This window comes from Nycticebus coucang, chromosome 4 (genome assembly GCF_027406575.1).
Source record: "Nycticebus coucang isolate mNycCou1 chromosome 4, mNycCou1.pri, whole genome shotgun sequence".
Lineage (NCBI taxonomy): Eukaryota > Metazoa > Chordata > Mammalia > Primates > Lorisidae > Nycticebus > Nycticebus coucang.
Genome location: NC_069783.1, coordinates 84,823,056 through 85,089,006, shown reverse-complemented (window position 1 = coordinate 85,089,006; position 265,951 = coordinate 84,823,056). Strand labels below are relative to the sequence as shown.

General features: G+C 41.4%; 1 protein-coding gene and 1 pseudogene across 4 annotated transcripts; both read left to right on the top strand.

The window, feature by feature from the left end:
* Window positions 1–78,550: 78,550 nt before the first annotated feature.
* On the top strand, window positions 78,551–79,840 carry LOC128584745 (suppressor of cytokine signaling 4-like; annotated as a pseudogene).
* Window positions 79,841–120,410: 40,570 nt separating this feature from the next.
* Window positions 120,411–265,118, top strand: REEP1 (receptor accessory protein 1). 4 transcript variants are annotated; one of them, XM_053587612.1, is made up of 9 exons: window positions 120,411–120,594; window positions 182,679–182,751; window positions 222,958–223,034; window positions 230,119–230,239; window positions 232,389–232,502; window positions 248,136–248,313; window positions 251,829–251,864; window positions 259,338–259,489; window positions 261,778–265,118. In XM_053587612.1, exons 1-9 carry the CDS (start codon window positions 120,563–120,565, stop codon window positions 261,847–261,849), a joined length of 855 nt encoding a protein of 284 aa, XP_053443587.1. In that variant the 5' UTR covers window positions 120,411–120,562; the 3' UTR covers window positions 261,850–265,118. The 4 variants fall into 4 exon arrangements, with proteins under 4 accessions (XP_053443587.1, XP_053443588.1, XP_053443590.1 ...); XM_053587613.1 differs by lacking the exon at window positions 251,829–251,864; XM_053587615.1 differs by lacking the exons at window positions 251,829–251,864; window positions 259,338–259,489.
* Window positions 265,119–265,951: the final 833 nt, after the last annotated feature.

The window sequence follows — 265,951 nt, the reverse complement described above, 5'->3', positions numbered from 1 at the left end:
AACGTGCGGTTTCAGGCGTACTCAGCTAGAGGGAGGAGCGACAGTGCTCTGTAGGCTGTTTGCGCAGGCGCCTTGCGGAGCAGTAGCTCGAGCTTGGGCTGATGGGTGAAATGGCCGCGGGAGGCCCGACTCACGTGGTGCTGATCATGGAACTTCTAAAGTCCGCCATTTTGAGGGGTAAATGAAAAAAGGCATGGAGTTATTGGGAAATGATGTTCATTAAATATAAACCAAAATAAGCCAGTCAGTATAATGTAGAATTTTTTTATGTAAAAGGGGGAGGAGAAGATATTCTGAGAATTACAAAGAAATAGAGAGATGAAGGCCATATTGAATGATGCAAGAACTATGAAAGAGAAGGTGATTGAAGGACAAAGGAGATAGGTGATTGTATGCTTTGGATTTGAAGTATTTTGGTTGAATGAAGAAATGGAATAAGGAATTGAAGACCTCTTTACAAAGGCTTATGTTTGATACTGCATCACATGTAATCCTTAAAGTAGTGAATGAAGAAGTCATGCTATCGGTTTTACAGAGGTGAGAACTGAGAATCAGGATAACGTTCAGAAACCTATTTTAGGAATTATACATGCAAATTAACTCCAGGTATTGATCTTAAATACATGTTCTGAATATGTGACCTTAAATAAGTTTAAGTTAAGAGCTACACTGAATAATTAAATTGGATTTATAGTTTGCCAACCTTTTGGGGGTGGTGGTGGCAAAAAACAAACAAAAATCCAGTTCAAAGAAAGGCAGAAATGGGAACAAGAAAAGCAAAAGAAACCAGAAGAAAGTAGGGTAAATAAGGTAAAATAAAACAAGAGGAGTAAGTACAATAAATGTAAATGAGTTAATTTCACTCATTTAAATTTAAAATGACAGTTGAGATTAAAAACAAAAAATTAATTTCTCCATATTTGCTGTGGTGGAACCAAGAAAGAAAGCATGTGCAAATTTCTAGAGAAGTAGGATTCTGTAAAAGATTTTGAGGTGATGGAGGAGGGCTGGTATTTTTCAGAGTACAAAGTAATTTTTGGAATTTAAAAAATTTCTTTTGGATGAATTACATATAAATTTGTCAATTGACCTATGTTTCTGAGCTATGAATGTGTGGGCTAAGGAATAGTTTCTCTGGATAAATAAACAATTAACAAATAAAAGAGAATCCAGCCATAAATTGATCAGAAGCAAACCACAATGACACAGGAAGCTTGAAAATATTGGGCTAAAATTTTTAATTAAATGATAATCAAAGGAAAGCAATATAGAAATATTAATATAATTGAAAGTAAAAGCATCAAGAGAGAAAGGATTTTTTATTAATGAAGAATAAATTCTGTGAAGATAATATGCACTTGTCAACTATTATGATTCTGAAACCATAATGTAGCCTAAGCTAATACTATTAGAAATATGGGAAAGTGGAGGGAGGAGAGTAAAGGAGGGAGAGGTACTGGTGAGCTCCCACCTCATGGTCCTGGGTAAAGTTCTATAGCATACCCCCTGGGTGAAGTGTTCAACTACAACTTGCACATTCCCTGACAAATGTAAGCAATGTAACCTAATCGTTTGTACCCTCAAATTAATCTGAAATTTAAAAAGAAATATGGAAAAGTTTTGATAATTTGTAATCAGAATAGGAGATATAAATATATCTATCCCAGAAATAGACTTTATATAGATCAGAAAACAATTGGATAATATAAAATACATAGATTATATAATTATCTAATAATTGTGAAAGAACAAGTTCTACCAAACTTCAAGGAACATATAATTCCTATGTTGTATTCATGGTTACAAACTTTAAAAAGATGGAGAGATATCCCATACATTTTACAAAACTTCCAAAATTATATTACCAAATGTGAACCAGAAGAGTACAAGGAAGGAAAACTATGGTTCAATTGCCCTTATGAACATAGATAGAAAACTGTTACATAAAATATCAGCAAATTAAATTTAGCAACATACTTTTAAAATAATTACCATGATTTTTTTTTTGAGGGGCGGATCATTATGTGACCTGGGCTAGAATGCAGTGGTACACTCATAGCTCACTGTAGCCATGAACACCTGAGCTCAGGTGATCCTCAGCCTACAGGTGTGAGCCACCCTGCCTGGCCAATTTTTTAAGCTGGTCTTGAACTCTTGGCCTCAAGTGATCCTCCTGCCTCAGCCTCCTAAAGCACTGGGATTACAGGAGTGAGCCACCACATCCAGCAAATCATGGCTACTTAACATTATCATATGATAATAAGGATACTTTAAAATTACAAAATTACTATAATTCACCACAAAGAAAAATCAGTAGGAAAATTATACTTTATAATAAGTTATTGTATATTTCAAAATAGCAGAATAGAAAAATTGTAATTTTCCCACCACAAAGAAAAGATAAATATTTGAGGTGATAGTTATCTCAATTACCCTGATTTGATCATTACAGTGTATACATATATCAAAATATCACAAGTACCTCCCAAAATATGTTAACAATATATCAATTAGAAAACACAAAAAGAGAAAAATTATTTGTTCATTTTAGTACAGATTAAAGAGTATGTACTCACACTGAACACATTTATGATCTTAATACTCTTAAAAGTATTTCTAAACTAGGAAAATAAAGCTTGCTAAAGCTTTAGTTTCTATTCTAGTAGTCTAAACTCAAGTTTAGAAGCACACACTTATATTCAATACCTACTTTTAAAAATACTTTCAAACCTCCTAAAAGCCTAGGAATAAAAAATGCATGTCATAGGAAAACACTTACATACATGAACTAGAAAACATTTACAGCGTTATTTCAGCATTGATATGAAATTGGAAATAATCTGAATGTACTTTAATCGTGGAATGAAAAAATAAAATGAATAAATGGAATATGATGAAAAGGAATGAAAAATATCTGTATTACCAATAAAAATAACAATAAAAAATAAGTTATCAAACATATTTTGAGTGAAAAAGGTTGAATATAGTACTATTTAAAAATAAACATACAAAAATAGCGCACTATATATGTTCTGTTTTATTCATGAAAACAGATAATAACAGTTACTGGTATTGAAGGTGCAAACTAGACTTGAGGTCAAAGGCAATTAGCATTATTTGTAATTTTCACTTTTTGTATTTAAATTTTTTCCCCTCATGTATTTTTATGTGATAAGTAAAAATTGTACCTATTTATGGTGATGAACATTGATATATGTACACATTGTGGAATAGCTGAATCAAGCTATTTAATATAATGTTACCTCACACAATCATTTTTGCAGTAAGAACACAAACTCTACTCTTAGCAATTTTGAGGTATACAATGTATTAACTATAATCACCATAATGTGCAACTTATTCCTCCTTACTGAAATTTTATGTCCTTTGGCCAACATCTCCCCAATTTCCCAACCCCCTGTAATTCTCTCATTTTTGTAAGATGAATGTAGTCATGTGTTACTTTTTAAATTTAAAGTTAATTTTTAAATCCCATTGGTGAAATCTATATTAATAGATTAAAGGAGAAAAATACATGCAATTATCTCAATAGATGCACTAAAAATTTTGATAAAACTTAACTTCCATTCATGATAGAAACTCTTAGCAAACTATGAGTGGAAGAAAACTCCATGGCTTGGTAAAGGCTATCTACCAGAAATATACTTAAGCATTGTATTTAGTTGTAAGATTTTTAGCTATTCCCAGATAAAGATGCCAAATGCTAACACTACTATTCAAGTTGCAATTGACGTCAATTGCTAACATAATAAGACAAGGAAAGCATGTAAAACAGTATAAACATTGGAATGGAAGAAAAACCTGCACAGTTTGTAGATAATTCAAGAACATCAATACCAATTTACTAAAATTAATACAAAAGTCAAGAAAGTAGTGCAGTAAAAGATAAACAAAAATCAAAACAATTCCTATACCTTAACAGCCATCAATTAGAACATACAGGAGGAAAAAAGAAACTATTAATGATAAAAAACTACAGAATGCCTGAAAATAAACATAACATGAAAAGAACAAAATCTCTATGAAGACAACTATGCTACTTAGCTGCCATGTATAAAAGAAGATTGGAAGCCTGAATAGCCAGTGCAACCTTACTCAATAAGAACAAATCAGGAGGCAGCGCCTGTGGCTCAGTGAGTAGGGCGCCGGCCGCATATGCCGAGGGTGGTGGGTTCAAACCCAGCCCCGGCCAAACTGCAACAAAAAAATAGCCGGACGTTGTGGCGGGCGCCTGTAGTCCCAGCTGCTTGGGAGGCTGAGGCAAGAGAATGGCGTAAGCCCAAGAGTTAGAGGTTGCTGTGAGCCGTGTGACATCATGGCACTCTACCCGAGGGCGGTACAGTGAGACTCTGTCTCTACAAAAAAAAAAAAAAAAAAAAAAGAACAAATCAGGAGGCATCACTTACCAGACTTCAAGCTAAACTACAAGGCTATAGTAACACATTTGTGACAGCATGGTACTGGCATGGAAACAGAAACATAGACGTATGGGTCAGAACAGAGAATGCAAGTATGAAACCATACTCATATTGCCATATGATCTTTGATAAAGCAGACAAAACATACGCACTGGGGAAAGGAATCCCTATTTAATAAATGGTGCTGGGAAAATTGGATGGCCATGTGTAAGAGGGACTAGTCACAAAAATTAATTCACATCGGATAATGGACTTAAACCTAAGGCATAAAACTAACGAATTCTAGAAGAAAATGTTAGAAAAACTTAAGACATTGGCCGAGGCAAAGAATTTATGAAGGCCCCAAAAGCAATTACAGCAATAACAAAAATAAGTAAATGAGATCTGATCAAATGAAAAAGCTTCTGCACAGCGAAGGAAATAATCAATAGAGCAAATAGACAATCTACAGAATGGGCGGAAATATTTGCATATACATCTGATAAAGGGCTGATAACCTGAATTTATACAGAACTCAAGCAAATCAGCAAGGAAAAAAATCAAATAACCCCATTAATAAGTGAGCAAAAGACAAGAAAAGAAATTTTTCAAGTGAAAATATACTAATGTCCAACGAACATATGAAAAAATGCTCAATATTTCTAATTATCTGGGGAATGCTAATCAAAATCACAATGAGCTATCACCTAACTCCAGTGAAAATGGCTTTTATCAAAAGTCCCAAAACAACAGATGCTAGTGTGAATGCAGAGAGAAAAGAACAGTTTTAAACTGTTGGTGGGACTGCAAACTGGTATAACCCCTTCAGAAAGTACTATGGAAATATCTCAAAGAACTAAAAGTGGACCTACCATTTGATCAGCATCCCTCTACTAGATATTTAGCCAAAAGGAAAAAAAAGGCATTTTATAAAAAAGATATTTGCACTCAAATGTCTACCGCAGCACAATTCACAACTGCAAAGATGTGGAAACACCCCCTAAGTGCCCACCAATACATGAATGAATTACTAAAATTTGATATATGTATACTGTGGAGTACTACTGAGCCATAAAAATTGGTAATCTAGTATCTTTATGGATGGAACTAGAGACCATTCTTCTATATGAAGTACTGCAAGAATAGAAAAACACCGTATGTACTCAATACTAAATTGGAACTAATGAAATAACACTTATGTGCATATATGAAAGTAAAACTCAAAGAAAATCAGGCAGATGAGAGGGGATGGCTAAATTCACACCTAATGGATATGCACACTGTCCGGGTGAAGGGCACACTTATAACTATCTGTACAAAAGCAAATTACGTAACCAAAACGTATTTGCCCCCATAATGTTCTGAAATTTAAGAAAATTTAAATTGAAAAAATATTTTAAAAGATTGGAAAAATTCCGGGCAGCGCCTGTGGCTCAGTGAGTAGGGCAACCAGCCCCATATACCAAGGGTGGTGGGTTCAAACCCGGCCCCAGCCAAACTGCAGCAAAAATATAGCCAGGTGTTGTGGTGGGCACCTGTAGTCCCAGCTACTTGGGAGGCTGAGGCAAGAGAATCACCTAAGCCCAAGAGCTGGAGGTTGCTGTGAGCTGTGACGCCACAGCACTCTACCGAGGGTGACAAAGTAAGACTCTGTCTCTAAAAAAAAGAGAGAGATTAGAAAAATTCCATCTCCTCATATGACTTGATAAAATAAAGGTGTCATTTCTCCTCAAACAATGAATGAATACCAAAATCAAGACAAATATATCAATATTCAAGAGAACACAGAAACAAACCCATGCATATGTGAAAAATTAGTTTATGATTAACATAGTATTTCCAGTTAGTATAAGTAACAAACTATTCGATATATGCTGTGGATTCTATTGGTTATCCATTAGAGAAAAAATAGCAAAGTCAGATCACTGCATCAATATTCACAAAAATAAGTTCAAGATAGATCAAAGAGCTAAATATTTAAGAATCTAATAAAGTATTTTAATGTTTGTTCTCCATTCTGTTCTTTTTCTCTTTCCTTTTGCCTTTCTGAACATTTTAGTCCTAAAGCTACTAGGAAGGACAGAGCAAGGTCGATTTTTTCAAGGCAAAGGAAAGCCTACCTGGCATGAAATGTTAAAGCTGGAAGGAGTAAGGAGCAGTAGCTTGGTGTAGGAATTCAGAGCCCAAAAGTGGTGAGAAGAGTAGACACACAGGTTAACCGAGCATGAAGTACGTAGAGTCCAAGAGGGGTAAAGAGGGTATCCATAAATGGGAGGATGAGGGAAAAGCTAGCATGCGACAGTCCCTTACAAGGGTGACAAGAGTGTCTACGTGGGAAAGTGGTCTGGCACAGATGTCACAGCCCAAGGAAGGTGAGGAGGGCATTTGTGCAGTAACCAGCAACAGACACTAAAAGGACTGAAAGAGTTATCTTAGAAGGAGGAGAAGAAGCTGGACAGAGACTTATTCTGGATCCTGGAAACAAGCAAGAGAGAAATTTAATTTGGAGGACCATTCAGTAAGGTTAAAGGGTATACTAAGGTCAAGATAGATGAAAGATTGAGCAGAAGGATGTTGACACTACCAACAAATATATTTTAGCCTGTAAATATTGCTAGAAATTACTTCTACTGCTTAGAAAAAATTATCATTATTTTGAGACAGTTTCACTCTGTTGCCCAGGCTAGAGTGCCATGGTGTCATTGTAGATCACTGCAACCTCAAAATCTTGGGCTCAAGTGATCCTTGTGCCTCTGCCTCCCAAGTAGCTGGGAATACAAGCACTCACAATAATGCCTGGCTAGTTTTTGTATTTTTAGTAGAGACTGACTCTTGAAGTCCTGAGTTCAAGCATTCCAACTGCCTCAGCCTCCCAGAGTGCTAGGATTACAGGAGTGAGCTACCATGCCCAGCCATTAGTAAATTTATTATCTAAGCTCCAGCATATGTGTATACATTACCATCAAAATCCTTTCACTAACCAGCTAAGTTAACTCTTACTCTGAGGGTCATCAGAAGTAATTAAAAGCCTTTACGATGGCTCAGTCGGTAAGGCGCCGGCCCCATATACCGAGGGTGGCGGGTTCAAACCCAGCCCCGGCCAAACTGCAACCAAAAAATAGCCGGGCGTTGTGGCGGGCGCCTGTAGTCCCAGCTACTCAGGAGGCTGAGGCAAGAGAATCACTTAAGCCCAGGAGTTGGAGGTTGCTGTGAGCTGTGTGAGGCCACGGCACTCTACCCAGGGCCATAAAGTGAGACTCTGTCTCTACAAAAAAAAAAAGAGAGAGAGAGAAAAAAAAGCCTTTACGAAAGTTAGCAAGTAAAAATTTGGATTCCGCTTAAGCGGAACTTGATTCTTCAACTACAAAACAAATAGAGCACTAATTTTTTTTTTTTTTGCCTAAATCTGCTTCCCTTAACTAACACAAGAATAAATGGTATTTTGTGTGAACATGTGTCTTATGCTTTTTCTATTAGTGCAGTGCACTTGTGACAATTAATGAAGGCAGCACAGAGCATTATTGCTAAGCCTTTTGCCTCTGGATTTTTAAAAAAAAATTCTGTTGAGGGTGGCGCCTGTGGCTCAAAGGAGTAGGACAGGTTCAAACCCAGCCCCGGCCAACAACTGAAAAAAAAAAACTTTTTTTTTTTTCTGTTGAGAAATAATCTATCTGCGGAGAAATCCACAGATCTTAAGTGAGCAGCTTTATCAATTTTATAAGTGCATTCATACAAATAACCCACACTTCTATCAAGATGTAGAACAGGGCCTAACAAACCGTAGCCACAGGCCAAATCTGTTCCACTGCCTCATTTTCTACAGCCTGTAAAGGATGATTTTTAGGTCTTTTAATGTATGAAAAAGGCCAGAACAATAATATTTTGTGATTCATGAAGATTATATAAAGTTCAACTTTCAGTGTCAATAAATAACATTTTATTAGAACACCACATATGCATTTGTTTTTGTTTTATCTATGACGTATTTCCTGCTATAATGGTAAACTTGAATAGTTGAAACAGACTGTATGACCCTCAAAGCCTAAAATACTTACTCTTTGGCCCCTTATGGAAAATATTTGCTGACCTCTGATATAGAACATTCCCATCAGTCCTCAATATTCCTTTGTGCTTAAGTGAATACTTCTTCCCAGAGTACCTTGTTCCAATTTCTGTCATCATAAATTAGCTGTGCCTTTTCTTAAATGAAATAATACAGTATATGCTCTTGTGTCTAGCTTCCTTTACTGAGCATGTTTTTGAGATTCACCTATTTTGTGACATCTATAAGAAGTTTGTTCCTTTTTTCTTGCTGGGTAATATTCCACTGTTTGAATATGCCACAGTGTATATTGCCATGCTCTGTTGATGGATACCTGGACCATTTTCAGTTCTTGGCTAGTATGAATATATTTGGATTTAACTACACTATCTTAGTGTTTGATTTGTTTCCCTTATCTGCTCTGCCTTCAGATTTTCCTACATTTTTATTCTTTCTGCATTCCTTCCTGTAAAAAAAAAAAATTCTCTCTGATACAATTTTCCTTCAGCCTAATAAATTTTTAAAAGTGAATACATAATTTATTCAGTAATTTAAATGTCAGTAAGGACCATCGAAGGGAATAATCTGACATTTGGTCACTGTGCATTTCTGCCCATTAATAATATAAAATCAAGAATTTGACACATATTAAGCTGAATGCATTACATTTCATGTCCATGATTTTATTTACAAAAAAAAAAATGTACACAATGTCAACAATTTTCTATTTCCTTTTAAAAATAGAAGCAGCTCAGTAGTATTGGTGGTGGTTCTTACAATATAGAGAACATAAGAGTAAAGGTACAAAATGGCACTTCATAGCAATGGCAAAACTCATTATGGTTATAACTAAAAGGTTGGTTGTAGTTATGGTTATTAATTTTGTGTTGTTCATTTTGTGTTAAAAAACATACATGAAAGCCATTACTTTTCTTTTTTTTTTTTTATTTTTATTTATTTTTTTTTTTTATTAAATCATAACTGTATACAATGATATGATATGGGGCATCATACACTCACTTCATAAACCATTTGACACATTTTTATCACAGTGGTTAACATAGCCTTTCCGGCGTTATCTCAGTTACTGTGCCAAAACATTTATATTCTACATTTACCAAGTTTCGCAAATACCCCTGTAATATGCACCACAGGTGTGATCCCACCGATTCCCCTCCCTCTACCCACCCCCCCCTTTTCCACTTCCCCCTGTTGTTAAGTTGTAGCTGGGTTATAGCTTTCATGTGAGAGTCCCAAATTAGTTTCATAGTAGGGCTGTGTACATTGGGTATTTTTTCTTCCATTCTTGGGATACTTTACTAAGAAGAATATGTTCCAGCTCCATCCATGTAAACATGAAAGAGGTAAAGTCTCCATCTTTCTTTAAGGCTGCATAGTATTCCATGGTATACATATACCACAATTTATTAATCCATTCGTGGATCGATGGGCACTTCGGCTTTTTCCATGACTTAGCAATTATGAATTGGGCTGCAATAAACATTCTGGTACAAATATCTTTGTTATGTTGTGATTTTTGGTCTTCTGGGTATATGCCCAGCAGAGGAATTACAGGATTGAATGGCAGATCTATTTTTAGATCTCTGAGTGTTCTCCATATATCTTTCCAAAAGGAATGTATTAATTTGCATTCCCACCAGCAGTGCAGAAGTGTTCCCTTTTCTCCGCATCCACGCCAACATCTCTGGTCTAGAGATTTTGTGATATAGGCTAGTCTCATTGGAGTTAGATGATATCTCAAAGTAGTTTTGATTTGCATTTCTCTGATGATTAAAGATGATGAGCATTTTTTCATATGTCTGAAGGCCGTGCGCCTGTCTTCTTCAGAGAAGTTTCTCTTCAAATCCCTTGCCCAGCCTGCGATGGGATCCCTTGTTTTTTTCTTGCTGATGCGTTTGAGTTCTCTGTGGATTCTGGTTATTAAACCTTTGTCAGAGTTATACCCTGCAAATATCTTCTCCCATTCTGAGGGCTGTCTGCTTGCTCTGCTTACTGTGTTCTTAGCTGTGCAGAAGCTTTTTAGTTTGATCAAGTCCCAGTAGTGTATTTTTGAAGCTGCTTCAATTGCCCGGGGGGTTCTCCTCATGAAATACTCACCCAGACCAATTTCTTCAAGGGTTTTCCCTGCATTCTCCTCTAGTATTTTTATAGTTTCATGTCTTAAGTTTAAATCTTTAATCCAATGAGAGTCTATCTTAGTTAATGGTGAAAGGTGTGGGTCCAATTTCAGTCTTCTGCAGGTTGCCAGCCAGTTCACCCAGCACCATTTGTTAAATAGGGAATCTTTTCCCCACTGAATGTTTTTAATTGGCTTGTCAAAAATCAAATAGCGGTAAGTAGCTGGATTCATCTCTTGGTTCTCTATTCTATTCCAGATATCTACTTCTCTGTTTTTCTGCCAGTACCATGCTGTTTTGATCACTATCGATTTGTAGTAAAGTCTGAGGTCTGGTAGTGTGATTCCTCCTGTTTTGTTTTTATTTCTGAGTAATGTCTTGGCTATTCGAGGTTTTTTCTGATTCCATATAAAACGAAGTAATGTTTTTTCAAGATCTTTAAAATATGACAGTGGAGCTTTAATAGGGAGTGCGTTGAAATTATATATTGCTTTGGGTAGTATGGACATTTTGATAATGTTGATTCTTCCTAGCCATGAGCATGGTATGTTTTTCCATTTGTTAACATTTTCAGCTATTTCTTTTCTTAGAGATTCATAGTTCTCTTTATAGAGATCTTTCACGTCTTTTGTTAGGTAAATTCCCAAATATTTCATCTTCTTTGGCACTACTGTGAATGGGATAGAGTCCTTAACTGCTTTTTCAATTTGACTGTTGTTGGTGTATATAAAGGCTACCGATTTATGAATGTTGATTTTGTAACCTGAGACGCTGCTGTATTCCTTGATCACTTCTAGGAGTTTTGTAGTAGAGTCCCTAGTGTTTTCCAGATACACAATCATATCATCTGCGAAGAGCGAGAGTTTGATCTCTTCTGACCCTATATGGATACCCTTGATCGCCTTTTCTTCCCTAATTGCGGTGGCTAAAACTTCCATTACAATGTTGAAAAGCAATGGAGACAATGGGCAGCCTTGTCTGGTTCCTGATCTGAGTGGAAATGATTCCAATTTAACTCCATTCAATATGATATTGGCTGTGGGTTTGCTGTAGATAGCCTCTATCAGTTTAAGAAAAGTCCCTTCTAGACCAATTTTCTTGAGTGTTCTGATCATGAAGTGATGCTGGATATTATCAAAAGCTTTTTCTGCATCAATTGAGAGAATCATATGGTCTTTGTTTTTTAATTTGTTTATGTGCTGAATTACATTTATAGATTTACGTATATTGAACCAGCCTTGAGACCCTGGGATAAAACCAACTTGGTCATGATGTATAATTTGTTTGATGTGTTGCTGGATTCTGTTTGTTAGGATCTTGTTGAATATTTTTGCATCTATATTCATTAGTGATATTGGTCTATAATTTTCTTTTCTTGTTGGGTCTTTTCCTGGTTTGGGGATCAGGGTGATATTTGCTTCATAGAACGTGTTGGGTAGTCTTCCTTCTTTTTCTACATTTTGGAACAGGTTGAGTAATATAGGTACTAATTCCTCTTTAAAGGTTTGGTAGAATTCTGACGTGAAACCATCTGGTCCCGGGCTTTTCTTTTTAGGGAGGTTTTGTATAGTTGATGCTATTTCTGAACTTGATATGGGTCTGTTCAACATTTCCAATTGATTCTGGTTAAGTCTTGGAAGGTGGCGTGCTTCCAAGTATCGGTCTATTTCCTTCAGATTTTCATATTTCTGAGAATAAAGTTTCTTGTAATATTCATAAAGGATTTTTTGGATTTCTGATGAGTCTGTGGTTATTTTGTCTTTGTTGTTTCTGATTGATGATATTAGAGATTTTACTCTTTTTTTCCTGATTAGGTTGGCCAGAGGTTTATCTATTTTATTGACCTTTTCAAAAAACCAGCTTTTTGATTTATTGATCTGTTGTATTATTCTTTTGTTTTCAATTTCATTTAATTCTGCTCTAATTTTGGTTATTTCTTTTCTTCTACTGGGTTTGGGGTTGGAATGTTCTTCCTTTTCCAATTGCGTGAGATGTCCCATTAAGTTGTTAACTTCCTCTCTTTCCGTTCTCTTGAGGAAGGCTTGCAGTGCTATAAATTTCCCTCTTAGAACTGCCTTTGCAGTGTCCCAGAGGTTCTGATAGCTTGTGTCTTCATTGTCATTTTGTTCCAAAAAATTGGTGATTTCTTTCTTAATCTCATCTCTGACCCAGCTATCATTCAGCATAAGGTTATTTAACTTCCATGTTTTTGTATGGGTATGCAGATTCCTGTTGTTACTCAATTCAAGTTTTATTCCATGATGGTCCGAGAAGATGCATGGAATAATTTCTATTCCTTTAAATTTACTGAGGTTAGACTTGTGACCTAAAATGTGATCAATTTTGGAGTAAGTTCCGTGGGCTGATGAGAAGTATGTGTATTCAGTTTTGTTGGGATGAAATGTTCTGTAGATGTCTGCTAAATCTAAATATTGGATGGTTAGGTTTAAATCTAAGATTTCTTTGCTCAGCTTCTTTCTGGAGGATCGATCCAACACTGCCAAGGGAGTGTTGAAATCTCCAACGATTATGGAGCTGGAGGAAATCAAGTTACTCATGTCTGTTAGAGTTTCTCTTATAAATTGAGGTGCATTCTGGTTGGGTGCATAGATATTAATAATTGAGATCTCGTCATATTGAGTATTACCCTTAACAAATATGAAGTGACCATTCTTGTCCTTCCTTACTTTTGATGGTTTAAAGCCTACTGTATCTGCAAATAAAATTGCAACACCTGCTTTTTTCTGATTACCATTTGCCTGAAATATGGATGACCATCCTTTCACCCTGAGTCTGTATTTGTCTTTTAAGTTGAGATGTGACTCTTGTATGCAACAAATATCTGGCTTGAGTTTTTGTATCCAGTCAGCTAACCTATGCCTCTTTAGAGGACAGTTTAAGCCATTCACATTGATGGAGAGTAAGGATAAGTCTGGTGGAATTTTGGGTATCGAGTTTTTCAAAGGTCCAGTGGACATTTTTAATCCTTTCGCCAGTGTGGAAGTTGGAGTTTGATCCGAAGTTTCTGATTGAGTTTACTTTTGTGGTATAGGATTGGGTTGGTCATTGTGGAGGATAGGTCTGAGAACATCCTGAAGAGCTGGTTTACTTATGGCAAATTTTTTCAACATATGAATGTCATTGAAGTATTTAATTTCTCCATCATAGATGAAACTCAGTTTAGCTGGATACAAGATCCTGGGTTGAAAGTTTTTTTGCTTTAGGAGATTAAAAGTTGATGACCAGCCTCTTCTTGCTTGAAAAGTTTCAGCAGAGAGATCTGCAGTTATTCTAATATTCTTACCTTTGTACGTTATAGTTTTCTTTCGCCGGGCTGCTTTGAGAATCTTCTCTTTCATGTTAACTTTAGTGAAGCTAATTATGATATGTCTGGGAGATGGCTTATTGGGGTTGAATCGTGCTGGGGTTCTGAAGCTGTCTGCTATCTGAATTTCAGATTCTGTAGGCATGTCTGGAAAATTTTCTTTCATAATTTCATGTAGAAGGGCCTCTGTGCCCTTGGCTACCACTTCATCAGTCTCCGAAATTCCTATAACTCTTATGTTATTTTTTTTCGAATTATCTGAGAGCTCTCTGAGTGAGTGATCCGTTTTTGCTCTCCATTTCTCTTCCTCTTTGAGAGATTGGGAGCGTTCGAAGACTTTATCTTCAATGTCAGAAATCCTTTCTTCTGCTTGCTCCATTCTGTTACTGAGGGATTCTACTGTATTTTTCATATCTTTGAGGGCTGTAAGTTCTTGTTTCAGTGTGTCTAAGTCTTTGGTGGTTTTGTCTTTAAATTCGTTAAATTCTTGAGACAGTTTTTGAATTTCTCCTCGAATTCCTAATTCCATTTTATTAATCTTGTCTGCAAACCAAATTCTGAATTCGACTTCTGACATCTCAGCCAGTTGTTTATGAATGGGATCTTCAATCACATCTGCCGTATCTTTTCTTGGGGGGGTTGATCTATTCTGGTTATTCATGTTACCAGAGTTTTTCCGCTGATTCCGCCCCATGGTTTACTCCCTTTGGTTTTTCCCCTGGGGTTTTATCGAGGGCCCGTACAGTGTTGTGGCCTGAGAAACTGGGGCCCTGTCTGGTGTGGTGGAGCAAAGTGGTTCTGTCTTGTTTTCAGCTGGTTTCTGTTCGATCCTATTGCAACTTCTACTCTGGCTTGAAGTCTCAGCTGTGTGGAAAAATCAGCAATTAAGTCACCCCGCCTGCCCACCTCTGGCCCCAGTTGGAAAAGGAGAATCAAACCTTCCTACAATCGCACACCCAGGGCACCACCTGAAAAGTCCTCAGTCTATTAGCCCAGTTCAAAAGGTCCGAATCAACTGTCTCAATCGGCACTTGTCTCGGGTGGAAGGGTTCAAGAGGTCTCTGGGAACTGGATCACAGGGGCCTGGTGACTCCTCTGACACAGCTCACCCCAGTGCAGCGTGGAGTCAGGAGGAGCCACCCAGCAAACAGAGCAGTCTGGGAAGGTTGACGTCTCCTTCCCCACTTTGCCCCTCCGTCGGACCCAGTCACTGGTATCTCTGCAGATGGCTAACCCAGTTGCCTGCAGTGAACAGACACTCCAGGGGTTTGCACCTGCCTGAATCGCGAGGAAGTCTGCCAGGCCCCCGCAGACTGCCGCTATCTAGCAGGAGGAGATGGGGCCTGACCTCTTTGAGTGTTTGATGCAGGTGATGGGAAGGAGGTGTTCACTCAGGCTTAGCCCCGTCCCTGATGCATGCTGCTAACAGAACAGAACAGAACAGACAACTTTGTGAGGTTCTGTCTCTGTTCCTGTCGTCGCCTACAGGAGACGGGCTGTTTTGAGTTCAAACGTCTTTGCTGCTGGAGAATTGCGTCTGAACACCTCTCTGGGTCGGCCCCGCCCTGGAGGCTTCCGGGTTTGTGAGTCACCGGTGGCCTCCTCTGGTTGCCCAGGGAGACAGGGGGTGTGGCCTCAGAATATCCAGAAGTGAGCGTTCTGCCGTTAAAGAAAAAACGGCTGTTGATCTACCTCCAGGGAACTGCTGCTCTGGTGTGGGCACTCAGGCGACCCTTTTCTCCTCTGTCCCGCGCCCCAGAGTCAGCACTGAGCGGCCACAGTTTGTGCTGGGTCCACACCCCTTAAGAGATCCCCCAAGAATCAGAACTCTTGGGGGATGGGCCCCCAGACCCGGATTGGGAGTGGGGCGGGGGGAAGCTAGAGTTTCATTCAGTTTCACGCAATACTACGGTCCAGGGAGGGCTCCTGCACTGCACCGCAGGGAAGTGCCGCCAAGGCTTGATTTCCCCTCAGCAGAGTGCCCTCTCCTCGCTCACGTGTCCCAGAGTCAGCGCTGACCTGACGCAGCTCAGGCACTGTGCACTCCCCTCGAGAAATCACCCAAGGAGCCGAACTCCTGGGGGATAGGCGCTCAGACCCCGAGTGAGAGTAGGGGTTCTCAGCTCTCAGCGGGGAGGCCAGAGTCTGATTCAGTCTTGGGCTCCCTATGCCCGGGGAGGGTTGGTGCACTGCACCGCAGGGAAGTGCCGCCAAGGCTTGATTTCCCCTCAGCGGAGTGCCCTCTCCTCGCTCACGTGTCCCAGAGTCAGCGCTGACCTGACGCAGCTCAGGCACTGTGCACTCCCCTCGAGAAATCACCCAAGGAGCCGAACTCCTGGGGGATAGGCCCTCAGACCCCGAGTGAGAGTAGGGGTTCTCAGCTCTCAGCGGGGAGGCCAGAGTCTGATTCAGTCTTGGGCTCCCTATGCCCGGGGAGGGTTGGTGCACTGCACCGCAGGGAAGTGCCGCGAGGCGTGACTCCCCCTCAGCCCGGTGCCCTCTCCTCACTCGGCGCGCCTCAGAGTCAATGCTGACCAGTCGCAACTCGGGGACTGTCCACTCCCCTTGAGAAATCACCCAAGGATCGGAAGTCCTGGGGGACAGGCCTCCAGACCTCAGTGGGCGGGAGGGGAGCGCCGGGGATTCAGGGTTGCTGGCAAAGGATTCCCAAAGTTTTATTCAGCCCTATGTCCGGCAGGAGAACACCACGGCACCCCAGTAGGGGAGGTAAGTCCAGTTTTTAGAAGGTCTCTCCCGTGGAGTGTAGTGGGAGGGGCTTTAATTTCTGCCAACTTGTTCAATTGTGGGGCTCCAGAGCCGGTCTCATGGGGGAGGGGGACTCCCGTCCGCTTGGTGGTGGATTTTGTACCTTTTGTTTGCGTCCTTGTGATCACAACTTGCCTCAGCGGTGTTGATGTGCGTTCTTCAACCTTCTCTCTTGGTGAGGCTCAAGTCCACCAGGATACTTACTAAATTCCTGTCCCTTAACTCTCCTTCTGGACGGGAGCCTTTGTTGAAAGCTGGCTTCAGTCCGCCATCTTGTCTCCCCTCCGCCATTACTTTTCATAAGTAACATTACAATTTAAAATATTGGAAAGTGGGGCGGCGCCTGTGGCTCAGTGAGTAGGGCACCGGCCCCATATACCGAGGGTGGCGGGTTCAAACCCAGCCCAGGCCAAACTGCAACAAAAAAATAGCTGGGCGTTGTGGCGGGCGCCTGTAGTCCCAGCTGCTCGGGAGGCTGAGGCAAGAGAATTGCGTAAGCCCAAGAGTTAGAGGTTGCTGTGAGCCGTGTGACGCCACGGCACTCTACCCGAGGGCGGTACAGTGAGACTCTGTCTCTACAAAAATATATATATATATATATATATTGGAAAGTGAATATCAATGCTGATTTGTATTTTGACTTAAAGGACAAGAAGAAAACAAGCTTCAATGGGAAAAGTTATAGCAAAGCTATTAAATGTATCTTCCTTTCCCTTTATACTCATCACAGGCTGCACAAGGTTATAAGAGGATTCTTTATGAAAAAAAATGTCAGTCAATACCTTACTCTGGAGGGAACTAATGAGAGAGGCAACAGGAAGGTGAGACTGAGAAGTCAGACCTTTTATAGCTATCATTATTCCCCCATATGTATTGGAGGCATTTGTTTGTTTGTGAGGAGATAGATATGTTTTCAAGATAATCTCCTTTTGTTTTTAGCTATTTGACTCTGATCAAATAGGTGAGCATTTCTTTGTATCTAACTACCATAGGTTAACTGACCTTCTTACATCTGTGGGATAGTGTCTTTAATTAATTTTAGAAAAGTTCTCAGCAAATATCTCTTCACGTGTTTTTTGCCTCATTATATTTCCCTTCTATGGGACTTCATTCTCACATGTGTGATATTATTCAATGTTGTTCTACAGACTGCAAATTCTCTTTCAAACCCCGCCCCCCTTTCTCTTTTGTGTTTAAATTTGGGTAATTTCAAAATACTTGTATTCAAGTCCAATGATTCTTGTATCTAACCTATCTTTAAAAGAATTCTTCTTTTAGATCTATTTTTTATTTCTAGCATTTCTACTTGGCCCTTTGTTATAGTTTTCACCTACATCTGTTAACATTGTTGTCCATTTCCCTCCATCATTTAACATATTATCATTATTACTTAAAAATATCAAGTCTGATTATCCCAACATGTGGGTCAGAGGTCTATCTAGTTCTACTACCTATTTGCTCTCTTGACAATAGATTTAATTTTCTTGCTTTTAAAATTGTCTTGAATTTTTTCAAAAGTAAAATGGAGTTTTTAGTTTTTTTATTTTTAATTGATTTATATAGATAACTGTTCAAAATAATAATAATAACAATCTTATGAATAAATGAAATAAATAACAGCAATTTTTATAAGATGCATGGATCAGGAATTAGGAATACTATGTGATAAGGTATTTATACTATCCATTGTTACTAAAGGTTTGGCATTCATCCCCAAGGCATCAGAAAAATGGGAAAAACAGGTTTGAGAAAATAAAAAAAAGACAAATGTATTAGTTCGCTGGCAAAGGAGGAAAATGTCATAGACTCTCATCTCAAAACCAAATTCCTGCTTCTAAGCAGAAATGCATAGCTTTTAAGGATTCTGATAAATCTGTAATCCCATCTTGAGCTAAAACAATCTCAGGGCCTTTGCCTGATTCATCCCATCTTGAACTAAGATGATATTGTGACCTCCACTTAGTCAATTCCCTTGAACAATCTCCTGTGGCCAAAAGAATAAAGAACACTCCCCTACCGGTCCTAACCACTAGCCTGAGGCAAGGATACACGTTTTAGTTCTCAAAAAGGGGTACAGGCTTTTGAAGAGACAGAAAACATTTTTTATCCTTTTATTTTTTAGGTCATTCTCTGTTATCTATTCCCCACTATCAATTTTATTCTTCCATATCTATGGGAAGAAGGTAGTATACATACTTACCTTGGGGTGCTAAGGTCTCTCATAAACTATTTCTCAGGGGCTTAACTTAACCTTGCTCCTAAAGAACTACCCTTATCCAGAGGTGGGCAAGCAGCAATACCTTATTTCACTTCAGATGGGTTCCATTTTGTTTTCATTCTAGTTTTGGGGACTCCTTGTGCAGTGGGTCATTTCTCTATTTTTTAGATTGTTTTGAGCACACAAATAGTCCTTTTGAAATAGGGTCCTCCCAAATGAAGTTTCCCCAAATCCATTTGAGGCATCACACCCCTAACATGTACATTTATGTAGGTGCTTCATAAGAGATCAAACCAAAGCTTCAGGTGGGAGAATAAGTCCATGTGAATTCTGTCTCCACTCCAGCTGTGCCATTCCAAATGCCCCAGTGTTTATTTTAGAAAGGGCTCTGGCGGAGCAAGATGGCAACCGAGTAACAGCTTCCTTGCATCTGGGCACCGTGAGTCTGGGGATATAGGACTCCAGGCATCTCTGGCTGGTGGGATCTGCCTATCATCACCCCTGAGAGGATACAGGCAGTCAGCGAGAGACTTCTGGACCCCAAGAGGAGGACTAAAACAGTGGAAAACCGGCAAGTGGTCACGTGTGTTCAATACGTCTAAACCCGCCCGCAACTGTAAGTTCAGTAGCAGCGAGACTGCAAACCAGAAAGGCCTTACCTGTGAACTGTTTTGGTGTCTTTGGACTTGGCACTCAGCTGAACTGCCTTGGGGAGAGCCTGAGCAGGAGTGCGGAGAACTTTGGCCTTTGTCTAGGGCCCCAGTCTGAGCCACTGAGCCAGACGGAGCTAATAGTGTTTGGCTCTGGGTCACAGGCAGACATTGTGAGCGATCTGCCCCGGCAAGCTCCGCCCTCATGGTCGCAGAGCTGGAATTGGGTGGGAGCTGGTAACCCAGTGACCAAGTAGCCTAAGGGTAGGGTCTGAGCCGCCTTGCAGCCCTAACCCACGGGGGCAGAGGGAGACCAGTTTTGACACACAGGGTAAGTGGATAGCCACTTCAGCAGTGATTCCAGTGACAAGAACTTCCCTGAGAAAGCTTCTGCTCAGTAAGTGAACAAGTTCAAAGTGCCTTTTAAGTGGGCTGAAGAGAGATTTAGGGTGTCTACCTGCTGGGGTTTGAGAAACTAGCAGCCTCCAGTCGTATCAGAACTGTGATTAACATCTCATACCCCAGAAGACCACGTGTTGCCCAGACAATATTCAATAACATATAAATACTGCTTTGTTTTTGGTTGTGTTTTTTTTTTTTTTTTTTGGTTTGGTTGTTTTTTTGTTTATTTCGATGTTGTGGATTGTTGTTTTGTTTTTTAAGTTCAACCTTTTCCATACAGATCCTTTTTCTTTCTCAAGTTTTCTAGTTTAATTATAATTTCCCATTGCTACCTATTTCAATAATTAGAACTTCATTTTTGTTAGTGTTTCTACCGCTATTATTTGGTTTTTCCAGCCAATTTTATCCCGTAAAGTTTTCTGTTTGCTTGTTTTGGTTTGATTTATAGCATTTTTGTCTTTCCTCTCTACTTGGTAGAGGTGGGGTACTGTGTCTGATCAGGTTAGCAAAGAGCTGCTGACCTCAAGGGAACCACCCAACTGGGCACCCCCAGAAGGTGGGTTTTTTTTAAGGTTGTATCAAAGTACCCTACTGTACACCTATATTGCTCTGTCTCCCTCTTTCTGTGCCTCTCTTCTTTTTGTCAATATTCCTTTTACCCAGCCCCTCTCCTTTCTCTATTTTTCTTTTTTTTTCTTTATCACTCGGTCCTCCTTTCTTTCATCCCTTTTTTGCTCTTAAACCTTCTCACCCTTCTGGTCCTGTAACCCTTAGTCCACAGGCACGAGAACTTAAAGAGCAAGAGGAAGTGAAAGGAAAATTAGGGCAAGGAAACAGATAAAAGAAATCACCCATGAGGAAGAATCAGCAGAAAACTCCAGGCAACATGAAGAACCAGTCCAGAACAACCCCGCCAAGGGACCATGAGGTAGCTACTGCAGAGGATTCCACCTATACAGAAATGTTAGGAATGACAGAAAGGGAATTTAGAATACACATGTTGAAAACAATGAAAGAAATGATGGAAACAATGAAGGAAACTGCTAATAAAGTGGAAAATAACCAAAAGGAAATCCAAAAACAGAATCAAATCAGAGATGAACGATATGAAGAATATAAAAAGGATACAGCAGAGCTGAAGGAAATGAAACAGTCAATCAGGGAACTTAAAGATGCAATGGAAAGTATCAGCAACAGGTTAGACCATGCAGAAGAAAGAATTTCAGAGGTAGAAGACAAAGTTTTTGAGATAACTCAGATAGTAAAAGAGGCAGAAAAGAAGAGAGAGAAAGCAGAACGTTCACTGTCAGAATTATGGGACTTTATGAAGCGTTCCAACATACGAGTTATAGGAATTCCAGAAGGGGAAGAAGAATGCCCCAGAGGAATGGAAGCCATACTAGAGAATATTATAAAAGAAAATTTCCCAAATATCACCAAAGATTCTGACACACTGCTTTCAGAGGGCTATCGGACCCCAGGTCGCCTCAACTCTAACCGAGCTTCTCCAAGACACATTGTGATGAACCTGTCCAAAGTCAAGACAAAAGAAAAGATTCTGCAAGCTTCCAGGAGTAAGCACCAGTTGACCTACAGGGGCAAATCCATCAGATTGACGGCAGACTTCTCTAATGAAACTTTCCTAGCAAGAAGACAATGGTCATCTACCTTTAATCTACTTAAACAGAACAATTTCCAGCCCAGAATTCTGTACCCTGCTAAGCTAAGCTTAAAAATTGACGGAGAAATCAAAACATTTACGGATATACAAACGTTGAGGAAATTTGCCACAACAAGACCAGCTCTACAGGAAATACTTCAACCTGTTCTGCACACTGACCACCACAATGGATCAGCAGCAAAGTAAGAACTCAGAAATTAAAGGACAGAACCTAACTTCCACACTGATGCAAAAGATAAAACTAAGCAATGGACTCTCACCAAATAAGACGAATAGAATACTACCACACTTATCAATTATCTCAATAAATGTTAATGGCTTGAATTCCCCACTGAAGAGACATAGATTGGTTGACTGGATTAAAAAACACAACCCATCCATTTGCTGTCTGCAAGAAACACACCTGGCTTCAAAAGACAAATTAAAGCTCCGAGTCAAGGGTTGGAAGACAATTTTTCAGGCAAATGGAATTCAGAAGAAAAGAGGAGTTGCAATCTTATTTTCAGATACATGTGGATTTAAAGCAACTAAAGTCAAAAAAGACAAAGATGGTCACTTTATATTGGTCAAGGGAAAAATACAACAAGAAGACATTTCAATTCTAAATATCTATGCACCCAATTTAAATGCTCCCAGATTCTTGAAACAGACCTTACTCAGTCTGAGCAATATGATATCTGATAATACCATAATAACAGGGGACCTTAACACTCCTCTTACAGAGCTGGACAGATCCTCTAAACAGAAATTAAACAAGGATATAAGAGACTTAAATGAGACCCTACAACAACTGTGCTTGATAGACGCATATAGAACACTCCATCCCAAAGATAAAGAATATACATTCTTCTCATCACCCCATGGAACATTCTCCAAAATTGATCATATCCTGGGACACAAAACAAATATCAACAGAATCAAAAGAATTGAAATTTTACCTTGTATCTTCTCAGACCATAAGGCACTAAAGGTGGAACTCAACTCTAACAAAAATGCTCAACCCCACCCAAAGGCATGGAAACTAAACAATCATCTGTTGAATAACAGATGGGTGAAGGAAGAAATAAAATAGGAAATCATTAACTTCCTTGAGCATAACAACAATGAAGACACAAGCTAGCAAAACCTGTGGGATACTGCAAAAGCAGTTTTGAGAGGAAAATTCATCGCTTTAGATGCCTACATTCGAAAAACAGAAAGAGAGCACATCAACAATCTCACAAGAGATCTTATGGAATTGGAAAAAGAAGAACAATCTAAGCCTAAACTCAGTAGAAGAAAAGAAATATCCAAAATCAAATCAGAGATCAATGACATTGAAAACAAAAGAATCATTCAGAAAATTAATGAAACAAGGAGTTGGTTTTTTGAAAAAATAAATAAAATAGATAAACCATTGGCCAGACTAACGAGGAATAGAAAAGTAAAATCTCTAGTAACCTCAATCAGAAATGATAAAGGGGAAATAACAACTGATCCCACAAAGATACAAGAGATCATCTCTGAATACTACCAGAAACTCTATGCCCAGATATTTAACAATGTGAAAGAAATGGATCAATATTAGGAATCACACCCTCTCCCTAGACTCAGCCAGGAAGACCAATTTCAAGCACTGAGAACAGACCAATTTCAAGCACTGAGATCAAAGAAACAATAAAAAATCTTCCAACCAAAAAATGCCCTGGTCCAGATGGCTTCACTCCAGAATTCTATCAAACCTTCAAGGAAGAGCTTATTCCTGTACTGCAGAAATTATTCCAAAAAATTGAGGAAGAAGGAATCTTCCCCAACACATTCTATGAAGCAAACATCACCCTGATACCAAAACCAGGAAAAGACCCAAACAAAAAGGAGAATTTCAGACCAATCTCACTCATGAACATAGACGCAAAAATTCTCAACAAAATCCTAGCCAATAGATTACAGCTTATCATCAAAAAAGTCATTCATCATGATCAAGTAGGCTTCATCCCAGGGATGCAAGGCTGGTTTAACATACACAAGTCTATAAACGTTATCCACCATATTAACAGAGGCAAAAATAAAGATCACATGATCCTCTCAATAGATGCAGAAAAAGCATTTGATAAAATCCAGCATCCTTTTCTAATTAGAACACTGAAGAATATAGGCATAGGTGGCACATTTCTAAAACTGATTGAAGCCATCTATGACAAACCCACAGCCAATATTTTACTGAATGGAGTAAAACTGAAAGCTTTTCCTCTTAGAACTGGAACCAGACAAGGTTGTCCTCTGTCACCTTTGCTATTCAACGTAGTGCTGGAAGTTCTAGCCAATACAATTAGGCAAGACAAGGAAATAAAGGGCATCCAAATGAGAGCAGAGGAGGTCAAACTCTCCCTCTTTGCTGACGACATGATCTTATACTTAGAGAACCCCAAAGACTCAACCACAAGACTCCTAGAAGTCATCAAAAAATACAGTAATGTTTCAGGATATAAAATCAATGTCCACAAGTCAGTAGCCTTTGTATACACCAATAACAGTCAAGATGAGAAGCTAATTAAGGACACAACTCCCTTCACCATAGTCTCAAAGAAAATGAAATACCTAGGAATATACCTAATGAAGGACGTGAAGGACCTCGATAAAGAAAACTATGAAATCCTCAGAAAGGAAATAGCAGAGGATATTAACAAATGGAAGAACATACCATGCTCATGGATGGGAAGAATCAACATTGTTAAAATGTCTATACTTCCCAAAGCAATCTACCTATTCAATGCCATTCCTATCAAAATACCAACATCGTACTTTCAAGATTTGGAAAAAATGATTCTGCGTTTTGTATGGAACCGGAAAAAACCTCGTATAGCTAAGGCAGTTCTCTGTAACAAAAATAAAGCTGGGGGCATCAGCATACCAGATTTTAGTCTGTACTACAAAGCCATAGTGCTCAAGACAGCATGGTACTGGCACAAAAACAGAGACATAGACACTTGGAATCGAATTGAAAATCAAGAAATGAAACTAACATTTTACAACCACCTAATCTTTGATAAACCAAACAAGAACATACCTTGGGGGAAAGACTCCCTATTCAATAAATGGTATTGGGAGAACTGGATGTCCACATGTAAAAGACTGAAAGTGGACTCACACCTTTCCCCACTCACAAAAATTGATTCAAGATGGATAAAGGACTTAAACTTAAGGCATGAAACAATAAAAATCCTCCAAGAAAGCATAGGAAAAACACTGGAAGATATTGGACTGGGGAATGACTTCATGAAGAAGACTGCCATGGCAATTGCAACAACAACAAAAATAAACAAATGGGACTTCATTAAACTGAAAAGCTTCTGTACAGCTAAGGAGACAATAACCAAAGCAAAGAGACAACCTACACAATGGGAAAGGATATTTGCATATTTTCAATCAGACAAAAGCTTGATAACTGGGATCTATAGAGAACTCAAATTAATCCACAGGAAAAAAGCCAACAATCCCATATATCAATGGGCAAGAGACATGAATAGAACTTTCTCTAAAAACGACAGATGAATGGCTAACAAACACATGAAAAAATGTTCATCATCTCTATATATTAGAGAAATGCAAATCAAAACAACCCTGAGATATCATCTAACCCCAGTGAGAATGGCCCACATCACAAAATCTCAAAAGTGCAGATGCTGGCGTGGATGTGGAGAGAAGGGAACACTTTTACACTGCTGGTGGGACTGAAAACTAGTACAACCTTTCTGGAAGGAAGTATGGAGAAACCTCAAAGCACTCAAGCTAGACCTCCCATTTGATCCTGCAATCCCATTACTGGGCATCTACCCAGAAGGAAAGAAATCCTTTTATCATAAGGACACTTGTAGTAGACTGTTTATTGCAGCTCAATTTACAATTGCCAAAATGTGGAAACAGCCAAAATGCCCACCAACCCAGGAATGGATTAACAAGCTGTGGTATATGTATACCATGGAATACTATTCAGCCATTAAAAAAAATGGAGACTTTACATCCTTCGTATTAACCTGGATGGACGTGGAAGACATTATTCTTAGTAAAGCATCACAAGAATGGAGAAGCATGAATCCTATGTACTCAATTTTGATATGAGGACAATTAATGACAATTTTGGTTATGGGGGGGGAAACAGAAGGAGGGAAGGAGGGAGGTGGGTGGGGCCTTGGTGTGTGTCACACTTTATGGGGGCAAGACATGATTGCAAGAGGGACTTTTCCTAACAATTGCAATCAGTGTAACCTGGCTTATTGTACCCTCAATGAATCCCCAACATTAAAAATAAAAATAAAAATAAAAAAAATAAAGGGCTCTTAGCACCAATCAAATCCTCACTATCAATTTGCATCTGGGGACTCAGTTGGAAGGCATGGAGCCCTGGGCCCCCCTCATTCAAAAATATCTTCTAATTAGGAGCCCATTGTCAATTACATCCAAGGCTTCTATGGGGACATTTGGGTTGAAGGTAATAGTGAGGTAGAGGTCCCTTGTCCCCCTCCTCTGAGTCCTTTCAACTGTCTCAAGGAATCCTTGGCTAGTGTAGCTAGCAGAACATGCACAGTTTTCAGTTTACTTTAAAGGCTGTATTAACCAGCTGTGACATATTTGTGCTAATTGTCTTGCCCTGTCTACAGGTACTCTCTGGCCAGAGTGGTCTCCCTGTTAGGTAAGAAGAGAAAATTACAGATACCAAGGCACAACCTTATGGGCATGGGCTTTAGAATTAGTTCACCAGCCAAAATGAAGGTGACAGCAAGTATTCCTTCCCTCTTGCTGTGTGTAGCAGTCCTCTTCCCCATCAAGTCCATTCCTGGGCTGTGGCCCCTCCCAGCATCTCACCCTGGCTGGCTTCAAAGTTCCAGCAGGGGAGAGAGAACCTCATTTATAAAAACTCTTACAAGCACAGATCATTTCATATACCATAAGAAAATGAGTTTATCTCAAGCAATACCATAAACAATAAGTTTACCTCAAGCAGAGAGTTTGAGACTCAACATTCTAACTCCATAGTGGCAGGTCAACCATTTGAGCTCTGAATTTTCCTTGGTATGATTTTCCCCGTGGTAGAAACTTATGCACAAGAATTGGCCATCCTAGAAAATCTATCATGCCTTTGAAGTAGAGATGCTATAAACCAACTAGGGAGCCCAAAGGGGGTCATTCTCCTTGTTCATCTTTATTTTTGAAAGATTTATTTCCCTTTCTTCGGAAACCTCACTTACCTATAATGAGGCAGGTCAGTTTCCCTTTCACAAAGGCACAGAAAGGTCAATTGAGATTAAATTTGAGAGGAAAAGGCAATAGAGAAGGCCTTTTGGTAAAAAAAAAAAAAAAAATCACAACTTAATAATCTAATGAATTGTCTCAAAGAATTTGAAAAGAGCAAACCAACCCAAACCCAGCAGAAGAAAAGAAAAGAACAAGATAAGACCAGTACTAACAGAAGATCAACGAAAAAAAAAAAAATGTTGGCTACCTGAAAAGATAAACAAAACAAAAGACAGACAAAACATCAACAAAAAACAGAAAAGAAAGGACCTTAATAAGCTCAATTAGTGAAAAAGGAGATATTATAACTGATATCACAGAAACACAAAACATCATCCCTGAATACTACAAAAACCTTTATGCACATAAACCTGAAAATGTTGAGGAAATGAAGAATTCCTGGAAACAAACAATCTCCGCAGATTTAACCAGGAATAAATAGAACCTACAAACAGACCAACACCAAACAATGAAACTTAAGCTGCAATAAAAAACCTTCCAATGAAGAAAGTCCAGGACCAGATGGCTTCACAGACAAACTCTGTCAAACCTAAGAAGAGTAAACAGCACCTGCACTAGCATACATTACTTCATACTAGCAGACATTACTTCACAACATTGAGAAGGAAGGAATCCTCCTCATCTCCATGAAGCCAGCATCAGCCTGATACCAAAGCCAGAAAAGGATATAAAAAAACTCTCAACAAAATTCTAGCAAACTGAATGTAGTCACACAGACACAGACACACACGAAACAAACAAAAACCCAACCAATATACCACAACCAAGTGGGCTTTACCACAAGTCCAACCAAGCAAATCTACAAATGTGACCCACTACATAAACAGAAGTAAAAACAAAGACCACATGATCATTCAATACACACAGAGAAATTACCCAACAAAACTCAGCACCCTTTTATAAGAATTCCACATAATAGGTACAGCTAGAACATAACTGAAAATTATAAAAGTTATGTATGACAAACCCACAGCCAGCATCATACTAGATGGGGAAAAATTAAAAGCATTCCTGCCTAGTGCTAAAACCAGACAATATTGCCCACTGTCATCATCTCTACTCAATGTAGTGCTAGAAATTCCAGCCAAGGCAGTGAGACAAGATCAGGAAAACAAGGGCATCCAAATGGGGACAGAAGAGGTCAAACTATAACTCTTCTGGTAATATGAGCTTATAGTTAGACAACCCCAAAGACCCTGCCAAGAGTCTCAGGATCAAAAGTAATGCATACAAATCAATAGCATTCCTATATACTAGCAAGAGTCAAGCTGAGATCCAAACCAAAGACTCAACACTCTTCAAAACAGCAACAAAACAAAACATGCAGGAATATGTCCAACCAAGGAGGCAAAAGACCCCCCACAGGGAGAACCACCAGCCATCGAAGAGGAAATTGTAGAGGATGCAAACAAATGGAAAAATACTTCCTGTTCATGGACCAGCATAATCAACATCAGCAAAATGTCCATACTATCCAAAGTGATCCACAGACCCAATGCAATTCTTGTGAAAATACCAACATCATTCTTATAGACTCAGAAAAAATAATTCCATGCTTTGCATGGAACCATAAAAAAACCTACAAAAGCCAAAGCAACCCTTAGCAAAAAGGACAAATTGAGGGTCACAACCCCACTAGACTCCAAGCCACACCACAAGGCTACTGCAACCATTAATAGTATTGCACAAGCACAAAAGCAGAGATATAGACCAATGTATCAGAATAGAAAACCCAGATATAAAACCATCCTCTCATTGCTATCTGATCCCTGATAAAGCAGATAACATACACTGGAAAAAACAATCCCCATTCCACAAATGGTGCTAGGAAAAAGGGACAGCCACATGTAGAAGATTGAAAGAGGATTTGCACCTCTCACCCCTTAAAAAAAATTAATTTATAATGGACAAAAAACTCAAAACCAAGTCCTGAAACCATAAGAATTCTAGAAGAAAATGCTGAAAAAACTACCATGGATATCAGCCTAGGCAAATCCATGACAAAGACCCTAAAGACAATTACAGCAACAACAAAAATCAATAAATGGAACCTGCTGAAACCAAAAGTCTCCACATAGCTAAAGAAACAATCAACAGAGTGAACAGACAACCCACAGAATGGGAGAAAACACCCACATGCTACATGTCCAATGAAGGGCTGAATCCACAAAGAAATCATAAACATGCAAAAAATCAAACCCTCAAAAAAGTGGGCAAAAGAAATAAACAGAAGCTTTCTGAAGAAAGGCAGACCAATGGCCAATAAACATAGAAAGCACATCAAATCAAAATTAGACAACCAACACCTTTCCTCCCACTCCATATAGACCATATCAACTACCACTTTTCCTCACACTCTATACAAGCAGTGTCATAGTACAAAACCTCACAAGATAAGTGGTGCAAAAAATCAAGCACAAACAACATAGGGAATTCCCAGCCCAAACAACCTCAAATATAATGACCTAACACTATTCTCTTTCCAAAGTTTTTTCCCAAGGTACTTTAAGATGGAGCTTCCTTATTTGGAACAAAATTCACAAATAACAACCAGACAATACAAGGGATCCTCAACACAAAAATTCCAGGGCCTATCACATAATGGTACTCCAAAGAGGACAAACATCACCAGAAATGGCACCTCAGATGGTGCCCCAAAGGCAATACAAGGCAGGAATGTAAACCCTTTCCAAATTGTGGCTTAGTCCCCTGATTCCCTGGGAACCACACATGAATTCTGAGTCAAAGCAATCTCCCTAGTACCACTAAACCTCAGGACTTCCTCCCCCCAGAAAGGTACCTTAAAACAAAGCCAACAGGTAGGTCTGAAAACCTCCCATTATGGATGGAATCATGGTCTCTGTGTGCACACCAGGGAACCTTACCCAAAAAAAAGGCCTGGTGTCTGGATACTTTGCAAGTCTATTTCCTTCTTTACAATTCAGTTCAGGTTGCAGGGAGTGATGTAATTCCCTGAGCAAAAACAGGTTCCAGCAGCTATTGGGGTTGTCCCTTGCTCTTTTGCCTCAAAAACAAGTCATTCCTACTCATGAAGGCCCACACAGGTTTGACCCAACACTGGCTGCTCTCTGCCTCTTCTAGCAGTTGCAGGGTTCCATTTCACCAGGATGGCAATCAGCCCAACCAAGGGATGTCAAAATTTGTTACTAAAAGCTCAGCACTTATCCCAAAATCCACACCAGAAATAAAGGGGACAAGCAGCTTAAGTATAATTTGTAAGCCCTTACAGCATTTACTGACTCAGTTATACAGGGAGTAGAATTCACATGGTGCCTGTCTCAACCACAAGCATTATCTATTGTCTCAGAGATTAAAGTGGGTGTGCCATTATCTAAACAAAAGAAAATCCAAATTTAAGAATACTGGAAACATGAAAAATCAGAGTGAAAAGACATCCCCAAAAGAAAACAATATTTCCATTGGTATCAATGGAAACCAACCAAAATGAGAATATTGAAATGACTAACAAAGAATTTCAAGTATGTGTTGTAAGGAAGCTCAATTAAATGCAAGAAAAAAATAGAAACCCAACACAAAGAAACCACAAAAATGATGCAGAAAATGAATGAAAAAAGAAATAAAAAAAATTTTTAATCAAGCAGAAAAATTCATTGAAAGAAATGTACAAAACAGTAGAAGGTCTTAAAAATAGGCTAAATAATGCAGAAGGAAGAATCTTAGAGCTAGAAGACACCACCTTTGAATTAAATAAGTCAAAAAGGAAGAACAGAGAAAAAAGAGGAATGAACAAAGCCTACAAGAAATATGGGATTATGTGATGAGATCTAATGTAAGAAACATAAGCATCCCTGAGCATGAAGAAGAAAATGCACAAGGGCTGGAAAACCTGTTTGAGGGAATTTAAGGAAAATTTCCTAGGTCTTGCTAGAGATCTGAACATCCAGGTACTAGAAGCTCAACAGACTCCTGGAATATTCATTGTGAAGAGGAAATCATCACAATGTATAGTCATCAGACAGCTGAAGTTAAGATGAAAGAGAAACTTCTGCAAACTGCCAGGTGAAAGCATCAATTAACTTAAAAAACAAAACCCAGACTAACTGCAGACTTCTCAACGAAGATCATACAAGCCAGAAGGGACTGGGCCTCATTCTCAGTCTTCTCAAACAGAATAATGGCCAGTCTAGAATTTTGTGTCCTGCAAAATGAAGAGGAAGAAATAAAGACTTTTTCAGGCAAGAAAACACTGAAGAACTTGTCAAGATCAGACCTACCCTGCAGGAACTATTCAGATCTGCCTTATACACTGATCAGCACAAAAAGTATCCATCAGTGTAAATCATCTGAATGCTAAAGTTCAGAGCCCAGATACCACAATGGCTCAAAAAGTAAAATGAAGCAGTAATGTTTTTCTCACCAGGATGAACAGAAATCATTGGTATTTTCATAGGGATTATTAATTTTATTTCTCCTTTAATTGAATATTCTCTTGAAAAGAGACTCTGGCTTGGACTTCCAGTACTGTGTTGAGTAAAAGTGGTGCAAGTGAGGGATCCTTGTCTTGTTTCAGTTGTGAGCTGTGATGCCATGGCATTCTACCCAGGGTGACAGCTTGAGGTTCTGTCTCAAAATAAATAAAGAAAGAAAGAAAGAAAGAAATAAAGAAACAAATTTTGTGTTTAGTTTGTCCTTGTTTTCATAGTTTTTTGAGGTTCATCATTAGGTTGTATATTATCAATCTTTCTAACTTTTTTTTTTTTTTGAGATAGAGTCTCATTCTGTCAGTCTAGTTTGAGTGCAGTGACATCATAATAGCTCACTGCAACCTCAAATTCATGGGGTCAGGCAATAATACTACTAGGGGCTACACACATGTGGCACAACACCCAGCTAAGGTTTCTATTTTTAGTAGAGACAGAGTCTTGCTCTTCAGGCTGGTCTCAAAGTCCTGAGCTCAAGCAATCATCCTACTTCAGCCTCCCAGTGTGCTAGGATTACAGTCCTGCATCACCAAAACTGGCCCTTGCTACTTTTTTGATATAAGTATTTATTGCTATAAAGTTCTCTCTTAGTACTTTTTTCTCTGTATTGCATAGATTTTGGTATGTTGTATTTTCATTTTGTTTCAAGAAATTTTTAATTTTTCTAATTTCTTCATTGACACATTAGTTGTTCATGAGCATGTCATTTACTTTCCATAAATTTGTACAGTTCTTATGATTCCTCCTGTTATTTATTTCCAGTTTAATTCTATTATGGTAAAAAAAAAGATGTGATTTTGATTTTTTTAATTTGTTATTTTTGTGGCCTAACATAAGGTTTATCCTGGAGAATGCTTCATGTGCTGAGGAGAAGAATATGCATTCTGTATCCATTGAATGGAATGTTCTGTAAATGTTTGTTTGTTAGGTCCATTTGGTCTATCATGAGTTGTTTTTTGCTGTTGTTTGTTTGTTTTTTTGAGACAAAGTCTCATTTTGTTTCCTTTGGTAGAGTACCATGGCTCATAGTAACCTCAAAAACTCTGGGGCTCAAGAGATCCTCTTGCCTCAGTTTTTCATTTTTAGTAGAGACAGAGGTCTCACTCTTCCTCAGGCTGGTTTCAAACTCATGAGTACAAGTGATCCACCTGCCTCGGCCTTCCAGAGTGCTAGGATTACAGGCATGAGCCACCACACCCAGCCTATCATAAATTTTAAATTCAATGTTCCTTTGTTGGTTTTTTGTCTAGATGAGCTGTTTGGAGCTGAGAGTGGAGTATTTAAGTCCCCAACTATTACTGTATTGGTTTCTATCTCTTCCTTTAGATCCAATAATATTTGCTTCATATATCTGGGTACTCTAGTGTTGGGTACATACAGATATATTTGCAATTATTGTTATTTGCAATCCTCTAATTATTATATCCCTTTATCATAATATAATGACCTTGCTTTTCTATTTTTCTCTTTTTATAGTTTTTGACTTAAAGTCTATTTTATCTGATATATATATAGCTACTCCTGCTCAATTTTGCTTTCCATTTGTGTGGAACATCTTTTTCTATCCCTTTACTCTCAGTTTGTGTGTAAAGTCTTACAATTTAAAGATAGATAGATAGAATATAATTTGGTCTTTTTAAAAATTTATTCAGAAAGTCTATATTTTTTAAGTGAAGGATTTAATCCATTCATATTCAAGGTTATTATTAGTAAGTGAAGGCTTACTCTTAATTGTTTTCTGGTTGTTTTACATGTATGCTGTTTCTTCCTCTTTTATGGTTGTCTTTGCAGTTTGGAGGTCTTCTGTAGTGATAAAATTTGATTTTCTTCTCTTTATCAGTTTGTATCTGCTCTACCAGTGAGTTTTATACTTTCATGTGTTATGATGGTTGTTATTCTCTTGCTTCAACATGTAGGATTTCATTAAGCCTTTCTTATAAGGCTAGTCTACTGATGATAAATTCCTTCAGTGTTTGTTTGTCTGGGAAAGACTATTTCTTCTTCATTTCTGAAGGATAGCTTTTCTGGATACAATATTCTTTGTTGGCTGTTTTTTTTTTTTCTTTCAGCGCCTTCAAGATATAATCCCTTTCTCTCCTGGCCTATAAGGTTTCTACTGAGAAACCCAATATTTGTCTAATGAGGATTCCAATTTATGTGACATGATATGTTTTTCTTGCTGTTTTTATAATTCTCTCTTTGTCTTTTTTTTTTTTGAGACAGAGCCTCAAGCTGTCACTCTGGGTAGAGTGCCATGGCACCACAGCTCACAGCAACCTCTAATTCCTGGGCTCAAGCAATTCTCCTGCCTCCACCTCCCAAGTGGCTGGGACTACAGGTGCTCACCCAGTGCCCAGCTATTTTTTGGTTGCAGCCATCATTGTTGTTTGGCGGGCCCAGGCTGGATCCCAACCCGCCAGCTCAGGTGTATGTGGCTGATGCCTTAGCTGCTTGAGCCACAGGTGCCAAGCCCTCTCTTTGTCTTTGACTTTTGATAATCTGACTATAATTTGTGTTAATTCTACCTGGGGACATTTTCGCTTCCTTGATCTGGAGATTCATATTTCTCCCAAGACTTAGGAAGTTTCAGGTTTTCTATGTCTTTTCCAGTCTCTTCTCCTTTTGGAACTCAAATAAGGTGAACATTTGTTCATTTATTGGTGTTGCATAGGTCTTGTAGAATCCTATGGACTTTCTTTTCCACCACTTCTTTCTTTTCTTTTCTCTTCTTTTTTGTTTTTTATGTTACTGAGTTATTTCAAAGACCCATGTTTGAGTCAGAAATTCTTTCTTTTGCTTGACCTAATCTTCACTGAGTCTCTCATTTATATTTTCATTTAATTCATTGAATTATTCAGATCCACAATTTATGTCTGGTTTTTAAAAATATATTATTTTTTATTAATTTTTAATTAAAATCATAACTATGTACATTTTGGGTGTACGATGTGATGATTTGATATGCAATGTAGAATGCTTAAATCAAACTGATTGACATAACCATCACCTCAACTATTTTTTGTGATAAGACATTTAAAATTTACTCTTAGTTATTTTGAAATATACCCTTGCATTGTGCACATTAGGTGAGATCCCACCCAAATACCCTCCCTTTTCCCACCAATTGCCCTTCCCCTTCCCCTCCCCTCTACCTCCTCACCCTATACCTTGCTAGACTATATTTGTGTTTTATCATTTTTATGAGTGTGTAAGTGTTTATATATAGGTTTCATAATAGTATTGAGTACATTGGATACATTTTTTTCCATTCTCGAGATACTTTACTAAGAAAAGAGTATTCTAACTCCATCCAGATAAACATAAAAGATGTAAAGTCAAACTGCGACAAAAATAGCTGGGCCTTGTGGTGGGTGCCTGTAGTCCCAGCTACTTAGGAGGCTGAGGCAAGAGAATCACCTAAGCCCAGGAGTTGGAGGTTGCTGTGAGCTGTGATGCCACAGCACTCTACTGAGGGTGATAAAGTGAGACTCTGTCTCAAAAAAAAAAAAAAAGAAAGAAAAAGAAAAGAACAGGAAACAGGTAGATAAGACAGAAGACTTAAGAGGCTCAACATTTGACATTTTAGCTTTATAGTGGCAGGTTGACAATTAGAGCTCTAAACTTTCCTTGATGTAATTTACCCACCAGTTTAAAAATATGCAAAAGAATTGGTCATAACACACAACCAACTGGGGTTCTAGAAAACCAGGCATGCCTTTGAACCTTTCCATTTATACAAATACTTGCAAGTAGAGGTGCCATAAATCAACTGAAGTGCCTGAAGGGGTCATTGTCCTTGTCTTTCCTCATTTTTAGAGGATTTGTTTCCCACTTTTTTCTTTTTCTATGAAAAACACAGTTCTGTTTATTGTCCAAATGCACAGCCTAGCCAATTGAGATAATTTGGGAAGGAAGAGGCAATGGAGAAGACTCTTCAGAGTATATGACCAAATCAAAATAAGGATCCCAAAGAACAACTTACTAGGAAAAGGACAGAATAAATCAGGGACTGTCAACCAAGAATGAAAGGTCTAAGGCTCAGGAGGGCTTACCAGTTCTACTTGAGGAGTTGGAGGATAAAGCTGGAGTTGGGTGTATAAAAATACCCATTTGAGTACTTAGTGCCAAGTTTGGGTTACTCTTTCAGGGGGTCCTGAGTCTTCTTTGAAACTCAAGTTGGGTGTCAGATTGCTAATGGACAAAACCCCCAAACTCTGTAAAATACTTAAGAGGTTTATTCTGAACTAAATATGAGTGACCAATAACCTGGAGAGTCATATGCAAGAAGCCTTGAGTAAGTGGTCCTGCAGTGGCTGGATTTCATTTGGTCTTATACGTGTCAGGGAGTCAGCAATTGCAGGTAAAATAATAGATCAATTCATGGAATTTATACAGAGGGTGCCAAAAATATATATACATTTTAAGAAAGAAAAAAACTGTATTAAATTTGTAATACTTGTAGGGAAGAAATTCTCAAGAAATTCAAATTTCTGACAAGAGTATAGCCATCTTGGGAGGACAACTAGTGATGGAAATCCACCTATATAAGCCCTATATATCCCCTCCCCACACTACTGGAATGCTTCAAGTTCAGTTCCTGGGAAACGTCAGAACAAGCAATCTCCTACTCTGGTCCTGGCTGACACTAGAGATAAGGCCCTACTGCAAGATTAACACTTTGGCTGGGCAAAGTGGCTCATGTGAGAAGGGTGGATTGCTTGAGTTTAGGTGTTTGAGACGAGTCTGAGCAAATGTGAGACCCCATCTCTGGTAGAAAAAACAACCGAACATCATGGCAGGCACCTGTAGTCCCAGCTACTTGGGAGGCTGAGGCAAGAGAATCATTTGAGCCCAACAGTTTGAGGTTCTGTGAGCTATGATGCTACAGCTCTTTACCATGGGCAACAGAGTGAGATTCTATCTCAAAAAATAAAAATAAAATAAAAAGAAGATTAACACTTTGGTGGAAGGGAGTAATTCTAAAATTGATCCCTGACACAGCATCATTCACTCTGCAGAAAATAAGATGAATTTACTCACTTCTCATAACCCCCATTAAATTCTAGCTATACCATAGAAGTCTCTTGAAACTGTGAGCCGGGAGGGAACTCCAGGTCAGATTCCACTCTGCTTTTTCTAATAAAGGCTTTACTTAATCCCTGACCTCCTCTCTTTCTTGTGGACACTTACCTGAACTGTACTCCTAAACCTCTCAATTGCAGTTTGGCTGGGGCTGAGTTCGCACTCGCCGCCCTCCATATATGGGGCCGGTGCCCTACTCACTGAGCCACAGGCACCACCCATCTGCCCGTTTTCTTTTCTGCCTCCTTTGAGTCTGATCAGGGCAGAGAGGTACAACTAACTGTCTAGGTATTACTAATTCGAGACTAATTAGAGATCTTTTTTTTCCTTATACAGTTCAGATAGTTCTAGCTAAAATGTAAACTTTGAGAACTAATTTGAAACTAAAGAAGGTAAAGGAGGGGCGGCACCTGTGGCTCAAGGAGTAGGGCGCCAGTCCCATATGCCAAAGGTGGCAGATTCAAATCTAGCCCTGGCCAAAAACCACAAAAAAAAAAAAAAGAAGAAGAAGGTAAAAGAGATTTTCTTTCTTTTTCTTTCTTTTTCTATTTTCTCTTCTTTTTCTTTTCTTATTCTTTTTTTTTTTTTTTTTTTTTTAATTTGGCCAGGGCTGGGTTTGAACCCGCCACCTCCGGCATGTGGGACCGGCGCCCTACCCGCTGAGCCACAGGCGCCGCCCACTTTTCTTATTCTTTTTAGAATTTTACAAAAGGTCTTGCTCTATTGCCCAGGCCAGAGGGCAGCGGTGTCATCATAGCTCACAACAACTTCAAACTCCTAGGCTGAAGAGGTCCTTCTGCCTCAGCCTCCTGAGAAACAGGGACTACAGGTGTGTGCTACCATACCTGGATAATTTTTGGTTTGTTTTGTAGCGATCTCCTATGGTGCTCATGGTGGTCTTGAACTCTTGGCCTCAAGTGATCCTCCTTGGCTTCTCCAGGTGATGAGATTATAAGTGTGAGTTACTATGCTAGACAAAAAGAATTAAAAGAAAAAAAAACTGAACTGCCATGGAAACTGCTTTAGGTTGGTCCACAGCCTTCCTTAGCTTTTCTATAGGGGCAAGTAAAATTTAGCCATGTGATTAAGTTCCAACATTGTCAGAAATAATTTGGATCTGATGGTCTTTTGTAAGCCACTGAGTTTGTATTATTATCCTATAGTTGGACTCCAGAGGTAAAAGCTACTCAATCCATGTTTGTATATGTTTATATATACCTAAACATGTATGTATATTTAGGTGTGTTTATGTGTATATAAAAGCAGTATGTTATATGTTGTGTCTACATGGTACCAATTTGGCTTATAAATAAACGAGTACTCACAAATTAAGTAAATAAGCCCAGATCCTTTTTAAGTTCATATGAATTTAGTAACCCTTTGTAAGCTAGTTTAAAAATTATTTTTAAAATAAAAATGCTCTCTACATTAAAAAAAAAAAAAGATGTAAAGTCTCCATCTTTTTTATGGCTGAATAGTATTCTATGGTATACATATACCACAGTTTATTAATACATTCATGGATTGATGAACATTTGGGTTGCTTCCATGACTTGGCAATTATGAATTGGGCTGCAATAAACATTCTTCTGGTGCAAATGTTTTTGTGGTAAGGTGATTTTTATTCTTCTGGATAGATATCTAATAATGAAATTGTGGGATCAAATGGAATGCCAACTTTTAGTTCTTTGAAGATTCTCCATACTTCTTTCTATAAAGGTTGTATTAGTTTGCAATCCCACCAGTAGTGTAGAATTGCTGCCTTCTTTCCACATCATGTCAGCATCTGCAGTTTGGGACTTTATGATGTGAGCTAATCTTATTGGAGTCAGGTGATATCTTAAAGTGGTTTTGATTTGCATTTCTCTGATGATGAAAGATGATGAGCATTTTTTCATGTGTTTTTTGGCCATTTGTCTGTCATCTTCAGAGAAGTTTCTGTTCAAGTCTCTTGCCCACAAAGAGATGGGGTTGTTTGCTCTTTTCTTATTGATTAATTTGAGTTTGAGTTCTTTGTAGATTCCAGTTATCCGACCTTTATCAGAATCATAACATCCAAAAATGTTCTCCCATTCTAAAGACTGTCTGTTTGTTTTGGTTGTAGAGCCCCCTTAGCTGGGCAGAAGCTTTTTAGCTTAATCAAATCCAAGTTATTTATTTTTGATGTTGTTGCAATTGCCAGGGGTATCTTCCTCATAAAATATTTTCCCAGGCCAATATCTTCAACTGTTTTCCCTGTACTCTTTTCTGGTATTTTTATAGTTTGATGTCTTAAATTTAAATCTCTTTTTTTTTTTTTTTTTTTTTTTGAGGCAGAGTCTAACTTTGTTGCCCTGGGTTGAGTGCTATAGCATCATAACTCACAGCAACTTCAACCACTAGGGCACAATCGATCCTCTTGCCTCAGCCTCCCGAGTAGCTGGGACTACAAGTGCTCACCACCATGCCCAGCTATATTTAGAGATGGGGTGCTCACTCTTGCTCAGGCTGGTCTCAAATTCCTGAGCTCAAGCAATCCAACTGCTTCAGCCTCCTAGAGTGCTAGGATTACAGGCATGAGCCACTGGGCTCAGCCCAAATTTAAATCTTTTATCCAGCAAAAAACAATTTTTATTAGTGAGAGGTGTGGATCCAGTTTCAGTCTTCTCTAGTCTTTTTTTTTTTTTTTTTTTGCAGTTTTTTGCCGGGGTTGGGTTTGAGCCCACCACCTCCGCCATATGGGGTTGGCACCCTACTCCTTTGAGCCACAGGCACTGCCCTCCAGTTTCAGTCTTCTACATGTGGCTAACCAGTTCTCCCAGCACCATTTGTTAAATTGGATTCTTTTCCCCAGTGCATGTTTTTGTTAGGTTTATCAAAGATCAAATAATGATATGTGTCTGGGTTCATCTCTAGATTCTCTGTTCTATTCCATAGATCCATCTCTATTTTTGGGCCAGTACCATACTGTTTTGATCACTATAGATTCATAGTATAACCTGAAGGCTGTTGAACTTCAGGTTGAAGCCTGGTAACATGATGCCTCCAGATTTGTTTTTATTTCTAAGAATTGTATTGGCTATTTGTTTTTTTCTGATTCCATATTAAATGAGGTACTATTTTTTCCAGGTTTTTAAAAGTATGACATTGGTGCTTTGGTGGGGATTGCATTAAATCAGTAGATTGCTTTGGATAGTATTGACATTTTAATAATGTTGATTCTTACTAACCATGAGTATGATATGTTCTTCCATTTGTTAATCCTTTGCAATTTCTTTTCTCAGGGTTTCATAGTTCTCCTTATAGAGATCTTTCACTTTCTTTATTAGATATATTCCCAGGTATTTCATCTTCTTTGGCACTACTGTAAAAGGAATAGAGTCTTTGATTTTATTCCCAGCTTCACTATTGTTGGCATATACAAAGTCGGCTGATTTGTGAGCATTGATTTTGTATCCCAAGATGCTGCTATATATTCCTTCATCATTTCTAAGAGTTTTTTTAGGTGAGTCCCTGGGGTTTTCCAGGTATAACATCATGTCATCTACAAAGAGCAAGAGTTTGACCTCCTCTGTCCTCATTTGAATACCTTTGATCTCTTTCTCTTGCCTGATTGCCATGGCTAGAACTTCGGTACTATGTTGCATAGCAGTTGACAATGGGCATCCTTCTCTAGTTCCAGATCTGAGTGGAAATGCTTTCAATTTTACTCCATTCAATATGATGTTGGCTGTGGATTTGCTGTAGAGGGCCTCTATCAGTTTAAGAAATGTTCCATCTAAGCCTATTTTTAAAAGTGTTCTAATCATAAAAGGATGTTGGATATTATCAAAAAGCCTTTACTTCATCAATTGAGAGAATCATATGGTCTTTGGTTTTGATTTTATTTATGTGGTGTATTATATTTATAGATGTATATATGTTGAACAAACTTTGTAACCCTGGGATAAAACCAACTTGATCATGGTGTATAACTTTTTTGATGTGTCGTTGAATTCTGTTTGCCAGGATCTGTTTTTTGTTTGTTTCACTTCATTTTATTATTTTTCATGAAATCATAACTTTGTACATTGATGCATTTATGGGGTTCAGGGTACTGCTTTGATATACAATGTGAAATGTTTACATTGAACTAAGTAACACATCCATCACAATTATACTCATATCTTAATAGTTTTGAAATGTACCATCACATCATGTACATTAGGTGAGGTCCCCTCAAATGTCCTCCCTCCTCCCAAATCCCCCCTCCAATCCCCTCTGTCTCTTCTTCCCTTCTACTTTCTGGACTATAGTTATGTTTTGCCATTCATGTGAGTGTGTAGGTGATTATATATTGATTTCATAGTAGTATTGAGTACATTGGGTACTTTTCTTTCCATTCTTGAGATACTTTACTAAGAAGAATATGTTTCAGCTCCATCCAGGCAAATATAAAAGTTGTGAAGTCTCCATTTTTTTATGGTTGCGTAGTATTCCATAGTGTACATATATCACAATTTGTTAATCCATTCATGGGTTGATGGGCACTTGGGCTGTTTCCATGTCTTGGCTATTATGAATTGGGCTGCAATAAACATTCTGGTGAAAATTTCTTTGTTGTAAAATAATTTTTGATCATCTGGGTATATACCTAGTAGAGGAATTGCAGGATCAAATGTTAGGTCTATTTTTAGTTCCTTGAGTGTTCTCCAACTTCTTTCCCAAAAGGTCATATTAGCTTGCATTCCCACCAATGTGTAGAAGAGTTCCCTTCTCTCCACATCCACGCCAACATCTGTAGTTTTGGGATTTTATGATGTGGGTTAATCTTACTGGTGTTTGCTAGGATCTTATTGAATATTTTTGTATCAATATTCATTAATGATACTGGTCTATAGTTTTCTTTCTTTGTTGGATTCTTTCCTGGTTTGGGGATCAGGGGGATATTTGTTTCATAGAATATGTTGGGGAGGATTCCTTCCTTTTCTATGTTTTGGAATAGGTTATGTAATAGGTTAAGTACTAGTTCGTCTTTGAAGGTTTTTTAGAATTCTGATGCGAAACCATCTGGTCCTGGGCTTTTCTTTTTGGGTAGATTTTATATAGTTGATGCTATTTCACTACTTGATATAGGTGTATTCAAAATTTCTAACTCTTTCTGGATGAGTCTAGGAAGGAGGCGCGCTTCCGAGTATTGGTCCATTTCCTCCACATCTGCATATTCAGGAGACTAGAGGGGGTTTTTATTGTTTTGTGTTTTTTTAATTTTTTTATCATGCTTGATAGAGTGATGTGGCGTCACAGCTCACAGCAATCTCCAACTCCTGGGCTTAGGTGATTCTCTTGCCTCAGCCTCCCAAGTAGCTAGGACTACAGGCACCCATAACAATGCCCAGCCATTTTTCTGCTGCAGTTTGGCCAGGGCTGGGTTTGAACCCGCCAGCCTCAGTGCCCTACCCACTGAGCCACAGGTGCCACCCAAGAATAGAGTTTTTTTATAGAATCGTTGAGGATTTTTTTATATTTCTGTGGCAGCTGTTATTTCACCTTGATCATATCTTTTTCTTTTTTATTTTCTTTTTTTTTTGTGGAGACAGAGGAGACAGAGTCTCACTCTATGGCCCTCAGTAGAGTGCTGTGGTGTCACATAGCTCATATCAACCTCCAGCTCCTGGGCCTACGTGATTCTCTTTGCCTCAGCCTCCCAAGTAGCTGGGACTACAGGTGCCCACAACAATGCCTGGCTACTTTTCTGCTGTAGTTTGGCCAGGGCCGGTTTGAACCTGCCACCCTCGGGATATGGGGCCAATGCCCTACAGGCCACAGGTGCTGCCCTCCCCTTGATCATTTCTGATTGAAGCTTTTTTTTTTTTTTTTTTCTGTTTCTGGTTATCTATCCAAAGCTTTATCAATTTTATTGATCTTTTTAAAGAACCAAATTTTTGTTTTGTTGATTTTTCAAATGATTCTTTTGTTTTCAATTTCATTTAATTCTGTCTAATTTTGGTTATTTCTTTTCTTTTGCTGTGAGGACTGTGGGACTCTTCTGCAGCTAGGATTGCAGGCATCTGTGTTGGTAGTAGGGATTGGTGGGGATCTCCAGTTTACATTTTCCCCAAAATGGTGAGTCTCTTACTTCTTAGCCAATCCTGGCTGGGTGTTTCACTTTTGTCTCTATGCCACTATCTCAAGTTTCTATGCTTCAAGGAGTTTTTGTCCTTGCTGAATTCCAGTGTTCTCCATTAGATACTCTCCATGAAGTGTAGTTATTTATTTATTGTTTTGGTCCTTTTTTGAAGAGATGAGCATTGGACACTTCTAGTCACGAATCTTAGTGACATAATAGATCAGGATTATGGAGTCTGACAGCATCTTGCTATTCTCAGATGCTTAGGGATTGAGACCTATTTTGAATTTATTGACATGTACTATGTGCCAAATAACACAAAAGCTTGAACTAAATATGCTCAGAAAAGGATTGATCTCTTCTCTGTCGAACAGCTCATATTGGGTGTTGGGATAATCTAGTCAGTAATTGAATGAGACTTCACTTTGTGTTTATTTGTTAGAATCAGTTTATCACATACATTGACCCAAGAGCAGGTCAGGGCCAAAACTCAAGTGAGTCTAGTGAGGCATTTTCTGAGGTGCAGAAAGAGACAGAGTTAATAAGCACTGTGCTAACAAGTCTGAGGCAGAAGGAAAAATCAGTAATGCCATTTTTGTCTTTATTTAAAATTTTGATAATTTTCTTGATGTGGACTTTTTATATAAACTTTGAATTTTAAAATATTGCATGAAAATATTATCTTCCATCATTATTCAATGTTTTAGGCCCCATTTTTTGTGTCTAAAGCAAGTGTTTCACTCACCTCATTTGCTTCACCCTGGCCCTGTGATATCAGAACTTTTCTTTTAGCAGGAGGATGGGGAAGTGCAGGGCTATGTTGGAGCTCCAGTTTTGTGGAAGGAGTGAATCCCTTAGCCAGGGAAGGAGGGGATGCGGAGAGAGTTTTATCCCAAAGGAGTAGCATATGCAAAGGCCCAGATGAAAAGGGTTTTTTAAACCATGTCAAGGAATTTGAACCTTGTGCTAACGGTGGAGGACAACCATTAAAGAGGTTTAAGCAACTCTATGTAGATTTGAGTCTGAAATATCTCTTTATCAATTACACCATGAATTATAAAGTGGAGGAGGTGAGAGCAACATGGAGATGAATCAGAAGACTTTTTTAAATTGAGAGGTGAGATGACAGTAGCTTAATCCAAGCTGATGGCAATGGAGATGGAGAGAAATGGAAGAGTTTAGAAAATAATGGAGAATAATCAACAGGACTTGGTGATGCTTAGAGTGGGACAAAAAGGGGAGGAATCTAGGACGATTCCAAATTTTTTGGCTTGAGCCATGGAGTGGATAGCAATGAGATAGAAGATAGTTTAGTCTGGTTTAGTGCAGGAAAAGCTGGTTTAGTGAAAATGTGAGTTGGTCCAGGTTAATTTTATATTTCTCAGCTACAGTGGAGGATTCTTTCAATATTGAACATATGTTTATGAGTACTTAATATGTGCCTGGGCCTATTTCTAGGCACTAGGGATACAGTAATTAACAAAACAGAAAATCAATTCTTGCCCTCCTGGAGCTTACATGCTTGTAGGGAGATTAGAAAAAATAAATTGTTGTAGTATGAGCAAAGACCCAGGATGTGAGGGAATAGGCCATGTGGGTTCCTGGAGAAAGAGCATTCCTGCAGAGGGACCAGCCTGTGCCCTAAGGCAGGAGTGTACCTGGCACTTCCCACGGATGCTGGATTGCCTACAGAAGCGTGAGTAAAGGGGAACAGAAGGTCAGTAGGTCAGTGTTGGTCCTTATTGGCAGTATAAGCACTTTGTATTTTAGTCTAAGTGAAATAGGAAGCCACTGGAAGGTTTTCAGACAAAGAAAGACGTGATCTCTTATATATTTAAGCAGGATCCTCCATGGGCAAGAACAGAAGTTAGGGGTCCAGTTAGGAGGCTGTTGGCCCAGGTGGGGGGTGTTGGTTAAGTGGACGTAGAGGTGGGAAATTAGCCTAATTATAAATGTATTTTGAAGACTTTGCCAATGGATTGGATGTGAAACGTGAGTGATAGTGGGCACAACACAGTCCGTGCCAACGTATCACTCCATTTTCACATAGCAGCCTTACTCACAGATACTCTTCATAAGTGGCATTCCTTAAATTGCTATGCTTACTGTGGTTCACTTCAATGTCTATATCCATGAGTATTTGATCTTGATGGTGGTAATTATGCTATCTTTAATATCATCCCATAGCATGACCTTCAAGAAGTATATGCTTTCTGTTCTTTCATCCTGTATAATATTTTGAAATGCTAACTTAATGCTCTTATTCTCCCTAAATATTTTAGCAAATGAATTTGAATCTGGTTGTTTTAAATTGCTTTTCTTAGCTTACTAGTAAGGCAGAATATGTCTTACCCTTTTCCTAAATATTATTTATTCGTAACTTTTGCAAATTGATTACTTAGGGAATTAATGCTTGTCTTAATGATGTATATGCCTTCTTTATAAAGAAAGTTACAATTTTTAAGATCAATAACCTACTAGGAGCTTGGAACCTATTTAGTTTAAAACATTTCACTGGAAGCCCCAGATCAATACATGTTTAAAGAGATGGTTTGTTTTGGTTTTGTTTATTTGTTTGTTTTTATTAGAAGGGGGAATGCATTTCTATTTAATAAGCTATGTCAAGGGGATGATTATGGGGGCAAACAAAATACCTTTCACAATATGGTAAAATACTCTACTGAAAATAGTGACAGAAACCTACAAAGTCTGGTGGATAAGCAGGAGTCCTAGATCCAACTTCAAAACCAGATTCAAGGTGAGTGCCAATAAGAATTTCAAATCTATATGAAACCAGATTTGATGAAATTACAATCAGTAATATTAAGGCTAGCTTAATAGGTAACTACTTATACTTAATGTTTGTTAATTCATTTAAGTCATACTTAGTAACCATACAGTTGAGCTATTTTAATAAAAGTTGATTTTTCTGGCTATTTTATATGTTCCCCTTCAGATTTGCCCTTCTCCTTTCTCTGTGCCAGGAGGCTGAGCCTCCTATTAGGTAGGCGATTAGAGGTTAGGAAGAAAGACCAGTGTTTGTTTATTCCCTGACTCTTCTTTCCCTGCTAGGTCCTTTGTTAACTTTATTCCCCCAGTAACCCTTCCTTCCTCTTGCCCCTTCAAACAAGGGATGTAATGGCTCCACAGCGTGGCTATCCTTGGAGTAGGCACCATTGCTGTGGTTTCCCTTCCTCTAAATAGTTCCTTCACTCTACTCACCTCAATTATCACATAAGCATGGTATTACCACTAGGATCCTGACTGACAAAGTTATGTGCCTTATTGAAAAGGAAGAAGAAATGAAAAAAGAAAGGAAGGAAAGGAGGGAGGGAAGGAGGGAGAAGGGAAAAAAACAATTTTAGCTGTCACCTTACAGTATGGTACTATCAATTGGTGAAAAGTACCCAATGAGAAAAAAACCTTTTAACACCAAACTTACAAATCAAGTAATAACACACCATGTGACATGCTGCCCTTTTTTCTTCATATGCCTCTTTCTACTTGTATCATGTCCTGGTACTGTCTTTGACAGCTTTTTGTCTTTGTATTGTCATTCTCCCCTTCTTTTAGTAATGAACTCCCTAGTTTTAGCTGAGCCCATAACGTCCCAGCTCCAGGTAACATTCTGAACCTTCCGTAGAACTAGATGTGCCCGTATGACTGAGCATTGGCTAATCGGATATGAGCAGAACAGTGGGTACACCTCTAGGTCTTGCCTTTAAAGGGAAGGCATGACATCCACGTCACTTTTCTACGTCCCCTACTGTTGCCTGGAGTGTATAGGCTGGAGTGTCTCCGTCTGTGCCAGCTCCTGCATTGGACTTTCTTCAGTAGAACCAGGAAAATCTCAGGCAAACTGATGAATTGTGTGGATGTGATGGCAGGGACTGGAGAAGCCATTTGTAAGCTGCATGTTGAAGACAGAAGGAGGTTGGGTCCCCACCTCATGACTCTTACCTAACTGAAAAATAAACTCCTATTTTGTTTGACTATCATTGCTATGGTTTCTTTTGTAGTAATAAAATCTGTATCTTAACTTATGCATGTTTTTTCCTCTACTTTTTTCTCTTTCCTTTCTCCTAGTGGCTTGGGAGCTCTTTCTTACTATTAGAATATGGTAATTACTTTTGTTGAATTCACTTGTTTTATGTTGTGTTTTTTAAAAGATGGCCCATTAAACATAGGTTTACCATATGGCCCAGCAATTCCACTTCTAGTTATATGCTCAAAAGAAATGAAAACTGGTACTGAAAACAAGACAAAAAAACTTCATACAAAAATGTTTATTGTAGCACTCTTCACAATAGCCAAAACATAGAAACCAGTGTCTATCAACTTATTAATGGATAAACAAAATGTGGTAAGTCTATACAATGGGATGTTATTAGACCATAAAAAGTAATGAAATGTTGCTGCATGCTACAACATGGGTGGACCATGAAAATATTACTCCGAGTGAAAGAAGCCAGACACAAAAAAGACACATATTATATTATACCATTTATGTGAAATATTCAGACATGACATCCAAAGAGACAGAAAGGAGCAATGGTTGCTTGGGTTGGAAGGAGTAGGAAATGACTGCTTAATGGGTATAGGGTTTCCTTTTGGGATGATAAAATGTTCAGGAACTAAGTAGTTGTGGTGGTTGCACAGCCTTGTGAATACACTAATAGCACCAAATGGTGCCCTTTAAAATGATTGAAATGAATTTCATGTTATATGAATATCACCACACACACACAGAATGTATGTGTGGAGCTGAGAAAGTGTAGGACCAGATGAGTTTTCTTTCTCCTTCCAACAAATTTTTCTTACTGTTTTATCTTCCTTGTAGCTTCCTGGACATTTGGGGCATAGCATGCCCAGGGGACCTTGCCCCCTCAGCTTTCATCACAAATCACTGGGTGTCCAGTCCTTCAACTGGCACTTTTTGAGGAAGGTTCTGGTTGCCACTAGACTAAGTGCAGGGTGCCTTTTTGTATAGGTCAAAGGCCTGGGGCAACTACAAAGGTTTGCATGCTAATCTTCTGAGGCAGATTTGAAAAAGTTGCCCCTATTAAGTATTAGGGCTTTACAGCTAAATACATTAGGATGAGCATTAGGCTAATTCTGATATGGGAAGTAGTACAGAGAGTAATGGCACCCTAAGATGTCCATGCCCCAATCTCTAGAATCTGTGAATGTTGCCTTACAAGGGACTTTGCAAACATTACCCTGGATTATCCAGGTGGGCTCTATATACTTATAAGGATCCTTATTCAGATTCAGAAAGATAGATTCAGGACAAGCACAATGGCTCATACCTGTATCCCCCCACTTTGGGAGGTGGGAGGACCACTTGAGACCAGGAGTTCAAGACCAGCCTAAAGCAAAGTAGCAAGACCCTGTCTCTATAAAAAAATAAAAATAAATTAGCCAGTCATGGGGCACGTGCCTGTAGTCCTAACTATTCAGGAGGCTGAGGCAGGAGGATCACTTGAGCCTATAAGTTAGAGGTCAGAGTGAGCTATGATTGCATAACTGCACTTCAGCCTGGGCAACAGAGCAGAACTCTGCATCTTAAAAAAAAAAAAAGATTCATATAATGGGAGTAGGGAGGAAAGAAAGGAGGGAGAGGGAGGTTTCATGCTACTGGGCTGCTGCCTTTAAAGATGGGGGCAGGAGGCCCCAACAGTTAAGGAATGTCGGTGGCTTCCAGAAATTAGGAGAGATAAAGAAATGTCTTTTCCCCTAGAGTGTCCACAAGGAGCACAGCTCTGCTAAATATCACACCTAAAAAATCACACCTTGATTTTAGGATTTCTGAGCTCCAAAACTGTAAGATAATAAATTTATGTTGTTTTAACCAAATAATAATAATAATAATGGCCCAGGTGAACCTTTTCTGGTTTTCCCTCAAGAAAACCCATATTACAAATGTTTTATATTTTTAATCCTGTGTAGCTGTGATGAAAAAATGGCTTTTTCCTCCTAGCTAGTTAAAGATAAGGGCTACCATTTGTTGATGGTTTGTAATGTAATTTGTAAGCTTTATCTTGTAGAATCTTCCCAGTAGCCTTCTAAAGTAGATTTAACACCTCCTACTTTTCTGACGAGAAACAAGGCTTAGAAACATTAGAAAATTTGCCCAAGAGCAGGTAGTTAAGAAGGGTGAATTAGTCTATCTGGTGCGTGCATTTACTGCTCCTGGGCTATCTGTTCCTCTCCTGTAAAGGCAACAGTCTTTCCACAGCTGATTGACTGGTGCAGCTGCGATGGGGTGAGAGAGGCCCCTAGCAGGCCCGGTCGGTTTGACAGATTTGGGCTGTCAGCTGCTGACTGTTGCAGTCGGCTTCCTCCTTTGGAGCCGGCTGCTAGGGGCTCCCACTGGGATCTGGGGCGGGGCACAGGGGCTGGAGTCCTGTTCCTTTTCTCTGCCTCTCTGCCCTTACCTGGGATCTCCTTTCACCTTCCCGTTGGGGCCACTTCAACCCCAAATTCTTTCTTTAAAACTCTCACCCTTAACTACTTCTCATGTGTGTGTTATACCTTATAAAGGATTTAGTTTGAAATATTTTTGCCTTTGTGCTTTGGTGTTTTTTTACTCTGACTTATGTTGTTTTGAGTTTATTTAAATCATGTATTATTTTGTTCACCTGACAAGTCTACTTTATCTCTTTAATTTTTTCATATTTCTATTTCATCATTTTAATCTTTTCATATTTCTATTTTATCTTTTTAATATTTTCATATTTGTTTAGCTCTTAATGTTTTTTCTTAAACATTGATTTGTATACAATTTGAAAAATATTTTATTTTTCTAACTTTATTTTTAATTTGGGGGGCTGTTTTTCTTTAATAATACATTTTTTAACCATATTATACGTTAGCAGTCACTACTTTATCTTTAATCTTTTGGTTTTACTTGTTTTAGTCTATTTTTATTTTTCTAATTCTTCACATCTTATTTAGCTTCTTTATTTTTATTTATATATCAAATTTCTGTTCTTATCCTTTTAGTCTCTTTTATTATCTGACATGTTAAATTGGCTTTGGGATTTATTTATTCATTCTTAAAGGTCATTTTGGTACTTTTTGTCAGTGTTAATATTTAACACTATTTTAAATTCCCTGAAAAATAATTTTATACTTAAACCATGCCATTAATTTCACCACATAAATTAAACTTCTGATTTTTCTGTTTTGAATTTGTTTCCTGCATTCGAAACATGATTCTTTTCTTCCCCTTTTCATGTTATTCCTTTTTCCCTTAGATGACTTTTCATCTTAATAGTTTCATCTATTTCTTCTGATTTTCCAACTTTGACCCTTACTATTTGTTTTCATAATGGTTGTCAGGAAATTGGTGGGAAGTTGAAAGCTTTCACAAAGACTCTCCCTATAAACTGGGGAGATTTCTTTGCAGCTAGCTAATGCTACAGCTGTCTTTCTGGCTTCTCTTAGTAGATTTCACATGCTGTTCGACACTAATCAAAAAACTTAAAAATGACAATGAGAGAAATAAATCACCCGCCTGAAACGAGAGTGTCTTCTGGCCTTGAAGAGCCTCCTATCATTTGCCAATTCTGCCCTGTCCTTCCTCTCCCTCTATCCATCCTCCCTCCTTTCCCATTCCTCCCAAGCCTGGTTCAGGACTGGCGCTCAAAATTTGTGGTACCAGTGAGTTGCATTGTCTGGAACTGCATTCCTGGCTAAGCCACTACTCCATAGCCTCAACCTCTTTCATCTCTTAGCCCTGTGCTATAGCACCTTGAATGTGGGGAGTTTGTCCTTCATCCTCCCTAAGAAGGAAGGGGAAGAGCCTTTCTTTTTTTTTTTTTTTTTTTTTTATTGTTGGGGATTCATTGAGGGTACAATAAGCCAGTTACACTGATTGCAATTGTTAGGTAAAGTCCCTCTTGCAATCGTGTCTTGCCCCCATAAAATGTGACACACACTAAGGCCCCACCCTCCTCCCTCCATCCCTCTTTCTGCTTCCCCCCCATAACCTTAATTGTCATTAATTGTCCTCATATCAAGATTGAGCACATAGGATTCATGCTTCTCCATTTTTGTGATGCTTTACTAAGAATAATGTCTTCCACTTCCATCCAGGTTAATACGAAGGATGTAACCTCAAAGCACTCAACCTAGACCTCCCATTCGATCCTGCAATCCCATTACTGGGCATCTACCCAGAAGGAAAAAAATCCTTTTATCATAAGGACACTTGTACTAGACTGTTTATGGCAGCTCAATTTACCATTGCCAAAATGTGGAAACAGCCTAAATGCCCACCAACCCAGGAATGGATTAACAAGCTGTGGTATATGTATACCATGGAATACTATTCAGCCATTAAAAAAAAGGGAAGAGCCTTTCTAACCCAAACTCCTCCACTTTTGTATAAAAACTCCTCCTCCTTTGAGCTGATTCCATTGGCTTTTATCATTTTCCCTCCTTACTGTCACTCGCCTACATTCCATAAAGAATTTAGTTCCTGCCTGGCAGTTTTTCTGCTATCTTCCCAGTTGTCTTCAGAGACTGTGGTGGATAACTTAGTGACCAACTCCACACCTAGCCTCTCATTTTCCATAGTAAACTCCCAAACTTATGTCAATTTAGCTTAAGGTTTTTCTAACCGTTAGTTCTTAAGCAAGCTTCACTTAAATCCAGCCTCCTCTTGGTGTCTCTGTAAGTGGCCTCTTAATTGTCTTTCATTACATACAGTTACTGAGCTGAATACTTGCAACATCCCTTTGAAGTAGGTACTTTTGTTAAAACTTACTTTACAGATGAGAAAACTGAGGCTCAGAACTCCAGGAAGAGAAATTTGGCAACGTTTATCAATGTAAGTAAGCACTTACTCTCGACTCTGCAATTCTATTTCTAAGACTTTACCCTTCAAATCTAATCAGGCTATGTGCATATACTTAGTGACATACAGAGTGGCCATAAAGTTCATGTATAACTTAAAATAGTGTACAATTTAAAATTGCACACAAACTTGATGGACACCCTATATAAAGATGTTCCCTATGAGAGTAAGGGACTGATTAAATAAAATATGATAGAACTCGGGCGGCGCCTGTGGCTCAGTCGGTAAGGCACCAGCCCCATATACCGAGGGTGGCGGGTTCAAACCCGGCCCCGGCCAAACTGCAACCAAAAAATAGCCGGGTGTTGTGGCAGGCGCCTGTAGTCCCAGCTGCTCGGGAGGCTGAGGCAAGAGAATCGCTTAAGCCCAGGAGTTGGAGGTTGCTGTGAGCTGTGTGAGGCCACGGCACTCTACTGTGGGCCATAAAGTGAGACTCTGTCTCTAAAAAAAAAAAAAAATATATGATATAACTCTATTGGGATACTTGGCAGTACGGAAAAAGAAAGGAAATAGCAGGGAATGACTGTGAGGACATATTATTCAATGAAAAAGCTGGTGTAAATCAGTGTGTATCACTTACTTCCATTTGTATTTGTTTAAAAAATATTTTAAACTTATATTTATCAATGCCTGGACCATTTCCATAATGAGGTCCAAGATATTGCTAACAAGTTTTGTCTCTGAGAGGGAGATTGGAGGATCAGGGAGGAGAAGAAAATTACTTTTGCTTCAACCTGTGTGCTGGTGATTTTTTTAAAAAATAATCTACATCCGGCTTGGTGCCTGTGGCTCAAGTGGCTCATACACCTGAGCTGGCAGGTTGGAATCCAGCCTGGGCCCGCCAAACAACAATGATGGCTGCAACCAAAAAATAGCTGGGCGTTGTGGCAGGCGCCCTGTGGTCCCAGCTACTTGGGAGGCGGAGGCAGAAGAATCGCTTGAGCCAGGAGTTGGAGGTTGCTGTGAGCTGTGATGTCATAGCACTCTACCCAGGGCAACAGCTTGAGGCTGTCTCAAAAAAGATAAATAAATAAAAATAATCCACATTCATGTGTTTACATGCATGTTTTACTTTCTTTAGTTTAAAAATAGCTGAAATGTTCTTCCAAATGTTATGATTCTAGAAATAAACACTTGTTACTTGAACTACAGATGTGAATTCTGACCAATTTTTATATGTTCTTTTTCTGTGATCTGTCTTTAGGGTCAGATTATTCATAGGAAATCTCTAGCTCACCATGCATCAGCTAAATGGTCTGTGATTTAACCAACACTGTCGCTGGGCTTGGAGCTGGGCAGCATGTGAGAATGAAGTGGAAGACGCAGCACCGGAACTATGTAGGCATGTGATGTGAGTGAGCCAGGGATGTTTTTTGTGCTGATATTTATATTCTTTGCCCTCACCCTCCTGAAAAATTGTCTTTAGCAAGCCAGCAGGTGAGAATCTTAGTCCATAAATGCAGGTGTGTCAGAAATGTAAGCTTAGTTACTTCCTGTAACTCACTTTAAATTTTGTCTCTCATCTAGTGGAAGATCTAACTTAAGTCCTGGCTGGGGTCCCAATTTGTAAAGTTCTATCATGATTTAGGGACCTCCCACTGGTCTAAGAGATGGATGTGCTGGGTGCCCATCTGATCATCAGCCATCAGAGCTGGGACTCTGCTCTTCTCCTGCTCTGTGACTGCTACAGGTTCAGGCATCTTTTTTTTTTAGAGACAGACTCTCATTTTGTCACACTCGGTAGAGTGCTGTGGCATCATAGCTCACAGCAACCTACAGCTCTTGGGCTTAGGCAATTCTCTTGCCTCGGCCTCCCGAGTAGCTGGGACTACAGGCGCCCGCCACAACGCCCAGCTATTTTTTTGTTGCGGTTTGGCCAGGGCTGGGTTCGAACCCACCACCCTCGATATATGGGGCCAGTACCCTACTCACTGAGCCACAGGTGCCACACTCAGGCATCTTTTTGAAGTTTCAAAAACAAAAAAATAAAAATAAAAACAGCAAAGACCTGGATACCTATTCCATCAAAACCCACAGATCCACTCCTTCCCTGGCCCTCTTTCTCCCCTCACCTCTAACTCTTTCACCTAGTCGTTTTGGATTTGGAGCTAATTCTCTCATTTAAAATTTTTCAAAGCTCTCTTTTTATGCCCATGGATTTCTCTTCCCATTAGAATTTACAACAGATTTGTGGGAAACTTCCATTAGTACTTCATCATATGCTTTCCTTGAAAAAAAGAAGTAAGCTACTTACTATCTCTATGCCTTAGTTTCCTCATCTATAAAATGGAAATGATAATAATACCAAACTAAAAGAGTTGTAAGAACACCATGAAACGTTAAGACAGTTCCTGGGCTTCACACCAGAATTCTATGAAACCTTCATGGAAGAGCTTATCCCCATACTGCAGAAATTATTCCAAAAAACCGAGAAGGAAGGAATCTTCTCGAACATGTTTTATGAAGCAAACATAATTCTAATACCAAAACCAGGAAAAGACCCAATTAAAAAAGAGAACATCAGACCAATTTCTCTAATGAATAAAGATGCAAAAATACTCAACAAAATCCTAGCCAATAGATTACAGCTACACATTAAAAAAGTATATATCATGATCAGATAGGTTTTATCCCAGGGACACAAGGCTGGTTTAACATATGCAAATCCATAAATGTAATTCACCATGTCAATAGAAGCAATAACAAAGACTATATGATCCTCTCAATAGATGCAGAAAAAGCATTCAATAAAATTCAGCATCCTTTTCTTTTCTTTTTTTTTGAGACACAGTCTCACTTTGTCACCCTTGGTAGACTGCTGTGGCATCACAGCTCACAGCAACCTCAAACTCTTGGGCTTAAGTGATTCTCTGGCCTCAGCCTCCCAAGTAGCTGGGACTACAGGCACCCGCCACAATGCCCAGCTATTTTTTTGTTGTAGTTGTTGTTGTTGTTTGGCAGGTCCAGGCTGAGTTCTAACCTGCCAGCCCTGGTGTATGTGGCTGGTGCCCCAGCCACTGAACTACAGGTGCCGAATCTCAGCATCCTTTTCTAATTAGATGGCACGTTTCTTAAACCAATTGAAGCCATCTATGACAAACCTATAGCTAATATCATACTGAATGGAGTAAAACTAAAAGCTTTCCCACTTAGAATTGGAACCAGACAAGGATGTCCACTATTGCCACTACTATTCAACATAGTGCTGGAAGTTCTAGCCAACGTAATCAGTCAAGAGAAGGATATAAAAGGCATCCAAATGGGAGATGAGGAGGTTAAACTCTTGCTCTTTGCTGATTATATGATCTTATACTTAGAGAACCCCAAAGATTCAATCACAATACTCCTAAAAGTAACCAAGAAATACAGTAATGTCTCAAAGTACAAAATAAATGTCAACAAATCAGTAGCCTTTTGTATATGCCAACAACAGCCAAGTTGAGACTCTAATCAAAGACACACTTCCCTTCATAGTAAGTTCAAAGAAAGTGGGAATATACCTAACAAAAAAGGGAAGGACCTCTATAAAGAGAATTATTGAAACCCTGAAAAAAGAAATAGGAGAAGATTTAACAAATGGAAGAGCACACCATGCTCATAGCTGGTAAGAATCAACATTGTTAAAACATACTTCCCAAAGCAATCTACAGATTCAATGCAATCCCCATTAAAATACTATTATCATACTTTAAAGATTTGGAAAAAATAGTTCTTTGTTTCATACAAAACCAGAAAAAAACCCTGTATAGCCAAGGCAATTCTAAGTAATAAAAACAAAGCCAAGGGCATCACCCTACCTGACTTTAGGCTATATTACAAGTCCATAGTGATCAAAACAGCATGGTATTGGCACAAAAATAGAGACATAGACATTTGAAACCAAATAGAAACCAAGAGATGAAACTAACATCTTATAGCCACTTGATCTTTTTTTTTAATGCTCAAATTCAGTTTTTTCATAAATCATGCAATTAATATTCAACATATAGGCAGTAATAAAAGGGTGCAATGAGTCACAGAGATGGCTTGGGAGACCAATGCATAGACAGATAGGTTGGGTCTGGGAGTCCTTTGGACACTGATCAGCTGCATGGTCACTGCTTTAGCCACTTGATTTTCGATAAACCAAACAAGAACATACACTGGGGAAAAGAATCCCTGTTCAACAAATGGTACTGGGAGAACTGAATACCACATGTAAAAGACTGAAACTGGACCCACACCTTTCACCACATACAAAAATTGGCTTAAGATGAATAAAAGATTTAAATCTAAGGCATGAAACAAAAATCCTAGAAGAAAGTGTGAGAAAAACTCTTGAAGATGTTGGACTGGGGAAACATTTTATGAAGAAGACTTCTGTGGCTGTTGCAACAACAACAAAAATCAACAAAGGGCACTTAATTAAACTTAAAAGCTTCTGCACTGCCAAAGACACAACAATCAAAGCAAATAGACAACCTTCAGAATGGGGAAAGATATTTGCATATTACAAATCTGACAAAGGCTTGTCAGATTTTGGATAACTAGGATCTATAGAGAACTCAAATTAATCAACAAAAAAAGAATAACAATCCCATCTATTACTGGGCAAGAGACATGAACAGAACCTTCTCTGAGGAAGACAGATGAATGGCTAACAAACATGAAAAAATACTCATCATCCCTAATCATCAGAGAAATGCAAATCAAAACCACCCTGAGAAATCCCCTAGCCCCAGTAAGATTAGCCCACATCACAATGTCCTCAAACTGTAGATGCTAATGGGGATGTGGAGAAAGAGGAACACTTTAACACTGTTGGTGAAACTGCAAACTAATACAGCCTCTTTGGAAAGAAGTATGGAGAATCTTCAAAGAACTCAAATTAGATCTCCTGGTTGATCTTGCAATCCCACTACTAGTCATCTACCCAGAAGAAAAAAGTCATTTTATCATAAGGACAATTGCACTAGACTGTTGATCGCAGCTCGATTTACAATTGCCAAAAAGTGGAAACAACTTAAATGCCCACCAATATAAAAATGGATTAACAATCTGTAGTATATGTATACCATGGAATACTATTCAGCCATTAAAAAGATGGAGACTTGGGCGGCACCTGTGGCTCAGTGAGCAGGGTGCTGGCCCCATATACCGAGGGTGGCGTGTTCAAACCCAGCCCCAGCCAAACTGCAATGAAAAAATAGCCAGGCGTTGTGGTGGGCACCTGTAGTCCCAGCTACTCGGGAGGCTGAGGCAGGAGAATCGCCTAAGCCCAGGAGTTGGAGGTTGCTGTGAGCTGTGTGATGCCACGGCACTCTACCGAGGGCAATAAAGTGAAACTCTGTCTCTACAAAAAAATAAAAATAAAAAAAAAAGATGGAGACTTTACATCTTTTGTATTAACCTAGATGGAGTTGGAACACATTCTTCTCAATAAAGCATCACAAGAATGGTGAAGCAAGAATTGAATGTACTCAATTCTAATATGAAGCCAGTAGATGGTCTAATACAAACCCACATAAGGTGTGGAAAAAAACTCAAATTCAAGATGGGGGGCAGGGGAATGAGGGAGCAGGGAGAGAGGAGGAGGGTGGGAGATGGGTGTGCTCCCACTTACTGGGCACAGTGTTAGGGTTTACGGCACACCTCTGGGGGGTGGGACACAATTAAGAAGGGCTTTTCTTAACCAATACAAACAATGTACCCTCAATTAACCTGAAACAAGTAAGAAAAAAAAAAGAAGACAGTTCCTGGACATAACATAATAAACATATTGTCCATGAACTAAGAAGACTGAAAGACAGAAAATATGTGTTTTTAATAATTATTAATAATTATTTAATAGTTTAATAATAGTTTATACCTCCTTATCATTCCCGATTCTTTTCTTTGGGGTGTGTATACTTGGGTTACTATACATACGGAGTCATTTTCTTAGCACAATACAGCTTACTCCCACCTCTGTGTGTGTGTGCTATTCTTAGCATATAAATTACATTTCTTTATGTTATAGACCAAACAATACGTTATATACATATTATTTTATTCAATTGCTTTTGATTTCAGTTTAAGGGAAAGGAAAAAGAACATGTGTTTATACTGTCTTTACTAGTGTTTTTTTGTTTGTTTGTTTGTTGAGTCATACTACTGTCTGGGTCAATTTGCTTTCAGCCTGAAGAACTTCCTTCAGTATTGCTTGTAAGGCTAGCAAAAAGTGTTCCCCGTTTTTGTTTGTCTGGGAATGTATTTATTTTGCCTTCATTTTTAAAAGATACAATTGTGGATACAGACTCGGAGCCCTTAGCTCACTGGTTAGGGTACTGACCACATACATCAATGCTGACAGGTTCGAGCCCAGCCTGGGCCAGCTAAACAACAATGACAACTCCAACCAAAAAAAAAGCCAGGCATTCTGGCAGGCACCTATAGTCCCAGCTACTCAGAAGGCTGAGGCAAGAGAATCACTTGACCCCAAGAGTTTGAAGTTGCTGTGAGCTGTGACACCACGATACTCTACAGAGGGTGACATAGTGAGACTTTCTAAAAGAGAATTGTGGATACTGGCTCGGGGCCTGTGGCTCAAGCGGCTAAGGCGCCAGCCACATACACCTGAGCCAGTAGGTTCGAATCCAGCCTGTGCCCACCAAACAACAATGACAGCTGCAACCAAAAAATAGCCGGCCATTGTGGCAGGCGCCTATAGTCCTAGCTACTTGGAGGCAGAGGCAGAGGCAGGAGACTCGCTTGAGCCCAGGAATTGGAGGTTTCTGTGAGCTGTGATAGCACAGCACTCTACACAGGGTGAGAGCTTGAGGCTCTGTCTCAAAAAAAAGAATTGTGGATACAAAATTCTTGGTTGAAAGCTTATTTTTTTGAAAACTTTGAACGTGTTATTTCACCACTTTGTAGCTTCTAATATTTCTCCTGAGTATTTAGCTGCTAACTTTATTGGTTCCTCTGTGCCACATTGTTTTTCTCTTACTGCTTTCTAGATTTTCTCCTTGTCTTTGGCTGCCAGAATTTTTATAATAATGTGTCTGTTCATAGTTCTTTTACTGTTTATCCTATTTGGGGTTTATTTAGTTTCCTGGATGTGTTTATTGTTGCTTTTCAATTAATTCAGAAATTCTTAGCCATTATTTCATCAGACATTTTCTCCTCCTTTATCACTCTCTTCTCATTCTAATAATACCATTACATGTGTGTTGATGTGCTTAATAGCATCCCACATCTCTGAGATTCTTTTGATTTCTTCATTCTTTTTCTTTCTGTTCTTCAGATTGTGTAATCTCTATCAACCTACTTTTGAGTTCTGTAATTCTTCCTTCTGCCAGTTCAAAGCTACTGTTGAGCCCCTTTAAGAAATTTTTCATTTCAGTTATTATAATTTCCTTTGTTGTTGTTGTTGTTGTTGTTGTTGTTGTTGAGACAGAGTCTCACCCTATGTCCCGAGAAGAATGCAATGGTATTGTAGCTCACTGCAACCTCAGACTCAGGCTGTGGGCATCCTGCTGCCTCAGCCTCCAGAAGCTGCTGGGATTACAGGTGCTTGCCACGGCACCCAACTGGGTTTTTCCACTTTTTTTAGGAGTCGGGGTCTCACTCTTGCTCAGGCAAGTCTCGAACTCCTGAGCTCAAGCAATTCTCCTTCCTCGGCCTCCTACAATGCTGGGATTACAGGCGTGAGCCACTGTGCCCAGCCAGTTATTGTAATTTTCAACTCCAGAATTTTCATGTGCTTCTTTTTGAAAATTTATATTGTTATATGATACTCTATATTTAATGCAACATTATGTTCATACCGTCCTTACTTTAATTGTGGTTTTCTTTAGTTCATTGAACATATTTGCAAGGGCTACTTTGAAAATGTTGGGTAGTTATTTTTACCTGACTCAGTGTTGGGTCATAATTTCCTGTTTCTTTTAAATGTCTCATAATTTTCTGTTAGAAACTGGACATTTTAGATAATATAATGTAGCAACTCTGAGTACTTGGCCCCCCTCTGGGTTTGTTAGTATTAGCTACTTGTTTGCTTAGTGACTGGCTGAATTATCTTGATGGCGTCTATCCTACCTTCACCTATAATGTTTAGCTTCTGATGTTTCTTCTTGGAGGGTGTAGCCTGGGTATGACCAGTCATATCACCCTGGGCTGACAGTGGTTTTGGCAGGGTTCTATTTGACTATCTCTTTCCCTGATCAGACCTAGCTATTAAACTCTACTGTCAGCTGATATATCCTGGGCCATAACTTGCTCCACAGACTAAACCAATAAAATTCAACTCCTTGGAAGAGATGGTTCTTCTGAAGGTCAGTTTTTGAGATTTGTTCTGATTCCAGGTAAGCTCCTCCCAGCTCTTTCCTTCCCCAGTTCTTTTAGGAAAATCAATTGGCCTCTGGGTTAGCCTGTATGTTCAGTAAATCCACCAAACTGTCTTTCACCACAACCTCCACTGTTTTTGAGAATGCCTTTAGGCCTGAAATTCTCCACATTCCATTGCAATAAAGGTAGCTCCTTGAAAATACATGCAGATTAGGAGCTATATGTCTTATGATAGGTTTTTCATCCGGGGTGGGAAGGGGGATGAGGGGGTTGGAGTCCGGGAGCCTTGGCTGTGGAGCTGAAGGTGGAGAAAATGTCACTTTTAGCTCTGTGTGACACATTTTAAGGATCTAAGCATTCGGTGGAAGGGGAATGGTAGTTTCAGATACTCTTGGCTTATCTCTCCTGGCATGAAATCACATCACTTCTTTACAAGCTACAGCAAGGGGCAATTCGGGTCGCAGTAGTCTCCATGGTGCCTTAGCCAAGGTAGAGTGTCCACCTCATGATTGGAGGCTAGATAGATGACAGGAGGTCCCTCCAGTCAGCCACACTTACCTGGGACAGGTAGTTAAGGACCAGATGAGAATTGCCAATTCCCTGTCTCTCTTGAGAAGATAACCCTCCAACTGAGAGCGGGAGTGAGAAGCAGCAGCTCTGTGTTCTTGGCTAAACCAGTCCCTAGAGGAGTGTCCAGCTCACTGACTTGATAAGGTGAGAGAGGGAGCACATCCTGGTTGAAATACTGCACACTCTGGCTGTTCATATCGAATTTTATTAGATATTTCTTCATTTGCTATATGTCCTTGGGACCATTTCCAGATGTTTTAAGTGGTTGATTTTAAAACAAATAAATAAATAATTTTACCAGTTTCGTTTCAGGGTGGGCTCACAAAGTTTCTCACACTGTCGTGCCAGAAATGCCGCTCTCAGGACATTTTTGTGTTCCCAAGTTTAGCAAGCTTTTAGCTATGGGCTGCCATTGGATAGGCCTGGGAAGGGACATACTATCTCAAGAAAGACAGCACCCATTTGGCTGAGGACAATTCTCTGGAGAAAGAGTCAGCTATGAGCAGTTAGCAACCAATTCCATAGCAACTGGAATTGCTAGCTGGGATTTTTGTAGCAACAGCTGAGTTCCACTATATCACTCAGAGTTGTGTTCAGGTGAGGTGATTAAGACACCCACTTTCAGGGTCATGCAAGTTCAGGCTCAACACCGGAGAGTGAGCACCTCCTTAAACTGGGTCCCCTATGTGTCTCACTTGCCTTCCTAGTCTTTGTCCCAACATTACTCATCCTTTGATTGCTCCAATAACTTTACATATGCCTTCACCCACCAATAACTCCTTGAGACACCCATTTCCCAACCTCATGTGCATCAGTATAACCCTATAAATAATTCCATTGCAATGCATAGGGCATTGTTTCATTTTCTTTTTATATCTGAATTTTTCCCTCACGTCTGTTCACTCACTGGATTACAGCTCCACAAAGCAAGGAATGGGGTCTAATTTTGTCTGGCATCTTTATCCCTGAGGCATACCAGGCATTCAATAGATGGTTAATTAAACAAATAAATGGATGGTGACTCTAACCAGTCACTCAGCTCCTACTTTATTGTATGTCTATAAAATACATGTTAGGGTTGGAGCCTCCTTTCCAGAGCATCTAATCCAGTGTTTTTAAAACTTTGATTACATTCACAACTGTTTTAAACAAGAAAAAGAACTCATGAACCCCCTGAGACTACTTTTGGGGACCACAAGGACTTCATTTCCCACTTTGAGAAAAACTCACATGAGAAAGTCTTATTCTATGAATACTTCCATGAATTTTTACTGCAAATAGGAAGTTAGGGCTTTAGAAATTATTAAAGAAAGTTTTTTTGAGATTATCATCAAAACAAAGGCAGAATATTTAAAACTGCTCTTGGAATTAGACCTCCTGCAGGTACCACCAAGTCTCCCCCAAACCCCTCATTTTAACTAAGCTTCCAAGAATGGGAGAGTAGAGTCTGAATTTCAGTTCACCATTTGACCTACTAGAGCCTCCGTTTCTTGATCCATAAAAGTGTAATAATAGCATTGATATCCCAGGGTTGTCATAGACATTAATTAGAAAATTCAGGAAAATGCTTGGTACACCACACTGGGTCATACGAACTGTAGTTTGTTATTGGTGCTCATGAGTGAAACATGCAATAGAAAGTGTCAGACTTTTCCATTAGCACCTTGCCAGACATTATGGAGAAGGAGTAGAGCCCAACACATGAAGATACAGGTTCTGCTGTTCCTGTCTCAAATTGCTGGCAAGTCAGGTTAGCCCTGCTCGCTCAGTTGGGAAGGACAGACGCTTCCCCGGGGTAATGTTCTCTTCTTTGGCTCATTCACTGCCTTCCAAGCACACTCTGGCTCCAGCAGGGCAGCATGTTCCTGTGTGGCCAGAGGGCCTGGGGTGATGGCCTTGTCACTTGCAGCACTGCCAGGCCCCCATCACAAGCCTGGCCCCAGTTTGTATCACAGTCTTCTTTAACAGTGATTTCAAACCTCTTTTTTTTGCATAAACCAGAAAACTCTGCTCCAGAAGAGTTGGTCACTTAGCAGTGGAGAAAGAGGAGCCAAGATGCTTCCAGTTCCTCCTGCCTGTGTTTGCTGCCCTGTCCAGCTCTAACATCTTTTTTAGCAGCAAATATAGCTAACTGTACCTCTTGCTTCCACCGCCCCTGGCTCTGGGCTACAGTTATAGCCACTGCAGGACTATGGAGTCTCAAACCAACCCAGCCTTTAAAGCTTTGGAAAGGAAATGCTATGTTCTAAGCTAGGGAATCTTAATAAAGATCCCTATTGGCCACTTCACTTGGTGGTCAGCAAATTTTCTCCAGGGCCTATAGTCTAGGAGGTCTTATGCATGGCTTCCAGACAAGTTACACAATATATTTTTCAAAAAGACTTTCACCCACCCAAATGACTTGACAGCACTAGCAATGGGGTACATTCCACAATGTTACTCCTTACCTGCTGTACTGACAGTGACATATCATTTATAAGCACCGCTGCCTAGAATGTTTAATCTGACTGTGATCATAGAAAGCAATCCAACAAATATGTTGAATGACATTCCATAAAATGGAATTTTCACTAAAGGCAACACCAGCCCTTCTTGGGTGGGGAAGGTGGGCTGCTCTCGGGCTACTGGGAGGGCCAGTAATACCTAGGTGTGTATGTGTCCCTGCCTCCTGTAGCTGGTAGCCCATCCCTGACCCCTCCACAATGTATATCTTTAGGATGGTTTATTTTATGTGTCAACTTGACTGAGCTAAGAGATGCCTAGATAGCTAGCAAAACATTATTTCTGTGTGCATCTGTGAGGGGATTTCCAGAAGAGATTAGCATTTGAATCAATAGACTGATGCCCTGTGGATGGGCATCATCCTGTTCATTGAGGGCCCACATAGTACAAAAATGCAGATGGTAAGAATAAAGAAGTATGTAAATATAATAAATAATTCACCCAGGAAGAAAGAATTCTGTTTATACCCATATGTCTTAGTCCATTTTCTGTTGCTACAATTGAATAGCTGAGCCTGGGTAATTTAAAAATAAAAGGAATTTATTTCCTACATTCTGGAGGCAGGAAGTCCAAGATTATGGGGCAGCGTCTGGAGGGGCTCTTTTTGCTAGTGGGGACTCTCTGCAGAGTTCCAAGTTGGCTTGGGCATTGTATGGTGAGCAGCTGACCATGCTAGCTCAGGTCTCTCTCCTTCCTATAAAGCCATTAGTCTCACACCCAAGAGAGCCCACTGATCCATTAATCCATTAGTCGGTGAATGGACTGACCCATTCTGAGGGCCCCACCTTTCCACACAGCCATGCTGAAACTCATTAGCATGAGTTTCAGAGGGGACAACCATTCTAGCCATGGCACCACACACATATTTATATCAATAGATATATATTTGTATCTATTGCATGTTCTATTTTACACTCTGCCTTTAAAAATATCTCAGCAATCTGCCATGACACTCTTTTCATGTCACCCAATTATGTTTATCACTATCAGAGTAAACACAATTTACACAAATCCTTCTTGGTGGGTGGGTGCTAAGGTTGTTTTCAGCTTGTCACTGCTGTACCCATCATATGGTGCCATTGCTTCTACGATTTTGATAATTTTCCAGGTGTTTCCTTGAGTTAAATTCTTAGAGAGAGGATTGTCGAGTCCACAAATATGTGGACACCAGCAGAAAGTTTGTCCCACTTTAAATTCCTACCAACAACCCTTCACTTTAGAAACCTCAGTTTCCACAGTGTCCCCGCGTAACATTTTAATCTTTTACAAGCTGAGATACAAAAACTAACTGGTCCCCATTACATTTTTGTAGTCAGCATATTTTAATATGCTTATTGACAATGTGTATTTTTATTGGCATGTGTTTTCTGCTTACAATGTTGATTGATTTATTATATAATATGGAATATTTTTCCACTTCAGATTTTTCTGTACAGCGAGCATATTAAACCTTTGTCAGTTCTGCAAAAAAAAAATGCAGATGGAGGAGAAATTATCTCTGTCTTTATCTTCTTGAGTTGGGACAGCCACCTTCTCCTGCCCTTGAACACAGAAACTCTTGGTCCTCAGGCCTTTGGACTCAGGGATTAATGCCAGAAGCCCCACCCTTACCTGCCAGTTCTCATGCCTTTCCACTTGGGCAGAATTATACCACTGGCCTTCCTGGTTTGCCACAGACAGCAAATCATGAGACTTCTTGGCCTCCGTAATCACATGGGCCAACTTCCATAATCAATCAATCACTCTCTCTCTTTTTCTCCCCATAAACACACACACATGATCCCAGACTTACTATGACTTGACTTCTATGATTTTTCAACTTTTCAATGATGTAAAAACAATAAGCATTCAGGAAAAACCATACTTCTAGTACCCATACAACAGTTCTATTTTTCACTTTAGACACAGTATTCAATGAATTACATGAGATATTCAACATTTTATTATAAAATTGACTTTGTGTTAGTAATTTTGCCTAACCATAACCTAGTATAAGAGTTCTAAGCATATTTAAGGCTGTCTTAGGCTAGGCTATGGCATTTGGTAAGTTAGGTGTATTAAATGTACTTTCTTTTTTAAACTTATTTATTTTTATTTTTTCATTATGATTTGCTTATTTCATTAAGATAAGCTGAATTTATAAGTGTATTTTTCTTTTTTTGAGACAGAGTTTCATTCTGTTACCCTGGGTAGAGTGCTGTAGTGTCATAGCTCACAGCAACCTCAAACTCTTGGGCTTAATCCATAGAGATCCTCTAGCTTCAGCCTCCCAAGTAGCTGCCACAAAGCCTGGCTACTTTTAGTAGACATGGGGTCTTGCTCTTGCTTAGGCTGGTCTCAAACTCCTAAGCTCAAGTGATCCACCTCCCAGCCTGCTAGGATTACAGGCATGAGCCACCACACCCAGCCAAGTGTATTTTTTTTTTTTTTTTTTTTGAGAGAGAGAGAGGGTCTCACTCTGTCATTCAGGCTAGAGTGCAGTTGACATCATCATAGCTCACTGCATCCCCAAACTCCTTGGCTCAAGCAATCCTCCTACCCCAGTTTCCTGAATAGTTGGAACTATAGGCTTATGACACCACACCTGGCTAATTTTTCTATTTTTTGTAAAAACAGGGTCTCACTCTTGCTTAGGCTGATTTCAGACTCCTGACCTTAAGTGATCCTTTCACTTTGGCCTCCCAAAGTGCCAGGATTATAGAGTGAGCCACTGTATTTTCAACTTGCAATATTTTCAACTTATCATGGATTTATTAAGATGTAACACCATTGTAAGTTGAGAAGTATCTGTAGATCCTATTGGTTCTGTTTCTCTGGAGAACTTTTAACTAAAACAAGCCCCGGGCACACACTACAGGATTAGCCTGAAGCTCCCCTCCCTGGGAGTTTGTGGGAAGCACACTCTTGCTCATCAGCTGCCCTTTCATCGTGTTTGAGGGTTTGGGGTGGTTTTAGCTAACCAGTTTTCCCAAGGGCAACTTCTTTCCTTCAATTCAATTTGCATCAAAGATGAATGTTAGACACTATTTGATGCTCCAGCCGTCAATGCTCTTAAAAGATGGATAGTGAGAACAGATGGGTCTCAGATAATCAAGGGGTCAGATTATAAACTGACAGGAATGTCTCCATCCAAAGACTATTCTCAGAGTTTGGGGGATCCTTTCCCCTTTTATATACTGGATTCAGTCCATGATAGTTACCAGATGTTTTTTTCATAAAAGAAGTTTAAACTTCTCTTGTTTTATAGTTTATGAAAATTCATCTGTGTTGAGGTGGCCTTGTCTCCTAGAATCCCCAAGCCAGGTTGTATCATGCTATTAAATGGCAAGTAGTATTGGCCTTGTGGGACACTTGAGTGGGCCTCATAGTTATCATTAATCATGCAGCCACACTATGTCTCATACAGTCCAATACACCTTTCTCTGTCCTGCTGTGCTTGCTCTGCCCCTCCCTTGGAAGATGAGTTTCTTGCACAGGAAACTCCTCTCAAGGTCTGCTTGTGAGGAATCTCTCCTAAGTGGGGCATCCCAACTGTCTTAATCCATCTGGGTAACCGTAATAATGAACCATAGCCATGGTGGCTTATAAACAACAGAAACGTATTTCTTACAGTTCTGGAGGCTGGAAGTCAGAGAACAGGGTACCAGCATGCTCAGGTTCTACTGAGGGGCTTTTCCTAGTTACAGACAGCTGACTTTCTATATCCTCCTGAGGTGAAAAGAGAGTCTGGGTCTCTGGCCCCTTCTTATAAGTGTGCTAATCCCACTCAAGAGGGCTCTACCCTCATGACCTAATCACCTTTCAAAGGCACTAGTTCCTAATTCCAACACATTGAGATTAGGGGGACACAAACATTCGGTCCATTGTACAAACCTTGCAGAGATTTTCCAGTTTGGCCTCAAAGAATCCTCCTCAGACTCCTCTTAACATCTGACACCCAGGCCACTTTCCTTTCCAAACTCCTCTTCGATGCCTAGAACATGGTGTTCTGGTTTCCTCTTCCAATATGATACTCCTTCTCTGCTTCTTTCTCTGGTTCCAATTACTTCCTCCACCACAAAGGGGTATTTTTTTGGCTTCTCTTCTCTATATATACTTTTGCAGTTGACAGTCTCACTCACCATCATGGTTTAGTTCTTACCTCCACACAGGGTGGGTGCCAACATCTATCTTCTCTCCTAAGTTTGAGTCTCATACTACCAACACATCCCAGCAGCTCATCCTTACCATGTCTAGAATGGAATTCTTCCCTCCAAACTACTTTACCTCTCTGTCTCCTGGTTCTGTGATAGCTCCTCCAACCTCCTTCAGTGTCATCTCACTCTTCTGTATTCCCCTTTTCCGAGCACTTGCCAAGGCCTCTTGATCTCACCTCCACAATTTTTGACTGAGTAGCTCCTCTCTCCCCATTCCACTACCACCTTGATGAATCGAGTCTATATCCAGGTTCAAGGCCACCCCCTTGCCTTTGGCTTGATCTTGCATCATTTCTGGTCCTATCCCAAGATATCACAAAAATTGAGACAGATTTGGGTATCTCAAATTTCTCTCTTTGAAAACATCACTAATGAATTCCATGGCTCTTATATCAGTTTGCATCTAGAAGATTCATACTGTGGTATTAATGTCAGCAGATATTATATCAACAATAGGAATTATAGGCATCTGTGGTCATGGAAAGAAGCCCCAGCCATTTGTAGAGGATACAAGAGAGGCGACATAAATTCTGCTTACTTCACACTATGGTTAATAAACATTACTATAAAGTAAATGAGATAAATATTCATCTCATAGACATATATTGAGCTCTAAAACCACAGTAACTAGCTGAAAATAACTGTATCATAATACCTTTTTTCTGAAACTTTGAATTAAATGGTTTGTTTATATTATACTTGTTTACTTTTCCTCCACAGTAAAATTTAGTATGCATCCATATAGCAGATAATTATTTATATCCTCTGCCCATAACACCAACCTCCTCCTTCTGGGGCAGCTTTCCTGAGTCCCCACCCCATGAGTCTGCCATTCACAATACTTTGCACTCTGGCCACCAGTGAGTGTAGGTAGCAAAGTGGTGTACTAATTCCCAAGGACATGTGATTGGGCCAGGAATGGACACATGACAAAGTCTGGCCAATCGGTTTTTCTGTGGGCTCTTTCTCATTAGAACTTGGAAAGAGAGTCCAATTTCCTTTCCAGTCACACACTGTGTAGATGCAAAGCTGGAACTGCTGAGAGCCGCATCTCTTGCCTTATGGAGGAGCCTGTATAAGAAAACAAAGCTAGCAAGGAAACAGAGATAGAGACTCAAGCACAGCAAGAGAGTCCTGGCAGAGTTTAAGGCCTAGATCCAGCTGAACCTGAGGCGAGAATTTATTCCTATTCTTTCTGCAATATTCTTCCCTGAGCCAATACATTTTACCTGTGTGCTTCAGCTCATTCGAAGAGTCTTGACTAGTAAATTCTTGTAGGCAGAAGCCATATCTTGTATTGCTTTGTGCCTCATGGCATCTAGAACAAACAGAGTGAGGGTTTCATGAAGATCTACTGCTTGGCTACTACATTAGACAATAATCTCAATGAAATGTAACTGATTCATGTCCTTGGAATCTCCAAGATAGTCATACAAGTGCACCTGGGCATACTCACAACACATACCCACATCCATGAACAGACTAACTTTGGCATTCTCCACTTAGCAGACCTGGTAAGTGTGCACACATGTGTGCACATGCAGATGAATACCATTTGGGGGGAATTCAGAAGATCTTCAAAGGTCATATTGCCCCCAGACAAATTCTTTAGGAAGCAAATTTAGCATTATGTATAAGATAGGGAAGAAAAACATATTTTTCAGCTTTTATTTTATTCTGGGCATGGTGCTTTATGTTGTAAAGTATTTCCTCTCATTTTCTTCCCATGGAATCCTCTCATGTAGGTACCATTATCCCCATTTGACAGATGAGGGAGCTGGAGAAGTGAAGCACCCAGCCATACAGCTGGCACTTAGATCCGGAATTCAGGACCGAGCCTGGCTCCAGGCTCCTTGTACCATGCTGCCTCCTTGTGGACTGTGTGCTGCTCCTGAGGCAAAACAGACCATAGCAATCCATTTCTTGGAACATGCCTCATGTTTTCCAGGAGGCACCTAGACAAACCCAACTTCTGAGAGGTTTGTAGGGGTAGAGGGGGCGACTCACCCTGTTGTGGCATTGTGGCGTTAGTGGCATTGTGGCTGATTTGCTTTGCAGGGACTGAGGGAGATGTAAAGACAAGGAGCACAAAAAGGAAGATAGTGTCGGGGACACTGGGGACAACGGGAAGAACAGAGTGATAAAGGGGAACTGGGTGAAGGCAACGAGGAAGGGGCAGAGAACCAGGAGGCTTGCTGAGCGCATTGGTGCTAGATCATGAGCTTACCCGTGCACAGTGATCGTGGGCTCTTTACACTTAACCCACTGCTTGGCACAGTGTAACTTCACAGTAAGTGCTTCTGACTGAACTACCAAACTGGGGAAGATTAATTGAATAATATTGGAAGAAGTAGTAGTCCTAAAACTCTGCCCCCAAATTATTGCAAAAATGCCCATCAGGTTGACAAACAATCAAATTGCAGCAGCACTTAAAACTAAGACCAATAGACAATCATTAGTTAGACGAACTCAGATCTGATTATAAGATAGATGTTGCCATTTTGAGAAAAACACCTGGGCTATAGCTCCTGGCATTTTCCCTGGCTTTGCCTCGTGAGTGCTAGTTGTACAAAAGGAAACTTAACTCTTCCATCTAGGTTCTATGCTGTGGCTCAGATATCCAAAGCATAGGAAAAACAAAAACTTTCATTTAACCCTCCCCCATAAGTTCCTTGGATATTCCGTACACACCTTCATGCATACTTTATTCTGCGTGTACTTCCCTTCTTCCCTATACCCTCCATTCTCACATTCTACATTTGTGGAGACAGACACTTCCAATTCCAAGGAATGTGGCAGTAAGCAAGTATTGTGTGTATGTAGTGAGGAGCTGAAGTTGGGGAATGTAAGTGTGTGTATAGTACACACATATTGGAAAGTTAGTTCTAGAAGTAAAGAATCGTCTGTGAAAGGGACCCAAAGGATCCCCTTGTATGAAGTGAATGGAATATAAGAGATATTATAATATCTCTTATATTCCATTCACTTTGGGAACCAGAGAAATGCAGAGAGAGTATGTGAAAGCTTGCCATGCAAGTAGTGCAAACTTCCTTGGGAACCTAAGGAAGTTAAGAAATCGATCTGCTCCAAGCAGTGGCTCTGAGAAGAGAAGCCAAGTAATGTGGAGAGTAGGACCAAGAGCCACATACCCCCAAACAATCTGAGTAATCACATCTTGCCATGTTTGATGTGGAGTAAAGAGAAAAACAACAGTGAATTTATAACAAAATAATCACAGGTTTTTATAAAAAGAAACAGCATTAGGAAGAATTAGAAGAAAGGCAAAGCCTCTGAAAAATCAAGAAGATTTTATGAAACGGTTTGTCCATAACCATATATTGGCCACTAGTGTATGGCTATACCACATGCTATAGAACAGCCCCCTCGCCTCCCAGCTGACACTGTACCTGCCACTTCTGCAGGCCATTCTGCTGTTTAATCAAGCCAGCTGATTTGGGATAATGTGTGGCACCTGGTAAAACCAGTGAATTCTATAGACATGAGCTCATTGCTTACACTCCCTTCTGCATAATATGAGCTTCTTGATCGTAGGCAATTCTGTGTGAGTTACCAAGGTGATGAGTAAGGAAGGCATCCTTTAAGTCTGCAAATGGTGTTGGCAGAAGCACCGTCAGCAGGGAATGCAAATCCTTATCTTGAGGAAGTATCTATTTCTATGAAGACAAATTGCTGTCTCTTCCATAATGGAAAAGGTTTAAGATAATTAACCTAAGATGGGGAGCTGGCTTGTGTTCCAAGGAGACATGGCATAATGAGGCCTCAGTATTGATCTCTGCAGTTGGAACACTGGGCACTCAGCAGTGACAATAGTCAGATTAGTCTTGGTAGGACGAGTCCAAGTTTATGAGTTCACATAAATTTTATCCCTGCCACCAGGGCCATTTCGTTCATGGGCCCATTGAGTACACATCAAAGTGTTTAGAGAAAGGAAATGACTTTCAGCCACACATGGGTTATTTTGTCCACCAGACCATGGAGATCCCCCTCTGCAGTGGATGCTTTTTGGTGAATATTCACAGGGGTTGAAAATATGTACGTTTTTAGTGTGCATTTTGAAGAGTCTATGCATATACTTCTCTCCAGACCTTCTTATGGCCAGTCTTACCATCTTATTCTTTGCATGTCAATGATGAGTCTTCCAATCCATTAATTATTGACCTTAAATTGGTATGGCTTCCCACCCCAGGGCATCTCTCTTTCTGCACTAAGGGGGAAACAGAAGTACTGCTTACAATTCCCTCCACCTTTGTCTTGCATTTGCTTCTCAAGGGAGATATAAACAGCAGCTATCCCCTTGTGTGCTTATTGTGCAGACTCATTTGCAAACCAAGGCTGTGTCTCTTTTTCCTCTGTCAACTAGTCATAGGCAACTCCCCATGTTGCAATAGGAGTGGGTTGAGAGAGAAGTGGTGAAGAAATGGAATTAAGAACCCTTGGATTGTGGGTCACCTGCTCATGCAGGTTTTTTTAGCCTTTTAAACCTGCTTGGGCCTTACCTTGTATATACCATTTGCATTTGCTGCACACTCCAATTTTATGATTCAGTGGATTAAGTAGTATACAGTTCATGATGGACAGTTTGGGTTGCCTAGTGTCTTATGTTCTCTATCAGGGGCCAAACTCAGTCTTGTTCTGGGAATTGGTACCCAGGTTTTGTAGCTTCATGGGGCTTTCTAACTATCTTCCTAAAGGTGGTATAGAGTTTCCTATGTGCCCTAAAGAGGCCTTTGAAATGATTTTATTGCTGCATAAACCAGAATAATAATGACTAATCTGACTTTCACTTCTGTTTAGTTAAGCTTCACAACAATTTGGTGAAGTAGGTTTTATGTTCTCATTTAATCACTAGAGGAAAACTGAGACAGCTCTACAGTTAAAATGCCTTGCCCAAATTTTTACCTGGCCCAAAGGTAGTGACAGCTGGAATCAGACTGCCAATTGCAGCAATGTCTCCTTACCCACCCAAAGTAGCTTCCTATAGACATGTTGACAATAGCAGCCTGTGGAGTCTTCTCAGTGCACAGAGACAGATATTTATGTAGCTTGGGCCAATGGGTAGAACATGGGTTGAAGTAGCTAAAGCCAATGATATCAGTGGGTCTCGGTACAGGCTGATTTTGTTAAATCTCAAAAGACCACATTCTCAAAGATAATGTCGATATTATAATATATATTGTCATGATAGCACATCTAAAATTTGCTTTAAAATAGCCAGGAAGAGAGAAGTTATTGATGAAATAAGAGTGGCCATGTGTTGATAATTGATGAAGTTGAGTAATGAAAATACAGTTCCTTACACTATTCTCTCCACATAATAAAAAAGTAAAAAATATATTCAGCATTCTAGAATACCTTCTGGGCCATAAACACACTTAACAATAGAAATCATACAGTGTCTGCTCTCAGACTATAATAGAACTAAACTGGAAGTTGATAATATAAAGAAACTTAGAAAATATCAAAATACTTGGAGATTAAACAATAAAATTCTAGATAATTCATGGGCCAAAGAAGAAATCTCAAGAGAATTTTAAAAATATGTTTAACTAAACAAAAATGAAAATACAATTTATCAAAATTTGTGGGATGCAATGAAAGTAGTGCTTGGAGGAAAATATATAGCATTGAATGCATATATATATAGTATTAGAAAAGAAGAAAGATCAAAATCATTAATCTAAGCTACCTTACAAAACAACAAAAAGAAGAGCAAATTAAATTTAAAATAAACATAAAAGATATAATAAAAATTAGAGCTGAAATTAATAATCAAAACCAGAAAATAAGTAGAGAAAATAAACAAAACCAAAAACTGGTTCTTTGAAAACATTGATAAGCCTTTAGCCAAGCTGAACTAAGAAAAAAAGAGAGAGGACACAATTACTAATATCAAAAATGAAAGAACATTACTACAGATCCCATAGACATTATCGGGGAAAAAAGGAATATTATGAACAATTCTATGCCCATAAATTTGACAACCTAGATAAAATGCACCAATTCCTTGGAAGGGACAATCTGCTAAAACTAACCTAAGAAGAAAGACAATCTGAATATACATATAACGAGTAAAGAGATTGAATCAAGAATTAATAATCTTCTGCGCAGCACCTGTGGCTCAAAGGAGTAGGGCACAAGCTCCATATGCTGAAGGTGGCGGGTTCAAGCCCAGCCTCAGCCAAAAACTGCAAAAAAAAAAAAAAAGAATTAATAATCTTCCAAAACAGAAAGCACCAAGTTCAGATGCATTCACTGTTGAATTTTACCAAACATTTAAGGAAAAAAATTGTAGAAACTTTCTATAGTCTCTTCCAGATGGTGGAAGCAGAAGGAATACTACTTACCTCATTTTATTTATGAGGTAACTATTGATCTAATAACAAAACCAAAGGAAAACATTATAAAAAAACCCCACAAACCAATATCTCTCATGAACATATACGCAAAAACCCTCAACACAATATTAGCAAGTTAATTGTCAAGGTTTATAAAAGGAATTATACCCTGAGACAAAGTGGAATTTACACCAGGCATTTGAGGCTAGTTCAACATTCAAAAACCAGTTAATACAATCCATTACATTGATTGGCTAAAGAAGAAAAATTATGTGACCATACCAATAGACGCAGAAAAAGTATTTGATAAATTCTAATACCCTTTCATGATTAAAAATTCTCAGCACACTAGGAATAGAGAGGAACTTCCTCAACCTGATGAAGGACATCTAAAATCATTGCACAACTAACATACTTGTGGTGAGAAACTTGAAGCTTTTCTGCTAAGATGAGGAAAAAGGTGAGTATGTCCTCTCTGGCCACTCCTTTTTAACATTTTATTGGAAGTCATAGATAATACAATAAGACAAAGGACAGAAAAAATGTGTATAGATTGAGAAGCAAGAAATAAAACTTAGTTTGACGACCCAATAATTCCATATATCACTGGCAAGAGACATGACTAAGAACCTTCTCTGAAGAAGACAGACAAATGGCTAATAACAAATATATGAAAAAATGCTCACCATCCCTAATCATCAGAGAAATGCAAATCAAAACTCCCCTGAGATAACCTCTAACCCCAGTGAGAATGGCCCACATCACAGTCTCAAAGCTGCAAATGCTCGTGTGGATGTGGAGAGGAGGGGACACTTTTACACTGCTGGTGAGACTGCAAACTAATACAATCTTTTTAGAAGGAAGTGTGGAGAATCCTCAAGGAACTCAAATTAGACCTCCCATTTGATCCTGCATTCCCATTACTAGGCATCTACCCAGGAGAAAAAAAATCCTTTTATCATGAAGACATTTGCACTAAACTGTTTATCACAGCTCAATTTACAATTGCCAAAATGTGGAAACAACCTAAATGCCCACAATCCAGGAATGGATTAACAAGCTGTGATATTTGTATACCATGGAATACTATTCAGTCATTAAAAAGATGGAGATTTTACATCTTTTGCATTTACCTGGATAAAGTTGAAACACATTCTTCTTAGTAAATTATCACAAGAATGGAGAACCAAGAATCCAATGTATTCAATACTAATATGAAGCTAGTAGATCAGTGGTTCTCAACCTTCCTAATGCCACAGCCCTTCAATACAGTTCCTGTGGTCATGACCCACAGGTTGAGAAACACTGTAGTAGATGATCTAATACATGCCCCCACAAGAGAAAAATTCAAATCAATTCAAGGTAAGTGGGGAGAGAGGAGGAAGGAGTGGGATGGGTGTCCATCCTCTTTATAGGCACAATGCTATGGTGTATGAGACACCTGTTGGGGGTGGGACACAATTATAAGAGGGACTCTACCTAACAAATGCAAACATTGTAACTTAAGTCTTTGTACCCTCAAATTGACCTGAAACAACCACAAAATTTTTAAAACTCCTGAAACTAATAAGTGATTATAGCAAGTTTGCAAGATGCAAGGTTAATATGCAAAAGTTAATAGCTTTCCTTTGAGTGTGGTCACTCAAGCCTGTAATCCCAGCTGTCTGGAGGCTGAGGTCTGAGGACTACTTGAGGTCAGGAATTTGAGAACAGCCTGAGCACTGCAAGACCTTACCTCTGCCAAAATAGAAAATAAATTATCTGGAGGCCAGATGAGGTGGCTCATGCCTGTAATCCTAGCACTTGGAAGGCCAAGGTGGGTGGATTGCCTGAGCTCATGGGTTCAAGACCAACCTGAGCCAGAGCAAGACCTCGTCTCTAAAAATAGCTGCAGGCCCCTGTAGTTCCAGCTACTCAGAAGGCTGAAGCAAGAGAATTTCTTGAGCCTAAGAGTTGGAGGTTGCTGTGAGCTATGACACCATGGCACTCTACCAAGGGTGACAAAGTAAAACTCTGTCTCAAAAAATAAATAAATAAATAAATAAATAAATAAATAAAATCAGCTGGGCATGGTGGTACATGTCTGTAGCCCCAACTACTCAAGAGGCAGGAGGATCCCTTGAGCCTAGGAGTTTGAGGTTACACAGGCTATGAAGATGCCACTGCACTCTACCCAAAGTGACAGAGTAAGACTGTTTCTAAAAGAAACAGAAATAGATTTCCTTTATGCCAGCAATAAACAAGTGGAGTACCCACCAAATGAAATGCTTATGTATAAATCTATCAAAATATATACAGGATCTAAAGGAACAAAACTGCAAAACTCTGATGAAAGATATCAAAGAAAAACTAAGTAAATGGATAGACAGTCAGTATTCATGGATAGGAAGATTCAATATAATCCAATGTAATTGAATCAAATACCATTGTCAATGTAATTTAAAAAAATCATAGCAAGTTAGTCTATGGATATTGGAAAACTAATTCTAAAGTTTATAGGGAGGGCCAAAAGATGAAAGAGAAGAGGAAAGTTAGAAGATGGACCTTATCTGACTTCAAGAGTTACTATAAAGCTATGGTAGTTAGCTTTAACTCTGTTCTTAAGAACAGACAAATAAATCAATGGAACAGAATAGGGAGCCCAGTAATAGACTCCCACAAATATAGTTGATTGATCTTTGGCAAAGGACCAAAAACAATACAATGGAACACATAGTTTTTTCCACAAATGGTGCTGGAACAACTAGACATACATATTCAAAAAATTTAATCTAGGCACAAACCTTATGCCCCTTGGAAGAGTTAACTTAAAATAGATTATTGATCTAAATGTAAAAAATAAATTATAAACTCCTAGAAGATAACAGGAGAAAATTTAGGCAATTTTGGCATGCCAATGGCTTTTTCAATACAACACCAAAATCATGATTCATGAAAGAAATAATTAATAAGCTTGACTTCATTAAAATTAAAAAATTCTGCTCTGTGAAACACAATGCTAAGAGATTAAGAAGACAAAATTTGCAAAAGACACATCTGAAAAAGACTATTATCCAAAATGTGTAAGGAAGTTTTAAAATTTAATGATAAGAAAATGAAAAACTCATTTAAAAATGAAAAAAAGATTTGAATAGACACCTCACAAAGGAAGATATACAAATGGAAAGTATGGATATGAAAAGATATTCAGCATCCTATGTCATGAGGGAATTGTAAATTAAAATGATGGTAAAGTGCTACTGTATAGCTATCTGAAATCTGAAACACTGACAACACCAAACACTGATGAGGATAGAGAGCAACAGGAATGCTCATTCATTGCTGGTGGGAATGCAAAATAGTATGGCTGCTTTGGAAGACAGTTTGGCAATGTCCTACAAAACTAAACATACACTTTGTCGCCCTTCATAGAGTGCCGTGGTGTCTTAAATCACAGCAACCTCAAACTCTTGGGCTCAAGTGATCCTCTTGCCTCAGCCTCCCGAGTAGCTGGGACTACAGGTGCTTGCCACAAAGCCTGACCATATTGTTAGAGATGGGGTTTCCTTCTGGCTCAGGCTGGTCTTGAACTCCTGAGCTCAAGCAATCCACCCACCTTGGTGGGTGCGATTATGTCAAACTAAAAAGCTTCTGCACAGGAAAGGAAGCAAGCAACAGAGTGGACAGACAACCTAAAAATGGTAGAAAATATTTTCAAATTATCCATTCAACAAAAGATTTATATCCAGAACAGAAAAGGAACTCAAACGACTCAACGGCATAAAACCAAATAATTCCATGAAAAAAGGGCAAATGCTCTGAACAGACATTTCTCAGAAAAGACATGCTGGGGGCTAAGAAGTACATGAAAAAAAAAAGTTCAACATCACTGTCAGGGAAGTGCAAATCAAAACCACAAAGAGATATCATCTCATCTCAGTTAAAATTGCTATTATCAAAAAGATACAAAATAAATACTGGCAAGAATGTGGAGAAAGGGGAACTCTTATGCATTATCAAAAAGACACAAAATAAATACTGGCAAGAATGTGGAGAAAGGAGAACTCTTATGCATTGTTGGTGAGAATGTAAATTAGTACTGCCATTATGGAAAACAGTATGGAGGCACCTCAGAAAACTAAAAAGGGAATTACCATTTGATCCAGCGATCCCTCTACTGGGTATATATTCAAAGGCAAGGAAATTAATTTTTTTGAAGAAATACCTGTACTCCCACTTTATTTTTAAATAGCGCATTCGCAATAGCCAAGATACGAAATCAACATAAGCATCAGTCAACAAATGAACAGATAAAGAAAATGTGGTATAAATTCACAATGGAATATTGTTCAGCCATAAAATAGATTGAAATTCTGTCATTTGCAGTAACATATATGAGCCTGGGAGACATTGTGTTAAGTGAAATAAGCCAGCTACAGAAAGACAAACCCATTTGATCTCACCCACATGTAGCAACTAAAAACCTTGATCTCATAGGAGTAGAGAATAAAATAGTGGTTATCAGAAGCTGGAAAGGATGAGGGAAGGAAGGGTTAGGGAGAGGCTGATTAATTGTAACAAAATTATGGTTCGGTAGGAGGAATAAATTCTAGACTATACTTAATAATTTATTGAATATTTCAAAATAGCTAGAAGAGAGGATTTCAAATGTTTCCAACACAAAGAAATTACATGTTTGAAGTGACATATATGCCGATTATCCTTATTTCATTATTATACATTGTATGTATACATGTACCAGAGTATTACATGTACCCCATAAATGCAGAGGGTGCCAAAATAATGTATACACATTTTAAGACAGGAAAAATTGTATTAAAATTGTAACACTCGCTATATACTGACATTTGTTTTCTTGTACATTGTATCTTGTATCTCTTATAATTGCAGAAGTCAAATGTGACTTCGTATTACAATTTTAATACAGTTTTTTCCTTTCTTAAAATGTGTATACAAAGCGCAGGGTCGCAGTGAGGCCTCCGCCTGGTTGGACCCGCACAAGGTGCTGGGATCGCGGGGCCTCCCCTCTCTGCCTCCTCAGGCGCCCAAAGTGATTGCGACTGTGATGACAGCCCCAGGGAAGCTGCGCTCCGGGGGAATAACACCCAGAAAGTGCCCAGAAGAAACTTCCTGCCGGAAAAACTGAAAAAGAAGTATTAATAACACTGAAATTTGTGAATAATTTGTCAAAATGGCGGAAAATTATGAAAATAGTAAAAATGTAGATGTCAGGTCCCAAACGAGTAGGGGTAGAAGTGGTGACTTAAAGGACAGCTATGGGTGAAGTAGAAAGACGTTGTCATGGTAATAAAGAGAGCTGCTCAGGTGTGGGGCCGGTGAGCGCTGTGGAGAAAAGGGAGGTTTTATTAAGGAGCCAAGAAAGGAAGCACAGCTGTTAGTCCCCAGGGTTGGATTTAGATCATTCCTGTGGGCATAGATTTCTAGCCCTCTTAAACAGAAACTGCAATATGCTGCGGGGCAGTGTTTTCCAATTAAGCACTGTAGTGGGTTCTGTCTAAGAGAAAAATTCCTATCAGCGAACTCCTGTTAGATGAGCGTCCTTTCCCACCTGCATCAGATTTAGCCTTTAGGTGGCATTTTATTAAACGACTCACTGCTACTATAAATCCCAAATCAGATGAATGGGTAAGCACAGACTTTGTCTCAGGGTGAACTGAGAGATGGGGAGCTAGAACCCAGAAGAAATGTGGAAGAGGGTGCAGACTGTTTCTCACAGACCAGTGTTCATCCCTGTGTGGCAACCACCAACACTGCCTGGTGTGGAGGTCCCCTGCCTGGCTCCGTGATGAGCCTGGTTCCAAATAACAGGGCAGAAAACAGCGATATGGATTCAGATGATGAAATCATAACACTTTGCACAAGTTCCAGGAAAAGAAACAAACCCAAATGGGAACTAGGTGATGAAATCCTGCAGTTGGAAACACCTCCTAAGTACCAGGCCCAGATTGATTGCGTCCACCGTCTTGTACCAGACCTCCTTCAGATCAATAACAATCCCTGTTACTGGGGAGTTCTGGGTAAATATGCAGCTGAAACTCTGCTAGGATGAAAACCAGAGGGTACCTTTTTCCTTCGAGACTCAGCACAGGAAGGCTATTTGTTCTTCATTAGTTTTAGATGCTATAATCGTTCTCTTCATGCTAGAATTGAATCACAACTTTAGCTTTGATGCACATGATCCTTTTGTCTTCCATTCTCCTGATATTACTAGGCTCCTAGAACATTATAAGGACTCGAGCGCCTGTATGTTCTTTGAACCACATCTGTGCACCCCTTTAATCCAGACTTCCCCCCCCCTTTCCTGCAGCCATATATGCAGAACAGTTATCTGTAACTGTACAACTTACAATGGCATCGATGCCTTCCAATTCCTTTTTCTATGAAATTATATCTAAAGGAATATCATTATAAATCAAAAATTAGAGTACTCAGGATTGCAATACCAGAACAACACTGCTAGGATAGGGGAAGGAACATGGCAATGATTGTATCCCTTTTTCATTTAGTATTTTTCTTATTTGAATTACTTATTTTTCTTCACTTTGAATTTTTCTACAAAGGCAGTGGAGTCTAAAATAAACCTCTGCCCTAAATTTTACTTCAAGATCAGTTTTTTTAATGATACACTAATTGTTTAAAGTTACACACTAGAGGTTAATAGGTATTTTTAACCAGGTATTTTTGTTTTTACTGTATAGAGTATTAAACTATTTATTTCCTTAATTTATGTATGCCTAGGCATTTTGAAATTTCATAGATATTGCCAATGTATTTGAATATTCTGTTTCATATTTTTCTTTAAAAATAATCTTATGTCCTTTCCTACATGTAAAATATTTTGTTAATATATACTATCAGTATTTCTATATGTAAATATACAGGATGAACATAAAGTTCATGTTCAGTTTACTACATTAAACTATTTTAAATTGCACATGAACTTTATATCTATCCTGTAGCTTCCTCATCCTTGAAAAATAAAAATGAAATAAAAAGACAGTTTTTAGGCCGGGTACAGTGGGTCACACCTATAATCCTAGCTCTCTCGGAGACCGAGGTGGGTGGATTGCTTGAGCTCACAAGTTTGAGACCAGCCTGAAGAAAAAGCAAGACCTCATTCTCTACTGAAAATAGAAAAACTGAGGCAAGAGGATCACTTGAGCCCAAGAGTTGGAGGTTGCTGTGAGCTATGATGCCACAGCACTCTACACAGCTTGAGACTGTCTCAAAAAAAAAAGTTTTTAAAACTTCCTGTAAGTCTAAAGTTGTTCGAAAATAAAAAGTTAAAAATACACATACATACAGAATTTGTTAAAAAACCCAAACTGGAAACATTTATATATTCTGTTTGGCAACCTTCTTTTTCCAGGTTAATACCTGTAGAATTAACTTATCCTTTACCACATTTACCTCATTTTTAAAACATCAAAGTGGTACTATAATGCATTTGTGGCTATATCATCAGTTATTTAACCCTTATCTATTGATGAACATCTAAGCTATTTTCAAATTTTTACTGTTTTAAAAAATGCAGTAACATAGTAAAGCATCACAAGAATGGAGAAGCAAGACTCTGATGTACTCAATTCTAATATGAAGGCAGTAGAAGATCTAGTACAAGGTGGGGGTAGGGAAATGAGGGAGCCAGGAGAAGGAAGGGGGCTGGGAGGTCAAGGTGTATGACACATCTCTTAGGGGGTGGGACACAATTATAAGAGGGACTTTACCTAACAAATGCAAGCAGTGTAGCCTAATTCTTTGTACCCTCAATGAATCCCAAACAATAAAAAATAAATAAATAAATAAAATGCAGTAACACTGGTTCTCAATATGCCTTTCTTGATTTTTGGTATTATTTACAAAGCATCTTAAAAGTGGAATTGCTGGATTGAAGGGTATGAACAATCTCAACCTTATCACACATGGGAAAATTATGCTCATTCACTCTTGTGCCATGCCATTCAACATTGCAAAGGAATGGCGATTTTCCCAGCCTCACTGTTGATGGATGTTCCCAGTGTGCTTCATCTTTGACATTCAAGGGTTTAACATGATGTCTTATCTTCTTCTTGTTTCACTTTGTATTTATTTGTTTGTGAGGTTGAGAGTTTTTCATTTCTTCGTGACCATTAGAGTTTCTGTGAATTGCTTGTGTATCTGCTCTCCTCCCTGTCCCTTAACGAGTTTTAGCCTCTGGATTGGAGCAAGCTTTGTTAATTACTTCACCACTCAATCCCCAGCAAGTAAAAAGGTGCCTGACATGTGTTTGGGATTCATTAAAATATTTTGAAAAAGATGGATAGATAAATATCTGTTTTCTTACTTAGCTGTTTATTTTCTTATTGAGTGGTAGAAAATATTTGTAAATTGGGAATTTTTTTTTTTTTTTTGCAACTCTGTCTCACTCCATTGCCATAGGTAGAGTGCCATAGCATCATCATAGTTTACGGCAACCTTAAACTCTTGGGCTCAAGAGATCCTCTGTCCTCAGCCTCCCAAGTAGCTGGGACTTAAAGGTGTCCACCATGATGCTCAGCTAGTTTTTTCTATTTTTAATAGAGACAAGGTTTCATACTTGCTAAGGCTGGTCTCAAACTCCTGAGCTCAAGCAATCCACCTGGCTCAACTTCCCAAAGTGCTAGTATTACAGGAATGAGCCACGGCGCCCAGGTTAAATTGGGAATATTAATGTTAATTTTGTGTGTTGCAAGTATTTACTCCCAGTCTATTGCTTATCTTTAAAAAAGATTTAGTTGAGCGGCACCTGTGGCTCAAAGGAGTAGGGCGCCAGCCCCATATACCAGAGATGGTGGGTTCAAACATGGCCACGGCCAAAAAAAAAAAAAAAATTTAGTTATTTGTTGAAAAGGCAACTGTTGTGTGATACTAAATGCAACATATAAAAAAGAATATAATAAAAAGTCATCTTCCCCTTTATCCTGTCTCACAGCTACCTACGACTAACTGGTCCCCAGTATACACAGTAACTTATCAGAGCTGCTCTAATGCCATCTACCCTGGTTTACAGTCTCTTCTGTCTTTCAAGATATGTTCACATAATTAATCAAACCAGGTTGTTTATCTCATAGGATTTCCTGCAGCCTGGATTTATGTTTCTATCTTCCCTGTAAATTAATGAGGTCAAATCATTTCCCAATTTAAAATCTTTCACTGACTTCCCAAAATGCAAGCCAAGGACCTTGCAGTGTTCTCCAAGGTGCTACATCAGTGCTGATCAGGAAATGTTACCCATCCAGCATAATCTAAGCCTCTGAGACCATGTATGTGCTCAACCTTCAGTCATAGAATCTGCATTGCAACTAGCCAACAAGTGGTCCATTTTCAAAGTCCCTTTGGAGAGGTAGATTCCTAGAACTACTTCTGGCACTGACTAATTTACAATGAGTTCCCATTTTGAGCCAGAGAAATGCATTCAAGGGGCTTACTGGAAAGAGATGCACCTGTAAGGGAATAAGGAAGGCAAGACTGAATAGAGAGGAAAACCAGCCTGTAATGTGTCACATCTGAGGCCTCAGCAGATGCTAGGGGAAACTCTGGAACTGTAATGACCCTTTAGAATTGTCTCAGATTAAAGCAAAGAAGGCTAGCCTCTGATCTCTACATTAGCCAGGCACTGACTCTGTGTGGGTTGTTCCCATCCATGGGCAGTTCCCCACAGCCAGGGCAATTCTCAGTGAATACTGGTCAGCAACCAGTATCTCCAGGAACTGGGGGATGAGTGTGTCCAGCCCTGATAGGGGATATGGGAGAAGTGCTACATTGGAGGCTTCCAGTCTTGGTCTGTGTCTTCATATGGAAATAGTCACTGAGCTCGTGCTACTTTCTACTGCAGTATTCTCTCATTATGACCAAGAGACCCTGGAAATTAGTATTTCTCTTTCTTACCAAACTTTTTTTTTTTTTTTTGCAGTTTTTGTTCAGGACCAGGTTTGAACCCGCCACCTCCCGTATATGGGGCTGGCGCCCTACTCCTTGAGCCACAGGAGCTGCTGTCTTTTTTTTTTTTTTTTTTTTACCAAACTTCTATTTCTCCCTGGGGGAATGGAGGCTCAGGAAAATGTGACTATTCCCTCATGTCACTTCAGAGGCACAAGAAAACAGGTGAGGCTCTGCATCCCCGGAATCCCATTCAGCTACTGTTACTCTGCAGCTCCCATTGCTTGAGGACATAAGATACTCCTGTGAGGCTCCAGAGTTCTGAATGAGAGAACAGAGCTCCTGTGCTCTCAGATCTCCAAACTTGCTTCTCTCTGTCTGTGCTGTCCAAATGGTAGCCATGGCCAAGTGTGGGTATTTATATTTGAATTAATTGAAGCTCTTGCTTCTTCTTCAGCTCTTTTCTGCTCCACAGGCCAGAGAGTATTTTAATGTCTGTTCAGTGTGTGTGTGTGTGTGTGTGTGTGTGTGTGTGTGTGTGTGTAGAGGGTCCAAAGTGGATAATAGTTTAAACATCCCTCCAAGGTGTTTACCCAATTATTCTTCCTCTTTCATTATTTTCTCAGTGGTATCTGTCATTACATTGCTGGTTTTCCATCAGACTCTTAAAAGAAGAGTGACTTATTAAACGTGTTCTATGAAAATCTAATTCCTTTTTGTCATACAAGAAGATATTAAAATAAGTAAGGATTCATATACTTTATTATTTGACATGAACTTTGATTTTATTGTTAAGCGGCATGCTTTACTATACTGAATTCTGTTTAAAAAAAAAAAAGGATTCTGGTATGCTGAACTGGCAAGGGAAAATCTAAGGAAAAGAAATCTCCTCTTATCCCAATGATTGTTTCAGAGGGAACTTCAGATCCGAATCCAATTGGTAAATATCTAGCAGAGAAGGAGGGAGGTTTTGAGGAGGGAGGGAGGGGGGTTCTGCAGTAGGTTCATAAACCGTGCAAAGCCCTGCTGCTTGCTGTCAGGAACAGAGTTTTATGAAGGCCGTGTTACCATGCTGCTGCTTGTTTTTGTTCTCGCTCTCCTCTTGCACAAAGGAAGGAAAGATTCAAGAGATATAGGAAGAGAAAATTATATGAGCAGAAAAGATCCTCATGCTATCCGCACCCCAGTGGGGTTGTAAACACACAGTTAAAGGTCTGTGCTTCTGGAGAGAAATCAAAATGTAACCCCTTAGAAGAAATTGTGAAGTCAGCCTTCACTCCTGCTACTGAATCTGGAGATGTACATATTCCCTGAACGGTGCTCTATATATTTTTTAATTATAAAAGTAACACATGTTTAGTCTAGGAAACATGGAAAATATAGACAAGTATGAAGAAGAAAAGAAAAATTAATCACTAACACAAGAAAAACACCATTACCATTTCCTTCTGTTGTATTATACACACAAACACACACACAGCCTTTTCAAATTTTGACATAATTGGGAATTTATTAGAGATACATTATTTTTGTCTTTTTCTGTTTTGCATCATATCATGAGTGTTGAAATTTATAAAATATCATTTTAATAACTACATAATATTTCATCTTGTAAGCACACCAGAGTTTATTTAATCCTGATGTCAGACTTTTAACTACTGTTATTTCCCTTCTCATAAATAACACAGCAATAAACATTTGCCTCTGCTTACCGTGGGTTCTTAGGAATGGAAATCTTCCATGAAAGAGCATAAGTTTCTATAAGTCTTTGATGCACACATGACCAGGTACCCATCAGGCAGGCCCCTACCTGCTTAAACTCCAATTGTAAACAAGTTTAAGCTGTTTTTTACAGGTAATGAAAGTCCCATTCAAATCAAAGAATACCTTTTTCCAATGTCCTGGACATTCTAAGGTATTTATTGGGTGTGTCAGTTATCAATTCATTGTTTTTCTGGCTCCAAATTCACCCTTTTTGCCTGCTTGTTAAAATGGATCTGGGACCTTTAAATACTTTTTCTTTCCCAGAGACATTAAAACTTTGCCGTTAGAGGGTCCTGAAGAGGCAGTACAGAAGGAAGGAGTTTTGCTTCCTAGTTCCAGGATACTTCTTTGTTCAACCGGTTCCTGTAGCTTCTCCAGCCCCAGGCTCTGGCAATACCCAGAGGCCAGTAGCTTCCTCTAGCGCTCTATTGGTACCTCACCATGAGCATCTTTCTCCAGCACTCAAAAAGGCTTAATTCCAGCAAGTTCTGCTGATGCATCACCTCAGCAGTTCTGTCATGCTATGGGCCTTAGTGGACACATGAGTAGCAGCTGCTCCTTCTATCTGCCATTCCTATGTTCTTTACAGTTCTTTTTACTTCTTACTGGCCAATCCCTTGTGACTTCAATTCACTATTATAGATAATTCTTTATAATAAACTCTCCCTGTTCAGATTACTGTGTAATTTCTCCCTTTTGCTTAATCCAGACTGATCTAGGGGCCAACCTGCCCTGATCTCAGAGATCTCTTCAGTGAGTGATGTAGTCTGATTCCTCAAAACAGCCTTGATCTCAGTTCTGACCAATCCCTAACTATACTATGTTGCAGTTTTAAATAATTGAACATCTGTATTAAATTTCCCCATTTAGTTTTCAAGTTGCAAAGTATTACTGACATTTATTTTAGGAGGCAAAGTATAGATAACTATGTAACTATTGTTTCTTCCTCTTTCCTGACAGCCTCCACTCAAGAGCCACTAAGTTCACTCAAGTCCTTCTTCATTTCTTCTCTCCTCTTCTGTTAATGTCTTTCCATCTCTCTGTCCTCATTTCCAACCCTTAACCCTCCACACACAGCCACACATCCTTGCTGTCACCAGGTAATTCTCCCCTTTGTGTATTGTTCCTTTACTCAAAACCAGAGGTATCAGGGTTAACGGTCCCTAGCCTTGATTTGATCTCCCTCCTGACCCGACCTTGTGAACTAATGAAGATCATTTATTTTCCCTTTCCTGTTATCAGTGAGAGCCACCAGCAAATGAGGCTGCCTGACTTGTCAGGTCTATAAAAGATATTAAGGATAACAGCTATTCTGCTCTAGTGCTTGTAAAAGAAAACCCTTGGTTTAAGGCTAGTTGAACTGTTTATTAAGTAATAATTCCTTCTTCTGTGCTCACTAGATAGTGTATGTGTCCCTCCAGATCCAAATCACCCATCATTCTTTCAATGATCCTTTCTGCTAGCTTATCAGTGGAAATGAATCCAGTTTTTTTCTCTACACCCTTATTGTGTTTATCCATTGCTGGTAGTGGGTTGTCTGGGTTAAAATTGAGTTTCCCATCATTTTGTGAACTCTTAATGAGAAAATACCATGTCTTTTTCATTTTGGTGTTGGTTCATAATAAATGTCTAATTAATAAATGCTACATTGTTGTATTGACAGTAATAAAATCAATACTGTGTGACATGCAGAGGAAAATAACAACCAGATTCAGATGAACATTCAGACAGACGTTTCTCAAATTTCAGCTTACATCAGAGTCCCTGGGAAGACTTGTTAAAACAGATTCCTGGGCCCTACCTGTATAGTTTCTAATTCAGTAGGTCTGGGGCAGGAATTCCAAATTTGCATTTAATCAAATTCCCATGTGATGCTGAAGCTGTTGTTCAGGGTCCGCACTTTGAGATCCACTAGCCTAGCTCACCCCCATCTGCCTCAGTATTCCTTCCTGCTTCTATAATCCTCAGATTAACCCCAGGTGTAAACTGACTTCCAGAGTGCACTTTTCCCTAGAGCAGCCCCCATCACAGGATTCACTCTGTTGTTCAGGCTGGAATGCAGTAGTGTCATCATAGCTCACTGAAACCTTAAACCCCGGAGCTCAAGCAATCCTCCTGCCTCAGCTGTCCCAGTAGATAGGACTAAGGCATAAGCCAGCACACCTGACTACTTTTTTTTTATTTCTTGTAGAGACAAGGTCTAGGTACGTTCCCCAGGCTAGTCTTGAGCTCTTAGCCTCAAGCAATTCTCCTGTCTCAGCCTTCCAAAGTGCTGGGATTACAGGCTTGAGCCACCACAGAACAATCACAGAAACTCCAGAATTTTTTCTTAATTACAATTTTGCACAAAGCAGGAATCCCTTTCGAGCAACAGAGGCCCCAATTGCCCTATTGTCCTCAAGTTTCATACTCTCTGAGGTGGACATGAACAGTTTTCACCTCGCCTGGCTGCCTCTGATGAGCTCAGGACTGCACAAGATGCCTGAAGGTTATCTGATCTGCACCGAGGACTGTCCCGCATGCCAGCTCCTGTGGGCACAGCTCTTGTTTGGAAATTCTTCTCCACTAGTTCCTGATACATTCTAGATCCTCACGAAGGATGTATTCAATCGGTCTGAGTTTAAACGTGGGTTTAATTTAGGGACGTGTTCAACTAAGTTACACGTGGGTTTAACTTAGGATGTGTTCAATCAGTCTGGGTTTAAACGTGGGTTTAACTTAGGGACTTTACTGCCCTGCAGGCGCTCCTGACCTGCTTAAGCACCTGCAGAACGCAGCCTGGTCTCCCAAGCCCCGCCTCCTCCCCACTATCCCACTCCCTCGGGTTATTTTTTTCAGGTCTTCCCCACCGGCTCCCCCAGAGGGCGCACCCGCCCCAGGCCAGAGTCCCCTTGTTTGGGCTGCAGAACCCAGACCTTCTCTTGGCTAGCTACACCACTAGCTGAGAGGGAAAATCGGCTGGCTCAGGCCCCAGCTTCTCAGTGGGGCAGACTGAGGCGCTGGACAGGAGTCGTCAGCATCAGCTGGGGGCCTGAGTGGAACCCCTGCTCTGATCCTATATCCCTGTGTGACCTCCCGTGTGTTACTCACTGAGGTCTCTGAAACCTCAGGAAATTGCATGCTTCATTTGAATATTTAATGAGAAAAATACATTTAAAGACTTTCCACCAGCCTGGTACATAATAGTATTTTAACTGCTAGTTACTGCTAAGTTTGGATCGATTGACATCCATTTGAGTTGAGTCTTTTCTCATCTGTTAGAGAGATGTCTGCAGGAAAAAGCCACAACCCTGGGCTCTGCAATTAGAGGGGAGGGGGTAGAATAGGCAGGGGATGGGAGAGGAAGCAACAGGAATGGAGTAATATTGTCTGCTGTTTGCTTTGCAGACACTGAAGTTCAAGAAAATTATCCCTGTTTTACATATGGGGAATGAGGCGTAGAGAGGTTAAATACCCCACACAAGGACAGCAGGTAGCAGATCTGAAAGGCTGTGCCAGCTTCACACTAGCCTTGCTTGGAAGCCAGGACACTGAAGTGACGGGGCACCTGGGGAAGGGCAAAGGGGACTCAGCAAGGAGAAGGGCTTGACCAGGAGGTTGGATCTTGGAGGACACTCTCCCCATGGGCTGCTCAAGGGAACTCTGCTAGAGCTAGTAACAAAGGCCAAGACCCCAGGTCTGTCTGCCCCACACACAGCCCAGCAAACCTTCTCCCTCTGCTCCTGAAATTATATCCTAGACCTCCTAACTTTTTTCCCTTACCAATTCTCTCTGGGGATTGGACTACCAATGAAGACATCACCTGATTAAGGCAAAATGTATTTATTTATTTATTTATTTATTCATTGAGACAGAGCCACAAGCTGTCACCCTGGGTAGAGTGCCATGGCATCACAGCTCACAGCAACCTCTAACTCCTGGGCTCAAGCGATTCTTCTGCCTCCGCCTCCCAAGTAGCTGGGACTACAGGTGCCCACCACAACACCTGGCTATTTTTTTGGTTGTAGCCGTCACAGTTGTTTGGCAGGCCCAGGCTGGATTTGAACCCACCAGCTCAGGTGTATGTGGCTGATGCCTTAGCTGCTTGAGCCACAGGCACCAAGCCTAAGGTAAAATTTAATATCAATAGTTTGCTGCCAGGCCGCCTGGGTTTGCAGCCCAGCTCAATCACTAACAAGCTCTGAGTCCTTGGGCAATTTACTTAACTACTCTGAGTGTCAGTTTCCTTATCTGCAAAAGGGGGAATAATAATATTCAGCTCCTATGGTTATCATGAGCTTAAATGAGTTATATGTATCTGTGAGGCTCTTTGCACAATGTCTGGCCTAGAGGAAGCATAGGTCAGGATTATGGGAGTGTATCCCACAGGTCAAAGATTGGTTTGGCCTGGCTTTGCTACTAATCAGTCTGGCCACTTCGAGGAGCCATCTCCCATTTCTTGTCAGAGCTTTCCTCCTCTATAAGGCAATAGCAGAATCCTTTGGCTAGTACTACATGTCAGCACTGTTCTGTGTTCTTGACACACATTGAATAATATGATGCTCCTGACAGTTGGAGATAGGTGGTCACAATAGGGCTCAGAGACATGAAAAGATGTGCTCAACGTCACAGGGCTACAAGAGACAAAGTTAAGAATCAGAGTTCTTTCTTCAGACGTAATCCTATGATGAAGTTAGTCCTGTTAGTAAAATAGCTCAGCACAGTCTGGCTTCTGGTGGGGAAGGTTGGAAATGGCCTGGAGCCTGGTGTCCCCTGACAGCTACCCATCTCTGCCCTGGCTCCTATAAGTGCACTTCAGCTCAAGAGACCGCACAAAGCACTTCCCCAGTGCTTTTTGTTTTATTTAGCCACTCATGTTTCTATTTTATTTTATTTATTTATTTATTTATTTTGAGAGAGAGCCTCAAGCTGTCACCCTGGGTAGAGTGCCGTTGTGTCACAGCTCAGCAACCTCCAACTCCTGGCATATTTCTATTTTCTTCACCTCCATGCTCAGTGTCAACAAAGGATTTGGGGATAAAATATACCCATTTCCAAATCTCTACTTTTTCTTTAGCCAATCTTTCCATCTGGAAGGCTCTGGCTCCTCTGCTTCACCCAATTTCATAATAAATGGAAGAGCTGACATTTATTGAGAGTTTACTTCATGCTAGACATGTGAGAAAAAAAATCCTTTGAAATACTAGCTCATTTAGGCTTCAGACAATCCAGTGAGGTTGAAACTATTTTTATCTCTATTTTGTAGGTTTTTCTATCATTTCATGTTTCATCTGCTCAATTGTATCCTAAGCTCATGCTGTCTTCAGCTCTGTTGCTTCTTCCTTGTTCTTCTTATGTGCACGCATCTTATCTGCCTCCTCTGTTACTTACTAACTCCTTGACCTTGGGCACATTTTTTACGTCAAAAGGCCAGATGGTAGACTAAAATGAGACAATGCTTGTAAAGTGCTTAGCATGCTGCCTGGCATGCTAAGTGCGTAATAAATGATAGTTTTCATTATTACAAGAACCGGATCGTAGCCTCCAAATGCCTTTTGCTTCCTCATTGTGTCCCTAGCCCCCAGCCTTGCATATTCTTAGCAAGATTCTGCTAATTCACTAATATTACCTCCATACACAGGTCATATTGTCATCTCTGCTGTAGAGAGAGAAAAAAAGGTGTGCAGCACATCCTGGCCCTAGGCCACTGCCTGGACTTTGCAAAGAGCTATTTTCCAAGGGTCACTTTATGGCTGGGCATCACAGAGCCACAGAACTGCACATTTTACTCATATAACTGAGATTCCCACCCTAGGCCCTGCAGGTGACACTGGAAGACATGGAGAAATGGAGAAACGAAGGCAGCTCCAAGGGGGATTCTGAAGGCAGTCTTCCTGTAGAGGTTTGCTAGGGCTTCTGTGACAAACTACCACAGACTGGGTAGCTTAAACAGAAATTTATTCATTCACACAGTTCTGGAGATCTGAAATCAGAACATTGGCAGGGTTGGTTCCTTCTCAAGGCTCTGGGGGAGAATCTGTTCCCTGTCTCTCTCCTAGCATCGGGTGATTGCCAGCAATCCCTGGCATGCCTCGGCTACATTGCTTCCAGGGGATGTTTCTCCCATCTCTGTCTCCATCATCACATGGTCTTCTTCCTTGTACATGTCTCTGTGTGTCCTCTCCTCTTCTCAGAAGCACACCAGACATTGGATTTAGGGCCTGGCTTAATCTGGTATGAATCCTCAACTAATTACATCTGTAAAGACCTTCTGAAGTTCTGGGTAGCATGAATTTTTTTTTCTTTCAACTTTTTAAATATATAAAAACATTACATAATGCAAAAAAATACAAAATGTATCACAAAGCTGTCTATTATATTTATCTGCAGGTACTTGACAGCAATGGCTAAATTAGTAATGCCGATAATTTACCTCCAAAGTTTTTTTTAGCACATCATAAATATCTTTTCTTAGCTATAAATTTTGAGAGGGACACTATTTAGCTTACTCACTCTTTCACCTCCCATCCCATCAGTGGAGAGGCTACTGTTCCTAGGGTCTGATCAAAGCAGGGTCTGATCGAAGTCCCTCAAGGAAAGAGAGAGACCTGATCTACAAGTCCATGAGGCTGAGCTTAGATTCAAAGAAACACAGACAGACTCTCGCTTAATTGGGACATAATGTTTGAATTGATCTATTTCTATCATTCCTTGAGGGAAAAGATGAGAGTGGTATTAGAGATGGAATACAAAAAAACAGTATAGTGTGACACATTTGTCCCTGACTTCAGTCATTTCTGTACAAATCTTTCAGGAAGGCCTTGCAGGTGGTTTTCGAGAAAATGCTGGATAGTGTTTTAGGGGTATTTTTAAAATTCACCACCAAAGCCAGAGAACCTATATAAATTCATTGATGGGCAGTGTCTCAGTCATCTGGGCTGCTATGAACAAAATAACTGGGTAGTTTATAAAAACTAAAATTTGTTTTCCATAGTTCTGGAGGCTTGGATGTTCAAGATCAAAGTAGATTCAGTGTTTGTTGAGGGCCTGTTTCCTTGTTTATAGATGGTACCTTCTTGCTGCATCCTGTTGTGGTGAAAGGGGCAAAAGGTCTCTCTTAGGCCTCTATTAAAGGCACTAAACCTATTCATGAAGGCAGAGCCCACATAACCTAATAACTTCCCCAAAGCCCCACTTACCTTCCCAAAGGTCCCACTTCCTAATTCTATCATCTTGGGGGCTAGGTCATAGATATTTCAACACATAAATCTTGGACTACAGCATACAGCATCTGGATAAAATGTAAAGAATAATGTTCTTGGCTTAGAAGAGTTTAAAATACTGGGTTTCCAATCAGAAATGATAAAGGGGAAATAACAACTGATCCCACAGAGATACAAGAGATCATCTCTGAATACTACCAGAAACTCTATGCCCAGAAATTTGACAATGTGAAGGAAATGGATCAATATTTGGAATCACACCCTCTCCCTAGACTTAGCCAGGAAGAAATAGAGCTCCTGAACAGACCAATTTCAAGCACTGAGATCAAAGAAACAATAAAAAATCTTCCAACCAAAAAATGCCCTGGTTCAGATGGCTTCACACCAGAATTCTATCAAACCTTCAAAGAAGAGCTTACTCCTGTACTGCAGAAATTACTCCAAAAAATTGAGGAAGAAGGAATCTTCCCCAACACATTCTATGAAGCAAACATCACCCTGATACCAAAACCAGGAAAAGACCCAACCAAAAAGGAGAATTTCAGACCAATCTCACTCATGAATATAGATGCAAAAATTCTCAACAAAATCCTAGCCAATAGATTACAGCTTATCATCAAAAAAGTCATTCATCATGATCAAGTAGGCTTCATCCCAGGGATGCAAGGCTGGTTTAACATACGCAAGTCCATAAACGTTATCCACCATATTAACAGAGGCAAAAATAAAGATCACATGATCCTCTCAATAGATGCAGAAAAAGCATTTGATAAAATCCAGCATCCTTTTCTAATTAGCACACTGCAGAGTATAGGCATAGGTGGCACATTTCTAAAACTGATTGAAGCTATCTATGACAAACACACAGCTAATATTTTACTGAATGGAGTAGAACTGAAAGCTTTTCCTCTTAGAACTGGAACCAGACAAGGTTGTCCTCTGTCACCTTTACTATTCAACATGGTGCTGGAAGTTCAAGCCAATACAATTAGGCAAGACAAGGAAATAAAGGGAATCCAAATGGGAGCAGAGGAGGTCAAACTCTCCCTCTTTGCTGATGACATGATCTTATACTTAGAGAACCCCAAAGACTCAACCACAAGACTCCTAGAAGTCATCAAAAAATACAGTAATGTTTCAGGATATAAAATCAATGTCCACAAGTCAGTAGCCTTTGTATATACCAATAACAGTCAAGACGAGAAGCTAATTAAGGACACAACTCCCTTCCCCATAGTTTCAAAGAAAATGAAATACCTAGGAATATATCTAACGAAGGAGGTGAAGGACCTCTATAAAGAAAATTATGAAATCCTCAGAAAGGAAATAGCAGAGGATATTAAGAAATGAATAACATACCATGCTCATGGATGGGAAGAATCCACATTGTTAAAATGTCTATACTTCCCAAAGCAATCTACCTATTCAATGCCATTCCTATCAAAATACCAACATCGTACTTTCAAGATTTGGAGAAAATGATTCTGCATTTTGTATGGAACCGGAAAAAACCCCCTATAGGTAAGGCAGTTCTCTGTAACAAAAATAAAGCTGGGGGCATCAGCATACCAGATTTTAGTCTGTACTACAAAGCCATAGTGCTCAAGACAGCATGGTACTGGCACAAAAACAGAGACATAGACACTTGGAATCGAATTGAAAATCAAGAAATGAAGCTAACATCTTACAACTACCTAATCTTTGATAAACCAAACAAGAACTTACCTTGGGGGAAAGACTCCCTATTCAATAAATGGTGTTGGGAGAACTGGATGTCTACATGTCAAAGACTGAAACTGGACCCACACCTTTCCCCACTCACAAAAATTGATTCAAGATGGATAAAGGACTTAAATTTAAGGCATGAAACAATAAAAATCCTCCAAGAAAGCATAGGAAAAACACTGGAAGATATTGGCCTGGGGAAAGACTTCGTGAAGAAGACTGCCATGGCAATTGCAACAACAACAAAAATAAACATATGGGACTTCATTAAACTGAAAAGCTTCTGTACAGCTAAGGGGACAATAAGCAAAGCAAAGAGACAACCTACACAATGGGAAATGATATTTGCATATTTTGAATCAGACAAAAGCTTGATAACTAGGATCTATAGAGAACTCAAATTAATCCACATGAAAAAAGCCAACAATCCCGTGTATCAATGGGCAAGAGACATGAATAGAACTTTCTCTAAAGATGACAGACGAATGGCTAACAAACACACGAAAAAATGTTCATCATCTCTATATATTAGAGAAATGCAAATCAAAACAACCCTGAGATATCATCTAACCCCAGTGAGAATGGCCCACATCACAAAATCTCAAAACTGCAGATGCTGGCGTGGATGTGGAGAGAAGGGAACACTTTTACACTGCTGGTGGGACTGCAAACTAGTACAACCTTTCTGGAAGGAAGTATGGAGAAACCTCAAAGCACTCAAGCTAGACCTCCCATTTGATCCTGCAATCCCATTACTGGGCATCTACCCAGAAGGAAAAAAATCCTTTTACCGTAAGGACACTTGTACTAGACTGTTTATTGCAGCTCAATTTACAATCACCAAAATGTGGAAACAGCCTAAATGCCCACCAACCCAGGAATGGATTAACAAGCTGTGGTATATGTATACCATGGAATACTATTCAACTATTTAAAAAAATGGAGACTTTACATCTTTCGTATTAACCTGGATGGAAGTGGAAGACATTATTCTTAGTAAAGCATCACAAGAATGGAGAAGCATGAATCCTATGGACTCAATTTTGATATGAGGACAATTAATGACAATTAAGGTTATGGGGGGGAGGAAAAGCAGAAAGAGGTATGGAGGGAGGGGGGTGGGGCCTTGGTGTGTGTCACACTTTATGGGAGCAAGACATGATTACAAGAGGGACTTTACCTAACAATTGCAATCAGTGTAACCTGGCTTATTGTACCCTCAATGAATCCCCAACAATAAAAACAATAAAAAATAAAATAAAAGTAAATATCTCCAAGTAAAATAAAATAAAATAAAATACTGGGTTTCCTTTATATCTTCCTTTTTTTTTGAGACAGAGTCTCACTATGTTGACCTCAGTAGAGTGCTGTGGCATCACAGCTCACAGCAACCTCCAACTCTTAGGCTTAAGCAATTCTCTTGCCTCAGCCTCCCAAGTAGCTGGGATTATAGGTGCCTGCCACAATGCCTGGCTATTTTTTTGTTGTTGTTGTTATTGTTGTTGCAGTTGTCATTGTTGTTTTAGTTGGCCTGGGCCGGGTACGAACCCACCATCCTCGGACCACTGTGCTACAGATGCTGAGCCTTTATTTTCCTTTTGAGACAGAATTTTGTTCTATCACCCAAGCTGGAGTACAGTGGCCTGATCATAGCTCACTGTACCCTGCAACTCTTGGGTTCAAGGGATCCTCACACCTTAGCCTCTTGAGTAGCTGGGAGTATAGGCATATGCCAACAAGTCAGGCTAATTATTTTCTAAAATTTTCTGTAGAAAAGGGGTCTTGCTATGATGCCAAAGCTGGTCTTAAACTCCTGGTCCCAAGCCATCCCTTGATTCAGCCTCCTAAAGTGCTGAGATTACAGACATGAGTCACCATGCCTGGCCTGAAAATATGGGGTTTTCAAGAAGCTGCCTGAATGTTTGAGGTTTATAAGTAAGGCCTCTCTGCCTCCTGTGTTTTTTGAGACAACCCCCTCTTTCATATATTCTGCTTACTATCCTAAGCAGCAAATTTATATTTGTTAGATTGCTGTTCCAACTTGGGGGCATAAAAAACAGTATAAAATAAATTACCCTGCTCTTAGCATGTAGTCAGTCCTTCATTCAAACTGAGAACCCACTAGGTGGGCACCTTTGTCTGTAAAAATTATTAAAAATTATATCTTAACATAACATGGATACAAAGAACATAATCCAGGCTACATTATGTCCATTTTTCTCTTCTTATTTTTAAAGAAATTAAGACATTTTCATGGGACCTTAAAATATCATGGACCCTGGGCACTGTGCCTGCTAAGTCTGGTGGATATGTCAGCCCTACTATCCCGCACATTTGGGAATTTGCATTTGAACAGCTTGATGCTGACTGCACCTAGAGGAAGAAAGAAATTTATGTTTTCAGAAATGGTCCCACATATAAAAAAGCAAGAGCAGATCCCAGAAGATGGCCCTAAGGAGACTTTCAGGTTGCTGGACAAGTCTTTAACCTCAGCCACCCTGCCCGCAGAATGGTGGCCCTGTGTGTGGTGGGCTGTGTCCTTGTGAGGAGAGTTGCCAGGAGGGGGAGGCAGGAGCAGAACAGAAGGTGGGACGGAACCAGAGACACAGCTGGCATCAGAACAAGGACTAGGACAAAGATTTTTATTTAACCTTTTGGCAGGAGTGGGGCTGTCAGTGATATATTTGAGAGTCGCATAAAAGCTTTGGATCCACTCCCTAGAACAATGTAAGCATGCATGTAGAAACCAACATTTATACAAACTTTCTGGGGTTAACAAAGGGTCCGCATGTCCTGAGTTCACACCGTCAGATTCAGGGCAGCTCCGTATGCTCTGGAAAAGAGAAGCAATATACTAGGATAGCTTCCTTCCCACACCTACCCTGGGAATCCAGAATCCAGGCTGGAATACACAGCTACTCTGTGGGTAATCACATGTCGTTGATGCTGGCTGGCAGCTAACCACTATAGGCAGCACAGTTTCCATGGGGAAATGCAGTCCTGCTTCCAGAACAGATTTCTAAAGGACTCTTGAAGCGCGACTGAATTTGTTGTTTGGGGGTTAGTTGTCCCGATGATAATCCACTTTAATGAGCTCAACAGTGAGAACAAAGCAGCCTTTTCTAGGTCTTTTCTTGTGGCCCTGGCTCTTGGCTTAAATGATTCCCACCCCAGAGTCCTAGTATCCCACAGTATGGCTCTCCTGTGTAGTAGCTAGCAACACAGAAACCGGGCACTGGATGGAGTGATGAGACTTTGTGGTAGTAATTCACCAGAATCCACAGAACCCACTTCTGAATGGAGACAAAGAAAACGAATCCTTTAATTAATTCTGCATTAAAATAACTAGAAAAAAATCCAGTCTACCAATCAGAGAAAGCAAACTTAAAATTAAGCTAACTGTGGAAGGCAGAATATCACATTTCACATACTGGCTCAAAGTATTAATGTTGATCTTTTTTTTAAATAACCACTTTAAACTGAATCAATTCAAATATAAAAAAACTAAAGATTGTTTTGTTAAACTAGAATGTTTTATAAAAATTAAAAATATAAATACCAGGGATATATATAATATTTATATCATATAAAATATTATTTACTTATACATTATTTATGCATCTATTTTATAAATAAGTGTAAATATTTACATTATTTACTTATATGTATTCAAATGTATTTAAACAATATTTATTTATGTATACATATATATAGGATATATGGACTATGGAGAATTTACATTCTTTTCATTCAATAAGCAGGTGCTATTATTCTACCAAGACAATCTTTTGTTTCACTGTGGTTGTGGCAGAGAAGCAGCTGAAATTTAGAGAGTGATTCCATTGTATCTTCCTGACACTCCCTGCTTCATATGTGTCACTTCATTTAATTTTACTTTATCTTATAAACAACCTCGTGGGAGGGCACATTTTGTGGGTAAAGAAACTGGTGTTTTTAAACTACATTTAATAATAATAATTTTTTTTTTTGAGATAGAGTCTCACTATGTCACCCTCAGTAGAGTGCTGTGGTGTCACAGCTCACAGCAACCTCAAACTCTTAGGCTTAAGCAATTCTCTTGTGTCAGCTTCCAAGTAGCTGGGACTACAGGTGCCCACCACAATGGCTGGCTATTTTTGTTGCTGTTGTCATTATTGTTTAGCAGGCCCAGGCCAGGTTCGAACTTGCCAGCTCCGGTGTATGTGGCCAGTGCCCTAAACACTGAGCTATGGGCACTGAGCCAATCATAGTAATTATTATTTCTACTGAGATAGAATCTTCTGGAATAGCCAAAATTTTGTTTCCTGAAGGGAGAGGGATGAACTAGGTAGGTTTCTCCTGGTCTAGGAGCAGTTGGGGAATTTGCATTTGAACAGTATAATGCTGACTACAACTAGAGGAAGAAAAGGATCTGTTTTCAGAAATGGTCCCAAATAAAAAAATTGAGTCAGCACAATTCTCAATTTTGAAGAAAGGGCTTCTTACTTTTCAACACTTGTCAGCCAGGTCTATTAGAGCAATGTCATTGAAGGGAAGTGTGAACTTCCTTTACATTTCCCTTTGGGATATTGCCCAAGAAATCTAAGCAACATTCCCAGGGGTCCTCAAACTTTTTAAACAGGGGGCCAGTTCACTGTCCTTCAGACCGTTGGAGGGCCGGACTATAGTTTAAAAAAAAAAAAACATGAACAAATTCCTATGCATACTGCACATATTTTCAAGTAAAAAAACAAAACGGGAACAAATACAATCACACCGCCTCATGTGGCTCGCGGGCCGCAGTTTGAGGACCCCTCCCCAGAGAATCCAGGGGAGGAGGGGTGGCATTGAGCTCTGCTCAGGCTTAGTCCAGCGCAGCCTTGAGGGATAATGAATGAACTCCTTAGACCACCAACAGTGAGGGCACAGACACTCTAGAGAAGTCAGGAAACTAAAGAGAAATTGTAGCAAAAGCTGGAGACCCATCAGCCTCTTCTCTGGATTGATTTGTAAATGTGGAGGCATAAAAATTCTTTTTCTGCTGGAGCTGCCCAGCTAGTGGATTATAAGTCTGGGACTTCTGAGGCCATCTCGTCCTCAGTCCTCTGTGTGGCCACACTCCCACACAGATACAAATGTCAGATAGGCAGAGAAAAACAGAGCTAAATGGGGTAGATTCAGGTGGATAAATCCAGTACTAGTGAAGAGAGCATAATCTGGGACCACGTCTCTTTCATTCATTCATTCATTCACTCATTCAATAAGCTCATATGGGACACCCGCCATACATCTACCACAGGGCCGTGAGCCAAAGAACCAGGAACTGTCAATTAATAAGCCAGGCTCAGACTCAGGCTCACTAGGATTTCCCAGTCTACAGGGATTGCAAGATGTGTGATCAAAAGCAAACCATTTCACCACCACCTGTTAGGTGTGAATGAAATTCCAGAAGAAGCAAAGCAGGGATTTGATTAAGTTTGCTCCAGACAGGGTCTTATAAGATGTATAAAAGGCCGAGGAGATGTGGGAATGTCCTTCCTGACACCAAGCGCAACCAGGAAAGGTACTATGTGGACGCTGCTAACCTGTGTTACTGGGAGAAAGACAGTGATGGGGGACGCAATATTAAAATCCACCTGTAGGAGGGCATGTGCTTTGGATTGGAACCTGCTCTTCCCTTTTCCACTCACTCATTCCACAGATAAGTAATGAATGTCTGCTCTGGAGGCACAACAATGAACAAAATGAATCCAAAAAAAGAGTAAACATCTCTGGCCTTGAAAGCTTATAGTCCAGAGAGGGAGTGTGTTAGTCTCTTTTGCATTGATGTATAGGAAATACCCCAGGCTGGGCAATTTGTTTCTGTTATTGCTTCTCTGCTCATCATGTTGGCGGGGCACCTGCCACTGCTCCATCTGGCCCTGCTCAGGTTCTATGACTGCTGAGCCAGGTCTGTGTCTAGCTCCACAACAAAAGGAATCAGCCTCTCCGGCAAGATACCTTTCATCAAGGTTGGTGAGTGACTGACATGACTTCCTGTATGTCCTGTGGGTTTCGTCTCACACCATGCGTTCCACCTTGTCCTCATATGTCCCCACTTTATAGCCATCTTCCCTTTCTGCCTTCCTGCCCTGTGGACTTCATGCTTTAGTGTCAGAGAAGGCAACAGCCTAGTTAACCAGCTTGCATAATTGCATAAGGCCACATCTTGTAACAGAGAACATGCATAGAAGGCTGGATAATAAGTAGGGAGATAATACTCCAGTGATTTTGCTTCTCTGGCTAATACACTCTGGGTACTTCTACCTATTTATAACCTCCTCCATCCCCTTCCCAGAGATAAAAGATCTCAAATTCAGCATTTCTCACTCCTATTTTTACTCTATGTGTATAATTTGATAACAATACATAGTATTGATTATTGGATTCTCAGTAACATTAATGCTCAATAAGCAATAGCTCGCCCCCCAACTTCCCCCCTCCCCCACTGCCTTGATTATCGATTCCCATGTCCTCCTGGCACTGTCCTCCTGGCAAAGTGTCTTCCCCCAGTTATCTCTGGGGCAGTGCTTCAAATAAACCCACAAACCCCTCTGCCCACTAAAATTTCCATATAGCATCTGCAATGTCTTTCCTTTCTTGTGCCAAATACCTAAGAGCTTGTCACCATGGACCCGGCCAGTGGTGCCCCACAAGAAGATTATGCCAAAGGAGCTGCTTCTCTGGCTCCAGCTCATTCGTTCATGCACCAAAGCAGGTCTGGGTGCTGTCTAGAGAAGGATGCCCTCTCCTCCCTCCCTAGAACTACACACCTACACCTCGGTCTCAAGGCAGCCCTGCTTGTGCCTCGGGTCTCAGACAGTCTCTCACTAAGTCAGACCTTTTCCTTTTGTCCCTTCTATCAGACCCAGCAAGTTACACCCCTCTCCCCACCAAACCAATCCCAAGCCCCACCCCTATCACCCCAGCAAGGAGAGTACACTCTGGATTCACTCACAGCCAAGTGACTCTTGGCCACACTCAACCCTTTCAATTAAAGATATCCAGAGAGACAGAGGGAAGGCTGGGTGTCCCAGAGGCACAGGGTGCAAGAGCAAACACCAACTTCAAATTCCCTGCCATGTCTCTTGGTGCTGGATCCATACAATAGTAATGGCCTAATCTTCCCAAAGAACAATGTGTGAACACTTGCTTAGGGAACATAGAATTTTTATCATTTTTTGTCATTTTTATCAAATCAAAGAAACAGTATGCCCTAAACTTTCTTTCATTCAACACATAAATTGAGTTCTAACCAAGTATCAAGTATCAACTGAGATGATGCTTGGGCTCCATTGCAAAGTGAAACCCAGTAAGGGCTCAGGCCTTGTGCAATTTCCATTCCCGATTAGAATTCTAGAGATAGACAGCTTCTTGCAGATATTAAATGATGGCTTATTCTTCCATTTCACATTTGTGTCTTCACTTTATATGTGTACATAATTCCAGAAATATTTTGTATCTCAAGCTTTGTCCAGAACATCATATTCCACATAGATAGAAGTTTTTATAACCAATTTTATTAAGGCATAATTTCCATGTAATAAAAACCATACAATTTTAAGTATACAGTTGAATTGATTTTTTTTTAAAGTATACATTATACAACTGCCACCACAATCAAGATTTCCATCACTTATTCAAAGATAACAAAATTTTTTAAACTGGAGGTAAAAAAAAATGTCTATCCTCCCAGGCAGTGCCCTTGTGCCCTTCCTTGTCAATCTTTTCTCTCCTGATCTGTTTTCTGTCACACTAGACTGGATTTGTTTTCCCTAGAGTTTCATATAAATGGAATCATACAGTATGTACTCTTTTGTTATTGCATTTTTATGTTGTTCATCACAAAGTTTTTGAGATTACAATAAACACAATAGTCGTGACATGTGCCAGTAGTTCATTTCTTTTTATTGCTGAGTAGTATTCCATTGTGTGGAATTACCACATTTTCTTTTTCTGTTCATCTGTTGATGGCCAATTGGATTGTTTAGCTTTCAGCTGTACAAATAATGCTACTATGGACATTCATGTACAAGTCTTTGTGTGATCAGATGTTGTGTTTTATTCCAGAGAAAGGTCTTATTCTATTGCCCAAGCTAGACTACAGTGACATCATCATAGTTCACTGCAGTCTCCAGCTCCTGGGCTCCAGTGATCTTCCTGCCTCAGGCTCCCTGAGACTACTAGTGTGTGCCACCCTACCCAGCTAATTTTTCTAATTTTTGTAGAAACAGGGCCTTGCTCTTGAGCGGGCTAGTCTTGGACTCCTGGCCTTAAGTGATCTTCCTACACTGATCTCTCAAAGTGCTAGAACTACAGGTATGAGCCACCACACCTGGCCATGATCATATGTTTTTATTCCTCTTGTAAACACCTCCCAATGGTATTTACACATGTGGTAAATAGACATTTCTTTTTTTATAAAGATGTATCTTATTTTTCAAATTTATCTATTGTACATGCATATGTCACTTCACAAGAAAATGTCACTCTATTACCCAAAACGTTGTACTATTTTACATTCCCACCAATAGTGTATTAGAGTTCCAGTTGCTCCTCATGGTCGCCAGCACTTATATGATCAATCTTTTTAAATTTTACCTATTTTCATGGGTGTGTGGGATGTCTAATTAGGGTTTTAAATTTTGCCTTTTCCAGGCACAATTTTAAGTGCTTTGTTAACTTACTTCCTACAATAGCCTTATGGGATACATACATTATTATTCCTATTTTATATATGGGGAAACTAAGGCACTAAAAAAATCAGTAGCTTGCCCAAGGTCATGACATACTGGTAAGTGGCAGAGCCAGGACTCAATCCAGGCACTCTCTTAGCCTCTCCACTGCACTAGCCCCCCAAGAGTAAGTTCTTGGGCTCCACCATGGGTGGTTCTTTATAAGAAGGGCTGGAAACAGTCGCCAGCCACCTGAGAAGAGATATTGCCTGAGATAAAGCTTTACAGCCTAACGATAGGTGTCTGAAGAAGCATACACTAGGAAACAGAAGAAGTGGCAGCTGCCAGCCCACAGTTGAGGACTGGCCCAGGATGAAGGCCAAGAGCCACTGGTCTCAATCTCTGCCTTTCTCTGCTTAGCGCTGCCAAAGGGCGCTGTGGCAGCTTTGTCTTCAACAGACAGAGCAAGATCATCCCTCATCCACCGCACTCCACTATTTGATCCTCTGGGCACCTGGAGAAGGGCCCCATCTGACGCAGTAACTGTTATAAGAATCTGGGGTGTGTCTTGGAAAGACTATCCTTTTTGGAAACAGGTGGGGTGTAAACTATAAATGAACACATGTGCTAATCCTAAAAGGGAATAGGGAATGTATTAGTCAGGGCTCTCCAGAGAGACTGAACCAATAGGATATACAGATATAGCTACAAATGTAGATGATACATGAGAGGGCATTTATTAGGGGAATAGGCTCATGTGATTTTGGAAGCTGAGCTGTCCCACAACAGGTTATCTGCAAGCTTGAAGAGTCTGGGATGCCCATGGCATGGCTCAGTCCAAGCCCAAAAGCCTCAAAAGTCCTCACCAGGGGACCCAATGGTGTAATTTTCAGTCTGAGGATGAAAGCTTGAGAACCTGGGAGGAGGGGGTCACTGGCGCAAGTCCTAGAATCCAAAGGACAGGACAGGGAGCCTGGAGTTCTGATGTCCCAGGGCAGGAGAAAAGAGTGTCCCAGATCCTAAAGAGAGAGGGAGAAAATACTTTTCCCTCTTTTTTTTTTTTTTTATTTGGGCCTCCAGCCAATTGCATAGTGCCTGACCACATAGAGAGTGGATTTTCCCCATTCAGTCCACTGACTCACATGGCAATTTCCTCTGAAAACACCCTCACAGACTCATCCAGAAGTAATGCTCTACCACTTCTCTGGATATTCCTTAATCCAGTCAAGCTGACACTTCAAGTTAACCATCATAGGGAACAACCAAGAAAACATATAACCCTATGACAATGTCAAGTTTCCAACGTATCCATCTCTGTCTCTGATCCTATAATACTCAAGGAATAGGACAGAGCAGTGGATCCTGGACCTTTGAATGTCAAAGACCAATGAAGCTTTAAAAAAAAAAGATAATTGAAAAGAATGACATAAGTCTGGTAGCTTCTTGCTTGGCTAAGTAAGGACACGAACAAAACAACCACCACTAACTGCTGTCACTGTTACGTAATTAAAAAGAGGACATATTAATAACCTTAAAGTTAGGAAAGGTAATCTCAGAATGAGATACGGGGTTTTCAATAAAATATGTTAGCTTTATAAAAAATTGACATTTTCCCTACATTTTCTCACTAAAATTTTGTCACTTGCCAGGCACTGTTCCTAGATCATGGTCTGTAGAATTAGAGAATAAATTCAAGTCCCAATTCCACTACTATGTAACTGGTACTTCATATGGCTTTCTGTATATCTATTGATTGCTGCATAACAAATTACCCCAAAACATATAATCATGGATTATGTGAGTCAGGAATTTGGACAGAACACAGAGGAATGGAGAAATGGCTTATCTCTGCTATAGTATATATTGACACTCAGCAGAAAAGTCTCAGATGGCCAGGGGTGACTCTAATGACTTAGGTCTAGAATCATCCAGAGGCCTCTTCACTCAGTGTCTAGTTCCTGGATTAGGGTAACTTGAAGTCTGGTCCCAAATGAGACTATCATTGGGACTCACGTATGTCCTCTATATATACCTTGGACTTCCTCATAGCCCTGGTGGCCTCAGGGAAGTCACACGTCTCTTATGAGCCTGGTGGCTCAATGCTCTAAGGACAAGTAGCACATAAGGTGGAAACTACATGGTCTTAGGACTGGGTAGTCATATGGAGTCCCTTCCTCTGTATACCATAATCATCTTCCTGGTGTCCAGGGCTTCTGGACACAACCTCTGAACAGTATGAATAGTGTTGGTGGCCCCACGGCTATGACCCACTCAGGTCATATCCATACCACACCTAGACCTATGTTCTACTCCATCATTTCATCATGAGTCTGTTAATACAATGAGTCCCATGGTGTGTTTGGGGTGGTATAGCTAGCCCTATGTAGTGGCTGTCTTAGGGGTTTCCACTTTCCAGTTCCCTAAGCAGAGACTCAAAAATGCCTGACCACTCAGCTCCAAAGTGCTAAGAACCTTGCTATCTACAGTCATGAGGCTGCTCTATCAGCAGCTGTTTTGTTGCTGTAGCTGGCTCATTCTTCCAGCTTAGAACAAATGGTGGCCCTAGGGGAGATGGTGCTGAAGATGCCACAGCTTCCTGGACTCAGGTTTAGAAAGGCCCTCATAGAACTAAGACAAAAATGACCGCTGGCTCTGAGGGTACTGAGGGCACTTTCAGTAGATGACTAAGCTCTTTACATGTTGAATCACATACTGGGAAGATGAGATATGGGTCAAGCACTCTAGGTGAGTTTCAGAGATATCTCAGCCAGGGCCGCCTTCTTTTTGGGAATTGCCTTTTCTTACTCCTTGCCATTGTTCTTTTTTTTTTTTTCAAAGATGGGTTCTTTAAAAAGAGTGCAATGGCTCTTCATAGGTCAAGTTTGTTCCTCCTTTCCTTTCCTTACCTTATTCCTGAGATATGCCCTATCACCAATGCATGGGGGTATTGGGATGCAGCTACAAACCCAATGAGTACCTGAGACTATGGTTTGAAGCCTGTGATTTTCAGTCCCAACTTTCACACCACTCCCTTTCCATTATATCTTTCTTGCATTCCTTTCTTCATCATCTTTTCCATTCCTCTTCCTTTCTTCCTTCCTTTCTTTTTCTTTCTTTCTTTCTTGACAGAGTCTTACTCTGGGCCCTAGGTAGAGTGCTATGGCATCATACCTCACAGCAACCTCAAACACTAGGGCTCAAGCAATCCTATTGCCTCAGCCTCCCAGGTAGCTGGGCCTACAGGTGCTGGTAATAATGCATGGCTAGTTTTTCTATTTTTAATTAGAGATGGGGTCTTACTCTTGCTCAGGCTGGTCTTGAACTCCTGATCTCAAGAATTAACCCACTTTGGGTGGGGTGCACAACAGACATGCGCATCCTGAGGTGTCAGGTGCATGGCGGACGTGTACGTCCTGAGGCGTGGGATGTGCATCCTGTGGTGTCGGGTGCATGGCGGCAGACGTGTGCATCCTGAGGCATAGGGTGCACAGTGGTCGTGGATGCTAATACATCAGTTCTGGCAAAGCAGGACATTTTGCTGTTAAAACAAAGCAGTTATGGATGAAATTGCTCAACAACGCTGGCATTGACACAGCTCTGAGAACTAGGTCCTCCAAAGTGATCTTGAATCTTGGACACATACCTGGCTTGTGGGATAGAGGTGGATTGTCTGGTTAATAGATCACATATAGGTGAATAGTTAGAGTGAAAGAGTCTCACTATGTTGCCCTGGGTAGAGTGCAGTGGCATCACAGCTCACAGCAACCTCAAAGATCAAATAACGGATTGCTTTTAAGAAAACAAACTAGAACAATAGATACAGTGAGAGCAAGATGGCGGCCAAGTAACAGCTTCCCTGTAACTGGGCACTGTGAGTCTGGGGAGTTAAGACTCCAGGCATCTCTGGCTGGCGGGATCTGTCTATAATCATCACTTTGAGGATACAGGGAATCAGCAAGAGACTTCTGGACCCCAAGAGGACAAAAACAGTGGAAAACTGGCAAGTGGTTGTGTGTGTTCAATCGGTCTAATCCCGCCAGCAGCTTCCACAGGCATGGGAACTTAAAGAGCAAGAGGAAGTGAAAGGAAAATTAGGGCAAGGAAACAGATAAAAGAAATCACTCATGAGGAAGAATCAGCAGAAAACTCCTGGCAACATGAAGAACCAGTCCAGAGCAACCCCTCTAAGGGACCATGAGGTAGCTACTGCAGAGGATTACACCTATAAAGAAATTTTAGGAATGACAGAAAGGGAATTTAGAATACACATGAAGAAAACAATGAAGGAAATGATGGAAACAATGAAGGAAACTGCTAATAAAGTGGAAAATAACCAAAAGGAAATCCAAAAACAGAATCAAATAAGAGATGAATGATATGAAGAATATAGAAAAGATATAGTGGAGCTGAAGGAACTGAAGCAGTCAATTAGGGAACTTAAAGATGCAATGGAAAGTATCGGCAACAGGTTAGACCATGTAGAAGAAAGAATTTCGGAGGCAGAGGACAAAGTTCTTGAGATAACTCAGATAGTTAAAGAGGCAGAAAAGAAGAGAGAGAAAGCAGAATGTTCACTGTCAGAACTATGGGACTTTATGAAGTGTTCCAACATACAAGTTATAGGAATCCCAGAAGGGGAAGAAGAATGCCCCAGAGGAATGGAAGCCATACTAGAGAATATTATAAATGAAAATTTCCCAAATATCACCAAAGATTCTGACACACTGCTTTCAGAGGGATATCGGTCCCCCAGTTGCCTCAACTCTAACCGAGCTTCTCCAAGACACATTGTGATGAACCTGTCCAAAGTCAAGACAAAAGAAAAGATTCTGCAAGCTGCCAGGAGTAAGCACCAGTTGACATACAGGGGCAAATCCTTCAGAGTGACTGCAGACTTCTGTAATAAAACTTTCCAAGCAAGAAGACAATGGTCATCTACCTTTAATCTACTTAAACAGAACAATTTCCAGCTGAGAATTCTATATCCTGCTAAGCTATGCTTTAAAATTGACGGAGAAATCAAATCATTGGCGGATATACAAACATTGAGGAAATTCGCCACAACAAGACCAGCTCTATGGGAAATACTTCAACCTGTTCTACACACTGACCATCACAATGGATCAGCAGCAAGGTAAGAACTCAGAAATTAAAGGACAGAACCTAACTTCCACACTGATGCAAAAGATAAAACTAAGCAATGGACTCTCACAAATTAAGATGAATAGAATACTGCCACACTTATCAATTATCTCCATAAATGTTAATGGCTTGAATTCCCCACTGAAGAGACATAGATTGGCTAACTGGATTAAAAAACACAAGCCATCCATTTGCTGTCTGCAAGAAACACACCTGGCTTCAAAACACAAATTAAAACTCTGAGTCAAAGGTTGGAAGACAATTTTTCAGGCAAATGGAATTCAGAAGAAAAGAGGAGTTGCAATCTTATTTTCAGATACATGTGGATTTAAAGCAACTAAAGTCAAAAAAGACAAAGATGGTCACTTTATATTGGTCAAGGGAAAAATACAACAAGTAGATGTTTCAATTCTAAATATTTATGCATCCAATTTAAATGTGCCCAGATTCTTGAAACAGACCTTACTCAGTCTGAGCAATATGATAACTAATAATACCATAATAACAGGGTACTTTAACACTCCTCTTACAGAGCTGGACAGATCCTCTAAACAGAAATTAAACAAAGATATAAGAGATTTAAATGAGACCCTAGAACAACTGTGCTTGATAGATGCATATAGAACACTCCATCCCAAAGATAAAAAATATACATTCTTCATACTCCAAAATTGATCATATCCTGGGACACAAAACAAATACCAACAGAATAAAAAGAATTGAAATTTTACCTTGTATCTTCTCAGACCATAAGGCACTAAAGGTGGAACTCAACTCTTAACAAAAATGTTCGACCCCACACAAAGGCATGGAAATTAAACAACCTTCTGTTGAATAACAGATGGGTGCAGGAAGAAATAAAACAAGAAATCATTAACTTCCTTGAGCATAACAACAACAAAGACACAAGCTACCAAAACCTGTTGGATACTGCAAAAGCAATTCTGAGAGGAAAATTTATCGCTTTAGATGCCTACATTCAAAAAACAGAAAGAGAGTGCATCAACAAACTCACAAGCTATCTTATGGAATTGGAAAAAGAAGAACAATCTAAGCCTAAACCCAGTAGAAGAAAAGAAATATCCAAAATCAAATCAGAGATCAATGAAATTGAAAACAAAAGAATCGTTAAGAAAATTAATAAAACAAGGAGTTAGTTTTTTGAAAAACTAAATAAAATAAATAAACCATTGGCCAGACTAATGAGAAATAGAAAAGTAAAATCTCTAGTAACCTCAATCAGAAATAATAAAGGGGAAATAACAACTGATCCCACAGAGATACAAGAGATGATCTCTGAAGACTACCAGAAATTCTACGACCAGAAATTTGACAATGTGAAGGAAATGGATCAATATTAGGAATCACACCCTCTCCCTAGACTTAGCCAGGAAGAAATAGAGCTCCTGAACAGACCAATTTCAAGCACTGAGATTAAAGAAACAATAAAAAATCTTCCTACCAAAAAATGCCCTGGTCCAGATGGCTTCACACCAGAATTCTATCAAACATTCAAGGAAGAGCTTATTCCTGTACTGCAGAAATTATTCCAAAAAATTAAGGAGGAAGGAATCTTCCCCAACACATTCTATGAAGCAAACATCACCCTGATACCAAAACCAGGAAAAGACCAAACCAAAAAGGAAAATTTCAGATCAATCTCACTCATGAATATAGATGCAAAAATTCTCAACAAAATCCTAGCCAATAGATTACAGCTTATCATCAAAAAAGTCATACATCATGATCAAGCAGGTTTCATCCCAGGGATGCAAGGCTGGTTTAACATACGCAAGTCCATAAACATTATCTACCATATTAACAGAGGTAAAAATAAAGATCATATGATCCTCTCAATAGATGCAGTGTCCTTTTCTAATTAGAACACTAAAGAGTATAGGCATAGGTGACACATTTCTAAAACTGATTGAAGCTATCTATGATAAACCCACAGCTAATATTTTACTGAATGGAGTAAAACTGAAAGCTTTTCCTCTTAGAACTGGAACCAGACAAGGTTGTCCTCTGTCACCTTTATTATTCAACATAGTGCTGGAAGTTCTAGCCAATACAATTAGACAAGACAAGGAAATAAAAGGTATCCAAATGGGAGCAGAGGAGGTCAAACTCTCCCTCTTTGCTGACGACATGATCTTATACTTAGAGAATCCCAAAGACTCAACCACAAGACTCCTAGAAGTCATCAAAAAATACAGTAATGTTTCAGGATATAAAAATCAATGTCTACAAGTCAGTAGCCTTTGTATACGCCAGTAACAGTCAAGATGAGAAGCTAATTAAGGACATAACTCCCTTCACCATAGTTTCAAAGAAAATGAAATACCTAGGAATATGCCTAATGAAGGAGGTGAAGGACCTCTATAAAGAAAATTATGAAATTCTCAGAAAGGAAATAGCAGAGGATATTAACAAATGGAAGAACATACCATGCTCATGGATGGGAAGAATCCACATTGTTAAAATATCTATACTTCCCAAAACAATCTATCTATTCAATGCTATTCCTATTAAAATACCCACATCGTACTTTCAAGATTTGGAAAAAATGATTCTGCATTTTGTATGGAACCAGAAAAAAGCCCATATAGCTAAGGCAGTTCTTAGTAATAAAAATAAAGATGGGGACATCACCATACCAGATTTTAGGCTGTACTACAAAGCCATAGTGGTCAAGACAGCATGGTACTGGCACAAAAATAGAGACATAGATACTTGGAATCAAATAGAAAACCAGGAAATGAAACTAACATTTTACAACCACCTAATCTTTGATAAACCAAACAAGAACATACCTTGGGGGAAAGACTCCCTATTCAATAAATGGTGTTGGGAGAACTGGATATCCACATGTAAAAGACTGAAACTGGACCCACACCTTTCCTCACTCACAAAAATTGATTCAAGATGGGTAAAGGACTTAAATTTAAGGCATGAAACAATAAAAATCCTCCAAGAAAGCATAGGAAAAACACTGGAAGATATTGGCCTGGGGAAAGACTTCATGAAGAAGACTGCCATGGCAATCGCAACAACAACAAAAATAAACAAATGGGACTTCATTAAACTGACAAGCTTCTGTACAGCTAAGGAAACAGTAACCAAAGCAAAGAGACAACCTACACAATGGAAAAGGATATTTGCATATTTTGAATCAGACAAAAGCTTAATAACTAGGATCTATAGAGAACTCAAATCAATCCACATGAAAAAAGCCAACAATTGCATATATCAATGGGCAAGAGACATGAATAGAACCTTCTCTAAAGAAGGCATACAAATGGCTAACAAACACATGAAAAACTGTTCATCATCCCTATATATTAGAGAAATGCAAATCAAAACCACCCTGAGATACCATCTAACCCCAGCGAGAATGGCCCATCACAAAATCTCAAAACTGCAGATGCTGGTGTGCATGTGGAGAGAAGGGAACACTTTTACACTGCTGGTGGGACTGCAAACTAATACAACCTTTTTGGAAGGAAATATGGAGAACTCTCAAAGCACTCAAGCTAGACCTCCCATTTGATCCTGCAATCCCATTACTGGGCATCTACCCAGAAGGAAAAAAATCCTTTTACCGTAAGGACACTTGTACTAGACTGTTTATTGCAGCTCAATTTACAATCACCAAAATGTGGAAACAGCCTAAATGCCCACCAACCCAGGAATGGATTAACAAGCTGTGATATATGTATACCATGGAATACTATTCAGCCATTAAAAAAAAATGGAGACTATATCCTTCGTATTAACCTGGATGGAAGTGGAAGACATTATTCTTAGTAAAGCATCACAAGAATGGAGAAGCATGAATCCTATGTTCTCAATTTTGATATGAGGATAATTAATGACAATTAAGGTCACGGTGGGGTTGGGGGAAGGGAAGAGCAGAGAGAGAAAGAAGGAGGGAGGGGTGGGGAAAGGAAGAGCAGAGAGAGGGAAGGAGGGAGGGGGTGGGGCCTTGATGTGTGTCACACCTTTTGGGGGCAAGACACGATTGCAAGAGGAACTTTACCTAACAAATGCAATCAGTGTAACCTGGCTTATTGTACCCTCAATGAATCCCCAATAATAAAAAAAAAAAAAAAAAGGGAAAAAAAAAAAGAAGAGAAAAGAAACTAGTTTTTTTTTTTTTTGTATGCTCAAAAAAAAGAAAAAAAGAATTCACGCACTTTGGCCTCCCAAATTGGCAGGATTACAGGTGTGAGTCACTGCTCCCAGCATCTTTTCTTTCTTTTTGGCAAGTAGGGTGTGGTAATTTGAAAGATTTCAGAATTGTCATTTGTTGGGGAAGTTGGAGGAGCTAAGCCCTGTTGTTGAAAATTTCAAGGCTGTGGTGTGATGTGATTGCACCTGTGAATAGCCATGGCACTCTAGCCTGGGCAACATAGTGAGATCTCATCTTTAAAGAAAAATGAGAAAAATTACAAGGAAGAAGAAAAGGCAATTTCCAAAAACAGAAACCAAAATGGCCAACTGATGAAATTCAACCTATTGAATGTAGTAGGGAATGCAAATTAAATGCAATAAAATACTCAGGGTCACATTTAGGTTTCTGAGGTCTGAAACTTATAGAATTTTGGGAGCTAGCTCCCTAAAACGGTGACTTCAAAATTAAGGATTATTGTAAATTTTTTTGGAATAAGAAGTGAAATTACAATAAACTATAAATGTTATAAAGCTGAAAATTGCCACAGAAGTCACTAAGGCCAGTAAAAGTAATGTAATATTTTTATTAATGATTTAACATTTCTTTATAATAATTTTCCTGCATTTTCTGGTTGCCTATCCTTTTATCATTTTTTCATTTCACAACAATTTCATAGTACCATTTTCTGTGGAGAGGATAAAAATACAATTCGGTAATTATCCTAGTGTGGTTGATTGGGATCCCTAGCTGGGATTCATAAAACATGACTCCATACATAGATTTACTTACTTTTTATAATACTACTACAGGTTTGTACTTTATAAACTAGGGATTCTAATATGTTCTATGTCATATCATGCCTATCAAAAAAAAGTATTAAGTAGATTCAGTGCATTTATAATGGTCTACTCTACATTATTGAGTATATTCCGGAAGGAAGAGAACTGTTTTGTCCAGGCATGGATGAGAAATGAATTCTCCACTGATGAGTTTCCACAACTGATGACTGGAAGAATAGACACAGACTAGATTCTGGCCTTGTAGGTTTCAAACTGTGTTTCTCTCCCATTCTCCAAACAGTTCCATGGCCAAGGCTTCAAGACACAATTACATCATGATATAATCTTTAGCTCTGCAGCTTCGTGTCATGAAGCTGGGTGAGTTGGCACAGTAGGCAGTGGGAATATTTTGGGAGCCATTCCTTCTCTGGGGAGCAGCTATAGTTTAAATAGACACAGAAGGCAGTGCAGATCCCTAAATATTTCCCACCAAACCCTAACTAAATGTATAACATTTCCAATTCAGTTTCATCTTAGCCAACTTCCAAAACTGCTTTCAGCCACTTGGATAACAGAACAAGAAAGATGATTGAGAGTTACCAAAAAAACTCGGCTATCTTAACAGACTTTAATTAAAATCTTTACTTTTGCAGTTTATGAAGATGAATAACATGTCAATAAATTGTGAGAATCATTCCCAGGATCTTAATTAGATGCCCTAAAACTAAGCTTTATCTTTATAGTAAACACCTCTGAGTCTAGCTATACTTTAGATTGAGTTTTCGTATTAATGTCAATGTTTAAAGCAAAAAAACATATACAGTAAAACACAATGTATGCGGCCCATAATGGCCTAACACAATGAGTTTTTCCTCATGTTGTAGATCAGATCACTTTATATTTTTGTTCATTCTAGTCAAAGCATTGGATATTATTAAGATCATGTTGTAAAGAAATATAGATATGTGAACACTAGAGTTGCACACAGGGTGGCAATGCTCACAAGAACTGCTACTGAAGAAATAGCAAAGTCATATCTCCCATATCATCAGTATGGGGCACCTTCTCATGAATTCATGAAGCAGGAGGACAGGCTGAACCCCCACGCTGTAAGCCACTTCCTCCCTCCCTCTCTCTCTCCCCTTAGTACATAGAGTTTAATTCAAATAAGTAATTGATTATATTATGAGACCTTACTATTCTATATGTAACTCACAATTTTCAAAATTGGAAAAACTTTTCTTGTAACATTTTCAGAATGAAATTTAGCATTATGCATCAAAATCCCTAAAAAATGGCCAAGCCCAGTGGCTCAAGCTTATAATTCCAGCACTGTGGAAGACCAAAGGTGGAAGGATTGTTTGATGTCAGGAGTTCAAGCCAGCTTGAGTAAGAGCAAGACCCTGCCTCTACTAAATATAGAATAGAAAAATTAGCCAAGCATCATAGTGCACACCTATAAGGCAAGAGGGTCACTTGAGCCCAGAAATTTGAGGTTGCTGTGAGCTATGGTGATGCCACTGTACTCCACCCAGGACAACAGAGCAAGACTCTGTCTCAAAGAAAAAAAAGAAGAAAGCCCTAAAAAATGAGTATATCCCTAAAAATTCAATTTCTAAGAATTCATCCTAACAAAGTCATTATGGATATGTAACTAGAAATGTGTTTGTTGTTAGGTTATTTTTTAATCAGTAAAAATTGGAAATAATCTACATGTTAGATAATAGGTTTGTTAAACAAATTATAATATATTTACACAAGTGAATACAACACATAGATTAAAATACCCCCAAGAAATGTGGAAGATCTACTTAAAGAAAAATATTTAAGTTGTATAAAGGACATAAAAGAAAATTTGAATAAATGAAAAAAATACCATGCTCTTGGGTAAGAAGACAAATATTATAAGGTAAATTAACCTATAAATTTAACTTTATTCCAATTAAAAATAACAATCAGAATTTTAAAAAATGAGATAATATGACTCTAAATATGAAAGTATAAATGACAAGAATAACCAGAAGCATTCTGAAAAGAAGTAAAAAGACTATCTCTACTAAATAGTGAAATATAGTATATTATGAAAAGCTACAGTAATGAAAACTACGTGGCAGTGACTCATAAGTGGGTGTACAACACAGAGTTCAGAAATAGGCCTTGACATATGAAGGAAAATAAGATAGAAATGGCCTTTTAAATTAAGGGAGAAAATGGTGGACTGTTGAATGGTGTTATGACAAGCACCTAAGATACACTAAAATTGATTCCAGAGAGACTAAAATAAAAGGTATGAAATTAAAATTAAAACCAAAAAGGCAGAAAAAATATAAAAATATGTAATGTTAGTGTAGGAGAGACCTAAATTAGCAATATACAAACCTCACAAGTCATGAAATATACATAAATATGAGACACAGAATTTTTAACACTTTGTAAAGAAAAATGCCATGGACAATGTCTGAAGAAAAAATGACAATCTGGGAAAAACATCTCAATGTGGATGACAAACAAAAGGCTTATTTTTCAATATATAAAACCTTAAAAAAATTAATAAGAAAAAGGCCTATAAAATATAGTTATCTACTACTATAGAACTTTACATAATACAGCACAGAAAAATTTTTTTGTAATTTTTTTATTGGCTTCACTGATGTACAATTTACATGTGACAAAAACCTGTTGATTTTAAATGTAAAGTTTGATGAGTTTTGAAAATGTTTATGGTTGATAACTACCACCACAACTAAGATACAGAATTTTGGGGCGGAACACAATTATAGTGACTTTATCTAAAAAATGCCAGCAGTGTAACCTATTTCTCTGTACCCTCAGTGAATCCCAAACAATAAAAAATAAAAATAAAAACCCCAAAAGATATAGTATTTTTCACCATTCAAGAAATTTCTCTCTTGCCCTTTTGCAATCAATTTCCTTTCTGCACCACTGACATCTGGGAACCCGTGATGCCTTCTTGTTTACTATGGTTTTGTCTTTTCTAAAATTTCATATAAACAAAATCATCTATGTTGTTGCAAGTATATGTAGTTTATTCCTTTTTATTGCTGAGTAGTGTTCCACTGTATGGATACATCATGATTTGTTTATGCATTCAAAACATCTGGGTACTGCTCAGTTGGGCGCCATTATGAATAAAGCTGATCAGGACCATGTCTAAAGAGTGGAATTTCTAAGTCATATGTCAGGATACATTTATAATAAAAGAAACTGTCAGACCATTTTCTAAGGTTTCTAAGGTGGAACATGGGGAGAATCATTTACCAATAAAAAAATGAAGAGTTCTTCCTGGAAGAAAAAAGAAGAGTTTGAGGCAAAAAAAAAAAAGTCCATCTCTTTTTGAAATATGGAAAACCACTTTTCTAAAGCAGTTATGTCATTTTACATTACCCAGCAGTGTATGAGAGTTCTAGTTGTTCTATATCTTTGCCAGAACACAGTATAAGTCTTATAAATTTTAGCTACTATAATTGGTATGCAATATCTTATTATAGTTTTAATTTGCATTTCCCTAATGATTAATAATGTTGAACAAAACACTATGATTTTTGTTCTGCCATTTGTATTTCTTCTTTGGTGAAATGTCTATTCAAATATTATATAATTTAAGGTCCTTTTCTTCTTATTACATTATTTGTCATTTCTTGCTCTGTTTCTATTGATTGATTTTTCATCTACTGATGAGTCATGCCTCCTTGCATGCCTGATAGTTATTGTATGCATGTTGAGTATTGTGTATTTTACCTTATTGGGTGTTGGATTTTGTTTTTGTTTGTTTGTTTTTTAAAAAAAAAATTGAACATTTTTCCCCCCTCAAAGACAGTTAAGTTTACTTGAGATCAGTTTGATCCTTTGGTGGCTTGCTTCTAAGCTTTATTAAGGGAGCTCCAGATCAGTGTTTATTTTAGTGTTAATTTAGGCTCCCTACAAAGATAATATCCTTCTGAGGACTCTACCTAATTCTTTGTGTAAGAGAGCTCTCGGTTTGGGCTGGGATGAAGACAAACTACTCCCAGCCCTGGTGAGCTCCGGGAGCTGGTCAACATCCTGCTTTCTGATAGTTCTTCCCCTGCTCTCATGGAGTTTTCCCCGATGCATGCTCAGGACAGTATTCAGCTAACGACTTGAGTTCTCCCTCTAATCATTTCCCTCCTCTCATACGCTGCTTCACAAATTCTAGCCACTCTGCCTTCCCTGAACTCTAATTTCTGTCTCCTGCATTTTGTGAAATTGTTGGGCTCTGTTTGGATTCTCTGTCCCTTCAGGGATTACCTGGAAATGACCTTGAGACAACAAGCTAGGAAAATGGTAGGGCTCACGTCATTTGCTTCTCTTCTCATAGTTATCACCACCCTGTACTGTCTGTTGTTCTATGCTTGAAACCAGTTGTTTCATATCTTTTTCTTCCTGTTTTTTTCTTGATCTTTACAATGGGAGGGACAATTCCTATGGCAGTTAATGCCTTGTGGATGACATGAAAGTCTCTTTTTTCCTATTTTCAGTTTTCAAAATCCTGAGGGAGAACTTTAGCCTTGCTTATGTCTGGTGATCACCCACAAACCAATCAAGATAGTGGGGACAGATGAGAAAATCAGTTTCTAAGGTTGGAGTGTCTGGAAACTCATTCTCCAATAAACAACATAGAGCTCTTCCCAGAAGAAAGGGGAAGGGTAAAAGGCAAAAACAGATAAAAGGCATCTACTCTAGAAGCAGTTCATATGAAAAAGAACTTGAAGTGCAACAACTGATAAGAGTTGTAAGAGTTCCATTGTCTAGAAGGCTGAGTCCATTTCCCAGCTCTATGTTTTCCAGGGTCAAAGAAAAACAGGAGAGAAACAGTCCAAGATAGATACAACATGTAATGGTTACACTTAAAGAGACAGAATGTAGTTAAAATATTAACAGGCTCAGAGCTGTAAGCCCAGCACTTTGGGGGCCTGTGGTGAAGGATCAGTTGAGGCCAGGAGTTTGAGACCAGCCTGGGTGGCATAGTGAGATCCAATCTCTACAAAAATTTAAAAAATTAGCAGGGTGTGGTGGCACACACCTGTACTTCCAGCTACTCAGGAGGGCAGGGTAGGAGGATCCTTGGAACCCAGGAGTTTGAGGCTGCAGTGAACTATGATTGTGCCACTGTACCTTAGCGTGGGCATCAGAACAAATGGGAAATTTGAGCCATCTCTAATATGGCTTGGCAGGGCAGTGAGCATCACCCCATCCCTTAAAAAAAAAAAAAAAGCAACCAACTTTCTTTTTTTTCTCTTCTTTCCCCTCATCTACTCATCTAAACAAGCTCTGTGGACAAGTTCTTTCTCAGTCCTTATGTGAAATCTAGGGTTGTTTTCACTAGTTTCCTGATCCTCTTCAGATAATAAAAAGACCATCATGTATTTTAACCCCACGAATAGTTGCAGTTTGCCCAGGTTGTGCAATAGTCAAACCTGAGAATTCCATTTGTAGGTGAAGCTTACCCACATGCGGCATGCTTTGGGAGGGAAACAGCACATAGCCATCTTCTTCTTTACTTTTCCCACCAGTAGGATCTCTTTGAAGAACAATATTCCATCCCCTTCATACCCAAGATGGCTAACAGCATTTTCTGACCTCTGGGGTAGGGGACAGGAAGGCACAGGTGAACGGGAGGGGAGATCTCAGGCAGGTCCTGCTTGCTTGGTACTGTTCTGGTCAGGCTTGGGTGTCCTCTTCTGTAAGTATTCCTGTGAGTCATTGTTTTAACCACATTGCCTTGAGTGAGGTATAGTGAGGCCAGACACAGATCAATAAAGAGAAACCAGAAAGGGTTTTACCATTTTCTTTTTCTTTCTTTCTTTTTTTTTTTTGTGGAGACAGAGTCTCACTTTACCGCCTTCGGTAGAGTGCCATGATGTCACAGGACTCATAGCAACCTCTAGCTCTTGGGCTTCCGCGATTCTCCTGCCTCAGCCTCCCGAGCAACTGGGACTACAGGCACCGGCCACAACGCCCGGCTATTTTTTGGTTGCAGTTCAGCGGGAGCTGGGTTTGAACCTGCCACCCTTGGTATATGGGGCCGGCGCCCTATTCACTGAGCCACAGGCGCCACCCAGGGTTTTACCATTTTCTTCACTCACAGTTCCCTGGGGAGAGCATATCAGCTCTGTTCAGGGCCCCTCAGGGCCAACACCAGAGTTAGTTACATGCGTGGGGAGAGAAGGAAACCGTATAAACACTTTTACTGTGGCTTCCAAGGGAAGGAAGAGGTGAGGTAGGACCGGCTAATTTGAATGATGTCTGTCAGTGGGTTCTGGGGCTCAGGGGCCCTCTTTGGTTGTCTAGTACAATTAGGGTTGGGTATATGGTGACCTGGAGTGCTCCAAAAGGAAAGTGATTGGGGGTTCCGAGTTAATAGACTGCTGGAGAAGGGGAACTGACCAGCCTCCAGACAGGACCTCAAAACTGGGTCAAGGCAGCAATAAAAAGCACTATATTACTGGTATTTTGTGGGTTCTTTGGAGGCTCCTTATCACAGAGGGCGTCTCATTTGCAGTCCCTTTGTTGTCAGCAAAATCTTCTGCTTGTATCAGGCACACACTCATACACATTCTGCTACATCTGAAGGTACTAAGCTTTCTCCTGCGTCTTTCACGTCTGACACTGAATTATACATGACATGAGCATCAGCAAAGGAGGATAGAGGGCTGAGAGAGCACCACGCAGGCCTACGCTATTAGAGGGTAGGGGAAACAGCAGAGAGCCAGGGAGTAAAGGACAAAGGGTTTCCACAGTGTGCTACGCAGTGCTGCCGTTAGGGCCAGCAGAGTGAGGCACTTGGCGAGGGCCCAAAATCTAAGGGACACCATAAAACCCAGTTATCAAATAATATTTAGTGCAGAATTTTAAACATACATAAAAATGTTTATAGTGGGTGCACAAGTTCCCATTTGCTTAAGACTCTAATATGGCTCGGCAGGGCACTGGCATTGTGCTGTAGATGCTCCTAGCTCTCCTGGCCAGGTCCAACCCAGAGCAATCCCCAGGAATGACCTTCCAGAAGTAGCCCTCCAGCTATGACTTCACGGAGGCGAATCAAACCAAAGCAAAATGATGATGCATGAAAGAAGAAACCGCACAAATTTAAGTCCAAAATGCCTATTTGGGGAATGGTGGTGGTGAGGGGGGTGGGCAGGAATTAGGTCATGTAGGGACTCCGTGGGATTGTAAGCGCGGAGACAAGCATCCAGGTTTGCTTCTTACAGAGATAATGCCGCGTGGGGAACGGATTGAAGAGGTCAGGTCGGGAAAGAGGTAAGTCCTTTTATGAGGTTGGCCCATAATCTGAATGAGGGGTAACAATCCCATTCAGGTGTAGACAGACTCCCAAGTCCAAGTCTGGACCTCAGTTTCCCCGCTGTAACACTGAGGGTGGGGCGGCACCCGGGGTTCTGCCCTGCCAGCTGGGCCACCGCAGGGTTCCACTTTGAGGGGCCAGCGCACCCGGGCGCGCCGAGGACCCGCCGGAATTCAGCCGGGGGCCCGGGCGAGCGAGGCGGGGCGGGTCCGGCTGGTGCCCTGACCGGCTTGCCGCCCAATCGCCGCGGGCCCGCCGGGCCCCGGGGGGCTGGGGCCGCCGTCGCCGCCAGAACGTGCCGCGGCTGCGCCGACGCGCGAACGCCGAGCAGGGCGGCGGGCGCGCTCAGTCTGGCTGCGGCGGCCGTGCGCGAACGGACGTACCGGGAGCGCCGCAGCCGCCCGAGGCGCCAGCAGCCGAGCCGTGCCGCGCCGCGCCACCCGGGCCGTGCCCGCCCGCCCGCCATGGTGTCATGGATCATCTCCAGGCTGGTGGTGTAAGTGGCCTTTTTCCTCGCGTCCTTCCTTCTCCTCCCTCCCCGTCCCCGGCCCCTGGGCTGCGCGCGCCTCTGCGCCTCCCGGCCCCAGTCGCTTGGGCTATTAATACCCGGCGGCCGCTAAAATTAGCAGGTACAGTAGCTGCCGAGGACGCCAGTGAACCGGCGGGCGGCGCAGGACGCGGCTGCTGCCGGGGAGCGCCGCCGGTGCAGGCGGCAGCGTCTGGGGAGCTGGCCCGGGCGCCGGGGACCGGCGGGCGGGGCGGCGAGGGCTGGGACGCACGGGGGCTCCGCGAGGGGCTGTGTCTCGCCGCGCCCCGGCCGCTTTGTTCCCCCGGTGGGGTGGGGGGGGATTCGCAGAGGCCACGAATGGGCGCCACACGGGGAGACGCGTCTCTGCTTTGGGAGAAATGTGGGGTCGCCCGTCGCCACGCCCTGCCGCCAAGCTTTTGTCAGGTGAAAATGACAGCCCGGGCGCTGCCCGGAGGAGTCCTCACCCAGACGGGTGGAGAGAGGCGGGGCTCCCAATGGGGTTAAAAAAAAAAAAAAATCCCTTTTAAGGTGTTTCATATAGACACGGTGGGAAGTAGGAGAATCTTAGAGTTGACGCCTAACGTCCTCCAGGTTTGATTCCTTTTGCAGGGGGTTGAGAGACAGGGACAGGCATCTCCAGAAATGCACGGGAAATTTCCAAGTGACGGATAGCTCCCGGGATGGTGGCGTTGACACCTCCCAGACCTTGCAGGAGAGCGCAGAGTCATCTGGGGTGAGGTCTGTGTGAAGTAATTGGGGTTAGCCTGAGGGGTGTTTTCCTTTTCAAGCCCCAGGACCCATAGGCGTTTGAAGAGCTTCCCTGGTGTATTTATTCACCTTTGGAGATAGTCATGGCTGTTCCGGTCCCTGTTCTTCCCTAGCCATCCTCACCACTTGCCCAGGGGAGCTGGGGCTGAAATGGGTGTGGGGTGGGGGGCACCTCAGGCTTCTTCTTTGTTTGAGAAAGAAAGGCTCTGACTCCCATGATTGTGCATAATCGCCCCTCGTGTTTTGAAACACCTCCCATCTCCTTCACTTCTTTACTAATTTTCGAAGAAGTGGTCAGGGGTAGCCTTCTGAAGTCATCTCAGCATTGTCTTCTAGCCACGGATCCGGGCCTTCCTCCCAAAGCCAGTATCTGCTTCTCAGCCCCCAAGTCATTCCATGAAGCCTTGTCTATAGCTGTCCTTAACGGCTGGGGATTTGCTTGGGGTTTACACTGTACCTTGAGGTGGTGTGTTAAATATTTAGAAGATTTCTGCCATCAGAGCTGACATGAATAATACAGGGATGCAGCTAATAAGCCTTACCCAAAGCTTGTCTTGCCCTGAGGGTGGTATTTTTCTCTCTTAAGTAGTTCTGTGATCTTCAAATTGCCAGTGGATTCTGAGAAGCCCTCAGGGTGGGGCAGGAAAGTTTAATTGGCCTGATTGGCCACTCTCTAGAGGCCCTACTGGACTGGTCCTGTGAACATCTTTAGGTTTTTTTTTTTTTTTTTTTTTTCAGTTTTTGGCTGGGGCTGGGTTTGAACCCACCACCTCCGGTATATGGGGCCGATGCCTTACTCCTTGATCCACAGGTACCGCCCGACATCTTTAGTTTTACTGGCAGCGTCCTTCTCCCTTTCTACACCAGGCAGCTGATGGAGGTGGAGAGGAGAGCCATATATTTGGGAGTAGGGCTCAGGGACTTGCCGTTACTTTCTAAAACAACTACACTTCCTAGAACTGAGATTTCAGATCACTTGAATGATCATGAGAATTGCCCTCAGATGCACCAAGGGAGAGTGGTGCATTATGGGGTTATTTCTATTCCCGACTCCAAATGGTCAGAGATACCACCTATCCCTCCAGAACCTAATTCGTTATAGAAATCCAACGTGAGTGTATTGATTATGAATTATTAACACCACTTTTAATAAGTATTACCTGTTCTATGTAAATAATACTTGTTCATTATAGGAAAATTAGAAAACATAGATGAACACGCTGAAAATCATCTGTATTACTACCACACAGAGATAAAAAGTGATTTTGAGGGGGGGATATATTCTTCAAGTAATTTTCCCCTATGCATAGCTGCATATATATTTACAATCCAAGGGAATTATCTATGCAGTCCAACATTCCAAGAACTTCTTGTCAAGAGGGAGGAATACTGTGTTTGGAATCAGAAAAAATCCATGGTTCAAATCCTAGTTCTGTCGTTTGCCAACAGATCCCAGTTCATAAATCGGATCACAACAGATCCTAGTTCACAAGCTAGTTAACCTCATGTTGTTATTGTAAAGATTTCAATAATGCTTGCTATATAAATTACCAAGCACCAAGGGGGGCTCTAAATCAGTGATGATTCCCTCCTCATGGCCTCCCCAAGTATACTGCCAGAGGATATAAGAACTGTGAAAGGGGCTCTCAGCCTTAACTCCTGTGGTTTTCAAACTGGGTTCCCTGAGGACTTGCATGAGTGGGCTCTGATTCAGCACAAGCAACTCCCTCCCCCTTTTTTAATATATCAGGGTCCTAGATAAAGTAAAATCTGGAAAAATAAATGGGCTTTACTGATAATAAACACCACTAATCTAGGCTTCCCTCCCCCCATCTATAAAACCGCAGAGGGAACATGCCTTGCCCAAGGACACAAGATGAGCTGCTGAAGAAAACAGGCTCTGGATTTTTAGTCCAATGCCCTTTCCCCCTTTATTCACCCCATGACAGTTGTACTAAATTGACCTTTTTCAAGTTCCGAAGACCTCTGGTATGGGACCATCCTATGATTTTATCCACAAGTTCTGTTTCCTACTAGTCCTTTCATGATTCTGTAAGCCCCTATCACATCAAAAACCAGTTAAGGCAGACCTATGACTGTATTCTGAGGGTGAAGAGGGAGTGTCTTCCTAGTGTGTTCCTAGCCATCCAACTAGAGGTATTACGACAGGCTGATGGCATCCAGGGACAGCCAGTCAGTGCTTGTGGATATCTCTACTGCCGGTGCCTTTGAGAATTTTGAAGGCAATGATTGTGGCTTGTTTTCTGTCCCAATCCCTCACCCACTCCCAAGGGTCTTTTTGAAGCCTGTCGCTTCTGAGTGCCTTCGGTAAAGGCTGGAGATAGCAGGGTGGCTGGCCAGTGTTGTCCCCCAGGGACACTAGGTAAAGCTCTTAGAGTGAGGACAAGTTGGACATGCTTCTGTCTTGCCCTCTGTCTTTCTCTTAACTTACTTGGCTCAGCCTATAAAGAATTAAGGAAGGATGCCAGGCACAGTGGTTACCTGTAATCCCAGCACTTTGGGAGGCCAGGCCTTGAGGATCACTTGAGATCAGCCTTGGACACATAATGAAACCCTGTATCTACCAAAAAAAAAAAAAAAAAAAGACTAGCTGGGTATGGTGGTGCGTGCCTGTAGTCCCAGTACTTGCTACTCAGGAGTCTGAGATGGGGAGAATTGCTTGAGTGCAGGAGTTTGAGGTTGCAGTGAGCTATGTTAATTCCACTGCACTCTAGCTGAGCAACAGAGGGGAGATCTTGTCTTTAAAAAAAATATTGAGGCTGGGTGTGAGACGAGCACAGTGGCTCATGCCTGAAATCCTAGCACTCTGGGAGGCTGAGGTGGATGGATTGCTTAAGTTCAGGAGTTTGAGATCAGCCTGAGCAAGAGCAAGACCCCATCTCTTTAAAAAAAAAAAGCCAGGCATTGTGGGTTGTGGTGGGTGCCTGTAATCTCAGCTAATTAGGAAGCTGAAGCAAGAGGATCACTTGAGCCCATGATTCTGTGGGTGCTGTGAGCTATGACGCCATGGCACTCTACCAAGGATGACAAAATGAGACTCCATCTAAAAAACCCACAACAAACAAAAACCACCACCACCCCTCAGCCTTCTCCAAAAATTACAGAAGAAATACTCTGCAGTAATAAGTTGGCCTTGTTAACTGGTTGATATCTTCATGGGCTGTGGGGGCTAATTCAGGATTTGCCTGCTTGCCTCCTTTGTTTTCTTCACAGACAACTCAAGGCCTAGGCATGAATGAATTTTGAACTGGGGAGAGTATGTTCATGTGCATCTTGTTGGAAGGGGGACACAGAAGTTGTTCTGTGACTTCTTGGGAGAATATGCATTTTGAAGTATTATTCAGAGGAACAGGTGTTGCTCATCATTGTTTCTGGACAGAATTGTGGCCAATTCTGTTGGATGAATAGACCCAGAGCTTTCCACCCCCTAGGGCATTAGTAGACCAAAACCCCAATTCACTGCATGGGGAAAAGAAAGTTCTAATTCAACAAAATTTTCTGACTGACTGATAGCTATGCAGAATACATTGTATTTCTACAGTGTACTTTTTTTAGTTTATGGAAAGTACAGTGAGATGATCAAGACCAAGTCTCAGTTTGATGGCTGAGAATCTGGCTAAGCCCCAGGACTGGGATTTGGAGCATGAAGTCTCTTCTGGGTCAGGGATGTAGAAGTAAATGAGACTGGAAGGAATGTGGATTGTCCTCGAGATGTTCCCCAACTGTAACAAAACAAATAGAAAAAAAAAAAAAAAGACAAGACCATAAATTCTTAAACATAAGCTAGCCTTTCTTTGCGGCCTGCTTTTAAAAATGTGGAATGCAGGAAATGATCAGTTAATAAAAGGTTCACATTGGTTGAAGATTATTTCCTAGCACTGTGGTGTGGTACACTGTAGGCACTGGGTACGAGTTTCAGATGAACTGTGAAAGGAAAGATGTCTGACTGGAAGTTGGCAGACTTGGGTTCTAGTCCCAGCGCTGGTCTGACCCGTTGTTAGAGTCCTGAGGGTGACTCCCATTCACCTGCCCCCCATTTTGAGGCCAGCTCCCTGTCTGAGAGAAAAGGATGTTGGCCATCATCACCTTGGAGGTCCTAAGAGCTCCAAGAGTTAAGTGTTCCTCTAGGCCCCTTCCTTCCCCAGCTGGCCTGCATGCACCACATTTATTTATGAGCAGGGAGAGTATCCTCAAGGAAGTGAAAAATACCAGCTTAGATGTCACTGCTATTCAGCTGCCCTGTTTCTTTGTTTACTAATCCTGCCTGCCTGCTGGGAAGGAGCTTTTGTGCACTCTTCCCCACTGTGTCTTATTTGAGGTTAGTTGACAAGTGAGGGTCTCACCTGCTTATTACTGGGTCAGTGGCTGTCTTCTTTCTAAAGCAAGCTGTCTTTTCTGGAGGGTGTATTAGATATGTGTGTGTGTGGGGGGCCCTCAGTAGGTTGAGGGAAGGTGAGCCAGGCTTTCTTTAGCCACCCATTCAGGCTACTGTTTTGTATTATCTGTGTGTGGTGTGTGTGTGTATTTCCAGGGGAAGGGGAGGACTTGGCTATGCAGTAGCCATAGCACATGGCACCTTTGGAATTTCACTGCCAAGGATGAATCACACACATGCCCAACTAGTTACCAGGTTTCTTAGTCTATGGAAGTTTTTCCCAGCACCAAGAAAAGGTAAGGGTGTTTTCCTCTCACTTCTAGGCCTTAAAGCCCTGAGGAATTGGAAAATGAATAGTTATGTACATATTATTTGTTCTGAATTTTTAGAACTCGTCTGTCTTCACATAGAAGCACATTTTTCTCCCTTTGTATTTTTTATGTTGCACCCAGGAGCTTTCATAGGAATATAGAGTAAAAGGCAATAGTACATGTAGACAGACCAGATATTTGGCACATAGTGGGGGTGTCGGAAGGAATCTCCATAGGTAATTTGCTATACTTCAAGCATGCATGGGTTCTTAGACCAGAGATGGCAAGAGAATTTCATCGTTTATGTTCCATAAAAATTGCTTACAACAGTGTCTTGAGGAGTATGAAGCTGGGTTGGGCTCAGTGGGGAAGGAGTTCCAAAAGTCATTCAAGCAAGGAAGGTGGTAATGGGGACACGTGTGTTGGTTCACTATTTGCTCTCCCTGGCTTAGCCCGTTTCTGATCAGAAGAGGTCTGCCCCCTGTCAGATTTACTAGATTAGTAAACAGAAAGCATTTGTTACTTGACTTCCCCTCCTGACATCCTTGTCAGTCACCTGGCAGTTCTAGGACAAAGGTGCCTCCTGTTGCCAGTACAGGGAGCTGTCCAGCCTATTGGCTCTCTTGCCCCACCTCTCCCTTTCCTTGGAACCTTTTGCTTTTCCCTTTACAAATCACAGTTAAATTCTTCCTTAGGTATTCTTCTGCATACTTCTGTGTTTACATCCTTTCTACCTCCTTGTAGAGGACTATGGACTGCAAAATAAGTTTCCCATTCCTTTCTGGTAACATACCCCATCCTGCCTCTTTCTGCTCAGCCATAGGAGTGGGCATGTGACCTGAGCCTAGATACACCTTTCCCCAGGCACAGACCTCCGTTCGGAGGTGGGCATGTGACCCAAACTGAGCCACCAGATCCTTCCCCAGGGGTTCTTGATTTGGAGCTAAGGGAGAATAGCTTTGCCTATGGGGCCTAGAGTTGGAAAGATGTGAAGTTGGAGCTGCTGGAGGCTAAACCCCCTGGGACTTGGAGAACACAGCAAAACAGAGTTAGAGACCAGACACTGGCCAAGAGAAAGAGGCTGGCACAGGGAGCGTTGGTTCTCATTGCTCAGGCCCCAGTTCCTGCAGCTGCTCTTTGATGCCATGAGCTGCCCCATATGCTAGAATGAAAACTTTAAATGGTGCTTGTTTTAATTAAGTAGCTGTCGAAGTGGTTAGGATGTTCTGAGATATGCTTTAGGAACAACTCCCAAATTCCAGTGGCTTGAGACCAGGGGGTTTATTTCTTGCTTTGCGCTGCCTGTTCTCTGTGGGTTGGCAGGGGCACTCTGCTCATCATAATTACTCAGACACTTAGGCTGACTGAGTCACCTTTGTCTTAGGGTGGCATCATTTCGGTGTCAGACATCAGGGTTCACTGCAGTAGGGAGAGGAAAATGGAGTCCTGCACTGGCAATTTTTTTTTTTTTTTTTTGATACAGAGTCTCACTGTGTTGGCCAGGCTCGAGTGCAGTGGTGTCAGCCTAGGTTACAGCAACCTCAGACTCCCAGGTTCAAGCGATGCTCTGGCTCAGCCTCCAGAGTAGCTGGGACTACAGGCACCAGCAACAAAGCCCACCTAATGTTTTATTTATAGGAGAGGTGGGGGTCAGGCTTGTTCAGGCTGATCTCAAACTCCTGGGCTCAAGCAATCCTTCCATCTCGGCCTCACAGGGTGCTAGGATTATAGGCCTGTACCACCTGCCAATCCTGCACCAGCTCTTACATACCTCTTATCTGGAAGTGATAAAGTGCCATTTCTGCTCGCATTTCATTGACCACACCTGAATTCAAATGGATGTCAACTTATACTCCTGACAAAGACAGCTCTAATGACCACCATAGGTGTTGAATAAATGATTCCTAAAGCCTCTGTGTAAACCTAGGAATGTCCTTGGTATCAGATGGGATTTTTTTCCCTTTTTCAACTGGATTCTCCCAGTCTTAACATACTCCTTCACCTCTTTATACTAGAGATAATCTTTTTTATTCCCCTTTAATCTTTTTTCTTTATTCTGTTTGTAAGTCAAAAAGGTAGGCCTTAAATTTGAGGAGAAATTAGTGACTATAAAGGCTACAGCCTCAGAAGGTGCCCTCTGATTGCCATTACATTCTCCATGTGTGTCCCCATCTATCTTCCACCATCAAACCTCGGTGGGTCCCCTAACTGCAGAAAGATTTCTGTCCTCTGGGTCTCCAGAATGGCACTGTCATTTTGTACCTTGTGCTATGGTGGTTTTCTGGTTGACCTGCCCTTAAGGACTACGTCTGCTTCTTTGTCCCTCCTGCAGTGTTTAATGTGCAGTAAGTGCCCAGTGAGGGCATATTGGATTGAGAATGAATCAGGACCTCACCCCTCAGAGTGTGCAGCAGTAGCATCGGCATTACCAGAGTAGTCAGGATGCAGAATCCCAGGCCTCACCCAGGACCTAGTGACTCTGCAATTCAACAAGATTTACATAAAGCTTGTGCTGAGTCAGGAGACAGGGTATCATCATCTTCCCTGAGAAATGAAAAGAAATGGACTTGCCTCAGGTTCTCATTATTGACTGAAGACCTGGGATTTAATCCCAATTTATCTATTTGTGCCAGACTATGGTTCATCCTTTCTGGTTCTGAGAGGTCCTAGCCTTGACTGTTTTTGAGGGTTTTTTGTTTGTTTGTTTGTCTGTTTGGTTTTTTGAGACAGAGTCTCTGTCACCTTGGGTAGATTGCCATGGTGTCATAGCTCACAGCAACCTCAAACAATGGGCTCAAGTGATCTTGCCTCAGCCTCCTAAGTAGCTGGGACTACAGGTGCCTGCCACAACTCCCAGCTAGTTTTTCTATTTTTAGTAGAGACGGAGTCTTGCTTTTGCTCAGGCTGGTCTCAAACTCCTGAGCTCAAGGGATCCAACTACCTTGACTTCCCAGAGTGCTAGGATTACAGGCATGAGCCACTATGCCCAGCCTTTTTTGAGTTTTAACTGGACCCCACCAATCCATTGCCCAACTGGGAACCTTTCACAAATAGGCTGCCTAATTATGATCAGTATAAAATTTAATTTTGTCAAAACTGGGGTTTAGACTCCCAAGGCAATGCCTGTCAGACAGAATATTGGGCTGAATGGGTCCTGCTGCTCAAAAGAGAGTAGGGTACAACCTGGCTTGAGTAAGTCTGGTGGACACATCTGGCTGATGCTGGAGACTCAAGGTAGATTTCCAAGAACATGCAAGACTTTTCCTCATAAGCACATGAGATTGAGAACCACAAGTGAGGGAGTTACAGGGCTCTGTGCACACTTCAGACCAGTCCTGTGTGCTGTGGAACCCAGTTTATCGGCAAATCCTCTGCCTTCAAAACACTCCCCATCCAACCATGGTGGCAACCCTTCCCACCTCCACTGCCATCATCCTGCTCTAACCCTAAATTAACTACTTGCCTGTTTCATCTCAAAACCCTCCCATTTTTCCTGCCTCTGCTCCTGTCACTCTGATGATTTATTAAAAATGTAAGATAGACCATTTCCTTCTCCTGCTGTTTAAACCCTGTCACATTACAAGAAGAATAAAACTCAAGCTCCTTTCCATGGTCAACATGACTCAACAAGGTCTAGCCCCTGCCCACACTCTGACCTCCCCTTACACTACTCTCCCCTTTTTCACTCTGCTATGGCCTCCCTATTCCTGGAAGATGACAAGCTTGTCCCACCAGGGGCCTTTGGATGTGCTACTTCCTCTGCCCACAGCACACTGCCCCAGATTGTCCATGCCCTTTCCTTCTTTCCAGTTAGGTCTCTGTTCACATTTCACCTCCTCGGGAAGGCCATTTTTCTGCCCATTTTCTCCAAAACCCACCCCTCCCATTATTCTCTATCCCCTTACCACTCCCCCAAATGATGCTTTTAATGTATTTGTTTACTTGTTCATGTTCTATCCACTAGGATTTAATTTCCATGACTTTTGAGACTTTATCTCATTCACAGCTATTTTCCCAGTGCCCAGAGCAGTTCTAAGTACATAGTAGGTGTTTAAGAAATATATGTTGAAATATCTGTAGTATTCCCTTTAGGGTTAGAAGATAATTTTTTAAACCCCAATTTTGTACAAATTTGATGTGTAACCATGGCAAGTAATTTAACCTCTCTAAACCTTGATCTTCTCATCTGTAAAATGGGAGATTTTATTTTTGTTTCTGGAAATATAGAAAAGTAAGTAGTCTGAAAATCCTCCCTTAATAAAACTGAATTTTTAAAAGGTGGGATAAAATACAGGGTAGCTGTAAAGTTTGTGTGCAACTTAAAATAGTATGCAATTTAAAATTACACACAAACTTTATGGCCACCCTGTATAACAGCAGTCCAATCTTCTTAAAACCATAGCTAAGCTTTTAAGAAAGGAAGGAAATTTCTGTTTGCCAGGAGACAAACAGAAAGGGAATAATTTGGAAAGGTTGTAAACTTGTACTATACCAGCTGCATAATATACTACCTAGAAATTTAGCTTAGAACACAGCCATTTTGTTACCCTTGGTGGATGTGGCAGAAATTATCCCAGTTTCTCTAAGAGCTTTCAATACATATCATACATAATTAGCTCCCCCAAACCATGAATTCACACTCCAAAATTATAAAACATGTAAGGAAACCCCACTAGCAAACCCTATAAGCAACAGGATTAGCTCTTTAATAATAAATAAATATCATACATATATTAATTATGTGTATTATTTATATGATAGAGCTAACAGAGACCTTAGAATAAGTCTTTTTAAAAGAGTAATCCCTGCACTTTGGGAGGCTGAGGCAGGACGATCACTTGAGGCAAGGAGTTTGAGACCAGCCTGGGCAACATAGTGAGACAACACATCTCTGGAAAAAAATAATTTTTTTTTAAATTAGGGGGGCATATGCCTATAATCCTGCTTACTTGGGAAGCTGAGGCAGGAGGATTGCTTAAGCCTAAGAGGTTAAGGTTAAAGTGAGCTATGATCACAACACTGCAGTCCAGCCAGGGCAACAGAGTGAGGTCCTATCTCTAAATAAGTAAATAAAATGAAAAAAGAAATAAATGGAAGAATTGAAAATTTAAGAAAACAGCATGTCCCAGCAGGGGTGGGGAACAAGCCCATTGAAAGAAAAGCATGTCTAAAAATAAAAAATAAATAAAGTGTTGAAATGAAAAACCCAGTGGACAGGTTAAAATGGTGAAAGATTACACACCAAGTAGGTGATGTTTTTCACGCTGCATCACAGGGCTGAGACGGGGGTCTTGATCTCGTGCTCTCATTTCACAGACACGGAGGAAAGTGATTTGCCAAGATCACTAGCCTGGTTGGCCAAGACTTCATGCTGGGTCTCTGTTCTCTGAAAATGTTTTAATGTGGAAAACAGAGGTTTGTTTTGTGTGGTTACAGGATTGGACTAGGACCAGTGGATGGCTAGAAGACAAATTTTGGGCTTGATAGAAGGAAAAGTTTTCCAGTAATTGGCACTGACAGTGCCCTGGGCTGCCTTTTGAGGCAGTGAGCTCCTGACTTCCAACCCCCAAACCTTCCACTCCTAAAACTTTATGATTTCTGTCTCTTCTTCAGAGTGTTAGAGAACTTGAAAAGATTTTCTTTTTCAGTGGTCAGGACTTCCTTAATCAAGATTGATTGACTCATTGCCTCATGGATTTATTCATTGATGCATTGCCCATTTTTTGACCATTTGCTGTGTGGTCAAAAAATGACACCAGGCACGTAAAGCTGAATGACTTCTGATTCCATTTTTGAGACGTTTAGGAGGTCACATAGTCCATCAGTGGGGAACTAGGACTTAAATTCAAATGTCCCTCCTGCCTGGCCAGTCAGTGCTATTAATTACCATTGGGCGGGAATTTCATGGGTGTGTGTAATGACTAGTCTGGCTCTAGTTGGAAGTTGTAGCAAAGAGCCCATACAGCAGGGAAGTGGTTTATGATATATGAAAGGATCATTAAACCATTGCTGTGTCTCCCTACATGAGGGATACTGTGGCATCCAACATTGGGAGAGAAGAGAAGGCAGAGAAGGTAGTGTACTAAGTGGAAAATCATCTCAGACAAAGAGATGAGTGAGGTTGAGCTTCCTTATTCCCTGTTATTAGGCTACTATTGCTGCTGTAACAGATAACCACCAATTTAGTGGCTTAAAGCAACAGAAATATGTTATCTTAGCAGTTCTGGAAGTCAGAAGTCTGAAATGAATCTCTTGGGGCTAAAATTAAGTGCTGGAAGGGCTGATTCTTTCTGGACGTTCCAGGAGAGACTCCATTCCTTGCTTGGTAATTGGCATTCATTGATTTGTGTGTCACTCCAATCTCTGCTTCTGTGGTTCTGTGCTTCTGTCACATGGCCTTTTCTTCTTTCCTCCTCTCTCTCTCTTAGGACATGCGTGATTACACTTAGTCACAGATTAAACAGGGCCCACCTGAGTAATCCAGGATATTCTCCCCATCTCAAAATCCTTGGCTTCATCACATCTGCAAAGTCCTTTTTGCCTTATGAGGTAATTAGGACCTTAATATCTTTGGGGGCCATTATTCACATCCATGGTGGCTGATCAAACTGCCACTAAGATGAGGAAGAGTTTGTCTAAGAGTAGACTAAGGAGAGGCGAACACAGAAAGGAATACTTTGCTGTTCTAACATCTTCTTTTCTTCACTTTTGTTTTTCTTTTCTTCCCCTGTGCCCCCAAGTAGCAAAGCAGAGAGATAACACCTTATTTTGTCTTCATTTCTGGGCACTCTTTGATTTGTAAAATGTAGTTATTGAGTCAATAGAAAAGGCCCTTTATAAATAAAAAAATGGTTAGGGGGATCATGGATAATAATACAATGAATACTTGTGTACTAATCACCTAGTTTAAGAACTAGAACAATTACCTTCATTGTATGAATATATCACAGTTTACTTACCCATTGAACTTCTGATCCTCCTTTGTGTTGTTTCTGCATTTTTCTTTTTTCTCTTATTCATTCTTTTGTAAAGAGTGCTACGGTGAAAATTCTCATATATGTTTTCTAGTGCACCTGTGTACAGATTTCTTTAGGACTGGGATGGCTGAGGTAGAAAGTATCTGCATCTTCCACTTGACCAAATAATATAAATTAAACTTACACAGATAAGTGCATCTGTGTTTGGGCTTTTTTTTCTGTACCATTGATCAATGTGTCTGACTCTACACCAGTACCGCACTGTCTTAGTTACCATAGCTTTATGAAAATTCTTGCTATCTGGCCTGGTAAGTGCCCTACTATTTTTTCTTTATAAGTTGTTCTACAAAATGATTTTTCTTCTGCAGAGGACAGGATTTCATTTGCACCATTATCTTTACCATCACTTGATATTGTCACACTTTAGAATTTTTGCCAGTCTGGTGGATACAAAGTGGAATCTCATTATGGTTTTAATTTGCATTTCCCTGAATACTAATGAGATTGAACATCTTTTCATATGTTTATCGACCATTCATGTTCTCTCATCTGTGAAGTGCCTGTTCAAATCTTGCCAGTTTTTTTCTTGTCCTTATTGTATTGATTTGTAGGAATTCTTTAAATCTTCTGGGTGCTAATCTTCTGTCATTTGTTACCGATGTCTTCTCCCAGTTTATGAGTTTTTTTTTTAATTTTATTAATGTTGTATCTCGATAAATAAGCTTTTAATATTAGTGCTATAGGCCTTACCAATTTTTTTCACTTATAGTTTGCACTTTTTCTGTGTCCTAGGAAAACCTTCTCTCTCTGAAATTATAAAAATATTTTTCTATATTGCTCCTAACAGTTTTATAGTTTTACTATATGCAATTAATTTCTTAATCCATTTTGTTTTGATTTTTATATGTGATATGAAGTAGTAGACTTATTTTTTTCCTTATGAAAAACCAGTTGTCCCAGTACCATTTATTAGAAAGTTCATCCTTTCTCTTCAGATCTGCTGTGCCCAGCCCTGTCATGATTTAGTTTCCATAATGTGCAGGCCTGTTTCTTGGCTTTTTTCTGTACTACTGAACAATTTTTCTAGTCTGACGCCAGTACCATAGTGTATTAATAACTAAAGCTTTAGGAAAAGTTTTGTTAATCTGGTGTGGGCAAGTTCTCTCACCTTGTTCTTCTTTAAAAGTAGCTTCAAAAATGCTTTCCTCTTCCACATACATGTTTGCTTAAAATTGTATGTTAGAACACACACACAAATATTTGGGGATTTTGATTAAAATAGCATTAAATATGTGGAACAACAGAAAATTGATGTTTTTAATTTGTTTGTTGCAATCCATTAATATAGTATCTACCTCTATTTATTTAGGTCTTCTTTAATGTCTCCCAATAAAATTTAATGATTTTTTTGCTATAAATGTCATACATGTCATTTGTGAGTATTTGATATTTGTTGATGGCAGTGTATTTAATATCTTAATAAAATTTTCATCTTCCAACTGTTAAAAGAATGAAACCTTGTAAACTGTGGATTCTTTTGGCTTTTCCAGATAATCACATCATCTGAGAATAGTGCAGTGTTGTGTTTTTCTAGTCATTATTCCTTTTTGTTTTCCCTTATTATCCCCAAGTTAGGATCCTCAGTGCATGATGACTAAAAGTGATGAAGGCAGACACTCATGCCTCATTCCTCAATTAAAAAGGAATGTTTTGACATTTTCCTGTATTGTACTTTACAATTCTGAGAATTCTGTAGGATTCTCAGACATATACTTCATTACTCTAAATGATAGTTTGCTGAGAGTTTTTATAATGAATGATACTATATTTTATCTAATGCTTCCATTGAGATAATAGATATTTTTTGGCCTTTAATGGTAGATTATATCAATTAATTTCACAATTAAACCAGTCTTGCCTTCCTGGATAAACCCAATTTGGTCATAAAATTGTTTTTCTGTTTTGTAGTTTTAAAACAATCCTGGATTTGATTTTCTAATATTTGAGGTTTTTAAAAAGTTGTTTGGAAGTTGTCTGGTTTTGATATCAAGATATGCTAACCTCATAAGTAAGTTGGGGGTGTGTCATGTTTTCTATACCCTGGAATAGTTTGTATAATATTTAATTCCTTTCTTGAATGTTTGGTCGAATTTGCCAGTAAACTCGTCAGGGCCAGGTGCTTTTTCTATGGGAAAATTTTAAACTACTGATTGAATTTCTTTAATGATTATAGAGTTCCTCTATCTTCTTGGATCAACATTATTTTAGGACTTACTTCAGTAATTTTTAAATTTATTGAGCATTAACTGTATTGCTTCTACACCCTATTTCTTTCCCCCTTTTCTTAAAGCACTCTCATTACATATATAGTAGATGGTATTACTGTCTTTCAAATCTCTTCATGCCTTACTTCTGTCGCTGCTACATTGGGGAATAATTTTCTGCATCTCTCTTTAGCCATATCTAATCAGCTGCTGGACAAATGCAGTGATTTTTAAATTTTATATTGGTTTAATATAAATAAGCACACACTCATACAAATGATAAAACACAAATATAGTCTAGCAAGGAGGAGGGGTGAAGAGGGAGAGAGGAGGGGAAAGGAGGAGTGCAATTGGCAGGAGGAGGGAGAACATTTGGTGGCATCTCACCTAATGTGTACAATGTGAGGGTATTTAGCATGCTGCCCTGGGTGAGGGGCCCTCCTACAACTTGAACTTCACCTTGGAAGGGAAAACAATGTAAACTAAAAATTTTTTAGCTCATATTAATTTGAAATAAAAAAATTTAATCATTATACAGTAGAACCTCTGTAAGTTGACCAAGGGAAACAAAGTGGTCAATGTATGGTGGTGGTTAACATAAGGAACTAAGCCTACTGTAATAGTACATACATGTGGTACATATCTGGCTTATGAAAATTAGGTCAACTCAATGAGGTGGTCAACTACGGAGGGCCTATTGTGTTTTAGAAAGTCTATTTAGCTCTGTTTCTAAACTGACATATTTTATGATATCTGTTCCTTCTAAATATTTTAAATTTATAAACATATTTATGCTATTTTGTGCATCTAATAATTCTAGCATCTAAACTACTTTTGAAGTACAAATCATCTATTTCTTGTTTCTCTTGGCTCTCATCAGTTTCAAGATGCATTATGTGTTTAGTAATTTTTTTTCCACCATGAACTTATATTCCTTAGAACTTTATCTGTAGAAATTTTTTGAGGCCTGGGTTAAAGGTGAGTTCCTCCAGAGAAGATTAGCATTTACTTCTGTCTAGGGGTGCTACCAATATGGGACTACTAAGTAAATTCTTGAGAGTTTAAAAATTTGACCACTTGGTTAGTGTAAATATGGGCTACAAACTTATGTGACGGCAGGCTAGTGGTTACAGGTTTTCAGGGAAAATACTGTTTCCTTTCCACCTGCTGCTGTGATAGAGAATGGGCATTTTCCTTTTTCTACCTTTACCCATGGTAGCAGGCTAGTCTCAGCTCACCCTTTAACTGATGTTATAATTCTTTGCGGTCTATATTAGTTTCCTAGTGCTGCTGTAACAAAGTACCACAAACCAAGTGACTGAAACAGACAAAAGTTTTTACTCTCACAGTTCTAGGGACGAAAGTCTGAAATCATTGCATTCTCAGTGACTTGCTGTCTGTAGAGAAGAATCTGTTCCATGCCTTTCTCTTAGATTCTGGTGGTTGCCAACAATCTTTGCCCTTCCTTGGCTTGTAAAAGCATCACTGTAATCTCTGCCTCCTTGTCACATGGCATTCTCCCTGCTTCTATATCTCTTTCTTTCTTCTTAAAAGGACACCAGTCATATTGCATTAGGGCCTACCCATATGACCTCATCTTAACTCGATTACATCTGCAAAACACTATGTCCAAGTAAGGTCACAGATACAGGAGGTTAGAACTTCAACATGTCTTTTTGAGAGATAGTTCATTCCTTAACAGAGTCTAAGTTTATAGGGGGATTCCCTGGGCCAACATAACTCTAAATGTGGTCCGAGAACCACAGCATTACCTCTCCTGGAAGTTCACTACTACAGTAAATTATCAAACTCCCCAGATCTACTAGCTAAGACTCTCCAAGGGTGTGGCCATGAATTGTGTTAATGAGCTCCCCAGGTTATCTCCTGCAGGCTGAAGCTGAAGCAACATTGCTCTAGACTGTGTTTCTTGTATTTGACACTGTCAAGCTCTGTAATTTGAGGTTCAGTGCTTTAGTTAGCGCCTGCTCTTAATTTACCTTCCCACTTTGACCTTATTTTTGGCTTCTAAACCATTCTTACTCTGATAGACAATATCAATATGTTTAAATATATTCTTTATATTGATTACATTTTTTGTTTAGAAACTTTGAAACCCACAGAAAAGTTGAAAAAACAGTGCATTGAGTACCTGTATTATTCTTACCTTGGCACATCTACTCCATCTCTTTCTATATAAATATAAACATTTCACTCTTGTCTAACCACCTGAAAGTAGGCTACAGACATGATGCTACCTCACCCCAAATACTTCAGCATGTCACTCAGGGACAGGATGATTCTATACCGATAGTTCTGAAACTTAGTGATCTTAGGACCCCCTTATACTTTTTTTTTTTTTAATTTATTTTTTTGAGGCAGACTCTCAAGCTGTCACCCTGGGTAGAGTGCCTGGGCATGATACTAACAGCAACCTTTAACTTAAGTGATCCTCTTGACTTAGTTTCCTATTTTTAGTAGAGATGGGGTCTTGCTTTTGCTCAAGCTGGTCTTTTTTTTGAGACAGAGTTTCACTATGTTGCCCTTGGTAGAGTACCGTGGCATCACAGCTCACAGCAACCTCAAACTCTTGGGCTTAAGCGATTCTCTTGCCTCAGCCTCCCAAGTAGTTGGGACTACAGGCATCTGCCACAACGCCCGGTTATTTTTTGGTTGCAGTTGTTATTGTTGTTTAGCAGGCCCAGGCTAGACTTGAACCTGCCAGCCTCAGTGTATGTGGCTGGCACCATACTCACTGAGCTACGGGTGCCAAGCCCCCTTTATACTCTTGAAACTATTGACAACTCCCCAAAACTTGATGTGTCTTACATATTTCATTATATGCCATATTGAAAATAAAAGTGGAGACATTTGGAAATAGGTATTTGTTAATTAATTTTAAAATAACAAAAGAAATTTATTATGTTAAAATAAATAGCACATTTAAGGATAATAACTGTGTTTTCCAGAACAAATAAAAATCACAAGAAGAAGGTATTGTACATTTTTGCAAGTCCATTTCTTGTCAAGGTTAATTGCATTGTGGAATCTGAAACGTTATTAATGAAGGCTGGTCTATCTTATACTTTGAGAATATCTTTTATCCATGCATAATTTTGTAACATGCATTGGGCATTTGGAAATTTTTGGTTCATCAGGTTAAATGTATATCTTAAAATGTTGACATTTTAAAAATATAATATCCCAAAGACACACTCATTAGTATCCCCATGAGCTCATCAGAAAAATCTTTAAGTTTAGGACACTATCAAATTCATGTTAGGGTAGTGGACACAGATTTTCCAAAATTTTAATTTCTGTTTGAAATCTCAAATTATCATTGGCAAAAAAATACTATTTGTTGTCCTTGATGTAGTAGGCTTATTTCATTCATTTTCTTGAAAATGCTTGCAAGATGCCCAGGTCTGAATAACATAGTTTGTTAGTCATTCAAATAACAGTGATGTTATGTAAAAACTGGGGTAATTCAGCACACAAATCAGTGAAACAAGTGCTTTGCTTTAAGGTAGTCATCACACTGTGGTATGCAGCAGAAGTAATTTGTGTGTACTTTTCATTTCATCACAGAATATTAAAAACACCTGTACACAAATGATTTTTTTACCACATCAAATGTGATTTTTTTTTTTCTGATTGCTTCATGGTGAAGAAAATAGTGACTACTCATGGAGTTTGGTGCCTCTGCCCTGATTTGTGCAAAATAACCAACAGCAGTTTTACCCTTCATTAAATGTTTTTGCACCATCAGCACAAATTCAACACAATGAAAAAAGGCAAATGTTTTGACTTCAGTGCTGTTTTGACTTCACAGACCATCTGAAAGGGTTCCAAGAAACCCCGAAAGGGTCTTGGGCACCACCCCCCAAGGATCTGTCAAACATACTTTGAGAATCATTTACTGTACTGTATAATCAAAAACCATTACCACACTTACGAAAGTCACCTCTGATTTCACACCTTCTTTTAATGGGAGATCCATACTCAGATTAACCCAAAATAAAAAAAAAAATTCTTACTGGTACTTTTTTCTTGTTTTTATTTGAATTCAAGTTAAAGTTTACATATTGAATTTGGCTGTTATGTCTTTTGACCAATCTAGAAGAGTACTCTCAATTTTCTGGATTTGTCAGACTTGTTCTCATGATCAGAGTGAAGTGGAAACAATACTAAGTTGATGGTGACTGCACCTCCCTTTCCTCCTGCCAGGAAGACAGAGTATCAGGCTGTCTCATTATTAGTGATGCCAAATTTGATCACTATATTAAAAGACTCACTGTTTCTTTGAATACAGAATTTTTGTCATTTTCAATGGGAGATTAAGTCAGGTCTCAGGTTGTTGGAAACTGTCATCGTCTTTTGATTATTTATCTTCAAGGTTTGCAGGTATGTCAATTAGAATTATTTTGGTTTCAAGAAAGAATAATACAACTCAGGCTGGATTATATAACTTAAAAGTCTAGGGTAGTACTAACTTCAAAGTCCAGGTTCTCTGGTGTTTGCCCTGCAGCCTTTGGTTTGTGCCCCCAGATTGTCTGATTTTCCTTGTAGGTGCAGGATGGCTTCCAGGAGCTTCTAGGGGTCTTGACTCCCTCATTTATGTCCAGCAGGAAGAGAGCATCTGTCAGAGAGAGAGAGAAAGAGAGAGACTGACTCTCTCTTAATGGAAGACAAGGAAGCTTCTTACCCAAAACCCCAAGGAAGCATCTAGCTCTAATGATTTTGGTCACACGCCCATTGCTGAGCCCTATGACAGAGGCCTGGGATATGCTAACTGACAAAAACCAGCCAGGACCCACCTTGGATCTGGGGATATGGTCAGCTTCTTAAAGAACAGGGGCCATGTAGCACTGGGGAGTGGATCCAAAGAGCATCTAGGTCCCATTACCAAGACTAAAACCACTGGATATTGGGCTGCCCAAAACTGCAAACTCCACCGCGGAAGGTTTTAGTATCCATGAGAATATAAAACACTTTCTGAGTACCTCCTAGTGACAGCTATTATGCCATGCTGTTCTTTTGTTCAGCAGATGCTCTCTGTCATCTGGTCTTTAGTAAGCTGCAGTCCTGGGCTGGGTGTGGGTCGCCACTTGAAGGAAATAGCTAGAGCCATGGCCTCTTGGCATTTCTCAAGTAGGGCTTCATAATGTTGCTAATACAGCAGTCATACAGTCTCTTTCCCAGATGATAAAATTGTAGGGCTAGGGAGCCAGCTCCAGGTACCCAGCAAGTCAGTGTTGGCAGTGGTTACAGACAATGATGTTGGGACCAGCAGTACCACCTGGCCTAGAACCGGACAAAACTCAGGATATAGATTCGGCTTATAGCTCCACACTGGTGAGCTGTGTGACCTTGGGTATGGGACTGTGCCTACCAGGATCTCCTGGAGCTGGTGGGGCTGATACTACTGGCAGAGCAACTTCCCTAATCATACCATCCTACTGTCTACATCTTGAAAAGTGCCAGCTGCTCTGAGCTAGGTACACCTCTCCGACTCTCCCCAGAGCCTTAGGATATTTGATGTTTTGGGGTATTTGATGTTTACGGTAAGGAGCTTGTGAGGACAGGGCACCAAGGAGGAAAGAAGCAGAACCCCCAGGAATTGCCTCTCCCCACATACAGTGGGAAAAAGAGGAGGTGAGGCGCGCAGGCCTGGCTGGTTGTTATTGAGGCTTCTTCCTGCCTAAACATCGGGGAATAAATTTAAGAAGCTATTGAAAAGGCTGTTGTCCATCTCCTTTGTAACACTTTAAACCTGTTGCTGGGCTGCCTGTCCAGCCTGTTTACCTCACCTGGGCCTGCCTCATCTCAGGAGAGGATGGGATCCAAAGTCTAAGGTCAGCCTGGGCCAACCCAGCCCTGCAGTGTCCTCCAGGGTGTAACTGAGGCTCAGTGCTTCCCTGGAGGCAGCTCATCTAGCTTAATGAGGCTGAGTGGGGAGGTGGTTTCCCTGCAGGGCATGGGCAGATTCCCCGGCTGACAAGGTCACTGGGCTGGCAGCAGGATGAGGTCAGCTGTGGTTGCAGTGTATCTGACACCAGGCAAAAAGCTGTGGGGCTGGAGCCGTGGGAGCTCTGATCCTAGAGAATTTGCAGAAGCTTCCTGGGTAGATAGACCATTCCCATCACCGAGAACCAGTGTTTCCTTCACTATAGTGTGCTACTTGGCAGTTTGCAAACTGTTTTCACAGCTATTGTTTTTTTTTGCAGGTTTTGGCCAGGGCTGACTTTGAACCCCCCACCTCTGGCATATGGAGCTGGCGCCCTAGTCCTTTGAGCCACAGGCGCCGCCCCTTCACAACTATTGTTAGATATTGAGTCTCAAATGTGGCGGCTCCTAAGCTGAAATCTGCCTGTAGATGTTTGTTTCACTTGTGGTGTCTTACATTTGAATTACTTACCAACATTTAAAATGAAGAGTTGTGGCATCAGAATCCAGATTTTTGGCATCTCTTAAAGAATCAGGAAATCTGGCATTGCAGGATGATTCCAACAGGGCAGCTGCCCAGTCCTGCCTGGCCCCATTTCTGCAGACTGCTGATGGTTACCAATTCTCATCTCACACCTGGTCTTTACCATCACTAGCCTGGTCCTTGATTCTGTATTTCCAGGGCAACCTGGGGAGGTGGGCATTAGTATCCCTGTTTGGCCAATAAGATAACCAAGGCTCAATCTGGTTGCAGTGTGTCAGGAAGATGGCCATAGGGCAATTTAGTCACTTAACAGCTCTGTGACCTTGTGGGAGTTACTTGCCTGTCTGGGTCCCAGCCTTCTCATTCATAAAATGAAGGAGTTGAGGGGTTGCTAGATAGCATACTGCTGCACATAAGAAACAGAATCCAGTTTGGGTGCAGAATCCAGTCAGGGTGCAGTGGTTCATGGTGTAATCCTAGCATTTTGGGAGATTGAGGCGGGAGGACCACTTGAGTTCAGGAGTTTGAGATTAGCCTGGGCAAGAATGAGACCCCATCTCTACTAGAAATAAAGAAATTATCCAGACATAATGGTGCCCACCTGTAGTCCCAGATACTCAAGAGGCTAAGGTGGGAAGATTACTTGAACCCAAGAGTTTGAGGTGGCTGTGAGCTAGGCTGAGGCCATGGCACTCTAGCCCAGGTGACAAAGTAATACTCTGTCTCAAAACAAAACAAAGCAAAAAAACTAGAGTCCAGAGAAGCTAGGAGAAGTGAAGGACAGGAGGGAGAGATGGCTGAATATCACAGCAGAGGGACAAACGAATTTTTTAAAGACCTCTGATGTTCTTTTGCTTTTCTGTGATATCAACTTGTCTCCCAGAATTTTCATTAAAATTGTCTGTCCACACTAAGAAAAAAAAAAAAAGAAGAAGAAGAAAATTATGAGCTAAATGCTCTGGGGTTCCTACCTGCAATGACATCTGTCACTCGGAGTAGTCATTGGCTAGTGTGCTGCTAGGTGCTGGAGGGACATAGGATCTGTGCCTTATTCCCTCAGCCTAATGGCAAAACATAGATCCATTTACCATAATAAAAGTAAGTGCTTTATTAGTACATATTTTACATCCTATACTTTATAACTTTATGTTTTATTTTTCACAAATAGGACTCTTAATTACTATCAAATGTCTGATTTTTAAACAGATTCTTGGACTGGTGGTTCATATCCATCAGCTTGCTCAACTTTAACACCTGTCTCACACATCCCCAGTAGCTTTTCCAGAACTACTACCCCGTTTCCTCGAAAATAAGACATCCTCCGAAAATAAGACCTACTTACAGGAAAGATAAAATGTCCACTGAAAATAAGACCTAGCACATCTTTGGCAGCACATCTTAAAATAAGACACTGTCTTATTTTCGGGGAAACAGGGTACCTTCACTATGAAGCTCCATAAGTTTTCCCAATTCAAACTTAGGCTTCTTTTGCATTTTTTTCTTTTCTAAGGAAGACATCCTGGAGAGGATAAATTGATTGGAAAGCCTTGTCTATGTCTTTTCCAGTACTGTCTGGAATCAACTTACTGACTACTTCTTTCAAGTCATTTGTTGCACTTCTCTGGTTATGATTTCCATCATCTTCTTCCAGATTTGGTGAACCTATTCGTGCTGAGCATAAGAGGTCTTCCATATCTGATTGTGGTGTTTCTTAGTAAAACCAACACAGAACAGATGAAACAAATAACTATCAGAAGTCTAGACATCAATAACTCTTGAGGCCATTGAATGCAATTTTGGTTCCTTGAGCCTGGTGACTAGTGTTTTTTTAAAAATTTTCTTGTATTTAACATAAGAACCTTCACATCATACCAGTATTTCTTAGAAAATGGAGCAATCACTTTTTCTTGGCTCGCTTTTTGCCACCTTTCATAAGGCCCTTTTCTTGCCAATTGCTGTAGTACTGGTCAGAGAGCCAAAAGGCTATATCTGCATGTTTTATGTCAGATGTTTCATGGGCAGTATATTTTTTTCACTTAACCCCATGTAGTAGGTAATATTATTTTCATTTTACAGGTGAATAGTCTGAAGTTTAGAAAGGTTAATGAATCTCTTCCCCACTTCTTAAACATTAAACATTATAGCTAGGGCTGGGCGGGGTGGCTCATGCCTGTAATCCTAGCACTCTGGGAGGCCAAGGTGGGTGGATTGTCTGAGCTCACAGGTTCAAGACCAGCCTGAGCAAGAGTGAGACCCCATCTCTTAAAAAAAAAAATTGGGGGTGGAGGCAAGAAGGCCGACTGGAGCCAGCTTTCCACAGAGGCTCCCATCCAGAAGAAGAGTTAAAGGACAGAAGTTTAGCAAGTAAGCTGATGATCTGGAGCTGAGCCAAGAGAGAAGGTTGAAAAATGCACATGAACCCTGCTGAGGTGAGCTGCAACCCTTAGGAAACAAACAATAGGTATAAAATCCATAGCCAAGTGGACAGGATTCCCCTCCCCCATGAGATAAGCTCACAGTATACTTTCTACAAACAAGCAAGCAGAGTTCAGATATGCTCCTATTTTATCACATGGAAGAGACCCTCTAAAAACTGGAATTCCTTCCCCAGAGAGAACCTACTAGTGTGCCATGGCACTCTCCTGCCAGGCATAAAACTGTACATATTCTCTACCTGCAATTCTGAACTCCCAGCACTCCCCTCCACTCTCACCCCAAGGTCTGGAAGCCTGTCCCCCATGGAGTCCAGATTCTTGGGCATTTTCTCTAGAGGTGTGGACAAGACGTGGGCTATTGCAGGTCTGTGCTGATTCTGCGGCATGGGTGTAAGGAGAAGACAGTGGACTGAGGCAACCATATGGGAGAGGGAGAGGCAGTGCCCTGTGGCACAGAGCAGCAGCAGCAGAAGCGGGAACAATAGGGCTCACAGCCCTGGGGATATTTTGGAAAGACACTCCCTGCCTCTCTGGACAACCAGAGAAAGCCAGGCATCTTCTCTGGTGGCAACTGGAAGAACAGATCTGGGACAGAAACATAGCAAAGGGTATGCCTGAGGTGGTACCTGCCTGGGCAGGGCGCAGTGGGGATGGAGACTAGAATATGCGCACACAGAGATGGCATATTCCCAGGGCAGTGCTGAGTCAGAAGGACTGCTTTATTGAGCCTGAGAAGCACCCGGCCCCCAGGGAATCATAGCTGAGACAAAAGCAGGCAGGAGAGGTGGGAACTGAGAGCTGAGTGTGAGCTCTAACTGCACCTGCCCCAACACAGAGTGCAGTGGAGACAGACACGCCAGCTCTGGGCAGTGGCACAGACCTGGGCTGAGTCACAGTTTCTGTGAAATCAAACAGTGCCTGGTCCACAGAGGAATATAGCCAGGACAGAAACACAAATTCTGTGAAAATATAAGTGTCAGCAACATCAATCAGGGGCGGGGCTGGAACTGAGTGAACCGCCCCAGCTTCCATTAAGCACCCAAAAATTTGTCAGGTCTCAGCTCCCCATGCCAGATGTGCAGAGTGTGGCAACCAGGCCAAGGAGACAGATCTCCCTGTGACTCAGGCAGGTTCAAACCCCTGGAGCATCTGCTCCTGGAGGGAACTGGGTCACCCCTCCCTCATTGGAGGGAACGGGGTTACCAGTGACTGGGTGTGACAGAGGTGTAAGATGGGGAAGGAGGTATCAACCTTCCCAGACTAATTTATTTGCTGGGTGGGTCCTTCTGACCTCATGGAGCACCGGAGCGAATCATACTTGAGCTGCCAGCAGACCCTTGCTATCTAGTTGCTGGAGACTTTTTGAATTCTCCCACCTGAGACAGGTGCTGACTCAGACAATTGATTTGGACCTCTTGAACTGGGTCAATCACCCGAGGACTATCCAAGTGGTACCCTGAGTGTGTAGTTATGGGAAGGTTTGATTTTCCTTTTCCAGTTGTTGCCCCTGGGGGGGTGGGGTGACTTAATTGCTCGTATTTCTCCATAGCTGAGACTTCAGCCTACAGTAACTGATTCACTAGGGTAGGACAGAGATCAGCTGAAAATAAGACAGAGCCACTTAGCCCCACCACACTAAGCAGGTCCCCAGTGTCTCAAGCCTTAGCACTGTACAGGTCCTTTGCAAAGCTCTAGGGGAAAAGGTACAGATACCAGTCCTGGCTCTTGGGCAAAGGGCTGGTTAATCACTACTCCAGGAGCCCCCTACCCAACTTCACCTTATCTGCTCATCTAGCCAAATGGTGTAAAATAATCATGGGGCAGAATCAGTGGGAAAACTCCAGTAACATGAATAACCAGAATAGATCAACTCCCTCAAGGAACAACATGGCGGACACAACAGAAGATCCCATTCATAACATCTAAATTCAATGTTAAAAATTGAATTTAGAATTTGGATTGCAAATAAGATTAATAGAATAGAGGTAAAGTTGGAATTAGAAATTCAAAGAGCATTTCAAAAGTTTTCTCAAGAATTCAATGAATTCAAGGACAAAATCACCAAAGATTTTGATACATTGAGACAAGAATTTGCAGCCCTCAAAGATCTGAGAAATACAGTAGAATCCCTCAGTAATAGAATGGAGTAGGGAGAAGAAAGGATTTCTGACATTGAAACAAAGCTTTTGAACATTCCCAAACACTCAAAGAGGAAGAGAAGTGGAGAACAAAAATGGATCATTCTCTCAGACAGCTCTGGGATAATTTGAAGAAAACTAATATTCACCTTATAGGAATTCCTGAAGGTGCTGAGGTTGCTTTGAAAGGCGCAGATGCTCTGCTTCATGAGATAACGAAGGCGAACTTCCCAGACATGCCAAGAGATTCTGAAATTCAGATAGCGGACAATTTCAGAACCCCAGCACGACTCAACCCAAATAAGACATCTCCTAGACACATTATAATTAACTTTGCCAAAGTTAATATGAAGGAGAAAATTCTGCAAGCAGCCAGACATAAGAAAACTATAACCTACAAGGGGAAGAATATTAGAATGACTGCAGATCTCTCTGCTGAAACCTTTCGATCTAGAAGAGGGTGGTCATCGACTTTTAATCTCCTAAAACAAAATAACTTTCAACCCAGGATCCTGTATCCAGCTAAACTGAGTTTCATTTATGATAGAGAAATTAAATACTTTAGTGACATCAACATGTTGAAGAAATTTGCCATAACTAAACCAACTCTCCAGGATATTCTCAGACCTATCCTCCATAATGACCAGTGCAATCCTCCACCACAAAACTAAACTCACTCAGAAACTTTTGATCAAATTCCAACTTCCACAGCGGTGAAAGGATTAAAAATGTCCACTGGACTTTCGAAAAACTCGATACCCAAAAGTGTACCAGGCTTATCAATATTTACAATTAATGTGAATGGCTTAAATTGTCCTCTAAAGAGGCACAGGTTGACTGACTGGATACAAAAATTCAGGCCAGATATCTGCTGCATATAAGAATCTCATCTTACCTTAAAAGATAAATATAGACTCAGGGTGAAGGGATGGTCATCTATGTTTCAGGCAAATGGAAATCAGAAAAAAGCAGGTATTGCAATTTTATTTGCAGATACAATAGGCTTTAAACCAACAAAAGTAAGGAAAGATAAGGATGGTCACTTCATATTTGTTAAGGGTAACATTCAACATGATGAGATTTCAATTATTAACATTTATGCACCCAACCAGAATGTGCCTCAGTGTATAAGAGAGACTCTAACAGACATGAGCAACTTGATTTCCTGCAGCAGCATAATAGTTGGAGATTTTAACACTCCTTTGGCAGTGTTGGATAGATCCTCCAATAAGAAGCTAAGCAAAGAAGTTTTAGACTTAAACTTAACCATTCAACAATTGCATTTAACAGACATCTACAGAACATTTCATCCTATCAAAACTGAATACACATCTTCTCATCAGCCCATGGAACATCTTCAAAAATTGATCACATCACAGGTCAAAAGTCTAACCTCAGCAAATTTAAAAGAATAGACATTATTCCTTGCATCTTCTCGGACCATCATGGAATAAAAGTTGAACTCAGTAATAAGAGGAATCTGCATACTCATACAAAAACATGGAAACTAAATAACCTTATGCCAAATAATAGCTGGGTCATAGACAAGATTAAGAAGGAAATTACCAGATTTTTGGAACAAAACGATAATGAAGACACGAATTATCAGAACCTCTGGGATACTGCAAAGGCAGTCCTAAGAGGGAAATTTTTAGCACTGCAAGCCTTCCTCAAGAGAACAGAAAGAGAGAAAGTTAACAACTTAATGGGATATCTCAAACAACTGGAAAAGGAAGAACATTCCAATCCCAAAACCAGCAGAAGAAAAGAAATAACCAAAATTAGAACAGAATTAAATGAAATTGAAAACAAAAGGATTATACAACAGATCAATAAATCAAAAAGTTGGTTTTTTGAAAAGGTCAATAAAATAGATAAACCTTTGGCTAACCTAACCAGCAAAAAAGAGTAAAATCTCTAATTTCATCAATCAGAAATGATAAAGAGAAAATGACAATAGACTCCTCAGAAATTCAAAAAATCTTTAAGGAATATTATAAGAAACTCTATTCTCAGAAATATGAAAATCTGAAGGAAATAGACCAATACTTGGAAGCACGCCATCTTCCTAGACTTAGACAGAATGAAGTAGAAATGTTGAACAGGCCTATATCAAGTTCTGAAATAGGGTCAACTATACCAAATCTCCCTAAAAAGAAGAGTCTGGGATCAGATGGCTTCATATCAGAATTCTACCAAACCTTTAAAGAGGAACTAGTACCTATATTACTCAGCCTTTTCCAAAATATAGAAAAAGAAGGAATACTACCCAACACATTCTATGAAGCAAACATCACCCTGATCTGAAACCAGGAAAAGACCCAACAAGAAAAGAAAATTATAGACCAATATCACTAATGAATATAGACGCAAAAATATTCAACAAGATCCGCAAACAGAATCCAGCAACACATCAAACAAATTATACACCATGACCAAGTCAGTTTTATCCCAGGGTCTCAAAACTGGTTCAATATACATAAATCTATAAATATAATTCATCACGTAAACAAATTAAAAAACAAAGACCATATGATTCTCTCAATTGATGCATAAAAAGCTTTTGATAATATCCAGCATCCCTTCATGATCAGAACACTTAAGAAAATTGGCATAGAAGGGACATTTCTTAAACTGATAGAGGCCATCTACAGCAAACCCATAGTCAATATTCTATTGAATGGAGTTAAATTGAAATCATTTCCACTCAGATCAGGAACCAGGCAAGGTTTCCCATTGTCTCCACTGCTCTTTAACACTGTAATGGAAGTTTTAGCCATCGCAATTAGGGAAGAAAAGGCCATCAAGGGTATCCATATAGGGTCAGAAGAGATCAAACTTTCACTCTTTGCATGATATGATTGTATATCTGGAAAACACCAGGGATTCTATTACAAAACTCTTAGAAGTGATCAAGGAATACAGCAGTGTCTCAGGTTACAAAATCAACATTCATAAATCTGTAGCCTTTATATATACCAACAGTAGTCAAGCTGAAAAGACAGTCAAGGACTCCATTCTTTTCGCAATAGTGCCAAAGAAGATGAAATATTTGGGAGTTTACTTAACAAAGGATATGAAAGATCTTTATAAAGAGAACTGTGAAACTCTAAGAAAAGAAATAGCTGAAGATGTTAACAAATGGAAAAACATACCATGCTCATGGCTGGGAAGAATCAACATTGTTAAAATGTCCATACTACCTAAAGCAATATACAGTTTTAATGCAATCTCTATTAAAGCTCCACTGTCATACTTTAAAGAGCTCGAAAAAATAATACTTTGTTTTATGTGTAATCAGAAAAAATCTTGAATAGCAAAGACATTACACAGAAATAAAAACAAAGCAGGAGGAATCACGCTACCAGACCTCAGACTATACTATAAATAGTGATCAAAATAGCATGGTACTGGCACAAAAAATAGAGCGGTAGATGTATGGAACAGAATAGAGAACCAAGAGATGAACCCAGCTACTTACTGTTATTTGATCTTTGACAAACCAATTAAAAACATTCAGTGGGGAAAAGATTCCCTATTTAACAAATGGTGCTGGGTGAATTGGCTGGCGACCTATAGAAGACTGAAAGTGGACCCACACCTTTCACCATTAACTAAGATAGACTCTCACTGGATTAAAGATTTAAAGTTAAGACATGAAACTATAAAAATACCAGAAGAGAGTACAGGGAAAACACTTGAAGAAATCGGCATGGGTGAATATTTTATGAGGAGGAGCCCCCGGGCAAATGAAGCAACACCAAAAATACATTACTGGGATCTGATCAAATTAAAAAGCTTTTGCACAGCCAAGAACACAGTAAGTAAAGCAAGCAGACAGCCCTCAGATTGGGAGAAGATATTTGCAGGTTATGTCTCCAACAAAGGTTTAATAACCAGAATCCACAGAGAACTCAAACGTATTAGCAAGAAAAGAACAAGTGATCCCATTTCAGGTTGGGCAAGGGACTTGAAGAGAAACTTCCCTGAAGAAGACAGGCGCACGGCTTACAGACATATAAAAAAATGCTCATCATCCTTAATCATCTGAGAAATGCAAATCAAAACTACTTTGAGATACCATCTAACTCCAGTAAGATTAGCCCACATCACAAAATCCCAAAACCAGAGATGTTGGTGTGGATGTGGAGAAAAGGGAACACTTCTACACTGCTGGTGGGAATGCAAACTAATGTGTTCCTTTTGGAAAGATGTTTGGAGAACACTTAGGGATCTAAAAATAGATCTGCCATTCAATCCTATAATTCCTCTACTAGGTATATATCCAGAAGACCAAAAATCACATTATAACAAAGATATTTGTGCCAGAATGTTTATTGCAACCCAGTTCATAATTGCTAAGTCTTGGATGAAGCCCAAGTGTCCCTCGACCCATGAATGGATTAATAAATTCAAGTTTGAAGCAATAAGGGTCATTGAACCAGAGTCCTGGCAGTGAGAATGAAAAGAGAGGGGTGAATTAGACAATCAATAGAATAGGAATAATCGACAGGACACATGTGTAAATCAGAAGGAATTTTGGAAGTCATCTATTCCCATATTGTCCCAGTGCAGGGACTCCCCTCCTTTGATGACATTGGTGACAAGTGTGCATTGAGTCACTGCCAGTGCACAGTAATGGAACAGTAGCTTCTGAAGGCAGCACATAAGGATGAGTTACTCAGTGCCTATACTGGGTTGAATACTGTCCTCCCCAAATGCACATCTAGTTGGAACCTCAGAGTGTACCTTATTTGGAAATATTAGGGTTGGCCCTTACCCAGAGACTGGTATCCTCATAAGAAGAAGGGGATTTAGACACAGACTGAGGTGTGCTGGAGAACAGTTACATATGACACCTGAGGCAAACTGGAGTGATGCCTGTACAGACCAAAGAACTCCAAAGATTGCCCGCAACCGTGAGAACCTAGGAAAAGGAAAGGAAGGATCCTCCCCTGGAGCCTCCAGAGGGAATATAGCCCTGTTGACACCTTGATTTCAGATTTTTAGCCTCCAGAATTATGAGAGAATAAAATTCTGTTGTTTTAGGCCACCAAGTTTGTGGTACTTTGCCATGGCAGTCCTAGGAAACTAATACAGCGTCTATTACCCAGAAAGACACTTAGGTCGCTGCTAGCGTCCCTTTGTAAGAGGGAACAAGGTCAACCCAGTGTGATTTGTCCGTATAGAACTGGTGCAGGCTCTAGGTACTTGTCTCTTTCCTTTTTAGTGCTACAATTATTTGAATAAGCCAATCTAGAATTTTGCATTAGTGTTCTGACCCTTTATAATCTGGTCCTTGATGAACGTCTGTTCCTATGACCATCCTTACTTTCCATGTGTTGGCTTGAGTCATTGTCACTTTCTCCTGGTGCCATCTCCTCTTCCACCCCCCAGCTATATTTTACCCATCTTTAATGCCTACCTTTTATTCTCTGGACCACTCTAGACTAAGGTGTATTTCTTTATTCTGCAATCTCAAAGCATATATTGCTAGCATTGGCTAACATCCCACACAGCTGTCCTGAAACATGTTGTGTGTTTTTGTATTCCTTAACAAATAGATTTGTTTGTTTGTTTGTTTGTTTTAACTTCACCAGGGTTTGTGTCTTGCCTTTTGGGCTCATATCTCAGTTTCTTGCCACAGAAAGCCTGTCTTTTTCTTCCTTTTTTCTTCTATACACTTTGTATGTTATTTCTATTTAACACACACACACACAGAGAAAGAGAAAAGGGAGGGGGAGTTTTAAAGTAATGCTGGAAGATAACTATTTTCTTTGTTTGGAAAAGATTAGAAAGAAGAAAGATTCTCCTGAAGGAAAATCTTGATCTTTAGGGTGAAAAGCATAATCTGGCTTCTAAAAGACAATATTACAGTCACATGTCACTTAATAATGGGGATATTCTCTGAGAAATGTGTTATTAGGCAGTTTTGTCATTGTGCAAATATCATAAAGTGTATTTACACAAACCTAGATGCACACCTAGGTTATACAGTATAGCCTATTGCTCGTAGGCTACAAACTTATATGTCATGGTACTATTCTGAATACTTTTGGTAATTGGAACACTATGGTATTATGTATCTAAATATGTCTAAATGCAGAAAAGGTACAGTAAAAATAATGTTGTTACAATCGTATGGGGATACCATTGTATATATGATCTGTTGCTGACTGAAATGTCATTATATGGCATGTGACTATATATCCATGGAGAGCATAAATTCCCTGTCCTACTTGAAGCAAGTCTAGCCTCATTTATCTAGAAATCTACGACAGGGTCTGTGTGCCCATTTCTGATGGACTATGAGGTAGTGATGGTGAATAAGACAGACAGGACCCTTATCTTCAAGGAGTGTTTAATTTTGAGGGAAATACTGACAAAGTGAATATTTCTTTATTTGATTGCATGTGGCTTTTGACTGTTGAGGTTTTTTTTTTTCCCCCAGTTTTTGGCTGGGGCTGGGTTTGAACCCACCACCTCTGGTATATGGGGCCAGCAACCTACTCCTTTGAGCCACAGGCACCGCCCTGCTTGTGGCTTTTCATTTGGGTTCAGACAGGCCTGGCTATCAAGGCAGGCTCCTGGTAGCCATATTTGTACAGCTCACCCTGCTCTCTCCTCTTGGATGTGGCTGATTGAATCAGAGGTAGACAACTCTGAGCTGACCAATTATATTTTTCCTTGCTGGAAATACAGACTGCGATTCAGAGGTAGCCAATTGCTATGGACTGAATTGTGTTTCCTCAAAATCATATTTTGAAACTCTTAACTTTCATGTGATGATATTTAGAGATGGGCTGTACACTGACCAGTACAGCAGTCATTCCAGAGGTGGGCGGTGTGGGGCTGTGTTCTGCATGTGGGTTGAAGAGCATGTGTGCTGTGATTTCTTTCTAGTGTGATCTTGAGGTCTCTCTTGAGAGTGGCTATAAGCTACAGTAGCCTTGACCAGGGGAATATTAGGTTCAATATGCCAGGCCAGTGGGACACAATGAGGAGGTGAAACCAAAATGCATGAAACAGAAGGAATTTTTACTTTCAGATCCAGAGAATTTAGGGATGCTGTTGGGAGGATAATGGGAAGTGTTAAAGTGGCAGGAAGCCAGACCAGTGGGTGGGGGTGGGGTTAGAGAGAGAGAGAGAGAAATGTAATGCTCCCCACGAGAAGGAGAATTTTTATCTAGGCCAAAGGTGACAGGGTACTACTAGTTCTCAAATAACCCATGTCAGGCCTAAAAATGGATGCCAAGGCAGCAACTATATTCAACCAATTATGACGATGTGGAAAGCAGGTCAGCAGAGGAGGAGTGACAGAGACTTTTAGAGAACACCTAGGTGGCAGAAATGCTGCCTGGCTTCCCAGAGCTCCCCTGGTCCCTAGTTCTATCCCCATGTAAGGCCAGCTGCCCTGCTGCCCACGTACTAACCTCTCTGTTTTACTCCATATCCTCCTCACCACAAACTCGTTACTGCTTTTGTCAGCCTATGCCAGCTTGAGTCCATTTATGTTACTTACAACCAAAAGAACCTGTACCAAGACACTCCCCATTTTATAGTGACGAAAACGGAGCAAGAGGCTAAGTGACTGCTCAAGGTACACTAGTGAGTGACAGCACTCAAGCCAAAGTCAGGCTCTTCAGACCAGTTCTCTGCTGTTCCTGCCCCTCCAGCTGTCACAGCAAACTCCTTAGGGAAGCAGACCCACGGCAGTTCTGCAACCACAGGGAGAAATGCCATTTGTTGTTCCTCTACTGCCAACCTTTTAAAACATGGTCTGCATTCTGTCATGCTCAAAGGTGCCTTTCCAACATCAAATGATTTTGCCCCTTTTTTCTATAATCCTCTCGAATGGAGTCACACAGCCGTCTCCACATGCACTGTTGCCTTTGGATCTTGCATCTAAGAGATCCGCAGCAGTGTGCCCTGGCTGACAACCAAGGTCTCCCCATCCTTCCTGCATTCTTTGCATTTGTCTTCCTTTTGTTCTTATAACCTGACTCACATTCATATCTCAAGGACAGGTGATTTTTTTCTGAGCTGTGTGATAGGGAATGCCCTTCCCCTTTTTGGTTTCTATATTTGTTTTTAATGTATTTTTAAAATGAGCTTATTAGTTGGAAAATAATGTAAAAATAGAAAGGAAATGTTATCACTATTTCCAGCATCCCACCAGAACTGTCCATAACATTACAGAGAATCTTTCTATGGAGTAGAAAGTAGTTTTCTATTTTTGCATTAATTTCTAAAACTAATTGGAATAATACGTCTTAAGAATTTTGTGTTCTACTTTACCCCCAACATGATAGTAGAAACAGTTTTGTTCTGTTCCAAGCATTTTATAAATACCATTCTTGTTTGTTTGGTGTTTTTTTTAGACAGGATCTCACTCTGTTGCTCAGGCTGGGGTATAGTGGTGTGATCATAGTGTTGTGATCATAGCTCACTACAGCTTCAAACTCCTGGCTCCAGCAATCCTTCTGCTGTAGCCTCCCACGTAGCTGTAAATATCAGTTTAAATGGCTGTATCCATTCTAACAAGTTGAGTAAAACTCAACTATATAATGAATCCTTGTTGGCATGAATGGGCAATAAATAAATACAGGAAATGTAGGAGCTGTGCCTCTATTTGTTGAACACTTAGGTTATTAATGATTTTTTTTTTGTGTGACTACAGGTAATAGTATAGTCTTCTCTTATGTTTTGAATCTTTTCCCTATGCTAGACTCCAAAAAGCAGAATTATGAATAAACAAGTATGGCTCTTTTAAAGGCTTTGGTACATGTCATCAAATTGCTTTTCACACAAAGTGCTGATTTATCCTGCTGACCAGCAGTGTGTGAGGCCTGTCAGAATATCACTGTACATCTCTCTGCCCTAGCCTCTGAATAAGTAATATATAAGAATACCTGAATTTTATTAGTGTTCTTTGAAGGTATTGAGGAAGAACACTCCTAAACACCAATTTGTAGGTCAAATAACAGTCTCCAAGGGGGGGCAGGGAATGCATCTTGTTCTTTCACTTGATAGTGTTATAGGAACTGTTTGTCTCTAGATTCTGGAAAAATGTTGCCAATGCAGCATTGTAGATAGTTTTACATAAAATTCTTCAGTTGTCTACCCTCCTCCCCCCAGGATGGATGAGTAAAGACTAGGTAACATTTTAAGCCAATTTGGAATCTTTTATTATGATCATACTCTTTCGAGCATAAGGTGGAAAAATGGAGAACTGGATTGTCTTAGCTCAAAAAAAAAATTTTTTTTTTTGTTCTGTATTTTGGAAAGGGAAGCCTTTGTTTTTTTAGGCTGGGCAGGGGAAGGTCTCATTTAAGGGGAATGACTTGATTTGGGCTTTAAGGGGACTAAGGGGGCGCAAGGACAGAGGGTGAATATAATGAAGACTGAATTAGATCTCTGGTGGTGTATTGGATTTGGCTAGACAGGCAGGTATGGCTCAGATTGTAAGATCCTGGAAAGTCAAGCTCAGGAGTCTGGAACAATTTTAATATTCATTCAAAGGTTATGAGCAGAGAGGGAATGCAAAATGGTACAGCCACTTTACAGAACAGTTCAGCAGTTTCTGAAATTGAGTTAAATATATGCTTATCATCTGGCATAGCAATTCCACTCTTAAGTAGAATTACCCAAGAGAAATGAAAATATATGTCCACACAAAGACTTTACTCCAATATTCTTAGCAGCCTTTTATATAGTAGCCCGAGGTTCTGAACAGGAGAGTAGCCTGAAGAGCACTGTCCCTCAGGCAGAGCAATCTGGGAGTAAGGTGCAAGGTGGGCCAAAAGTGGGTCAGCAAAGCAATGGAAAACTGGTTAGAAGGTTCTCACAGTTCCCCAGGTATGAAATAAGGAGGGCTGGAGTTGTAAGAGGAATAAGAAAGGGCTGGGTAGAAAGGTGCCTGCAGAGGAAAAGTCCAGTACTTGGAGCCTGCTAGGTGGGGATGCCAAGGGGGAGAAAGAGGAGACAAACCAGAACCAGTGGCAGACGGCAGTACCATGGATGGACAGGGCAGGGGCTTCAAAGTGCATCCCTGGGCCCCTGTCAGAAATGCAAACTCCCAGACCTGCTGAATCAGATGCTCTGGGGGTGTTTTAACAAGCCCTCCTGCTGACTCTCCTGCTTCTAAAGTTGAGAGCCCTCGAAATGGGAAATTAGTGTAAAATGAGGTTTTGTAGAAAGAGGAAATTCCCTACATGCAGGAGTGTCCAACCTATGGCCTGTGGGCTGCCTGCTGATTTTGTGAGGACTTTTAAAAACAAACAAAAAAAAACCAGAGTCTCACTCCATCACCCAGGCTAGAGTCCCATGGTGTCAGTCTAGCTCATAGCAACTCCAGACTCTTGGGTTCAAGTGATTTTCCTGCTTCAGCCTCCTGAGTAGCTGGGACTGCAGGTGCCTGCCACAAGGCCCAGCTAATTCTTCTATTTTAGTAGAGATGGGGTCTCGCATTTGCTCAGGCTGATCTCGAACCCCTGAGCTCAATTGATCCTCCCACCTTGACCTCCCACAATGCTAGGATTATTGGACTTTTTTGCTTCTTTGTGGTGGTGGATATCATGAAAAGTATGCATGGACTTTTTTTTTTTTTTTTGCTAATTAGCTTTCATTAGTGTTTGTATAGTTAATGTGTGTCCCAAGACAACACATCTTCCAATGTGTGGCACAGAAAAAAAGGGTTGGACCCCCCTGTTGGCTGTTGGGAGATGGGACCTGGAGTTCAGGCAAGAGAGCAGCTGGGCTGATGTGGGTACTTAGCTTGTCCAGCAGGTTCAGAAGAGACAGTACAGGTGCTCTGAGGGTGAAAGTGGGTAGGAGGAAAGGCAAAGGGCCTGGGGAAATCTTGGGTGTGTCTTAGATTCCTTTGATGGCAGGTAGTGAAAACCTGATTCATACCAACTTAAGCAAGAGAAAACGTTGATGGGAAGGATACTGGGGCAGCCCCTGGAGCAGGAGCATAGAGGGTCCCTTTGGGCTTCCTGAGGGACTGAAACCAAGAGCCGAGCAAAACCCCAGACAGCTTCTGTGTCAGTCTGTTCATCTGTTTCTCTCTCCCACACCTTTAGTTCATTTGACCAGGATCTTTTCAACCTCTAACAATGTACCTGTTCTAGGTACCAATGATGCACTTAAAAAAGGAAAACAAAAACACTTGACTTTGCCCAAATATGTCTACTTCTAGAGGAGGGTAAAAGTGACCCACTGGGGGTTTCTGTGCACTGATTATTAGAAACTCTGTGGTTGGGGAGGAGCTTACTGGTGCAGAGAGGATTGAAACATTGCTTTGTTCTTTCTGGAGGTAGGTAGATAACCTTTCAGGTCCCACCAGATCTTAAGACCTTTAAGACTCTGAGAGTCTATGATTGCAAGTAAAACAAAAGAGTTTGGGCACCTGAGCCTGGCAGTGTCCCTTGTGTTCCTTCCTCTTAGCCAGAGTAGACTCATCTTCTTCATCTGGTTAATGCAGTGGCGAATTTGGGTATCATCATCTTTTTTTGCTGTAAAATTTAGGGCCTGGTTGGTAATGGTATTTACAAGAACTGTTCCTTTTTTCCCGGCATACTTATGGGTCCGGGGAGACCATAAGAGCACATGTGTGAATGGATCTTCACCCATCTTTCTTAGGGGGGAACTTCGATTCATGCTTCTCACAGTCTTGGTTGTAAACTGCTTCTTGAACCTCTTCTCTGCACCTGAGCTATTCATTCACGTGTTCATCTCTTCATTTAGCCATTAAGTCCTTTATAAGTTTACTGCATACCTACTATATTTGACTTCATATTTTCAACCACCAGCCTTGCACCTTCCTCTTCAGTTTGCCCTCCTCCTCTCCTGTGGGTGGATGCTGGGTGTGCTCTGGGGAGTGACAGCACCCCTCAGCCTGTTTTCTGCCTGACCCAGCTACACTGAACCTTTGGCAGCCTCAAACCCAAGATGCTGTCTCATGGCTCTGGGGTTTGGTCATGTTGTTCTTTCTTCATGGAATGCCTCCCCTACCCCTTCCTCCTGGATCTACCAAACCCCTGCTTACCTTTCAAGATCTGCTGGAGCATTTTTTGCCTAGAGGAAGTTGCAGATTTAGAAGCCCAGCCTTGGCCCATAGAGCATTTATTGTGAACGCTGGTCTGTCTGGGCTGTCCAGATAGACTTGGACTAGGCAAGGTCCAGGACTATCCCATTCATTTTTGTATCATGACATCAGTGGACGAAGGATCAAGTGCTGCTGTGGTCAACAAGATGGGGAAGGAAAGGAAACAATGAGGAAGAAAAGAAAAATAACTCATAATTCCATTACCCAGAGATGTATTTTGGAGAGGCCCTTAAGGAAATATTATAAGATTGAAGTTATTATGTATCTTGCTTTTCCACTTAACATTATCATATTAATATTTTCTATTGTTCACAAGATTTCTAAGATAAGATTTGCATAACCTATTAATGTTATATAGCCAGTTCCCTCTTTATTGTTGGACGTTTTTATTATTTTCAATTTTAGATGTAAAAATGCCTTGGAACATATTTATGCCTTAATCTTCATTTGCCTCTGATGATGTCTTTTGGATAGATTCCCAGCAGTACAATTACAGGGTCAGAGGATAGCAACATTGTTAAGGTTTGAGATATAATGGCAACTTGCCTTCCAGAAAGATTGTGCCAGTCTGCGCTCCCATCTGCAGTTTTAAATGGTTAGGTTTGTGAATTCTTAAAAAAAAAGCACCAATAGCCTAATTGTCTGTGGTTTCAATTTGGAGGAAACGGCAGCTTTTCTTGTGATAGGAGCCAGGACGTAGAGAAAAACCTGTCCTGTTGCAGCCCCGGGGGCTAGAAGATTGGCCCTCAGTGCCAGGGACCAGCGTTATCAGCCCAGTGCTCCTTTCCAGGCAGGACTCTTGGACCTGGAAGCCTCATAGAGAGGCAGCCTCATATTCTGAAACAGAGGAGGGAAGGGTGACCCTGCTTGCTGACCTTTGGGGATAGGCTCCAGGCAACACTCCATGAGCTGCACGTCCATTAATGAGGAACTCAAGCTTCAGGAAGCTGTGCTGGCTTTATAAGGCCTGCTGGGAATTAAAGGAAAAGGGAGTGTTGATAAAACATTTGTTGCTTGTCAGGGTGGGGGGAGGTCACGACTGGGCATTTATCTGTACCAGCTTTCAGTTAAACCCAGGAGCAAATGTGGGTTCTGAGAGGTTAGTTGTCTGCCTATGGGGAATGGGACCTGCCTGGGAACCAAACTTGCAGCCTCCTGGACATGCACATCTGTTGAAATACTAAGTCTACTCTTCCTTATTTCTAATGACAGGGATATCTGTGGGATTAGGGCTATTAAAATGAGCCCTAATCAAGTTTTTATTTTTCAACTGATTATATATACTGAGGATGATCTCTCATGAATTATGTTTTAAAATTGACATTCCATTGTCTCTTAGTAAATTTTAAAAATAAAGTGTTTAATATGGACCAAGCATGCTGGCTCATGCCTGCAATCCTAGCATTTTTGGAGGGCAAGGCAGGAGAATCACTTTGCTTGAGCCCAGCAGTTAGAGGTGACAGTGAGCTATGACCATACCACTTTACTCCAGCCTGAATGACAGAGTGAGACCCTATCTCTAAAAAAACTAACAAAATAAAAATGAAAAGTAGATCAACATAAACATTATGGTAGATAGAAAACTACCATATTTTGCTGTGTATAATGCATTCTTTTTTGCCCAAATTTTTGAGGGAAAAATAAGAATGAATATTATACATGGGTAGTATGGCTTAGCAGTAGGGGAGCCCAGTGCACCTTCCGGGGCCTCCACACCCTCCCACCTGGGCCCACCAGGTACACAGGGATTCAGTCCATGAGGATCCAAGATTCAGAGTAGCCTCTGCTGAGCACTGCAATCAGGGGCGGTGACAGTGATGGGGCTGGCGAGGTAGGCCACCCCTGTGCAAAATGGGGGCTGAGGCCTGAGGCCTGAAGCCTGGCTGGATGAAGAGAACTAGGAGCCTGGGGCAGGCACCAGAGACCCACCTGGCTGCTTCCAGTGGCCACACTAGTGGCCATCTCTGCCACTGCCCCAAATGTGGCAGGGAGGGAAGGGTTCCTGGAAGAGAAGGAAGGAGCAGCCTTCACAGAGCAGGCTGCTGCAAGAGGGCAGTTGTAATCTTCACATTTACCAGGGAGTATTAGCCCTCCCCGGATGTGTCTCTCCTGGCGGAGGAGCCAGCCACTTTCTTGAGGAGCATTTTCTTGAAAGTTCAGGCCAAAGACATGAGTGTGATGATACATGGGGGCACATTCATGGCAAAGTACAGGATAATATCTCTGGTATAATCACATTGGTCTCTTTAAAACTCTCTTGTTTCATTTAATCCTTAAAATGGGAATTGTCTAGCCGGGTGTTGTGACGGGTGCCTGTAGTCCCAGCTACTCGGGAGGCTGAGGCAAGAGAATCGCGTAAGCCCAAGAGTTAGAGGTTGCTGTGAGCTGTGTGACGCCACGGCATTCTACCGAGGGCGGTACAGTGAGACTCTGTCTCTACAAAAAAAATAAATAAATAAATAAAATGGGAATTGTCGTTACTTATTTTTATAGATGAAGAGACTGAATCTTAGGGAAGTGCCATAACTTAATCAAAGTCATAAAGTCAACAATAAGTGGTAGACATGAGATGAGACTTTTATGTCAGATTCCAAAACTCAGTATCCAAGGAGTTGTTTTGCTCCTGACTCTGGCAGGAGGACATTACAAGCCAGCTACTATTACCTGCTTCTAGGGAAGTAAGGATTATCTGCCCCTGGAAAAACCTGCTGTGGTTTCTGCGGATGCTCTGAGAAGTGCTTCAAGCCAGCTCCAAGAAGAAACTTAAAAGACAATGGATGGAATGTTGGATAGCTCCTGGTTTCTCTGGTCTCAGATCTACACTGTGGGTGTTAGCATTAACTGGGGCAATGTGACTTCTTATGCTAACATACATTTTTGGTGGTCACCTTATTCATACCTGGATGCTGCTCAACTGTATTTCTGCCTCAATCAGCTTCTGAATTGGATCCTCACCTCTTGGTGCCAGTGTAATTTGGGTTCATCAGTGGTAACCTAATGTGTGAAGGGTTTTGTGTACGTAGATGTATAATCTTCCATCAGAGAGGACTCTGTCAGCCTCAGTGGACATGAGTTCAGTTTGGAGAGGAGGCTAAGGGAACCTGGGTTTTAGGCATCCATTGTCAGAAATCTCAAGGTTGTGTCTTAGTCAAGATCTCTTCTGTTTTTTATTGCATGAACCAAGATAGAGAAAAACAACTAGGCTTAGCACTAGCCAAAAAGAATTATTCCTTGTAAGGAGGCAGCTAGACTCCATGGAGTCCTAGGCCCCAGGCTGCAAAGCTATTGGAAAACCTCCCGGTCTCACTTCCTCTCCCTGCCCTAGGCCCTGGTCTTCCTTCTCTACTCTCATAGCCACATTTTCTTTGCCCCCTGCATGAGTGTATGTCTGGCCCTGTCTCTCTGACTTGTGCTCTCTCCAGATTTCTACTTTTCACGTATACTTACGTATAGGGCCAAACACAGTGGCAGTCCACAGTGGCGGTCCCCACTCCTGAGTTCATATCCCCTTAGTTCAGTTGTCCACAGGGACTACTCACTCAGATTTCTCAGTTCCAATGCCAATTCCTGGGAGACAGAGTCTGAATGTTCAGGTCTGGGACAATTGTGTAGAGCCTGGCTGTTGTGGCCCACCCCAGTGATGAAAGGCCTCATTCTCAGAGGGAGTGAGGTTTGGTTGGGAAGTACAGAGAGAAAGTAGACCAGTTTGGCCAAAAGAGGTAGAGTTTGAACTGGACCAAGGAGTAGAAGCTCCCAGGTAACAGATTTTAGGTCAGTAGAACAAAGAGCTACTGCAGGTGGTCCAGGATAGACCAGACTACTTGAGGTGATAGCAAGTTCCTACATGTGCAGAGGTTCACACGGTCTAGAACAGCATCTGCTGGGGTGGACCAGATAGTTTGTAAGGTCCCACTGGCTGTGTCAGGCTGGCCCTGAGTTGCTGCTCCTGCTGCAGAAATTGCCCCTGGTTTCCCATATACAGAAGGAAGATTGGAGGGATGTTCACAAGTATTTAATTGGTACAGTTATACTGGAGGGATTATTTAGTATACCAGTATTTTAATTGCTGTTAATGCTGGGTAGTGTGATTGTGGGTTCTTTTCATTTTGGGTTTTTGTGTGTATGTGCTTAAATTTTTTTCTACAATAAACATACATGAGTTACATTTACGTTAATGGTAAGCAAGTTAAACCCAATAGTTTAGTTTTACTAGGCCAATATTTATTGTCTACTGTGGATGGTGGGTGGCACTGTGGCTCAAAGGAGTAGAGTGTCGGCCCCATATACTGGAGATGGTGGGCTCAAACCGGGCCCTGGCCAAAAACTGCAAAAAAAACAAACAAAAAAAAACCTAATACTCTGGATGGTGTTGTGGCTTTGTATAAGATAAGCAAACATGGTCCCTGCTCTTCAGGCTATTTTAACTACTCATAGAATATTATAAAGTGTGGAGAAGGCACACACATAACTATTTAAGGAGCTCAGGAAAGAGTTTCACAAAAAGAGTAGCCCTGGATCTGGGTATAGAACAGTGGTTCTCAAGCAGGGGCCATATTGCCCACAGGTGACGTTTGGCAATGTCTGAAGATGTTTTTGGTTGTCATACCTGGGGTGGAGGCATCTTTTGTGTAGAGCCCAGGGATGGTCCTAAGGTGTTCAAGAAAGCCCCTTATAACAAAGAATTATCTGGACTCAAATGTCAGTAGTGCCAAGGATTCTAATCCAATGTCTTAGAAACATGCATAAGATTTTGGCAGACAGAGATGGGGGCAGAACAACCCAGGCCAAGAAAATGATGACTGAGCGTAGTGGCAGAAACGCATGAGTGGACACAGGAATGAGGGCAGGCCCATACAGCTGGTAGGGCAGCTGTGGCTAGCTGGCAGAGGCCCTCCATGCCAGGATGAGCAGTTTGGACATCTTTCTGTGGGCGGGAGGGAGCCAGGGAAGTTTTTTTAGTAGAGGAATCCCTCCATCAGGAATGAGGTCCATTCTCATCATCCCAGCTTTGCCTCGTTGCTTGCTTGTGTGCATAGCTGCAGAGGTTAAAACACCCCTGTTTTCCTGTTTTCTTTCCCAGTCGGTCCACTCTTTGTTTTCCAGCATGCAAAGGAAAGCTCTGTCAGCACTCTTCCTTGCTGACCCGGGATTCCGGTCTGCTGTGACAAAGGGAAACAGCAAAAAGTGATCCCCTTTTGACTACTCTCCTTCCTGCTGCAATTTACAGAAATATACCACAGTGAGGGGCAACTGTGGGGACTGTTCCGAAGGCGTTTTAGCAGCTTTGCCTCCCTATTGTTGGGTGTTTGCTAACATCCTCATACTATCTCAGGATGCAGAGTGGAGTGTAGAGGGGCCAGTGCATGTTCAGTAGTGTCCACAGAGGCCAGGCCAGTGCCTGGGTCAGACTGCAGTTATGGAGAGTAAAGAATGCTAGATCTGGGTGTGGGGCGGGTACCCCAGAACTCAACCTGGTGCTCTTCTCATTAGTTCACTGCTGGTGTGAAGTGCTGGACACCCACTGTGCTGGTGGGCACTACATGAATGTTTTCCAAATGAAAGAATGAGGAGACTGAGGTCCGGGGAGGCAGTGGGAATGGTTCAAGATCACCTGGCCAGTTGGGATCAGAGCTGAGCCTAGAGCCAGGACTCCTGAGGACCCAGTGCTATTATCCTGGGCACTGGCCAGGCACCTGTAGCCAGTCTCCACACCTCTGCCATTCCTCTAATTCCAGTATTCCCCAAACAAGCCAACCAATCAACCCTAAGAAAGCAGCATGCCCTTCCCTACCTGCCGCTAATGGCCAAGGAACGTTTAACTCCCCAGAACTGGTCAAAAAACTCCCATGGTGGCTCCCATGTCACCCATTCTGCTGTGGGACACTGTAGTGCATGGTTGTTCTCTCAGAGCCTCCCCCATAGGAAAAATAATTTTGCAGGTCTGTGTAGCATTTCCATTTTCAAAATATTTTCTTATAAATTATTCCACTTGATCCTCCCCCCAGGGCGTCTGGGGACATCCCATTTTATAGAGGTGATAAAACAAGTGAGGCTCCGGGGCACTTGCCTAAGGACCCACGTCTGGGAAGTAGCACAACACAGACCAGCAGCAAGATCCTCCAGCTTCAAGATTTTGAGGTTAACCCTTTCTTGTTCCATGGTGCAGCTTGGGGCTTGAGTGGCCTCAGAGCCCAGCTGAATAGAGGACACACACCCCATTTCGGTGTGCCAGCCAGCTCTGTGGACAGGGAAGTCCTCCAGATGCTGTGAGAATGGAAAGAGACCAAGTGGGTAGTCTGCAGAACAGTGCCCACATGGAGTAGGCCCTCAACAAAGGGCACTGGGTCTACACATCTGCCAGGCAGATGAGAGATCCTGAGGTAGAGGGGTGGATAAGAGGACGGAGGGATTGACATAGTCCCTCACTGTTTTGTTTACTTTCAGCAGAACCCAATTCATGTTCTTTTTTTTTTAGACCCAGTACACTATGTTGCCCTGGGTAGAGTGCCATGGCATCACAGCTCATAGCAACCTCAAGCTCTTGGGCTTAAGCCATTCTCTTAAGCCATTGGTTCCCTCAACCTCCCAAGTAGCTGGGACTACAGGCGCCCTCCACAACTCCCGGCTATTTTTTGGTTGGAATTATCATTGTTGTTTGGCAGGCCCAGGCTGGATTCAAACCCACCAGCTCCGGTGTATGTGGCTGCACCCTAGCTGCTGAGCTATAGGAGCCAAGCCCCAATTCATGTTCTGTTAATTTTTTTTTTTTTTTTTTAAGACAGGGTCTTTGTCTCTTTTGCACAGACTAGAATGTAATAGCATGATCATGGCTCACTACAGCCTCAAACTTCTGGGCTCGAGTGATCATCCTCCCTTAGCCTCCTGAGTCCCAGCCATCCTGGGATACATAACCATGTGCTACCACCGTGCCGGCCAACAACTTGTGTTCTAATTCTAATGAGCTTTGTTAAGTGTGATTATGTATTAGATTATCTCATTTTAAATAAAACAATCCTCATAATGGCTTAAAAGGATTTCCTCAGCAAAGCTGAGGAGTCATAGTAATACAAATAACATGGGATCAAATATTTTACTTATTTTTTCTAATCAAAAAAGTTGTGACATCCTTGGATTGATACTCAGACTCTGAAATCTCACATTCTAGTTCCTGCCTTGTCAGGACTCACTGTGGGACCTTACCCAAATTATTTAACTTCTCTGATCACATTTCCAGTCTGCAAAATGGACGTTATAATCATGCCTGCTCCACAGAGTTTTTGTACATGAAAATGCATGCGAACTGCTGTAAGCAGTGTACAGTACAGGGTGAGCACTCAGTACGTGGTCTTGGTTACTATGTGATGTTATGTGTTTTTTTGTTTGTTTGTTTTTTCAAAATGCTGGTTCCCAGATAATGGGATATTTCTTTCTCACTTAGACTGCCCCTTATGGCCACCCTTGAGCATGGCCTTTTGAAGCTTACAAATGGGAAGAAGGCATATTCTTTTCATTTTGAAGCAAATACAATTTTTTATATCTCCATCCTCAAAGCCAACTCTTTCTGTTAGTTAGTCTCTCTTGGAATTTTTCTCATTCTTGGTGACCTAGTTTTATCCCTTCCCTTCAGATCTGCTAAAGCAAATGGCACAGTTGTTAAGGAGGAATTGTCATTCTAGGTAATTGAGAGGAAATAACTGTTTTCTAAACAAAGAAAGCTGTTTTTTATATTTTAACTATTGTGCAGTATTGCAACATACTTTTTAGAACATTACCATTATTTCACATTACCAATCCTTTAAAGGATTACGCTTTAAAGCATCAAAAATAAAACATTATTCTCCCAACTGGGGCATGACCTTCTTTGTGCAGGGCCTCTATTGTGCATGGTGGCTGGGGCCGTTGGAGTTGTATAGCCAAAAGTGGCCTTTCGTCCGCCATCTGCAGAGCAGGTCTACGGGAGTTGCCTATGGTGTGTTCCTGGCCCACTGGCCTCGCTTCCCTTTTCCTCAGGTTGGCCAACTCAGGAGCAAGGTCTAAAACTTCCAGCCAGAGACATTCTTAAGCACCATGAACTGTGTTTGTTCCCTAAATGTCTCAACTCAATCATAATTGACACACATGCTGGAAATTCTTCTCTCAAAATTTAAATTTTCGTTACTGATGGAAACTTGGCTGTTTCCTAGCTTGCTTTGGGGGGGTGGGGTAACAGAGTCTCATTTTGTCAACAGGTACAGTGCCGTGGATCATCATAGCTTACAGCAACCTCGAACTCCTGAGTTCAAGTGATTCTCCTGCCTCAGCCTTCTAAGTAGCTGGGACTACAGGTGTGAACTACCACACCTGGCTAATTTTTCTGTTTTAAGTAGAGACAGGATCTCTCCCTTGCTCAGGCTGGTCTCAAGTGATCATCCTGTCTTGGCCTTCCAGAGTGTTAGAATTATAGGCATGAGCCACTGTGCCTGGCCTCCAGCTTGCTTTCTTTTTATTAAAGTGGCATTTTATGTTCTAATCAGGGTGTCATTCTGAGCTTGAGCCAAACATCACTGTTTCAGGCAATCTTTGTTCTTTATGAACAGGTAAGACATAGCCTCAGCTCTAGACAGAGTTTGCCTTTCCCTGACCCCTCATTCCCCTTCGGGTTTATGGGACATTGTTAATGGTCCTGAGCCTTTCTGGTAGTTCTGAAATAAATCAATACACACACACGCACATGGGCATGCTCACACACAATGGTCAGACAGTTAAGTTCATGAACTCATCCTAGAAAAAGTGCTACATACCTCATTGCTTAATATCACTAAGGTCACCAGATGGCCAAGGGGAGCAGTGTATATTCAGTAGTGTATATTCACATTGTTGTACAACCAATCTCCAGAAGTTTTTCATCTTCTGAAACTGAAAATTAAAACTCTATGCCCATTAATGAACTCCCAATTTCCCTCTCTCCTAAGCACCTGGCAATCAGCATTCTACTTTCTTTTTTTCTGCTTTTGATTTATCTGCGTAAGTAATAGACTTATCCAGAGTAGTCTGTGCACAAATGGAATTAATAAGGTATTTGTCTTTTTGCAACTGGCTTATTTCACTTAGCATAATGTCCTCATGGTGTTTCCATGTTGTAGCATGTAATAGAATTTTCTTCCTTTTTAAGGCTGAATAACATGCATAAATATATGTTCATGTATCACATTTTAATTCATTCATCTGTTGATGGACATTTGGGTTGCTTTTGTCTCTTGGTTATAATGAATAATGCTGCTGTGAACATGGGTGTGCAAATGCCTTTTTGAAACAGAACGATTTTTTTTTTTTTGCAGTTTTTGGCCAGGGCTAAGCTTGAACCCGCCACCTCCGGCATATGGGGCTGGTGCCCTACTCCTTTGAGCCATAGGTGCCGCCCAAAACAGAGCCATTTTTAAGGCTCAGCTCCATTCTATTCTTGGCTGATTTAACAGATGAGAAAATTAGTAACTCAGCACATAAAACCGGCCTCATTTGGCAGTCTTTGTTCACATGCTATCATAGCATTGTAAACAGAAGGGATGCAGGCTCAGTATAATTGGGTAAGGGAATTGGAAAGATCTAGGTTTATAGCTGGACAGATATATCTGGCTGGTAGAGCCTGAGCCACAGGCCCTCATCCCTGCTGCAAGGGAGGCTGGAAAAGTTATCATTAACCATTTTCAGCTTTAGATACAGTGAAAACTTCCTTACACAAGGTGGTGGGGGGTCATTATTGTGCTGGGAGCCAGAAGAATGATAAACTCCTATTATACCAGTTTACCAGCATTTAGAATCCCTGTCTGACTAGAATGGCTTGGTGTGGTTGAGGAGATCATCCCATGATACATGTACCGAGGTGGTGAATATATCATGTAGAACCACCAAATTCCTGTTGCTTGTGTGGTCCCTGGGAATCTTGGACAACATTCACATGGTTTCCCATGCCAGCTCCTCTCTGTGGTCTGTCTGCCAGAATGAGGTCTTGCCTTTCTTTCTCTGGGGTCACACTTGAGTCTAACTCCTTGGGAACCCTCCATTCTTCCTTTCTTGATCTGTTCTTTTACTTGTGTTTAGGGTCAATCTAGGTTTCATGAGGGTTGATGCTTTCACAATTTGGGGTGATGGTGTTGGGGGGCTATTCAGAAAAAGTCATCAGAAATATGATGAATGCTTTGCTAGGTTTCCTTTGAAGGCTCACACAGTTGAATAGCCCAGAAGCTTTGGCTTCATTAGTTTCCCTGTCAATCTATTTATGCTTACATTCAGTCTTTGATTTTGATCTCTGATATTTTTTTTCCTATTTAAATACTTAGGATATCATTTGTATGTAGTGAAATTCACCCTTTTTATTAGGTAGTTCTGTAAGCTTTGACGAACTCATACAGTCATGTGATCATTACCGCAGTGTAAATATAGAACAGATTCAGTATCTCCAAAAATTCCCCTATTCCCCTTTGTAGTCAACATTGCCATCTTTATCCCACGCCCCCACCAGTCTTTAACAACTCGGGTGTTTTCGATCTCTATAGTTTTTCCTTTTTCAGAATGTCATATACTTAAAGTCAAGCAGTGTGTAGTCTTTCGAGTCTGGCTTCTTTCACTTAACCCCATGCCTTTGGATTTTATCTGTGCTGTTGTATGCCTCACCCAGTCTGCCTAGCACTGGAGAAGTAAGTGAAGGCAGGGAAGGCCCAATCTCCACCCTCAAAGACCTCACCGTTTCATGGTGAAGGCAATTGGGCCCATCATCAGATGCCTTTCCTTCCACAGTTAGCACACACAGCTTTGCTCTGGCACCTGTCTTGTTTTGATACACCTGGCATCCCAGCCACGTTGTGATTGCCCTGAGGATGAAGCCTTTAAGGATAAAACTTTCACAGGGTATCAAGTTGAGTTGGAAAGAGCAAGGAGTTTGGGGCCAGGTAGACTGCTTGTTTGAATCTAGCTTATCTACTTAGCAGTTCTGTGACCTAGTGTTAGACTCAGAATCTGACACAAAGTACCAACTAAATAAATGTCTGTTAAATGAATGAATGAATGTAACCTCCTTAAGTCCTAGATCCCTTCTATATAAGAGGGGATTATAATAGAAACTTCTTCTGACTGCTGTGAGGCTCAGCACCTGGAACAGTGCCTGATGGACATCAGCAAAGGTTTATGCTGTTCCATCACCTTCCCTAGAGCTTTGACACCCTTTCTCACACCAGCACATGAGCACTGTGCAGACCTCAAAGCTGGTGGGCTGTGGAAGAGGTTGACACCTCCTCCTCTGTGTGGAAGCCAGGAGGGGCACTAGCTGAGTAGACAAGTCCCCAGAAAACCCACAGATACTGCTGAGCCCCTCCCACATGCCCACTCAAAGAGCCCCTCATACTCATCCCCACCCCAGGAAGGACTATCAGTCCTTCCCTCTGCCCAAATATACAAGTCAAGTTTGTCTTCTGCAATTACAAGAGATGCTCAATGTAACTTGTATTCATGTTTTGTTATTGTTATATATTGAGTACTACAATTTTTTTTTTTTTTTTTTTTTTGCAGTTTTGGGCCGGGGCTGGGTTTGAACCCACAGCTCCTGGTATATGGGGCTGGCACCCTACTCCTTGAGCCACAGGTGCTGCCCGAGTACTACGATTTTAATACAGTTTTTTCCTTTCTTAAAATGTGTATATTTTTATTGACACCCTCTGTATACCATGTAGGAGGCTTTAGAGCAATCCCCCCAGGAGGAGAAAATCATAACCCTTTAGAAAGGACCCTTTAGCTGGGGTCAGGTCTCTGGATCTCAAATCTGAAGAGGGGGCTGGGCTGGGAGATGGGTGACCACAGGGCAGTCATTGTAAAGGAATCTTCTCTTTTCTTTGAAACAGACTTAACAGGAGTCACTGCAATTATTGTTATTACTTAATCAGTTATTTGTGGCATCATCTGTTTGCTGGCTGCCATCTCTACCAGATGACCCAGGGCACACAGTAGGTGCTCAGCACATATTTAATGATGGAATGAAAAATATTTGGGCATTAAAAGAATGAGTATTTCAGGTTACTATTTCTGTAGAAGGGAAGGGAACTAATACTCATCATTCATCTGGGGGATCCCAAGGATATTAAATCTTTACCTATAGTCCTGTTGCATAATCTGCATAGTGGCTGTTGAACGTGGGTGTTCTTGGTCTGTGTACAAGGAAACCAGTTCAGAGTAATTAAGAAACACGCCTCCATCCCACGGTTTGTCAGTGATAGAGCTATATTCAGACTCAGCTCTAGCGTCAATGCCCAGCCTCTTCCCACCACACACAATAAAGCTGGGTTTCTTAAGAATAGAAATCTCTACAATTAAGACTCAAAAATAAAAACAAAAAAAGATTCAAACTGACATTTGAGCAGGATTTGAGTGGGTTGGATTGTAGACTATAACAGCATGAATTAAAATTTATAGAAGGTTTCTTCCTGCTTGCATCAGACTTTTCTGTTTTGTGCTTCCCTAAGTTGGGTTTGGGAGCATTTAAATTGGGGTTTTTGCAGCACACATTACATACAGCTTTAAATAAGCAGTAAAATCCCCTTTCCAAGCTAAGAGAGGCAGTATGGACTGGAGAACAGTTATGGACTTGGAGACAGGAGGCCTGGCTAGAGAGGGGCTTTGGCAGATCCCTGAACCACTCTGAGTGAGACTCAGTTTTTTTCATTTGTAAACTGGAAAAGTAACCCCAGTTATCTCAGAGGGGGTGCAGTGCAAATCAGATGAGCAAATAAGCAAATGAGATGTTTGTGAGGGGGTTACCTCAAGGGGAATCATGGTGTGTGTGTTCACTGCCCTGGATCTGCAGAGAGGAAAGGGGTCCGAAACAAACTGGGAAAAGAAAGACCCTCCAGACAGAGGTCCACAGAATCACACACCAGGATGAGGAAGAAGGATATGTTCCCTCATCGTTCTGCCATGATCAGCTCACAAAGAGAGAGAACCTCATTTCTCTGAGCAGTTTGTGCGCTGGGAACCCTTAGTGTAGGGCTGGAGTGGAATTCTGTTTGGCAAGGAAACAGACAACATTCTCCCTCCCTCTCTCCTAATCCTCATTCACTTTTTTATTCATTCAGGGACCACTCACAGGCTCTAAGCCACATCTTACACAGTCCAGAAGGCAGTGCATCATAGCAGTGAGGAGATGGGTGTGGAGGTCAGAGAGACCTGGGTTCTAGTCTGGTCTATTATTTCTCATTATTGTGAGGAAAATGATAATGAGAGACCTGGGTTCTAGTCTGGTCTATTATTTCTCATTATTGTGAGGAAAATGATAATGCTGGTATCATATGAAGGTTAAAAGCGATAATGTTTATAGATAAGTTTGTACCATCCCAGGTACATAGTGAGCACTCACTGAATGAATAGGTGCTTATAAATCATAACAGGATAGTCTCTAGGGAGGAGTCAAAATGCCCAGCAGGACAAACAATTCCTACTGTTTTCCCATTTTTTTCCCTATAGCCTATGAGAAAATTACAGTGGACAAGTAGAAGCCTCAGAGTAGACGCCCATAGCAGCCAAATCCCAGAGGGTTTGCTGGGCCGAGGGAGCCTAAGCTATGCTCCCAGACTCAGTGATTCTGCCCAGCTTAAGCTTCTGGAAAACCACTTGTGCGAGAATGTTCCCCGGAGCAGCAGGATAAAGGTCAGAGTTTCTAAGGTTTACTTAGAACCCAGTCCTTTCAGGCCTCGCATTATCAGTGGGCCTTGGGGATGCGTTTTGTGAATCCTTGTTTTGTCATACATGGACCATCTGACATCATCAGGAAGGCACTGGTTGTCTGAGAGCTTGGAGAATGATGCTCAGGTCAACTTTTTATCAATTTTTGGAGACACACAACATAGTTTGCTTTTGAGTGTGAAGTCCTCCCAATGCTTTTGTTTAACTGTCGAGTTTATTGAGGTGAAATTGATAAAATTCAACTCTTGTCATATGAGTTTTGACAAACAAAAATAGCTTGTATTTGGCACATAATCTGCACCACAGCCAAGATACAGAATTCCTCAAAGTCCTTCAAAATCCTCTGTAGTCAACACCTCGCACTGCCTCTAACACTGACAACTACTGACCTGATTTTTGTCTCTATAAATTTCCCTTTCTCAGAACACTGTATAAATTGAATCCTATTGCACATTACCTTTTGAGTTTGGTGCTCCTGCAGGGGTGTTCAACTTTTTTCTTCTATGCCATGTGTTGGAAGAAGAAGAGTTGTATTGGGCCACACATTAAATATACAAACACTAACAAAATCTGATGAGCAAAAAAAGTCCGTCCATAATTTTTGCAACATCCAACATCACAGGTAAACAAAACAGTGCTCACGTGATCCATATGCGGTTCTCAGGTCTCAGGTTGGACATCCCTGTATGTAATGGATTAGAGATTCCAAATGCTTTTGGGTACAGGTAGGTCAGTCGTTCTGAGATCAGCATGGAAAGTTAGAAGCATTCCTGTACACTATTAACAACCAATAGAAAATCTAATTTAAAAAATTCACAATATCACCATCAGAAAAAAAAAATAAAAAGAAAAGAAACAAGCCGGGGGCGGCGCCTGTGGCTCAGTGAGTGGGGCGCTGGCCCCATATGCCGAGGGTGGCGGGTTCGGACCCAGCCCCGGCCAAACTGCAACAAAGAAAAAATAGCCGGGCATTGTGGTGGGCGCCTGTGGTCCCAGCTGCTCGGGAGGCTGAGGCAAGAGAATCGTAAGCCCAGGAGTTAGAGGTTGCTGTGAGCCGTGTGACGCCACGGCACTGTACCCGAGGGCAGTACAGTAAGACTCTGTCTCTACAAAAAAAAAAAAAGAAAGAAAGAAAAGAAACAAGCCTGGATAAAGAATAAGTAAAACAAAACACATGTAAGATCTTTTTGGAGAAATTTACAACATATCATGAAAAGACATTAAAGAAGATGTGGAGAAATGAAGAGATTGTGTTCATGCAGAGAAAACCGGATATAAAGATGTTGCTTCTACCCAAGTAAATTTTATGAATTCAGTAAAATTCCAATTAAAATTCAAAAAGACCTTTTGTGGAACTTGACAAGCCATCATGAAATCTATATTTTAAAAACAGATAAAAATAGCCCAGACACATGAAGGCTATAACCCAACTATAGCACAAGACTATGGGGAAAGGGCCAAGGAAGGGGAAGGGAGGGGGGAGGTATTGGTGGAGGGAGGGTATGGGTGGGGCCTCATCTACGGTGCATCTTAGAATGAGTACAGGCGAAACTTACTAAATGCAAAATACAAATGCCTACATACAGTAACTAAGAAAATGCCATGAAGGCTACGTTGAACAGTTTGATGAGAATATTTCAGATTGTATATGAAACCTGCACATTGTACCCCTTGATTGCACTAATGTACACAGCTATGATTTAACAATAAAAATAAATAAATTAAAAAAAAATAGCCCAGACAAATTTTAAAAATATCAGGGTTTATTATAAAGCTACGGGTATTAATATTATGGTTATTTACTAATACACTTTAGGTGCTTGGTTAGGCAGTAGGTCAGTGGAATAGAAGAGAGCTGAAAATAATGTCTACACATGTTAGAAACTTAATATGTGACAGGTAGTACTGCAAATCAGTGGGAAAGGATATAGTAAATGTTACTGGGACAATTGGGACCATACAAAATAGAATAAAATTGAATCCCTAACTCACATCTTACATAAACATCGATTTCAGATGAACTGAAACTTAGTGGTGAAAAAGAAAAAGTTAAAAACTTTTGTAAAGGCCAGGCGTGGTGGCTCATGCCTATAGTCCCAGTGTGGTGGGAGGCCGAGGCAGGTGGATTGCCTGAGCTCGGAGGTTTGAGGACCAGTATGAGCAGGAGTGAGCCAGAGTGAAACCCCGTCTCCACCAAAAAAAAAAAAAAAAAAAAAAGCCGAGCATTGTGGCAGGCGCCTGTAAATCCCAGCTACTTGGGAGGCAAAGGGAAGAGAATCACTAAAGGAAGAACAGAAAAAAAAAACCGTCAAACTACAAAGAGAGAAAACCAGCTGAAATTGAAAGCAAAAAAAAAAAAAAACCTTTTGTAAGAAAATATATGTGGATTTTTTGAGGATTTCCTCAACAAGATATTTTTTAAAAGCTGTAGGAGATCAATATATTTGTCTATATCAAATTTAAAACTTCTCTATGATAAAAGGCACTGTAGACCAAATTAAAAGAGTTTATATTAGGGAAAGATATTGCAATGTATATATGTCCAACACAGGATTTATACCCACGAAGATTTCCCAAAAATCACTAAGAAAAAGATGAATAAACCTAATGGAGGAATATAAACAGGCCAGTTAAGTGGCCTGAATGACCAGTCGGCATAGAAAGTTGCTCAACTTCACTTGTAATTGAGGAAATGCAAATTAAAGCAAATATGGGATATTACTTCACACCCATTTTACTGGCAAAAATTTTAAACTCTGAGTCTTACTAGTTTTGCAACAATGGAAAGTGTTGAAACTCTTAACATTTGCAGGAAGGGAATATAAATTGTGTAACCAAACCTCTCCAATAAGTGGTTTTTCATTGTCTGGTGGAAAATTCTATACCTTATGATCCAGCAGTTCCATACGAGGTTATTCGCTAGAGAAGGTCTCAGATGTGCACAAGGAGACATGCATAATAATGTCCATCCTTGTGTGTAATAGGGAAAAATTGTAAAGAATTCAAATGTGTCAATAGAATGATTGTGATATATTCACTGTGAATCTCAGTGATTTAAATAGATTTAGAAAGACAAGTATCAATGTATATCAAATTTCAAAACCAAGATTGGCTAGAAACAATCACAGTGGAATATGTGATTCCATTTATATGTTTTAACAGGTGTAAACACAATTTTTTTTTCTGTCTGTGCATGGCTTACATAGTTAATTAAAACATGCTTCGAATGATCAACACCAAATTCAGAATAGTAGTGCCGGGCAGCGCCTGTGGCTCAGTCGGTAGGGCGCCGGTCCCATATACCGAGGGTGGCGGGTTCAAACCCGGCCCCGGCCAAACTGCAACCAAAAAATAGCCAGGCGTTGTGGCGGGCGCCTGTAGTCCCAGCTACTCGGGAGGCTGAGGCAGGAGAATCGCTTGAGCCCAGGAGTTGGAGGTTGCTGTGAGCTGTGTGAGGCCATGGCACTCTACCGTGGGCCATAAAGTGAGACTCTGTCTCTACAAAAAAAAAAAAAGAATAGTAGTGCCTTTGGGGGAAGAGGGAAAGGATTATATCAAGAAAGTGTATACTGCTGGTGGGATTACAAATACAACCTCTACGGAAAAAAGGAGCATTCTCAAAGAACCAGAAGTCAACCTTCTAAAAGTAGACTTTCCATTTGACCCTGCAATCCCATTACTAGGAATCTACCCAAAGAACAAAAATCATTTTACCACAAGGACATTTGCACCGCAATGTTTATTGCAGCTTAGTTCACAACTGCCAAGATGTGGAAGCAACCCAAGTACCAGATCAACCCATGAATCAATTAACCAACTGTGGTATATGTACACCATGGAGTACTGTTCAGCCATAAGACAAGATGGAGACTTTACATCTTTTGTGTTTACCTGGATAGAGTTGAAACACACTCTTCTTCTTCTTTTTTTTTTTTTTTTTGAGACAGAGTCTCACTATGTTGCCCTAAGTAGAGTGCTGTGGCGTCACAGTTCACAGTAACCTCTAGCTCTTGGGCTTAAGCAATTCTCTTGCCTCAACCTCCCAAGTAGCTGGGACTACACGCACCTGCCACAATGCCCCCTATTTTTTGGTTGTCATTGTTATTGTTGTTTGGCAGGCCCGGGCTGGATTTGAACCTGCCAGTTTCAGTGTATGTGGCCTGCGCCCTAGCTGCTTGAGCTACAGGTGCCAAGCCGAAACACATTCTTCTTAATAAGTAGCTCAAGAATGGGGAGAAAAAGTACCCAACATATTCAATATTATTATGAAACCAATATATAAACAACTATATGCCCACATGAAAGAAGAAACACAAGTATAGTCTATCGAGGGGAAGGGGAGAGCAGGAGAGGGAAGAGGGGAGATGGGAGGGTGATTGGTGGGATCTCACCTAATGTGCACAACGTGAGGGTGTTCAGCACACCCCCTGAGTGAAGGACTTAAGTACAACTTGAACTTTACCGTGGAAATGAAAACAATGTAACTTAAACATTTGTACCTTCATATTAATCTGAAGAAAAAAAAGTGTATATAAGGGACTGCAGATATATCTGCTCTATTTTAAACTTTGTTCCAAATTAAAAATTATAGCATATTTATTGGAATGTCAAAGAATCTCAAGAACCAAGGAGCTGCCTTCTGTTAGAGCAGAAAGCAAAATCAGTCTTGGAGATTAGTTCTCATAAAAAGTGACAGAAATTTGCAAGATGTGGTGGCTCACACCTGTAATCCCAGAGGCTAAGGCAGGTGGATTGCCTGAGCTCAGGAGTTCGAGACCAGACGGAGCAAGAGCAAGACCCCTGTTTCTACTTAAAACACACAAACACACACACACACACACAAAAAAAACTAGCTAGGTGTTGTGCTGAGTGCCTGTAGTCCCAGCTACTCTGGAGGATGAGGAAGGAGGATCACTAGAGCCCAGAGGTTTGAGATTGCTGTGAGCTTTAATGCCAGGGCACTCTATCCAGGAGCAACAGAGTGAGGCTCTATCTCAAAAACAAAATTAAAAAGTGATAAAAATTGATTCATAAGCTTTCAAAAAAAAACTTTCAGAGAAGAGCAATTAGAAATTATATATTTGTGTCAGGCACCATGACTCACACCTGTAACCTAAACACTTTGGGAGCCAAGGTGGAAGGATCACTTGAGACCAGGTATTCAAGAGACCAGCATAGTGAGACCCTGTAAAAAAAAAAAAAAAAAGAAAGAACAAAAAGAAAACAATCAGTGTACATTTTAAGCTTTTAATGCTCAGATGAATTTTTTCATGAATTAGAAGACCTTTACAAAAATTCATTTTCTTAGATATGGCACACCATTCTTAAAAAATTATGAAGTATAATATTACATGTACAGACAAGAACTTAGGATGTATGTGTATAGTTTATTATATGTTTGTAATTATAAAGCAAATTCTATGTGACCATCACCCAGGTCAAGAAATAAAACTTTTAAGAAGCCCTTGTGTGGTATACTATTTCTTCAATGTAATTTGTTTTATAATGGTATAAACAACTATGAATAGGCTTGTTGCTTCTCTTAATTTTTAAAAATTAGTTTTAGAAAAAATACTGCTTTTTAAAAAATTTTTCAGCGTAATTTTGGATGGATGAGTAAACTGTGGTAAATGCTGGTTTGATTTATGGTTTGCAGGGGTTGTGGCTATAGTCACAGTCAACCTCAGTGTCACATCTAGTAGCTATGCCCCTGGCCAGTGCTCACTCCCCTGTAGGCTCTGGGGAATGGTGAGCAATCCTCCTCAGCAACATTTATGCATAATTTATGGAAGCAGTATCTCTTTTGTCTTGGCCAGAGCTCTAGAAAGTTGATAAGTAGCTTCAGAACTCCATTTTCCTTGACATTGGCCAATGGGCTAGGTGTGTGGTTTTTAGCATTTTGGACCACACCCTCCTATCTGAGCATTTGCTGTTTTTTTAAGAAAGTACTGGGCATTTTTTAAAAACTCTTGGAGTAGGGCTGGGTGCGATGGCTCACACCTGTAATTCTAGCACTCTGAGAGGCTGAGGCGGGCAGATTGCCTGAACTCATGAGTTCAAGACCAGCCTAAGCTGCAGTGAGACCCTGCCTCTAAAAATATCCAAGCATTGTGGCAGGTGCCTGTAATCCCAGCTACTCAGGAGGCTGAGGCAAGAGAATCCCTTGAGCCCAGGAGTCTGAGATTGCTGTGAGCTATGACATTATGACACTCTACCAGGGGAGACAAAGTAAGGCTCTATCTCAAAAAAATTTAAAAATTAATTAATAAAAATAAAAACTCTTGGAATAGTTTGTCCCTGATAGTCTGGTGAAGAGTCCTTGGCCTGAGGACCAGGAAACAACACATTAGACTAGACTTTCTCGACAATGGCATATTGACATTTTGGACTGGATAATTATTTGCTGTCAAAGGCTGTCCTGTGCACTGTGTTTATCAGCTTGCCCGTCCTCTACCAGTCACTAGATGCCAGTAGCACCCTCTCAGTGGTGACAAACAAGGTCTGAGATGTTACTCAGGTGTCCCTGGGAAACTTAATCACCCCCAATTGGGAACCACTGCATTAGAGCCCAGCATTCACGTGAGACTGATGTTCTCTTCTGGATGCTGTGGCTAGCGAGGAGAGGGAGGGTTGTGGTCTGGGGGAAAGCCTCTAACTGAGAGCAGAAGGAGTGAAGGGTGAAGGCTGGAGAAATGCAGCAGGCAGATCCATGGAGCCAGTAAACAGGGGCGGGGGCTTCAGGCAACAATGACAATGGGGAGAAGGGAGGGTGGGTGCAGAGCTATGAGACTGTAGGGTGTGGTGTGAGTCGTGTAAGTCCCCAGAAAAATGTGCAAGCACAGAGCTCAAACTCCTCTCTAGATTTATGGTCCCCAAGTCCCAGGCTGTGGACCTGTACCAGTCTGTGGCCTGTTAGGAACTGGGCTGCATAGCAGGAGGTGAGCAGTGGGCAAGCCAGTAAGCTTCATCTGTATTTAAAGCCACTGAGCCTGTCAGATTTCCTCCGATGCCTCTCCCAATCCATGGTAAAATTGTCTTCCATGAAACTAGTCCCTGGTGCCAAAAAGGTTGGGAAGCTCTGCTGTAGAAGATGGCCCTCCCTCCAACTTCTCCCTGCTTGAGCCAATCTTGAGCCCTGAAGGAGCTTTAGACCCTCCTATTTGACCCTTTTCCTCTTGACTTTGTAGAGAGAGTGATGTGAATCCAGTAAGTGGGTGAAGTTCTCTGGAGCAAAGTTTTGATTGTTGGATCATTTGTTCACAGCACCCTCTTGGGCAGGGGCTGTGCCAGGGACTCTGGAGCCCCCTGATTGCCCAGGAATGTGTGGTCTGAGACAGGCTCAACCAGCACAGGCAGCCCAGGAGGAGGAGGTGGCATCAGTGGCAGGCTCTGTTGTCAGACTGTCCAGGTCTGTGTCCCAGCTCTGCCCCCGACTGTTGTGTCTCTTTGGGCGAGTAAATAATGCTGCTAAGCCTCTGTGACCCAGTCTGTAAAATAGGGCAGTAAGAATTCTTGTCCCATGTGCATGGGAGAGGATTGAGAGTGTGTACAGCTTGTAGGACAGGGCCTTGAATTAGTGACCACTTGATATTAATGTTATTTTAAGTGTTTTATTATTAGTACTACTACTACATAAGGCTGTCACAAACAGTATCAAAAAAATTGAGGGAAGAAGAACCAAAGACTTTGCAGAAGTCGTGTTTTGAGATGTGTCTTAATGGAGGCTTTATCAGGAAAAATAAGAAAGTCCCCAACTGTGAGCCAGCATGGTTTATGGGGGACAGCTGATGGCTCTGAGACTGAGGGGTGGGGAGCAAGGCAGATACGGCCTTGGGGTGGGGACACACTTGGCCTGAGGGGATATAAGTATTAAACCCCTTTGGCTTGGGCCTGCTTCATTCCTATTTCTTTCCACCAAAATAGATTAAGAAGAATTGGCCATTTTAATCCCATTTTCCCTTCCCCAGGGCAGTGAAATGTTAACTGTTAACTGAATTTCTAGAAATTAAAAAGCAAATTTGTCTGTGGTAAGACCTCGTGCTGTCAAATGGGGGCCCCAGGCAGGGGGGACGCTGGCAACCAGTTCACAAGCCTGGGTGCCCCAGCTCCTGGGGGTTCACAGAGGAGCCGATCCATTGGCCACTGGGTTGAGCTGTGCTTTCCGCCTGTCTGTCCTCACACACTATCTCAGTGCAGGGGCTGGAAGTATAGGGTAGGTGGATAATAACCAGGACCTCTGTGCCCAAGGATCAGTGTTCTGTGCCAGAGGCTTGCTGACTCAGCCTGGTGCCACTGGGCATCTACCTCACTGCCGAGACTCAGTCCCAAGGTCACCGGTGTCCCCTGGAGGGTGCTGAATTTGGTTCCGTCACTCTCTGAAACTTCATGCAGTGAACACGGACTTACCGAGCACTTCCTACCATGCTGAGCACAGGCAGTGCAGTGATGAATGAGACAGGTGCCACCCCTGGTGTTGTAGAACATGCCACCTCACAGGACAGAGAGACATGGAGCAGACCGTTGGAGTGGACAAGGTGGACAAGGCTCAGAGGGGCAAGAGCAGGAGTTGTGGCAACATAGAACAGGGCGAGCGAGGAACTTAATCCACTGGGGGTGACAAACTCAGGAAAGCTTTCCCCAGGGAAGCTGTGAGAATGCTTAGGAGCAGTTAGAACGCCGGGGAGGACCTGGGGAGCTCTCCCACCAAGGTGCCTATGACCAAGCCTGAGGTGAGCCTCCTCAGCCACATCCCCCGGCCTGCCTGATGTCTTTGGCATTGTTCTTTCTCTTAAATTTTCTCTCACTCACTCCCCTAGTCCTACTTTTCCCCCTTCCTCCCATTGCTCTTTTGCCCCCTTTGCTGGCCCATTTGGTTCTTGTCACAGATCTCATCAGCCTTGCTAGGGAATGGTCGCCAAGGCCATAGGCAGTGGTGACAAGAAGACAGGCTTATGGGAGGCCTTCACCCTTACCGGTCATGGGACCTTAGACAAGCAGGTGACCAGCCATTCCATGCATTGGTGTCCTGTCTGTAAAAGGGGTTCCTTCAACAAGTCGGTCTATGTGGGACAATGCCTGTAAAGCACTTAGCTCAGGGACTGTGTGAGCTGAGAGTGAGCCCCTCCCCTTCAGGGTCAGAAACTGGCATGGTTCAGTCAACTTTGGTTTTTCCCTGGAAACCCCATGAACGTGGAATGTCAGGTGTTCTCCAGCAACAGTGCTTATGCTGAAGCTGACCCCTGCTTGGTAAATTGCATCTGGACTGGGCGTTCTCTGCATGACCTTTTAACTACCCACTGAGCCGTGGCTTTGGGCTTCCTCAGGGTAGTGTCTTGTAACTGGGCAGGGTCCTTGCAGGAACCCTGGAAACTCTGTGGGTCTGTCACAGGAGATGCCAGCTCCTTTGGGGCCAGCGCACCTCTTGCACCCAGTCCGCTTACAGCTGAGTTGACATGTGGAGGTGACCTCATCTGTCAGGTGAATGTCCAGCTCTGACATTCTGTCAGTTCACTCATTTACAAATATCCACTGGTGGCCTACTACATGGTAGGCCTGAGAACACAGTGTTAAGCAAAACAGATTCATTCTTTGCCTTCAAGGCACTCAAGAGTCCAGTGGGGAGATGGCTGTCAATCAAAGCGAACACCCTGATAACGTGCACATCATGCCATGAGAGTAAGCTGGGAGATTAGATGTAGTTAGAAAGGTCAGCAAAGGCTGCTATGAAGAGGTCATGCTGGAGCTGGGATCTGAAGGATGAAAAGGCGCTAAACAGACAAGAGAGGGGAGGGTCCAGAAGAAGAAAACAGCACAGGCCAAGGCGTTGGGGGCATGATGCAAGGTGGGGAGGATGAGGGCAGGCAGGGCTAGACCAGGTGGTCCTCAGAGGCAGGGCTGAGCGTCAGATCATTTAATGACCTAAGGCTGCCCCAGGCATATGGATCAGTGAGAGTTGGTGCCCAGACAAAGCCACACTGGTGTTAGTTTTGCTTCTTCATCTAAGAGCAGTGAGAGCACGTTAATGCAGGATGGGGATGTGTTAGTGGGAGGAGGAGGTTGGCCTGACTGGATTTTTAGTTTGAACACCTTATTCTGGCTGCAGGAGGCCCAAGACCAAGTCCCGGGAGACTGAAATTTGAAAGAATGTTGAGGGAAAAGGTTTTCAGTGGAGAAGGAAGCCCAAAGTATGTGTGGGCTTCACAGAGCATTGGAGAGGCATTTGGAGGTAGAGAGGAAAGTTGGTCTTTAACTTCAGGGGTCTTGACTGGCCGTCTCCATTTCTGGCTGCTGTAACCCCAAACCACATAGTGAAGAAAGGTGAGTAGGGGCTGCAACAGGAGACAGAGGTGCCTAGGATGCCCCTGCTGTGAGCAGAAAACCTTCAGGGCACTCATAACAACAAATCACAGCAGCATTTTAGGTAGCTTGGAGAATTGTTCTTGGCTTTGAAGACAGATATTTTCTGTTAAATAGGGTAAACGAAGGTCACATTTCACGATGTCTCTCTCTTTCTTCCCTTCAGGCTTGTATTTGGCACCCTTTACCCTGCATATTATTCCTACAAGGCTGTGAAATCAAAGGACATTAAGGAATATGTAAGTAACACTGTTTATTTGAGGGAGTGGTTGATGGGGTAGGGTGGGGAATTGAATGTGAAGTTCTGGGAGAAAGTGGTTGTCTTCCTTGTTGTGGGTACTGGTAGCAGAGCAAATGAGTCCCTTCATCTCTCTTCTGCTCATAAGCAATCTCAGGGGTCTTGTCCCCTGTCTAGACCTAAAGTGTTGAAGTAAAGAAAGCAAAGAGGTATAGCAAGAGGAGATGGCATCTGGAAATGGGGGAATCCCTCTGGTCTGCCACATGCCATGAACAGCTTCACCTCGCTCAACCTGTTTCCTTGTCTGGAAAGCACTCTGTAGACCATAAAGCACCATGACTGGGAGGTAGTGTGGCATTGAAGGAAGGAGCGTGGGTCCTGGAGCCCAGCAGACCTGGGCCTGATTCCAGTTCTATCATTCTACCATCTCGCCATTTAAGCCCTGATGCTGTATAAGCTTTTTGAGGGCAGAGGCTCTATCTGTATTATTTTGTATCTGTTTCCTGCAGTGTGTTGCAGAGGGCAAGCACACAGGATGGGATCCAGGAGGACGTGCTGGTGGGAGGATTGTATTAATTACTGTTGGGTGACTTGGGTGCCTTGGATGTGCTGAGTGGCAAAAGGACTTTAGGCAGAAAGACTGTTAGACAACACTGAGGGACAGGGACTTGTGTGGGGTGTTAAGGAAAGGATGCTCCTTCCCATGTAGGACACAAACCCAGGTCAAAGCACAAAGGGTGTGGTTCATGTCATCAAGAGATGGAGGTCAGGTTCTGGCTCTGACCTTGATAGATGCAATGCAAGTAGTTTAAACTTCTAAGAGCTTCCTTGTCCCCATCTGACATGTCCCTCCTATCCCCATCTTTTGTGGGGTAACAACAACCCCTCTTTTACTCAGTAGATGTCACTTGGCAAGTTTGGAGCAGGTAAAGAAACATTTTAGGGTGGCGCCTGTGGCTCAAGGAATAGGGCGCTGGTCCCATATGCCGGAGGTGGTGGGTTCAAACCCAGCCCCGGCCAAAAAAGAAACATTTTAAAGTGGGCTTGGAAAGTCATTACTTTCTTTCTCAGATTTCCCAGGAAGCCGTCTCAGATTTCCCAGGCTGATGAAACCAGCCACCTTCAGATTAACTCCAACCAAAACTCACCCATTGCTCTCCCGGGGTCCCAGAACCACTTGCCCCTGCTTGTATCTTGCTACTCCTAAGTAGGGGATCCAGATGGGGGCAAGTTCTCCTTTGGAGATGGGGTCCTGGTATACGTGAGGGAATCTCAGCATGAATATGGTTTAGCTGCAAAGCTGCAAACACAAAGCCTTCTGGTTCTCACTTGGGTTGGTATAGGGCAAAGCGCGAGGTAGCCTCTTGCAGCCATCTCTCTCATGACTCCTTCCCACCTTGGCCCGGAAAACTGTACCAGGGAAGGAGGCTTTATTGGGGTCACTGCAGTACAGGGTCATCCTTCGTTTTGCAGGGGCAGGAACTCAATTCTGTTTGCTCATCCAGGAGACATGGAATCCTGGTGGATGTTTTGCCCTGATTAAACTCACAAGAGTCTGGTTTACAACTAGAATGGCAATTCATTAATTTTCTTTTTTTTTTTTTTTTTTGGCTGGGGCTGGGTTTGAACCCACCACCTCTAGCATATGGGGCCAGTGCCCTACCCCATTGAGCCACAGGCAATTCATTAATTTAGAGTGAAAGCCATAACTGCCGGGCAGAGCAGCTGTTTGTGCTGACTGCTGAGAACACACTTCCCAATAGGGAAAGCTTGAAAGTTGAGGTTGGAAGGAATGGAATCTGAAGAAAGAATGTCAGTGGCATGAGGAGGCCTCCTCTCTCTGCACACACTCACACACTCCTGTGTGTCCTCTTTACAGTCCTTTTAGCCTGTAGACCCATTTGTCCAACAGAGAAACCTGGAAGTTTCCTCTGATTCCTGCTTCTCCCTACCACTTCGCACACACACCTGGTTGGTGACAGTGTTCCTTCTTCCTTATCCCCTGAAAAGTCTTCAGGTCCCTCTTCCTTCCCTGCTGCCACTCTTTTAAAGTAGGTCCTCATTATTTGTCCTGGAATGTTGAAATAGCCTTCTGGAGTAGTTTTTTATTGTCACGATAGCAAATTACCATGAACCCAGAGGCTTAAAACAACACAAATGTATTTATCTTACAATTCTGACAGCAGGACCCACCGGGCCAAAATTGAGCAGGGCTATCAATGTCCTTGCCTTGTTCAGTTCCGAAAAGCCATTCCTGCATTCCCAGGCTCGTGCCTCTTCATCCTTCTTCAGAGCCAGCAGCATCATGCCTCCCTCTAGCCCAGCTGGGAAGGGTTCTCACTTTTAAGGATTCGCGTGATTTGTGTGATTACATTGGGCCTGCCTGTATAATCTCGGCTCATCTTCCCATCTGGAGGTCCCTACTTAATGACTGCAAATTCCCATCTGCCACATGGGGATTAGGACACAAATATCTTTGGGGAGTTACTTTTCTGCCTGCCACACCTCCTAACTGGTTCCTTTGTCTCCTATCCCTCATTTCCCAGTCTCTTGTACACATAACATCCAGGAGCCTTTTGAAAGTGAAAAATCTATTAATTTCACTTCTCCTGGATCTTTTAATGGCTGCAAGATCGAGTCTAAATTAGATTACAGGATGTTTAACACCCCACCTGTCTTCCCAGTTCCTTCCATTCCCGGCTGCTTCTCTGCACATGCTCTACTAGGGCCCAGTACCTAAAGTGTGCACTAGCATTATCAACTTCACCTGTGAGCTTATTAGAACTGCAGAATCTCAGGCTCTACCCAGACCTCATAAATAAAAACAACATTTTAAACAAGAGCCCCAATTTGAAAAACAGTGCTCAAGACACTTAGAGCATTCTGTCTTTTCTTTCTTTTTTTTTTTGTAGAGACAGAGTCTCACTGTACCAGCCTCGGGTAGAGTGCCGTGGCGTCACACGGCTCACAGCAACCTCTAACTCTTGGGCTTACGCGATTCTCTTGCCTCAGCCTACTGAGCAGCTGGGACTACAGGCGCCCGCCACAATGCCCGGCTGTTTTTTTGTTGCAGTTTGGCCGGGGCTGGGTTTGAACCCGCCACCCTCGGCATATGGGGCCGGAGCCCTACTCACTGAGCCACAGGCGCCGCCAGCATTCTGTCTTTTCAAACTTACTGTATTAGTCAAGATACTATGATAAAAACTTAGAAAGGAATTTATGGGAATTTGTAGAATTAACTAGAAAGTGGGAGAAAGATACTCAGAATCTGGGAAGGATTCAAGAAAGCCGGATGGTGGTAACGGCCACACTCACCCCATAGGAAGGGCTTCTGCGGTCACATCATGGGCACTGCCTGCCTGTGTCTGTGCCTTTGGAACATTCCCTGAAGGTGCAAAGTCCTGGATAGGGACATCTGATTTTTTTTAAGCCCAGAGTTCTTGTCTCCCATAAGGACCATCATGCAGGGAGAGTCTTCCTTGTTTAGAGGGCTTTGGATGCTGGCAGTCAAGGAAGAAAATAGCCATTACACTTTTGGCTGCCCAACACCTTCATCCACATGCACTCCTTTACATGTATTTTGGCTTTGAAAACAACCTTCCAAAGGGAATTCTATACAACTCACTCATCAAATACACATTTCTTCAGTTGCTGAGTCAGTTCCAGGCCGAGTATCTCTGGATAAAGTCTATTCCTTTGGTTCTGAAAGATCCAACCTTAATCAAAGCACTCCAAAAAAACGAATTGTCAAATGAACCATCACTGACACAGCCTATATACTATATTAGTGAAGAGAAAGAATAAATTAAAATATAATTAGTTAAAATAGTTAAAACTATACATAACACAGGAAGAAAGAACATATGGATAGAAGCTATAGTCCGTATTCATGCAACTGGTCATGAGTTCATAGCTGGTGTTATGTCTTTTATTAAAAGATAATTTTTTAGGCTAGGGTATGCTGACTCATACTTGTAATTCCAGCACTTCGAGAAGCTGAAGTGGAAAGATTGTTGAGGCCAGGAGTTTGAGACCAGTTGGGGCAACACAGTGAAACCCTGTCTCTAAAAAAATAGTAATAATAATAAAAGAAGAAAAATTATCCAGGCAGAGTAGCATGTGCCTATAGTCCCAGCTACCCAGGAGGCTGAGGCAGAAGGTTTGCTTGAGCTCAGGAATTTGACACTGCAGTGAGCTAAGATCATGCATTGCTCTCTAGCCTAGACAATAGAGTAAGATGCTGTCTGAAAAAAAAAAAAAAAAGATACATTTTTAGGGGGCTGGGAGTGGTGACTCACGCCTGTAATCCTAGCACTCTGGGAAGCTGAAGTGGGTGGATTGCTTGTGCTCAGGAGTTCTCAGGAGTTCGAGACTAGCCTTAGCAAGACTGAGACCCTAGCTCTAAAAATAGCCAGGTGTTGTGGCTATTTTACTAGTCTCAGCTATTTGGGAGGTGGAGGCAAGAAGATCATTTTAGCACAAGAGTTTGAGGTTGCTGTGAGCTATGATGCCACAGCACTCTAGCAAGGGGGACAAAGTGAGACTCTTGTCTCAAAAAAAAGAAAAAGGATATATTTTTAAAAGAGTAAAATCATAACTGTGTACAAATATAAAATTAACATGTCAAAGATTTTACTTAACTCATGAATGAGGCAACCAGTATTAAAGCATTGAAAAATAGTTCAAAGGAGATTCCAAGTAACAGAATAGTAGGTAATAAAAATAATTAAATGAATTTATTAACTTATATACACTGATTTCTTGGCAGGTAAGATGGGCCGATCATTTGTACTTCCACTAGACAGAATTCATTCTGTATACGACCTGTATACCACTGCACTCTACAGCACTGTACAGGCAAAACCATTTACCTTGCCATCACTTTAACTTATAAAGCTGTAAAATAGCTCAAAGACATTGAGAAAGGAGACATCTGCAGAATCAATAATTCAGAAGGATGCATTGGGCACGTAGCATTCCACAGAACACCCGTTCCAGAGTCTTTCTCAGGTTTTCCTGATACTTTACTCTTCTACCATGCAATCCATGCTCCCTTTGCCTTCAGTTAGAGCTTTGGCAGGGTTCCATATCTAGTGGTATGGCCCAAATCTTCATTCCTGAGGAATCTGAGGTCTTGGCAGCCCTGCCTCTGTCCGGCTATAGTAATGACACATTGACATTAATCTTTCAACAAGACAGTACCAGGTCGCCCCTGAGTCTTTAATTTCTCTCCACTGTCATTCCTGCCTCATTGTGTAAGAACAACCCTGGTTCCTCTTGATAATTAGGATCAGTTACCCCATCAAAGCCCCTAAGTCCCTTTATTATTTACTACCTCCTGGCATGAGTATTCTGAAATGGCCAGGTGACAGTATTGTCTCTGCTTCTACTTCATTGAGATATTTTATATCCCCTGGTGGAAGCATCCATCTTTCAGGCACTAAAATCATGAATAGCAGAGATGAGAGGTACAAGAAACAGTGTTTTTATGGAATAAGAAGCAAAAATGTTGTGAGTGGGTTACATCAGTAAGTCCCAAACTTTAACATGCATATGAATGAACAGGGGAGGTTATTAAAATGCAGATTATGATCCAGTAGGTCTGGAGTGGAGTCTGAGATTCTGCATTTCTAACCATCTGCCAGATGATGCCAGTGGTGCTGGTCTATCCTTAATTGTAATGAAGCACTAAGCTTAATCATAAGAAACACCACTCTCATTTCTGTGGTTCCTGAACCTTTAGATTCTGGCTAAGAGGTAGCACCACATCTCAGTCATTGGTTCAGAGAAGAAACTACATCCAACCTCATAAAATGATGATTCATTCCCACCCGTTTCTCTGCCTGAACCTTCCAAGGCTGTGTAGCACCGTAGGCCAGCTGCCTCAGGGAAATGGGATGCGTGATAAGATCTGTGACTCCCCCGAAGCAGCAGTCTTTTATTTCATTTGCTGTAAGGGAGGGTTCTTGATGAGAAGCAGTATCACATGGGACGCTTTAAAATGAAAAGGGTACCCCCTGAGTCTTCAGCTTGCTGCGTGGCTGCCAGAAGTATGGCAATAAAAAAACAAGTTCGTGTGCAGGAAAAAAAAAGAATATTCCAGAAAAGATCTTATGCTGCCTGCTCCATGAGGGATGGGCCCAACTGTAATGAATCTGCTTCCAAAAGGCTAGCTGATGCTTGAGATACGGTGTCATCCTGGAGATGCTTGGTCACTGCTGTCGGCAATGTGGACTCTGAGTGGTGGTTGTGGCCAGGAAGCCTTGGTGAGAGGGATTCTATGTTGCTGAGTCAGTGGGCTACCTGTGTCAATTCCACATGGCCACTTAGTACATGAGCCCATTGAACGTGCACTGTTAAGCCTGAGGAAAGAGGGTGGCTGGCACCTACGGGCTTGGTCGGTCTTCTCCTCCACTTGGTAACTGAGAGGCTCCTTTGCTATGGACCTGTTAGTGAACATGAGCATTGGGTCGCAAATATCTCCATTGTCTGGGCCCATCACAACATTCTCAGACCACTTCAACACCCATCTCCAGCCTTGCCCCTTCCAAGAACATCATCTAGACCAGCGGTTCTCAACCTGTGGGTTTCGACCCTCAGGAACTGTATTAAAGGGCCACAGCATCAGGAAGCTTGAGAACCACTGATCTAGACAAAAGCTCAGCTGGTGTTTTAAAATGTACCTGGATTTATTTTATTCAGGGAACGTAAGATACAAAGACATGGAAATGACTGTCATGAAGGAAGAGGTTTTTATGCATGTTCCCTAGAACCAGGAGACTTGGCATGCCATGTAGGGTCATGTGACGATGCATTTGGCTGGTCAGGAGGCAGAGAGGGGGTGGAGGAAACATGGGCAGTAGCTTTTATTGTGGTTTCTGTGAGAAAGGTAAGGCGAGGCAGGGTGTAAACATATTTAAGATTGGCTCGTCTGAGTAATTTCAGCAGCCATCAGGTTGTCTGGTACTTGCCTTGGGGTGGCTATGACTGGGAATATTGAATAAACCTGTGAGAGCTCCATAAAACATGTAGTTTAGAGTGGGCTCTGGATTGGTTAGCTTGCTCACACCTATAATCCTACCACTGTGGGAGGCTGAGGCGGGTGGATTGCCTGAGCTCATGAGTTCGGGACCAGCCTGAGCAAAAGCGAGACCCCCATCTCTACTAAAAATAGAAAAACTGAGGCAAGAGGATCAAAACAAACAAACAAACAAACAAACAAACAAAAAAAGTGTTGTTAGGGTAAGTTTTTTGCCATCTCCAAGAACTGGCTAGCCCTGGGAAGGGTAGTCTCTTCCTAGTCTCTTCCTCTGCCCAAGAACAGAGCATCAAGAATACAGAAAATAAGAAAATGTGGTTAATATACCTGGTGACAGTGCACTTGCTTTTACTCAGGGTATCGGGCTAAGTGTCTTGCTCAAAGGGGCTTTTGCAGGGGGCTTCATTTCCCTACTGTTTCAGGGCCTCTGTATAGCCAACCTATAGAACTCTATAGCCAACTGCTATGAACTTGTGACTCTATAGCCAACTGCTATGAACTTGTGCCAGCATATGGTGCAGAGTCATCTGTAAAACAGACTCAGATTTTTCTTAGTCATTTGGCATGGGGAATTCCCTGTCAGACTAAAGCAGGGCCCAGGTGCAAAAGGAATGTGAAAGGCTCAAGAAATATCTGTGTGGCTGCTTACAGGAGAGTCCAAAGGCAAGGTGAAACGAACGAGGTGGCCAAGCCTGCTACTTCTGCAGCCCATGGAGGGGCTCTTCACAGGTTGTCAGGAACTGTGGCAGCAGGGTAGTAGGACGGAGTATGGAGTCTGTCTCTAGTCCTGCTTCCCACTCTCATCTTGAAGCTTCCATCTGTGGCCCAGAGTCGCAGCTTCTCTCCTGTCTTCTCACTCCTGGATCCTGCTCCTCACCAGTTCATAGGGCATCCCCAGGCATGGCATGGACTTTCCATTCCAGAGTTGTTCCCAGACATTACTTACCACATCAACCATAACTCCCGTTCTCTATCTGATTAAAGGCCCTCCCAGGCTCCTCCTCTCCATCTCGTAGGGAGATTTGGATAGAATCCCTCAAACCTACGAAGTTCCATTTCTAACCTTAGGAAAAGTAGCTGTCATTTGATTTCCACAAGGCATCATGGGGGAAACCATTTCCTGGTAATTTTAAACCAGTATGGTTTTTCTTTTATTTTCTTTTATTTTTTTTTTTTGAGACAGAGTCTCACTATATCACCCTCAGTAGAGTGCTGTGGGGTCATTGCTCACAGCAATCTCAAACTCTTGGGCCTAAGTGATTCTCTTGCCTCACCCTCCCAAGTAGCTGAGACTACGGGCACCTGCCACAACACCTGGCTATTTTTTGTTGCAGTTGTCATTATTGTTTTAGCTGGCCTGGGCTGGGTTTGAACCTGCCAGCCTCAGTGTATGTGGCAGTGCCCTACCCACTAAGCTACAGGTGCCGCCCTTTACTTTTTTTTTTTTGAGACAGCTGTGGCATCACAACTCCCTGCACCCTCAAACTCTTGGGCTTAAGCAATTCTCTTGCCTCAGCCTCCCAAGTAGCTGGGACTACAGGCACCTGCCAACACCTGGCTATTTTTCGTTGTTGTTGTTGCAGTTGTAATTGTCTGGTGGGCCCGGGCCAGGTTTGAATCTGCTAGCCCTGGTATATGTGGCTGGTGCCCTAGCCACTGAGCTACAAGCACTGAGCCCAGTATGGTTTTTCATCTCTGAGTCACTAGTATTCCATTGACCTTGTTAGCCTCAATGAATCATTCTTGGATCCTTCTTTCTGCCTGAAAGTTTGTTTGTTTGTTTGTTTATTAAGGTCTTTCTCTGTAGCCCAGGCTAAGTATAGTAGCCCAATCATAGCGTACCATAGCCATGAACACCTAAACTCAGGCGAGCCTCCAGCTTCAGTGTCCTGAGTACCTGGGAGAACAGGCATGTGCCACAATGCCAGGCTAGTTGTTAAATTTTTTTGTAGAGATGGTTCTGTTGCCCAGGCTGGTCTCAAACTCCTGGCCTCAAGCAATTTTCCTACCTTGGCCTCCCAAAGTGCTGGGATTACAAGAGTGAGCTCAGTCCCTGTGTGAAAGTGTTTTAAAGTGAAGGAGTGCGTGATGGAAACTTCTTCAGCTTAATGCATCAAGCTCTGCCATGGCTCCATCACCTCTGTCTGTAGCCTCAATCTCCTTCCTGAGCTTTGGTCTTGCCTTTCCAGGGATCTGTTGGGCATTCTTTTTGGATGTCCTTCTGGACCCTCACACTGTTCTAAACTGCATTGAGCTCAACCTCTTTTTAAATTGGCTCTTTTTTTCACTTTCTTGTCATTGTAAGAAGCCCCATAATTATTAGTCACTCATGTCCTAATTTCATGCAAGGCACCTTTCTCCCATGTATATGCAGCTGTCCACTCACTAGGCACTCACAGGGAGCATCTGTTGCCTTACAAGATGTCTTTTCTTCTAAAAAATAAAAAAACCATTTAAACAGTATTTCCCAGCCTTTTTGAAACCATCCTTTCTCTCCCATTTACAATGCCAACATTCTAATCCACCATTCAAAACATATTCATTTAGTACTTACTATACACTAGTTGTTTGGGTACTAGAGATATAATGATGTACAACTTCCACCCTCAGGGAGCTTAAAATATAATAGGAAGGGCGGTGCCTGTGGCTCAGTGAGTAGGGCACTGGCCCTGTATACCAAGGGTGGCGGGTTCGAACTCTTCCCCAGCCAAACTGCAACAAAAAATAGCTGGGACTACAGGCACCCACCACAAGGCGCCTGTAGTGGTGGTGCGCCTGTAGTCCCAGCTACTCAGGAGGCTGAGGCAAGAAAATCACCTAAGCCCAAGAGCTGGAGGTTGCCGTGAGCTGTGATGTCATGGCATTCTACCTAGGGCGACAAAGTGAGACTCTAGCTCTAAAAAAAAAAAATAAATAATAATAATAATAATAATAGAAAAAGCAGAGGGATAAACACACTTTCTTTTTAAAAATTTCATAGTATTACGGGGATACAAATATTTAGGTTACATGGATTACCTTTGCACTACTTGAGACAAAATTATAAATGTGCCCATCACCCAGACAGTGTGCATGATACCCGCTAAATATGATTTCACCCACCCTCTCCTCCCCCATCCCACCTGCCCAATTTTCATTGAGTTTTACTTTTACCTGTGCACATGAGTGCTGTTAAGTTAGTTCCAATTTAATAGTGAGTGCATGTCGTGGTTGTTTTTCTATTCCTATGCTACTTCACTAAGGAAAAAGGTCTCCAGTTCCATCCACACTGATACAAAAGGAATTAATTCTTTTTTAATGCTGAGTAGAACTCCATGGTATACATACATACACCACATTTTATTAATCTACTCATGAATCGATGGGCACGTGGGTTGGTTCCACATCTTTGCGATTGTGAATTGTGCTGCAATGTACATTCGAGTGCATGGGTATTTTTTGATAAAATGACTTTTTTTTCCTTTGGGTAAATACCTAGTAGTGAGATTGCTGGATCCAAAAGGTAGGTCTACTTTTAGTTCTTTAAGGACTCTCCATACTACTTTCTGTAGAGGTTATACTGGTTTTCTGTCCCACCAACAGTGTGTAAGTGTTTCTTTTCTCTCCACATCCATGCCACCATCTGTTGTTTGGGGACTTTTTGATAGAAGCCATTCTCACTGGGGTTAGGGATATCTCAGTATGGTTTTGACATTGCATTTCCCTGATGATTAGTGACAGTGAACATTTTTTCATATGTTTATTGGCCATTAGTCTATCTTCTTTTGAAAAGATTTTGTTCATGTCTTTTTAATGGGATTGTTTGATTTTTTTCTTGCTGCTTTCTTGAGTTCTTTGTAGATTCTTATTATGTGTACAGATACTTTAACGGATATATAGCATGCAAATATTTTCTCCCATTCTGTAGGTTTTTTATTTGCTCTGTTGATTGTTCCCTTCACTGTGCAGAAGCTTTTTAATTTAATCAAGTCCAATTTATTTTTTTCATTATTGCTGTGATTGCCATTGGGGTCTTCTTTATAAATTATTTGCCTAGGCTGATAACTAGAGGAGTTTTTGCAACATTTTCTTCTAGAATTTTAGTGGTTTCATGTCTTAGGTTTAAGTCTGTTATCCATCTTGAATTAATTTTAGTGATTCATGAGAGGTATGGATCCTGCTTCAATTTTCTACATGTGGTTATCCAACTTTCCTAGCACCATTTATTGACTGAGATTATTTTCCCCAATGAATATTGTTGTCTGCTTGTCTGTTGTCTCCCCATCAGATGGCAGTGTGGGGATGATTTTAAATGTGGGTCTATTTAAACACACATTGGTCTATTGGCTCTATTTTGTGATAATACCAAGCTGTTTTGGTTACTGTAGCCTTGTAGTATAACTTAAATTCTGGTAAAGTTATGCCTCCAGATTTGTTCTTTTGCTTTAGGTTGCTTTGGCTATTCGGGTTTTTTTAGGTTCCAAATAAAACATAGAATTGTTTTTTCTATATCTGTAAAAAATGATTTGATATTTTGGTGGGGATTGCAGTTGAATCTGTAAATTACTTTGGGCAGCATGGACATTTTAACAATGTTGATTCTGCCACTTCATAACCATGATATATTTTCCTATTTGTTTATATCATCTGCAATTTCCTTCCTCAGTGTTTCTGAGATCTCTTTCTAGATATTGTTTACTTTCTTACTTAAATATATTCCTAAGTATTTTATTTCCCTTGTAGCTATTGGGAAAGGTATTTAGTCTTTGATTTGATTTTCAACTTGACTAATGCTATTGATTTGTGCACATTAATTCTAAAATCTGAGACTTTGCTGAATTTATTTATTCCAGGAGTCTCTTGACAGGGTCTTTGGAGTTTTCTAGGTATAAGATTATGTCATCAGCAAAGAGTGATTGTTTGACTTCCTCTTTCCACATTTGGATACTCTTAATTTCCTTCTGTTGCCTGATTGCTCTGGCTGACTTCCAGACCTATGTTAAATAGAAGTTGTGACAGTGGGCATCCTTGTTTTGTTCCAGTTCTAAGTGGAAATGCTTTCAACTTATCCCCATTCAATATGACATTGGATGTAGGTTTGTCATGTATGGCTTTCATAATTTTGAGTTAACTTCCATCAATACCTATTTTGTTAAGAGTTTTTATCATAAAAATTCTCAACAAAATCCTAGCCAATAGATTACAGCTTATCATCAAAAAAGTCATTCATCATGATCAAGTAGGCTTCATCCCAGGGATGCAAGGCTGGTTTAACATACGCAAGTCCATAAACGTTATCCACCATATTAACGGAGGCAAAAATAAAGATCACATGATCCTCTCAATAGATGCAGAAAAAGGATTTGATAAAATCCAGCATCCTTTTCTAATTAGAACACTGAAGAGTATAGGCATAGGTGGCACATTTCTAAAACTGATTGAAGCTATCTATGACAAACCCACAGCCAATATTTTACTGAATGGAGTAAAACTGAAAGCTTTTCCTCTTAGAACTGGAACCAGACAAGGTTGTCCTCTGTCACCTTTACTATTCAACATGGTGCTGGAAGTTCAAGCCAATACAATTAGGCAAGACAAGGAAATAAAGGGAATCCAAATGGGAGCAGAGGAGGTCAAACTCTCCCTCTTTGCTGATGACATGATCTTATACTTAGAGAACCCCAAAGACTCAACCACAAGACTCCTAGAAGTCATCAAAAAATACAGTAATGTTTCAGGATATAAAATCAATGTCCACAAGTCAGTAGCCTTTGTATACACCAATAACAGTGAAGATGAGAAGCTAATTAAGGACACAACTCCCTTCACCATAGTTTCAAAGAAAATGAAATACCTAGGAATATATCTAACGAAGGAGGTGAAGGACCTCTATAAAGAAAACTATGAACTCCTCAGAAAGGAAATAGCAGAGGATATTAACAAATGGAAGAACATACCATGCTTATGGATGGGAAGAATCCACATTGTTAAAATGTCTATACTTCCCAAAGCAATCTACCTATTCAATGCCATTCCTATCAAAGTACCTACATCGTACTTTCAAGATTTGGAAAAAATGATTCTGCGTTTTGTATGGAACCGGAAAAAACCCCGTATAGCTAAGGCAGTTCTTAGTAACAAAAATAAAGCTGGGGGCATCAGCATACCAGATTTTAGTCTGTACTACAAAGCCATAGTGGTCAGGACAGCATGGTACTGGCACAAAAACAGAGACATAGACACTTGGAATCGAATTGAACACCAAGAAATGAAACTAACATCTTACAACCACCTAATCTTCAATAAACCAAACAAGAACTTACCTTGGGGGAAAGACTCCCTATTCAATAAATGGTGTTGGGAGAACTGGACGTCTACATGTAAAAGACTGAAACTGGACCCACACCTTTCCCCACTCACAAAAATTGATTCAAGATGGATAAAGGACTTAAATTTAAGGCATGAAACAATAAAAATCCTCCAAGAAAGCATAAGAAAAACACTGGAAGATATTGGCCTGGGGAAAGACTTCATGAAGAAGACTGCCATGGCAATTGCAACAACAACAAAAATAAACAAATGGGACTTCATTAAACTGAAAAGCTTCTGTACAGCTAAGGAGACAATAACCAAAGCAAAGAGACAACCTACACAATGGGAAAGGATATTTGCATATTTTGAATCAGACAAAAGCTTGATAACTAGGATCTATAGAGAACTCAAATTAATCCACATGAAAAAAGCCAACAATCCCATATATCAATGGGCAAGAGACATGAATAGAACTTTCTCTAAAGATGACAGACGAATGGCTAACAAACACATGAAAAAATGTTCATCATCTCTATATATTAGAGAAATGCAAATCAAAACAACCCTGAGATATCATCTAACCCCAGTGAGAATGGCCCACATCACAAAATCTCAAAACTGCAGATGCTGGCGTGGATGTGGAGAGAAGGGAACACTTTTACACTGCTGGTGGGACTGCAAACTAGTACAACCTTTCTGGAAGGAAGTATGGAGAAACCTCAAAGCACTCAAGCTAGACCTCCCATTTGATCCTGCAATCCCATTACTGGGCATCTACCCAGAAGGAAAAAAATCCTTTTATCATAAGGACACTTGTACTAGACTGTTTATTGCAGCTCAATTTACAATCGCCAAAATGTGGAAACAGCCTAAATGCCCACCAACCCAGGAATGGATTAACAAGCTGTGGTATATGTATACCATGGAATACTATTCAGCCATTAAAAAAAATGGAGACTTTACATCCTTCGTATTAACCTGGATGGAAGTGGAAGACATTATTCTTAGTAAAGCATCACAAGAATGGAGAAGCATGAATCCTATGTACTCAATCTTGATATGAGGACAATTAATGACAATTAAGGTTATGGGGGGGGAGCAGAAAGAGGGATGGAGGGAGGGGGGTGGGGCCTTAGTGTGTGTCACACTTTATGGGGGCAAGACATGATTGCAAGAGGGACTTTACCTAACAATTGCAATCAGTGTAACTGGCTTATTGTACCCTCAATGAATCCCCAACAATAAAAAAAAATAAATAAAAAGAGTTTTTATCATAAAAGGGTGTTGAATTTTTTTGAATGCTCTTCCTGCATTTATTAAGATGATCAGGTGCCAGGTTTGGACTTTCAAGGGCTGGGCTCTGATGCCAGGTTCAGACTTTCAAGGGCAGATCCACTGGCACCTAGTTTGGACTTTTGACAGCTAGACACTGACACCAGGTTTGGACTTTCAAGGGCAGGTGAACTGATGCCCAGTTCAGACTTACAAGAGTATAGGCGCTGATGCCTTTGTCCTGACTGTGGCCGGTGATCCATCCTGAACTAGTGGTCCACTAGAAGAGATTGTGTATGGTGGTTGGAACTGTCTGTAGATTTCTACTGTCAGGTAATTGGAGACCCTTTGAACTCTCCCTATCAGCATTGATTGTACTGTCTCGGTCAATCTGTTTAGAACTCTAGACCTGGACTGTCCACTTTGGGTCCCTCTGAGGTTGAGCAGCAATTGTTTTGAAGTCGGAAAGGTCTGAATCTCCTTCACCAGCTGTCACTTGGGGTGGGGGCAGGGCACTGCAGTTGCTATATCTCTTCCCAAATGAGATTCTAGCCTAATACCTCCACTCCTTAGGATTGGGTAGAGGTGGCTGATTCAGGACAGAGCCAGCTTGTGTTCTCTTACTAAGCAGGTCTTCATAGTCTTCAGCTACCACTCTGAAAGGGACTTTTGTAAGGCTGTAGGGGGAAACCCACAGTCACAAGCCCCAGATCATTGGTTAAGGATGGATTAACTCTACTTCCTGAGGCCCACAATTCACTCTTACCCTACCGCTTTTAATAGCCAAATAGCAGAAAATACTCACGGGGTGGAACCAGTGGAAGAACTCTGGCAACATGAATAATCAGAGTAGATGAACTCCCCCAAGGAATGACATAGGAGATAAAACAGAAGATGGCATTCATAGACAAATGGCTAAAATGTCAGAAATAGAATTCAGAATATGGATGGCAAATAAGATGAATAGAATGGAGGAAAAGTTGGAAATTGAAATAAAAAGAGTAGTTCAAAATCTGTCTTAAGAAATCAGTGAATTCAAAGACAAAATCACCAAGGATATGGACATAATGAGAAAACAAATAGCAGAGCTCTAGGAAATGAAAAAGTTATTCGAGGAGCTTCGTAATACAGTAGAATCCCTCAGTAATAGAGTTGAGCAGGCAGAAGAAAGGATCTCTGAAGATGAAGACAAAGCTTTTGAATGCTCCCAGATGCTCAAAGAGGCAGAGAAGTGGAGAGAAAAAACAGATCATTCCCTGAGAGAGTTGTGGGACCACTCCAAAAGAGCAAATATTCCTGAAGGAGAAAAGGATGGTCCTAAAGGCAGAGATACTCTACTCCAAGATATTATGGAGGATAATTTCCTAAGTGTGGCAAGAGATACATAAATTCAGATAGTAGACAATTTCAGAACTCCAGCAACACTCAATCCAAATAAAGCATCTTCTTGACCAGCAGTTCTCAACCTGTGAGTCATGACCCACAGAAACTGTATTAAAGGATTGTGGCATTAGGAAGGTTGAGAACTACTGTCTAGACACATTGTAATGAACTCTGCCAAAGTCAATATGAAGGAGAAAATTCTGCAAGCAGCCAGACATAAGAAAAGCATTACCTACAAAGGGAGAAATATTAGAATGACTGAAGATCTCTCAGCTGAAATCTTTCAAGCCAAAAGAGGATGTTCATCGACCTTTGGTCTCCTAAAACAAAACAATGTTCAGCCCAGGATCCTGTACCCAGCTAAACTGAGTTTCATGTGTGATGGAAAAATCAAATACTTCACTGATATACACATGTTGAGGAAATTTTCCATAACTAAACCAGCTCTCCAGGATATTCTCAGACCTATTTACCATAATGACCAGCACAATGGTCTACCACCAAAGTAAACTCACCCAGAAATTATTGAACAAAACCTAACTCCCACAATGATGAAAGGATTAAAAATATCCACTGGGCCTTTGAAAAACATGACACCTAAAACATTACCGTGGTTATCAATCCTCTCAATTAAGGTGAATGGCTTAAATTGTCATCTAAAGAGACACAGGTTGGCTGACTGGATACAAAAACTCAGGCCAAATACTTAGGCCAGATATTTGTTACATACAAGAGTATCATATTACCTTAGAGCAGCAGTTCTCAACCTGTGGGTTGCAATGCCTTTGTAATGAAAATACGTCCTGCATATCAGATATTTACATTATGATTCATAACAGTAGCAAAATTACAGTTATGAAGTAGCAATGAAAATAATTTTATGGTTGGGGGTCATGACAACATGCAGAAATATATTAAAGGGTCATGGCATTAGGAAGATTAAGAACCACTGCCTTAAAGGATAAAAAAGGACTTAGGGTGAAGGGATGGACATCTATAATGCAGGCAAATGGAAATCAGAAAAAAGCAGGGGTTGCAATTTTTTTTTTTTTTTTGCAATCTTATTTGCAGATACAATAGGTTTTAAACCAACAAAGATAAAGAAAGATAGGGATGGACACTACATATTTGTCAAGGGAAGCACTCAAGGGATTGTGATATCAAACATTTATGCACCCTACCAGAATGCTCCTCAATTTATAAAGCAAACCCTAACAGATATGAACAATTTGATATCTTCCAACACTATAATAGTTGGAGATTTTAACACCCCTTTGACAGTTTTGGATAGATCCTCCAAGAGGAAACTAAACAAATAAATAATGGACTTGAATTTGACCCTAGAACGAATGGACTTAACAGACATCTACAGAACATTTCATCCTAACAAAACTGAATATACATTCTTCTCGTCAGCCCATGGATCATCCTTCAAAATAGATCATATCTTAGGACGCAAGTCTAACCTCAGCAAATTTAAAGAATAGAAATTTTTTCTTGTATCTTCTCAGACTATCACAGAATAAAAGTTGAACTCAATAACAACAGGAATCTTCATGCGCAAACTAAGCCATGGAAACTAAACAACCTTCTGCTGAATGATAGCTGGGTCAAGGATGAGATTAAGAAGGAAATCACCAAATTTTTAGAACAAAATGACAATGAAGACACAAATTATCAAAACATGTGGTATACAAGGGTACATGTGAAATTTACTGGGTGCAGAGTATGAATGTCTTAACACAATAACTAGGAAAATGCTGTGAAGGCTATGTTAGCCAGTTTGATGAAAATATTTCAGATTGTGTTTGGAACCACCACATTTTACTCCATGATTGCATTAATGTACACAGCTACGATTTAATTAAAAAAAATAAAAATAAATAAATAAATAAACTTTTGGTACAGTGCAAAGGCAGTCCTAAGGGGAAATTTATAGCATTGGAAGCCTTCATCAAGAAAACAGAGAGGAAGTCACCAACTTAATGGGTCATCTCAAGCAACTGGAAGAGGAAGAACATTCCAACCCCAAACCCAGAAGAAGAAAAGAAATAACCAAAATTAGAGCAGAATTAAATGAAATTGAAAACAAAAGAGTCATTCAGAAGATCAATGAAACAAAAAGTTGGTTTTTGAAAAAATTAACAAAATTGATAAGCCTTTGGCTAACCTAACCAGAAAAAGAAAAGTAAAATCTCTAATATCATCAATCAGAAATTATAGAAGAGAAATAACAACAGACACCTCAGAAGTTCAAAAAAAAAACTCCTCAGTGATTATTACAAAAAAACTCCGTTCTCAGAAATATGAAAATCTGGAGGAAATGGACCAATACCTGGAAGAACATCACCTTCCTAGACTCAGCCAGAAAGAATTAGAAAATTTGAGTAGACCTATATCAAGCCCTGAAATAGCATCAACTATATGAAATATCCCCCCCCAAAAAAAAAAAATTCTGGGACCAGATGGCTTCACATCAGAATTCTACCAAACTTTTAAAGAGGAAGCAGTACCTATATTATATAACCTTTTCCAAAACATAGAAAAAGAAGGAATACTTCCCAACACATTCTATGACGCAAACATGACCCTGATCCCAGGGTCCCAGGGACCTGATCCCAGGTCCTTTCCTGAAACCAGGAAAGGACCTAACAAAGAAAGAAAACTATAGACCAATATCATTAAGGAATATCAATGCAAAAATGTTCAATAAGATCTTAGCAAACAGAATTCAACAACACATGAAAAAAATTACACACTAATGATTAAGTTGGTTTTATCCCAGGGTTATAAGGTTGGTTCTCACCATATGTAAATCTATTAATATAATATATCACATAAATAAAATAAAAAACAAAGACCACACGATTCTCTCAATTGATGCAGAAAAAGCTGGCAGGTTCAAATCCAGCCCAGGGCCGCCAAACAACAATGATGGCTGCAGCCAAAAAATAGCTGGGCGTTGTTGTAGGCACCTGTAGTCCCAGCTGCTTGGGTGGCGGAGACAGGAGAATTGCTTGAGCCCAAGAGTTGGAGGTTGCTGTGAGCTGTGATGCCACAGCACTCTACCCAGGGTGACAGCTTGAGGCTCTGTCTCAGAAAAAAAAAAAGAAAAAAGAAAAGAAAATAGGCTTAGGCGGGACATTTCTTAAACTTATAGAAGCCATCTACAGCAAACCCACAGCCAATATCGTATTTAATTGAGTAAATTGAAAACATTTCCACTTAGATCTGAAATGAGACAAGGATGCCCTTTGTCTTCACTGCTTTTCAACATAGTAATGGAAGTCATAGCCATCTCAATCAGGCAAGAGAAGGCAATCAAGGGTATCCATATGGGGTCAGAGGAGATCAAACTCTCATTGTTCACAGATGACATGATCTTATACCTGGAATACCTGAGGGACTCAACTACAAAACTCTTAGAAGTGATCAAGGAATACAGCAATGTCTCAGGATACAAAATCCATACTTACAAATCAGTAGTTTTTATATATACAAACAATAGTCAAGGTGAAAGTATAGTCAAGGGCTCTACTCCTTTTAGAGTAGTGCCAAAAAAGATGAAATATCTAGGAATTTTACCTAACAAAGATCTTTATAAAGAGAATTATGAAACTCTGAGAAAAGAAATAGCAGAAGATGTTAACAAATGGAAACACATACCGTGCTCATGGCTGGGAAGAATCAACATTGTTAAAATGTCCGTACTACCCAAAGCAATCTGCAGATTTAATGCAATCCCTATTGAAGCACCATTCACCAAAGATCTTGAAAAAATAGTACTTCGTTTTATATGGAATCAGAAAAAACCTTGAATAGCCAAAACATTACTCAGAAATAAAAACAAATCAGGAGGTATCACATTACCAAACTTCAGCTATACTATAAATATATAGTGATCAAAACAGCAGGGTACTGGCACAAAAATAGAGAGGTAGATATATGGAACAGAATAGAGAACCAAAAGATGAACTGAGCCACTTACCGTCATTTGATCTTTGATAAGCCTATCAAAAGCATTAATTGGGGAAAAGATTCCCTGTTTAACAAATGGTGCTGGGTGAACTGGCTGGCGACCTATAGAAGACTGAAATTGGACCCTCCCTTTCACCATTAACAAAAATTGATTCTCACTGGGTAAAAGATTTAAACTTAAGACATGAAACTATAAAAAATACTAGAAGAGAGTTCAGGGAAAATGCTTGAAGAAATTGGCCTGCGAGAATTTTTTATGAGGAGGACTCCCCTGGCAATTGAAGCAACACCAAAAATATTACTGGGATTTGATCAAACTAAAAAGCTTCTGCACAGCCACGATCACAGTAAATAAAGCAAACAGACAGCCTTCAGAATGGGGGAAGATATTTGCAGGTTATGTTTCCAACAAAGGTCTGATAACTATAATCCACAGAGAACTCAATCACTAAGAAAACAACAAACAACCCCATTTCTTTGTGGGGAAGAAACTTGAAAAGAAGCTTCTCTGAAGAAGATGGTCTCTTGGCCTACAAACACATGAAAAAATGCTCATCTTTAATCATCAGAGAAATGCAGATCAAAACTACTTTGAGATATCTAACTCCAGTAAGATTAGGCCACATCACAAAATCCCAAAACTTCAGATGTTGGTGGCAATATGGAGAGAAGGGAACACTTCTACACTGCTGGTGGGAAGGCAAGTGAATACATCCTTTTTTGGAAAGAAGTTTGGAGAATAAGGTATAAGAATAAGAATGGTAGGCCTGCCATTTGATCCTGCAATTCCTCTACTAGGTATATGCCTAGATGATCAAAAATCATTTTACAGCAAAGACATTTGCATTACATCCCAATTCATAATTGCCAAGTCATGGAAGCAGTCCAATTGCCCATCGACCCATGAATGGATTAACAAGTTGTGATATATGTATACAATGGAATACTATGCAGCCATAAAAAAGATGGAGACTTTACATCTTTTATGTTTACCCAGATGGAGCTGGAACATATTCTTCTTAGTAAAGTATCTCAAGAATGGAATAAAAATTATCCAATATACTCAGTACTATTATGAAACCAATATATAATCACCTACACATTCATATGAATGATAAAATAAAACTATAGTCCAGAAGGAAGAAGGGGGAGAGGGGAGGGTAGGGGGAGGCCAGAAGGAGGAAGGGTATTTGGTGAACCCTCATCTAATGTGCATAATGTAATGGTACATTTTAAAACTATTAAGAGTAAAGTATAAATGTCTTAATACAATAAATAACTGAGGTGATGGTTAGGTTAACAAGTTTGGTGTAAGCTTTTCACATTGTACATCAAATCAGCACATTGTACCCTATAAATGCAATAATGCACACAGTTATGATTTAATAAAAAAATTTTTTAAAGACTAATTTCTTTATAGCCAATAAAAATTTCATATCAGCAGTTTTTGTGACTGAAATTTCAGGTATCTAACAACCATAGACTTTACATGATCGACCTTAATAAAAAACAATATTTAGCCTAGAAACTTAAAGTGACAAAATTAAAAATATTTATTTTTTAAGAAAGTCCATAGACCATGGTTATTGATAAAAATACTAAATGAATAAACATGTATTCCAAAGTACCTTATTTTATTCCCCAAATAAAAAAAGATACATAGAATTAAAGAAAAAAGATGATCATATGACCTTTGTTTTTGCTTCTGTTTATATGGTGAATCACACTTATGGATTTGTGAATGTTGAACCATCTTTGTATCCCTGGGACAAAGCCCACTTGCTAGGGATAGATTATTTTTTTTGATGTGTTGTTGAATTTGGTTTACTAGAATTTTGTTGAGAAATTTTACATCTATATTCATAAGGGATATTAATCTATAATTTTCTTTTTGTTCTTTCCTGGCTTTGGTATCAAGGTGATACTGGCTTTGTAACATGAGTTTGGGAAGATTCCTTCCTTCTCAATGTTATGAAATCATTTCTACATTATAGGTACAATTTCTTTGTAGATCTGATAAAATTTGGTTGTGAAACCATCTGGTGAAGGACTTTTTTTGTTGAAAGATTTTTTTTATTGCTACTTCAATTTCATTGCTCATTTTTTGTCTGTTCAGAAGTTCTATTTCTTCCTTATTGAGTCTTGGGAGATTGTGTTTCCAGGTATTTGTTTCCTCAATGTTTTCAACTTCATGTATGTAGCAATTTCTATATTATTCACAGATGATGTTTTATCTTTTCTATGGTGTCAGTTTTAGTATATCCTCATTTTTGATTCAGCTCATTTGGGTCCTTTCTTTTCTATTTCTAGTTAATTTTGTGAGAGGTCTATCAATTTGGTTTATCTTTTCTTTTTTTTTTTTTTTTTCTTTTTCTTTCTTTTTTTTTTTTTGGTTTATCTTTTCAAAGAATCAACTTTTTGTTTGATTAATCTTCTGTATTTGTTTTTAATTTTGATTTTATTTAGTTCTGCTCCGATCTTTGTTATTTCTTTTCTTCTGCTGGGCTTGGGATTGGTTAGCTCTTCCTTTTCTAGCTCCCTGAAACAATTTACTAGATTGTTGATTTGTGATCTTTCTGATGCAGTCATTTAAAGCTATCAGTTTTCCTCTGACGACTGCTATGGATTTCCCCTATGGATTTTGATATAAAAACTATGCCTCCTTTTTCTACCAGTTAGGGGAAACTTTTGGTTTCTACTTAATTTTTCCTCATGGACCCAATAATTTTTAAGCAGGTTAAGTTGTCTAATTTCCATGACTTTGTGCAGGATTGATTATTTCTTTTGGAATTGGTTCCTAATTTTATTCCACTCTGGTCAGAGAAGATACATGTATAATTTCTACTTTTTTGAATTTGCTGAGACATGTTTTATGGCCTAGGAGTGATCAATCTTAGAAAATGTTCCATGTGCTGATGGGGATAGAATGTTATGTAAATGTCTATTAGGCCCATTTACTCTGGAGTCCTGTTTAGGTCATGTGTTTCTTTGTTTATTTTCTGCTTGGAGGATCTGTCCAGTTCTAACAGAAAGGTGTTGAAGTACTCAGTATTACTATGCTGTTGTTTATCACTTTGTTTAGGTCTAGTAGGGTTTGCTTTATGAATCCGGGTACAACTGTATGAGGTACATAAATACTTAGGATTGTTATGTCTTCTTGTTGAATTATTCACTTTACCATTATGTAATGACCATCTTTGTCTTTCCTTACTATTGTTGATTCCAAGTCTGTATTATCTGATATGAGAATGGCTATAACTACTTTCTTGTAGTTTTCATTTGCACGGAATATATTTTTCCATGCTGATACCATGAGTCTAAATGAGTCCTTGTGGGTTAGGTATGTTTCCTGGAGACAGAAAATACTTGGTTTCTATATTTCTATACATTCACCCAGTCAGCATCTCTTGAGTTAGGAATTCAGGCTATTCACATTTATTGGAAGAATTGACAAGTAGAATGCATTACTGTTTGTCCTGTGGAGTAGAATCTTATTGCTTTGTTTTACTTCTGAAGATATTATTATTTATAGGCTCTGAGTTTTAGCTTTTAGGTAATTTTACATTGGTGGGTGTCTGTTGGGCTGATCAGTGTATAATACAGATGTGAATACTTCCTGCAGGGCCAGTCTGGTATTGACAAATTCTCTCAGTGTTTGCTTGTCTGAAAAGGTTTTCATTTCTCCCTTCCATAAGAAGGAACTTAGTTCTTCAGGATACAAAATTCTAGACTGACCATTGTTTTGTTTAAGAAGACAGAGAATGGGGCGCCAATCCCTTCTGGCTTGTAAGGTCTCAGTTGAAAAGTCTGCACATGGCCTGATGGATTTTCCTTTGTAAATTATCTGATGATTTTGCCTGAAAGCAGGTAGGAGTTTAAGTTTGGCCATCCTGATGACTGTGTCATGGTGATTGCCTCTTTTCAATGACTCTTCTAGGAGTTTACTTTGAGCCTCTTACACCTGTATATCTTAATTTCTAGCAAGATCAAGGAACTTCTCCCCAATTATTCCTTCAAATAGGTTTTCCAGCACTTATGTTTTCTTCTTCATCCTCAAGGATACCTATAATTTTTATGTTTGGCCTCTTTACATAATCCCATACTTCTTGTAGACTTTGTTCATTCCTCTTTATTTCTTTGCTATTTATCTTTGACTGACTTGTTTATTACAAAGGTGTTGTCTTCAAGCTCTGAGATTTTTTCTTCTGCCTTGTCTGGTCTAAAGACTTTTCATTGTGTTTTATATTTCTTTGAATGAATTTTTCATTTTCAGAAGTTGTGATTATTTTTGATAAGTCAACTTCTTTAGTGAATTTTCTATTAATTTCTTATATTGTTCTTGTATTTTCTTTGCGTTGATTTTCCATATTCTTTAGTATTTCATTGAGCTTCCTTATAATCCAAATTTTAAATTCTTTATCTGTAATTTCAATACTTTTGTATCAGTTAGGATCCTTTGGTAAAGAGCTGTTGTTTCCTTTTCGGGATGTCTTTTTGCTCTGACTTTTTAATCTTCCAGAGTTCTTTGGCTGATGCCTTCTCATCTGGCTTCTCATCCAGTCCTGGAGGTACTGGGTTGGACTTGTGGGTCTGTCCATAGGTCCCCAAAGATCAATCCCTGACCATGCCAAGGAGAAGAAGTTTGGTCCAAGTTGCCTACGGTGTGTTTGAGCAGGTTTGATGATCTTCTTGGGTTGTTTTTGTCCTGCTGTCTTCATCTCTTCCCAGCAGTATGTATGAATTGTGTTTGGTCCCCCAGCTTAAGCTCCAATATGGAGAGTACTAACCTGTGAATACGAATCAGCCATGCTCTGTTCACTTGAGTTGGATGATGCTGTGATACACTATACAGTTGTTCTCCTTGTCATTGGTAGGTGTTTGCATGACAAAACCAGCTGTCGAGATGTTCTTTTGTACCTCTGGCACATTGTGGTCCCCCAGGTGTTCTTGAGTGCCCCAAGCTTTAGATAAGACCCTAAAGCTCCCAGGGGGCTGCTTGTTCTCCACCACCCCTGAGGTGGAGGGAAGGGCAAGGCAGTTTCTGGCTATGTTGCTGGAACCTGGAAAGCTTTGCAAAGATTCAGCAGGGCTCAGAAAATGCTTTTCCAGCCACAAGGGGGAGCCACTAGTGTAAGGGTTAGAATGAGCTCTCAAAACCAGGAGGGTTGCTCACAGGGAAGGGGCCTATACACTGAGTGTTAAGGCCCCAGCCTGGGTCTTTTCACTCTTAACCAGCAGTGCAGTTTATCTGCAGGAAGAGATGGGCATTCCCCCAAATCGCCATTCCTTGGCCTCCTGTAACACAGTTTCATCCACATGTGCTCCCTTACCACTCTAGTCCAGTTTTTAAACCTTCCACAGTCTGTGTTTATGACCCACTAGGGCTAGGGTGTGTCTCCACAAAATTCTGGCTGGCAGGAAGTTCTAAAGTTATGCACCCCTTTTCCACTACCAGTCTTTGGAGGAAGAGGCATGTGCCCCTCTATCCATGGAGACCTCTGCCTGTAGCTTGCATCTACTGGAGAGAAATGGGCACTTGTGAACTTCTATCCCTAGTGTAATGAGTGGAGGGAAGGGCTGCAGCAGCCAGTCAGCTGAACTGCCTCAGGCACACCTGAGTGTGGCATTCATTTGCCATGGCCCTGAGGGCAAGGCTATTCCACTCCAAATACCACTCCCATATCCAATATGGCAGATCTCCAAAAGGTGGGACAGGCACACTCCTAGACCCTGGTTCCAGGGCACATCACTATATACTCTCTTGTCAGATATAACCATGCAGGCTTCCTTGCCACACAAGTCCAGCTTCCAGACTTCTCCCCTCTAGAAGGGTGTAGGGGTACACCCATCTCATGTCTGGGTTGTATTAAGACCTGCTTGTTAATCTGAGCCACTAGCAAGCGACCCCACAAAATGCTGGCAGGCAAGAAGTTCCCAAATTGTTCACCCCTGTTCCACCACAAGTCCTCAAGAGAAGAGAAATGGATGACCTCAGCCTGGGATGAACTTCTGCTGTGAAGAAGTAGCTTTTCACAAGCTTCTTGCTATGCTTAAAATTGTACTGAGTTGGGGAGGTCTGCAGCTCCTGGACAGCTGGAGCTCACACTGCCTTCTTAGTTGCAGTGGATGGAGAAGGTATTGAGGGGGGAAGTGTCTGCAAGGGTGAAAGCTGGCACTCCCACCTCTTATGGCACTTGCCCAGGCGGTGTCCCACTTGCACTGCCCAAACTCCTGGGATTTGCTAGCACACTCCCCAGTATTCTGTGTTTGCCACTACTCTTGGGCTCCCAGAGGGTGGAAAAGCCTTCAGTATACTTGGTATCCTGCTGTTCACTTAAGGCACTTATGACAGGGAGGGGAATGTCCCCTTATCCTTTCACTGGATTCTGACCCTTTCTGGGTTTGATCCACACTGGTATCTTCTCTTTATCTTCTTCTCAGTTTCACAATTTTCTCTGTAGGGTCTCTAGCTATCTCTGACTTCTTTCTTTGTGATCCATAACTGAGCTGTGATTCTTCTCTCCTCTCTTCTGTCTGACATCCTACCTTCACACTGAGAGGGTTCAACAAGTGATGTCTCTAGTCAGCCATCTTGGACCCTCTCTAAACAGATAATTTCAAAGTAGTAGTACATGTTATGACATGGAACATGTGTGACACACTAGAAGGAAGAAAAAAGAGAGTACTTACACAAATTTTGGGGACTTCTAAAGGAAGCAATGTGTCAGCTGAGATTTGAGGACTGAAATATGGAGGCAAAAGAGTATCCCCTATTCAGGAGATTGGAAAAGGTACATTATGGCTGAAGTAGAAAATTTGAGAGTATGGGGGAGGAGCAGAGCTTTTGATGGAGATTATTAGGTGCCAGTTCACACAAGGCCTTGTAAGCCAATTTAAGGAATTTGGGCTTTATCTTAACAATAAGGACCTACTGAAGTTTTTAAGCTAGGAAAGAGAATCATCCAATTTGGATTAAAAAGATTCATTTTGACTGGAACTTGGAGGAGAGATTAACAAGGGGGTAGAGTTATACAAACCAAGTGTAAGGCTGTAGTTCTGTTCTGGACAGGATATGTTAGTGGTCTGAAGTAAGGAAATGGTAGAGAGGAATGTAGAAGAAAAGAGAGATTAAAGAGAAATAGGAGGAAGTGATTTAGGCTTATCAACTGGACACGGTGGCTTATGTCTATAATCCTAGCATTCTGGGAGGCTGAGGCAGGAGGATCCCTTGAACTCAGAAGTTCAAGACCAGCTTAAGCAAGAGTGAAACCCTGTCTCCACTAAAAATAGAAAAATCAGCCAGTTGTTATGCCAAGCACCTTTAGTCCCAGCTGCTCAAAAGGATGAGACAGGAGGATCACTTGAACCCAAGAGTTTGAGGTTGCTGTGAGCTAGGCTGAGGCCATGCTACTTTAGACTCACAGAGTAACTCAGTCTCTCTCTCTCTCCCTCTCTCGTCATACACACACACACACACACACACATACACACACACACACACACACACACACGAAGTGATAGAACTTTGGTTGACTGTGTTAGATGAGGAATGCAGTTTTCCTCAGGGACGCTGTCTAGTCTAGAGTTAGAAACAGTCTAGAACAAAAGCATGAGGGTGGGAGGAATTGAAGAGACTTAGAAGAAATAACCAGAAACATAACCAACCAAGATAATTGTTGGGAGAGCTTTCCAGGAAGTGATTGTTTCATATCCAGCTGAAAAGTCAAGAAAATAAAATGAAACACAGAAAAGAGATCCCTTATGCTCCCTTGAAGTATATTACAAAGTAGAAGCCCAAGTGAGAGCAGTTTTGATGTGGTGGGTGCAGTGCACTGAGCAAGTGGTTGCTGAGGAAGTAAGCATTGCAAGTACAGATGACTCACTGGAGAAGTTTGCAGCTAAGGGTTGTGTCAACAAAGATTTTTTTATTGTTACTGTCATTGTCCTTTGATTTTAATTGAAGATACCAAAGTGTGGTGTGAATATTTAAAAGAAAAGGCCTATAGAAAGGGAATTCATGCTCCTGGCAGTGTGTTGGATACTGGTGTAGGAGAATATCTGGGTCCTAAGCTCCATCTTGCTATGGACTTTATAGCTGTACAAAGTTTTATTTACCTTCTGCTAAGGAGCCTGTCCTTGGCATGCATGATGTCTCAGACAGCAATTACTTTTGATGGGCAAAAACTACCTTGTTTTTTGTGGATAGAAAAGATCTTTAAGTAATCCATTGAGTTACATATTTTAGAGTCACAAAGATGAAGGAGATTCACCAGAACAGCCTTCCTTTTTTTATTTTTTGAGACAGAGCCTCAAGCTGTCACCTTGAGTAGAGTGCTGTGGCATCACGGCTCACAGCAACCTCCAACTCCTGGGCTCAAGTGGTTCTCCTGCCTCCACCTCCCAAGTAGCTGGGACTACAGGTGCCCACCACAATGCCTGGCTATTTTTTAGTTGCAGCCATCATTGTTGTTTGGCAGGCCCAGGCTGGATTCGAACCTGCCAGCTGAAGTGTATGTGGCTGGCGCCTTAGCCACTTGAGCCACAGGCGCTGAGCCAGCCTTCCTTTTTGAAAAATGTTTTTGCTGGTAGAATTCTTTTACCCTCTTTTAGTATGTTAAAGATGTCATTCCATTTTTTTCTAGTATTCATTGTTTTAGATGAAAAGTTAGCTGTCATTCTTGTTCTCATTCTCTGTGTATAATGTCTTTCCTTCTTTTCTGTTTTAAGATGTTCTTTTTTCAGCATTTTTACTATAGTATGCCTAGGTACAGTACTATGTATTTTTCTTGCTTGTGATTTACTGAGCTTCTTGGTTCTGTGGATTTGTTATTTTTGATCAAATTTTTGAAATTTTAGCCATTATTTCTTCAAATAATTTCTATGTTTAGTCCAGGTATAATGGCTCATGCTTGTAATCCCAGAACATTGGGAGGCCAAGGCAAGGACATTGAGGCCAGGAGTTTGAGACCAGCTTGAGCAACATAGTGAGCTCCCATCTCTATAAGAAATATAAAAATTAGCTGCATGTGATGGTACATGCCTGTAGTCCCAACTCTTTTGAGGCTGAGGCAAAAGGATCACTTAAATCCAGGAGTTCAAGGCTGCAATAAGCTATGATCATGCCACTGTACTCCCTCCTGGGTAACAGAGTAAGAACCTATCTAAAAAAAAATTTTTTTTTTTTAAATGTCCCATTCTTCTTGTTTCTCTTCTTCTGGAATTCCTATTACATATATGCTAAACTGCTTGATGCTGTTCCACAGGTATTCAGCATCATAGTGTTGTTGCAATCTTGGCTTTAATCTTGATAACTCTATTTACTGTGTCAAGTATACATATCTTTCCTCCCTCCCTCCCTTCATCCTTCCCTCGCTCCCTTCTTCCCTTCCTCCCTTCCTTCCTTCTCACTGTTTCACCTGGATAGAGTGCTGTGGGGTCAGCCTAGCTCACAGAAACCTCAAACTCCTGGGATGATCACCTGCCTCAGCCTCCCAAGTAGCTGGGACTATAGGTGCCTGCCTCAGCACCCAGCTAATTTATCTATTTTTTGTAATGACTGGGTCTCACTCTCACTCAGGCTGGTCTCCAACTCCTGAGCTCAAGGGATTCACCCACCTTGGCCTCCCAGAGTCTAGGATTATAGGCATGAGCCTTTGTCTTCTGAGTAGCTGGGACAATAGGTATGTGCTCTTGGCCTCAAGCAATCCTCCACATTGGCCTCCCAAAGTGCTGGGGTTATAAGTGTGAGCCACTATGCCCAACAAATTTTATAGTTTGTGTTTTGCATTTGGATCTATGATCTACTTTGAGTTAATTTTTGTGAAAGATGTAAGTTCAGTGCCTATATTCATCTATTGTTGTTGCATATGGATATCAAATTGTTCCAACATCAATTTGTTTAAAAACTATCTTTTCTTCATTAAATTGCCCTTTCTCCTTTGTCAGAGGTCAAATGGATGTCAAATTATTTCAGAATCAATTTTTTTTTTTTTTAAAAAAGACTGTCTTTTCTTCATTCAATTACCCTTTTGCCTTTGTCAAAGATTAAAAGACTGTATTTTTCTAGGTCTGTTTCTGGGATATATGTTCTGTTCCATTGGTCTGTCTGTCTGTTTTTTTCACCAATACCACACAGTCTTGATTATTGTAGCTTTATAGTAAGTCATGAAGTTTGGTAGTGTTAGTCTTTTTCCAAATCTGTTTTTGTTCTTTGGTGTTGTGTTAGCTATTCTGGGTCTTTTTCCATTCCATATAAACTTTCTAGTTGGTTTTTTGATATCCATAAAATAACTTTCTGAGATTTTGATTGGGGTCTCAGTGAAACTATATAGAAAGTTGTAAAGAATTAACATTTTTACAATATTGAATTCTCCTATCCATGAACATGGAATATCTCTCCATTTATTTAGCTCTTCCTTGGTTTCTTTCATCAGAATTTTTTACTTTCCCTGTATAAACATTGTACACATATTTTTAGATGTATGTGGTATTTCTAAGTAATTTGATTTTGGAAGGTGCTAATGTTACTGTTGTTTTTTTATTTCAAATTCTAGCTTTTCATTGCTGATATATAGTAAAGCAGTTGACTTTTATATGTTACTCTTGCTACAATCTCCTGCAACCTCACTATAATCACTTATTAATTCCAGGAGGGAATTGTTTTTGTCAGTTCTTTGGGATTTTCTACATAGACAGTCATGCCATCTGTGATGATGGTTTTCTTTTTCTTCTGAGTGTGTATGTCTTTTCTTTTATTCCTTGTCATGTTGTCTTTTGTAAGATTTCAATTATTATATAGAATAGAAGTGATGAGAAAGAGCATCTTTTCCTTATTCCAAATCTTTGGAGAAAAGCATCTATTTTCTCGCCATAAGTATGATGTTAGCTGTAGGGGTCTTTTGTAGATGTTCTTTATCAAGTTGAGGAGGCTCCCCTTTATTCCTACTTTACTGAGCATTTTTATCACAAATGAGTGTTGTGTTTATTCATTATTGATTCAATTTCTTTAATATTTTTTAATTGGTTTAGTCATCCTTTTGAGTTGTAACAGTTCTCTCTATATATGATATAAATGCCTTATCAGATATGTGATGATGTTTTCTACTATTTTGTGGGTTATCTTTTTACTTTCTTGATCATGCCCTTTGAAGCACAAAAGTTTTTAATTTTGATGAAGTCTAATTTGTCTTTTTTTCTTTTTTTTCTTTTTTTGGGCCAGGGCTGGGCCTGAACCCATCACCTCCAGCATATAGGACCGGCGCCCTACTCCTTGAGCCACAGGCGCTGCCCTGTCTGTTTTTTTCTTTTGTTGTATATGCTTTTGGTGTTGTGCATAGGAAATTATTACCTAATCCAAGGTCAGAAAAATTTATTCCTGTGTTTTCTTGTAACTGTTTTATAGTTTTACCTCTTACATTTAAGTCTTTGATCAATTTTAAGTGAAATTTGGGATATGTGATAAGTCCAACTTCATTCTTTTACATGTGACTATCCCATTGTCTCATCACATAATATGCTTTTTGAAAGCCCTTGTCTGCTAATTCTAAGATCTAGGTCATCTGTGGATTTGTTTCTATTGAATGATTCTCCTCATAACCATGGATTGTATTTTCCTATTCACCCACATGTACAGTTTTTTATTATATACTGGACTTTGTATATGATGCATTGTAGAAACTCCAGATTTGTATTCCCTTCTTTTGAATAATGTTGACCTTTGTTCGTGCAGCAGTTAAATTCAGGCAGGTTACCTTGACCCTGTGACAGCTCTCATTTTGTTGAGGCACCTATATTTTAATTTTATCCTTAGTCATAGAGCTGATCTCATAAGTTGGGACATAGATTTTACTGCTAAGTGTAAAAAGATGTTTCAGATGTTTCACTAGTAACTCCAAAATGTTTATCAAGCTCCTCTAACTTTGTAGGACTTGAACTCCAAACTCTGTTTCTCCTACAGTGTGCAGGAATGCAATCTATCTTTAACTGTTCAATTTCCAGCTTTTCAGCTTCTTGGTTTTTATTTTTTTACTTTTTATTTTTGTATTATTAAATCATAGCTGTGTACATTAATGTGATCATGGGGCGCCATACACTGGTTTTATAGACCATTTGACATATTTTCATTACACTGGTTAACATAGCCTTCCTGGCATTTTCTTAGTTATTGTGTTAAGATACTTATATTCTACATTTACTAAGTTTCACATGTACCCTTGTAAGATGCACCGTAGGTGTAATACCCCCAATCATCCTCCCTTTGCCCATCCTCCCTGCTCCCCCTTCCCCATTTTCTTAGGTTATAACTGGGTTATAGCTTTCATATGAAAGCCATAAATTAGTTTCATAGTAGGGCTGAGTACATTGGATACTTTTTCTTCCATTCTTGAGATACTTTACTAAGAAGAATAAGTTCCAGCTCCATCCATGTAAACACGAAAGAGGTAAAGTCTCCATGTTTCTTTAAGGCTGCCTAATATTCCATGGTGTACATATACCACAATTTACTAATCCATTCGTGGATTGATGGGCACTTGGGCTTTTTCCATGACTTAGCAATTATGAATTGGGTTGCAATAAACATTCTGGTACAAATATCTTTGTTATAATGTGATTTTTGGTCTTCTGGGTATATACCTAGTAGAGGAATTATAGAATTGAATGGCAGATCTATTTTTAGACCTCTAAGTGTTCTCCAAACATCTTTCCAAAAGGAATGTATTAATTTGCATTCCCACTAGCAGTGTAGAAGTGTTCCCTTTTCTCCACATCCACGCCAACATCTCTGGTCTTGGGATTGTGTGATATGGGCTAATCTTACTGGAGTTAGATGATATCTCAATGTAGTTTTGATTTGCATTTCTCTGATGATTAAGGATTATGAGCATTTTTTCACATGTTTGTAGGCCGTGCGCCAGTATACTTCAGAGAAGTTTCTCTTGCCCAGCCTGTGATGGGATCACTTGTTCTTTTCTTGCTTATACGTTTGAGTTCTCTGTGGATTCTGGTTATTAAACCTTTGTCGGAGACATAACCTGCAAATATCTTCTCCCATTCTGAGGGCTGTCTGCTTGCTTTACTTACTGTGTTCTTGGCTGTGCAGAAGCTTTTTAGTTTGATCAGGTCCCAGTAGTGTATTTTTGAAGCTGCTTCAATTGCCCGGGGGGGTCCGCCTCATAAAATACTCGCCCAGACCAATTTCTTCAAGAGTTTTCCCTGCACTCTCTTCTGGTATTTTTATAGTTTCATGTCTTAAGTTTAAATCTTTAATCCAGTGAGAGTCTATCTTAGTTAATGGTGAAAGGTGTGGGTCCAGTTTCAGTCTTCTATAGGTTGCCAGCCAGTTCACCCAGCACCATTTGTTAAATAGGGAATCTTTTCTCCACTGAATGTTTTTAATTGGCTTGTCAAAGATCAAATGACAGTAAGTAGCTGGGTTCATCTCTTGGTTCTCTATTCTGTTCCAGACATCTACTTCTCTGTTTTTGTGCCAGTACCATGCTGTTTTGATCACTATCAATTTATAGTATAGTCTGAGGTCCAGTAGTGTGATTTCTCCTGCTTTGTTTTTATTTCTGAGTAATGTCTTGGCTATTTGAGGTTTTTTCTGATTCCATATAAAACGAAGTATTGTTTTTTTCAAGATCTTTAAAGTGTGACAGTGGAGCTTTAATAGGGATTGCATTAAAATTGTATATTGCTTTGGGTAATATGGACATTTTAACGATGTTGATTCTTCTCAGCTATGAGCATGGTATGTTTTTCCATTTGTTAACATTTTCAGCTATTTCTTTTCTTAGAGTTTCTTAGTTCTCTTTATAGAGATCTTTCACGTCCTTTTTTAGATAAACTCCCAAATATTTCATCTTCTTTGGCACTACTGTGAATGGAATAGAGTCCTTAACTGTTTTTTCAGCTTGACTATTGTTGGTATATATAAAGGCTACCAATTTATGAATATCTATTTTATAACGTGAGACACTGCTGTATTCCTTGATCACTTCTAAGAGTTTTGTAGTAGAATCCCTGGTGTTTTCCAGATATACAATCATATCATCTGTGAAGAGTGAAAGTTTGATCTCTTCTGACCCTATATGGATACCCTTGATGGCCTTTTCTTCCCTAATTGCGATGGCTAAAACTTTCATTACAATGTTAAAGAGCAGGGGAGACAATGGGCAGCCTTGTCTGGTTCTTGATCTGAGTGGAAATGATTTCAATTTAACTCCATTCAATACGCTATTGGCTGTGGGTTTGCTGTAGATGGCCTCTGTCAGTTTAAGAAATGTCCCTTCTATACCAATTTTCTTAAGTGTTCTGATCATAAAGGGATGCTGGATATTATCAAAAGCTTTTTCTTCATCAATTGAGAGAATCATATGGTCTTTGTTTTTTAATTCGTTTATGTGCTGAATTATATTTATAGATTTAAGTATATTGAACCAGGCTTGAGACCCTGGGATAAAACTGACTTGGTCATGATGTATAATTTGTTTGATGTGTTGTTGGATTCTGTTTATTAGGATCTTGTTGAATATTTTTGCATCTATATTCATTAATGATATTGGTCTATAATTTTCTTTTCTCGTTAGGTTTTTTCCTGGTTTGGGGATCAGGGTGATGTTTGCTCCATAGAACGTGTTGGGTAGTCTTCCTTCTCTTTCTATATTTTGGAACAGGTTGAGTAATATAGGTACTACCCTGTTTCCCTGAAAATAAAGACAGTGTCTTATTTTAAGGTGTGCTCCCAAAGATTGCTAGGTCTTATTTTCAGGGGACATCTTATCTTTCCTGTAAGTAGGTCTTATTTTCAGAGGATGTCTTATTTTCAGGGAAACAGGGTAGTTCCTCTTTAAAGGTTTGGTAGAATTCTAACGTGAAGCCATCTGGTCCCGGACTTTTCTTTTTAGGGAGATCTTGTATGGTTGATGCTATTTCAGAACTTGATATAGGCCTGTTTAACATTTCCACTTGATTCTGGCTAAGTCTTGGAAGGTGACATGTTTCTAAGTATTGGTCAATTTCCTTCATATTTTCATATTTCTGAGAATAAAGTTTCTTGTAATATTCATTAAGGATTTTTTGAATTTCTGAGGAGTCTGTTGTTATTTCGTCTTTGTCATTTCAGATTGATGAAATTAGAGATTTTACTCTTTTTTTTCCTGCTTAGGTTAGCCAAAGGTTTATCTATTGTATTGACCTTTTCAAAAAACCAACTTTTGGATTTATTGATCTGTTGTATAATTATTTCGTTTTCAATTTCATTTAATGCTGCTCTAATTTTGGTTATTTCTTTTCTTCTACTGGGTTTGGGGTTGGAATGTTCTTCCTTTTCCAGTTGCTTGAGATGTCCCATTAAGTTGTTAACTTCCTCTCTTTGCGTTCTCTTGAGGAAGGCTTACAGTGCTATAAATTTCCCTCTTAGGACTGCCTTTGCGGTATCCCAGAGGTTCTGATAATTCGTGTCTTCATTGTCATTTTGTTCCAAAAATTTGGCAATTTCCTTCTTAATCTCATCTATGACCCAGCTATCATTCAGCATAAGGTTATATAACTTGCATGTTTTTGTGTGAGTATGCAGATTCCTGTTGTTACTTTTATTCCATGGTGGTCTGAGAAGATGCAAGGAATAATTGCTTTTCCTTTAAATTTACTGAGATCAGACTTGTGACTTAAGATGTGATCCATTTTGGCGTATGTTCCGTGGGCTGATGAGAAGTATGTGTTTTCAGTTTTGTTGGGATGAAATGTTCTGTAGATGTCTGCTAAATCCAAATGTTGGATGGTTAGGTTTAAATCTAAAATTTCTTTGCTCAGCTTCTTATTGGAGGATCTATCCAACAATGCCAAAGGAGTGTTGGAATCTCCAACTATTATGGAGCTGGAGGAAATCAAGTTGTTCATGTCTGTTAGAGTTTCTCTTATAAATTGAGGTGCATTCTGGTTGGGTGCATAGAAATTAATAATTGAAATCTCATCATATTGAGTATTACCCTTAACAAATATGAAGTGACCATTCTTATCCTTCCTTAGTTTTGTTGGTTTAAAGCCTATTGTATCTGGAAATAGAATTGCAACACCTGCTTTTTTCTGATTACCATTTGCCTGAAATATGGACGACCATTCTTTCACCCTGAGTCTGTATTTATCTTTTAAGGTAAGATGTGATTCTTGTGTGCAGCAAATATCTGGCCTGAGCTTTTGTATCCAGTCAGCCAACCTGTGCCTCTTTAGAGGACAGTTTAAGCCATTCACATTAATGGAGAATATTGATAAGTCTGGCAAAATTTTGGGTATTGAGTTTTTTGAAAGTCCAGTGAACATTTTTAATCCTTTCGCCCCTGTGGAAGTTGGAGTTTGATCAAAAGTTTCTGAGTGAGTTTACTTTTGTGGTAGAGGATTGTGCTGGTCATTATGGAGGATAGGTCTGAGAATATCCTGAAGAGCTGGTTTGGTTATGGCAAATTTCTTCAACATGTGAATGTCATTAAAGTATTTAATTTCTCCATCATAAATGAAACTCAGTTTAGCTGGATACAGGATCCAGGGTTGAAAGTTATTTTGCTTTAGGAGATTAAAAGTCAATGACCACCTCTTCTGGCTTGAAAAGTTTCAGCAGAGAGATCTGCAGTCATTCTAATATTCTTCCCTTTGTAGGTAATGCTTTTCTTACATCTGGCTGCTTTCAGAATTTTCTCCTTCATATTAACTTTAATGAAGTTAATTATGATGTGCCTGTGGGATGTCTTATTCGCATTGAGTCATGCTGGGATTCTGAAACTGTCTGCTATTTGAATTTCAGAATCTCTTGGCATGTCTGGAAAATTCTCTTTCATAATTTCATGGAGAAGGGCCTCTGTGCCTTGCAAAGCCACTTCATTGCTTTCAGGGATTCCAATGAGGAGGATATTAGACTTCTTTAAATTATCCTAGAGCTCTTGAGAGAATGATCCGTTTTTGCTCTCCATTTCTCTTCCTCTCTGAGAGTTTGGGAGCGTCCAAAAGCTTTGTCTTCAATGTCATAAATCCTTTCTTCTGCTTGCTCCACTCTGTTACTGAGGGATTCTACTGTATTTTTCAGATCTTTGAGTACTGCAAATTCTTGCTTCAGTGTGTCAAAATCTTTCGTGGTTTTATCTTTAAATTCGTTAAATTCTTGAGGCAACTTTTGAATTTCTCCTCGAATTTCTAATTCCAACTTTTGAATTGCACCTTGAATTCTAATTCTAAATTTTCCTCCATTCTATTAATCTTGTTTGCAATCCAAATTCTGAATTCGATTTCTGACATCTCGTCTAGCTGTTTATGAATGGGATCTTCAGTTACATCTGCCATATCTTTACTTGAGGGGGTTGATCTACTCTGGTTATTCATGTTACCAGAGTTTTTCCACTGATTCTTCCCCATGATTATTTTACTCCATTTGACTTTTCCCCTGGAGCTTTGCCGAGGACCTGTACAGTGGTACGGCCTGAGAAACTGGGGACCTGTTTGGTGTGGTGGGGCTAAGTGGCTCTGTCTTGTTTTCAGCTGGTCTCTGTTCAACCCTAGTGAAACAGTTACTCTGGGTTGAAGTCTCAGCTGTGGAGATTAAGTCACTCCACCCCCCCACAGGTAACAATTGGAAAAGGAAAATCAAATCTTCCTACAACCACACACTCAGGGTACCACTTGGAAAGTCCTCGGGTGATTGGCTCAGTTCAAAAGGTCCAAGTCAATTGTCTCAGTCAGCACCTGTGTCAGGTGGAGAGTTTAAAAGGTCTCTGGCAACTAGATCGCAGGGGTCTGCTGACAACTCAAATATGACTTGCTCCCATGCTCCATGCAATCAGGAGGACCCACCCAGCAAGTAGATTAGTCTGGGAAGATTGATGCCTCCTTACCCACCTTGCACCTATGTCACACCCAGTTACTGATAACCCCGCAGGGCTATGACCCAGTTGCTCCAATAAGCAGATACTCCAGGGATTTGCACCTGCCTGAATCACAAGGAGATCTATGTCTGCTCAGCTAGGCCGCTGCTCCCTGCCACTATCTGGCAGGGGGAGGTGAGGTCTGACAACCTTGGGAGGCTGGGGCTGTTCACTCAGTTCCAGGCCCACCCCGATTGATGTTACTGACAGAACAGAACAACTTTGCAGGAATTTGTTTCTGTCCCTGCTAAATTCCCCTGCAGAAGAGAAGCTGTTTTTGAGTTCCCAGAACCTGTGCCTCAGGCCCTGTCTGTGCCTCTGTAGTTTGTATTCACAGCACGGTTACCTGTCAGTTCCAGCCTCTGCCTGCCCTCCTTTGTTTAGGCTAATGATCCCCTGGGGGCTGGGTGCATCTTAGGCTCAGTAAAGCTATCCTCTGGGTCAACCCTGCCCTGGGAATCTCCCAGCTCTGCGCGTGAGTTTTCTAGTCCTCGCGCTGTTCCGCTGGTGGTTGCCACCTGAGAAGATGCCCAGCCTCCTCTGGTTGCCCAGAGAGACAGGGGGTGTGACTCTGGAATATCCAGGGGTGAGCCCTATTGTTGCCAAAAACAGCTGGTGCCCTGTGCTTCGGGGCACTGCCACTCCTCTCAGCCGACCGTCCTCTCCTCACTCCTGTGCCGCAGAATCAGCACTGACCAGCTGCAGTCCAGGCCCTGTCCACACCCCTCGAGAAATCACCCAAGAATCTGGACTCCTGGGGGACAGGCCTGCAGACCTCAGAGTGAAAGTGGAGGGGAGTGCTGGGAGCTCAGAACTGCAGGTAGAGAATATATACAGTTTTATACAGTTTTATGCCTGGCAGGAGAGCGCCATGGCACCCTAGTAGGGGAAGTAGGTCCAGATTTTAGAAGGTATCTCCTTGGAGTATAATGGGAGGACTTTTGAACTCTGCTCGTTTGTTTATGGGGTACTCCAAGCCGTTCTCATGGGGGAGGGGAGTCCCATCCGCTTGATGATGGATTTTGTACCTTTTGTTTGTATCCTTGGGGTTGCAGCTCTCCTCAGCAGGGTTGATGTGCGTTCTTCAGCCTTCTCTCTTGGTGCAGCTCTAGTCCACCAGGTTACTTGCTAAATTTCTGTCCTTTAACTCACCTTCTGGACGGGAGCCTCTGATAAAAGCTGGCTTCAGTCAGCCATCTGTCTCTTATTTTTTTAAATAAATGAACTTTTTACCTACTCCTGTGTAATTGGGGGAGGCCAGCCAAGGATTTGAAGGGAATTTATATGTAGATTTTTGCATCCTGCCCCTTCATGGCTTCTCTTCCGGGGATTTTTACCTCTCTTCTTCTAACATCTGTGACAGTCTCAACTCTATTCTCCAGTTCCTCCAAGCACATAAGACAGGATTTCTGTTTAAGTTTTGCCCCATGATTTGCAGACTGGGGGTTATACTCAGCCACATCAGCTTGGATCTAACCCATTGTTCCCTTACTCCACGGATTGGATCTTTTCTAGCCTCTGCCACCTTTTTACTGTTCTCCACTGCCTTTCAATAGTTGTTTTAAAATATTTTGCTTAGAGATTATCAGCAAAGGTGGGAGGATTAGTCCAATATAGGCTACTCCATCATTACTGGAAGCTGGAAGGAGCAGACTGAGGAATTTGAATTTTATTCTGTAGTTGGGAAGAATGTAAATAAGAAGGTAGTATGATGAGTTTATACCTTGGTGAGATTAGTATGGCATGTGGAATGGGTTTGTGAGGGGAAAGGCAAGACACAGGGAAAACAGGAGAATCTTGAAGCAGTTGAAGAGAGAGGCCTTAATTAGGAGAGAGAGGCAATAGAAATGGAAAAGGATGGTCTCATGGGGGAGATTTAAAGGGAGATTAGTTTTTACAAGGGGCCCGAGCCTTCTCAACAAGAAAGGATTCTTAGTGACCAGTGAAAATTTTTACCATTCTATTCTAGAGCCTGGCTGGTGAAACTTGATTCCAGGGTATGTTTACTCACATGATGTTAGTCCTGGAAAAATGGCCTGACTAAATCCCAGGTCACTCCTAGTCCTCAGATCTCCCTGGCTTACCTGAGGGGTCTTGAGGGGATCTAATTTGGCCTTGAGCCTGGGTCATTTGAGGAACAGCTTGTTGGTTCAAGCCCCAAAATCTGGGGTGGAATTGGACATGAGCTGGGAAGGATGGGGTGAAAGGGTTAAAGTGCACTGCACTGCCTAAACATGCCTCAGCAACCTCTGTCTGGGATGCTGTTATTCTGGATGGTGGACAGCCATTTTTCCTAGATCCTTTCCACTAGCTTTCTTGCTTCCTCTTTCAATAGGTCAAATGGATGATGTACTGGATTATATTTGCACTTTTCACCACAGCAGAGACATTCACAGACATCTTCCTTTGTTGGTAAGTACTCCAGAAATTGAGACTTTTTTTTCTTGGCCAGGGCTGGGTTTGAACCCACCACCTCCAGCATATGGGACTGGCGCCCTACTCCTTGAGCCACAGGTGCCGCTCGAAATTGAGACATTTTAAAGGACCATTTTGTCTACTAACAAGGGATAAATAAGTAAGGGCTGAAACCAATCTCAAACTTCATCTCAAGCCAGAGACATAAGTGCAAGAATATTAATTGGAACATTTTTAGTAAGTTAGTCTATGAAATTTGCTCTTTTAGTAAATATTTATTGAATAAATTGGTAAGTATTGTTATAGGTACTGGCAATATAATAATGGACAAGACAGACACAGTTGCTCAATTAATGGAGTTGGTAAAGAAGTATTCATGTGTTAAAAAGGGTACAAAGAGTGGGCGGGGTGTAATCCTAGCACTCTGGGAGGCTAAGGCAGATGGATTCCTTGCACTCAGGAGTTTAAGACCAGCATGAGCAAAAGCGAGACCCCAGCTCTACTAAAAATAGAAAAACTAGAAGTTGTGGCTGGTGCTTTTAGTCTCAGCTACTCGGGAGGGTAAGGAAAGAGGACCGCTCAACCCTAAGAGTTTGAGGTTGCTGTGAGTTATGACACCACAGCACTCTATCCAGGGCAACAGAGTGAGACTCTGACTCAAAAAATAAATAAATAATTGAATAAAAAATTAATTAGTTAATTAATTTAAAAGGAAAAAAGAAACAGTACACAAAAATATGCAGTTAAAAACTAAGTTTTGGAGGGCATGGTGGCACATGCCTATATTTATAGCTACTCAATAGTCTATGGTGGGAGAATCACATAGACTCCCAGGTGGGAGCCCAGGAGTTCAAGACCTATCTGGACAACAAACCAAGAGCCTATCTCTAAAAGAAGCAAACAAGACAAAACAAAAACTGTTTTTTCCACATGCCATTCATTCTCACCATAACCACTACTCACATTTGTGTATTCTCTTAAAAATTTTATATATGTATACAAACATACAGTAAGAGAGAAGAAATAAATTCAGTATTTGACAGCAGGGTAAGATAACTATACTTAACAAAAAGGTATTGTACTCAGATGACAGACATCCTGAATACTGTCATGTACCCCATATATTTTCACAAATTAGAAAAATTTATACTTTTTAGTAATGGTATTGCAGTATACATAACAGTTCTCATTTTGCTTATTAAATTTATTATAGAAATACTTTCATATAAGAATAACTACATCTACCTTTTTTTAAATGGCCACATGGTATTTCATGGTATAGATGAAGCACAATTTATTTAATCCCATTTTGATGGATGTTTAAGTTGGTTGTCATTTTTTTCTCTTATAAACAATGCAATGGAGCAATTAAAAAAATAATCTTTGTTTTGATATATTGTGTCTTCTTAGGTGAAAGAGACGGTGAATAATACGTAGTGTTCTATGTGTATTTAAAGGGCATGAGTTTGTGCACATATGACTGCATATTAAAAGTAGTGTGAAGAATACAATTAGCCAGGATCATTTCTTTGACCTGGGATCATGGGGTTGGTTTTCTGTTTGCTGTGTTATGTGACTGTTTTACCAAGATCAAGTGTCATCAGAGAAAATAATAAAGATAGTTAGTTCCTGGCTGAGTGCGGTGGCTTACGCCTGTAATCCTAGCACTCTGGGAGGCCAAGGATTTCTTGAGCTCAAGAGTTTGAGACCAGCCTGAGAAAGAGTGAGAACCCATCTCTACTAAAAATAGAAAAACTAGCTGGCATTGTGGTGGGTGCCTGTAGTCCCAGATATTCAGGAGGCTGAGGCAAGGGGATCATCTGAGCCCAGGAGTTTGAGGTTGCTGTGAGCTAGGACACTGCAGCACTCTACCCAGGGTGACAATCTGAGACTCTGTCTCAAATAATAATAATAAAGATAGTTCTATTTGGGGAGAAGAAAATGTTCTTACCCAATATGAGCTTCCCACTTCCAAATTTTACTCTCTGGTGATTTAGAGATCATTTAGTTTTGAGTACTCAGTATTAATTAAGCAAATTAAGCACTTTCTTAGTAGTAAGTTCTAAGTACACAGTACTTAACCATCATCTAGAGATCACTTGGTATTGACAAGGATGCCGGTGGCCTGCCTATATATGTATCCAGGATGGAGGAAGGACGAAGGGGAGAAGTTTCCAGGGAGGGTGACCATGAGCTATCTCAGCCACAACTGATTGAGGAACTTACTGTGTGCTAGTTTTGTACAGGTGCTGGGTGGCTCAGTCAGAGCCAGCACCTCTCAGCCACCTTCAGGAGAGAAAATAAGCTGGGAAATTTCCAGCCCCAGTGAGTGAGGTACAGGTGCTTGAATATTTTAGTCTTTCTTCTTCCATCTCCTGCTTTTCTTCTCTCCTGAAGTGGGTGCCCCTTGCCTTTCCTTCTGCTCTGTTCTGGTTGATGGTTCAGGAGTAGCGTTGCCTTTTCCCATGTAGTGTATGCATGTGTGCTTTCTCCCTGCCTCCTTCATTTCTTCCTTTTCTTTCCTGGTTAAGATGTATATAGCCAGGCAGTGCCCGTAGCTCAATGGCTAGGGCGTTGGCCACAAACACTGAGGCTGATGGGTTCAAACCTGGCCCAGGCCAGCTAAAACAACAATGACAACTGGGTGTTGTAGTAGGTGCCTGTGGTCCCAGCTACTTGGGAGTCTGAGGCAAGAAAATAGCTTAAGCCTAAGAGTTTGAGGTTGCTGTGAGCTGTGACACCACAGCACTCTACCCAGGGTGATAGCTTGAGACTCTGTCTCAAAAAAAAAAAAAAAGCAAGAAAAGAAAAAGATGTACACTCCTAGACAAGACATCTCTTTCCACACTGGAGAAGTAAGGGGGTTTCCCACTTAGCTCTGAGGAGAGGCTTTAGAGTCAAATAGCAGCTCACAGCTTATTTTGATACCATATGCTATGGGTCAGCTGGCATCCCAGGGAAATTTCTCATGTGGCAAACATACTCCAACCCCACAATCACCTGACACTTAGACTTCTTCCACTCTCTCAGACTTACAGCCTACTCAATCTTAAGGTTATTTCCTCATCTGACTCTGCAACTCTGCAGAGGGCCCTCACCCACCAAAGGGTAACCTTTAGAAACTGGAGAGGTTTGTCTGGACCTAGTGAAGTTGAGATGATGCCAAGTAAATAGTAAGAAAAATTCTGGGGTGTATGCTGGTGAGAAACAGAGGAAAATTTGGAGGGAGACAAAGCCCTTGTCCCCAACTGGGACTTTGTTCATGCTTCCCTTGTACTACTGCTGATGGGCTCACGCACTTGTCTTAGCTCTCCAACTTGATGAGAAACCTCTAAAGGCAAGGATATGTTTCAGCTAGCTTTGGTTTCCCTGTACTGCTCAGCACATACCTTTCACCTTACAGGTTTTCAGTAGAATTTTCCCAGCTGAACAAGTCAGTAAAACAATGACTCACTTAATAAGCCAGTGGTTATCTTTGAGTCCACACGTGGGGCAGGAAAAAATCTTGATGAAAGAAATTACAAGAAAATATAATTGTTGTTAACAGTAGGATACAATCTTGAGATTCTGGTTTTGCTACCTAGAAAAGACTGAAAAGAAAAAGCCTACTTTTAAAAGTCCTGGGAATGTCATGGATTATTGGGCTGAAACAACTTTCTTTTTTCTTCTCTGGACACTAATGCCACTTTTCTGCCCATGGAACAAATCAATTTGGTTGAGATTCTTCTATAACCAACTGATTTCCCTTGCTCCAGACACCTTTAAAGCAGGGAATGCAGAGTTCCTCTGGAGGGCAGCACCCAAGTGGGCCAGTCGGGAGGCCACCCCTAATCAAATCTGCTTCTCTGGTTTGTCACTGGAGCTGACAGAGGATTAGGAGGCAGGAGGCTTTTGAAAGCTGCATCAGTGTGGCTGGGATACACCAGAAAGAACCCAAAGAATCCAAAAAAGGGCTCCCTTTTTCTCAGGCTGCCCAGGCAGTAGAAGGACCACTCAGGATCTAATATGCACACTCAGCCCAGAACCCCTAACTTCATAGCCTGGGGCAGGCCCCACGTATACTCTGAGGGTGTGGCTATGGAGAATCTGGCTCCCATACTCATGTTCGTGTGAAGGCGCAACCTTGACCTAGAAATAAAGTGCACACAGAAGTTCCACTTCTGGGTATTTACGCTAAGGAAACATTAGACGTTTACTTGATGCTCTGCTGTAGTAGCCAAACTTTGTAACCACCATAAATATTCATTCACAGAGCCTGAGCAGATGCCAGTGTGCTGGGATGTAGCCGTTAAGAAGAGTGAGGTGGCTGAGGGTGGTGGCTCACCCCTATAATTCCAACATTTTGGGAGGCCTAGGTGGGATGATCTCTTGAGGCTAGAAGTTTAAGACCAGCCTGGGCAACATAGCAAGACTCGGTCTTTACAAAAACAGTTTAAAAAATTAGCCAGGTATGGTGTCATACACATGTGGTCTCAGCTATTAATCCTTGAGAGGCTGTGGTGACAGGACTGCTTGAGCCCAGGAGTTTGAGGTTACAATGAACTATGATTACACCACTGTCTGGAGAGAGAGAGAGGCGCAAGAAGCAGCCCTTCCTGTACTGATATGAGATAATCCCCGAGGTACACTGTTAACTATGTGTGTACTAGGATGAAACAGGTGTAGGAAGAGGGTGTGTGGAGCACTACTGTGTGTATGGGGAGTGGTTAAGGAGGTCACGTACCTGCATGATAGATGTGTGTAGCCCTAGTCCACTTCCTGAAGGGTGCATAGGTAACTGATGATGTTTTGCTTTTAGAAACGGGACTAGGCATCAGGGGTAGGTGTTGTCTATCTTTTGATTTTTTAGAATTTTTAAAACTATATGCATGCATTTTTTAAAAAATATGTCCTTTATGAAGTAAATGAAGGAGCTGCAGTGTGACAGATGCCCCTGGGATTACCCATGTGTCTTGTGTTTGTGTTTGAGCTTCATTTGCTCATTCATTTGCTTTCCCTTGGGGCCAGCAAGTACTTACTTTGAAAACAAAAGTTCCTCCATTATTACTCATCAGAGTGTTCAAGTGTGGGAGAATCACACCTCTGTCTTTCAGCCCCTCTCCTTTCTGGCTGTGAAACATGATCAGTCTTGCTGCGAAAGTACCTTCTAATTGCTGAGGAAATATTCAGGAGGTGCATAAGGGAGGCGAAGGCACAGGCCAGGAGGCCTTGATGAGGAAAGAGGAATGGGTGGGGGGTTCTGTGTGAGAGTAAAAGGGCCCTGAAATGACTGGCTAGAAATCGCTCTTTCTTACTTTCTGCTCCCTTATCTGGGGAGGATGCAGGGAAGGATTTACTTTTTTGAGCTCTCAGACTAGCACAGGTTGTCTTCTCCCTCATAGCATCATGCTTTAAGGATACCTGGGATTTGTTTTAATGGGCTGTAGTAAGACAAGCAGGCACAGAAATGATTGCCATGAATGGAGTAGTTTTTATATTCATAGATCCCTCAAAAAAAGATACATAGCACATCACTCAGGGCACACTGGGGTCAATCGGGAGGGAAAGGGAGGAAAAGCATGAGAGGCCTTTGTGGTGGGGTTCACAATAAAGGAAGGAAAAAGTGAGACAGAATAAGCAGGCCTGGGGTTAGCTTCTTTGAATAATTTCAGTGGGCTTTGGGTTATAGGGCAATGACTGGTGGTCTGTAGCTGGACCTGGGGTGATTGGGGTAAGTGGTCCAGCATATGAGAGCCCCGTAGAGATGGCTGGAGTTTTGGCTCAGGATTGGTTGGTTTGCACATGGAAGTGGTGCTGGCAGGTGAGTTTTTTACTACCTCTAGGAATTGGCTCATCATGAGAGGGGCAGTCCCTCTAGAGTCAGCAAGGCCCCAAGGAATCAAAGAATCAGAATGTAGAAAAACAAATGACGTGGTGCATGTATCTCAGGACTGCTTAACATAGTTGCACAGATTATTCACAGCATAAATTATCTGGCCAAGGAGGTGAGTGGAGCTGAAATCCAGACCAAGCTCAGCCTGCCAACCCATGTGCCCACAGAGCTGCTTCTAGTTGAAGGAGGTGGCTTTTTTTAAAATACCTTCAAAGGTACCATTTGGGCCAGCAGAGCCCCACTATGGCACTAGTCTCAGGTTGATAGTTTATATTCTTTTGGATCAATGGTTCTCAACCTTCCTAATGCTGGTGAGCCTTTAGTACAGTTACTCTGGGTCTCGACGCACAGGTTGAGAACCGCTGCTTTTGATTAATGTCTATTTGCATCCTGAGTTGCAAAGATGACAGAATCCTGTCTGTTTCCCACTGAACTGGAAGGCCCAAGAAGGCAGAGGATCTGTCTTCTCTGCTCCCTTTGTCTCCCCAATGCTTAGCACAAGCTGGCACATGCAGGTGCTGGGTGCTTGTGGGACAAAGAAATTAATGGGATCAAGGTTACGCAGGACTTCAAACTCCAGAATTGTATGTTACCTGCACCTTGAACTTTTTTTTTTTTTTTTTTGGCACCAAAAAGATCAAGATCTGTAGCATTCCCCTTTTCTCCTACCTGGCAAAAGTTAGGCTTCTGTCCCTGCTTCTATTTGAGCCAAATAGACAGACAAGAAGGGAAGGGGGCTTTTATTCTCAGTCTGGAGATTCTTTGTCAGCTCCACCCTACAATAATTTCCCCTGATGTTTATAACTTCTTGGACAAGAGTGAGAAGTGATGGCTCTGCAGGTAGCAACTGGTCTTCAGAGCCTACAGGCTGCAGCTGGAGCCCCAACTCCCACCTACATGAGCACAGTGTGACAGGAAGCACCAGCCTTTGCCAGGCAGGGCCACAGTGTGATTGCTGAGACAACCTGGTTTCTTTTGGCAACAAAAGAAAACATAAACCAGCTTTCAAAGAAAGGCCTTAGGATTGTGCCACGTGTGTGTGTGTATGTATACGTGTGCATACCTTCAAGGATGGAGGAAGGAAGAATATGGGGACCTGGAAGTCCTGTGTGTGTCATGAGTATCCTTGCGGCCTACCTGGTCTCACCTTTCATAACCGTAACATTGCTGAGAACCTAACAGAACTTGTGCTTTCTTATCTCCCGCCAGGTTTCCATTCTATTATGAACTAAAAATAGCATTTGTAGCCTGGCTGCTGTCTCCATACACAAAAGGCTCCAGCCTCCTGTACAGGAAGTTTGTACATCCCACACTATCTTCAAAAGAAAAGGTAATTTATTCTGGTCTGCCTTCCACTCCTTCCAGCAAGAGAAAAAATAAGCAATAAATGGAGAGGACAGATTATTTTATTGCAGGAGACTGCACATCTGACTGTTATTTACTTCTAACAAGTTATTCATTCTAATCTTTTTTTTTAAGTTTATTGTTGGGACATGTTTAGAAATAGTGGTGAGGTTATCTAAAAGATGTTACTTATCATTATAAGAAACAAAAGAAAGAAAAAAATGCACTCACGATTTAATTCACCCAAACTGAATTTTATTCCTTTTACCATGTTTAGCCCCCATCCTTTTGCAGAAGTGTTTTTTACATAGACTATTTAAACTTTTATATAGAGTTTTTTTTTAATACTTTAAAAACTTAACATAGATAAAATGTGTGTATTCTGAGATCCTAAACATACTTACACATAATCCATTTCTATTTACTCTTCATAATGACCCAGGATAAAAGAAGTATTCCCTCACTGCTGGATATTTCAATTATCTCTATTTTTTTTTGTTACGGATGATTCTGCATTGAATACTATTGTTCGTAGAGTTTAATTCTATTGATTATCTTAGAGTAAATTCCCAAGATCAGGATTATTGTCAAAAGATTCCAACATTGTATAATTTATTAGTTATGTTACATTCTAAACTGTGTGAGAAGGTTCTTAAACATAAAATAGGAGCACCGTATGTAGATGGCTTGATAGATTAATTTCTATTTTTTCTGAAAGTTGAATACTTTGGACTTCTTCTAGGGGAAGGCTTTGGGGAACAAATCAAACAGATGAGCAAGCTTTTATAGACATTTCTAAAAATTTGGAACTAGAATCACAGTACTTGCTTTCTCATTCATTTTGAGGAATGGGGCCCTGTCTTAACCTAGTTATCACATCTCTACTCTTCCTTCTTCCCTTCCCCCAAACGCCAGTTTCCCCTGAAGCTGCCAATGTAATTGCCATTAAAATGAAAGTGACTGACTCTTAGGAGCTGCCGAGAATCACTTCCAGAGTCCCAGGCAGTGGTGTCACAGTTAGAGGGCTGGCTGCTGCGACTTGACATCCCAACTTCTTGGGGAAGCCTTGGATGGGAGAATCAGGGAACTGAAGGGATGCTGACTGCACTTGTATAACTCAAAGCAAAGGAAATACACTCGCTCATGTGCTGATCTTCAGACAGGCTGAGGCCATTTTCTTAAAACAATGACGACAAAAACCCGACAAAACCTAAAACAAACAAAAGGATTAAGCTGGAGTTGATCCAAATTTGAACTAAACCAATACTTGACTTCGGTCCCTGAAGGAGGCCTCAGTCTTGTTTCCTTCCTCACCTTTATCTTGATTTATGAAAAGGGACAACTTCTAATTTCAACTCCTGTTTGAATATTTCTAAAATGAATAGAAATACTCATTTCTTCCTTATCAAATAATACGTTTCTTTCAGCATTCTAATTCCTCCTGCGATATACACATGGGGCAATGTTTGATTTAGAGTTAAATAACTATATATAATTGTAACTATATATAACAGAATTTTAGAACCACAAGGACCCAATCTCCTCAAGATAAGGAAGATGACAATGGTTATCACTCTTTGAAACCAGCCACTGTGTTAGATGCTTTCCTGAACTTCCCTCATTTACTCTTTACCATATTCCATGCATTAGGTATTATCAATGATAATCCTAATTTTTCAGAAGACAAAACTGTGTGTACAGAGGCCAAGTACTTGCCAAGATTTGACAGCCAGTTAGTGGCAGGTGTAAGGGTACAAGCATGATTCTTGACATTCTCTTTACCCCAAGTTCTTTCAGTGTCTTATTGAGCAGCTGTTTGTAAAACTGCAGGCCTATTATCCACATCCAGGACCCCCTACAGCCTCCCTGGAAGAGTGAAGGACGTTAGATACAATTCCAGAGCGTCGCTGGCACAGAAAGTTGCTGTTTTCTCAGAGTCCCCTTTTCTGCTCCTCTGTGTCTCTGCCGTCTCTCCTGCCTCCTATCTACACACATGCTCAAAGTGCCTGTGGCTTTTCAGGCCCAGTGAGAATCAGGGACTGGGCAAGCTGCCATGCCCAGCAATCAGAAAGAAAAGAGAATAGAGATTTAGTTTAACTTTCCAATTCAGTGTGCCTCTGTTTTTCCTTTGCTAGGAAATCGATGATTGCCTGGTCCAAGCAAAAGACCGAAGTTATGATGCCCTTGTGCACTTTGGGAAGCGGGGCTTGAACGTGGCAGCCACGGCAGCAGTGATGGCCGCTTCCAAGGTACTGTGCCGGGTCCTGAATGCCATGGCTATGTAAGCATCCCAGTGCCTCCCTCCATTCCACCCTACTCATCACCCATGCAACTGTACAGAACAGCTTGAGGATCAGTCAGTGGTTCCTTGTCTTTTGGAGTGGGTCCCTTTGAAAATCTGATGTAAAAAATGGTGAATCTTGGCCCAGAAAATTCTCACACCACACACACAAAGACACACTCACATGTGTAAAACTCACCTGTGGGTCCCACATTAAGAATTTTTAACTTACTTACAGCTTAGGCCTTGGAAAAAGAGAAGGGAGGTAGGGGGAGGAAGAGAGTGCTTCTCTGTAATTTCCTGGGGTACACAGGGAGAGTCCCTTAAACTCAAAATAGATAGGTGGCAAGCTACTTGAGCAGGTGGATAGACTCCAACCTCATGTGGCCCAGCAGATCCAGGGAAAGGAACCTAGGGTCCAAGAGTGTAAGCTGAGTGTTTAGAACATAGGGTATGGTGATGTGCTTAGCAGTAGCAAATCACATGGAGGAGGTTTGAAATAATCACTGGTCTTTGGGATATTGGGATGTGAGCATTAGTTTTTATCTTTTCCATCTAGCCCTTTTCAAAACTGTGCTCCTTCCTCCCTTCTCACATCACACTCTCTTTGTCGTGTAGATTTCTCATTATTTACTCAGATCTGAAATTAAATTTGTCAGACATTCTTTTCAGGGTGAACTCAGCAGATTGCCTTAGTGTTTCTGGGTGCTGTCATCCCCTTCCCCAAACCAAATGTGGAGTAGGGATCTACATTTGGCTAGTGTTAGAGGAAAGGCAGTTGTGCTAATGTTTGGGAAGATATAGTAGTTAAGAGGTGAGCTGTATTAGCAAAGGGATGGTGAAAGTCCCTGATGGTAGTTTGAAGGTTTGAGCAAAGAGGTGCTGAGACTGTAAAAAGGTTCAGAAGAGGAAAGTTAATACGAATATTAATGTTCTGTGGATGGCAGGGTAGAGGGTGCTGAGAGCCAGCTGCTCAGGGGACCAACCTGTGTTTTCTGGGCTCTGAACCAGGGAGAAGCACATTAGGAGAATTTCTGGAGGCAGGACTCAGCACACAGGGGTGGGTGCTACTTGTTAAATGCCTTCCACTGAGGCCAAGGAGTTCTACATAAAAAGCCTGGGTGAGAGGGAAGGAGAACTTAAAAGGAACGATTCCTATTTCAGATAAGAACAGCTCCTTCTATAACACAACTGTAGTGAAGTGTCCCACTGTTACATATAGCTGGTCCCTGCCCACCCTAATATGATAGTAGCTGGCAAGATGAGAGCTCCCAGTGAGTATCTTTGGAAGGGAAGTTCTATTTTGGTATCTCAAGATCTATTAGGATTTATGATCAGCAATAAATTCCAAGAGCCTTCTGTTTGAGATGCAACCATTTATTCTTTTATTTTATTTATTTATTTATTTATTGAGATAGAGTCTTACTAGGTCACCCTTGGTAGAGTGCCATGGCATCACAGCTCACAGCAACCTCAAACTCTTGGGCTTAAGCAATTCTCTTGCCTCTTGCCCCAAGTAGCTGGGACTACAGATGCCCACCACAGTGCCCAGCTATTTTTTTTGTTACAGTAGTCGTCGTTTTAGCTGGCGTGGGCCAGGTTTGAACCCGCCAACCTCAGTGTATGTGGCTGGTTCCCTACCCACTGAGCTATGGGTGCCACCTATTCTTTATTTTTAAATTGAAAAAAGGAGCTCAGAATCACTAAAATCTAAATTCATCATAAATGGAACATAAAGCTACAGAAACTCCCTCATGGCCCTTGTCTCCACCCCATCTCTTCTGCCTCCGACACTTAGTTCAGCCACTGAGTGTAAATGTGGTATGTATGTCTGGATGGTTCAATATGGGTCTCTTGGCTACTCAGCTGCCTATTTGTAAGTTTTGTTTTGACGGTAACAGGGGCAGAGCCATTCTCTCCCAGATCTGCCTTAGCTGGAGCCTCCAGAGTCTTGATATCATCTTGGCCAGTCACCATCTGCCCCTCTGACCAGGACTTCTCCAGCCAGGCACCTTACAACAGCTAAAACCTGAAGGAAGCACCAGACTGCCAGAAACCTGCCTTGGGAAATAACTGCTCATTAGTTCTTCCCAGTTGGACTAAAGTAGTGAGAGACATCTGCTTTCTGTTGAATTTGGTTTCACATGAGAAAATTTTCTGCCTTGTGGGGACTTTGCTTTTCTCTCTAAATATAAAATATCTGGAGAGAGAAAACATGTCTTCTCTTCTAAAAATATTGCCCTCTATTTTTGAAAAAGTCGTGTACTTTAAAAAAAAAAAGAAGAAGTAAAATTCAAAAACATTCTAGCTGAGGCATACATCAAGGGTTTCCATAACAACAGTGGATCACTCCAGAGAGTGGTCAAAGGGCAATGATGCCTCACCAGTGGGTCCAAATCTGGCTTTCAGGCCCAAGTCACCTGGGAAGCTTTGTTTTTATTTTGTTTTTGTTTTTATTTTTTAATAGATTTTTAGATGTGCTGAAGCAGAATCTCAGGCAGTGGATCCAAGAATCTCTATTTTTAACAAGTTCCGCAGATAATTTTTAAATAGGCAGCTCCATACAGGTCACTGTCTGAAGCCTCTTCCAGACCCATAGCAACACAGGTGGTTAGGGTTAAAACGTGGTTAACTTTCCTAACATTCCTGGGATGCACATTTAGCTTCTTAGAAGCATTAACCTTGAGATTGTGTGTATCAATGTTTATTTTCCCCAAACTTATGCCCTTTGAGAAATACTACTTCTTCCGCTGCTTTTAATAGTGCTACAAAGAGCCTAGCACAGTGCTCTGTACCCATCTGAGCTTTTAACCTTGTTAATTACCCCAGGAGAATAGTTAGAGTGATTGCCTAAAAAAAAAAAAAGACAAAAAAAGATGCTCTGCCAAGTCACCCATGGCTGGGGTGACCCTATAATTTGTTGTTTAAACTGGGACACATCTGAGAATGACAGAGTGCCCTAAAAATTACTCTGGGACAACAAGTTTAAACTGTGCCTGTCCCAAGGAATCCAGGATCTATGAGCATCCTAGTCCAAGCTTCTTTATAGATCTCTCGAACCCTGCCTATCCTCTCCTCCGAGGAACCACCCTCAAGTCACAAATCTGTTCTCACTCTTTTTTTTTTTGTGGTTTTTGGCCGGGGCTGGGTTATGAACCCGCCACCTCCGGCATATGGGACCGGCGCCCTACTCCTTGAGCTACAGGTGCCGCCCTGTTCTCACTCTTAATAACTGTTGCATCTAGTTTAAGGAATGCAAGTGCAAACTTTAGTGTTGGGCAGATTCTCTCTCATTTCTAACAGATTAAGTGGAGGCTGGGATAAAGTGATAGGATGAAAGAGTAATTCCTCCCTCCCTCCTCTTCTCCTTTTTCCATCCTTTGACAGCTGCCCAGGAGGAAACTACAGAGCTTAAATGGAAGAATGAAAACTCTTTCAACTACACTTTTAGTTAATCCTTTGAAAAATAATTGTTGAGTTCTGGGCCCTTTTCCTAAGAAAATTTATGTTTGCGCCATCATGAAGTGTGAAAAACTTTATAAACCATATCATTGTACAAATGTAAGTTGGTAGTAATGTTAATATTACTACAGTAGAACCTCTGTAGTTGACTGCCTCCTTACATTGATCAGTTGACCTAATTTTCATAGACTAGACGTGCACCACATGTACATATCAGTACATAAGGCCTAGTTCTTTATGTTGACCACCTCCGTATGTTTACCAGCTTGTTACAGTCCCTCAAGTGTTCAACTGAAAGAGAGTCTACTGTATTTTGTCATAGAACTGGAGAAGATAAAACAAAAAACACTAGACATTTCCCCCTGGGGCGATTAACCCTTGTCCAACCCCCAGTTTTCCCCAAGGTCTAATCCCCTATCTCCTGTAAAGTTGATGCATCTTTGCTTTGGGTGAAAACTGCTCTATCTCCGTCCTGAGCACACTTCTCTGGTAGCTTCTTCTGTCTAAGCATCCCTCGTCTCTGGCTGCCTCTGCTCCTGCATACACACCCATAGCACCTGTCTACTAGCCTGTAATTCTACCCAGAGGGAAAATTGAGCCCCATGGCTTTGTAAGACTGCTATCTAAAATTTCTCTCTGTTTAAAAAAAAAAAACAATGTTTTAGGAATTTATTTGTTAAGCAAAAGACAATATCACATGAAAGAGAAACTATAGCAAGAAGAACCAACTGAACTAAGGTCTCCAGGCTGTGTTACAACCCTTGAAATTTGAACCATATCCAAGTCTCTTCCACCCACTCAATTTTCAGACCTAGTAAACCACACTTGCTTTTCACTTGTTTCATAACTCAAAAAATAATGTTTTAGTATCCCCTGGAGATTTTCATCCATAGAACAGTTTCAGTAGTGCCAATGCTGTTATTAAAGTCACCTATTGAAGAAAGCTACTGGCATTCTGTGAATTATGGATCCTTCTGCGAATGTTTTGAGGTGTGTGGGTATGTGTTTGTTTCCTACCCCAGAATCTAATATTTCATATTAGATTATTAGCTGTTTTTTTTTTGTTTGTTTGTTTTTTTGAGTTGCAGAGAAAACTAATCTAAGATTGTTAGCTTCTGGAGATAAGGTTTGAGGGTCTCTGGCTTCTTTTCCTTTGTTTCTCGCTCAGAAAAGAAACAAAAGCAAAACAATGCTTAGTAGTCTAGTGCTTTGTACTCACAGCTACTCATTAAACCTTATTGATTGATATGAAGTAAACACATACACCTTTTAATTCCTGCAGTGCTGTTCTAATCTGATAGCCACTTGGCACATGTAACTATTTAAATTTAAATTAATGAAAATTAAGTAAACCTAAAATTGAATTCCTTAGTCATACTAGCTCCATTTCAAGTCCTCAGTAGCCCCTATGACTGATTGCACAGTGTTTCCATAATCAAGGAAAGCTCTATCACAGAGTACTGCTCGAAGCCCCGTTAACCCTCCTGGGTTCTCCTTTGCCTTTTTTCACCCCTTTGCCTGTGAATTCTCTGCCTCTGACAGGACACCCTAAGCCTACCCAGTTCCTTGGGGGCCTCTATATGTGAGGTTCACCAGGAAAATAGGGAGCTGGAAACTCAGCCTCTAATAGCAGTTGTAGCTCTCATTTCTTCGTCTTCCCCTCCTGGTCCAGGCCTGTTTTCACCCTATGACTCTGCTTTCTCCCAAACTCAGGCACTTTGCATGCAGTTATGGTTGAAAACCAACAGGGGTACTGGTTAACCTTGGCTGTAGAACCTACCATCTGAACAGCAGGCAACCATCAGGTGATAGCCAAGCCTTCCTTGGTCATAGCCCTAACATCTGGACAGCAAGGCAGGATCCACTGAGATAAAGTATTATGTTTTCCTACTCATTGTTTTTTTTTTTTTTACTCACACTCAATTTTGCATTAAAAAACTATAAAATAGCATAAATAGTAAAAAATTTCAAAAAGTCTACCCTCCTATCCTTATCTTTTTTTCCATTAGTGCTTTATCTAAACCTCTGGCTTGAATAAAATGCTGCTTTCCAACCACTGTGAAACTTTATTTTTGGAATCAGAAGCTAATTTGAGGAAGTTCATAAGCCCAGTGATTTCAGACCTGGGCTGGGCTTCAGACCTGACTGGGGTCAGTTGACTTGCCTGTGTTTACTTTCTTTCTTTTTTTCGTTTTTTTTTTTGAGACAGAATTTCACTCTGGCACCCTAAGTAGAGTGCTCTGGTATCATAGCTCACAGCAACCTCAAACTTTTGGGCTCAAGAAATCATCTTGCCTCTGTTTTTTTTATTTTTTTATTTTTTTTTATTTTTAGAGATGAGTCTTGCTATTACACTCAGGCTGGTCTCAAACTGTTGAGCTCAAGCAATCCACCCGCCTCGGCCTCCTGGAGTGTTAGGATTACAGGCATAAGCCACAGCGCCTGGCCCTGTGTTTACTTTCTAGTAAAAAAAACTACTAGTTTACAATTAAGTAGAGTACAGACATTGCTTATTCTTTTTATAAAAACTGTCTGTATAAGTTCATGCTTAGGAGGTATTTCCAAGGAGGGAAAAGAGACAACTACTGTCCCTTTCCCAAGTCTCTGGTCTCACTTCTCTCCCTTTATTCCCTGGTGTCTGTGGAATTTAAGAGCCCAAGGATACCTAGAAACCCCATGCTTGTCTCTTCACTTCTCAGAGGGAATGTTTGTTTTCTGGCCACTGTGCTAGCTTACATTAAGTTAGCCTTGTTTCTTCTGCTTTAACTGAGGACCGTATGCCATAAAGTTAATATTTAGAATTCACTACAGCAACCAATTTTAAACACCAAGATATCTCTACACTATTACAATCTACTGAGAAAGTTTGGAAATATTTCCTATCCTCTAGTTTCCTAAATAAATCAACTTGTACCCAAGCTTCACTTTTTAAACAACCTCGTGCAGAGTGAACCACGCTTCATTTTTCAAAGCATGCCTAAGCATAACCAAACAAGATGTGCCTTTGTGATTCACCGCCCCGTCATTCTGGATTCCTACTCTCCTAATGTCTCCACCTGGCAAGTTGCCCCACCTCATTTACTTGGTAAATGGTTAAGTGGATTCAAACAAACAAAAGACTCAGCATCACAGTCAGCTGAAGAGGAAGGGCCAAGAATTCACAGAGTTGCTGATCTCATTGATGTTACTGCCCTGTCTCTTCTGTATTTACCCGTGGAGATTATTCAGCCTGATGCATTAAGGGCCAGACGTCAGAGAAGAGCCTGGTTGGACCTAGAATGTCTGAGAAAAAAGTCTGAGGATCACACGTGTGGTGACAGGTCACTATCCTGTTCACTACCTGCTTCCTGACTCATCTCCCATGCTCTCTCCCTTCCTGGGTGGCTTTCTCTAGGTGCCCACCTGGCTCTCCTCCCCCTCCTGTGCCATCTCATCCTTTCTCTCGCTTTCAGCTGTCATCTAGTATACCTGGTTCCCAGATCAGCATCCCTGCCCAGGACTCAATTTCAGCATTTCTGGTGCTCTGCTGAATATCTCCTCCCCTTGTTACCAGTCAACAGTCCTCTACCTCCAAATATGCCCCTCCCATGGGGCCCACCTTTCTGATGGTAATGAATTCACTATCCTCTCAGGCACCCAGGCCCCAAATCTCAGTCACCTTTGTCCCTACCTTCTTCCCACTTACTGTTCAACTTCTGACCATTTGACTTCTCTTTCCTCCTTCTCGGCCTTCCTCTCCTGCACCCTCCCTCTTATCTTGGACTGGTGCAGTAGCTACCTAAGCGATGTCAGCTTCTCCTGTCCCTTCCCATTTGAGGCCTGTGTGGCCCAACCCTGCTCCCAGCATGCCAGTCCTCTCTTACCTTTCCAGCTCTTCTGGTCCTGTATCCACAGCTCCACCTTCTGTACTATTCTGGGAATGGCAACTCTGAATGCTGTTTCTAGAATTTTCTTTCTTGCCTCCGCCTTTGTTCATGTTGGTCATTCATCTGCCTTCATTTCTACTTCTGTGAAATCCTGCTCATCCTTCAAGGACAAATGCCACCTCCTTCATGAAGCGTCCTCTGATCCCAAGAAATACTGGTTTCTCACTCCTGGGTCCTCCAATGGCACTGCTGTAGTCGCTTACATTTGTGTCTTATCTGGGCTCCTCATAGGTGCTCAGTAAATGCTAAAGGAATGACTATTGTGCATATTTTTAGCAGCCATGACTGATGGAGCAATGCTTGCTTAGCATCAAGGTTATCCAAAGCAGGGTTTTAGAGATAAGCAGACCAGACCATGCATCTCTGTGAACATCAGCTTCTTCATCTGCAAAATGAGGGTGATAGCAGTGCCTGCCTCAAAAGAGTTATGAGGTGATGTACGTAAAGACTTCACGGCGGGCAGGCTCAGCATAAATGCTTACTAGAGTTTCCGGGTTATTCACTTCCTCTATGTCAGTTTGCTCTCTGAGGATGATCATGATCCCTTGACTGTTGAACAGAATAAAAAACCAAGTCACATGCTGGCTCTTGTCCTGGCTGACCTCACACATGCTGTGTTTTCCTGGGCAAGGCACTCTCCTACCCTGTGCTTTGGGTTTCTCACTGCTCTTGGCCTGACTTTCCATATAATTATATCCTCTTCATCTTCAGCCCTGAGGTGTGTGGGTCCCCAAGGGTCAGCTTACACACAAGTACCTGCCACCTGCAAAGAGAGGAAAAAGGTCAAGCATGGGCTGCTAGAGCAGGGAGGACCCTCAGTTCCCATGCACTGGAGCCCCCTTCACAGAGTGACTTGCCCAGGGTCACACAGTTGTTGTTAGTTGTGGGAATTAGAGTGAGAAGATCTAGTTCTGAGCCCAGGGTTCCTTGTATCACTCCAAGCCCCTCCCCCACCTACCAAACTGATACTTCCTGGCCATTTTCTACATGGATGACACCACCAGCTCCTGCCACCCAGTGGCTGAGTACCTGAGAGATGACTATCCACCACCGAGGATCTTGGAGCCACTGTGATGACGGCCTGGCTCAGTGACCAGGCCTGATCTGGTTATAGAAGCTGACTTCCCTGGGCACTGTCATCCTTCAGCACAGCAGCACAAGTGTGTTTCATCTCCCTGGCCCCCACTCCTCACTGCCCATCCAGCCTGTCCCAACCTGGAGCAGGAGCCAGCCTCCCTTGCCAGTTAATGTTTGTTTTTGCACGCTCTCATTAAGGGCACTTCCCAGAAGGGAGGCTAGGAAATAAGATGTGTGTATTTCAGAAATCTACGTGCAGCCCCAAGCTGAGGAAAGCAATGGGGACAGCAGATATTGGGGGCTAGTTCTCAGTGCATGCCACTTGGTGCTTCTGGAGTGTTCTCAGTATTCTAACATGCTGCTTCCTTCCTGTTGCTCACTCCTCAAAAACCTTAGGTGGAGCCCTCGGTTTGTCATCAAAGACCAAATTTAGGCAGCTGGAGCCCAGCTCCCCCAGGCTTACCTCCCGGCCCTCACCCCCCACCAAAGCCAGGTGGCTTTGTGTGTGGGTGCCCAGACTCACCACTCCCACGTGCTGGTCCAGCGCCCTCCCTGCGGGCACTCACCTGGTCCTTCCTCACCAGTGACGCAGCCTGGCCTCACTCGGGCTTGAGCCCATGTAAGGCCTCTGCTCAGCACTCAGCTGCAGCCGTCCCCCGCCTGCACAATTGCATGTTTGGACATCTTTGCCGCCTTGTATGCATTTGTGTGTCTTGGTGCCCTTGGGAACAGAAATCTGTTCCTCTGCGGGCTCACACAGAGCTTTGTGAAGGCTCCTTCAGCGTCTGTTGCAAGTGAGTGAATACATGAGTGAGGGGGGAAGGTGGGGAGAAAGAGGTAGGACAGCATGGCCCCTTCAGCCCCATTGCCGGTTTGGTGCCCATGGCTTTTTCTTTTCCTTTTCCTCCTTATCAGGTGGCTCGACTCTTTCATTTTGTCTCCTCTTTGGACCTCAGAGAAGGGCAGGTAACCCTGTTGAGAGGTGTGACTAACTCCAAACTGATCCAGTCGGGTGGCGAGGCCGAGCAGCCACCTCTGCCCACCAGCCCTGGGTCTGGATCGGAGGCAGGTGCCCCGCTGCACCTGTGTGTGTGTGCGTGTTAACCCGTGCCGGCCACATGTAGCTGGGTCCCCCTTCGCTGGCTTTCCGAGCCTTGTGTTAATTTGATAGCATCTAACATGCAATTAACTTATTTGGGTTGTTCCCCCCTTTGTTTAATGCCTGGAGAATGAATTGAATTTGAGTTGGGGTAGAATCCTCTCCCTCTCTGTTTCGTTTGTTAATCCCATTTCGTGTCTCAGAGCAGGCATGCAGCATGTGGGTAGGAGCCTGCTTGGCACTGACGTGGCACGTGTGTGGCTGCAGGGGCTGACTCAGTGAGGTGGGGACATGGGGTTCATGGAAGGAAGTACTAACTCTTCTGAATTGCCAGTGGGAAATGTGGTTATACTAGTGGCTTTGTTATCGGTTGCCTGAATCACTAAAACCTTTTGTCTTTATTCTCTTTGTCATTGATGGCAGGCATTAGATAAGGGTGTGACATGAGTGCTCTGCTGTAGCCTCCCCTGTGACTTGGTGCGTCCCTCTGGAAAAGAGGACTTCATTAAAAGCAGAAATCATTTCGTTTCTGGAGATCGCATGTCTCCCTCCTCAGCCGTGGGTTGTGTTGTTGTTTTTTAATGCTCCCACATGATTTTTCTGGTTTAGCTGGCTTTAGTCAGCATCACACAAACCCTGTATTCACAAAATGGAGTCCTCGGGGTGACCCTGGGAGAGCTCTGTGGGTGTTACTGCAAATTAGACTGTGCTGATTTTTTAGAATTAATGCATGTTCCTAAAACAGAATTCTAAAGGACAAAAGAAGGAATACAGTAAAGAGTCTCACTCCTACCCCTGCTTTCCCCAGGCATAGTTGTTTGAAAAGAAACCCTGTAACCTTTCCACAGGTACTTTCACTAATTGGATATGTTCGTGGTCGCTAACACAGTCTAACTATACCCCCATCTCCTCAGCAGACAAAACTGCAAAGACCTCATCTGGGAGGTCTGCGATAAGTGGCAGCTCTCAAGGGTGAATCTGTCACTTACTAAGTTTCATTTGCTAAGAATTATCTTCCCCCTGGTCCCCACTTCCCCACCCAAGTCGTCCAAGGCCAGTTCAAGTGTGGTCGCCTCTGGGACACCCTGCCTCTGAGATGTGTGCCTCTGTCCTCTGCACCCACCGCCCTCTGACATTTCTCCTACACCCACTGTGGGCACCTCTCAAGGCCCTGCCCTGTAGGGTGCTCCTCAGGTCTGGAACCCTGGCTGATGCGGCAGGGGTGGGGATTTCTTACTGCCATGCTGTACTCAGGCAGCAGCTCAGTAAGTGGCCATGTGCTCATTCATTCAGCTCCTTGACCCCTGGTGACACCAAGGCTGCAGTAGTGGATGACACAGTCTGGGAGGGGAGAGCGAACCAACAAACAATGCCAGGATTGTGGTGTGGAGCACAACAAAGAAGTGCACCTCAAAGGCTGCACTGAGGGCTTTTACAGGGGGTTGGGATGATTAGAGAAAGCTTCTCTAAGAGGTGCAATGTATTTCATTGAATCTAAAATGCTGTCGTCTCTAAGACACACTACATTATGTACCACTAAGAAATAAAATATTATCAATTAAATTAGGACACGGTGCTTTTTCACTTAGAAGGTTTATTTCTTCTTGTTAAGAAGACTTAAGACAGATTTTTATCTGTGTCACTTTTGTAAATACATTAAAAGAAACGTATTAGGACAGTAAATTGGTTACGATCTGCCTAACGTCACTTCTTCACTTCCAGAGTCTTCTAAATTACTGTCCATGTCAGCTCATCGGTATTCATTTATGACCATGCTGTATCATTCTCTGCTCCCTTCAGTGCTGATAATGTAGAACTATTGTTTCTGGAATTTTCATCTATGTGGCTGATACCCATTCTGTCAGTTTTGATGCTGCCACTTTCTTAAGCGCATCAGAAGGTATCTGTGAAACATGTTTTAAACCACCAGGACTCACATGCTTCCTCAAGTTCTGAAATGGTTTGTTGATCAAACACTCAGGGGTTTCAGTTGTCTAGTAATGTCATGATCATGAATAGGCAGTGACAACCATATCAGGGCAGCAGCAATTGTAAGACCCACCCCAATTTCAGAGGTATGTCTTGGAATTAATAAAAATCACTTACAAGAAGTCTGGAGTAGCCACTGCTGTTGTTATTCCAGTGACTTAGTAATGTCAAGGCTTTGTGTGGATGGCTCTATGATTCTCCTAGTCATGAGATGTCAGTTCCAAGCATCCAGACCAGATTCAAAAGGCAGAAAGCAGGTATCAGGGTCAGGCCTTTCTTCTCCCACATATAAGGAAGAGAAAATATATTTTGCATAAATCCCTCAGTAGATTTCCCTGTCAACCACCTGGCCAGAACTGTATTAGAAGGCCATCCATAGCTACAAAGGAGGTTGGCAAATCTGTTTTTTCCCACCATGTCGAGAATGAGGCTGGGAATGACTTTTGAATGGGAGCTAACAGCGTCTCCCATTGTAGTCAAATACATTTGGAATATACTGAGTTAAATAACCTAGAACACTTGGGTGGCGCCTGTGGCTCAGTAGGTAGGGCGCCGGCCCCATATACTGAGGGTGGCGGGTTCAAACCCGGCCCTGACCAAACTGCAACAAAAAAAATAGCCGGGTATTGTGGCAGGTGCCTGTAGTTCCAGCTACTTTGGAGGCTGAGCCAAGAGAATCACTTAAGCCCAGGAGTCGGAGGTTGCTATGAGCTGTGATGCTGCAGTACTCTACCGAGGATGACAAAGTAAGACTCTGTCTCTAAAAAAAAATCCTAAAACACTTCTCAGAGCTTTTATTTAGTATGGCAGTATGGCTCATTGAATTATGGGGAATGTGGTATTAAGCTTTTCCAAACTTAGAGAATTCAAATTTATTTTCCCAAAGTAGGAAATCCAATTTTGCAGAATACCAATGAACAACTCTTCACTGTTCCCAAAAGACAGTGGTCCAAAATAATAAAACAAAGGTCCTCCGGAGCAGGGCTGAAGCATCAGGGAAGATCAGGGCTTATGTGAAGTGAATGAGAATGAGATTTTGAGTAGAGACTGGGCAGGGCTGAAAGGTTTACAGATGCCCTCGTTGATTTTAACCATCTCAGATTGTTTTGACGGGAAAGGGCTGATTTGTTTTTAAGTCTTGTATCCATGCCACTGCAATTTCCTCTGACATGGGAACTGGGTTGATAGTGAGCTATTCTCATCTCCTCTGTCCTGACCTCTACTACTTCCGTTCTTCATCACGCTAGGGATATTGGAGTTAGACTGACTGGCTTCTGGGAGTGGAACTGAGCACTTTGCTAAAATGAATGTGTATGGTGCCTGCTGCTGCTTTCTCCCACATAAATGGCTCAGCGTTTGCAAGAAGCAGCAGATCACATTGATAGAATTAGCCCCATTTATTTGAGCTTGGGGTCATGAAGCCCTTCCTGGTCCTTTTGGCCAGCTGTAATATTTTTCCTTTCTGATTTCAGCAGCAACAGCAACACCATAGTCACCCTCACTGACATTTTTGGATACCTAACCATGCCTTAGGCTATGTAATGGGTACCTTAGGGGCATAATCTCTTTGAATCTCCCCACCATGGTGCCAGATGGATGCTTTCTGCAGGTAAATGTATTGAGGTGTAGAGAAATTCAAATCACCCAGCTGTTAAATGATAGCACTGGGATTTGAATCCAGGTGTGACTCAAGAACTACTATTCTTAATCTTCACTTTCTGTAGTTTCAAGTATGGCATTTGTGTATTATTTGCACATTTGTCTTTTTACATTTTGTCAGAAAGTGAGCTGTATTTTGGTATTTCCTAGTACAGTGTCTTGCCCGTAGAAAGTACTTGATAAATAACTGTTGAACAGATAAATGAAGAAATGGAAACATAAATGAAAGAGTAAATCAGTGAGCAGTTTGCCTGAATAGTAACCTAACATTGGATTACTCAGTTATAATTATCAGTGTTTTCTTACTCTTTCAGAATCAATTTTTCTTTAGTCATCAGATTTCTTCTAGATGTCATCTAAAATGCTTCTAAGTAAATGATCACAGATCATTGGCTGTTGAATTTGAAGGGGATATAATGGGTGTCTGGCCCAGCCCTCATTTTCTTGGCAAAGTCCATCCAGGCGTTACTGTCTAGAACAGGCGTCCTCAAACTTTTTAAACAGGGGGCCAGTTCACTGTCCCTCAGAGCGTTGGAGGGCCGGACTATAGTTTAAAAAAAAAACAAAACTATGAACAAATTCCTATGCACACTGCACGTATCTTATTTTGAAGTAAAAAAACAAAACGGAAACAAATACAATCACACCGCCTCATGTGGCCCGCGGGCCGCAGTTTGAGGACCTCTGGTCTAGAACATGCGGCCTGGAAGCCTTCTGAACCATTATTCTAGAGCAGTGTCTATGGCAACCAGGGTGATTTCTATCTGTTTTCATGTGATGTCCTCCAAACACTCCTTTGTCTAGATTTACAATTCTAATGGTATATATTTGATTATTTAAATCTTTTTCTTTGTGTTACTGTTTTCAGTTTCCTGGAGACATGGTTTTTATATCTTCAATGGGTTCTAAACCTATCTAATTCATATTTCAATGCATCTTTGTTTTATTCTGGCATTTCTTCTAAACCTGTCCACAAGCCCCTCTTGTTTCCTCCTTCTAACTTATTTTGCATTTGCCTTTATCCTATCTGGATCTTTCATATTAGTAAATTGCTGTGTTTTGTTGGTCTATTTACAGGATTCTTTTTTATTAAGTAAAATGAAAACATCCCCAAACCCTTCTCCCAGCTGTGAAAACCTCTTACTCAGCTGTGTTGGCCCTTGTTTTTTCCCCTCAGTTTCACCAGCCCCAAGTCCTCTGGTCAGCTGCTTGCATTGATTCTGTGCTGACTTGTTGGTTCTGTTAAGTCTGTTGTATCTTATTGTCCCTAAGTCCTCCAGATCTCTGGAACCACTCACTCCTTCCTTATCCAAATAAAATACCTCTTCCATCCCCTGCAGTCCTATGCACCTGAGGAAAGTCTACGTGCCCTCCTGGTATTTCTTTCTGAAGATGATTTGTTTGATAGCTACTTACCTGTCACTTGCTCCAAATCCCAACCTATTTCTCAATAACCCCCAGTCTCCTACCAGCCCCTGACTCACTCTCAGGTTTCCTTTTCCCCCAGAGTAGAGTTTTTCTCTCTAATTCCTGAGGCACACCTAAAGCAGAGCCACCCTTCCTGAGCCTTCATTGTGATCATTGTCACTCCCCAACACATTCTGTCATTCAGACAGCGGAGGACCTTTCCTTTCATAAATGTAATAGATTTATCTTGCTTTCCTAAACAAAAGAACATTTATCCTCTGAGATTAATTTTGTGGCTTCCTTTGAATATGAAATGGTTACAGTCAGCAAGAGGTTTTTTTCTTAATATCATTGTTTTCCCCTTCCTGATTCATTACCTTTTAGGTATTTTATGAAGCTCAAATGCGCCAGTGGAAGTAAATGTGCCTTATTAACAGTAATATGCTGTATGGATAAAATAAATGAATATCATCCTAGAGTTAGAAAAATGCTGTCTGTATTTTTTCCTTTGAAAAGAATAAGGACAAACACATAGAATGTTAAGTTTTGATTTTCTGATCAAATTCTTGTGTACTGAGACCTGAGGAAAATGGAGACATTAATGGATTTTTATTTATGTAGAGCAAGAGAAGCAGCAAATGGCCTCTGGAGAGTAGGCACTGCAGGCAGTAGTCATGCCCTTGGCCTTGGGTCTGAGGCTGTGGATCATTACAGGGGTATCTGGAGAAGAGAAAGGAGCCTGGAACCAAAGAGCAATTGCTGAGCCCAAGAGGAGGCCCTGGAAGATCCAGGGTTTGACCTTTTCGTGTTTCCAGCCAGTATGCCTGGGCACCTGCCCCTCTGCAGAATTGATCCAGGTCCTGACTTGCACCTGCTGACCATCACAACTCCCTCTTGGCCTTTGTCAAGTCTGCCCCCCACTACTGCCTGTGAACCTGTAAGTCAGGCTTCTGACATGTGTCCCCTCCTGTGTTGTGTCCAGGGACAGGGTGCCTTATCAGAGAGACTCCGGAGCTTCAGCATGCAGGACCTCACCACTATCAGGGGAGATGGCACCCCCACTCCCTCAGGTCCCCCACCACCGGGGGCTGGGCGGGCCACTGGCAAACACGGCCAGCCTAAGATGTCCAGGAGTGCTTCTGAGAGCGCTGGCAGCTCAGGTAGGTGTCACTTTGCTTCCCTTCTTCCCCGCAGTGGGGCCTTGCTTCCACTGAGAGAGCGCTGATCCACCATGTGGGATGAAACCTGGCCCTTGCCCAAGGGACCTGAGACCACAGGGACACCCATCAGATCAGGCCAAGCCAGGAAGCTGGCCTGGGACTCTGATCAGGATTAGGTCACCTGCACAAAAACATACTGCCTCCTCCCTCAGATTGCCTGGGAAGTTGGGGCTGGGTGGGTGGTAGTGCCTGGGCCGCAGGAGCTTTCTTTGTCCTCTTCCTCTCTGACCCTACTGTCCTAGGGTGCTGACCTGTTTTGAGCACCTGAGTGTCTCCTCCCTCCTACATGGGCTTATAGTTGTCATGGACCGTCTTCCCTGCCTGAATATTTCCTGTCCTCTCTCTCACTCTGTTGTCTCCTTCTCATATCAACCCTCACTCACCTCGTACACCCCCAGCCTCTGCGTACCCATACCCAGCTCTGAAGGCCGATTCTTGTGGAGCCCAGACATCCCTGCCCCTAATGACTAACTCTGGTTGTAAAATGCCCAGCATGAGGTTGCTAGGATTAAGATTGACCTGGGGATCTTGTTAAGCATTCAGAGTCCTGGGCCATCCCCAGGGGCTTTGGGTAGGTCTGGGGTGAGAGCCAGATATGTGATACCATTAAGCTGCTGCCACATTTGGGACACCCAGCGTTGGAGCCATCAGTTTGGGTTCTAGGTTCAAAGAAAGTAGGGGCTAAGAAGTTGGGTCAGGATTCACGGCAGCTCTCGGTGAATCTGTGGCCACAATATGTGCCTGGTGGCTGCCCTGCCTTTAAGGTACAAACACAGACATCCAGCCACCTGTGATTATGTACAGGTTCCAGCCTACTGGGACTGTCCCAGAAAGCTAAAAAACATCTCCAGGTACATATATCATCTCCAACCCTGGTCAGCTCATTGACTATGATCCTTGAATAAAAAGTGTAACTTGGACAAACAAGGGGCCTCAGTTCAGTGAGGCCCAGAAGGCAGAGCAAGAACCAGTGGGGTAAATTTCCAGAGGATTCACTGCATCTCTGGGTGGGTTGTAGTGCCTGGGCCACAGGAGCCTTCTTTGTCCTCTTCCTCTCTGACCCTACTGTCCTAGGGTGCTGACCAGTGTGTGACTTTGGCAAGCTGTTTGCCCTCTATGTAACTCAGGTTCCCTCACCTGGACAAGGAATGACACCCATTGGTAAGGTTGATGTGAGGCTTCAAGTGAACTAAGCCGTGTAAAGGTGTTTGGCACCAATATGCAGTAGCTGCTGAAGTTACTTTTTTAATTATTTATCTCATCTTATAAAACACTTTGTAGGCTGAGTGCAGTGGTTCACACCTCTAATCCTAGTACTCTGGGAGACCAAGGGAGAAGGATTTCTTGAGGCCAGGAGTTTGAGACCAGCCTGAGCAAGAGTGAGACACCGTCTCTACCCATAGTAGCAAAATTAGCTGGATGTGAGCGTCTTAGTCCCATGGGTGGCTGAGGCAGGAGGATTGCTCAAGCCTGGGAGATCAGGTTTCTGTGAGCTATGATGACACCACTGCACTCCAGTCCAGGTGATAGAGGAAGGCTCTGTCTCAAAAAAAAAAAAAAAACAGTGTCCAGGAGAGAAATGGGCTGCCTTGTGAAGTAGTGACATACCTGACACTGGAGAAGCCCAAACCAAAATTGAATGGTTAGTCTCAAAGAGGATGGGGATGCCTCCTTTGCTAGGAAGTCCCAGGTAGCCTGCAGTCCCTTTCCTCTGAGAGTCTGTTGCCATTCTAGAGGTAGACCAAGTAGAAGAGGCAGGCTCGGAGAGCTCATGCACTTTGCCAAGGCCCCGGAGCAGAATCCAAGTCTCCTGCCTGGACTTTCTCTGGTTCATTATTCAGGGAAGCCTCAGAACTGGGAATGTGAGAATTTGGGGGGAGGTCCAAACAATGGAAGTGTCTCCTGGGCCTCAAGCATCTTCCCAGCCCAGTACCAGGCAGAAAGGAATTGGGATGATTTGTTTTGGTGCCGGCCTGCCACCCTCGATTCTCAGACAGTGACAGCCCCTGCCACACCCCAGGGATGCAGCAGGGAGAGCTGTGGCAGTCACGGGGTGAGAGAACCAAGCATGCTGCATCGTGCCCCAGCCCTCCTCACTGCAGTCCCTTGGCCTCAGCACCTGTGGTTTCAGGGGACAGACCCAGCGGGAAGGCCAGGGACAGTGTGGCACTCTCTTCAGCTGTTGTCAGCTCTAAAATAAAAACCATCTCAGAAAGACAGGTGAGAGATGGCCCAGGGCCCGAGTGAAAGGCAGAGGCACATGGGTCAGAGTCACACAGGGCTGGTGTTCCCTTCCCAGCTCAGCCCCTAGTGTGAGCCTCCGATGCCAGGCCTGGTCAGGTAGGGGAGGGGACTGGGTTCCATCTTGGCTGAGTGACGCCAGGCTTGTGCAGACACAGCACATGCAACACAAGGAGGCAGATGCCACTAAACAGTTGCCATACTTCCTGCCAGTCTAGGTTCAGCTGCAGAACTTTTCTGAGAATAATACCACACTAGTCACTACCAGAGGATTTGACTTTGGCACAGAAAACAGACCCAAGTCCCTTCAGCTTTCCTCTTTGAAAGAAGAGCCAATAATCCCTAATCACCCTTGTCTCAGGGTTGTTAGTAAAGCAAACATGGGAATGATAAGCCCTGGACAATTCCAGCCTAGGCAGGAGGTGAAAACAGCCTGGGAGAGTGACCTGGCTGCATCTGTGGCGCTCTCTGCAGCCACTGGAAGCAACAGATGAAACATACACACATGTGGAACGTGAAAATGTGATGCCTAGTGAAGAAAATACAAAACAGGAGAATGTATTATGTATCAATTCATGTAAAATGAATATATGCCCATCATGCAGAATAACAACACAAGGTTTGTAAGAACACACTTAATTATTGTGTTCAAACCCTTAACCAGTTCGGTGAAAATATTTCAGACTGTATATGGAACCAGCACATTGTACCTCATGATTGCATTATTATACACAGCTATGATTTAATAAAAAAAAAAAAAAAAAAACAGAACACACTTAAACACAGAGTGTGTCAGGCAGCAGCCAATTAGGCCTTTGGCCAGATGTCCAGACAGAAGCACCCTGGGTTCTGAGGTTAGCCCAAGGAGGCTTCCTGGAGGACAAGCTGAGATGGAAGTCACAGACAGGAGGCAGCTTCAGGGGCTGGGGGGAGTGATTGAAGTTATTTCCCAGAGGAAACTTTGACTCCATCCCCGGCCCTGCCTAGGGCTATAGGATGCAGCCAGATGAAGGTATTTCCCAGCACTTGAGAGGAAGCTGAACCTGAGATGATCCCTCCCCCACCCTAGTGCCTCAACAGAGACCTGTCTTCCTGGGAACCCCATACTATACACAGTGGGATCCCTGCATCTCACTGGGGCCTCCTTGTTTGCCTGGGACTGGTTTCTGTCAAGTAGGGGTTATCACTGATGGTACCCCACCCCATTCCCACAGTGTGTACCTGCTGCTCTACCTGCAGGACCCGGAAAGGTGAGTAAGCAGGTAGCCTCTCTCCTGTGCTGGGCTGTCACCTCAGCAGGAGGTTCTAACCATGAGCTGGCACCTGACCTTGGGGCTTCCTTTAAGCTGCATGGTCGTGGGAGGGGCCAAGAGGTTAACTCCTTAGAATAGCAAATACAGGGCAGCGCCTGTGGTTCAGTGAGTAGGGCGCCAGCCCCATATGCCGAGGGTGGCGGGTTCAAACCCAGCCCTGGCTAAACTGCAACAAAAAAAATAGCCGGGCGTTGTGGCGGGCGCCTGTGGTCCCAGCTGCTCAGGAGGCTGAGCAAGAGAATCACGTAAGCCCAAAGAGTTAGAGGTCGCTGTGACCCGTGTGACGCCGTGGCACTCTACCCAAGGGCAGTACAGTGAGACTTTGTCTCTACAAAAAAAAAAAAAAGAAAAAGAATAGCAAATACATTCTCTTATATATTTTCTGTGGGACAGGAGTTTGACAGCAGCTTAACCTGGTGGTTCTGGCTCAGGGTCTCACAGAGGTTGCAGTCAACATGTTGGCCAGACTTGAGTCATTGGAAATCTTGACTGAGCTGGAGGATCCAGTTCCAGGATGGTCTTTTCATGGCTGTTGGCCTCACCTCCTTACCACATGGACCTCTCGAGAGCTGCTTGACTGTTCTCACAGCATGGCAGGTGGCTTGGTCCAGTGTATGAATCCAAGAGAGAGTAGGCAGGAGCCACAGTACCTTTTATGACCTAGGATTTGAAGCCATATCCGCCACTTCTGCCCTATTCTATTAGTTGGAAATGAGTCATCAAGACCAGCCCACATCAAAGAAAGGAGAATTAACCTCCACTTCTTGAAAGGAGGAGTACCACAAAAAATTGTGGAGATATTTTAAAACTGCCACAGGGGCCAGGTGTGGTGTCTCACCTGTATTCTCCCCTGTAATCCCAGCACTCTGGGACGCTGAGGCAGGAGGATCCTTTGTGCTCAGGAATTCAAGACCAGCAAGTCTTGAATGTGCTGAGCGACAGCAAGACTGTGTGACTCTACTAAAAATGGAAAAATTAGTCATGTGTGGTGGCTCACACCTGTAGTCCCAGCTACTTGGGAGGCTGAGGCAGGAGGCTCTCTTGAACCCAGGAGTTTGAGGCTGCTGTGAGCTGGGCTGAGAGCATGGTACTCTAATCTGGGGCAACAGATTGAGACTCTGTCTCAAAAAAAAACACACAGGGTCATACTTCCTTGTGCTCTGAGTGATGATGAACATAGGCGCTCACCAAGATCCTCTGAAATGACAAAGCCTTGCTTTTTCAGAGGTTTCTACAGCCAAGGGAGCCCTGATCCTTTTCTGCCACTCACTGTAATACTTTGTGTGAATCTCCAAACCACTCTGGGCCTTGGTCATCTCATCTTAAAATGGAGAGAAAGATCCCTGCTTTCCCCCGTCTCACTACTGTTGTGAAAATGGCCATCAAAGAACCAAATAATCCTGTGAAGGAGGATGATGATAATCATAGCCTGGAGCAGCCGAGGGGAACAGCTCTCCCAGTTCTGGGCAGGGACGCTGCTGCTGCCCTCCCCATGTGTGGCTGTAGTCGCCTCGTAGTTGGCCATGTCGTTCTCTCGTGACCGGCTCCTCTGTTTGCCTGAATTGAGCAGACACGTTAGGGACTAGAGAGGGTGAAGGACTAACTCAGAGCCCCTTTCACTCCACCTGGCTCTCCCATGGAGAAGCTGCCTTTGGCTCAGAAGGCAAGAGGAGCTGGGCCTGCTCCACAGCCTGCTGGCTGGTGTGAGGGGAGTGGGGAAGGCACACGTGCTGCTCATTGTTGCCTGTGCCACTAGCCTGGTGTCGTGAAGGCACAGCAAGTCCCTCTCCTGTCGGTGGTGAGCAGGACAGGAAAGTGTATTGTATGAAGTGACCTATTTTCCTTTTATTTCTTTATTTTTATAGTTTCTCAGTGCTGAGTTTTTTAAGGACTATAGAAGACCTGGGGATTTGGGAGGCCATTAGGCCGAGGTGAACTGACAGAGGAGTCCTGAGCAGGGCACAGGTGGAGAGCAGCTCTGACTCTAACCAGCGGGTGTCCCTGTGGGACCTTCTGGTCAGAGTCAGAAATGGAGGGGCTGTGTGCACGAGTTCCCAGCGCTGGGTGTGCAGACTTGGCCTGGGGGACATACTAGTTCTTAAAGAACAGCCGCACAGCACCAGGGGCCCCAGGTGACTGTGGAGATGTCTATCCATATAGACATCTATATAGACGTCTCTCTTTATAATTTTGAGTCTGTAAATTCTGTGAGCCATCCTGAAAGCATCTGATTCTGGTAGATTGTCATTTGGGGGACCAGGGAAGAGTAGAGCTGCCTTCTCCTCCATTTGTTCCTTCTGCCACACTTTTGTGCTACTGTGGAAGCCCTTACCTGCTGTGACACCTGGTAGTTTCACAATTACCAGTGCATTTAAAAAGAACTGCAGTTAATCATAGGAATGGACTCATTTTGGAAGACTGAAGCAGCAGGCTACATGCACGTGAGCGTGTGTTGGGGGGAAGTTTTGCTTCCTCAGCACCAGAGCAAGCAAGGCAGCTGCAGAGATGGGGCCTCTGCCTCTCCAGGGCCCTCTTGGCACCAGTGCCAGAGTTCTCCCTCCATTCTCCTGGAGGTCTGCTTGCAGGGACCCACACGATGCTTAATCTAGACCATTTCCTTCAGTGGCCTCGGGATAGCCTCTGTGCTCTCTCGGTCTCAGCCTCGTCCTCTGTAAGGTCTTTCTAGCTCAGCAGTCTCTGTGAGGGAAGCACACTGGTTGTGAAGTGGCAGGAGATGACCTTAGGAGAAGTTTGTCTTGCAGCCAGGACTGGGGGCTGACTTTCAAGCAATGATGTAGTGAGTGAGGATTTCAGGGGTGTCAGGGATACTTCCTCCTGGCCCCCTGAAATGATGTCACATGAGAGGACACTCAGGCCAGAGCCTGGAAGGTTCATAATATTCCCAGGGCCTCATAATGCCCCAAGATCCCTGAACAGAAAGGGACATTTTGTAGGGGTTGTAAATTCCACTCTTAATTTGGGACGAGGGGTAAGACAGGTATCTTTGAGGCTAACGAGAACATCACAGGGAAGCGAGAGCTGCTGAGGTAGAGCTCGGAGCACTGGGGCCAAAAGATGTTGCTCAGAGCCTGTATTTCAAGATGCACATCTCAGATGCCAGGAGAGTATTCTCTCCCCACCTCTGCTCCACGGTGCCCCTGCGTCAGTTGATTCCCTGTGCGTCTTTGAGTCTCTTTTTCTCTGCTTCCATTTTTCTCTCTCTACACCACCCTTGCTCCCCTCTTCCCTCTCTCTCTGTAATACTTCGGTGGTAATATACAGCTGAACTCTGGATTGCTGCCTGTGGTTAGTCAGAGAGGTGCCCCTCCTTTTTAAATCAAATATGTGGGATATAATATTAAAAAGCAGTCATGCCTTTTGCCCTCTCACAGAGAAAGAGGGAGAAATGCATTTTATTGAGCATGGCCCCTGGGCAGTATCTTTCCTCTGCCCAGAGCAGGAGTTGCTTAGAAGGCTTAGAGCATGGGGAGTGAGCGTGCGTGGGTGTGTGCATGTGAGTGTGTGTGTCTATCATGCATGCACACTCACACACATGTGAGTTTCATCTCCAAAGACCCTTCCCTAACAGAATGTTTTTTTCTCTCTCCTCGGTGGCTGTTGGGGACACGGATGTAAGTGTTCCAGACGTGCATGCTCTTCTTCAGACACGTTTGCTGACTCCCACTAGTGCTGCTGCTAATGTGTGCTGTGTGGGATGTGTTTGCTAACCTGGGGGATGTGTGCTGCACTGTGGGGGTGGGGTGCACTGTGGGGGTGGGGCAGGCCTTTAAAGGGCTTAGAGACTTGGCCAGTTTCTCCCTCTCTGCTCTCCCCACAGAGAGAAGAGGGGGTGCCTGGGACCCAGCATCCTACATAGCCCTGCTGACACATTTGCTAATACAGAAATGTCAGCCAAAGCCATATCCCATTCCTGTGCCATGGAAGATAATGGGGCCCCTGTCCTTTCCTAGCGGCCACCCAGCTTTGGGCATCACAGTGGCAGCTCTGTGGGCTCAAGGCCTCGGCTGCCATCACCTGAGGTTTGCAAGCTGTCCTGGCCACGACCTAGCGTGAGAGACCCTCTTCCCATACAAGTTGTCTCCAAGAGCCATCGCAGCACTAATATGTGGACAGTAACACCCTTTCAGGCCTGTTGCCAGGGGCCAGGGCCTGTTGAGTCCCACGTTCTGTATAGATGTGTGAGGAGGTGACTGCTGACTTTTCTGCCCAGTTTCTCTCCCTCATTCTCATCCTGGGGCCCTTCTCAGTAGAACTGTATTCTGTGGGTTTATTTCTCCATTTATACTCCTCCCTATTCTAAAAAGGAGTTAGTATACTTCTAAAAATATATGATATGTCAAATAAAAGTAAGAAAAGTGAAAAAAGGAGGTGGGGCAAGTTAGATGCAGTTAGGGGTGAGAAGAAAATTTAAAAAACACACCATCAAGGTGTGGACTATCAAAGACGATACACTTCCCTGAAACCACTGCAAAGAGGGAAATACAATTAGGTGAGACCTTTATGTCCACCCTGCAATAGCCAATCAGAGGCTTGGAGGTTTGGCTTCTCCAGAATTTTTATTCTCACTAGTCCTGAGAGAAAGGTGGAATGTTACAAACAATACTCTTGGTAAAAAAAAAAAAAAAAAAAAAAAACAGTAAGAGACCTGGAGGGTTCTTCTCTTTTTAGGAACTTCTCTCTGTAGCTTCCATCTGAGGCTCCTTCTGGCCCCCATGCCACCCACACTGGTTTTCTGTGCTCCCAGTCTTTGCTAAACTGACCGTTTGTTTCTCTTCCTACCTGGATATCTGGGTTCCCCTTGGCCCATCACTCCCAGTGGGCCAGCACATCATTTCTTTTCTACCCTGTAATCCTCTGTTAAGGATGCAGTGGAGAACACACACAAAGCCATTTCAGCTTTAGTCCTGAGGTTGTAATGATGGTGATGATTTTGGTGATGTGTGAGTTCATTGCTTAGCCTCAGGGAATCCAGACTGTGTGGGCTGGGTTGTTAAATGCTCAAGGATCTCCTGGTGACTGTGAGCTGCCTTCTGAAGCCCACAGCAGCCAGTACCGGAAAAGGTCTGGACTAGGGTTTAGAGGGGACAGCACGTGCAGAGTCACAGACTGGAACCAATTCCCACCCTACTTCTAGGAAGCAGGTTTCCTGCTCGGGTGGAGCTGGCAGTTTCTGCCTTGGTATAAGGGCTTTTGGTCTTTTATTCCTCCTATTCAGCTGGAGGAATCTGTCCATAGGAACTTCCTGGTTGATGTGAAGTCCATCTCTGCCTTGAGGTGAGAACTGAGTTCTCTGAGATAACGTCAGGATTTCACCCAGTTGATGAGTGGCCGCAGTGTACCCAGCCCTGGGTCAGGCCCTGGGAGAGACTGAGGGAGGATCAGCCATGGCCCCACAACCTCAGGACACTTTCTGTTGGGCCGAGGGCACATAGCACAAATTGTGTGGTAGATTCCAAGCACTGTTGGGGTCAGAGCAGGGAGGGCCAGAATTTTCAGGGAGGGCTTCCCAGGTTTTGCAGGATTCTAAGGGTGCAACTGAATTGGGTAGAGGAAGCGACCAGAGAACAACCCAAACTTAGAGTAAATATGCTAGGGGAAGCACAGAGTTAAAAAAAATCAAAGGAAGGTTAATGATCTCAGGCCCTTTTTAAGGCCTAGTCTGAGAGGATCCCTCCCCAGCCTACAATTCAGTTATGGGGCTTGGTTGAGGTAACCATGCTGTCATGCTGCCCCCTGCTGGCTATTTCAGAGTACAGCATTAGTAACTAGCACAGCTGCTCAAGATTAGGTTTCAGGGGCCTGGTACGGTGGCTCACGCCTGTAATCTCAGCACTCTGGGAGGCCACGGCGGGTGGATCACTTGAGCTCATGGATTCCAGACCAGCCTGAGCAAGAGCAAGACCCCCCATTTCTAAAAATAGGTAGGCATTGTAGCAGATGCCTGTAGTCCCAGCTACTCCGGAGGCTGAGGTAAGAATTGCTTGAGCCCAAGAGTTTGAGGTTGCCATGAGCTGAGGCAGGCAGATTGCTTTGGCTTATGGGTTCGAGATCAGCCTGAACAGGAGCAAGACCTTGTCTCTAAAAATAGCTGGGGGTTGTGGCAGGTGCCTGTAGTCCCAGCTACTTGGGAGGCTGAGGCAAGAGAATCGCTTGAGTGCAGGAGTTTGAGGTTGCTGTGAGCTATGATGCCACAGCATTCTGCCCAGGGCAATAAAGTGAGACTCTGTCTCAAAAAAAGAAAAATTAGAGTTCAGTTGTAAGTTTACTCCAAACATGGTGCTATTATAGTCTAGCAAGTCCACTGTTGATATAGAGAGCACACTTCACAGCTGAATATGTTCTTTAGGAGCAGTATCAGAGTGTCCCAAGAAGAGTCCTAGTTTCTGTCTACAGACCTCAGGGTCGTTAGAGCAAATGACTTGAGGGCCTCCTAGGGTCGTTAGAGCAAATGACTTGAGGGCCTCCTAGTCCTGCATTCTGATTCTAGGTAAAAACAACATATGAATCATAGAAAACTGTGTGTGTGAGAGAGAGAGAAATCCAGGTACAAGCAGAAAATATATTCCATCTCAACCAAGATGGCACCACCTGGTCAGATGACATGGAATATGCATTAGTGTTTAATATTTTAAAAATACTATGTGTTCAATGAGATGAATTAATTCTGGAGCTTTTCTTGTGGACTTATTCAATACAGGCTAAAATAGGAATCATACTGTCATTTTTTGGCAAAGGCTACACCATCAGTTTCTCCTGTCATTAGCTTCTCTGCTTCTCTAGGAGTAAGCCTTAAAGATGAAAAATCTACATACCTGTCTTTCCTTAAGGTCTCCTGACATTTCCCATCCTGTTGAATATGCAAGTATTATGGAGTTGAATATGCAAGTATTATGCACTGTCAACAACACTTGTACGTATAAGGTAGACATTATGCTTCCCATCTTGTAATCACTGCCCCATCCTCTCTAGAGATTGTTTCCCTGAAGATTTGAGCATTTGAGCATTTTTCAGGTATGGAATCTCAGGTCCAAGTCGCAGGGTTTGACATGTCTCAGTTAAGGCAGCTTCTTTGTTCTCGCAGAGAAGCAACAATGCCAGAGCCCCATCCTCTGACCCATCTTGGCAGGTTTCAGTAAATTCTGAGGCTGTGGTTGTTTGTATGCACAGTGCCTTACATAGTACCTCTCAGTTGAGCTGTCACAATCCCAGACCCTCCACAGGGAGGCCCCAAAGATTATCAGTGCTTCCTAAGACACAGGGGCCCTGGCTGTCCTAACAGGCCTGGCTTGTTGTGCTGTGTGCCTAACCTTGCCCTTCCTTGCTCCTTTCGACACTGATCTCTCCTTGCTGTACTTTGTCTCCTCTGCGTAGATTGTAATGGACATTAAGTGGTTGAGGGAGATGTGAATGAGGGTGGTGTGAAGGCATGGGAGCCCCACCAGGTCCAAAAGCCATTGGCGTTTTCTGACGAGGAGGAGGAAGACCTGCTGGATTTCATGTACAAGTATAAGGCAACTCGGAGGATGGATTTGCCCCTGGAGGTACACGGTGTCTGGGGCTGTGGGTTGGAGCAGTGTTTGCCTTGGAGATCTGGGGGTCCTGGGAGCAGCATCTCTTGGGGCACCCAGTGTCTTCTGACTCCCTAGGATGTAAAGATCTCCCTCAAACAAGCAGGACAGTCACTGTGTAGCATCCAGCACTTGCTAAGAGGGGACGAAAGACCCTATTAATTTTATGTGGAAATAAGAGAGGTGGTAAAGTGTTTAGGGCTTTATTTAGGAACTTTAATGTGCTTGGGTTTTTTCCCCCAAAATATTAATAAATCCTAGCCTAAGATAATGTGCAAGTGAAAAGCAACCCAAATGAGTGTTTTGGGGGAAGAAAACCTCGGAATGTGTAGTCTGACAAGTTTTTATAAATAAAGTCTATTAATTGCTGTATCTCCAAGACACAGCATAGTGCCTGGTACAAAGTAGCTATTCATAAAATGTTATTAAAGGGGTATACCCTTTAAAGTTACCCAAAACAATATATTTGATAGATGTACTATTGACAAGTGTAGATGTGAAGGCGTTTTAGCAACAGGAAGGCTGAGCCTGGTCTTTGCTCTGTGAGGTGGGCAGGGAGTCACCAGGTGCAAAGCCCGCAGAATTGGGGGCCCCCACTGTCTTACTTTTTCCCCTCCAATGTCTCCTCTCCTAGTCCCCATCCATTGAGTACTGTGGCCTGAGAAGCCATCTAAGGAAAGCTGGGAGTCCCCTTTCCATGGAGAGCCCTGTAAGACACAGATGGGATGCACTAAATGTTCCCTTACATATGGGCTAGCATTCATTTCCAATAGGATGGCAGTTCATCAGATTTCCTTCCAAGGCGAGGCACACGTGGGTTAATTTTGCAATTAAAAGGGTTTGGGAAAAGATGTTCTGAGCTTGGACACTGCTTGAGGAACTCACTCTGGGCATTATGGCCTGGGCAGCCTCGTGCTGGGGATAGGAGCCCAGTGTAAAATATTCTAAGGCCCAAGGGTTTGTGCTATTTTGTTTTTTGAAGCTGCACCAATGGTTTTACTATTTATTGGTGGTAGGCAGGTTACACTGCTCCTTTCAGTCTGTGTCCAGAGGTGGCAGTAAACACCTACTAGCGGTGATACTATGGCACAGGGACTCGGGGTAAGGGCCCAAGTCTTGTTCTCTAGTTCATTCACTCCCTCCCTGCACTGTGCCTGCACTGAGCTAGACATGGAGAAATAGTGGTGAATGTGACCTGGGCCTGCCCTCAGGAAGCTCCTACTCTGCTGGGGAGACAGCAGAGAACACACATCCCACCTCTGGTTGCAAAGCCCTTTGCTGAGGGGCACACACAAAACAAGATGAGAAGCCAAGAGGTGATGGTGCCGGGTATGTGTGGCTGGGCAGTAGTGAAAGGGGCTTAAGAAACCTTTACAGAAGTGACTTTAAGCTGGGTCCTTGGGAAGACTAGAAATACACACGAGAGGAGGGAGGGACGGGCGTCCAGTCAGAAGGAACAAAGGTATGAAAAGATACAGTGTAAAGAAAGTTCTCCATATGTAGAGAGGTAGACAAGAGATGGGGGTGAGGGTAGGAGTCACATGTGCAAGAAATGAGGGGGAATCCTACATACATGTTGGGTATCTGTAATCCAAAAATCTACAACTTTTTGAACGCCGACATGATAATCAAAGGAAATGCTCACTAGAGCATTTTGGATTTTGGATTTTCAGATTGGGGCACTCAATTGGTATGTATATGCACATGATGCAAAATCTGAAAAAAAAATCCATAATCCGATTGAAACACTTGGTTCAAAGCATTTCAGAAAAGGGACACTAAAGGCATTGTTTGCCTTTATGATGGTTTGCTGTGCATCTAGAAAGGGGACTGGAAATTTCATGATGGAAATTTGAAGCATGTACCAAGAAAACAGACCAGTTACCAAAGGAAATCACAAAAGCAAGGGAAGAGACGCGGAGGCATTTCTCTTTGCTGAGTCATTTTGCTCCCAGAGCAAAAATAAGAAAGATGTGTCATTCAGTACTATTCCCTCGGGAGATCTTGAGATTGAGGCGAATAGGAAGACAAGAGGGAGGTGTTAGCCCTTTCAATGGGCTTAGCTTTATGGGCTGTGAGGGGTATGTCTGGTGTTTGATTCCTGTTGTGGAGGCTCAGGAAGACCCCAGCCCCAGCCAGCTGCCTCACACACGTTTGACCAAAGGAACTAAGTATCTCAACACAAACCTTTCCAAATGTTGTCCTCCAAAGGCTCCATATTTATGCCAAATTGAGGGATGCTTTTCTGTTTTCCCTACCAGGCACCGCCTAGAATCCCTCGATCTCGCTTCAGGAAGAAAAGTACCTCATCCTCGACCACTGAAACCACGTGAGTGAGATGAGCCAACAGCACCGGATCCACAGAATGTTTCTTCTCTGCCTTAAAGAGCTATTCACTAATAACATGGAAATCACAAGCTGGGTGTGCTTTGAGTGTGCAGCCTCACAGACTTGGCCTTTTCTCTCTCCCCTCCACTTTTAATAATTTTTTCCCCTTTATTTTGCTGGGGAGAGGCTAAAGAGAAAGGTAGAGGGGAGGGGGTGCCCTTTAAGTCTTCTGAAGTTGTTAATTTTCCCAATTGGATTGTCATGATAGACGGCAGTGTGTTTTTAGAAATACAAAAGAATCACCCTTATGCTGCTGAGATGTATATATGTAATTTATCTGTTGCATACTTAGTTTTTAGTCCTGTAAATGCAAACAAAACAATTTTTAAAAACGTTTTTTGTTCTTGGTACTAATACTTTGAACTATGATGTACATATTTATGGCTTTTGGCTTCATATAATGGACTTGCAAGGGCTTTCAGAGGTTCTGATATATAAGAAAACTCCAAAACTAGAAATACAGAAAAATATTTTGATTCTAGAGAATGTCTCAGATGTGCTGACAAAGCTTCCAAACACAACTCTAGTAACACATCCCCTTTCCTGTGGGAAGATGCCCTATGTTCTTCAGATAGTTTAGTCAAAAAAACAGAAGTTAGGAATAAAGAGAGACAATATTGTAGCTGAGTGTGATGGCAGGTCAGGGGGAAACATCCTAGGATAAATCACAGGAAGCTCATTCCTCTTTTGATTCAGGATTCAAATCCTTTCCAGGGATTTAACTTTGCTGTAGGCAGGTGGCTCATCCTTAGTCAAACTTCTTGGGGATAGGGACTTGCAGAGCTGTTGCAGGAATAATTCTACGTTTCAAAAGTGTTTGGCAAATCGCTATTTCTCCTTCATGGTAACCACTGCTGTGACTAATTCCCCAGGTAGAAGAACCTATAGTCTGAGCACTTTGCTTTAGAGAATACTAAGCAAAAACAAACAAAAAATACACATAAAACAAGAACTGTACTGTTTCAGATATGCCATGAAATACATCTGAGACACTGGCAATAATCAAAATGGTGGATTCTAGAGGTTGGGATCTGTATGGATAAGAATTTGCTCAGATCCTTGGGCAGCTGAGGCTCATACCTTCTGTTCCCTTCCTGACCTGTATAGAAGGTGAATGGAGGCAGACTCACACCCAAAGGCACACTAGGTCTTATCGGGTGTCTTACACAAGCCTGGATTGGTTAATAGAGGAATAAAGCACTGTTGGAGGGGTCTCCCTACTTAAGTGGATAATTTTACTGAAAAAGAATCTGGTTTAACATCAAGCATGTAATCCTCACACTCTGGGAGGCTGAGACGGATGGATTGCCTGAGCTCACGAGTTCAAGACTAGCCCGAGCCAGAGTGAGATTCTGTTTCTAAAAATAGCCTGGCACTGTGGTAGGCACCAGTAGTCCCAGCTACTTGGGAGGCTGAGGCAAAAGACTCGCTTGAGCCCAAGAGTTTGAGGTTGCTGTGAACTGTGATGCTACTGCACTCTCCTGAGAGTGACAAAGTGAGACTCTGTCTCAAAAAAAAAAAAAAAAAAAGAATCTGGTTTAAATGGCACTGTGGTCTGAGGTAGCTATTCTCCCCTGAGAGTTGAAATGTAGGAATAGTGTATTTGTCCTTAGAGTTGGTGTTTTCTTTCAGTGTAATGCATGCAGTGGTCACAACCCAGTTACTCATCATATTTGGATCGTATTTGTTTGTAGATACGCCCTAAAGACTAGAGAATTAGTGTTATATACCATCCAGAACTTAATGTCAACAAAGTATAAACCGGCCCAATTTCAAATTTCCATTACTGAGCTACGCATACTACGTTATCATCAGAGGCCTTTGCTAATAACACATTAGCTGGGTCTTAGCCACCTCAGAAAGCGTTTTATTTGAAGTTGATTGCTGCCAGATATGCATATTGAAATCCTTTCTTCCCATAATTCCTCTGAAGATGATTTTATCATTTACAGGATATAGGAAAGTAAACCTAAAAGCAAATCTGTGGTTGACACAGCAAATGGAGGCTGTCTGCTCACTCTCTGTGCCCCTCACCCACCAATTCCCAAACCTGTGAAGGAAGACAGAAAATCTGTTTTCTTCAAGCTCATTGAATAGTTCCAGAGAGGAATAACAGACTTTTAAAAATGTATTTACCTGCTAGTTGGAGGTACCCAGAATGCTCAGAAACAAGTACAAAAAAGCTTAAGGAGCTTCTTAGCAACTTTTTGCCAAAATAATATATGCCTTTAGCAGCAGAGTTTAAAATCCTATTGTGAACACCTATGTTCTCATCATTTATCATAGAAAGTTATAACAAGGAACAAGTACAGGCTATCAAGTTTGCACTCAACTATGCCAAAAAAGTTTGAAGCACTCTACTCTCAGACATGCTGTATTATTTCTCATTCAAGATTAAAAAATATAAAGGTATCCAAATGCTGTCTTAATGTAAATGTAACTATTTTTCCTTCAAGTGTTGATTAGGGAGTTGGTTTCTCTCTTAAAGACACTCACTGTACAACTGCGAGCAGCTGTCATACTTCTGGCAAAATGTGTTTACTTATCTGACAAGCTGTACATTTGTGTATGAACTGATAAAAAATGTGAATACCTATAAATGTACGTGTAGTTGTGTGGTGTTCTGTCTAGAGGATACAACGGAATGTTTTTAATTTGCTTCCTTACAGACACAGGCTGTTTACAAAATGCTAGCTCAAAAGTCTGTAATTTTTACGTCACAATTTTTAGTTAACTGCCATCAAGCACCCATTCTGTTTCTAAGAAGGTGAGATGTGGTCTTGTGCTTATAAACTGAAGAGTTTAGTCATAATCCCACCTGGCTTTGTGTGAATAGCTTGCTCACTTCACAGGCCTTTGAAATATGTGCTCTCCGTGGTAAACCATCCATGTGTTTGTGATAAGAGTGCTTGTCAACTGTGACCATCACTGAACCTTCCTAGTTCTTTACCCGGCACAGTATTCGAAATGGCAAAGGACGGGCTCATCCTCTAACAGCATACAAAGTGCTGATGTTCTGAATTGTGACTGTGCACATTTCCTCTAGTTCATTTCTGTAGTCCCTATAGAATGATCTGTAATAAAATAGTGATGCTGAACTGTGCATCAAAGGGATGTAAAATTACAGTATTCCAAAGGTTGAAGTTCTGCTGTTTTGTTACAATGCCTGATATACATCTTGAATAAAGTCTTAACATTTTTCTTTTAAAAAAAATCTTTGTAATGTTGAGCTTATAAGGAAAGAGGAAACAATTTTTCAAAAATGTGGAAGGTAGCAAGGATTAGAAGCTGAGTGTTCAGCCACTGACTGGGCTGGTGACTTGGCCCATGCCCAGTGCATAGGATTTGTTGGGAAAAAATTCAATGAGTGTTTTGAAAATTAATTCATCACACAAATATAAACCTGAAAGTATCACTGTTTGTTTTACATTTTGAAAGATCATTAGTAGAAACTAGATAGCTGTGAAAATAGAATAGTTCATTGGTAAGCAGTTTTAATTCTGCAAATACACTTTTGGTCCATCATTTTACTTGACTCTAAATGAAACAGAGTACTGCAAATAGGACAGTACTATGTGGGTCAGAACAGAGGGCACGTGCAGGGTGCTTTGCCTTTAAAATCTAAACAGATACACTTAAGCTTTATTTAGTGTCACAAAGACCACAAAGCTCAAATTTTGAAATATTAAGCTGGGTGTGGTGGCATATGCCTATAGTTCCAGCTACTCTGGAGGCTGAGGCAAGAGGATCACCTGAGCCCAATAGATTGAGGTTGCTGTGAGCTATGACACCACCACAAAAAAGTGGGTTTTTTTGAAGTATTAAAATTAAACACAGGCCCATTTTCTTTGCTTGTATATAGTCCTATATTCTGTGTTTGACACAACTGTAGAATAAAGCAGCAGCAGGAAAAGCAGCAGATTCAAAGGACTGAAAAGAGGAAGAGATGAAAAATAGGCTGGAAATTCATTCATTCATTTACTGAGCCAGATCTAATGTCAACAAACTGAAATTAACCATGTTAAGAGTTGATAAAAGATAGGAAGG

What these genes read in the sequence shown, in the direction of transcription:
- REEP1 (XM_053587612.1), top strand. Translation starts at nt 120,563, where the DNA reads ATGGTGTCATGGATCATCTCCAGGCTGGTGGT. An exon ending in ACAGACATCTTCCTTTGTTG is followed by an intron (nt 223,035 to 230,118) that starts GTAAGTACTCCA and finishes ATCTCCCGCCAG; the next exon opens with GTTTCCATTCTATTATGAAC. An exon ending in TACCTGCAGGACCCGGAAAG is followed by an intron (nt 251,865 to 259,337) that starts GTGAGTAAGCAG and finishes ATGGACATTAAG; the next exon opens with TGGTTGAGGGAGATGTGAAT.